A 288,358-nucleotide genomic window follows, 5' to 3' on the forward strand; every position below is an offset into this window, starting at 1 on the left:
AAAGATGGAAGACCATTCCACGCTTTTAGATTGGAAGAATAAACATTGTTAAAATGTATATACTGCCTAGAGCAATCTATACTTTTAATGCCACTCCAATCAAAATTCCACCAGTATTGTTCAAAGAGCTGGAGCAAATAATCCTAAAATTTGTATGGAATCAGAAGAGACCCCAAATCGCTAAGGAAATGTTGAAAAACAAAAATAAAACTGGGGGCATCACGTTACCTGGTTTCAAGCTTTACTACAAAGCTGTGATCACCAAGACAGCATGGTACTGGCCTAAAAACAGACACATAGACCAGTGGAACAGAGTAGAGAGCCCGGATATGGACCCTCAACTCTATGGGCAAATAATCTTCGACAAAACAGGAAAAAATAAACAGTGGAAAAAAGTCTCTTCAATAAATGGTGCTGGGAAAACTGGACAGCTATATGTAGAAGAATGAAGTTTGACCATTCTCTTACACCATACACAAAGATAAACTCAAAATGGATAAAAGACCTCAAAGTGAGACAGGAATCCATCAGAATCCTAGAGGAGAACATAGGCAGTAAGCTCTTTGATATCAGCCACGGCAACTTCTTTCAAGATATGTCTCCAAAGGCAGAGGCCGCCATTTTCATTCCTGTCCTCCAGAACTCTATGGAATGCGTTCAGGGAACAAAAGCCCCTGAAAGTGAACCCTATTGGATTACTTAGCCTGGCCCCTGGTAAGGGCAGTGCAATTCTGCCTCTGGCAAAGACATGTGAGAATCACTACAACAGGCCCCTTCCCAAGAAGATCAGCAAGAAATCCAGCCAAGACCAAGTTCACTTACCAAGGAAAGCAGCGGAATTCCAGAGGAGGAGAAAGTAAAGCATGGAATTCAGGGCTTTCTCTCCATGATTCCTTAGTCTTGCAAAGTAAATAATTTTTTTAAAATTTTATATTTTCTTATGCTAAAATTTTTTTAACTTTTACTCATTCCTCTTTAAACATTTTTACCATTTTAACCATTTTTAACCATTTTAACCATTTTAAACATTTTAACCATTTTTAACCATTTTTAATCTTAACAATACTTTTCATAAAAATATTTTTTGAATCTTATTATAGTCATATTTTATCTTTCATTGTATCTAACTTTATTTTTTGCATACACATAGCATTTTTTCTTCTAAAAATGTTTGGGATACAACTTCTTCTTATAGATCAAAATATACCCTAAATCTGGCACAGGGCTTTGTTCTAGTCTCCAGCCTGAGCAAATTCTCTCCACTTTCTTTTTCTTTATTCTCCCAACCAACTTATTTTATCAACTCCTTTTTTAGAAATTAAAAAAAGAATTTTTCACCTTTATAGTCATATTCCATCCCTTCATTGTGTTTACTCTTATATATGTTTTTCATTCTTTAAACTTTTGGGAAGTAGTTTCTTCTTAGAGACTAAAATACTTCCCAAATTAAGTGGGTGACCCTGTTCTATTCACTGGGCTAATATATACATTTTCTTTTTTATAATTTTTTCTTTTAATTTTTTTTCTGAATTTCTTTTTACCCTCTTTCTTCCCCCCCATGATTGGGGTCTCTTCTGATTTGGTTAAAGCACATTTTCCTGGGGTCTTTGCCACCCTTTAAGTATTTTACTCTCTCCTTCATATATTCTTATCTGGAAAAAAATGACAAGGCAGAAAAACTCACCACAAAAAAAGAACAAGAAGGCGGTACCAAAGGCTACGGACCTAATCAATATGGACATTGGTAATATGTCAGCTCTAGAGTTCAGAATGACGATTCTCAAGGTTCTAGCTGGGCTCGAAAAAGGCATGGAAGATATTAGAGAATCCCTGTCTGGAGAAATAAAAGCACTTTCTGGAGAAATAAAAGAACTAAAATCTAACTAAGTTGAAGTAAAAAAAAAGCTATTAACAAGGTGCAATAAAAAATGGAGGTTATTACTCCTAGGATAAATGAAGCAGAAGAGAGAATTAGTGATATAGAAGACCAAATGACAGAGAATAAAGTAGATGAACAAAAGATAGACAAACAACTACTGTACCACGAGGGGAGAATTCGAGAGATAAGTGATACCATAAGATGAAACAACTTTAGGATACTTGGGATTCCAAAAGAAGAAGAAAGAGAGAGAGGAGCAGAAGGTATATTATAGAGAATTATTATAGAGAATTTCCCTAATATGGCAAAGGGTACAAGCATCAAATTCCAGGAGGTGCAGAGAACTTCCCTCAAAATCAATAAGAATAGGTCCACATTCCATCATCTAATAGTAAAAATTACAAGTCTTAGTGACAAAGAGAAAATCCTGAAAGCAGCCCGGGACAAGAAATCTGTAACATACAATGGTAAAAGTATTAGATTGGCAGCAGGCTTATCCACAGAGACCTGGTGGGCCAGAAAGAGCTGGCATGATATATTCAGAGCACTAAATGAGAAAAACATGCAGCCAAGAATACTATATCCAGCTAGGCTATCTTTGAAAATAGGAGAGATAAAAAGCCTCCAGGACAAACAAAAACTAAAAGAATTTGTAAACACCAAACTAGTTCTACAGGAAATATCGAAAGGGGTCCTCTAAGCAAAAAGAGAACCTAAAAGTAGTAGATCAGAAAGGAACAGAGACAATATACAGTAACAGTCACCTTACAGGCAATATAATGGTACTAAACTCCTATCTCTCAATAGTTACCCGAATGTAAATGGGCTAAATGCCCCAATCAAAAGACACAGGGTATCAGAATGGATTTAAAAAAAAAAAAACATCAATATGCTGTCTACATGAAACTCATTTTAGACCCAAAGACACCTCCAGATTTAAAGTGAGGGGGTGGAGAATGATTTACCATGCTAATGGACCCACCCCAGAAGAAAGCTTGGGTGGCAATCCTTATAACAAATCAATTAGATATTAAGCCAAAGACTATAATAAGAGATGAGGAAGGACACTATATCATACTCAAAGGGTCTGTCCAATAAGAAGATCTAACAATTTTAAATAGCTATGCCCCTAACATGGGAGCAGACAACTGTATAAACCAATTAATAACACAATCAAAGAAACACATTGACAATAATACAATAATAGTAGGGGACTTTAACACTCCCCTCACTGAAATGGACAGATCATCCAAGCGAAAGATCAACAAGGAAATAAAGGTCTTAAATGACACACTGGACCAGATGGACATCACAGATATATTCAGAACATTCCATCCCAAAGCAACAGAATACGCATTCTTCTCTAGTGCACATGGAACATTCTCCAGAATAGATCACATCCTGGGTCATAAATCAGATCTCAACCAGTATCAAAAGACTGGAATCCTTCCCTGCATATTTTCAGACCACAATGCTCTGAAGCTAGAACTCAATCACAAGAGGAAATTTGGAAAGAAATCAAATACATGGAGACTAAAGAGTATCCTTCTAAAGAATGAATGGGTCAACCAGGAAATTAGAGAAGTATTGAAAACATTCATGGCCACAAATGATAATGAGAACACAACGGTTCAAAATCTGTGGGACACAGCAAAGGCAGTCCTGAGAGGAAAATATATAGCAATACAAGCCTTTCTCAAGAAACAAGAAAGGTCTCAAGTACACAACCTAACCCTACACCTAAAGGAGCTGGAGATGGAACAAGAAAGAAACCCTAAGCCCAGCAGGAGAAGAGAAATAATAAAGATCAGAGCAGAAATCAGTGAAATAGAAACTAAAAAAACAAGAGTACAAATCAATGAAACTAGGAGCTGTTTCTTTGAAAGAATTAATAATATTGATAACCCCCTGAGCAGACTTATCAAAAAGAAAAGAGAAAGGACCCAAATAAATAAAATCATGAATGAAAGAGGAGAGATCACAACCAACACTAAACAAATACAAACAATTATAAGAACATATTATGAGCAACTATATGCCAGCAAATTTGACAATCTGGAAGAAATGGATGCATTCCTAGAGACATATAAACTAACAAAACTGAACGAGGAATAAAAAGAAAACCTGAACAGACCCATAACCAGTAAGGAGATTGAAGCAGTCATCAAAAATCTCCCAACAAACAAGAGCCCAGGCCCAGACAGGGGAATTCCACCAAACATTTAAAGAAGAATTAATTCCTATTCTCCTGAAAGTGTTCCAAAAAATAGAAATGGAAGGAAATCTTCCAAACTCATTTTATGAGGCCAGCATTATCTTGATCCCAAAACCAGACAAGGATCCCATCAAAAAGGAGAATTACAGACCTATATCTTTGAAGAGCATAGATGCAAAAATTCTCACCAAAATACTAGCTGATAGGATCCAACAGCACATTAAAAGGATTATTCACCACGACCAAGTGGGATTTATTCCTGGGCTGCAAGTTTGGTTCAACATCTGCAAATCAATCAATGTGATACAATACATTAATACAAGAAAGAATAAGAACCATACGATACTCTCAATAGATGCTAAAAAAGCATTTGACAAAGTACAGCATCCTTTCCTGAACAAAACTCTTCAAAGTGTAGGGATAGAGGGTACCTGCCTCAATATCATCAAAGTCATCTATGGAAAACCCACCGTGTATATCATTCTCAATGGAGAAAAAATGGGAGCTTTTCTGCTAAGGTCAGGAACATGGCAGGGATGTCCATTATAACCACTGCTATTTAACATAGTACTAGAAGTCCTAGCCTCAGCCATCAGACCACAAAAAGAAATGAAAGGCATCCAAATTGGCAAAGACTCAAACTATCACTCTTTGCAGATGATATGATAGGTATGTGGAAAACCCAAAAGGCTCCACTCCAAAGCTGCTAGAACTTGTACAGGAATTCAGTAAAGGATATAAAATTCAGTCAGGATATAAAATCAATGCACAGAAATCAGTTGCATTTCTCTACACCAACAACAAGACAGAAGAAAGAGAAATTAAGAGTCAATTCTATTTATAATTGCCCCCAAAACCATAAGATACCTAGGAGTAAATCTAACAAAATAGGCAAAGAATCTATACTCAGAAAACCATGATGTACTTATGAAAGAAATTGAGGAAGACACAAAGAAATGGAAAAATGTTCCATGCTCATGGATTGGAAGAACAAATATTGTGAAAACGTCTATGCTACCTAAAGCAATCTACACATTTAATGCAATGCCTATCAAAATCCTGTCCATTTTTTTCAAAGAAATGGAACATTAATAATCCTAAAATTTATATGGAACCAGAAAAGACCTTGAATAGCCAGAGGAATGTTGAAAAAGAAAGCCAAAGTTGGTGGCATCACAACTCCAGACTTCAAGCTCTATTACAAAGCTGTCCTCATCAAGACAATATGGTACTGGCACATAAACAGACACATAGACCAATAGAACAGAATATAGAGCCCAGAAATAGACCCTCAACTCTATGGCCAACTAATCTTCAACAAAGCAGGAAAGCATGTCCAATGGGGAAAAAAAAAAACAGCCTCTTCAACAAATGGTGTTGGGAAAATTGGACAGCCACATGCAGAAAAATGAAACTGGGCAATTTCCTTACACCACACACGAAAATAGACTTAAAATGGATGAAGGACCTCAATGTGAGAAAGGAATTCAATATCCTTGAGGAAAACACAGGCAGCAACCTCTTCAACCTCAGCCATAGCAACTTCTTCCTAGGAACATCGCTAAAGGCAAGGGAAGCAAGGACAGAAGTGAACTATTGGGACTTCATCAAGATCAAAAGCTTTTGCACAGCAAAGGGAACAGTTAACAAAACCAAAAGACAACTGACAGAGTGGGAGAAGATATTTGCAAATGACATATCAGATAAAGGGCTAGTATCCAAAATCTATAAAGAACTTAACAAACTCAACACCCAAAGAATAAATAATCCAATCAAGAAATGGGCAGAGGACAGAAACAGACAGTTCTGCAAAGAAGACATCCAGATGGCCAACAGACACATGAAAAAGTGCTCCACATCACTCAGCATCAGGGAAATACAAATCAAAACCACAATGAGATACCACCTCACACCAGTCAGAATGGCTAAAATTCACAAGTCAGGAAATGACAGATGCTAGCGAGGATGCGGAGAAAGGGGAACCCTCCTACACTGTTGGTGGTAATGCAAGTTGGTTCATCCACTATGGAAAACAGCGTGGGGTTTCCTCAAAAAGTTGAAAATAGAGCTACCCTATGACCTAGCAATTGCACTAATGGGTATTTACCCTAAAGAAACAAATGTAGTGCACCCAAATGTTTATAGCAGCCATGTGCACAATAGCCAAACTATGGAAAGAATCTAGATGTCCATCAACAGATGAATGGATCAAGAAGATGTGGTATATATACAGAATGGAATACTATGCAGCCATCAAAAGAAATGAAATCTTGCCATTTGCAACAACATGGATGGAACTAGAAGGTATTATGCTTAGGGAAATAAGTCAATCAGAGAAAGACAACTATCATATGATCTCCCTGATATGAGGAAGTGGAGATGCATCATGGGGGGATTGGGAGGTAGGAAAAGTATAAATGAAACAAGATGGGATTGGGAGGGAGACAAACCATAAGAGACTCTTTGTCTCACAAAACAAACTGAGGGTTTCCGGGGGTAGGGGGGTAGGGAGAGGGTGGTGGGTTTATGGACATTGGGGATGGTATATGCTATGGTGAGTGCTGTGAAGTGTGTAAACCTGGTGATTCACAGACCTGTACCCCTGGGGCTAATAATACATTATACGTTAATTAAATAATTTCAAAATTAAAAAAAAAGAAAACTTATTTCAGAAATGTGAAAAAATAATGATCAGTAATCTTAGATGGAAGTTTTCTCAACCTGAACTGGCACAGAAACAGACACATAGACCAGTGGAACTGAATAGAGAGCCCAGATATGGACCCGCAACTCTGTGGTCAAATAATCTTTGACAAAGCAGGAAAAAATATACAGTGGAAAAAGTCAGTCTCTTTAATAAATGGTGCTGAAAAAATTGGATAGCTATGTATAGGAGAATGAATCTTGACCATTATCTTACAGCATATACAAAGATAAACTCAAAATGGATAAGAGACCTCAATGTGAGGCAGGAATCTATCAAAATTCTAGAGGAGAACACAGGCAATAACCTTTTTGCTATCAGTCACAGCAACTTCTTTCAAGACATGTCTCCAGGGGCGCCTGGGTGGCTCAGTGGGTTAAAGCCTCTGCCTTCGGCTCAGGTCATGATCTCAGAGTCCTGGGATTGAGCCCTGCATCTGGCTCTCTGCTCTGTGGGGAGCCTGCTTCCTCCCATCTCTCTCTCTCTGCCTGCCTCTCTGCCTACCTGTGATCTCTGTTTGTTGAATAAATAAATAAAATCTTTAAGAAAAAAAAAAAGACATGTCTCCAAAGGCAAAGGAAACAAAAGCGAAAGGGAATGTTTGTTTGGGACTTCATCAAGATCAAAAGCTTCTGCCCAGCAAAGTAAATAGTCAACAAAACAAAGAGGCAACCCACGGAATGGGAGAAGATATTTGCAAATAATACTATAGACAGGGGCACCTGGGTGGCTCAGTGGGTTAAGCCGCTGCCTTCGGCTCAGGTCATGATCTCAGGGCCCTGGGATCGAGTCCCATGTCGGGCTCTCCGCTCAGCAGGGAGCCTGCTTCCCTCTCTCTCTCTCTCTGCCTGCCTCTCTGCCTACTTGTGATCTCTCTCTATCAAATAAATAAATAAAAATCTTTAAAAAAAATACTATAGACAAAGGGCTGATATCCAAGATCTTTTTATTTTATTTTATTTTTATTTTTTATAAACATATATTTTTATCCCCAGGGGTACAGGTCTGTGAATCACCAGGTTTACACACTTCACAGCACTCACCAAAGCACATACCTTCCCCAATGTCCATAATCCCACCCCCTTCTCAGCAATTGCACTATTGGGTATTTACCCTAAAGATACAAACATAGTGATCCAAAGGGGGCACGTGCACCCGAATGTTTATAGCAGCAATGTCCACAATAGCCAAACTATGGAAAGAACCTAGATGTCCATCAACAGATGAATGGATCAAGAAGATGTGGTATATATACACAATGGAATACTATGCAGCCATCAAAAGAAATGAAATCTTGCCATTTGCGACAACATGGATGGAACTAGAGCGTATCATGCTTAGCGAAATAAGTCAAGCAGAGAAAGACAACTATAATATGATCTCCCTGATATGAGGAAGTGGTGATGCAACATGGGGGCTTAAGTGGGTACGAGAAGAATAAATGATATCCAAGATCTTTAAAAGAACTCCTCGATTCTGGGGATTAAAAATATATGTTTATAAAAAATAAAAAATTAAAAAAAAAGTAAAAATAAAAAAAAATAAAATAAAAGAACTCCTCAAACTCAACTCTCAAAAAACAGATAATCACATTAAAAAATGGGCAGAAGACATGAACAAACACTTCTCCAAAGAGGACATACAAATAGCTAACAGACACATGAAAAAATGTTCATCATCATTAGCAATCAGGGAGATTCAAATCCAAACCACATTGAGATACCACCATATACCAGGTAGCATAGCCAGAATTAACAAGCAGTAAGCAACAAATGTTGGAGAAGATGTGGAGAAAGGGGAACCCTCTTACATTGTTGGTCAGAATGCAAGCTGGTGCAGCCACTTTTGAAAACAGTGCGGACATTTCTTAAGCAATTAAAAATAGAGCTACCCTATGATCCTGCAATTGCACTACTGGGTATTTACCCCAAAGATACAGATGTATTGAAAAGAAGGGCCATCTGTACCCCATGTTCAGAGAAGCAATGGCCACAGTCACTGAACTGTGGAATGAGCCAAGATGAATGGATAAAGAAGATATGGTCCATATAGACAATGGAGTATTATGCCTCCATCAGAAAGGATGAATACCCAACTTTTGTATCAACATGGATGGGACTGGAAGAGATTATGCTGAGGGAAATAAGTCAAGCAGAGTCAATTATCATATGGTTTCACTAACTTGTGGAGCATAAGGAATAACACGGAGGACATTGGATGAAGGAGAGAAGTGAGTTGGGGGAAATCGGAGGGGGAGATGAAGCATGAGAGACTGTGGACTCTGAGAAACAAACTGAGGGTTTTTGCGGGGGGGGGGGGTTGTCGTTGGGAGAGCCTGGTGGTGGGTATTAAGGAGGGCATGTATTGCGTGGATGGTATTAAGGAAGGCATGTACTGCATGGGTGTATTGCATGGATGCGGTGCATTAACAATGAATCTTGGCACACTGAAAAAATAAACTAATTTAAAAAATAAAAGAAAAAACTTTCTCAACCTGATAAAGGTTGTCTCCAACAATCTACATGTAATATATTTAATATTGAAAGACTGAGTGTGTCTTCTAAAATTAGGTACAAGGCAAGGGTGTTCACTTTTATTAGTCCTATTCAACATTATACTGCAAATTTTAAGCAGTGTGATGAGACAAGAAAAAGAAGTGAAAAGAATACAGACTGGAAAGGAAGAATAAAATTGATTTTTTTTTTGCAGATAGCTTGATAATATATGTAGGAAATCTCAATTTATAAGAAAACTAGAACTAATACATATTTTAGCAAAGTCACAGAACACAAGATCAATATACAAAAATCAATCACATTTCTATATTATGGCAATGTACAAGGAAATTAAAGCTTTAAAATGCCATTTATAATAGTTCCTGAAAAAGAAATGCTTAAGTATAAATCTGTAAAACATTTACAAAATCTATGTGGGGAAAGATACAGATTGCTGATGAAAGAAATATAAATTGATCGGCATCATGGAATGGAATGTAATTGTCAACTTAGTAAAGATGTCATTTCTCCAATTGGTCTGTAGATTTAACTCAATACACTTCAAAGTCCTTGCAAGATTTCTTTTTGTAGGTAGAGATAAACTGATTGTAAAATTTACATGGGCAAATGAACTAGAATAGCTAAGATAATTTTGAAAAAGAATAAAGAAGGAACCATACCACCTGATTTAAAGACTTACTATGAAACTGTGGTAATTAATATGGTATGTTACTGGGGAAGAAGAGAAAGAGCAATGTAATGAATAGAGAATCCGGAAATAGATCCACACAATTATGGCTCTGATGTAAATGCAATTCAGTAATAAAAGCAGTTTTTTCAATACATGCTGATGGAACAATTGGACATCCATGTGGTAAAGAATGAACCTTCATCTAAACCTCAGACATTATTAAAGTGGGTTATGTATCTAAAATTAACATATAAAACTATAAAACCTTTAGAATTCAACATAAAATCTTTATTACCTGGGGTTAAATTGGGTTTTCTGAGCAGCAGCACTATTGACATTTTAGGCCAGATAAATAATTGTTTGCTATGGGAATTTTCCTGTGCATTGTAGGATACTTATCAATTTTTCTGGCCTTTATCCATTAAGTACCAGAGACATCCCACCCTCATGCTATGGCAACCAAAAATGTACCCAGACAATTGCCTAATTTCCCTTGAGGCCAAGTTACTCCTGGTTGAGGACTACTGAGTTAGAGGAAGCGTTCTTAATATGACACTAATGACACATCCATAGAAGAAAAAATGAATTATCTTTATTATAAAAATGTAAAAATTTTCCCTTGAAAGATATTGTTGAGAGAATGAGAAGACAAACTATGGATGGGTGAAAGATATTTGTAAATCACATATCTGACAAAGGACTTGGATGCAGAATATATAAAGAATTCTGAAAATTCAATGAGTAAATGAAAAACAATTAGAAATACGGGGAAGAGAATTTGAACAGTTAACCAAACAGGACTGAAGTATGACAAATAAGCACATAAAAAGATTTTTAACATCATCTATGATGCTATGGTGAGGTGCCCCTAAACATCTCTTAGAATGGCTAAAATACAAGGACAAGAGCTGGGGAGGATGTGGAGTAAGTAAAACTCTCAAACATTACTAGTTTGGATGCAAAATGGTACAGGCATTCTGAAAAATAGTTTGGAAACTTCTTATTAATCGAAACATGCATTAGGTTATAACATAGCAATCCCTCTCCTGGGTATTTATCCTAGGGAAGTGAATACAATAGCCTGTATATTAATGTTTATAATAGCTCTATGCATAATTGCCCCAAACTGGAAACAACCTAAAGTTTCTTTGATTGGCAAATAAACAAACTGGTAGATCCATACAATGGAATATTATTCACCGATGAGAAGGAGCAAACTATTGATTCACATGACAACTTGAAAGAATCTGAAAGGCTTTATGATGAATTTAATAAGCTTATCTCAAAATGTTACATATTCTATGAACATTCTTGAAAGGACTAAATGGTAGGGAGGGAAAATAGTTCAGGGGTTAGAGTTAAGGTAAGGAGTAAGTCTTAAAATCAGGAAAGATAAAAGATAAAAGAAATTGATTGGGGCATGGAAACTGTTCAGTGATTACACTGATAATCGCAATGGTTACATGTGTTAAAAAAATTCACTGAATTAGGGGCGCCTGGGTGGCTCAGTGGATTAAAGCCTCTGCCTTCAGCTCAGGTCATGATCCCAGGGTCCTGGGATCAAGCCTGGCATTGGCATCCGGGCTCTCTGCTCAGCGGGGGGGTCTGCTTCCTCCTCTCTCTCTGCCTGTCTCTCTGCCTACTTGTGATCTCTGTCTGTCAAACAAATAAATAAATAAAATCTTTTAAAAAATGTTCAAAGATTTTTTAATTTGACAGATAAATTTATATAATAAATTTACATAAAAAATAAATAATAAAATCTTTTAAAAAACGTTTAAAGGTTTTTTTTTTTTTTATTTGACAGAGATCACAAGCAGGCGGAGAGGCAGGCAGAGAGAGAGGAGGAAGCAGGCTCCCCCCCTGAGCAGAGAGCCCAATGCGGGGTTTGATCCCAGGACCCTGGGATCATGACCTGAGCTGAAGGCAGAGGCTTTAATCCACTGAGCCACCCAGGCGCCACCCCCACAAATGTTTTTAAAAAATTCATTGAATTATACACCAAAAGAAAAAAAAAGCAATTTTACTGCATAATGATTAATTAAAAAATGAGACAAATTGAATTCTGATGGCAATTCACTAGCCTACAGGATTAGTCTAAGTGTCTTAACATGAATTACAGGGCCCACTCTGGTGGTAGTTTCTCAGCAACAGGGCTCGTTCTTTCACATAGCCTAAGAATGTCGTTTTTATGTGGGAGACTGAAACGTGGTCCTGAAGGTCACAACATTTTGTCTCTAAGTAAGAGACAGCTTTTGATAGTGGAAAGTCAAGGATTTGGGAGATCTGAATTCTTACTCTATCTAGTGTAGCATTTTGTGGAATCCTGGTCTAATACAGTCTCAATGGCCTACCTATGAAATATGACTAATAACTGCCGCCGCCTTCAGGGTCGCCGTCAGGGCAGAAATTGAGCCATTTTTGATCCTTGCCTAACCTATTTTTTCATCTGGACAAAACACACTCCTTCCCACTTCAAACCCTTTTGGAATGGAGAGGAGTTATGCAATATATGTCTTACGGGGGCAGATTTTATTGTTAAATGTTTTTTAAAGTGCTTTTTGTACTTATGCATCTATTTAGCAGTCTGGGCTGTACTCCTCTACCTCATTTCACCTCTCCATAACTAATTCATTTTCCTTTAAATATGGATCCCACAGAGAATGGAGTTCTGGAACAATTATAGTGGTAGATATTTCTCCACTGGGTTGTCTTGAGTTGAGCTAGGTTTTAGAACTTTTTGTGGTAGTTTTTTCAATGTTATGATCATACTGGTGGAGATTCTTGACTTGCGCTGTTGCTGTCCTCCTCACATGCTATTGTGCGTGTGACTTGATGACTACCCAAGTGCAGCCCCATTCCCATTACAATCCAACTCAGGTAAATAATGAGACACTGGCGTTGATTACATTTATCTATTTATTAAAATATTTTAAGAAGCAAAACTTTATTAACTTTGAGAACTGGTGTTCCATTGAGGGGTGGGGAGGAGGAATAGGCACACTTTATGGACCTTTTCTTTCTGCTTTTTTTCTATTACCCCTAACTACTCTAGTTTCCTCCCCCAACCAGACCCTGGCCCTGCTGTTTATTTGCAGGGACCTCTGAGGAAACAAAAAACACAGAAGAGGAAGCAACATGTATTACAGATTAGCAGACAGATATACAAATGCAATTCCTTAAACCATATAAACAGTTAAGGTTCTTTACAGGATGGAATGGTGTTCATGGGTTTGGTTGCTTTGGTATTAGTTTATACCTCATAAAATTCTTCTACTTGTGTCCTTAGGGAAGATGATGTTTACCCCAGCTATTTCTTCTGATCAATCTATAACCTAAGTAATTAAGCTGAAAATGTCTTCTTTATTCTTCCCCTGTTCTTTTGGCCACAACACAGGTCCTTTTGGGAGTGGGAAATGAAAGCTGCTGATCTCTTATAGTATTGATAACAGAAGCAGTTGATGTCAGTCCAAATCTATTGGTACTCTCTTTCCCCACTATTCTTTTGGCCAGGAATTGCCCACTCAATCAATCTCTCAGAAAGTACTACCAAAGATGCAACCAAACCCCAGAACTTTGGCTTATAATGGCATCTCTGAACATAATTAAGATGGATATTTCGTGTCTGGTCCCACCACCCGAGCAACTGTATTACTGCAGGTAGTAAACAATGAAGTTCTAAAAGCAGTTTATGCTTATAGAGGCTTAGCCAATTCTCTTGAGAAAGAGTTTACCACTTCTTGCTTTGTTTCCAAGATAGTACATTTAAGAACAGGTGCTCAGCATTCCTTTTTGGGAATCAGCTGGTTAACTAGGCAATTTAGGAGGTAACCAAGTGGTTTAGTATGCTACACCTGCTCCTGGGTCTCATCAGCTATCAATTCTACTCCATGAGTTGACTTCAACCCCAAATCCTAGTGGTTTCATTCAATATCATCTTGACTCAAGGTGAGAGGACAGCATGGGTGAAAGGGAATCCAGATGATACCACACAGAGCAACAGTAGCATTACAATATACAACGACATATAATAACTCAGCAAAGTAAGCACAAGAGATGGAGCCCTATTACAGTTTACTATCATCGGTGATAAAAAAAAAATAATAATTACAAGACAAAGCCCTGCTTAGGCACTGCCAAGATAAAGCTACCCTCTCCCAGGACTTCCTTCTGTTTCCTAAAATTTGCTCATTTGGAAACATTCCGTTTTGAAAAAGCCTGTTCTGAGAAAAAAATGTAACTTGGTTCCCAACTCTGTGAGTGACTGTGTGTGCAAATGTTAATGCATGCAGCCACAGAGGAGCCAAGTTAGGCTGCAATGGTGACCTTGCTAATTAGATCTAATACCTCCTCCTGGGAAGAAAGTGATGCAGAGAAAGCCAAAGACACAGCAGCAGTACACTTCCCACTCAAATACATACAATAAGTTAACATATTTCTGATGCTTAAATAAGTTTTAAATGTTTTCTCTCATCTTTTTCCATTAACTTTCTTCTCTAGTTGTAGAGCTAGGACTTGTTTGTTTGTTTGACACAGCAATCAGACGTATGGGGACTATCCCCTTGATAGTATTTTTCTCCTCACCCCTGCAGAGGTGGAACACAGGTGGCTGGTTTAAGTGGGCTAGGCTGGTGAAGTTCCAGAGTTGAGAACCAGTGCTTGGAGTCTGGATTGTGCACCTCGATGAACCAGCCATTGGACTGAGTCAGGTAGTTGAGCACGCTGTTTGTCTAAGAAGTGGGGAGAGGCCAGTTTTCTGGCTTTCTCTTGATAAGTGGGAAGGGACACTTACAAAAGTTATGAGTTGAAGGGGGTGGGGTGGGTATACAAGGCCGACCAGAGAGAACCTCTCTGGACACTAGCATTTGATTAGATTTGCCTGACTGGGTGCAGGCATTCAAAAAATGTGAATTGGGATTTGGAGCAATTTTGCCCTAGTTTGTTTCCATGAGAAATTTGGAAGAACCATGGGAAATGCAGAGGCTTTCAGCCTCCATTTTCCCAGGCCCAAGTACTTTCTGATCACTCTGAATGCCCCCTCTGTACTCAGGGGAAAGGAGCAAGATGGGAGAGTCAAAGGTGACTTAAAGACTAACCCAACAGCCTGTCCAGAAGGCTCAGGCCAAGATGGAGCTTGTGGGGAAGGGCCTAGGCTGTGACTTGTCAGGCAGTCCCTAGCTTAGGCATCTAAGTCACAGAGCTCAAGGCCTGGTTGCTCCATATAGTCTTTACTGGAGAAGGGGACAGCACAGTTTGGGGCAGTTGCTGATGTAGAGTCCAGGACAAATAGAGCAAAAAAGGCAGCATGCCAGCTTAGCCCCCTTCTCTAGGGCGTTGGTATTTTTGTTCCCCCTTCTGTGGCCTGGCTCAGAATTTTACGGTGGGGGAGGGTGTCAGATAGAATCAGCTGGGCTATAGGTAGATCCCAGCCACTTCTAAGACGCTGAAAATGCACCAAAAGATTAGAAGCTCCACCAAGAACTAGGGCAGTTGGTAGAGGCATGTGTGTGTGTAGGGTAATGGGAGTGGGGGATGGGATCAGGGTGGGGAGGGACTCCTGGGTTAGCACAATAAATTAGAGGGTCACTTAGAGGTTGAGTTGTATTTTCAGTTCTTAAAAAGAAAAAAAATATATATATATACATCTTTATGTCTCTGTACATAATCTATACTGCAGCACAGCGGCAAAACATTTAGTTAAAAAATCCAGCGAGAATGCAGGCAAACACTCCATGGAGGCATGCAGACTAGGGTCAAGGCAGTAGCAGGGGATCCTATATGGTTGCCATAGAGGTGAGTTCCAATCAATGGGCCCACCCAGCCACCAGAGCACCACCTAGACATGTGCAAAGACATACATGCACACATGGAAAAACACAAAGGGTTTGCAGAGAAAGCAGTTACCATGTCTACAAGAAACGATTTCACATGGTCATTGTAACAGGCAAGTGGACAAGCCCCCAGGACCTAATTTTCATCTTAATAAGCCAAGTAGAAGAGACCTCCTGAAGTTACAAGTTGCAACTGGCAGGGATTGGGGGAGAAACAACCAAGCCTGGCTGTCCTCATCCCTCTCCTTATCTCCCTGAGAGTATTTCTTTCTTTCATTCATTCCCTAGCATCAGCAGTTTCTCTGCTTATCAGAGAAAACTGTTCCCAGATTCCCTGAAGAGGTGAACTTTCTTGAATCCTTTGTAGATCCCAGGCCATTCATAATGAGCTCATCCCAGTTAAAAACTGTAGTTGCTCAAGATGCACAGAGAAGGAGAACTGAACAAAACAACTCGGAACAAGAATCTTTGGCCAATGAGAAAATGTAAACCTCTAAGGAGACCTGATTGAGTCCAGGAAAATCATATTAGTGTGAAGAATTGGAAGATCTTTCTTGGTGGTGCTCATGTTTATTCTGAAATAATTTAGTCTAGCCCATATTGAGGTTTTCAGAGTTTTGTAGTGGAATTCCAAACATTGTGAGTTCTCCTTCCAGCTTTTAAGGACTACAGTTGAATTGATTATGTTGGAGGATCATCATCTTTTGCTTTATCTTCATGACTTCTGTGATGCCACAAACGTCCTTTAGAGAAAAAACAAGTATAGAAATAATGTTAGCATATTGTCAGATACCCAAATGTATGGACCCGAAAGAGAGCCAACAAAGAGTCTGTTAGGAGCTAGACTGGTTTGTTGTTATTGTACCAACCATCTCTAAATCATCCAAGAATACCAGCTGTTACCATGTGAGCCAAACACAAATGGGATGAGTTCTCTGAACATGATAATCTGTGGAAGTGCTATTGACCCCTTCAGAGTCTTCTGAAAGACTTTGAAATACCATTCCTCCCAACCAGAAGATTCTTAGGAAATCGAACTAGTTGGACGAAACCTGAGCTTGATCCAAGAAATTCTCTCTTGGCATCTGCAAATTCTCATTTCCTCAGAAACAAACAAACAGCCACCCTCCTTCCCTTCCCCTCCCCCATGTCCACTGTTGGTATATCTCTCAAGCTTCCAGGTTATCTAGGCCCAAAATTTAATAGAGACCATTGACATCAGAATTGGTGTAGCTGACAACTCTAGGAGAACCTTCTTTTGAGCCCCACTGACATATCAATTATGCTTAATTCCAACTCCAAAGAAGGGATGGAACCAAAATTCAAAAAATGAAACAGAAAAATTGCATCTCTAGGGATTTAGAGATAAGGAAAAACAGTGTTTAGATAAGTCATAGAAACTATTCTTCACCCTGTAGGTGCCTAGCACTGATATCTCAACCCATCTCAAACTATATTGCTTTCTGGAGCACACACACACACAAAGCTTGTAGCTGTATTTGATTGGGAGAGTGATCTAAGTATGACTATTTTATCATACTTTATCAACCAAGGACATGAATGGGTCAAGCAGAAAAGTGACTGCCTGGTCTCATTTTTCTCTTCAGCTATCGGTATCACAGAGACCACATAGCAGGGTTCCTTCTCAGGGTCTTCCCACTGTCCATATCACTTAACTCACACTTTGTCTAAGAGGCTGCTTGGAATTGTCTAAGGTTGGCTCCCAGCCCATCTCCTCCATTACCACCATATCCATGAACATTTCTTTTTTTTAAAAAAATATTTTATTTATTTATTTGATAGAGAGAGATATCACAAGTAGGTGGAGAGGCAGGCAGAGAGAGAGGAGGAAGCAGGCTCCTCACTGAGCAGAGAGCCTGATGTGGGGCTCAATCCCAGGACCCTGGGATCATGACCTGAGCCAAAGGCAGAGACCTTAACCCACTGAGCCACCCTGTTGCCCCTCCATGAACATTTCTAATGTGAGCTCTAGGTCCCTGGGAAGTACCCGGCTGTTGGGGAAGTCTTCATGACCACTATGCTTGTGGAATGGGAACACTTACCAAAAAAACCCTGGACTCCTTGGCCTGATTTAGGCTTGTCTTCCTCTTCTAGCTTCTTCTTCCCCAACTTGGGGAATTTAACTTTCATTCTGGTGCTTCTACTGTCAGTGTCTGAAGATTTTTCCTGGAAAACCATAGCAAAAGGAAGGTCAGAATTAGTTGCCTAGCATTGAGAAACAATTCCTAGAGGCCTAGTAAATTGGCGAACAAGGATGGCTGCATAAAGCAGATAGATGTGCTATCCATCCCAATGTGGGAGACTAGTCCCTTGCCCTACGAGGGCAAATGATCTTTACCAAGATCCCACTCTGTGCCTGTTCCTTGCTAAATACTTTAATAATTGTTCTCATATAAGCCCCCAAACAACCTTGCAAAGTGGCTATTATCATCCCTATTTTAGAAATGTGCTAATAAAAGTGGCTATTATCATCCCTATTTTAGAAATGAGGAAGCAATGGCTTGGAGAGGTAAAATATTTTGCCTGAGGACATGTGGCTAGGGATTGGAAGGGTGAGATTGCTAGGACCACTGCTAGCTTGAATGGCACCTCTGCACGAATTAGAAATAAAAAAAGCAATTGGTTTGATGAGCTAAAGCAAACTTCCTTGGTCAAGTACCTTCACAAAGAGAAGAACCTACCTCACAGGCCACCTTCTTCCCTGTCTGGAATGCAAAGAGGGTTCTCCCTACATAGCTCTTAATTATGAATGTGGGTTCTCTGATCTACAGATCATGCAGGCTCTTTAATTCCCGCTTAGCCTCCCAGCCCTCTCATTCCTGCTAACGTGTGCTTATTTCACCACTGATCTTGGTAAAGCATAATTCCCAGGTTAACTTTGTTGCCAGAAAATCCAGCCAAACACTTTCCAAGAAACATTGGGACTTTTATCTTTTCAAGATATTTATACCTGCAATCCTCTCCATTAGAGAGAGTATAAACCTGTCCTCCTCCTCTTCCTGATCGGACTCTCCAAAAATGACAGTATCCTCACAGTTATACTGCAGCCACTCTTGCCATGCTTGATTTTCTTTTAAACCACACACCTGCTAAGGGAAGGCACTGAGCCTGCTATCCTCCCAGAGTGGGAGGGACAGGAATCAGCAGAGAGAGGTGTTTTAACCACTCACATGGCTGCAAACAACTGGTATTGGCCATAATGGTATGTGGCAGATGAAATCCAGTTCCTAGTAGCAGGTATTGGGCAGGGAGGGGGAATTGTGACCAGAGGACAGTATGAAAAAACCAATCTTGTTTGTTCTTTGCCGATCATCTCCTGCCACAGAGTAGCTCTTCTTTTGTTTTTGTTTTTGTTTTTTTTTTCCCATGGTCATCTAATTTTTCAATGTGCTTTCTACCATGTCCTCTCTGCTTATGATGAGGAGATGGGAGGAGGGCATTCCTTCAAGCTCAAGCTGAAAGACACTACTGGACACCTTCTGCTACATCAGTCACTGTGTACTGGCCCACACTGGAAGGAACCAAGGAAGAAGACCTCTTCCTCTTTATTTCCTAATCCCCAGTTAACACACCTCTGGAACAAGGATTGAATTCATCCAGTCAATCTCGGATAGCTTTTCAAGCTCCTTATTCATGGTTTCCAGGGCAGTTTGAAGTGTGGCCTCATCCTCAGCATTTCTCAGCTGGTAAAGACAAGAAAAAGAGTGAGTATCCAATGCCCAACACCTTGCCCTCATAAGGTCTGGCTCTCTCCTACACTCCCAGGCCACCATGCTAGTGTCCACGAGACCACAGGGTGCCAACTTGTATCTCCTTTGGTCATGGGATTAGTGAAAGGTATAGCTAGCTCTTTCTAAATAGGGAGATCTAGGAAACAACCATATTGTGGTAATTTCCTTGGGGCTGGGCATGCTAACAGTCTGGCAAGCAGAGAGGCCTTTGACCAGTATCAATGATCACTTGAGTTATACCCCTACAGCTCAGGGTCCAGAAGAAGGGTCTTACCCCTGACCCTCAAGTCACCAGAGACATCTAATTGTCCCCCTAAATAACAGCTACCAATTTCTAGTACATGCTGCATACCAGGAATTTTGCATACATGATATCATTCTATCTTCCCAACAACTTTATAATACTATTCTCTATAGACAAGAAAACAGACTCAAAGAAGTTTGGTGCTCAAGATCATGTGGCTAGATAGAACCTCAGATCTGTTTAACTCTATAGCCCATCCTATATACCACAGTGCCCAGGAAAGATATGTGAGGTGGTTAGATGCTGGGGGAAATCTTTATTATACAGTTACCATAATTTAAAGGCTCCTTTGTGAAGTAAGGAGAAGGCTAGATAGAGACTGGCTTAAATTTTCCCTTTCTGTCAAAGAGGGTCTGCCTCCCCAAGCTGTGTTTCTCTCTTTACTTATCTCTTTATCATCTATCTATCTATCATCTATTTATCTATCTATTAATTTTAAAAGATTTTATTTATTTGTCAAAAAGATATATATATATATATATATATAGAGAGAGAGAGAGAGAGAGAGAGAGAGCGCACAAGCAGGGAAAGCGGGGGGAGTGGCAGGCAGAAGGAGAAGCAAGCTTTCTGCCAAGCAAGGAGCCCAATGTGGGACTTGATCCCAGGACCCTGGAATCATGACCTGAGCCAAAGGCAGATACTTAACCAACTGAGCCACCCAGGTGCCCCCCAAGCTGTGCTTTAGCCCCTAGCTAGTCTCTCTTTGTAATTTAGAAATATGATCCAGATGGCTTGTCTTACAGGTTCAGGAAACAAAGCTTAAGCATTCCCTAATAATCCCCATAACCCACAGGATGAACTCTGTACAGTCCATGTGAGAGTTAAAATGAATTCTTCTGGGACCATCTTCCAACTCAGAAGAACCAAGTCCTGGACCCGCAACATAGCTGAGATAGTTGTGTTCCATTAAATGGTGATTTGAGAGAACAGATGCATGTTGCTATCATCAGCCCTGACATACTTTCCAGCCCACCTAACTTGGCCTCACCTCTCCTCCCTGTCATATACTCTTTCAATCTGGCACTCATGTGGCTTCTAGCTGTGCATGGGCCACTTGATGCTCCAGCCATAAATGGAGTGTTGCCAACTATCACAAAATGGATGGCAGGTAAATAGGTGGGGGATGGGATTGGAGATTATGGTCAATCAGAATAGGATATGAGAGAAAAACAAGTCAGTGCTGACAAATAATCTTTTGCTTTACAACTAATGATTTAAGACAGCACAGAGTATCTCAGATGCACAGAACATGTGTGTGCACATGGGGGTAAGATGGAGGATAGCACATGTCAGGTAGAAATGGCTATCACTTCAAGGTAAGGGAGAAAGGGCATACTTACCAGCAATGCTCAAAAGGGGTTTTGTAGTCAAACCCAAAGCCACATAGGAGAAAGAAGGATTTAGAGCCCTGGAAAATCATTTCTAATCATAATAGGAGAAAAAAATGGCTTCTTAATGACTTCCTGTTTAGCATACAGGGACTCAGGCTTTGAAAAATTCTAGGTCGTGGGTTTGAGTCTCATGCTCTATTCTCGTATCCTTCTGGCTCTATAGGAGACCTTGTTCAGGACTCTCTGAGGTAATTGTGTGTGTGAACTGACTCAGAAGACTTCATTGCTTATTTCTTGGTTTCTGTTCTAACACATCACTGGCCATAGTATAAGTGAGGTTTCCAAATAAAGAAAGTGGCGGTTACTGGGTAGGATTTACTTCATCATAAATCTATATCCCTCTGACACTGAGCTGCTTACTGCCCTCCTTCTTCAAGGGAAAGAATAATAACACCAAAATGAAATAAGCTTTATTTCCATGACACCTCTGACGTAGCCTTTTTGGAGATACATGATCATTCTTAGCTGCTGCCTGCCCCTGGTCTCATTTGGATGTGTGTATGGGTGTGGGGGTCCTTATCATATCCTCAACCTGTATTAAGTGTGGTATATGCTCAATTTGGGTTGTTGGCTGGCACAAACCAACTTTCATGCCATGAGCTTCAAGAAAGCCTGAATGGCAATGAGAGGCCAAGATCTCATATTTCCTGCTGTTCGGATTGCAAGGCGACTGAGCTCTGCCTATATATAGAAGGTACTTGTGTTGTTGTTGTTTAAGGCTGAAAGATTCTAGCTTGGGGCTCAGATGCTGGGAAGGCCTGGCCTGATTGCTTTAGCCACTTTGCCACCTGTGCAGTGTGCCAATTAGATGTGCAAATGGAAAAGGGGAAATGGATGCACTTCTTGCAATATCAACTCAGACACCCCTCTTCAAATAAACCTTAATTAGATGAGAGGCAAGAATAGCACCTGCCTCAGGGCTTTAGCAGCCAACCCAAAAGTGGGGTGGTCACGATCAGTTGACTCATCAGAGCACACTCGTCAAGTGTGCCTATAGGGTTTGCATTATGAGAACCATTCAACTATTCTTGTAGCTCAAAAACTGAGCTTCAGTCCATTTTCCCTAACATGAATAAAATCTACCATGTATCAGGCTGCTACTAGTGCCAGGCCAGCTATGCACTTAATATACAATAGTTAATTTAATTCTCACAACAACCTGGAGATGTAGAGATTACAATTACTATTTCATAGATAAAGAAACCAAGACCCAGAGATGTGAGGTTGCTTCACACAGCTAGTGTTAAGGATTCAATTGTGTCCCCACCACAAGAAAGATATGTTGAAATTCTAGCCCCCAGAACCTAAGAAAATGATCTTATTTGGAAATGCCATCCTTGCGGATGCCATACTCCATACTGGTGTAGGGTAGGTACCTGATCCAATATGACTGGTTTCCTTATAAGAAGATGGTCATGTGAAGACAGAGACACATGGAGAATACCATGTAAAGATGGAGGATTGGAGTAATGCATCTACAAGCCAAGGAGCACCAAAGATGGCTGGCAAGTCACCAGAAGCTAGAAAAGGCAAGGAAGGATTTGCCTACAGGTTTCAGAGGGAATATGGCCCTGATGACATGTTGATTTCAGCTTCTAGCCTCCAAAACTGTGAGACAAGAAATTTCTGTTGTTTTAAGTTACCAAGGTATCAGCACTTTCTTAGAGCAACCTTATGAAATGAATGGAATTAATGAGTGGCAGATCAGAGATTTGAACCTAGTGCTTCCCACTAGTCTGTATTGTCTTCCCATATGGTGACAAAGGTATATGGAAACTTGGGAGATATAGAGCAGCCCAAAAGAGTTCACCCCCTTCTACTGAACCTGTGTGAAGTATAATGAGAACACCCTACTTTTGATTGGCCTGGTCTGGACCTAGGAGACATTTACCAAAGGAGAGGGAGAGACTTTTCTTCAAGGATATGGTAGTCACTATGGATTAGCATAATGGTGAGTTGACACAATCAATAACAATCAATAATCCTGGGTGAGGATGACAAACAGGGACTACCAGGTAAGCACCTGGCCAAAATGTTCTACATGTCTTCCAACACCCTAGAACCAAGCGTAGACCATAACCATGTTCAGATGGAACACTTTGCCCTCCCTCATTCCAACCCCCTCCACTCACCAAGTTTTCATCCAGGAAAGCTTTGGTGTCATCGTAGAGCCCTTTAAGACTAAATGTAACATCTACTGCATCATTTCTGCTTAGAGTCTGAGAGAAGAAAGGAAAAGAAAGGAAGGGAAAGGACAAAGACGGAGGAGTTGTTGGTTAGTAGGCATGCAGCTGGCTTTTCTGTAGGAAGCTAGGAGCAGGCTAGTAGGATGTTGCCATAGGTGAAAAAGTAATATTCAAAATATAGCACAACTAGTACAGCATGGACATCAGCCAATCAGAACTGACATAACCAGAGCTGTGAACTACTGGTACAGCTGTATTTGTGTGTTCTACAAAGTGGTGTAGCACACCTTGGCATTTGGCACCATTGATCGACTGCAGTGGATATAGTAAAATAGGAAATATGTAAACCAGAAAGTAAATCTGAGGCTACTTGTTGCTGCTACACTAAAACCTCCTTTCCCATGGGAGGTGAGATTAGGCCCAACCACCCTTTTCAGAACTCTGGGCTTTGAGCTCCAGGCCTCCACCAACTAAGTCTGGTTGAAAATAAATAGGCAATCCAAATTTTAGGCAGCCTTGATCCTATATGTGGCTCTTTTGTATTGTTTGTCTACCACTAAAGTTACTTTTTTAAAAGAATCACTTAAATTTTCTGGCAGTGGGTAAAGTCATGGGTCAGCACATTTAACATCAAATATCCCAATCTGGAAATTTCCCTCAAGAGGGAAACCAAGGCAGCCTGGTGCTCAGGTTTCCATGGCAGGCATCACTATAAGAGTTTATACAGGCATCCACTTGGGATGAGGAAGTTCCAATGCCAAGTTTCTCTCTATCCATTGGCTATTTCTCCCACGAGGCCAGTATTGTTGATAGCTCTCAGGAAAAGGGCTAGCTCTCAGGCTGATGAAATCTGCTATGGAATTTCCCCAGTAGCCACTTTCATTTTTAACGAGTTAAGGAATACCTCTATTCCCTGTCTATTCTATCGATCAGTTTCCTGCCATATCATTTGCCCAGTTTCTCCACCCAGCCTCTGGCTCACTTTTCTTCACTTTCATCCCCTTTCCTACTTGGTTTGACTCTTTTTCTTCATCTGCCCCTTCCTTTCTTACCTCATTGGGAATGCAGGAAGCTGCACCTGCCTCATTGCCACTATCTTGGCTGTAAAATATATTATTCAGGATGTTAGCACTGGCATTCACAGAGTCCATGAGAACAGACACATGCTGGTGGACCTTACTCAGGTCAGTAAGTCTGTAATAAAGCAAGAACAAATAAATGGGTCTGGAAATTTTAAAAAATCTTCTGGCTTGGGGTGCTGGAGATGGTTGAGACAAAGGTAGAAATAAGAGCCTGGGTACCTGGGTTGGGTAGCTAACTAGGCCAGAAAATGTTTCTGATCTTTTCTAGGTATTTGTCTTTGTCCATCCTTATGTCACCTGAATTAGATACCGGGTACTTTGGGAGAGTGGGAGGCCAGGCTAGAGAAGGGAAGCTGACTCCAAGAACTCTGAGGCCCTCTTGATATTTAAGGGCAAGTATAAATATTCTTAGTCCTCTGGGTTTGGGGCATCAGGAGATCAAATGAACCTCTGGGGCTAAAGGAAGAGGTCCAAACTGGCTTATTGCTGAGCACAAAGATCCTCCCTGGATCGTCAGCGTCCCTGCCAATCTTCAGAGCTCTGGGAAAGACTCCTTTCTGAGGCCAGGCTCCCTAGGAGCCAACAGACACAGGTTAACTTCTCCCTAACTGTTCTTGGGAATCCCACCCTGTATCTGGACCAGTCTGCTTACCTGCTGATGAGGTTTTCTGCAAGTCGAGCTAAGTGCTGCATTTGGGCATATTCCTCATCAGAGAGGCTATCCTGAGATTCCTGGGAGTCCAGATGAGGTTGAGAGGCAGCTTGAATTTCACCATGCTTGCACTCCCACATTTTCATTGAGTTCTCAAAGTCCTGAAAATAAAGATAGTGGCAGATCCTGATGATCACTATAGCTTAGAGGGTACTTGACAAATCTGTTTGTGAGTCTGATATTTGTGGGGATAATGGGTAAAGGAGAAAGTGACCCCACTCATTCTTCTATACACTCATCTACAAACCTCCACATCTATCCTTCATTTTATTCACTGTCCCTTTCTTACTAGGCACTGTTAATTTTTATTGTTACTGTGATGTGTCTTGGGATCACATGCTTCAGTCAGATAGATGTTAACCTTCTAGATGCTCCTATATGAGAGTATCATAATCATACAACAATGGTGCATCTTTCATGTTCCTTTCTTTCCCAAATCTAGGCCATATGTTATGATGCATTTTTTAAAAAGATTTTATTTATTTATTTATTTATTTGAGAGAGAAGTGAGCAGGAAAAGTGGGGGCAGAAGGAGAGATAGGAAAGGTAGAAGCAGATGTCCTGCTGAGTGTGAAGCCTGATATGGGGCTTGATCCCAGGACCCCAGGATCACAACTTAAGTCAAAAGGCAGCTGCTCAACAAACTGAGCCACCCAGGTGCTCCTGTTGTGATGGACTCTAGAGCCAGACATACATAGTTTAATTTTGAATTGTGCTTCTGTCACTCACTGGTTGTGTGATTTTTAGCACACATTATTTAACCTGTCTGGTTTTCATTTTCCTCACCTGTAAAATAGGCACAAGAGTATCTACCTCACAGGATTGGTGGGAGGACCTACTTGAGAGAATACATGTGCCCGGCACAAAGTAGGCTGTTTGTAAACCAGACTTCCCCTCCCTTCTCTATTGTTATTTCTATGGATAGTTCATGGGTCAGAGTGGAAGAAAAGTTCCAGGTGCTGAACATCTGATCAATAATGGCTTCTTTCTAGCTTTAGATGGTTTGACTGCAGTAGGTGGCATTTGCAAATGCAACATTTTCAATCTTAGAGGAACTTAAAGACCATATTCAATGAAGAATCTCTTGTTGAAGGAGATATCTCCATAGCTATTTGAGGCATTTAGTTCTCTGTGCAGTGGTGGGAGAGGAACAACTTTGTCCAAAACCAAAGGAGAGAACTTCCTGTCTCACTGTCTTGGAGAGTGGTTTGCAAATGTCTGTATATAATAGAATGTCTCAGAAAGCTTATTGACAAATGTAATTCCCAAGTACTACCCATCTGCATTCTGATTCTAAGTGTCTGGTGTAAAAGGTGACAGCTATAGAGGAGACAATAAAAGAGAAAGGTGAGACTTTCTTACCCGATCTCTTGTCAACATTTGGGCAGCATTCTTGTATCTAATCTTGATAAGGCCTGGCCTCTGAATCCAGGCCTCTCCATCCACCTGCACTGGGATACCTTCTTCACCATCAATGGTTATCATCACCTCATGGCACTGCCAGAGAAGAGGGAGCATGGAGGAGAAAAATGAGGCCACTACTACAGATCAATATGATAATCTCACAGTAATGGCCTTAATGTGTATCTGAAGCAGGACTGGCATGGATGTGAATCAGATTATCTCAGGGAAAAACACCTGTTTCCTATGGGCTTTTTGCTCCTTTTGGACCCTATGACTTCTGTCTCCAACCTTAGCCAGCATGCTTACCACCCACCAGATAACCTCTCTCCACCCTGGCACTCTTAGACCCAGTTATTTTGTGGGACTACTCCACATTTTAAGTTGTAGCTCAAAGCCCAAACTTTTCTGGTGCCCACCCAACCCTTGCCTACCTGGGCGATGCGATGATGATGCAGGTTAATGATACGGGACATTGCCATTTGTACAGAACCAAAGATAGCCACTACCTCCAGCTTCCCATCATCTATTGCAGGAGGCTCATATTCCTGAGGAGGAAAAACTGGGTCACATATCCCACCTTCGAGAAACCATACCCTGACTATCACAAGCACATATGCTGTGAAGGCTCCTGGTTAGAATTTTTCTAGCTCATGAAGAATGGAAAAACTACATATTAAAAGGGGAAAGATGAGGTCAGGAAACCAATCTGGGAAAAGGGCACCAAGATCACAGTTTTTAACCCGTTTTGAGATTACAACTCTTAGCTTGTTCCTCCCTGTCCAATCTAGCATCATAAATCCCCAAGGTCAGTCCCACTGTCCTCATGATCTTCTTGGGTGAGCTCAGAAGAAAGGACTCATGGCCAATTTCCCAGGTGGTTTTATTGACAGAACTCCTTGGAGAAGAGAAAACTTTTAAGGATCTTTCAGTCTTGAGGAATAGAAAATTCAAAGTCTAGGCAACACCTAAGAATTGATCTGATCCTGAGGTCTTTGGTTGTTGATTCTTGTGTTCTGGGATTGTAATTGCCTTTAAAAAAAAAACCCCTGATCACATAACTGAGCTAATAAACGTCCCCAGTCTATCTCCCATTCCCCCACTGTCTACTTTCTATACCAGTCATTCCAGCAACCCTTTCTGAGAGACCTTATAGGGGGTCAAGCCTTTTTCCTTCCCTGTTCCTTGTTCCATACTCACTGCAGTTGCTGTGCTGCTTCCCCAAAAGTTGACACCTCCAGCATAGCTGGTAATGTTGAGCACTACAATGCCCTGCAGGTTTGGCAAGGAGATAGCTTCTCCATCACACTGAAAGAAAAGTGTAGTTCTCATTGGTTAGCCGTTCAGATACCAGTGCAGAGGGACATTTACAGAGATGGGGGAAGAGCTCTGTTTTATCTTCATGTTATCATTTTTCTTATCCATAAAATGGAAATCTGTCTTTATGCCTTCCTCCCATAAGCTGTGAGGGAAGATCAGAGTTAAAGCTTGGGGAGAGCCAAAGATAAAGGGGAAAGCTTATTCCCAAAGTAATGAGATTTCCTTTCTACATGTCTAGGAAGTACTGCCCCTTTTTCCACTCACCTCCAGGTGTACGCGTTCTTCTAGTTTCCTGTAAGAGCGATGGAAAAGTTCCTTGCTCCCCAGAAGGCCATACCACATCTTGTTCTTAAAGCGGCTACTATAGGGAGGAAAGGGTAGAGAAAGGTAGTCAGAAGGTGAATAATATAAATGAAGAAAAGCAAGAGGAAACACCAACTTTTTCCTCAAGTGCCTTCCTTTTTTTAAAAAAATTTTTTTTTTAATTTCAGTATAATTAACGTAAAGTGTTTTATTAGTTTCAGGTGTACAATATAGTGATTTAACAATTCTACACATTACTCAGTGCTCATGACAAGTGCACTCTTTAACCCCATCACCTATTATACTCATCCCCTCTGGTAACCATCAATTTATTCTCTATACTTAAGAGTTTATTTTTTGGTTTGTCTATTTTCTCTTTGTTCATTTGTTTTGTTTCTTAAATTCCACATATAAATGAAATCATATGGTATTTGTCTTTCAGTTATTTCATTTAGTATTATACACTTTAGATTCAACCATGTTGTTGCAAATGGCGAGATTTCATTATTTTTTATGGCTGAGTAATATTTCATTGTATATCTATGGAATGGGTATCTTTATCCATTCATCTAAGGATGGACACTTGGGTTGTTTCCATATCTTGGCTATTGTAAATAATGTTGCAATAAACAGAAGGATACATATATCTTTTTGATTTAGTGTTTTCATTTTCTTTGGGTAAATAGCCAGAGTGGAATTACTAGATTATATGATAATTCTATGTTTAATTTTTTGAGGAAACTCCATATTGTTTTCCAGAGTGGTTGCACCAGCTTGCCTTCCCAACAGTGAAAGAGGGCTCCTTTCTCCACATCCTCGTCAACACTTGTTTCTTGTGTTTTTGACTGTAGCCATTCAGATAAGTGTGAGACATTATCTCATTGATGTTTTGATTTGCATTTCCCTGATGATTAGTGATACCGAGCATCTTTTCATGTATCTGTTGGCCATCTGTATGTGTTCTTTGGAGAAATGTCTGTTCACATCTTCTGCCCATTTTAACTGGATTATTTGTTTTTCTGGTGATGAACTGCATAAATTCTTTATATTTTGGATACCAACCCTTATTGGATATATCATTTGCAAATATCTTCTTCCATTGAGTAGATTATCTTTTTGTTTTGCTAATTGTTTCCTTTGTTGTGCAAAAGCTTTTTATTTAGATGTAGTCCCAAAGGTTTATTTTTCCTTTTTTTTTTCCTTGCCAGAGGAGACATACCTAAAAAAATGTTGTTACAGCCTATGTCAGAGAAATTACTGCTTGAGCTCTCTTCTAGGATATTTATGGTTTCAGGTCTCATACTTAGGTCCTTAATCCATTTTGAGTTTATTTTTATGTATGGTGTAAGAAAGTGGTCCAGTTTCATTCTTTTGCATGTAGCTGTCCAGTTTTCCCAACATCATTTGTTGAAGAGACATTTCCTATTGCATATTTATGCCTCCTTTGTTGTAGATTATTTGACTATATAATCATAGGTTTATTTCTGGACTCTCTATTATGTTCCATTGATCTATGTGTCTATATTTGTGCCAGTACCATCTTCAAGTGTCTTCTTATAGAGAGGAGTCATGTCGAATGGTAACTGGACACAAGAGGGGATGCTAGTGTAACGTAACTTGAATCCTTATGCAAATACCTATTGAAATGGGTTCCTGACCCTCTGGAAGCCTCAGAATCACCTCAGTTTGTTACTTTTCCTTGATTCTGATATCAGCCCAGACTTGGAAGACACAGGCTATATTCAGAAAGCAAATTCTTAAACTATGAGCATAACTGGTTTATACACACCAGCTAGTCTGGCAAGTGCTATTCCAGGAGCATAAAATTTCAGCAGCTTGAGATCAATTTCATTTGAAGCATATGACTCTTATACTGCAATATATTTGAAATGTAAAATTTCTGGCAAAGTGAAAGGATTTTTCAAAACCTGTATATTAAACCAGTGCCATAGAATAGAGCTAAGTATACAAGGCAGATCGTAGAGGAGCCAGTAGAGGGAATATGGGACAGGCAAAGGATGTCAGGAGACTTAGGGTGGAGGTGGGAAGGTCAGGGTTCTACTGACTTAAGATCTCTGATAAAAACAGGCAGGGGCTTACAATCACTATAGAGTTTGGATAGGGTTTACTATGAGTTTTTTTTTTTTTTACTATTTTAATTCTTTTACTGATATTAAATCAGATGTATGTATATTTTAATAAATACAGTACATAATCATTCTTTGTTATTCTTGTATAGTATTCCAGACCTTAAGCTTTTATGCCTGATTATGATGTGGATGCCTAAAAAAAGTAATAGAAGTGTTGTATTTTATAGTTACTATTATTCCATGTACTGTATAATGAGATATATTCTTCCATTGCACAAGCTTCCTCTTGGTAGTCATCAAGGCAATTTAGAAGTATGACCCTTGAACTCAGTTTACTTCCCAAATTCTTCACTCACTCACTCTCTTATTTCTTTAATTTTTAAAATTTAAACACAATTTATATTGTGTTTATTATATTATTATATTATTATTATTATTAGTTTCAGGGGTAGTATTCAGTGGTTCATCAGTTGCATACAATACTCAGTGCTTATTACTTCAAATGCCTTCCTTAATGCCCATCAAGTTACCCTATCCTTCTACCTGCCTCCCCTCCAGCAACCTTCAGTTTGTTCCCTATAGTTAAGACTCCCTTATGATTTGTCTCCCTCTCTGTTTAAAAATAGAGCTACCCTATGACCTAGCAATTAGTATTGCTAGTTTTATGAACAGTGTGATGCAAGGTTCTAAGTTCGTCTTTTTGCATGTGAAGATCCACTTAGCACAGCACCATTTTTGAAGCTATCCTTTTCCCCAAGGAATTGTGTTGGCACCTTTGTCAAAAATCAATTGATGAGAAATATAAGATTTTTTTCTAGACTCTCACTTCTGTTTCATTTTTCTATATGTATTTGGTATTTATCCAAAGGATACAAACATAGTGATATGAAGGGGCACATGCACACCAATGTTTATAGCAGCAACGTCTACAATAGCCAAAATATGGAAAGATCTCAGATGTCCATCAACAGAAGAATGGATAAAGAAGATGTGGGGTGTATATATTTATATAATGGAATATTATTCAGCTATCAAAAAAAATGAAATCTTGCCATTTGCAATGACATGGATGGAACTAGAGGGTATTATGCTAAGCAAAATAAGTCAGTCAGCGAAAATAAATACAATATAATTTCACTCATATATGGAATTTACGAAACAATAGAGATGAACACAGGGGAAGGGAATGAAAAATAAAATAAGGTGAATACTATGAGCTTTTAAAGTAGAGCCACAATGAGTTACTACAAGGCATGAGTTTTGAAATGTAAGAAGGCTAGCACAAAATTATTTGGACTCTTGGGGTGCCAGGGTGGCTCAGTTGGTTAAACAGCTGCCTTTAGCTCAGGTCATGATGCCAGGATCCTGGGATCAAGCCCTATGTTGGGCTCCTTGCTCAGCTGGGAGCCTGCTTCTCCCCTGCCTGCCTTTCCCCCTGCTTGTGCTTGCTCTCTGTCTCTGCCTTTCTTGTTCACTCTCTCTGTGTCAAATAAATAAATAAAATCTTAAAAAAATTATTTGGACTCTTGTTTTAAACCATAAGTTCTCTGGTCACTTTAGTTTCCTCATCTATAAAAATAGGAGTTTAGTTGAATGGAAATTCAAAATACCTAGAGCAACCAAAACAATTCTGAAAAAGAACTAAGTTGAAGGACTTTCATCTTCCAATTTCAAAACTTACTATAAACCTACAGTTATTAAGACAGTGTAAAGATAGACATATAGAAAAATGAAACAGAAGTGAGAGTCTAGAAAAAAATCTTACATTTCTCATCAATTGATTTTTGACAAAGGTGCCAACACAATTCCTTGGGGAAAAGGATAGCTTCAAAAATGGTGCTGTGCTAAGTGGATCTTCACATGCAAAAAGATGAACTTAGAACCTTGCATCACACTGTTCATAAAACTAACTCAAAGCAGATCATAGACTTAACTATAAGAGCAAAACAACACAAATTTTAGAAGAAAACTTAGGAGCAAATTTTTGAGACCTTAGATTAGGTGAAACTGTTTAGATATGCCATCAAAAGCATGGTCCATGAAAGAAAACAATTGATCATTTGGAACTCATCAAAATTAAAAACTTTTTTTTTATTTTAAGAAAATTAAGACAGATGACAACAAAAAAAGACAAGCAACTGAATGAAATCTTGTCATTTGTGACCCAGAGAGTATTATGCTAAGTGAAATAAGTCAGACAGAGAAAGACAAATACTGTATAATTTCACTTAAATGTGGAAACTAAAAACAAAACAAAACAGAAAAAGATTCATAAATACAGAGCACAAACTGGTGGTTGCTAGAGGGGACATGGGTGGGGAGATGAGCAAGATAGATAAAGAGGATTAACAGGTACAAACGTCCAGTTATAATACAAATAAGTCACAGAGATGATATATGCAGCATAGGGAATGGAGTCAATAATATCTTAATAGTATTGTATGGTGACAGATGGTAACTACACTTATCCTGGTGAGCATTGAGCAATGTATAGAATTGCTGAATCAATACGTTGTACACTTGAAACTAATATAAGATTATATATCAATTATACTACAATAATTAAAAAAATAAATATATAAAGTAGAAAGGAAAATCACCCTGCAGTTGAATCCCTATGAAAAAATTACTGGTAACATTGTTTTATAATTATAAACCTTCTTCTGTGTACATCTACACATACCTATTTAAAAATGTTTACTATAAAATGAGTCATAAAAAAGACAAGCAACCAGAAAATAATATTTGCAAAGCACATATCTGATAATGTACTTGATTCTCAGCCTAGGTATGCTCTGAGAAAGAGGTTCTGGTGGCAGGTGGCAGGGGTGGTTGTGGGGTGCATGCTTTTTTTCTTGTAGTTTCAATTTACAAGGACTCTGAGGCCACCTTAGTACAAAATTACTAAAGGGTGCCAAGTAACATAACACCAGATTGGGTAAAATCAATGGATCCAGGGGAACCAGGTTAGGAACACCAAGACACAGCAGGGCAAGCTTTGATAATTTGTAGCCCTGCCAAGCAAAAACAGACTTAAGCCCCTACTAGGACCTGGTCAAGCTCTCACAGACAGAACAAAAGTAGAAAATTTGCTGAATCGTGTCAGTGTAATCCGTTTTCAATAGCAGTAACACCAGGAGCTGTGTTACACAGCAGTCTATTGGTCTAAACGATGTAGGTAGCCCTGAGTTCAGGATGCCAGTGCAGAGTCATCACAAATCAGGTCAACATTTAGAGCAAGCCCCCCCACTAGGCTAATGTTGGGACCAGCGAGTTTTACTTCTAAAGAACCTCTTTCTTTCTCTTGGTTATCTGAAAGGTAGGGGATGTAGGAATATATGTGCATATTGTAATTGTGTGTTTGCATGTAGGGAGGGAAGTTTCTTTTCCTTACTTGTATTGCCCTGGGTGTTCATCTCTTCTGGTGTTGAATTCGAGAGAAATTTTAGCATCCAGTCCAATTCCAAAATAGTTGTTCATGACACATCTTTCTTTGAAACGTCTGAAATTAGCCAAAGGAAAGAAGAGGACAGACATTGGTGCAAGAAAGAAGTGCCATTATCATTAAGCTGGAGGCTTTACCTGCATGATTGAAAACCACTAAGGGAGGGCCTCCCCTACATTGGGCACGAGACTTATATTTGCGACAGGCACATATAGATCATTGTGTTAACAACTAGCTTGTTTGCTTTAAGAAAGTGCACCCAGCCAGGTGGGAGGATTCAGTGGGATTAGAATTCATAATAAAGAAATCATCTTTGGAGGCCACTAGATATGAATGGTCAATATGTTCTTCACATATAATAGAGGGCAATAGTAATTGACTTATTTGAATAAAGAACTTTTAAGTATCTCAGATAAAAATATATGATGAAAGTGAAGTCTACACTACTGTTTTCAGAGATGTCTGAACTCCTTTGTAGCACTTTCACATCAAAGGGCAAAGTGACTACACATTTGAGGGAGAAGACTGATAAAAGAGGGTAGAAATACACACAGCCAAAAAAGCCAGGCAGTTTTTTTTTTATTCTTCTGCATCCATCTTGAGTGTCAGCATCAAAACTGGTAGTATGTTGGAGCCAGTTAGGACCAGCTCATATAAGCTGATTATGCCTATTATCCCAGTTCTGCCTTCAATGGAATTATATCAGTAGCTCGAAATAGGTCATGGTGGGAGGGTTTGTACCAGGAATAATTCAGGACTTTTTTCCCCTGGAGAGCTGGTTGTTAAACACTTGGCAACAAACAAACAAACAAAACAAAACAAAAACCACAAACCAAAACAACAACAACAAACCCAAAACCCCAAAACCAAAAACATTTGGCAGTATACCACTGATTAAAACTCATAAGGTAGGTCCATGAGACTTCAGACATGAAGCCAGTGTTGAAGTAGAGGGGTGTAGGGTTGGAGATAGAAATAAATGAGAAGCTGCAGTTAACTGAAATAATTGCCAGCTGTGTCCTTCTTTTAAGAAACTGAAAATGAGTACAGTTCAGTTACTCAATCATAGATAATTTTTTTATTCATTACAAAACTGACCCCACATCTTTCACACATGAGATTTGCCTCCCTCAACTGCAGTCTGGAGATTGGAGTTTCTCTAGCTGATGTCCAAACTTATCTTCTTAATGGAACTCAAAAGGAGAATGTGGTGGAACCTGGCTGCTGGGAATATTTTAAACAGGTAGGGCTAATGAAAAAGATGCCCTTAAATTTTGTAACTAGTCCCATTAGTGCTCATTTATTTTTTAGCGCCTCCAATTATTTACTGTTCAAAGCAACAGTGGAAAAACAGATCCTTTGAAATAACAATAGCTAAAATTTATTAAGTATTTATAATAAGAATAACAGTAATTACTGTTAACACATATAGCACTTAACTATGGGTGCTGAGCACTGTTCAATGCAAGTAAAACACAAGGAACAAATGTGGCTAATTCTACAATTATCTTCAATTTATAAAGAGAGACTAAGGTTGAATTACTTTTGTAAGCTCACACAACTAGGAAGTGGAGTCCAGATTTGACTCTAGATATCTTTAGACTATTGTTTTAACCAGAGAAAGAAGGAAGTTATAAAATGGTGGTAGGGCCAAATACTTACATAGTTTCTGGTGTAAAATGTAAGTGCTCTAAATTGAGGTTATCTAGGTCTTCACTTTTGAGAGAAGATATAGAAGACAAAGTGCCAAGACGAGAACCTAGACACAAAAGACATCACCTTGCTGTTAGATACAAACAAGAAAGCCCTTCCCCTCACTTGCATTTCACCCTATTTTCTATGTGGGACCAGGGTCAAACTCAGTGACTTTTTCTTAGATTATAATCAAGGTTTTCAATCCAAAGAGGGATCATCTTAGATGGACAGGGACTTTCTCTGAGAGAATATTAAAACTAAGCTGCTTGCTTGCTGGCAGTGAAAACAGGTTCAAATCTTGGGTGTCATCAGGCTGTCCTTTCAAAGTACCTAATGAGGTCATTACTTCTGGATGTTGACAGGGGATCATATACTGTGAGGTTTCTGGGAAAGAGGGAGGGATATCTACTACAGAGTAGGATTATGGCTAAAGAAAGATGCATGAGAACACATCCTTATTCTCTGGGAACTCGAAGACAGTGATGAAGACTAGAATAAGAAAGGGAAAGAAAGATCCTTACGGTGTCTTGGGCTCATCTGGCGAATATCTTCTGAGTCATCTTCCAGGGAGAATGTTGAAGTGAAGTTCTTAACCGATATTGTCTGTCGGCTTTGCTCATCCAGAACTATGGAGTAAAAGTGGAAGGAAAAAAGGAAGGAAGGAGGGAAGGAAAGCAAGGTAGGAGGGAAATAAGGGAGGGAGAGAAGAAGGGAAAAGGGAAGGTAGGAAGGAAGGAAGGGTGGGAGGGAGGGAGAAAGGAAAGTAGGAAAGGAGGGAGAGAGGGAGGAGAGGAGAGAGGGAGAAAGGAAGGGAGGGGTGAGGGAGGCAGGAAGTAAGGAAGAAAGGAAGGAATATTGGTTATATATGTTGAGCATTTCTTAGGCATCTCTTTTTTATAGTTAATGCCACTCAGTGTGTGGGTAAACAGTAGAGACATCCGGTTGACTATCTCCTCTCCCCGACAATGCTGTTTGTAGTCTTCGTTTTCCTACAGTATTGCCCCCATGTCTCTTCAAAACCATGCCTGAGCTTTCCATTTTACTGGTTACTCTTTTTCTGTCACCCAGTAAATGTGAGTAGAAGCCCAGGGCCTGGTGCAGGGGAAAAAGGTGGGAAACCCTCTTCTTCTGTCTCAATGATCACCTCTTCGTTAATTAATTTACTCACATGGCTTTTTTTTTTTTTCAGACTTGAGCCTCTAGGACCATGCCATCCTTTTATTCAAATGTTTCATCTATTCCAAGAATATTTGAGAAGTCTCCTTCCTTTTACCAGCCTATATTTTGTATAGCTCAGGTGCTCAACTTGTGCCAAAGCTCATAGGTTCAATCCCTATCCTACTAGGGGTGCCTTTTTCTGTCCCATGGGCACAAGCTGCACATATAGATCTGACTTATGTGTTGTTGGAGCAGGCTGAGGGTTAGTTGTGATAAGATTATGGCTACATCTCCACTACTTGGAAACTACAGAAATGGAAGCAAATGGGTTGTTTACTACATTCACAGTGCAGAATGGAGATTTACCTTCTTTCTGGGAAACTTGGCTGAGGTTATATTAAAGGTACCAAGGCAGGAGAAGGTACCATGGCTAAAAGTCAGAGGCCAGCCAAAGGGACTTCCTTGCTATATAGAAATTCATTCACCGGAAACTTCACTTACCTTACTTCAATCACCACAACTCTGGGACCTTACCTTGTTCAACTTGAAATATGATGAGCTTCAAGGATTTCTGGAGATTCTGGGCCTTTGTGGCCAGCTCCAACTTGCACTTGGCTATGTGGTCTATTTGAGGGATGAAGGGTTTTCCATCTGCCTTGGCATCATCTGCATATACTGTAGTACTTTTCTCAACTGCTGCCTCCTCAGCCAGGATATCAATCAGGACACTGAGCTTGTCATACATTATGTCACTCTGTATAAGGATGAAGGGGACAGGGCATTGTTATGAGGGACAAGTACTTGAAAGGACAGAATGAGGAGCTGGGAGGTATGTGAGAGGTAAGGAGGGGTGGTTGTTGGCTGGGAACTCTGAGCAAAAAAAGTTGATGAAATAAAAGTTTGGGGAAAGAAGTACTTGGTAGATATGATGAGATGACCAAAGGGTGTTAGGGCATCAAACAGATATCATTTGTTTCTGAGCAGCTGCAGGCATCAATGTATGTTGCCAAATTTTTCTTGTGTCAGACTGATTGTAAAATGAGCAAACTTGGCAAACTTGAGGAAAGTTAAACATTTCTGGATTGGTGTTTTCATGGGCATGCTCCTACAGATGTGGATGTGCTTCTGCATGGGTGCCTAGTGTCTGCCTTTGTATATGTGTGTATTTGGGGAATGCACTGAGTGATTATGGCTTGATTTCCTGCTCTATTACTGAATAGTTTGTGACCTGAGACAATTTACTTTACCTCTATGTGCTTTTATATTCTAGGGCAATTGTGGAGGTTAAATAAATTAATGCATTAAAAATCCTTAAACGTTTCCTAGCACAGGGTGCTATACAAGTGTTAGTTATTGTTGTTGTTATTTTTGTTTCAGAAATTAATGTGGGTATATTTCTAGCATGTATTTGTACATGTTCTGCTATACAACCATGTGCATACATGCTTGGTGTACACTTGTGTCTAGGTGTGGGCAGATGCTTGGTACATGCTGAGCTACATGGTACATGTATTAGGATGCATAATGTTACTCTTCATTTGGTGAAAGATGGAAATGTGATGAAACTGGACTTTTCCCATAATAGAGGTTTATCAGCCTTCCCTTTCTTTTACAATTCCCAGTGAAAAAGATTTCCAGTGAAAGGTACACTTGCTTTCATTAAAAAGACGGTTCTGGGACTTCCAGGAAGATGGCAGAACAGAAGGATCCTAAGCTTACCTCATCTCATGGACATACCTAGATAAAAGCCACACTGGTGTAAATAACACTGGAGATGACCCAAAGACTGGCAAAACATACTATTCACAGCTAATCATAGAAAAGAGGCCATACTGACAGTGGTAGGAAGGGCAAGGACGTGATTGGGAACCAAACTGACCTACAAGACTCTGTGCAGGAGGGAGGAACACCACAGGCACAGAGAAGGGAGAGGAGAAGACACCACACCAGTCACCTCAGGCATGGGGGACCCACACTGGGAAGACAAATCCCCATGAAAAACATGGCTTTGAAAAACAGGAGGATTTAACTTTGCAAATTCCTACAATCAGTGAGTCTCAACACCAAGAACTTTAAAAGTCAGTGGGCTCAGCCCTGGAAGAGCTAGAAGGCAGTAGAAAACTGAGTTTCTGCCCTTAAAGACACAACAAAACAAACAACTCCACTGAAATACAGCATCGAAGTAGCAATTTGAAAAACAATTGGTACATACAGGAAGGAGATTAATTTACCACTCTCAGAATGTGGGCTGGGAGGGCAGGGATCCTTAGGAGACTTCTCCAAGAACAAAAGAGCTGGAAGGTTCTATTTCCTACCCTCTGCTCCCAGCCTAGATACACAGACACCTTTGGGAACAAATAGGAATACTTTCCACCTAGCTTGCTAACAGCACACCTCACCCCCATGCACTTCTGTGGACCTGCCCCCTTCAACCCATCCTCAATAATTCTCCAAAGCAGCTACAGGTCTCCTCCCCCAGAGATTAGCACACACCTTGCTAACACCAGGCACCCTGCTCCCTGCATATTCCTGAAGACCCACTCCATTCAACACACCCCTAGCAGAAGACCCACCCCATCCAACATGTCAATCCAGAGTGACTCCTGCCCTGGAGAGAGGGGAAGAAAACCACATACGCATTTCAACTACAAATGCAGCAATCGGCTAGGGGGAGACATCTGGTTTGATAGCAGGGCCCAACCACCAATGAAAGCTCGGGGGGCAACACAGGGAGAATATCCTGCCTACTAACAAAAGCCTTTCAGGGGGCAACACGGGGAAAGCATCCTGCAGTTTGGTGTCTGCAGCTTTGACAAGTGCTTGGTCTGACCCAGCTCAAGCCCAGTGTGGCCCCAAACTTGCCCATTAACAAAACAGGGATGAAACACTGCCCACACTAGGCAAAGAGAGCCATTGCAGATGAGTGGACTGAAGGCAAATGCAGCTCAGCCACAAAAGCAGGGCACATGCAACACATATAGGAGAGACCCTTGAAGTACCACATTCTGAGGAACAGGGGACATTGCACTACAGGGCACTATGGGAACTCTTTTTCATAACGCCACTGCTTTCAAGAGCAGGCAGCATAGCTGACTTTCCTAGCACATTGAAACAGATACAGAGATTTAGAAAAAATGATGAGACAAAGGAATATGTCACAAATGAAAGAACAGGTCAAAATCACAGCAAGAGAGCTAAACAAAACAGAGCTAACAATATACCTGATAGAAAATTTAAAGTGATGGTTATAAAGATAGTCACTTGACTTGAGAAAAGAGTGGAGGACCTCAGTGAGATCCTCAACAAAGAGATAGAAAACATAAAAAAGAACCAATTGAAGATGAAAAACTGAATAACTGAAATTAAAAATACATTAGAGGGAATAAATAGTAGACTAGAGGAAGCAGAACAGATCAGCGACCTGGAGAATAGAGTAATAGAAAACAGTCAAGCTGAACAGGGGGAAGAAAAAAGAGTAATAAAGAATGAGAATAGATTAAGGGAATGCAGTGACACCATCAAGCATAACACTATTCACATTATGTGGATCCCAGAAGGAGAAGAGACAGAAGAGAGGGTAAAAAATTTATTTAAAGAAATAATAGCTGAAAATATTCTTTAATATGGAGAAAGAAACAAAAATCCAGATCCAGTAGACACAGAGAGCCCCCAACAAAATTAGCCCAAGGAGGTTCACACCAAGACACATAATAATTAAAATGGCAAGAAGTAGTGATAAAGAGAATTTTAAAAACAGCAAGAGAAAACAGTTACATACAAGAAAAAAGTCCGTAAGTCTATCAGTTGATTTTCAGCAGAAACTTTGCAGACCAGAAGGGATTTCCATAATATATTCAAAGTGGTAAAAGAAAAAAACCCTGCAGCCAAGAATACTCTATCTAGCAAGGCTATTGTTCAGAAAAGAAGGAAAGATAGTTTCTCAGACAAAGAAAAGTTAAAAGAATTCATCACCACTGAACCAGACTTAAAAAAAATGTTAAAGAAGACTCTTTGAGTGGAAAGGAAAAACCATAAGCAGGACTAAGAAAACTAGGAAGCACAGACACAGTAAAATTAAGTATATCTATAAAAATCAGCTAAGGGAGTCACAAAATGAAACAATGTAAAGTGGAGTGGGAGAAGGGTAAAAATTTAGTTCTTTCAGAATGAGTTCAAACTTAAGTGACCATCAACTTAATATAGACTCCTATATGCAGAAGATGTTATATACAAAGCTAATGGTAACCACAAATCAAAAACTGATAGTGGATATGCAAAAAATAAAGAAAAAGGGATCCAAGTATATCACAAAAGAAAGCCAGCAAACCACAAAAGAAGAGAGCAAGAGAAGAAAGGAACAGAGAAGAAGTACAAAAACAACTGTAAAATGAGTAACAAAATGGTAATATGGTACATAACTTTCAATAATTACTTTGAATGTAAAGGACTCAAAGGGCATAAGGTGACAGAGTGAATAAAAAAGCAAGACCCACCTATATGCTGCATACAAGAGACTCATTTCAAACCTATAGACACATGCAGATTGAAAGTTAAAGGGATAGAAAACCATTTATCATGTCAATAGGAATGAAAAGAAAGCCAGGGTAGCAATTCTTGTATTGGATAAAGTAGACTTTTAAAACAAAGACTTGGGGTGCCTGGGTGGCTTAGTCATTAAGATTCTGCCTTTGACTTGGGTCATGATCCTGGGGTCCTGGAACTGAGCCCCACATTGGGCTCTCTGCTTAGAGAGAAGCCTGGTTCTCCCTCTCCCACTCCCCCTGCTTGTGTTCCCTCTCTCTCCATGGTCTCCCTCTCTCATGGTCTCTCTCCATCAAATAAATAAATAAAATCTTAAAAAAAATAAAAATAAATAAAACAAGGACTCTAACAAGAGTCAAAGAAAGACACTATATAATCATAAAAGGAACAATCCAACAGGAAGATATAACAATTGTAAATACTTATGCACCCAACATGGGAGTGCCCAAATGCATAAAGTAGCTATTAAAAAACATAAAGAAAGATTTATTTACAAGATGGTGAAGAAGTAGGAGACTTTAATTTCATCTGGCCCCAGGGATTTAGCTAGATAGCTATCAAATCATTCTGAACACCTGCAAACTCAACGAGAGATTTAAGAAAAGAATAGCTGAAACTCTACAAATAGAAAAGCAACCACTTTTTGCAAAGTAGGAAGTGTGGAAAAGTGAATCTGAGGTGATATATGGGAAGATAAGCTACAGGGAGAGGGAGCCTCCATAAGCCAACTACTGACAAGTGATATAGCAGTGGAACATAAATCAGAACTTTTAGAAGTTGGCTCTAGTGAGGGACATCACTCAGGCTAAGTGGGTGGGGGGGCACAAAACTCTAGCTGGGACAGTGTGGTCTCAGGATCCTTGGGGTCACAGTAAGATTGGGAATGCTTGAGTGTGACAGAGCTCCCAGGCCTCACAGCAGGGAAGCTGCTGCGAAGAGTGAGCCCAGGAGTGGGCTCTTAGCTCAGGGTTGCCATAAACTGGGAACCACAGCACAATCGGTTGACTGCTATCAGAGAAGAGTCCAACAAACTGCAGAGCCAGTGAGACCACTCCCCTTCCTCTCCCTGGAAGAGCAGCATGGGAGCACACTGCAGGAGTCTGCAGGCTTTGGAGACCCGAAATGTGTCATGTGCCTGAGACAGAAATGCTCAGTTACAGGCTGGGTGAGAGAGACAAGAGTGACTGACTGCTATTCTCTGAGGGTTCACTGAGGAGTGGGGACCCCAGCCTTCTGCTTAGGGGTGGGAGATTGGGAGGTTGCCTTTTTCATTCTCATCGTCCAAAGCTGTATGGAAAGCCTTAAGGGAACAAAACCACATAGAGCAAACCAGAGTAGATTATATAGCCTCGTTCCCTGGCAAGGGCAGTACAATTCTGCTTAGGGCAAAGACATTTGAGAATCAATGCAACAGGCTTGTCCCCCAGAATATCAGCAAGATCATCCAGATAGGACCAAGTTTACTAATCAAGAACTGCAAAACTCCAGCCCTAAGGGAATACAGCACATAGAATTCATGGTTCTGTAATCTTTCAACTTAAATTCTTTCTTTTTTAGAACTTGTTTTTTCAGAACAAAAATCTTTATTTATTATTTTTCACATTATTATTTTTTTATCGTTATGTCTTCATACAGTACATCATTAGTTTTTGATGTAGTGTTCCAAGATTCATTGGTTACTTATAACACCCAGTGTTCTACACAATATGTGTCCTCTTTAATACCCATCACCAGGGCAACCCATCCTCTCACCCCCCTCCCCTCTAAAACACTCAGTTTGTTTCTCAGAGTCCATAGTGTCTTATAGTTCATCTCCCCATCCAATCCCCCCCTTCATTTTTACCTTCCTTCTCCTAATGTTCTCCATGCTATTCCTTATGTTCCACAAGTAAGTGAAACCATATGATCATTGACTTTCTCTGCTTGACTTATTTCACTCAGCATAATCTCCTCCAAAATTTTTTCTTTCTTTTTTTCAACCAATTTATTTTATTAACTCTTTCTAAAAAAACTTTTAAATTTTTCATTTTTACAGTTACAGTTTTTAAAAAATATTTTATTTATTTATTTGACAGGGAGAGAGAGAGATCACAAGTAGGCAGAGCAGCAGGCAGAGAGAGGGGGGAAGCAGGCTTCCTGCTGAGCAGAGAGCCTGATGTGGGTCTTGATCCCAGGACCCTGAGATCATGACCTGAGCCGAAGGCAGAGGCTTAACCCACTGAGCCACCCAGGCGCCCCTACAGTTGCATTTTATCCCTTCATTGTATTTATTTATTTATTATTCAATTATTTTTAATAATTTTTTTTTATTATGTTATGTTAGTCACCATACAGTACATCATTAGATTTTGATTAGTGTTCCAGGATTCATTGTTTGTGTATAACTTATTTTTGAATATATGTAAGTTTTTCTTTCTTTATAATTTTGGGATGCAATTTCTTCTAGTAGACCAAAATACACCCAAAATCTAGTGAATGGTTTTGTTCTATTCACCTATCTAATCATATTCTTTTTTCTTTTTTCCCTTCTTCCTTTTTTTTTTTTGCTTTGTTCAAGTCTTTTTTAATTTTCACCTTTACAGTTACATCCTATCCTTTCAATGTATTTAATTGTATTTTTGTATATATACATTTTTATTTCCTTTCAATTTGGGGATATAGTTTCTTCTAACAAACTGACCAATATGCACTCAGTAGATAGTGTATTGCTCTGTTCTGTTCACCTGTTTATATTCCTTCTTTTTATTTGTTGCTGTTTTTCTCTTTTGTTTTTTCTTTTCTTTTAATTTCCATTTTTTTAAAGATTTTATTTATTTATTTGACAGACAGAGATCACAAGCAGGCAGAGAGGCAGGCAGAGAGAGAGGAGGAAGCAGGCTCCCCACTGAGCAGAGAGCCCAATGCGGGGCTCGATCCCAGGACTCTGAGGATCATGACCTGAGCCGAAGGCAGCGGCCCAACCCACTGAGCCACCCAGGTGCCCCTTAATTTCCATTTTTATAGTTACATTCTATCCTTTCATTTTATTCTTTTACATGTATGTTTTACATGTATGTTTTTCTTTCTTTACAAATTTGAGATCTAGTTTTCTAAAACAGACCAAACAAAAGAATCCAGTGTATTCTCTACACTGCACAGAATCCAGTGTATTGCTCTATTCTACTCACCTGATTATATTATCTTTTTAAAAAAATTTTTTCCCCAGTTTTGGGTCTCTTCTGATTCATTTAGTGTACATTTCCCTGGGGTTGTTGCTCCCATTTTAGTATTTTGTTCTCCTGTTTATCTATTCTCTGGACAGAATAACAAGACAGAAAAACTAACTTCAAAAAAGAGAACAAGAGGCAGTACTGACTGCCAGGGACCTAATCAGTATGGACATAAGAAAGAGTTCAGAATAATGATTATAAAGAAACTATACTTGAAGAAAGTATAGAAGACACTAGAGAATCCATTTCTGGAGAAATAAAAGAACTAAAATCTAACCAGTTGAAATAAAAAAGACTATTTATGAGATGAAATAAAAAAGGGAGGCTCTTCCTGGTAGGATAAATGAGGTAGAAGAGAGAATTAGTAATATAGAAGACCAAATGATGGAGAATAAAGAAGCTGAGAAAAAGAGAGATAAACAACTACTGGATCACAAGGAGAGATTTTGAGAGATAAGTGATACCATAAAGCAGAACAATCTTAGAATAATTGGGATCCCAAAAGAAGAGAAAAGAGAGAGGGGGCAGAAGGTATATTGGAGCAAATTACAGTGGAGAGCTCCCTAATTTGGGGAAGGAAACAGGCATAAAAATCTAGGAGGCATAGAGAACCCCCCTCAAAATTAATAAAAATAGGTCAACACCCCAACATGTAATAGTGAAATTTGAAAATCCCAAAGACAAAGAGAAAATCCTTTAAGCAGCTTATGACAAGAAGTCTATAACCTACAAGGGTAGAAACATTAGATTGACAGAAGACTTATCCACAGAGACCTAGCAGCCCAGAAAGGACTGGCATGATATATTCAGGATGCTAAATGAGAAAAATATGGAGCCAAGAATACTTTATCCAGCTAGGATGTTATTAAAAAAAGATAGAGTGATTAAAAAAAAGCCTTCTAGGACAAACAGAAACTAAAAGAATTTGTGATAACTAAACCATCCCTACAAGAAATGTTAAAAGGGATCCTCTAAGCAAAGAGAGAGCACTAAAGTAACATAGACCAGAAAGGAACAGAGACAATATATAGTAACACTCACTTTACAGGTAATGCAATGACATTAAAATCATATCTTTCAGTAGTTACTCTGAATGTAAATGGGCTAAATGCCCCCAATCAAAAGACATAGGATATCAGATTGGATAAAAGCAAGACCCACTGATATGCTATCTTAAAGACATATTTATGATGTCCCTGATATGAGGAAGTGGTGATGCAACATGGGGGCTTAAGTGTGTACGAGAAGAATAAATGAAACAAGATGGGATTGGGAGGGAGACAAACCATAAGTGACTCTTAATCTCACAAAACAAACTGAGGGTTGCTGGGGGGAGGGGGTTTGGGAGAAGGGGGTGGGATTATGGACATTGGGGAGGGTATGTGCTTTGGTGAGTGCTGTGAAATGTGTAAACCTGGTGATTCACAGACCTGTACCCCTGGGGATAAAAATATATGTTTATAAAAAATAAAAACAAACAAACAAACAAACAAACAAACAAAAAAACAAAAAAAAGACATATTTAGACCCAAAGACACCTCCAGATGTCCTTTTAAATAAAAAACCATTTATCATGCTAATAGACAACAAAAGAAAGCTGGGGTGGCAATACTTGTATCAGATAAATTAGATTTTAGCCAAAGACTAGAATAAGAGATGAGGAAGGACACTATATTGTAATTAAAGAGTCTATCCAATAAGAAGATATAGCAATTATAAATATTTATGCCCTTAACATGAGAGCAGGCACTTACATAAAATAATTACTAACAAAATTAAAGAAACACATTGATAATAATACAATAATAATAGGGAAATTTAACACCCTCCCTCAGTGAAGTGGACAGGTCATCTAAGCAGAAGATCAAGAAGGAAATAAGGGCTTTGAGTGACACACTAGACCAGGTGGACTTCACACTTATCCAGAACACTCCATCTTTTTTTTTCTTATATGCATGGGGTCTTTATTAATTATTTTAACAGACCTGGGTGTTTGCCTGAGTTGTCAGTAACGTTTTACCTTATTCCCCATGGCAGTTCCTTCCAAGTACTGAAAGTGACCCACCCAAATGAGGGTGTTCTCTCAATCTTTTTCATTTGATCCATAACATTTGTATTTGTTTCCTAAGAACACTCCATCTTAAAGCAACAGAACACACATTCTTCTCAAGTGCACATGGAACATTCTCCAGAATAGATAACATACTGGGTCTCAAATTAAGTCTCAATTAGTTCCAAAAGACTGGGATCATTCCCTGCATATTTTCAGACCACAATGCTTTGAAACTGGAACTCAGTCCCAAAAAGAAATTTGGAAAGAAATAAATGAAGGCTAAAGAGTATCCTACTAAAGAATGAATGGGTCAACCAGGAAATTAAAGAATTAAAAAAATTCATGGAAATAAATGAAAATGAAAACACAACTGCTCAAAATCATTGGGATGCAGCAAAAGTGGTCCTAAGAGGGAAGTATAAAGCAGTACAAGACTTTCTCAAGACACAAGAAAGGTCTCAAATACATAACCTAACCTTATACCTAAAGCTTGCTGAGAAGGAACAACAAACAAAGCCTAAACCCAGCAGGAGAAGAGAAATAATAAAGATCAGAGCAGAAATCAATGAAATAGAAACCAAATGGACAGTAGAACAGATCAATGAAACTAGAAGCTGGTTCTTTAATAGAATTAATAAGATCAATAAGCCACTGGCCAGATTTATTCAAAAGAAAAGGGAAAGGACCCAAATTAATAAAATCATGAATGACAGGGCAGAGATCATGACTAACACCAAGGAAATAGAAATAATTATTAAAAATGATTACTAGCAACTATATGCCAACAAATTAAGCAATCTAGAAGAAATGGATGCATTCCTGGAAACTTATAAACTACCAAGACTGGAACAGGAAGAAATAGGAAAGCTGAACAGACCTATGACCATCAAGGAAATTGAAGCAATAATCAAAAATCTCCCAACAAACAAGAGCCCAGGGCTGGATGGCTTCCCAGGGGAATTGTAGCAAATATTCAAAGAAAAATTAGCACCTACTCTTCTGAAGCTGTTTCAAAAAATAGGAATGGAAGAAAAACTTCCAAACTCTTTCTATGAGGTTAGTGTTACCTTGATCCCCAAATCAAAGACCCTACCAAAAAGAATTACAGACCAATATCCCTGATGAACATGGATGGAAAAATTCTCACCAAAATACTAGCCAACAGAAGCCAACAGTACATTAAAAGGATTATTCACCACGACCAACTGGGATTTATTCCTGGGCTGCAAAGGTGGTTCAACATCTGCAAATCAATCAATGCGATATCCTACATAACTGAAAGAAAGGACAAGAGCCATATGATCCTTTCAATAGCTGTAGAAAAAGCATTTGACAAAGTACAACATCCTTTCTTGATTAAAACTCTTCACAGTATAAGGATAGAATCATCATAAAAGCCATTTATGGAAAGCCCACAGCAAATCTCATTTTCAATGAGGGGAAAACTGAGAGCTTTTCCCCTAAGGTCAGGAACATGACAGATATGTCCATTATCACCACTGCTGTTAAACATAGTCCTAGAAGTCAGCCTCAGCAATTGGAAAATAAAAAGAAATAAAGGCATCTGAACTGGCAAAGAAGAAGTGAAACTCTCACTCTTTGCAGATGACATGATAGTCTATGTGGAAAACACAAGAGTCCACCTACAAATTGCTAGAAATAATACAAGAATTCAGCAAATTGGCAGGATATAAACGTCAATGTACAGAAATCAGTTGCATTTCTATATACTTACAATGAGGCAAAAGAAAAAGAAATCAAGGAATCAATCCCATTTATGGTCGCACAAAAAGCCATAAGATACCTAGGAATAAACCTAACCAAAGAGGCAAAGGATCTGTTCTCAGAAAACTATAGAACACTCATGAAAGAAATTGAGGAAGACACAAAGAAATAGAAAACATTCCATGCTCATGGATCAGAAGAATAAATATTATTAAAATGTCTATGCTACTTAAAGCAACCTATACATTCAATGCAATTTCTACAAAATACCATCACCTTTGTTCACAGAACGGGAACCTAAATTTTAATGCTAAAATTTGTATGGAACTATAAAAGACACTGGATAGCTAAAGGAGTGTTGAAAAAGAAAACCAAAACTTGTGGCATCACAATTCTAGACTTCAAGCTCTATTACAAAGTTATAATCATCAAGACAGTAGAATACTGGCACAAAAACAGACACATAGATCAATGGAACAGAATAGAGAATCCAGAAATGAACCCTCAGCTCTATGGTCAATTAATATTCAACAAATCAGGAAAGGATATTCAGTGGGGAAAAGGCAATGTCTTTAACAAATGGTGTTGGGAAAAGTGGACAGCAACGTGCAGAAGAATGAAACTGGTCCATTTTCTTTCACTATAAGGTAAGGAAAATAAAGGCAAAAATGAACTATTGGGACTTCATCAAGATGAAAAGCTTTTGCACAGCAAAACCAAAAGACAACTGACAGAATGAGAGAAGATATTTGCAAATTACATATCATATAAAGGGCAAGTATCCAAGATCTATAAATAACTTATGAAACTCCACATCCAAAAACCAAATAATCCAAATGGATGGGCAGAAGACATGACAGACATTTCTCCAAAGAAGACCTACAAATGGTCAACAGACACATAAAAAATGTTCCACATCACATGATATCAGTGAAATACAAATCAAAAGCCCAATGAGATACCGCCTCACACATGTCAGAATGGCTAAAATTAACAAATCATGAAACAACAAATGTTGGTGAGGATGTGGAGAAAGGAGAACCCTCTTATACTGTTGGTGGGGATGCAAGCTTATGCAGCCACTCTGGAAAACAGTATGGAGGTTCCTCAGAAAGCTGAATATAGAGCTTTCCTATGACCCAGCAATTGCACTGCTATGCATTTACCCCAAAGATACAAATGTAGTGATGTGGAGGGACATCTGCACCCTGATGTTTATAGCAGCAATGTCCACAATAGCCAAACTACAGAAAAAGCTCAGATGTCTATCAACAGATGAATGGATAAAGATCTGGTGTATACATATGCATGTGCACATGTGTGCACATGCACATGCACACACTCACACACACACACAGACACACAGGGATATTAAGCAGCCATCAAAAAACTAAATCTTGTCATTTGCAATGATGTGGATGAAAGTAAGGGGTATTATACTAAGTGAAATAAGTCAATCAGAAAAAGACAATTATCATATGATCTCACTGGTATGTGGAATTTAAGAAACAAAACAGGATTATAGGAGATGAGAGGAAAAAATAAAACAAGATGAAACCAGAGAGGGAGATGAACTATAAGAGACTCTTAATCATAGGAAACAAACAGGGTTGCTGGAGGGGAGGGATGTGTAGGGGTGGGATAACTGGACATTATGGGATAAATGGACATTAAGGAGGGATAAATGGACATTAAGAAGGGCATGTGATATTAAGGAGAGCACTGGGTATTATATAAGACTTATGAATCACAGACCTATACCTCTGAAATGAATAATACATTATATGTTAATTAATTGAATCAAAAAATTATAATGCAAAAAAAGAAAGAAGAAAACTATATAAATCAGCAAGGAATACATTTGGTGGCAAATTACAGAAACCATCTTTTTTAGTGGTTTAAATAAAGGTGTATCTGTATCATACAGCCAAATGCTTTACCTCTTTGAAAAAACAAACTGTGAATAAATGAAAAAATAAAAGAAGTAATTTATAATGATAAAATAATAGCTGGTATTATAACAGCTCACTTACATCAATGAATAAATCATCCAAGAGATCAAAAGGAAACAGTGACTTAAATGACAATTTGGGCCAGATGGGTCTAACAGATATATTTAGAATATTCTATCCTAAATCAGTAGAATAGACATTCTTTTCAAGTGCATATGGAATGCTCTCCAGATAGATCACATGTTAGGCCATGAAATAAGTCTCAACAAAATCAAGATGACTGAAGTCATATCATGCATCTTTTCTTACACAATGCTGTGAAACTAGAAATCAACCACTGGGCAAAATCAGGAAAGAAAACAAATACAAGGAGGTTAAATAGCATGCTACTAAACAATGAATAGGTCAAGGGGACATAAAAAAAATAAAACAAAACAAAACATTGAGACAAGTGAAAATGAACACACAAAATTCTGAACCTTTGGGATATAGGAAAGGCCATTTGAAGAGGGAAGTTTATAGCAATATGGGCCTCCCTCAAAAAGCAAGAAAAATCTCAAATCTCAAAAATATCAAAAACCTAACCTTACATCTAAGGAGATAGAAAAAAGAAAACAACCAAATCTAACAACAGTACGAGAAAGAAAATAATAAAAATGAGAGCAGAATAAGTGAAATAGAAATTAAACAACCAATAGAATAGATCAATAAAACCAGGGGCTGGTTCTTTGCAAAGACAAACTAAATTGATAAACCTTTAATCAGACTTACCAAAAGAGAGAGAGAGAAAAATAAACAAAATCAGAAGAGAAAGAAGAGAAATAACAACTGATGGTGCAGAAATACAAAGGATTATGAGAGAATATTATGAAAAATTATACATCAACAAATTGGACAACCTAGAATAAGTGAACAAATTCCTAGGGAAAAAAAAATCACTTTCCTTAACTGAACTAGGAAGAGATAAAAAATTTGAATATCATGGCCTGGGAATACATCTTAATAGCTCACAACTTCACTCTCTGAGTCCTCGGGTTTTCTCTCTACTTCCTTTGGAATAAATAAACTGACTTTGGAACAGAAAAAAAAAAAATTTGAACAGACTGATTACCAGCAATGAAATTGAATCACCAATCAAGAAATCCCCAACAAACAGAAGTCCAGGACCAGCTGGATTCATAGATGAATTCTACAGAACATTTACAGAAGAGTTCTCAACTATTCCAAAAAACATAAGAGGAGGGAAAGCTTCTACATTTATTCTATGAAGCCAGCATTAATCTGATAACAAAACTAGATAAACATAATATAAAAAAGGGGAACTACAGGCCAATATCTCTAAGAACATAGCTGCAAAAATCTTCAACAAAATATTAACGAACTGAACCCAACAGTACATTAAAAAATCATTCACCATGATCAAGTAGGATTTATTCCTCAGAGGCAAGGGTGATTCAATATTTGCGATTAATCAGTGTGACACACCACATCAACAACAGAAAGGATAAAAATCATGTGGTCATTTCAACAGATATAGAAAAAGCATCTAACAAAGTATACATCCATTCATGCTAAAAACCCTTAATAAAGTAGTTTTATAGGGAACATACCTCAACATGATAAAGGCCATATATGAAAAGCCCGCAGTCAGCCATAGTAAATGGTGAAAAAACAGAGCTTTCCCCCAAGATTAGGAACAAGACAAGAATGCCCACTCTCACCATTGTTATTCAGCATCTACTCGAAGTCCTAGCCACAGCAATCAGACAACAAAAAGAAATAAAAGGCATCCAAATCGCTAAGGAAGAAGTAAAATTTTTACTATCTGCAAATGAAATGATACTGTATATAGAGAACCCTAAAAAGACTCCACCAAAAAACTACTAGGGCAAAAAAATGAATTCAGTAAAGCTGCATAATGCAAAATCAATCTAAAGCAGTCTATGCACTAGTAAGGAAGTAGCAGAAAGAGAAATTAAGAAAACAATCCCATTTACAATTTCACCAAAAATAATAAACTTAAGTGAGGCAGTGTAAGATCTGTACTCTGAATGTTATAAAACACTGATGAATGAAATTAAAGATAACATAAATGGAAAGATATTCCGTGTTCATGGATTGGGAAAACAAATATTGTTAAAATGTCCATACTACCCAAAGCAATATACACATCCAATGAAATACCTATCAAATTACCAACAGCATTTTTCACAGAACTAGAACAATAATCATAAACTTTTTATGGAATGACAAAAGACCCTAAATACCAAAGCAATCCTGAGAAAGAACAAAACTGGAGGTATTACAATCCCAGATTTCAAGATGTACTACAAAGCTGTAGTAATCAAAACAGTATGGTACTGGAACAAAAATCAACACATAGATCAATAGCACAGTAGACAGAGCCCAAAAATAAACCCACAAAGATACCTCAACATAATAAAGATCATTTATCAAAAAACCCACAGCTAACATCATTCTTACAGGGAAAAACTGGGAGCTTTTCCATGGTCAGGAACAAGACAAGGGTGTCCACTCTCACCACTGTTATTCAACATAGTACTGGAAATCCAAGTCACAGCAGTCAGACAACACAAAGAAATAAAAGGCATCCAAATGGGCAAGGAGGGAGTCAAACATTCACTATTTGCAGTTGACATAATACTATATATAGAAAACCAGAATGACTCCACCAAAAAACAGGTAGTACTGCTGAGTCAATTCAATAAAGTTGTAGGATACAAAATCAATGTATAGAAATCTGCTGCATTTCTATACACCAATAATGAAGTGACAGAAAGAGAAATTAAGGAATCAGTCCTGTTTACAATTGCACCCAAAATAATATAATACTTAGGAATAAATGTAACCACAGAAGTGAAAGACCTGTACTCTGAAAACTAAAACATTGATGAAAGAAATTGAAGATGACACAAAGAAATGGAAAGATAGTCCATGCTCATTCATTGAAAGAACAAATATTGTCAAAATGTCTATACTACCCAAAGCAATCTACACATCAATGCAATCTCTGTCAAACTATCAACAGTATTTTTCACAGAAATGGAACAAACTCTCCTAAAATGTGTATGGAAACACAAGACCCAGAATAGCCAACGCAATCTTGAGAAAGGAAAGCAAAGCTAGAGGTACCATAATTCTGGACTTCAAGTTATATTACAAAGCTGTAGTAATCAAAACAGTATAATATCCAAGATCTATAAGGAACTCCTCAAACTCAATACACACACAAAACAGATAATAATGTCAAAAAATGGGCAGACGACATGAACAGACACTTCTCCAAAGAAGACATACAAATGGCTAACAGACACATGAAAAAATGTTCATCATCCTTAGCAATCAGGGAGTTTCAAATCAAAACCACATTAAGAAACCACCTTACACCAGTTAGAATGGCCAAAATTAACAAGATAGTAAACAACGTGTGTTGGAGAGGATGTGGAGAAAGGAGAACCTGCTTACACTGTTGGTGGGAATGCAAGTTGGTGTAGCCACTTTGGAAAACAGTGTGGAGATTCCTTAAGAAATTAAAAATAGAAAAAAAAAAGAAATTAAAAATAGAGTTACTTTATGATTCTGCAATTGCACTACTGGGTATTTACCCCAAAGATACAGATGTAGTGAAAAGAAGGGCCATCTGTACCCAAATGTTCATAGCAGCAATGGCCACAGTTGCCAAACTGTGGAAAGAACCAAGATGCCCTTCCACGGACAAATGGATAAAAAAGATATGGTCCATATATACAATGGAATATTATGCCTCCTTCAGAAAGGATAAATACCCAACTTTTGTATCAACATTGACAGGACTGCAGGAGATTATGCTGAGTGAAATAAGTCAAGCAGAGAGAGTCAATTATCATATGGTTTCACTTTCTTGTGGAGCATAGGGAGTAGCACAGAGGACATTGGGAGATGGAGAGGAGAAGTGAGTTGGGGGAAATCGGAGGGGGAGACAAACCACGAGAGACTGTGGACTCTGAGAAACAAACCGAGGGTTTTGGAAGGAGGGGGTTGGGTGAGTCTAGTGGTGGGTATTGTGGAGGGCATGTATTGTATGGAGCACTGGGTGTGTTGCATAAAAAATGAATTTTGGAACACTGAAAAATAAAATAAAATAAAAATAGAAAGAAACCAGTATGATAATGGCACAAAAATAGCCATCCAGATCAGTGGAACAGAATAGAAAACCCAGAAGTAAACCCATAATTATATGGTCAGTTAATCTTCAACAAAGCAGGAACGACTATCCAATGGGAAAAAAATGTCTCTTCAACAAATTGTGTTGGGAAAACTGGACATTAACATGCAAAAGAAAGAAACTGGACTGCTTTCTTATGCCATACACAAAAACAAATTGAAAATGGGTGAAAGACCTAAATGTGAGACATGAAACCATAAGATCCTAGAAGAAAGCACAGACAGTAACTTGTCTGGCATCAGTTGTAGTAACTTTTTCTAGATAGGTCCCCTCAGAAAAGGGAAATAAAAGCAAAAATAAAATATTGGGACTACATCAAAATAGAAAGCTCTGCACAGTGAAGGAAATAATCAACAAAACTATAAGGCTACCTATGGAATGGGAGAAGATATTTGCAAATGACATGTCTGACAGAGGGTTAGTATCTAAGATATATAAAGAATTGATGGGGCACCTGGGTGGCTCAGTGGGTTAAAGCCTCTGCCTTCGGCTCAGGTCATGATCCCAGGGTCCTGGGATCAAGCCCTGCATTGGGCTCTCTGCTCAGCAGGGAGCCTGCTTCCTCCTCTCTCTCTGCCTGCTTCTCTGCCTACTTGTGATCTCTGTCTGTCAAATAAATAAATAAAATCTTAAAAAAAAAAGAATTGACACAACTCAAGACCTAAAACACCAATAATCCAATTTAAAAATGGCCAGAAGACATGAACAGACACTTCTCCAAAGAGGACATCCAGATGGCCAACAGACACTTTAAAAGATGCTCAAATATCACTCATCATCAGGGAAATACAAGTCAAAAACACAACAAGCTATCACCTCACACCTCTCAGACTGGCTAAAATCAACAACACAGTTAACAACAAGTATTGGCGAGGATGTGAGGAAAGGGGAACCCTCTTACACTGTTACTGGGAATGCAAACTGGTGCAACCACTCTGGAAAACAGTATGGAGGTTCCTCAAAAAATTAAAATAGAATTTCCATAGGATCCAGTAATTCCACTACTGGTTATTTAACCAAAGAAAATGAAAATACTAATTTTAAAAGATACATGCACCCTTATGTTTATTGCAGCATTATTTACAACAGCTAAGTGTCCATCCATGGATAAGTGGATAAAGGATGTGTTATATACATACAATGGAATATTACTCATCCATAAAAAATAATGACATCTTGCCATTTACAACAATATGGATGGATCTATAGGGCACAATACTAAGCAAATAAGTCAGTCAGAGAAAGACAAATACCAAGTGATTACACTCTTATTTGGAATTTAAGAAACAAAACAAAAGAAGAAAGAAAAAATAAACCAAAAAACAGACTCCCAAGTGTAGAGAACAAACTGATGGTTACCAGAAGGGAGGTTGTTGGGGGATATATGAAATAGGTGTCAACAGGATTAAGAATACACTTATCATGATGAGCACTGAGTAATGTACAGAATAGCTGAATCACTATATAGTACACCTGAAACTAATATAATAGTGTATGTTAATTTTAATGGAATAACAATAATAAATTAAAAAATAAAAGATAAAAAGGAGGCCCTGGCTCCACAAAGCATGGAAGATAAAAGGAATGGAAACTTACTTTCAAAATCACAGATTCTATAGCTGTATTGTTCTGTTTTATCTGACTCCAAGCCTTTACAATATCCACCACAAAATCTTCCACTGCTGAACACAGGAATCTGCAAAGATAAGACATATGGGACAATGTGATATGGATTATGATGTCCAGAGCCCTTCTGTCTTATAAAGTCCATCTTCCACTTTCTCTTTCCTGTCTCTCTTTCCTGATCTGTAATCTCTCCCTTCCTTCCTCTCCCCTCTTCCTTTGTTTTTCTATTTTTTCATGTATATATGGTCAAATACATGAATACCTAAGAGAGTTTAATTAGATTTTCTTAGCCCTAAATTCAGAATTTCCAGAAAAGAAAATTCAGTTGATCCACCTTAGGTCAGGTTCTTACCTGGGTCAAATCGGCTATGGTTCAAGGGCCCATATAATTTAGTACAAACATAATGACTTTGGGAGGACTGTCCCTGGGGGGAGTATTTATCAAAGGAGAATATGGCAGACTCATCAGGAACCATCCAAAGTGTCCCAGGAGAAATGAATGACCCACATATTTGGAAGGGCAGAATGTGTTGTTTGGGATACAAGAAAGCAGCTGTCATCAATTCTATAGAGACCTTTCCCAGTGTCAGATGGAAAGCAAGGGGTTCCTACTATAGGGAGTTATGTTATACCCTTGAATAGTGTGGAATGTTGTTTCTCTTTGTTTCTCTGGCTTGTAATTCTGTCTTTTTGGACTAGCAGGAGCCCTTACCTCAATCTCATCTATTTTTTCATTCAGGTGGTTGGAGTTGGGAGAAATTTGATAACTTTCCTTGGCCTCAGTACCCCAACCTATCAAAATGAGCTCCTTCTCTGACTGAGGAACAGCTCATGAAGGCAATAAAAACACTCCAGTTTGAAAGCCAAAGGAAGACTGACCTTGTTGCGATGATCATCTCTGTGGGGTACTTGGCCTTCAGGATTTTGTTCAACTCAGTGGTTGCGGATTCTAGATGTTGGATGGCAGCAGCCTAGGGAGAAATGAGTGTTCAGCTCTTGAATCTCAGGACTGAGACATAGTCTGCTGCCCAGCTTTATCTCCTCATTATTTCTTACTCTTTACCAACAACTCAACTGCCTCACTGAAAATAATCACAATCAAATAATTCTTTGTGAAGGACCCCATAGATAATCTTAGATCTGTGGTCATTCTAAAAAAAAGAGATGTATATTGTTTGCTGTCACTTAAATAATTCTCAAAAACTCATGGAGGTAAATTTTTGTTCCATATTTCAAATGAACAAACAAGCTCATATTGCATAGCTCGTAAATAATAGATCTGGGATTTGAACCCACATCTTTCCAATGCCAAAGTGTTACCTCTTATTATAATAATATTAGTAATAACAATAACATTCACTTATATAGTACTTACAATGTACCAGTCTCTGTTCTAAGCTATATATAAATATTTTCTTATGTAATCCTTGTAATAACCCCATTTCACAGAACAGCAAACTGAGGCACAGGAAAGGGGTACGCTGATAAGTGGCATAGCCAGGATTTGATTCCAGGTAGTCTGGCTCTTGAGTCGGTGTTCTTCCTCTCCGCGCCCCCACCCCCCCCAGGCTTCATGCCCAGTGTGGAATTTGAACTCATGGACCTGAGATTGAGAGTCACATGCTCTACCAACTGAACTAGCCAGGAGCCCCGAGTCTGTATTCTTAACTACAGCTGCCTCTCTTCCCTCTCCCATCATCTCTTTCATTCAAATATCTACCAAGTCCTGGTGATTCTATTACTCCTATATGTCTTAAACATGCCCACTTCTTCTTATCCATGTTACCACTTCACCAGTTCAAATCACCATAATCTTTTGCCTAGATAATTGCAGCATCTCCTCTCTTTTCTCCTTGCCTCTAGTCTTTATTCCTTCAATTGTTTTTCCATGTACCATGCAATTCTACTTCAAACCCTTCTAGTAGATAGCAGAATACTATCTATTAGATAACAGAAAGGATATATGGACACATATGTGATAAAGCAAGTATAGTGAAATTTAATGGTAGACTCTAGCATTTTATATATGTAGGTTTGAATACTTATTTGTACTATATATCTCAAACTTTAATATAATACCTAATAATATGTACTATGATATACTTATAGCAGATGGCCAATAAAATGTCATTTATAGGGGAACCTGGGTGGCTCAGTTGTTAAACATCTGCTTTGGGCTTAGGTCATGATCCCAGGGTTCTGGAATCAGGCCCCGCACCTGGCGCCCTGCTAGGCGGGAAGACTGCTTCTCCCTCTCCCACTCCTCCTGCTTGCTTTCCCTCTCTTGCTGTGTCTCTCACTGTCAAATAAACAAATAAAATCTTAAAAATGTAATTTAGATTGAAATAAGCTTTTTTATGTCTTTGAGAGTTACATCCTGTAGGCTAGAGTCCTAACTAATTTTACTATTGAGTTCAAGAAGCTGGTATGTTTGAAAATTCTCCTAATAATATAAGGAAAAAATTCTATAATTCTCTTTAGGGCAAAAGCCCAAACTTCCTACCATGGGTTACTGGGTTCTTCCTGGCCTGGGCCCTGATTTCTTTTCCAGCCTCATCTTTAGTCATTCTCTCTGCATTTCTCCTCCCTGACCCCAATGCTTTAGCCATTAATAAATGTATGTGAATATTCTATTCTGTTCTGTGAATATTCTATGCTCTGTCTTGCCTTTGGAACAACATACACTATTCAATCTGTCTGGAACAGGCCTCCTCTTTCTTAATATCCTGATTAACTCCCTCTGTTCCTTCAATCTTTTCTGAAATGGTGTTTCTGAGAATCTTTCCTTGATTTCCCCCAGATTGGGCTTGGTACACCTGCTGGGTGTTCACACCACTTTCTACTTACTTATATACTAACACTCATACTACTTTAGTAAAACTATTGTTTCTATTACTATGAACTCCATGACAGCATGAACTGTGTCATTCTTTTTTACCTACTAGTACATAAGAACAGCTCCTAGAACAGTATCTCACACATAGTAGGTAATCCAGAAGTATTTTCATATATAATTTGAATGAATGAATAAGTAAATGGCTGAATGAATTATATCCCCAGTGTCTAACACCGTTTCTAGTAAAAGCTGCTTATTGACATGTCTCTGGTCTTCAATGATCTTATGCTCATTGAGACCATGGACAATACAAAAGCTTCTCTCTGGGTTTGCCTTTTATTTCACTATGTAATAAAGCTGTTGGCTTGAATTACAGCTGGGCAGTAGTTACCTCAAATCGGGGTACATCCATTCCAACCTGTCCTCTTAGCAATGGGGTTTGTCTGGGAGTCTCACGGATCATCACACTCCATCTGAAATGAAGGTCAAAGACAGACAGATATTTAGGGCTCTGTTTTGTCACAGGCTGTCATCAATGCTTCACATAGCAAGAGAAAGGTCAAAATGTTTATGTAGTGAAGGAAGATGAGTTGTAGAGATGCCCACACTATCTCAGGTCATCTGATCTCAAATATACTACAAGTGGGGCCTCTGCCTCGGTACTTCTTAAAACCAGTGTGATGGAAAGAATTTCATCATAGGGTCAGAGGACAGTGCTTCTCAACCAGAGAGGTAACTATCAAGATCACTTCAGGTGCTTTTGTAACATAAATATGCCAGGGCCCAAGACATACTGAATAAGAGTCTTTGTGGTGGCTTCAGCTTGGTACCTTGAAAAAACTTCCCAGAATATCCTAATGGGCAGCCATAAATTAAATACTATGACCCAGCATTGACCCTATCTCTTTTCAGGAGATAGGATGGCAATACTCATTCTTCTCTAAAGCAGAGACAATCTAAGCCAATTATTTCTGAACCCTAAGTTTTTTGAGTTTCTTTGAAAAACTTATGAAGCTATAGAATGGTTTCTATACTATTCTGGAATAGAATAGAAAGATAGAAACATTCCCAAGGGGGGAAAAATATGCTTACATAGATAATTAGCTATGCAATTTGAAGGAGGTTTACAGAACTCTTAAAATTTACCTGTGGGGCTCCTAATTTAGGATCTTTTAAGTTTGAACAGGGGCTTTAGTGATGTCTAAAAGAAACATGGTAGATCCTGACTTCCTAATAGACAAGGCCACCCAAAACTGCCCTGCACTGAAGCCAGAAAGGAATGAGGCTCTGTGAGGGAGGTTAGAATATTCATGATTGAGATGATGTAAATGAGAGTAATTGATATGGGACTGGAACAGGCACAATGACGTAATCATTCAGCCACTCACCTGTCTAGAATCCTCACACTAGCCTGCTCCACTCTGTTGAGTATGGTAATAGGTGACTTGTTTTTGTTCCAGAATGCACCCCAGCCTAGGACACGGGCCAGATCATTTCCAGTTCCAAGTGGGATGACTGCCAACTGACACTGCAAGAACAAAACAAGGAACCATTTTCAGTCAATTCTACCAAGATCCACCCATAAAAGAACCCAGAAGGTGCTCCTTGGGAAAGATAGTGATCTAAAAACCAGTGGCAATAAGAGACTTCTGATTTTAGGAAGTGTAATAGGAAGATATTGATGCTAAGTGAACATTTTCCTGAAAAGTTTGTCACCACTTTTGGCAATGCAGAATGTATTCAGTGCAGGGAAAAGTTAGAATATGACAATATTTATAGCCATGCTTATGAAAGAGAAATATAGCCACAAATTTCCATCAAGCCTTGGCCAAAACGATAACGTGCCTCGGGAGACAAAGCTACTAAAGTCAGAAGAACAGGGAGCTAGCTATCTAGGGAGAGGGAGGAAAGTGAGAAGAAAGTTTCTGCTACTTTTGAGACTCAGGAAGGAAACTGGTGGCTTCAAGATGGATAGGAAATTGGAGTCTGAATGTGGCCTGCAGCCACTTCTTTTTTGCTTGCTCTCCTTTCCTTCAAATATTTACTTTGGGGCCTGGGGCATAAAGCACTGCTCATTCTTTCTGCTAACTCCCTCATTTCTCCTTCCCACAGAAAATGGTTTAGGTGGGAAAGCTTAGAGTGAGAATCTCCCTGTCAGGTTGACTATGAAACCAGTGGAAAACACGTGCTGTATAGATAAGGAGAGTGAAGACTAAGGACATTTTGGGATGAACAGGTCCATACCCACAGTCTCTCTAGCAATGATTGAACTGAGTCAGCAAGAACTCACCTTTTCATGTAATTCAAAGGCATCAATCAGAGATAAGACCCAGCTCACGCTGCCATCTCCACCACAAACCACAATGCGAAAGCGAGAAAAATTCTTGAACATGCATAGCCTGAAAGAAAGAGGGGAACAGGAGTCATTTCATGAACTACTAGGTTTTACAACTCTTTTCTATACTGTGCTGGGAGCTAAGGACTACTGCTTCTGCATCCTGCTAACAGGCTACCCACCTTCTTTTACTTAGCTCCTATCTCTCTGTGTACCTAACATTACAGGCAATGCTCCCATAGGCAGTCCTGGAGCTGAGGCCTTGCTTCAGCCCACCCTCTTCTATGCCTACCCTTGCTCTAGAAGCTACTCGTAACCTAGCCAAACCCACTTGCTGAGGCCCAAGAAGCCTTGTACAGTGGCCAGTGGCTTCACAGAAACCAGAGCTGAAACAGCCAGATGGTCCATAAGTAAAACAGGTCTATAGTGGAGATATATCTGTTTGGTCGCAGGAAAGAATGAGGGACAGGAAAGGTGAACAGCAATACCCATATGCCTCTTCCCCTGAGGCCAGGAGACAGAGTTAGACTTCTTCCAACCAGGAAAGGTGGAAGGAATCTGAGAGCAGAACATGAGCTTGAAGGGATTTCTGGGAGAGGGCTAAAAATCCTCCAACTAGCCAACCCCAAATTCTCTGAAGTTATGTGTCTGTATCCTGACTTGATTGTGCCCAGGTACTAGAACTGATTCCAGAAACCCTTACTCTAAAATGTATAGTTCGAAGAGTCCCTTCTATATACTCAACTGTATCCTTTAGCTCATGCTTACCCAGCTTCAGGTCCACCCTTTGACAGGTCAAAAACTTGAGACGGGTTAAGGTACTGTTTGAATTTTCGGAGGAAGACGATCCCTTGGTGATCGCCGCTTTTGGAGTTGATGAAGATGAGAAGGGGACATGAACAGGCTGATGACCAATTGAGGTTCCAGAAGTCTGAAGACACTACTAATTGGCCTGATACATGCACACAACAAAAAGAAAAGGAGAAGAAAGAAAAGGGCCATTGAGATGGAAGTAAGAGATGACTTGACATCACATTTTGCAAAGACTTTTTAAAAACAGCTTTATTGAGGTATAATTGATAAACAAAGAATGGCACATATTTAATATATACAATTTAATGGGTTTAGATATATACAAACACCCATGATACAATCACCACAAGCAAGGCAAAAAGACATATCCAAAAACTCTCAGAGTTTCCTTATGCTCTAGTCTGCTGAGACTGAGAAGCAGAGGAGAATTCAGAGCACAACCCAAAGGGGCTCTCATTTAATGTCTGCCCAAGCTGTTGCCAGGCAAACAACATTTGCTGAGCAATTACTACATGCCAATCATCACGGTAGATACTTCTAGGGGTATAGCTCCTGTCCTCCAGCTGGGGAAACAGACTTATACACAGTAGTATGTTGGAACACAAAGATTAAGGAAATTGGTGCCACAATGAGGGATTAATAAAACACCATGGGGAACTGAAGAAGGAGAGGATTGAAAGCTGGAGAGGAGGATCAGAATACCAATTAGTTCTCTCTTTGCCTGGGATAGTTCAGTTCTCACAGTGAGAGGATATCAGGTAAGGAGAGAGGAGGGGGGGAAAGGCTATCTTTTAGACAGCAGTTAATGACAGAGAACATATCAGTGTGGGAGGAAGAAGGGAAATTTAATCACCCCTCCAAGGCTCTGGCAGGGCAATCCCAGTTATCACACCAACTTTCAGGGGGAAAAAAGACTATAGGGAAATTGTCTGAACAAGAGAGAGTCTTTTAATAATTCCTAACTCTGAAGTTCCCTATAGGGAAGTGAAGTTATAGCAGCCTAAATTGTCAGTGCCTGCCAGCTCATGCTGAGCCTTTGAGCCTGTTGGCAGGGAGACAGGCAGTGAGCAATGGCCCCCTAGGAGATGAGACAAATCGTGAGCCCCTAAACTCTGAGCTTTGGCTTGCCAGGGATACCCCAGCAAAAATAAATGCAAAGGGCAAATGTTATATGGCTCACTCCTGAATTGTGTATGATGTCCCATTTGTTGTAATTGGGGTGAAAGTGAGCCTGGAGGAATACTGCAGTCATGAGTAGATTTCATGGCTGTTTTGCCTGGAAAAACTTAAAGCAGTCTTCCTCTATGGGCCAATTCCTACTCACTGGCCAGTAGAACTTGAAGGCATCCTTAGCCAGTTAGCCAGTCAGGTACCAAATTTTCAGGGCTTGTTAGTACTCACAGCTACAAGGGGAGTCTGCCATGTTCCTTCAGTAGCATATCTTGGAAATAGTTACTCTCCCTGAACACATTACCTGAAGGTAGTACCCTTTTCAATATTTGTTTTACAAAAGGTAGTATGTTGATGCAATGTTAGTTAAGACATTAATTCATTCATTCAACAAACATGTATTGAGGGCATTCTCTGTGCTTGTCCTTCTTATGTTCTGAGAATACAGTGGTGGGCAAGATAGAAATAGTTTCTGCTCTTGTGGAACTTATATTCTAATGGTGGAAAGCACAACAAAACAAAGTAATATAGAAAAGAACATGATATGAAGAAAAAGAAGTAAGGGAAACAGGATAGAGACTAAAGGGGTTGTTATTTTAGATGGGATGGTCAGGGACAGCTTCTCTAGGGAGGTGACATTTGAGATGAGACTTGAATGAAGTAAAAAAGTGAGCAATGCATATATGGGGGGGGGAGTTTTGGGAGCAGAAGAAAGAATAAGTGGTAGGACCCAGAGAAGGGAGAATGTCTGGGGTATCTGAGGGCCACTGAACAGAATGGCATGACTATTGTGGAGTGAGTGAGGGGCAGACTGGCAGAAATGAGGTCAGAGAGATGGCAGAACCACACAAAATGACAATGAGATGTGAGGAAGCAGTTAAAAAATCAGGGTGAGACTGTTTAGTATAGTACAAAACATTAGGGGTCAGGTCATAAGATATATGAAGAAAATCATCAAAAAAGGCCATACCTTTTAATTTTTATTTTACTTATTTTTTCTTTTCTTTTTTTAAAAAAGAGTTTGTTTATTTTTTGGACATGGAGAGAGACACGGAGAGAGAGGGAACACAAGCAGGGGGTGTGGGAGAGGGAGAAGCAGTCTTCCCACTGAGCAGGGAGCCCAGTGCGGGCCTTGATCCCAGGATCCCGGGATCATGACCTGAGCCAAAAGCAGATGCTTAATGACTGAACCACCCAGGCACCCCTTATTTTTTTCTTAAGGAGAGAGGGCATGTGCACACACATGGGTGGGGTAGTGTGTATGAGGAAAGAACAGAGGGAGAGGGAGAGAGAGAATCTTAAGTAGTCTCCGTGCCCAGGATGGAGACTTACTTCACAACATGGAGATCATGACCTGAGCCAAAATCAAGATTTAGACACTTAACCAACTGAGCCACCTTACGCGCTCCTAAAAAAAGTAGTAACGTTTTATGTGCTTGCTCCTCATCCAACCAGCAATGCAGGGATCAACTCATGGCCTTGGCCTCAAGCTTACCTCTTCTTTGTTTGAGAAGCTGATTCTGCTCTGAGCTTCCTTTCCTTATTCAGCAACCTTCTGCTAACAACCTCCAGGGGATCATGTGACTTTGGGTATGTACTCCAGTGAAAAGATTTATGGAAACAGGTTGCTGCCAACATCTAGAGAAACTGTGAGCTATGCTTAGAAGCAAGGACTCCCCCTGCCAGAGGTCCTGGAATAGACCTATCTATGCCCAGTGATTTTTTTTTTTAAAGATTTTATTTTTATTTTATTTGACAGAGAGAGAGATCACAAGTAGGCAGAGAGGCAGGCAGAGACAGAGGGGGAAGCAGGCTCTCTCGATCCCAGGACACTGAGATCATGACCTGAGCTGAAGGCAGCGGCTTAATCCACTGAGCCACCCAGGCGCCCCTGCCCAGTGATTTTTAACAGATGGGTTAGTCCCTTTCTAGAGGGGAGGCAGCAGTGGCACTGAGACCAACTACTGTGAGCTGTTTGGACCTCTGTTTCCTTATCTGCATAGTGGGCCGTTTGAAAAACTAACTTGTTTCCCAGTGTTGAGATGAAAATGAGATAGGAGCTACATTGATAAGAAAAAGAAATATAAATTGTTTCTTAAAGGTGAAAAGATGACCAAACTCATTCATAAATGAGAAATATACTGATTAAAACCAGGCCATAGTACCATTTTTTTCTTACCCAGAAAACTGGCCAAAAAAAAAAAAAAAATAGATGATACACTTGATTGAGGAAGACAGAAAATATGAACTCTTACTGAGGGTGGATGTGCAAAGTGACACAAGCCCTATGGGGGGCAATCTGATAGCATCTATGAAAATTATAAATGCTTATGCATTATGGCCCAGTAATTACACTTCTGGGAATTTTTCCTATAGATTTATATGTAAAATGACCTGCATGAGATTGTTCATTGCAACATTGTTGTAATAGCAAGAGACCGAAAACTTTGAAATTAGAGGACTGCTCAAATAAATTATGGTATATATTCATATAATAGAGTATCTTGTAGCTGTAAAAAGGAATGAGGAAGCAATCTTCTGTTGATCAAAAAGATCTCCAAAATATGCTGTGAAGGAAAAAGAGAAGCAAGGTTCAGAGGAATGTGTATAGTATTAAAAAGGGAAGGGATAAAAATATATGTTTATATTTAGTAGTATATACAGGAAGAAATACTAGAAGCTATTCAATAAACTAATGGCAGCAATCAACTTTTTGTGAGTGGGGATTGGATGGGGCTATGGGAGACTGAGAAGATTGAGAGAAAGGATAGTAAGTTTTTACTAAACATGTGCATATGTGTTTCTATTTTAAAAAGTTTGAACCATGTGACTATATTAACTAATCAAGAATTAAATTAAGAAATAAGAAAAATAATTATGTTAATATTATATATAAATTACATAGCCATGAAGTTGTAGCTGAAATCATTTGTAGATCCATTTGGCAGCTTGGAGCATGGGCAGTCTTCTGCAGTGTACTTCTACAACAGAATGCAGCTGTGTGCCACAGCTGGTTGCCCTCCAGATTTATTCACTAACCTACAGCAAACATCTTAACTTCTCTGGGTGTTCATTTCTACATATGTATAATAGCATCATGTTGCAATGATTAATAAAATGATCCAGGATGGGGGTGGAAAACTGAGATAAAAAGAAAATTCTGTAATTAAGCCAACTTAAACTTCAGTGTCAAACCTAATTTGGTCACAGATGGGAAGACAAGAGGAAGAAGTGCTGGCAGAAAGCTATCCCTAGGAGAAGACAGGGACAGCAACATCTAGCATTTCCCCAGAGCATCTGAATTCGAGGAAGGCCAAGTTTGTCAAGGGAATCTTGTGAAGAAGGTGACAAAATTGTGTGGCATTGTGGGCTGGAATGTAGCAATATTAGGCAGATTCATAACCAGGTAAGTGTGCCCACAAAGTTGCTTTTGAATAGACTGATGTTAATTGTAGGGGGGTGTCCTCTACTGTTTTAATCAACAATTCAAATGAAAACATAGAAGACTTCTCAACTCTGAAGTACTCAAAGCTGGAGGGAAAGTTATTGGATGACAGAAAAAGGATTGAATGGGGTTCCTAGGTGGCTCAGTCATTAAGCGTCTGCCTTCAGCCCAGGTGATGATCCCAGTGTCCTCAGATCGAGCCCCATATCAGGCTATCTGTTTGGCGGGAAGCCTGCTTCTCCCTCCCCACTCCCTCTGCTTGTGTTCTCTCGCTGTGTCTCTCTTTCTGTCAAATAAATAAATAAAATATTTAAAAAAATAGAATAAAGATTGTAAAATAACCTCAAAGGGCGGATAGGTCAAAGTCAACAAGATGAAAATGGGATAAATGTGAAGCCAGGATTTTTAGTACCAAGGACATAAATCATACTGGAATAGGACAATACGAACTTGGTTTGGCAGCATCAAGTGTGAAAAGGGCTTAGAAGATTTAAGTTGACTTTAAACTCCAGATGGCTCAGCAGCCTGAAAGAGCTTTTCTTTTTTTTTTTTTTTTTTTAAGATTTTATTTATTTATTTGGCAGACAGAGATCACAAGTAGGCAGAGAGGCAGGCAGAGAGAGAGGAGGAAGCAGGCTCCCTGCCGAGCAGATAGCCCGATGCGGGGCTCGATCCCAGGACCCTGGGATCATGACCTGAGCTGAAAGCAGAGGTTTTAACCCACTGAGCCACCTGAGCTGAAAGCAGAGGTTTTAACCCACTGAGCCACCCAGGCGCCCCCTGAAAGAGCTTTTCAAGAAAAATCTCATGCTTCTTTGAGCTGCATTAATACAAGCACAGTGCCGCAAAACAGGGGGTGTATAGTTTCTCTCAAATTTGTTCAGTTCATACCACAGAAGGATGTTAAATTAGCATAAGGATGGCTTACCAATCTTCTTCCTGTATTTTAAAACTATCTTTAACAAATGTTAGTTCATCTAACCCTCACAATGCACCTGAGTACAACTGTTATTGAAAGAAAGTCTCTCAAGAGTGAGATTCAATTGGATCAAGAATGTAGATGACTTGAAAGAAAGGCTCGAAACTAACGCATAGGGCATTAGATGAGATACTACACAAAAAGAATAGCTTAGCTCAGGTACTTCTAGGCGATATTATGTCATTGGTGGAAAGCAAAAGAAAGTAGCAATGCCTTTAGTTGATGATCTATAACAAGAATAAGAAGTGATGCATGAAGCACTGGGTGTAATACACAATGAATCGTGGAATACTACATCAAAAACTAATGATGTACTGTATGGCGACTAACACAACGTAAAAAATAAAGTTAGAAATAAAGAAAAGAAAAAATTCTTGCTAAAGAACAAAATAAAACAAAAGAATAAGAAGAGATATAGGATAAAACAAACAAACCAACCCCCCCAAAACCGAAATTCCATAAGGACAAGAAGCACAAAGACCTTTGGGCTAATTATAAAGAAGAGTTTGCAGCCTCTTTATACCTATTTGGGGTGATTGGTGGGATGCTGAGATGGGCATCCTTCATTCTGCTTAGACATCTTCCCTAGGTTCCCCACTGGTGTGAGCAAAGTCTCAGATTTCAGGACTAGATTGATTTTCATGGCAGCTTGAGTTTGTTTGGGTGACTAATTTGCTACTTTTTCTCTTCTATCAATCCCATTTCCCCCCAGTCTCTTCTTTTTTCTATCCAGCCAAACATCTCTTATTTACCAAGTCATCCACTTCAACACCTCTCTAGTTAACTGTCTGGTAGATGACTTATGTGGGTAAATATTTGAGTAGATCTGAGAATAATATATGCATGCACCTCTGAGTGAAGTTAGCTTTGTGTCTATGCATGTCATTATGGGAACATATGAACATGCTTGCTTGAAGAAAACTGTGTGAATGGTTCATTCTTTGTACCAATGTCTATCTGGATGTATCTGTATTAGGGTTGGAAAATGAACTGGGAGAGACTAGAGTGTCTCTCAGTGTGTATATATGTGGGTGCACACATGTGCACATGTGCTATGTCTAGTTATAAAACTCCGTTGTAATAACTACAGAATCCTTGCCCCCTTCAGTTCTCTGACTGAAGAAACTACAAACTCTTCTTTCTTTTCTTTGCTGTCAGCCAATGCTAGCTCTTCTTTGATGACAAAGTGGGCAGCAAGCATCAATATGGGGAAAATTTTTAAGTCAATGAAATGCTGGTTCACTAATCACATCCAGACAAGTGGACATCCCACATGTCAGAGATGGGTAAATTAGTATATTAGTGAAATATAAGTGAAAACACTCCAGGCAGGGTTTGAACTTTAGCTCTAGTAAGTGAAATTGACCATATATAGAGTGAAGCTAACTACACAAACTGAAATTAATGGGCAGTGTATCTCTCTGCTGGCTTTGTGAAACAGTAGTGTCAGTTGGTAAATATATTAGACTTCTAAATTCTTTAGTGTTCGTAAAATAGGTCAGCTCTTTTTAGCTGTGATATGTGATTTTGATCTTCACAGTACCCATTACTTAATAATGAGTAATATAGAAGCAAATGAACAATTAAATGGCAAAAAGGAGAGTCCCTTTAAGGAAAAAGTGGGGAAGGGGAGGTATATTCAAAAAGGTATTGTCAGCGATGGCTAGAGTGAAATATCCTTGTGGGGGTCTACAGTTTTCATTAGGCTAGAAGACTAGTGATTTAATTTGTTGTCCTTTGGGGCTATGTTTCTTGATATTCAAGCCCTTTACGTATTATCACTTATCCTCCCAATACATAGTTATCATTCCCAATTAGATGTGGAAAGGGAAGCTCAGAGTATGTAAGTGACTTACTCAAGGTCACCTAGCTAGTAAGTGACTAAAACTCATGGTTGCTTGGCCTTTGTTTTTTTCCTTTACATCATGTTGTTTCTAAGTCTCATCATTATTTAATAATAAAGACAAACACGAACTGGACAAAACATCCCTCTGCTTTGCCCCTGTTTTAACTGTTCTAACATCTCTAGACCTTCTGAGAGAAGACTCTATAGAAAGCTTACTCTTGCTGCATTTATTTCATTTCTGCCTCCTTTCTATGCAGCATCTTGCAATTAGTTGACTGTCCTAATATTTTCTGATCTCCAAGTGTCTCCAAGTGTAACTCCTTTGGTGCTTACCATATGCTACCTTAATCTATATATTGTCATACTATATCAATATCCTGGGTCAACAATAGCCATAAGCTCTGGAAATGTTCTTATATTGGATCTCTTTGTAGCCTTTCAGCACCTTAGGAAAGAATTCTCAATAAATCACTTGAGTTTAGGAATTGACAAAGCATCAACAGAGCATGCTGGGGCAATAATCATGCTAGTTTCAGATTTGGAGTCAACCTTGGTGTTAGTTTCCATTCTAAAAATAATATGACCTGGGCCTTTATGTATTTCTTCCTTGCCCACCTGGATGCAAGCAAACTTATTTTATGGATTATCTAGTGTCTGAAAATCATGAAAAACTGAAATCAAGTCTGATAATTCAGGAATAATTGAGACAAAGCCTACAGAGAACATGCCCACATACATATATGCCATAAACATCAACAGTCATTATCCCAAAGGTCTAAAAAGAAACATGAGCTGCCTCTACATATATACACATTTCTACTTCTCCATTTACTGGTTGAAAATAATAATTTAATTAAAATTAATTTTAAAATTTCCCCAGTCTTATCACCTTTCCTCCTTCCCCAGTGAAATACATTCTGAGGTTAAAATTTGGGTACTCACCATCTCCTTTAGGGTCGCTGAGGGCAGTGGGAGGAATGACTGATGTTCGATGACTTCCAAACCAGCATTCCTTGGAAAACCGTCCCCGGCAGTCATCATGCACCTGAAACGACAAGAGAAGAACAGAGAAAAAAAGGGAGGGGAGAGAAAAGGATACAATTGATTAGTCTTGAGTTCCAGTTCCAAGATTTGAGTCCCCAGTGTTAACATCTCCCTTTCTGAGATTTGGTGCCATACACATTCCCCTGACTCAAACTGGACACACCCTTCCCAACTTCAGCATGCACTATCCTGAAGGTGGGCTCTGAACTCTGTTCCTTTCAAAGGTGGCTTTCAGAAGATACCCATCATAGGCATTAAGAAGATAGTAGCCATAGGGCACAATCTTAGTGGCCTACAGAATAGGAACTTACTTGCATTTTAAGAATACTAATCCTGTTGATATGCTATTATGCTTCAATCCTTACAACAACTCTGTATGGTAGGGAACACATTATTAGGTTCATTTTAGAAATGAGGATACAAAAGGTTGGAGAGGTGAAGAATCTTGCTCAAGGTCAAACAGCTGGGAAGTGGCAGAACTGAGATTCTGCTGCCTTTCCCACAAGTGGTCATATTTCCCAAATTTCTGATATTTTTAGGTACCATTTCCTAGACAATTTCACAGTTCTTAGAGGACATGAACCTGGCTTGATTGCACAAAAGCAATTAAAAGAGAGCCAGAAGACAACCAGAGTTGTCTCTCTCTCTCTCTTTTTTTTTAATTGAGACATAATTGACATATAACATTTTATTAGTTCCAGGTGTACAACATAATGATTTGATATTTATATATATTACAAAATGATCACCACAGTAAGTGTAGTTAATATCTGTCACCATACATAATTACAGTTTTTTCTTGCGATGGGAAATTTTAAGGTCTATACTCTTAGCAACTTAGAAATAGGCAAAACAGCGTATTAACTATAGTCACTATGGTGTTCATGATATCCTGATGACTTATTTATTTTATAACTGGAATTTTGTATCTTTTTTTTTAAAGATTTTATTTATTTATTTTCTATAGAGAGATCACAAGTAGACAGAGAGGTAGGCAGAGAGAGAGAGAGAGGGAAGCAGGCTCCCTGCCGAGCAAAGAGCCCGATGCGGGACTCGATCCCAGGACCCTGAGATCATGACCTGAGCTGAAGGCAGTGGCTTAGCCCACTGAGCCACCCAGGCGCCCGGAATTTTGTATCTTTTGACCACCTTCACCTATTTTGCCCATTTCCCCCCTCTGCATATGCATGAGCTCATTTTTTAAAAAGTTCATATATATGTAAGACCATATAGTATTTCTCATTCTCTGTCTGACTCATATTATGTAGCATAATGCCCTAAGGTCCATCCATGTTGTTGTAAATGGCAAGATTTCCTTCATTTTTAGGGCTGAAAAATATTCCATTGCATATACATCTACCACATTTTCTTCATTCATACAGCACTTATGTTGTGTCCATATCTTGCTACTTAATGTTGTTTTCATATCTTGACTATTGTAAATGGTTGTTTCAGTGAACATGAAGGTCCCTATATGATTTTGAACTAGTGTTTTCATTTTTCTCAGATAAATACACAGAAATTGAATTGCTAGGTCAAATAGTAGTTCTATTTTTAATTTTTAAAGGAAAGTCTGCACTGTTTTCAATAGTAGTTGCACCAATTTACATTCCTACTGACAGTGCATGAGGTTTCCCTTTTCTTCATATCCTCATCAACATTTATTTTTTCTCTTTTTGATAATAGCTATTCTAACAGGTGTGAAGTGATATCTTATTGTGGCTTTGATTTTCATTTCCCTGATGATCATAGATGTTCAGTACTTTTCATATACCTGTTTACCATCTGTATGTCTTCCTTAGAAAAATGTCTATTCAGATTCTTTGCCCATTTTCTTTTTTTTAAAATTTTTTATTTTTTATAAACATATATTTTTATCCCCAGGGGTACAGGTCTGTGAATCGCCAGGTTTACACACTTCACAGCACTCACCAAAGCACATACCCTCCCCAATATCCATAACCCCTCCCCCTTCTCCCAACCCCCCTCCCCCCAGTAACCCTCAGTTTGTTTTGTGAGATTAAGAGTCACTTATGGTTTGTCTCCCTCCCAATCCCCTCTTGTTTCATTTATTCTTCTCCTACCCCCTTAAGCCCCCATGTTGCATCACCACTTCCTCATATCAGGGAGGTCATATGATAGTTGTCTTTCTCCGCTTGACTTATTTCGCTAAGCATGATACGCTCTAGTTCCATCCACATTGTCACAAATGGCAAGATTTCATTTCTTTTGATGGCTGCATAGTATTCCATTGTGTATATATACCACATCTTCTTGATCCATTCATCTGTTGATGGACATCTAGGTTCTTTCCATAGTTTGGCTATTGTGGACATTGCTGCTATGAACATTCGGGTGTACGTGCCCCTTCAGATCACTACGTTTGTATCTTTAGGGTAAATACCCAGTAGTGCAATTGCTGGGTCATAGGTCTTTGCCCATTTTCTAATTGGATTGTTTGTTTGCTTTTTGCTATTGAGTTATATGACTTCTTTATATATTTTGGATATTTACTTTTATCATATATGGGATTTACAAATATTTTCTCCCATTCAGCTGCTTGCCTCTTCCTTTTACTGGTGGTTCCTTTGTTGTGCACAAGCTCTGCATTATTTTTTCCAAATTTTTACCTAAATTATAGTTAGTTAAAATATAGTGTAATATTGGTTTCAGGAGTATAATTTAGTGATTCAACAATTACATATAACACCCACTGCTCATCATAACAAGTGTCCTTCTTAATACTCATCATCCATTCAACACATCTTCCATCCACCTCCTTCCATCAACCCTCAGTTTGTTCTCTAACTTTAAGAGACTCTTATGGTTTTCCTCCCCCTCTTGTTTCTTTTTCCTTCCCACATGTTCATTTGTATTGTTTCCCAAATTCCACATATGAGTGAAATCACATAGTATTTGTCTTTCTCTGACTAACTTATTTTGCTTAGCATAGCACACTATAGATCTGTCTACATCATGGCAAATGGCAAGATTTCATTCTTTTTGATGGCTGAGTAATAATCCTTTGTATAGATATAACACTTTTTCTTTATCCATACATCAGTCAACGGACACTCGGGCTCTTTCCATAGTTTGGCTATTGTTGACAATGCCGCTATAAACATGGGGGTGCATGTACCCCTTCAAATCTGTACTTTTGTATCTTTTGAGTAAATACCTAATAGTGCAATTGCTGGGTTATAGTGTAGTTCTATTTTTAACTTTTTGAGGAACCTCCATACTGTTTTCCAGAGTAGTTTGCCTCAGTTTGCATTCCCACTAACAGGGCAAAATGGTTCCCCTTTCTTGGCCTCCTCACCAACACCTGTTGTTTCTCATGTTGTTAATCTTAGCCATTCTGATGTGTGAGGTCATCGTGGTATGGATTTGTATTTCCATGATGGTTAGTGATATTGAGCATCTCTCCGTGTCTGTTAGCCATCTATATGTCTTCTTTGGAAAAATGTCTATTCATGTCTTCTGCCCATTTCTTAACAGGATTATTTGTTTTCTAGGGGTTGAGTTTAATACATTCCTTATACATTTTTGATACTATGGCATTTGCAAATATATTCTCCCATTCTGTAGGCTGCCTTTTAGTTCTGTTGATTGTTTCCTTCACTGTGCAGAAGCTTTTTATCTTGATGAAGTCCTAATAGTTCGTTTTTGCTTTTGTTTCCCATGCCTCCAGCAATATGTCTAGCAAGAAGTTGCTATGGCCAAGGTCAAAGAGGTTGCTGCCTCTGTTTTCCTCTAGGATTTTGACAGTTTCCTGTTTCACTTTTAGGTCTTTCATCCATTTTGATTTTATTTTTGTGTATGGTGTAAGTGATCCAGTTTCATTTTTCTGCACGTTGCTGTCTAGTTTTCCCAACACTATTTATTGAAGAGACTGTCTGCTTTCCATTGGATATTCCTTCCTTATTTGTCAAAGGTTAGTTGATCATATAGTTGTGCGTTCATTTCTGGGTTCTATATTCTGTTCCCTTGATCCATGTGTCTGTTTTTGGGCCAGTACCATACTGTCTTGATGACTATAACTTTGTAATATAGCTTGGAGTTCAGAATCACGATGCCTCCAGATTTGCTTTTCTTTTTCAAGACTGCTTTGGCTCTTTGGGGTCTTTTGTGGTTCTGTACAAATTTTAGGATTTGTTCTAGCTCTGTGAAAAATGCTATTGGCATTTTATAGGGATTGCATTAAATGTGTAGATTGCGTTGAGTAGTATGGACATTTGAACCATGTGTGTTCTTCTAATTCATGAGCATAGAATGTTTTTTCCATTTCTTTTTGTCCTCTTCAATTACTTCCATAAGTGTTCTATAGTTTTCAGAATACAGATCTTTACCTCTTCAATTAGGTTTATTCCTAGGTATCTTAATATTTTTGGTGCAATTATAAATGGGATCAAATTCTTGGTTTCTTTTTCTGCTACTTCATTATTGGTGTATAGATATGCAACAGATTTCTGTACATTGACTTTATGTCTTGCAACTTTGCTGAATTCATGTGTTAGTTCTAGTAAACTTTTGCTGAATTTATTCAGGTTTTCTATACAGAGTAGGATGTCTGCAAATAGTGAAAGTTTGACTTCTTCCCTGCTGATTCAGATGCCTTTTATTTCTTTTTGTTGTCTGATCACTGAGGGTAAGACTTCCAGTACAATGTTGAATAGTAATGGTGAGAGTGAACATCCTTGTCTTGTTCCAACTGTAGAGGAAAAGCTTTCAGTTTCTCACCATTGAGGATAATATTCACTGTAGGTCTTTCCTATAAGGCACTTATGATGTTGAAATATGTTCCATCTATCCCTACTTTACTGAGGGCTTTTATCAAGAATGGATGCTGTGTTTTGTCAAATAATTTTTCTGCATCTATTAAGAGGATCATATGATTCTTATCCTTTCTTTTATTAATGTGGTGCATCAACATTGATTGATTTGCAGATGTTAAACCACCCGTGCAGCCCAGGAATAAATATCTCCTGATTGTGGTGAATAATTCCTTTAATGTACTTTTGGATTCAATTTACTAGTATCTTATTGAAAATTTTTACATCCATGTTCATCAGGGATATTGACCTGTAGTTCTCTTTCTCAGTGAGGTCTTTGGTTTTGGAATCAAAGTAATGCTGGCCCAGTGGAATGGGTTTGGAAGTTTTCCTTCCTTTTACATTTTTTGGAACATTTTGAGAAGACTAGGTATACACTCTTTTTCAAATGTCTGGTAGAATTCCCCTGGGAAGCCATCTGGTCCTGGACATTTGTTTGTTTGGAGATTATTGATTCCTGATTCCATTTCATTGGTGGTTGTGGATCTACTCAAATTTTCTATTCCATCCTGTTTCAGTTTTGGTAGTGTGTATGTTTGTAGGAATTCCTCCATTTCTTCCAGATTGCTCGGTTTGTGGGCACATATTTTTTCATAATATTCTCTTATGATTGATTAGATTTCTGTGGTGTTGTTTTTGAACTCTCCTCTTTCATTCATGATTTTATTCAGCTGGGTCCTTTATTTTTGGGATAAGTCTGGCTGGGGCTTTATCAATTTTTTTTCATGAGTGAATAGTATTTATTAATATATAATATTCAATAATATCTATATTGGAATATATATATCACAATTTCTTTATCCATTACACTATCCATGGATACTTGAATTATTTTTATATCTTGGCTAATATAATGTAATTGATGCTGGAATATACATAGGTATGCATATATCTTTTCAAATTAGCCTTTTTGTTTTCTTTGGGTAGATATCCATTATGGAATTACTGGATTGTATGGTAATTCCATTGTTAATTTTTGTTTGTTTGTTTGTTTTTAATTTTTTATTTATTTTCAGCATAACAGTATTCATTATTTTTGCACCACACCCAATGCTCCATGCAATCGGTGCCCTCTATAATACCCACCACCTGGTACCCCAATCTCCCACCCCCCCAAAACCCTCAGATTGTTTTTCAGAGTCCATAGTCTCTCATGGTTCACCTCCCCTTCCAATTTCCCCCAACTCCCTTCTCCTTCTCTAACTCCCCATGTCCTCCATGCTATTTGTTATGCTCCACAAATAAATGAAACCATATGATAATTGACTCTCTCTGCTTGACTTATTTCACTTAGCATAATCTCTTTCAGTCCTGTCCATGTTGACACAAAAGTTGGGTATTCATCCTTTCTGATGGAGGCATAATACTCCATAGTGTATATGGACCACATCTTCCTTATCCATTCGTCCGTTGAAGGGCATCTTGGTTCTTTCCACAGTTTGGCAAACGTGGCCATTGCTGCTATAAACATTGGGGTAAGATGGCCCTTCTTTTCACTACATCTGTATCTTTGGGGTAAATACCCAGGAGTGCAATGGCAGGGTCATAGGGAAGTTCTGTTTTTACTTTCTTGAGAAATCTCCACACTGTTCTCTAAAGAAGCTGCACCAACTTGCATTCCCACCAACAGTGTAAGAGGGTTCCCTTTTCTCCACATCCTTTCCAACACATGTTGTTTCCTGTCTTGCTAATTTTGGCCATTCTAACTGGTGTAAGGTGGTATCTCAATGTAGTTTTAATTTGAATCTCCCTGAGGGCTAGTGATGATGAACATTTTTTCATGTGTCTGATAGCCATTTGTATGTCTTCATTGGAGAAGTGTCTGTTCATATCTTCTGCCCATTTTTTGATATGATTGTTTGCTTTGTGTGTGTTGAGTTTGAGGAGTTCTTTATAGATCCTGGATATCAACCTTTTGTCTGTACTGTCATTTGCAAATATATTCTCCCATTCTGTGGGTTTCCTCTTTGTTTTGTTGACTGTTTCCTTTGCTGTGCAAGAGCTTTTGATTTTGATGAAGTCCCAGAAGTTTATTTTGGCTTTCGTTTCCTTTGCCTTTGGAGACATATCTTTAAAGAAGTTGCTGTGGCTGATATTGAAGAGATTATTGCCTATGTTCTCCTCTAGGATTCTGATGGATTCCTGTCTCACATTGAGGTCTTTTATCCATTTTGAGTTTATCTTTGTGTACGGTGTAAGAGAATGGTCGAGTTTCATTCTTCTACATATAGCTGCCCAGTCTTCCCAGCACCATTTATTGACAAGACTGTCTTTTTTCCACTGTATTTTTTTTCCGTTTTGTCAAAGATTATTGGCCCATAGAGTTGAGGGTCCATATCTGGGCTCTCTACTCTGTTCCACTGGTCTATCAAAGAAGAACTGAAACAATTCACGGAAACCAATGAGAATGAAGACACTTCAGTCCAAAACCTATGGGATACAGCAAAGGCGGTCCTAAGGGGGAAATACATAGCCATCCAAGCCTCTCTCAAAAAAATTGAAAAATCCAGAACACATCAGCTGTCTCTACACCTTAAATAACTGGAGAACCAACAACAAATCAAACCAATTCCACACATAAGGAGGGAAATAATCAAGATTAGAACTGAGAACAATGAAGTAGAAACCAGGGATACAGTAGAACGTATCAATGAAACTAGAAGCTGGTTTTTTGAAAGAATCAATAAGATTGATAAATCACTGGCCACACTAACCCAAAAGAAAAGAGAGAAAGCCTAAATTTATAAAATTATGAATGAAAAGGGAGAGATCACAACTAACACCAAGGAAGTCGAAACAATCATCAGAAGTTATTATCAACAGTTATATGCCAATAAGCTAAGCAACCTAGATGAAATGAATGCATTCCTGGAAAACTATAAACTCCCAAAATTGAACCAGGAAGAAACTGACAACCTGAATAGACCAATATCTAGTAACGAGGTTGAAGCAGTGATCAAAAACCTCCCAAAAAACAAGAGCCCAGGACCTGACAGATTCCCTGGGGAATTCTTCCCAAACTTTTAAAGAAAAAAGAACACCTATTCTCCTGAGGCTGTTTCAAAAAATTGAAGCAGAAGGAAAATTTCCAGATTCTTTCTATGAAGCCAGCATTACCCTGATCCCCAAACCAGGCAAAGACCCTACCAAAAAGAATTTCAGACCAAGATCACTGATGAATATGGATGCTAAGATTCTCAACAAGATCCTAGCAAACAGGATCCAACAGCACATTAAAAAGATTATCCACCATGACCAGGCGGGATTCATCCCTGGGCTACAAGGATGGTTCAACATTCGCAAATCAATCAATGTGATAGAACAAATTAATATGAGAAGAAAGAAGAACCACATGGCCCTCTCAATCGATGCAGAAAAAGCATTTGACAAAATCCAGCATCCATTCCTGATTAAAATGCTTCAAAGTATAGGGATAGAGGGAACATTCCTGAACTTAATCAAATCTATCTATGAAAGACACACAGCAAATATCATCCTCAATAGGAAAAAGCTAGCAGCCTTCCTGTTGAGATCGGAAACACGACAAGGATGCCCACTCTCACACTCTTGTTCAATATAGTATTAGAAGTCCTAGCAACAGCAATCAGACAACAAAGAGAAATAAAAGATATCCAAATTGGCAATGAAGAAGTCAAACTCTCTCTCTTCGCAGATGACATGATTCTTTATATGGTAAGCTCAAAAGACTCCACCCCCAAACTACTAGAACCCATACAGCAATTCAGCAACGTGGCAGGATACAAAGTCAATGTACAGAAACTGGCTTTCTTATATACTAACAATGAAAATACAGAAAGGGAAATTAGAGAATCGATTCCATTTACTATAGCACCAAGAACCATAAGATACCTGGGAATAAACCTAACCAAAGAGGTAAAGGATCTGTATTCGAGGAACTACAGAACACTCATGAAAGAAATTGAAGAAGACGCAAAAAGATGGACGACCATTACATGCTCTTGGATCGGAAGAATAAACATTGTTAAAATCTCTATACTGGTGATTCACAGACCTGTACCCCTGGGGATAAAAATATATGTTTATAAAAAATAAAAAAATTTAAAAAAAAGTAAAATAAATTAATTTTAAAAAATCTCTATACTGCCTAGAGCAATCTATACTTTTAATGCCATTCCAATCAAAATTCCACCGGTATTCTTCAAAGACCTGGAGCAAATAATCCAAAAATTTGTATGGAATCAGAAGAGACCCCAAATCGCTAAGGAAATGTTGAAAAACAAAAATAAAACCGGTGGCATCATGTTACCTGATTACAAGCTTTACTAGAAATCTGTGATCACCAAGAAAGCATGGTACTGGGTTTTATCAATTTTATTAATTCTTTCACAGAACCAGCTCTTAGTTTCACTGATCTGTTTTACTTTTTTTTTTCTATATTGCTTATTTCGGCTTTAATTTTAATTATTTCCCTTCTTCTGCTGGGTTTAGGCTTTATTTGCTGTTCTCTTTCTACTTTCTTTAGGTGTGAAGTTAGGTTGTATTTTTGAGACTTCTCTTGCTTCTTGAGGTAGGCCTATATTGCAATATACTTCTTTCTTAGGGTTGCCTTCGTTGCATTCCAAAGGTTTTGGACTGATGTGTTTTCATTTTTATTTGCTTCCGTGTATGTTTTTTCAATTTCTTCTTTAATTTTCTGGCCCATTCATTCTTTAGTAAGATATTCTTTAATCTCCATGCATTTTTGGCCTTTCCAAATTTTTTCTTGTGGTTGACTTCAAGTTTCATAACATTGTGGTCAGAAAATATGCATTGTATGATCTCCATTTTTCCTTTGTTTAAGACTGATTTGTGACCCAGTCAGTATGTGATCTATTGTGGAGAATTTTCTATGTGCACTCAAAAATAATGTGTATTCTGCTGCTTTAGCATGTAATGTTCTGAATATACCTGTTAAATTCATTTGTGTCATTCAAAGCCATTGTTTCCTTATTGATTTTCTGTTTAGATGATCTGTCCATTGCTATAAGTGGGGTATTAATGTCCCCTACTGTTACTGTACTTTATCCATGAGTTTCTTTATGTTTGTTATTAATTGATTTATATATTTGGGTGCTCCCAAGTTGGGGGCATAGATTCTTACAATTGTTAGATCTTCTTAACGAATAGACCCTTTAATTAGGATATAATGCCCTTCTTTATATCTTGTTACAGTTTGGTTTAAAATCTCATTTTTCTGATATAAGTATGGCTACTTTGGCTTTCTTTTGGATATCCATTATCATAATAGATGGTTCTCCATCTCCTTGCTTTCAACCTGTAGGTGTCTTGGTCTAAAATGAGTCTTTTGTAGACAGCATTTAGAAGGGTCTTGCTTTTTTTTTTTTATCCATTCTGATACCTTACATCTTGATTGGAACATCTAATACCTTTACATTGAGTGTGATTATTGATAGATATGGATTTAAAGCCATTGTGTTACCTGTAAATTTGGTGTTTCTGGTGATGTTTTCTGTTTCTTTCTAGTCTTTGTTGATTTTGTCTTTTTTTTCCCCTACTCAAAGAGTCACCCTTTACTATTTCTTGCAGGGATGGTTTAGTGGTCACAAACTCCTTTTCGTTCATTTGTTTGTTTGTTTGGGAAACTCTTTCTCTCTCCCTCGATTATGAATGACAGCCTTGCTAAATAAAGTATTCTGGCTGCATGTTTTTCTCATTCAGCATGTTGAATATATCCTGCCACTGTCTTCTGGCCTGCCATGTTTTGGGGGACAGACCTGCTATGACCTGATCTGTATTACCTTGTAGGTTAAGGAATTTTTTTCCCTCTTGGTCCTTTCAGGATTCTTTCCTTGTCTGTGTACTTTGTGAATTTGACTATGATATGTCTTGTTGATGGCTGGGTTTTGTTGTATTTAATAGGAATTCTCTGTGCTTCTTGGATTGAAATGTCTATTTCCTATCCAAGATTAGGGAAGTTTTCAGCTATAATGTGCTCAAATAAACCTTCTGCTCTATTTTCTTTTTCTTCTTCTTGGACTTCTATGACATGAATATTGTTACATTTTAAGGAGAAAGTGAATTCCCTAGGTCTACATTTGTGATTCATTATTTTCTATAATTTTATCTTCTATATCACTGATTTGCTCCTCTGTTACATCCATCCTCATTGTCATTGTATCTAGTCAGTTTTGCATCTCAGTTATAGCATTATTTATTTTGGCCTGACTAGTTTTTAATACTTTTATCTCTGCAGTAAGGGATTCTCTAGTTTCTTCCATACTTTTCTCAAGCCCAGCTGGTATTCTTATAATTATTTTTGTAAATCCTAGTTCATATATCTTAGTTGTATCTGTATTAATTAAATCCCTGGCTATGACTTCTTCCTGTTCTTTCTTTTGGGATGAGTTTCTCCATCTTGTCATTTTGTGCAGGTCACTGTTTTTTTTATTAGGAAAGCATGTTATATTCCTGCTCCTGAGAGTAATGGTTATATTAAGAAGAGGTCCAAGATCCCACCCCCTTCTCCCAAACCCCCTCCCCCCGGCAACCCTCAGTTTGTTTTGTGAGATTAAGAGTCACTTATGGTTTGTCTCCCTCCCAATCCCATCTTTACACACTTCACAGCACTCACCAAATCACATACCCATTGGGGAGGGTATGTGATTTGGTGAGTGCTGTGAAGTGTGTAAACCTGGTGATTCACAGACCTGTACCCCTGGGGATAAAAATATATGTTTATAAAAATAAAAAATTAAAGTCTAAAAAAAAAAAAAAAAGAAGAGGTCCAAGAAAACAAACAAACAAAAGGAAGCTAAAGCCTAGGTGTGCTTTGGTCTGCTTGTTAAAAGAAGCTATATTCCACCCCCCCCCCCCCCCAAAATGAAGCTAGATCCTATTCTCCCTAGAGCTGAAGCTGTGCAGCATTCTGTGACCAGTAGACTTAGTGCATGGAGGAGTTTGTGCTGGTCTTCTGGGGGTGGGGCCCGTTGCAGTTGATTCTCAGGCAGACTTGCCCTAGCAGAGATGCACTTGCAGGGTGCAAGGCAGAGCTCATTGAAAGTGACTCCAGCCTCCATGAGTTGGTGCTGTTTTGCTCACTGAGTTTGGTTAGTGCTGATGGGCAAGAGAGATAGTGGCTTTCCCCTGTCATCTCCTACCTGGAGCAGGTAGTTTGCACCCACCATTCTTCAGGAAGCCCTCACAGAAGAGCAAACAATTACCCCTGTTCTGTTCCCTCTTCTGCCAGATCCCTGCCTTCACCCTGTCTTTGCTTAGGCTGTCTGCCTGCCAGGTGGCACAGTACTCCTGTGTTTGATCTCAGGCATTCAGCTGGATTTCAAATCTCCAAATTTTAGAGATCTGTGTGGCACAGATCTGCACTGATCCTCTAGGGGGAGGGTCTTACTGTGCTATGACCAGTGCCATTTTGTCTAGGAAATAATTGAATCTGCACAGTGGTTTGGAGTTTATGCCAAAACCCAGCACCAAGGATTGCTGTCCTCAGCTGGTGTCTCTGTTCCTATGCTAGTGAATGGGGCAGCTCAAATTGTGCCCACTGGATCTTTTGTCCCTGGAGAGGCCATGCCACCTCTCCTAAATTCACTCCAAGCAGGGGAACTGTTTGTCTCTGTGTGACCCAGGGGATCCTCAGACCACACTGCCCGGTCCCTGATCCCTGCCCCACTGGCATACTGCCAAGCCCACCAGACATGACACTGGTGATTGTGTGGACTCTAAAGCTTCAGACTTTTTGCTTTGTCACTTAAAAAAAAAAAAAACTTGTGGTGTTCAGCCCCTCTTCTTTTCTTAGTCAATGATTTTCGGGAAGAGTCTTTCTTGTGTAACCCCCTGCACACACTTGCACTTTTTCTGTCTCTCTTTCTCTCTTGCTCCTCTCTCTGTGATCAGAGCTCCCTCCCCTATACAGCACCCGCAGCTCCTTTCTCCCCCAAATAACTCTCCGCAGCTCCTATCTTCGATGATGAGGTCATTTTGCTACCTCTACTTGTGCAGTTTTGCTCTCTCAACCCTCAGATTGAGTTCTTGGTCGTTCAAAATGATTTGATATTTATCTAGCTGTGTTTGAGGGGCAAGGCAAGCTTAGGGTACCCCTACTCCTCTCATCATAACTCCTCCTCTGCAGAAGGTTTTTTAGTAATTTCACTTGTTTATCTTTTCCATTGTTGTCTTTACTTTTGATGTTAAAGCCAAAGCAACCATGGCATGTCTGATATCAAGGAACTTACCACTTGTGTTTTCTTTTAGGAGTTTTATGGTTTCAGGTCTTACATTCAAGACTTGAATTCATTTGAGTTATTATTTGTGAGTGGTATGAGATAGTGATCCTGTTTCATTCTTTTTTCATGTGGCTGTCTACTTTTTCTAGCACCATTTATTGAAAAGACTCCTTTCTTCATTGTATATTCTTGGCTCCTTTGCCAATCAGTTGACCAGATATGCGTGGGTTTATCTCTGTGCTCTCTCTTTTATTCCATTGATCTATGTGCTAATACCATACTGTTTTTATTACTATGACTTTATAATATAGTTTTAAATCATGGAGTATCATGCCTCCTGTTTGTTCTTCTTTCTCGGGATTGTGTTGGTTATTTGGGGTCTACTGTGGTTCCATACAAATTTTGGGATTGTTTTATTTCTGTGAAAAATCCCATTGGAATTTTAAAAACAGATTTTATGTATGTATGTATGTATATGTGCATGCATATATGTATGTATATATTTAGAGCATATGAGCATGTTTGTGTAGGAGTTTGGTGGAGGAGCAGAGGGAGAGAGAGAGAAAGAAAATTCCAAGCAGACTCCACACTGAGTGCAGAGCCTGATACGGAGCTCAATCTCATGACTCTGAGATTTTGACCTGAGCTGAAATCAAGAGTCAGATGCTTAACAGACTGAGCCACCCCAACAATCCCCATTGGAATTTTGATAGGGACGGCTTTGAATCTGTACCTTACATTGGGCAGTATAGACGTTTTAACAATATTCATTCTTCCAATCCATGAGCACAAAATATTTTTCCACTTATTTGTGCCTTACTTAATTTCTTTCATCAATATCTTGTAGTTTTCAGAGTACAGTTCTTTCATCTCCTTGGTTAAACTTATTCCTAGGTATTTTATTCTTTTTGATGCAATTATCAATGAGACTGTTTTCTTAATTTCTTTCTGATAGTTAGTATATACAAATGCAACAGATTTCTGTATACTAATTCTGAATCTTGCAGTCTTACTGAGTTTATTAGTTCTAACAGATTTTTATAAACTCTTTAGAGTTTTCTATATATAATATGTCATCTGTAAATAATGCCAGCTTTACTTCTTTTATTATTTGTATGCCTTAAAGAATTTATTATTGAAGTGCTATTGACATACAATGTTATATTAGCTTCAGGTGTACAGCATATGGATCCAATAACTCTATATATCATTCAATTCTCACCATGATTAGTGTAGTCACCATACAATGTTACTACAATATTGTTGCCTCTATTCCCTATGCTTTACTTCTTTTTAACTTGTGACTTATTCATTTTATAACTGGATGACTTTTCTTTTTTTCCCCCTTAGACTTCTAATATGATGTAGAATAATAGTAAGGAGAGTAGGTATCCTTGTTGTGCTCCTGATTTTAGAGAAAAAGCTGAAAGTTTTTCACCACTGAGTATGATATTAGCTGTGAGCTTGTCATATATGGCCTTTATCATGTTGAAGTATATTTTCTCTATATCCACTTTGTTGAGATTCTTATCATAAATGTCAAATCCTGTCAAGTGATTTTCTCCATCTATTGAAATGATCACTTTTTTTCTTTAAAGATTTTTATTTATTTGAGAGAGAGAGAGAGGTAGAGAGAGAGAGAGAGAGCATGAGCAGGGGGGAGAGGGAGAAGCAGGCTCCCTACTGAGCAGGGAACCTGACATGGGACTCATTCCAGGACCCTGGGACCATGACCCAAGCCAAAGGGAGATGCTCAACTGACTGAGCCACCAAGGTGCCCCATGAAATGATCATATAATTTTTATTTTTCATTTTGTTAATGTGGGGTATCATATCAATTGGTTTGTGCACGTTGAACCAGGCTTTCATCCCTAGAATAAATCCCACTTTATTTCAGTGTATGGTCCTTTTATGTACTGTTGAATTTGGCTTGTTAATATTTTGTTGAGGATTTTTTCATCTATGTTCACCAGAGGTATTTGGCCTGTAATTTTTTAAAAGATTTTATTTATTTATTTGTCAGAGGGAGAAGAGAGTGAGAGAGCACACACAAGCAGGCAGAGTGGCAGGCAGAGGCAGAGAGAGAAGCAGGCTCCCTGCTGAACTAGGAGCCTGATGTGGGACTCAATCCTGGGACCCTGGGATCATGACCTGAGCCAAAGGCAGTGGCTTACCCGACTGAGCCACCCAGGTGTCCCTGGCCTGTAACTTTTTTGCTTGTGACATTCTTGTCTGGTCTTGGTGTCAGGGTAATGTTGGCCCCATAGAAGGAGTTTGGAAGTGTTCCTTCTATTTTTTGAAAGAATTTGAGAAGGATTGGTATTATTTTTTAATGTTTGATAGAATTTACTAGTGAATGTGTCTGGCCCTGGACATTTGTTTGTTGGGAGGTATTTGTTTTAAGATTTTATTTATTTGAGAGAAAGAAAGGGAGAAAGAGAGAGGGAGGGAGATAGAGAGAGAGAGAGAGGAGAGAGAGCACAAGCAGTGGAAATGGCAGAGGGAGATGGAGAAGCAGACTCCTTGCTGAGCAGGGAGCCTGATGCAGAGCTCAAGCTGAGGACCCCAGGATCATGACTTGAGCTGAAGGGAGATACCCAACTGACTGAGACACCCAGGCACCCCTGTTGGGAGGTTTCTGATTATTGAGTCAGTCTCCCTACTAGTAATCTGTCTGCTCAGATTTTTTATATCTTTATGATACAGTCTTTGTGGTTTTATGTTTCAAGTAATTTATTCATTTCTTCTAGGTTTCCAATTTGTTGGTGTGTAAATCGTTCATGGCACTCCTTTATGATCCTTTGTATTTCTGTGATATCAGTTGTAATTTTCTTCATTCATTCCTGATTTTATTTATTTGACACTTCTCTTTGCTTTCAGGGTGAGTGTAGTTAAAGATTTGTCAGTTTTGTTTATCTTTTAAGGGAATCACCTCTTTTCTTCATTGATCTATTGTCCTTTTAGTTTCAATTGCATTTATTGCTGTTCTAATCTTAGTAATTTCCTTTTACTAACTTTGGCTTTCACTTGGTCTTATTCTATTTCTTTGAAGTATAAAGTTAGGTTGTTCATTTGAGATTTTCTTATTTCTTCAGTTTTTTAAAAATTATATTCAATTAGCATATATATATATATATATATATATATATATATATATATGATGTAGTGTTCAACAATTCATTAGTTGGGTATAACACACAATGATCATCACAACATGTGTCCTCCTTCAGGTTTTTATCACCATGAAATTTCCTCTTAGAACTACTTTTGTTATGTCCCTAAAGTTTTTTTTTCTTTTTTTAAGTTAAAGTATAATTAACATACAATGTTATATTGGTTTTGGGTGTACAATATTATGATTCAACAATTCTATACATTACTTGGTGTTCATTAGGAAAGGTATACTCTTAACCTCCACCTTTTTCACCCATAACCCATCCACCTCTGCTCTGGCAACCATTTTAGTCCTCTTTATTTAAGAGTCTGACACTTTTTTTTGTTTGTTCATTTGCTTTGTTTCTTAAATTTCACACATTGTAAAATCACATGGTATTCGTCTTTCTCTAACTTATTTTTTTAAAAGATTTTATTTATTTATTTATTTATTTGACAGACAGGGATCACAAGCAGGCAGAGAGGCAGGCAGGGTGGGGGAGCAGACTCCCTGCTGAGCAGACAGCCTGATGTGGGGCTTGATCCCAGGACCCTGAGATCATGACCTAAGCGGAAGGCAGAGGTTTAACCCACTGAACCACCCAGACACCCCCTAACGTTTTGTTGTTGTTGTTGTTGTTGTTTAAGTAGTCTCCACACCCAGCATGGAGCCCAACATGGGGCTTAAACTCCCAACCCTGAGACCAAGACCTGAGTAGAGATCAAGAGTTGGATACTTCACTGATAGACTCACCCAATCACCCCTGTCTGTTCTATTTTATTTAGAGTTATATCCTCTAGACCTATCCATGTTTTTGCAAATAGCAAGATTTCATTATTTTTATGATATCTACATCTATCTATCTATCTATCTATCATCTATCTATCAGTGTATCATCTATCTATATGTGCTTTCTTTGAATAAGTGACACTTGATTATAGTGAATGATTTTTATAGTATTCTTAGATTGAGTTTGATAATATTTTGTGGTGAATTTGTTATCTGTATTTTTCAGGGACATAGACCTGCAGTTTTTTTTTTTAAGGTCTTTATCTAGTTTTTGTAATGAGGGTAATAGTAACATTATAGAATAAATTTGGAAGGTATACAACCTATTCTGGGTTTTTTTGGAATAGTTTGAGAAGAATATGCTTTAACTCTTCTGTAAATGTTTGGTAGAATTCATGTGTGAAGCCAGCTGGTCCTAAAGTTTTGTTTGTTGGGAGTTGTTTGATTACTGATTAAATTTCATTGCTAGTAATTTGTCAGATTTTCCATTTCTTCTTGATTTGGTTTTGGATAGTTATATGTTTCTAGGAATTTATCCATTTCTTCTAGGTGGTTGAACTTATTGGCATATAATTATTCATAATATTCTCTTATAATCCTTTGTATTGCTATGGTATTGTTTATTATTTCCTCCTTCATCTCCAATTTTATTTATTTGAGTCCTCTCTTTTTCATGATGGGTCTGGCTAAAAAGTTATCATTTTTTTTATTATTAAAAAAACAGCTCCTGGTTTCATTGATCTCTTCTTCCATTTTTTTTTTAAGTCTCCATTTCATTTCTTTCTGCTCTAATCTTTATTATTTCCTTCCTTCTACTGGCTCACAGCTTTGGTTGTTCTTTTTCTAGCCCCTTTAGATATAAAGTTATGTGGTTTATTTGAGGATTTATTTATGTATTTAATTTAGGAAAGCCTGTATTGCTATAATCTTCCCTCTTGGAACAGCTTTTGCTGCATCAAAGATTTGGGGCTATTTTGCTTTCATTTTTATTTGCCTCTGTGTGGTTTGTGATTTCCTCTTTGATTTCTTTATTGACCCTTCATTGTTCAGTAGCAAGTTATTTAACCTCCATGTTTTTGTGTTCTTTCCACATTTTTTCTTGTGGTTGATTTCTAGTTTCATACCATCTTGGTTGGAAAGCATGCATAATATGGTTTCAATCTTTTTGAGTTTATTGAAATTTGTTTTGTGGCTTCACATGTGATCTATTCTGCAGAATGCTCCATGTGCACTTGAAAATAATGTATATTCTGATGTTTTGGGATGGAATGTTCTAAATATATCTATTAGATCCATCTAGTCCAGTATATCATTCAAAGCCACTACATCTTTGTTTATTTTTTGTCTGGATGATGTATCCATTGATATAAGTGGGGTGTTAAAGTCCCCTACTATTTTATCACTGTCAGTTTCTTCCTTTATGACTGTTAATAGTGACTCTATGTATTTAGGTGTTCCCATGCTGGGTGTACAAATATTTATAATGTATATCCTCTTATAGTTTTTCCCTTTCTCATTATGTAGTGTCCTTCCCTGTCTCTTGTTAGTCTTTGTTTTAATTTCTATTTTATCTGACATAGGTATTATTACCCCAGCCTTTCTTGTTTTCCATTTGCATGATAAATGTTTTCGTATCCCTTCACTTCCAATCTGCATGTCATTAGGTCTTAAGTGAGACTCTTGTAGGCAACATACAGATTGGTCTTACTTTCTTATCCATGAAGTCCTCTATGCCTTAAATAAAGCATTTAGTTCATTTGTATTAAAAGTAATTATTGATAGGTTGTACTTATAGCCATTTTCCACTTATTTTATAGTTGTTTTTGTAGTTCTTCTCTGTTCCTTTCTTTTCTTGCTCTTGTGCCTTGTGTTTTGATGGCTTTGTTTAGTGATACACTTGGATTCCTTTGTCTTTATTTCATGTGTATCTGTTACAGATTTTTTAATTTGTGGTTACCATTAGGTTTTTATGTAACATCTTAGGTACATAGCAGTCTTATTAAGTTGATGGTTGCTTAAGTTTAAACTCATTAAAAGCACAAAGTTTTTACTCTTCCCTTCACATGTTTTATGGATGTCGTACTTTGCACTCTTTTTATTTTGTGAATCCCTTGACTGATTTTTATAGATATAATTGATTTTACTGTTTTTGTGCTTTAACCTTCATACTGGTTCTCTAAGTTTATATATATATATATATATATATATATATATATATATATATATTTAAACTTAATTAGTACTCTTGTTATAAGGTTGCAGTTACCTGTGAAATTTTTTCTTTTTATAATTTTGTTACTCATGATTATGGCCTTTTCTTTAACATTTATTGTAAGGCTGGCTTAATGGTGATGAACTCTTTCAGTTTTTTTTGTTTGTTTATTTTGTTTTTGTTTTTGGTCTGGGAAACTCTTGATCTCTCCTGTTCTGAATGATGGCCCTGCTGGGTAGAGTACTCATGGTTGCAGGTTTATTCCTTTTAGTAGTTTGAATATAGCATACCAGTCTCTTCTGGTCTGCAAAGTTTCTTCTGAAAAGTCAGCTGATCGCCTTATGGAATTTCCCTTGAATATAACTATTTTTTCTTGTTGCTTTTAAAATTTTTTCTTTATCACTAGTTTTTGCCATTTTAATTACTACACGTTTTGGTGTGGACCTCTTTGGGCTGATATTATTGGGGACTGTCTGTGCTGCCTGGATCTGGATCTTTATTTCCTTCCCAAGATTAGAGAAGTTTTCAGCTATTATTTCTTCAAATACATTTTCTGCCTCTTTTCTTTCTTTTCCTTCTGGGATCCCTAAATGTGAATGTTAATGTTTGATGATGTCACTGAGTTCCCTTAACTTACTCTCATTTATCATTATTCTTTTTTGGTTTTGTTCTTTATCTTGGTTGCTTTCAAGTATCCTGTCTTCCACATCACTGATCTGTTCTTCTGTCTCTTCTTATCTATTACTGATTCTGTCTCCTCTAATCTAATATTGATTTCCTCTAGTTTATTTTTAATTTCAATTATTGAGTTCTTCATCTCTGATTGGTTCTTTTTTTGCTGAAGGTCTCACTGAGATCATCCGGTCTTTTCTCATGTCCAGTAAGTATCTTTATGACAATTACTTTGTATTCTTTATCAAATATATTGCTTATATATATATTTTTTTTTCCATTTAACTCTTTTGCTTTTTCCCCCCTGTTCTTTCATTCAAGATATATTCCTCTGTCTCTCTGTCTTCTCATTTTGTCTAACTCTTTATGTTTGTTTCTGTGTATTAGATAAGTCAGTTACATCTCCTGATCTTCAAAGTAGTGGCTCTATGAAGAAATCTTGTGGTGCCCTGTAGCATAGTGTCTCCGATTCACCAGAACCAGGCACTTCAGTGGTGTCTCCTATGTGGGTTGTGTTTGCCCCTCTTTTGTGGCTGAGCTTTGTTTGCCTTTAGTCCAGTTAGTGCAATAGCCCACATTGCCTGTTGTGGGCATACTAGGCAGGGGTTTTTCCCTGTGCTGTTAAGAGGCCAGTGTGGGGCTGCCACAGGCTTGTAGTTGGGCAGTGTTGACAATCAGACCAGATGCCTGCCCTCAGCTCATCTACCAGGGCTACAGTCACACTGACCTACAGGATGTTCTCCCTGCATTATCTCCTGAGATGCTTTTTTTTGTGGTAAGGCCTGCAGTCAGACCAAATGCCTGCTCCCAGTCCATTTGCCAGCATTACAGTTACACTGATCAGCAGGATACCCTCTTTGCACTGCCAGCTATAAGGTTTGACTGCTGGGACTGTGGGTGTACTGGTGAGTGTGGTTATCATTTACTCTCCCAAAGGTGGGAGTCACCTTGGAATGGTGTTTATCCCTGCTGGAGCTGCTTGCAGGATGAGATTTAGCAGAAGCTGCTTTGAAGGGACTATTGGGTGGTTGAATGGGGGAAGATCTACAGGAGAACAGAGGTAGGGTGCACAGTCTTAGGAAGCTATGTAGAGAGTGTTTTTGCTGGTTCCTGTAGGTGTCCAACTATCTAGGCTGGAGAATGTGAGAGAAAAAGACATCTACCAGCTCTTTTGTTCTTTGAGAAGTCTCCTAATGATCCCTTCCCTTCCAGTTTATGTTCTCTGATTAGTTAATAAGTCTCCTCCACTTATACAGCCCAGGTACTTCTCAGACTCTGCTTCTGTGCTGTATCTCAGCTGGGTTATTTGTTATACTGTCTCTTTAACAGCAGGGATCTAGTTTCCAATCACCATCCGATTCTCTTGGAGCTAAATCCACTGATTTCTAAAGTACTCAGAATTAAGCCCTGCTGATTGTAAAAACTCATGAAGTTAAACCCCTCTGGTTTTCAAAGCCAAATATTATGGGAACTTGTCTTCCCAGTTTCAGGTCTTCCATGCCTGAGGTGCCTGATGGTAGGGCCTGATCCTCTTATTTCTCTGTACTTGAGGTGTCTCTTCCAATTGTGGTTAGTCTAACCAGGGGTTTGATTCCCACCTGTGGCTCTGCCCCTCTTATTCTTTTCATTATGGCCTCCTTCCCACAATTAACTGTGGAAGGTCTCTTCTGCCAGTCTTTGGGTCATTTTCTGAATTAGCTGTACTGATGTGGTGGTTCGCTCAGTGTGTCTGTGGAATGAGGTGAGCTCAGGATCCTCCTATAGCACCATTTCCTCAGAATTCTGCATCCCATAAGTTTTGGTATGCAGTATTTGCATTTTCATTTGTCTCAAGGTATTTTTTTATTTCTCTTTTGATTTCTTCTTTGACCCATTAGTTGTTCAGTAGCAAGTTGTTTAATATCCACATATTTGTGGTTTTTCCCATTTTCTTCCTATAATTGATTACTAATTTCATACTATTTTTGTCAGAAAAGAAGCTTTATATGATGTCAATCTTTTAAAATTTATTAAGACTAGTTTTGTTGTCTAACATATGATCTATCCTGGAAACTGTTCTATGTGTATTTGAAAAAATATATATTCTATTGCTTTTGGATGGAATATTCTTCATAAAGCTATTAAATGCATATAGTGTAATGTGTCATTTAATACCAATGTTTCTGTATTAAATTTCTGTCTGGATAATCTATTGATGACAGTGGAGTATTTAAATCCCTTAATATTGTGTTACAGTGTGTTTCCCCCTTAGGTGGTCCTATGTTGGTCCATAAATATTTACAAATGTTGTGTTCTCTTGTTGGATTGTCCCCTTTATCATTGCATAATTACCTTCTTTGTCTCTTATTACAGTCTGTGTTTTAAAGTCTATTTTGTCTGATATAATTGTAACTACCCCTCCTTTTTTAGATTTCCATTTGGATGGAATATCTTTTTCTATCCCTTTACTTTCAGTCTGTGTGTATCATTATATCTGAAGTGAGTCTCTTTTTTCTTTTTAAAAGATTTTTTTAAAAGATTTTATTTATTTGACAGACAGAGATCACAAGCAGACGGAGAGGCAGGCAGAGAGAGAGAGAGAGAAGCAGGCTCCCTGCTGAGCAGAGAGGCTGATGTGGGACTCGATCCCAGGACCCTGAGATCATGACCTGAGCCGAAGGCAGCGGCTTAACCCACTGAGCCACCCAGGCGCCCCTAAAAGATTTTTATTTATTTATTTGACAGAGATCACAGGTAGACAGAGAGGCAGGCAGAGAGAGAGGAGGAAGCAGGCTCCCTGCTGAGCAGAGAGCCTGATGTGGGACTCGATCCCAGGACCCTGGGATCATGACCTGATCCGAAGGCAGAGGCTTTAACCCACTGAGCCACCTAGGTGCCCCTGAAGTGAGTCTCTTATAAGCAGGATATAACTGGGTCTTTTTTTTTTTTTAATCCATCCAGTCCCTCTATGTCTTTTGAGTTGAGAATTTAGTTCATTTATATTTAAGGTAATTATTGATAGGTATGTAATTGTTGTTTTGAATTGCTTTCTGCTGTTTTGTAGTTCCCCTGTTCCTTTTATCCTTGCTCTCTTCCTTTGTGATTTGAAGATTTTCTGAGTGGTATATGAAGATTTCTTTCTCTTTATCTTTTGTGTATCTATTAAGGTTATTGTTTTGTGGTTACCATGAGGCTTACACATAACAACTTTTGTACAGTCTGTTTTTAGTTGATAACAATTGAAGCTTGAATGCTTATAAAGGTCTATATTTTACTCTCCCACATGTTTTATGTTTTTGATATCATATTTACATCTTTTTATGCCATGTATCACTTATCAAATTATAGTTATAGTTGCTTTTACTACTTCTGTCTTTTAACCTTCATAATAGCTTTATAAGTGATTAATTCATCACTTTTACACTGTTAGATTATTCTGAATTTACCCTTACCAGTGAGACTTATATTTTTCATATGGTTTCATTTTACTAATTAGTGCCCTTTAATTTCAGCTTAAGAAAGTCCCTTTTGCACTTCTTCTCTTTTTTCTTCCGTGGGGAGGGGCAGAGGGAGAGGGAGAGAGAAAATCTCAAGCAGGCTCCACAATCAGCACAGAGTCCAAAATGGGGTTTGATCTCATGACCTTGAGATCATGACCTGAGCTGAAATCAAGAGTCACATACTCCACAATAGCCAATATATTGAAAGAGCCCCGATATTCCAGATAAAGATGGGTGTGTGTGTGTATGTATGGACACATGCGATGGAATATTACTCAGCCATCAAAAATAATGAAATCATGCCATTTGAAATGACATGGATGGAACTAGAGGGTATTATGCTAACAAAACTAGTCAGTCAGAGAGAGACAAATACCATAGGATTTTACTCATATATGGAATTTAAGAAACAAAACAGATGAACATAGGGGAAGGGAAGGAAAAAATTTTTAAAAAAGATGAAAACAGAGAGGGAGGCAAACCATAAGAGACCCTTAACTCTAGGAAACAAACTGAGGGTTGCCAGAGGGGAGGTGGGTGGGGGGAACAGGTAATTGGATGATGGACATTAAGGAGGGCACTTGATGTAATGAGCACTGGCTGTTATACACAGAGGATGAATCACTAAATTCTACCTCTGAAATTAAGAATAATAATAAAAAAAAAAAGAGTCAGTCATTTAACTGACTGAGCCACCCAGGTGTCCCCTCTTTAACAGTATAGTGGTAATGAGCTTGTTTAGCTTTTGTTTGAAAAACTCTATCTCTCCTTCAATTAAGATTGATATTGCTGTGTAGAGTATTGTTTGGAAGTTTTTTTCTTTCAGCATTTTTTTATTAATTAATTTATTTTCAGCATAACAGTATTCATTATTTTTCACCACACCCAGTGCTTCATGCAATCCGTGCCCTCTATAATACCCACCACCTGGTTCCCCCAACCTCCCACCCCCCCACAACTTCAAGCCCCTCAGATTGTTTTTCAGAGTCCACAGTCTCTCATGATTCACCTCCCCTTCCAATTTACCCCAACTCCCTTCTCCTCTCTAACATCGCTTGTCCTCCATGCTATTTGTTATGCTCCACAAATAAGTGAAACCATATGATAATTGACTGTCTCTGCTTGACTTATTTCACTCAGCATAATCTCTTCCAGTCCCGTCCATGTTGCTACAAAAGTTGGGTATTCATCTTTTCTGATGGAGGCATAATACTCCATAGTGTATATGAACCACATCCTCCTTATCCATTCGTCCATTGAAGGACATCTTGGTTCTTTCCATAGTGGCGACTGTGGCCATTGCTCTTTCAGCATTTTGAATATATTGTTCCACTCATTTATGGCCTGCAAATTTTCAGCTGAAAAATCTGCTGTAGTCTTACGGGAGTTCCCTTGTACATAAAAAGTTGTTTCTCTCTTCTTGCTTTTAACATTTTCTTCTTGTCTTTAACTTTTAATATTTTAATTGTAATGTGCCTTTATGTGGGTCTCTTTGGTTCATCTTATTTACAACTCTCTGTGCTTCCTCTATCTGTATGTCTGTTTCCTCTTCCAGGTTAAGAAGGTTTTCAGCCATTATTTCTTCAAATAAGTTTTCTGTCCCTGTTCTCTCTCTATTTTCTCCATCTGGGACCCTATAATGAGAATGTTGGTTCACTTGATGTTGTCTCATAGTCCCTTCAGCTATCTTCACATTTTTTCATTCTCGTTTTTTTTTCTTTTTGCTGTTCTGATTGAGTTCCACTGTCTTGTCTTTGAATTCGCTGATCTTTCCTTCTGCTTCACCTAGTTCAGGTTGAATCCCTCTAGTGTATTTTGTAGTTCAGTTATTATGTTCTTCAGTTTTATGACTTCTATTTGCTTTTTTCTTTCTTTTGTTATTGAGGTATAGTCAACATACAACTTTATATTTGTTCCAGGTGTATGGCATAATAATTTGATATTTAAATACAATGGTGATATGATCATCACAATAAGTCTAGCTAATGTCTGTCACTGTATATAATTACAGAATCTTTTTCTTATGATGAGAACTTTTAAGATCTACTTTCTTATCAACTTCCCAGTATGTAATGTAGTATTATTAACTATAGTCATGATATTGTACATTACATCCCATGACTGATTTATTTCAGAATAAACCTCCCTTTAGGCAAGATAGTTCATAAATAGGGGACTCTTTTAACAGGTCCCCTGAATTTAGCTGGATATCAACCAAACCATTCTGAATATCCACAAAATCAAGCTAATATATAAGAATATGCATCTGGGTCCCTACAAGCAGAAAGGCACCATCTATCCCAAGGTAGGAAGGGAGAACTCATGAATCTGTGAACAGTTATCAGAAGAGAAGTAGAAGGGGGAGGGAGCCACCATAAGCTGGCCCCTGGGAAGTGACAAAACACTGGAGCACAATAGTGCCCTGTGCCAGGGGACTGGGTGATAACTTGCAGACTGGTAGCAACCAGGAAGGGCTTTATAACAGTGCTCAAACAGGATCCAGGAGCTGCAGGTGAATGTGCATGAACCTGGGATTGCTCGAGGTTTTAGAAGCAAAAAAGGCAGAAAAAAGCAGGGCCCCTGGGTAGACTGCTAAGAAGGTTGCTGTGGGCACACACTGCATGTAGGAAGCTCCAGTTTTCAGTGGCACTTACAGAAATGGAGACTGTGTTCTGGAGGGTTCAGAAAGAGCAGACTGTGATTTGGGACAGAGGTCTGGGTACAGCCATTTTGTTCTGACCCTCAGAAAAGGCACAGAAAATCTCCAGAGAACAAAGGCTCAAAAAACAAACAAACAAAAAAAAAAAAACAAAAAAAAAAAACAGTTTCCACAGAGCCCAGACATTGTTGCCTGAAAAATAGCATGGCAGGCCCCTCCCCCAGAAGACAGGCTGAAAGAACAAGAGGATGACAACCCTATGGCCCCTATAAAACTATAAAACTCTAATGCCAGGGCAAAATAATATATTGAGCTCCAGGCATTGCCTCATGGCTTGGGTATTTTTCAGATACAACTTTTTTTCTTTTTATTCTTTCTTTTATGTTTTTTCTTTTTACCTTTTTCTCATTTCAACTAGATGTTTAATATAACATATTTCATAGTAGGTTTTTAACTTGTATTTTTTTACAGGTATAATTTTTATATAGATAAATGCTTCAATGTAAACCTTTTTTCTACCAGTTTTATTTTCTCTGTAACTCTGGGAATTTGTGTCCTCTAACAAACAGAGCAAAGTACACCTAAGAAGAATGGAAATACCCTACCTTGCCAACACAGAGAGATTATAGCCCCCACCACACTTCACCCCCCTGTTTTTTCTTCCCTTTATTTCAATTTTTAATTTTAAATTCTTCTTTAATTTTATAAATTCTATTCTTGAGTTTCATTTTGGCTTTGCTTTTTCTGTGGTGGTTTCTGACGGCTTTGGATCTTCCTAAGGTGCATCTTTGCTGGGTTGCAGTCGATATTTTGAACTCTGTACATCCCCTCAACACCCCTCAACAGAATGAATAGAAGGAGGAACTCCGAACAAATAAAAGAACCACAGAGAGTGGTCTCTCCTGCAGACCTAATGGATATGGATATAAGTAAGATGTTAGAGAGATTTCAAGGTAGCAATTATGAAGTCAATAGCCAGGTTTGAGAAAACTATGAGCGACAATATGGGCAGAAATGAGAGCTAATCAGGCCAAACTTAAAAATGCTATGAATGAGATGCAGTTTAAACTGGATACTCTAAAGCTAGGGTAATGGAGGCAGAAGAATGAATTAGTCATTTAGATGATAAATTGATAGAAAGGAAGGCAACCAAGAAGGTATGGGATAAACAGCTAAAAACCCATGAGAACAGATTCAGGGAGATTAACGATGCCATGAAATGTTCCAATGTCAGAATTATTGGGATCCTTGAAGGAGTGGAGAGAGAGGACTAGAAGGTATATTTCAGTAAACCACAGCTGACAACTTCCCTAATCCAGGGAAGGAAATAAGTATTTGTGTCCAAGAGGCAGAGAAGAACCCTCCCTAGATCAATGAGAAGAGACCAACATCCTGGCATACAATAGTAAAACTTGCAAATCTTAGAACCAATGAAGCTATCCTGAGAGCTACCAGGGGGAAAAGATCTCTTAGAATACAGAGGGAGGAACATCAGAATAACATGAGACCTGTCCACAGAGACCTGGCAAGCCAGAAAGGGTTAGCACGACATAATCAGGGTACTAAATGAGAACATGCAGCCAAGAATATTTTATCCAGCAAGGTTATCATTCAGAACAGACAGAGAAAAAGAGCTTCCAGGACTGGCAGAAATTAAAAGAATATGCAAACACCAAACCAGCCCTGCAAAAAAAATATTAAGGGGGATTCTATAAAAGAAGAAACACCTCAAGAGTAATATAGACCAGAAATTTACAGAGACAATCCATAGAAACAGGGATTGTACAGACAATAGGATGGCAATAAATACATATATTTCAGTAGTTACTCTCAATGTGAATGGCCTAAATGTTCCCATGAAATGGCACAGAGTTGCAGATTGGATACAAAGACAGGACCCAGCCACAAGCTGTCTATAAGAGACACATTTTGAACTAAAGATATCTCCAGGCTTAAAGTGAGGAGATGGAGAACCATTTTTCATGCCAATGGACCTCAAAAGAAAGCTGGGGTAGCAATTCTCATATCAGACAAATTAGAATTTAAAGTAAAGACTGTATTAAGAGATGCAGAGGGACACTATATCATACTTAAAAGTCTATCCAACAAGAAAATCTAACAATTGTAAATATCTATACCCTTAACCTGGGAGCAGCAAACTACATAAGCCAACAGTTAACAAAAATAAAGAATCATATCGACAGTAATACATGAATAGTAAGAGATTTTAATACTCCACTCTCAGAATTGGGCAGATCATCTAAGCAGAAGATCAACAAAGAAACAAGAGCTTTGAATGATATGTTGGACCAGATGGACCTCATAGATACATACAGAACATTCCCACTGAAAACAACAGAATACTCATTCTTCTTGAATGCACATGGAACTTTCTCCAGAATAGATCACATACTGGGTCACAGTATGTGGTCACAGTATTTGGTATTGGTCTCAGCCAATACCAAAAGATTGAGATTATTTTCTGCATGTTATCAGAGCACACTGCCTTGAAACTGAAACTCAATCACAAGAAAAAAAATGGAAAGGAATTCAAACACTTGGAAGTGAAAGAGCATCCTGCTAAAGAATGATTGGGTCAACCAGGAAATTCAAGAAGAACTTAAAAAATTCATGGAAACTGATGAGAATGAAAAAACTTCAGTCCAAAATCTATGACATATTGCAAAGGGGGTTCTAAGGGGGAAATACATAGCCATCCAAGTCTCTCTCAGAAAATTAGAAAAATCCCAAATGCACAAGCTAACCTTATACATAAAGGAGCTGGAGAAAGAACAGTAAATAAAACTTAAACCAAGCAGGAGAAGAGAAACAATAGTTAGAGCAGAGACCAATGAAATAAAAACCAGAAAAACAGTAGAACAGATTAACAAAACTAGAAGTTCATTCTTTGAAAGAATTAATAAACTGATAAACCACTGGCCAGACTTGTCCAAAACAAAAAAGAAAGGACCCCAATTAACAAAATCATGAATAAAAGGTGAGAGATCATGACTAACCCCAAGGAAATAGAAGCAATTCTTAGAAATTATTACCAGCAATGATATGCCAACAAATCAAGCAGCCTGAAAGAAATGCACGCCTTCCTAGAAACTTACAAACAACCAAAACTGGAACAGGAAGAAATAGACAATCTGAATAGACCAATAGCCAGTAATGAAATTGAAATAGTAATCAAAAACCTTCCAAAAAATACAAGTTCAGGGCCAGATTCCCTGCTTCCCATCAGAATTCTACCAAATATTTAAAGAAGAAATAACACCTATTCTGTGGAAGCTGTTTCAAAAAACAGAAACAGAAGGAAAATTCCCAAACTCATTCTATGAGGCAGGCATTACTTTGATCCACAAATCAGGCAAAGACCCCATCAAAAAGGAGAATTACAGACCAGTAACCTTGAAGAACGTGGATGCCAAAATTCTCAACAAGATCCAATGTACATTAGATCCAATAAGATCCAACAGTACATTAAAAGGATTATTCACCACAACCAAGTGGGATTTTTTCCTAGTATGCAAGGGTGGTTCAACATTTGCAAATCAATCAATGTGATAGAGCACATTAATAAAAGAAAATACAAGAATCATAAGATCCTCTCATGTGATGCAGAAAAAGTAGTTGACAAAGTCCAACATCTGTTCCTGATTAAAACTTTTCAGGGTATAGGGATAGAGGGAACACTCCCCAATGTCATAAAAAACATCTATGAAAAGCCCACAGTGAATGTCATTCTCAATGGGGAAAAGTTCTTAGCTTTTCCTTAAGGTCAGGAACGTGACAGAGATGCCAACTCTCACCACTATTGTTCAATATACTGCTAGAAGTCTTAGCATCAGCAATCAGATAACAAAAATAAATAAAATCATCTAAACTGGCAAAGAAGAAGTCAAACTCTTTCTTTGCAGATGACATACTTTATGTGGAAAACCCAACAGACTCCACCTCTAAATTATTAGATCTCATAAAGCAATCCAGTAATGTAGCAGGACATAAAATCAATCCATAGAAATCAGTTTCTCTCCTATACACTAACAAGGTAACTGTAGAAAGAGAAATTAGGGAATCAATTCCATTTACAATAGCATCAAAAACCATATGATACTTTGAGATAAATCCAATGAAAGAGGTAAAGAATCTATACTCTAGAAACTACAGAACACTTATGAAAGAAATTAAAGATACAAAAAGATGAAAAACATTCCAGGCTCATACATTGCAAGAACAAACATTGTTAAAATGTCTATCTTGCCCAGAGAAATCTACACTTTTAATGCCATTCCCATTAAAATACATTGGCATTTTTTCAAGGAGCTGGAACAAACAGTTAGAAAATTTGTATGGAACCAGAAAAGACTCTGAATCACCAAGGGAATGTTGAAAAAGGAAAACAAAGCTGGGGGCATCACATTGTTTGATTTTAAGCTATGTTACAAAGCTGTGATCACCAAGACAGCATGGTACTGGCACAAGAACAGAAACATAGAACAATGGAAAAGAATAGAGACTCCAGAAATGGATCCTCAACTCTATGGTCAACTAATCTTTGACAAAGCAGGAAAAAATACCCAATGGAAAAAGGACAGTTTCTTCAATAAGTGGGCTGGGAAAATCGGACAGCTACATACGCAAGAAGGAAACTCGACCATTCTCTTACGCCATATACAAAGATAAACTCAAAATGCATGAGGGATCTCAACACAAGACAGGAATCCATCAAAATCCTAGAGGAGAATATAGGCAGTAACCTCTTCAACATCAACCATGGCAACTTCTTTCCAGACATGTCTCCAAAGGCAAGGGAAACAGAAGCAAAAATGAACTTTCAGGACTTCATCAAGACAAAAAAACTTCTGAACAGCAAAGGAAATAGTCAACAAATCTAAGAGATAATCCACAGAATGAGAGAAGATATTTGCAAATGCACTACAGATAAAGGACTGATATCCGAGATTTGCAAAGAATACTCAAACTCAACACACACAAAACAGATAATCACATCAAAAAAATGGGCAGAAGACATGAATAGACACTTCTCCAAAGAAGACATACAAATAGCTAACAGACGCATGAAAAACACTCATCTTCACTAGCCATCAGGGAAACACAAACTGAAACTACAATGAGATACCACCTTTCTCCAGTTAGAATGGTAAAAATTAACAAAACAGGAAACAGCAAGTGTTGGCCAGGATGTGAAGAAAGGGGAATCTTCTTACACTGTTGGTGGGAATGCAAGCTGGTGCAGCCACTCTGGAAAACAGAATGGAGCTTCCTCTAGATGTTAAAGAATAGAGCTACACTACAACCCAGCAATTGCACTACTAGGTAATTACCCCAAAGATACAGATGTAGTGAAAACAAAGGGCACTGCACCCCAATGTTCACAGATGTAATGTCCACAATAGCCAAACTGCAGAAGGAGCCGAAATGCCCTTCAACAGATGAATAGATAAAAAGATATGGTACATATATACAATAGAATATTATTCAGTCATCAGAAAGGATGAATACCCACCATTTGCATCAACATGGATGGAACTGGGGGGATTATGCTAAGTGAAATAAGTCAAGCAGAGAAAGATAATTATCATATGGTTTCACCCATATGTGGAACATAAGCAATAGCAGGAAGGACCATAGGGGAAGGGAGGGAAATCTGAAGGGAGAGAAATCAGGGAGGGAGACAAACCATGAGAGACTATGGACTCTGGGACACAAACTGAGGGTTTCTGAGGGGAAGGGGTGTAAGGGATGGGGTGTGATGAGTATTAAGGAAGGAATGTGTTGTGATGAGCACTGGGCATTATCATGCAATTAACGAATCATTAACACTACATCAAAAAGTAATACTGTAGTATACAGTGGCTAAAAAAATAACCCCCCTCTTATGCATTTCATCCAATCCTCACTTTGGCAACTACCAATCTATTCTCTGTATCTATGAGTTTGGTGTTTGTTTTTTTTTAAGGTTCCACATATAAGTGAGATCATACAGTATTTGTCTTTCTGACTTATTTCACTTAGCAAAATGCCCTCCAGGTCCACTCATGTTGTTGCAGATGGCAAGATTTTATTTTTTATTGCTGGATAATATTCCATTATTATATACATCACATTTTCTTATCCATTCTTCTGCCCATGGATACTTCAGTTGTTTCCATATCTTGACTATTGTAAATAACATGGTGGTCCATTCGGTTTTTAACTAGGTAAAATTTTATTATTAGATATGCACACATAAATTGGTGCATAGATTTTTTTCAAATTAGTGTTTTCATTTTCTTTGGATAAGTACCCAGAAGTGTAGTCACATTTATTTTTCCTTTTGTTTCCTTTGTTTATGGTATCAAATACAAAAATATAGCCAAGACAAATACCAAATATCTTACTGCTCATGTTATCTTCTATGAGTTTTATGGTTTCAGGTCTTATGTTCAAGTCATCAATCTATTTTGAGTTAATTTTTTGTGAGTGGTGTAAAATAGTGGTCTGGTTTCATTATTTCGCATGTGGTCGTCCAGTTTTCCCAACACCATTTATTGAAGAGACTGTCTTTTCCCCATTGTATATTCATGGCTTTTTCATAAATTAATTGACCATATATGAATGGGTTTATTTCTGGGTTATATAATCATTCCATTGACCTATGAGTCTGTTTTTCTGCCAGTAGCATACTGTTTTGATTACTATAAGATTTGTAATATAGTTTGAAATGATGGAGCATGATGTCTCTCACTTCCTTTACCTTTCTGAAGATGCTTTGGCTGCTTGGGGGTCTTTTATGGTTCCATACAAATTTTGGGATTACTTGTTCTTGTTCTGTGAAAAATGCCATTGAAATTTTGATGGAGATTGCATTAAACCTATAAATCTATAGATTTATGGATTGGGCAGTATGGACATTTTAACAATATTAATTTTTCCATTCCATGAGCACAGAATATTTTTCCATTGATTTGTTTCTTCCCCATTTTTATATTTTCTATCTCTTTGTTGAAGTTCTCACTGTGTTCATCCATCCTTCTCCTGAGCTTGGTGAGTATGTTTATGGACATTATATTGAACTTTTTAAAAAACATTTTGTTTATTTATTTGAAAGAGAGAGAGAGCACAACATGAGCAGAGCGAGGGTAGAGGAAGAAACAGACTCCCCACTGAGCAGGGAGCCCAACATGGGCCTCAATTCCAGGACCCTGGGATCAAGACCTGAGCTGATGGCAGATGCTTAACTGACTTAACCACCCAAGTATCGCTATTTTGAACTCTATCAGGTAAATAGCCCTTCTATATTTCATTAAGTACTTTTTTCTGAGGCGTTATCTTGTGTTTTTTTTTTATGCTTGAATATTTTTATTACCTTTGGTTGGGAAAGGCCTTCTTTTTCTTCTTTTTCTTTTTTATTAAAGATTATATATATATATATATATATATATATATATATATATATTTTTTTTTTTTCCAGCGTAACAGAATTCATTGTTTTTGCACCACACCCAGTGCTCCATGCAATACATGCCTCCTTAATACCCACCACCTGGCTCCCCCAACCTCCCACCCCCTGCCCCTTCAAAACCCTCAGATTGTTTTTCAGAGTCCATAGTCTCTCATGGTTCACCTCCCCTTCCAATTTCCCTCAACACCCTTCTCCTCTCCATCTCCCCATGTCCTCATGTTATTTGTTATGCTCCACAAATAAGTGAAACCATATGATAATTGACTCTCTCTGCTTATTTCACTCAGCGTAATCTCTTCCAGTTCCATCCATGTTGGCACAAAAGTTGGTATTCATCCTTTCTGATGGAGGCATCATACTCCATAGTGTATATGGACCACATCTTCTTTATCCATTCGTCCGTTGAAGGGCATCTTGGTTCTTTCCACAGTTTGGCGACCGTGGCCATTGCTGCTATGAACATTGGGGTAAGATGGCCCTTCTTTTCGTGACATCTGTATCTTTGGGGTAAATACCCAGGAGTCTGCATTGTTTTCTATCAATTAAATAGCTACCTCTCTCAGACTAGAGGGTGTGGCCTTGTGTAGGGGCTGGATCTTATTATTCACTCCTGCCTTAACTCTTGATTTTCTCTCAAATTTTTGTGATTGTCTGAAGAGGCTATTTTATTTCTAGTGACTCCCAGTAATTGAGGGTGTGCCAAAACATGTCAGTGTCCCAAAGGGGAGGATTTCAATCAGCACCTAATTCAGGTGATTAGAAGCCAGATCCTTAAACAGCTTTTGAATTATGCAAATACATATAGTCCTGTGGGACTGCAGATGTATGTCCCACTGGCCACCAGAGCTGGGACACTTAGCCGTGTTCCCTGTATGGCAGTTGCAAATATTGGTGTGCTAGTGAAGTGTGCAAGCTCCTTTTTGGGTGGTACTGGCAACATGGATCAAGTCAGAGGGAGAGTGCAAATGACACCAACTGGCTTTCATCCTCAGAGAGCATCTTAGTAGTCTCCTAGATGTGTGTTGAATCAGAAGCCTGCTCTTCAGGGTGAAACTCCTGGACAAACAAATAGGCCTCTTTTCAACCTGCTGTTTGGTGTTCCCTGTTTATGGTGGTTGGCCAGGAACCCTCTCTCCATTTGTTATAGTCCCATAGGACCCAGGAATGAAAGCCCTGCTGACCAGCAGAGCTAGGCAATAAAGGGGGACCACCTGGGCAACAGCTGCAAACAAACAAACAAACAAACAAACAAAACAAAAAACCTCAAGCATACCAGATGCGTGTAAAATTTCCCCTCTTGGAGATACTGGCACTTTGGGGTGTGGCAGAGGGACAGCACAAAGATGGTGTCTATCCTATGTCTCTAAAAAGTATGTCAGTGGACATTTAGATGTGTTTTAAATTAGAAGCTTGCCCTTTAGGCCATAATTATGAAGATATGCTAAAAGTCCTCTTCTACAGTAACACTGGATTCCTCAGATTGCTACCCCATTCTGAACCCTGGGCACGGTAGCTAGGTAAGAACTCTTTCTCCACTGGTTACAGTTCTTGGTGCATACCCTCACTGACCACTAGATCCGTTTGATCTAGAGGTGTTCCTTGGGGACAGCTGCAAAAATTTGAATGCCTGATGAGGGCACAAGCTCCTTTTCAGGAGAAACTAATGAACTGGAGCAGGTAGAGGGACCAAGAGTCTTCCAAAAAGAAGCTCATACTTTAGTTTTTTCTTATCCAGAATAGTTTGAGCACTATTTTGATGCGGGCACCTAAAAGCTAAAGTCTAAATCAGAGTTTCTTGACATTGATACTATTGGTATTTTGGACCGGATAGTTGTTTTGCACTCTCTTGTGCTTTATAGGAGGTTTAGTAGAATACCAGACTTCTACTTACTACAAGCCCATAGCACACCCTCTCTCCTCAAGTTGTAACAATCAAAAATGTCTCCAGATACTGTCAAATGTTTCCTGTAGGTTGGGCAAAATCACCATCAGTTAAGAACTACTGGTTTAGAAGCATGGTAGTATTGTAGCTAAGAATATGATTTTTTCAGAATTATGTATGAATCAAGACTCTTTGCTTCCTGGCTGCATGACCTTGAGCAAATGACTTCATTTTTCTGAGCCTCACTTTTTTCAGCTGTAAATGGGGACAATGAGGCCTAGTTTATAGTTGTTAAAAGGATTAAATGAGACCATGTACACAAACACTCAATACATTGTGGCAATAATAATATGTTAATATTATCAACTATTATTAATTAACAAAGAGTATAAGTTCCCAGGAAATAGTGAATAAGGAAGGAAGAAGGTTTCTTAAGGATAGACTCAACATATTTTTTTAAATTGCCTATACTGTCATAACATAGTTCAGCTTTTCCCATTTTCTAGTGGACCTCACCAATTAAGAACCATTAAAGATGAGAGTCAAGTGTTTCTCTCCAAGAGTCCATAACCATATCTGGAAAGCCAAGATACTGAGCTCTACACTATGTAAGCTGCATAATCTATTTTGGGGTAAAGGTCTCTGAGATTTCTATCTATGTGTAGGCACATAGCTTAGCTCCACCCCTTCTCTAGAAGTCAAGTTCTCTAAGTATCAAGGAGATGAGAAGACTTACCGTAGAATTACACCAGAGACATCGGAAATCTTGAAGTCTTTGGTAACTGCCACAGTTCTCATGACATACTGCACACTGAGAACTGACAGATATGTTTCCTTCTACCCACTGATGAGGCATAGTCTTCTGAAAGTTAAAAAAAGATAAGAGGTAAAAATTAGAGATATAAGGAGAGAAAGGGCCAACTGGAGTAACTATACTACCCCATGGAGGACATTAAGTAACCTCAACAATGTTCTTCATGGTCCTGCCCTCCTCAATCCAATGCTAGCAAGTGATGACAGCTGGAGGTAGGGGGCTTTAATTCTTCTAGATTGGTTGGATTGTAAGCCTAGTGAGGAAGTCTACTTGGGTTGCATGGAGATAGGAAGAAGTCTTCCTTCCCCTGTGTATCCTGGCTAAAGGTAAGATAGGAAAGATTGGCTCTAGGCTGGTACTCACTACTTCATCAGCAGGCATGAAGAGGTCATCAGTGATAGATAAAGTATTCCATTTGCAGTCTTTGCTTGCTCTCAAAGCACATAATTTGTGAGACTTCACTTTGCACACTATGAAAAAAGGAAGAGAAGGTGGATGTGAATCTGGTGACAATCAAGATTCTAAGTCCCTTCCCTAAGCTTCTCTGAAAGTTAGAACTTAGATGCATCTAAATAGTTCTGACTCACCTCCAAAGGCCTATTTCTCCTATTATCTAGTTACTTTTTATTCTTACTGGCTAAATTACCTACTATATAACTTGAATGGAAACTGATGGCAAGAATGAAGTGATTTCTGTTATTCCAACTGTTGTAACCATGTTGTCCAATTCTCTCAGACCCAACCCTCCATTAATTCATGAGAATTTCCTCTCATGCCAGCTTCTTCCCATCTCTCTTCTTCAGTCTGTTAAGTATTAGAATTAACCTTACATTAGAGTCAATGACCTAGTATGAATCAATGACCCTAAAGCCACATGAGCTCCTTCACCCCTATCTCCACCCACTGGGCTTCATTTTCTAAAGTAATCAGAGAGGTACCTTCACAGATGATAATATTTCTAGATAAGGCAGGAATGCTCTCCCGACAGACATTGCAGTGCTGGGTCCGGGAGCTGTGACTGGAGTACCAATAGTGCATTCCAGTAAGAAAAGGGTTGTTTTCTGCTGCAGGTATCTACAATAAATCAAAGAGAAGAGAGAACAGAGAGTTAATTATAGAGACATATTAGGGAAAGACAGAAAATTTGCTTCTAAGTCTAAAATGGCCAGTTAGGTGTCAGAGCATGTGAAGAGGAAGACTAAATATTGGAGCCAATATCTAATAAATCTCCCACCTCCAGTTTTTTTCCCAGTGGTTTTGGAAAGGGAAAAAGAACAGGAAGGTAGATCTTGCCACTGGAGCGGAAGACAGGAGCAATGATCTCTGTACTGCTTGGCCAAACCACTGTATTGATTTAGTCTAAACAAAATTAGTTTGGCTAGACTTGGCCTTGGTTCTCTTTTAGTAGTCAGCTCAAGGAGGTGGTCAGTTGGAAATATAGTGATAATCCAAGTCATCTGGCCAGGAAAGAAAGGGAGGAGGCAGGAAATCTATAACTTTGCTCTAAGGAATGCTTTAACTATCTCCTGGAGATATACATTCCCTTTCCTGGACTTACTGCTGCCAGGTAAGCAGAGTAGTGCATTACCTGCACAACAGTTTCATCTCAGGGGCTTCTTGTTGCAACATTTATTTTTTCCTGAATGCTATACTATGACTACCTATAGCAGTTTCCTGGTTAATAAATTTAATTCATTCAAAATTCATTAAACAAATATTTACTGAGTAACTACTATGTGCTTAGCACCTTTCAAGGGATTGGAGCTATATGAAAAAGACAAAGTCCTTGCTTTCATGAAATGATATCCTGTTTGGTGCCTTATTTCATGAATTCATGAATTTGACATTTACTGTTAAGCTGCCTGTAAATGTTGCATTTGTTTATCACAGCCTAACTTTTCATGACTGTGGGAAAAGCAGTTTGGGGTCGAAAAGAGAAAGGGAGTGGAGGGCACCAAAAGCACCCAAGTTTGTTCTGTGTGTGCATTCCATGGGACTATTTCAATTTTTCTCTAATTCCTGTGAATGTCTGATTTTTTTTTCCTTTCTGCTTTCCTCTCAAGTGTAGACATAGGTGTACACATTTAGCTTTTTATTCTTGGCAATAAGTAATGGGTTATATTTATAAAATATAATGGGTAGGGTGTATAAAGGCACAACAAGACTTTAGAAAGAACTATATATTCTCCCTGATGCCAGCCAATAGTGGTCCATTAGAGAGAGAGAGAGCTGTTGAGGGTTCTAGCACATTAAGTATTCAGCCTTGATCAATTTACAGGAATTAGCCATCTAAACTTTAGCCTACACATGGCACTCTCTTTTCCATCCTTACCCTTTCTGGCATGCTAGCTATGTGCTATCCACCTGATCTGGGACCACTTTCTGATTGCAATGTTTCTTTCATGCTTAGATCCTGACAAAGCCCCAAGAAAATCAGAGTAGATGGTGAAGAGTCCTGAGGAAGTTGACATAGTCTTGGCTTTGGCAGTCTGAGCTCCCAGCACCTTTCTACTCCCAAATCACTAAATTATAACTCTACAAATATGTTCCTTCTTTCCTTCCAACCTCCTTCCCTCTTCCAATAGTTACTAAGAGCCAACTTTGTGTCACTGATGAAGCTAGATACTGGAGATGTAGAGATAAATGATCCAAAGTTCTTGCCTCTAGGGAGCTCATAATCTAGTGGAGGAGAAAACTTCTTAAGCAGATCATTTCATTATAGAGTGACAAGTGTTCTCTCCTAGAACGTGCAAGTTTCAGTCCATTCCAGAACTATTAAGCAAAAAGTCACCAGAATTTAAAGATTTGGAAAATTATTAGCCTACATATATTGCAAAACATGAGAAAATGTGCTCTGGAGAGATCCTAAGATTGTGGCTAGATAAATTTTGCTGGAGGGATTAGATGTATGACACACAGATCCAATAAACTATCTCAGCAGAAAATTGCCAGCTTGGACTAAAGGGTCAGACATGGGACCAAATGAAGACTGTTAGACTTTGAGGATTCGACAGGCAGAAAACAGGCTGATAAAGTTACTTGGCTGTGAACATGTATTATTCTTCAACAAAATGGAAGAATTCTTCAACAAAATTGAAGAATGGCTCTAAGGGGGCTCAGAGGTCAGCAGGGATGCTGAGGGTGGTTCAGAAACCAGAGAGTGGTGGCCTGGAGGTGAGGCCACTGTATTCCTGGATCCACTTCTTTGGTTAGAGTGGGGGCTCCCAACCCTGTGAACTTAAGAGAATAGGGCCAGAGGAAAGAATATTAAGCCACCAGAGAATTATTCTGAGGCCTGGAAACCTAATAGAATTTGCTTTATGGGGTTGTCAGTTTGCCTTAGTTCAGCAACCCTGGGAATACCCTTGTATTCCTTCCATTTCTTCTCTTTCAGAAGGGGAATGTCTATCCTATGCCTGTCACAACATTGTATATTGCAGGCAGAAAACTTGTTTTCTTGGTTTTACAAGTCCACGAATAGAGAGAAGCTTTTACCCAAGATGGGTCATACAAAAAATCTCATCCATTCTTGATTTAGATTATTTAGAAGTAAATTTTGAGCTAAGAATTAATGTGTTTTGCATGTAGGAAGGCTGTGAATTTTGTGGGTGTGGGCATAAGATAGACTGTTTTCCCCCCAAATACATTCAAGTCTTATTCCCCAGAACCTGTGAATGTGACCTTATTTGAAAATAAGGTCTTTGCAGATAGAGTCAATTTAAAAAGAAGTCATACTGAAATAGACCACATATAGCCCTAATCCAATGACTGGTGTCCTTATAATAAGAGGGAATTTTGGACACAGCTATACACACAGAGAAAAATACCATGTGAAGATACAGAGCATGTAGACACAGAGGCGACAACCATGTGATTATGGAGCCAGGGATTGGAATAATATGTTCAACAAGCCAAGGAATGTACACAAACACCAGAAGCTAAGAAGAGGCAAAGAAGGATCCTCCCCTAGAGGCTTCAGAGAGAGCATGGTTCTGCTGACACCTTGATTTTGGATTTCTGGACTCCAGAACTGTGAGAGAATAAGTTTCTGTTGTTTTAATTCACTCAGTTTAGGGTAATTTGCTATGGGAATCCTAGGAAACCAATACAGTATATCATTACAGGCTTTTCTAATAGTTGACACAGATTAAAAATCCATTTTGAAGACAGATGAAAAACTGGCATGTATACAAACCACTGATCTCTGAATGCTAAGGAAGACAGTTTAACTTAAGGCTTTCAGTGTGTGGTTGTTGGGTTTTGTGTTTTATTTTTATCCCCTCTAAAATATTTAGGTGAATACATTCATACAAAGACTATCAATCCAACCATACTCTTTGTTGTTTTAGGGTAGTTAAGACTATTTCCTCAATCTCCTCAATCCCTCTCAGCACAATCCAAAACCCAGATGGGTACAGTAATTATTTTTCTATTAGTTAAAGAAGGTCTTGTTAGTCTAGGCATTTTGTAAACTCTACAGCACTATCCAAATGTGAGAACTTAATAGCATTAAGTATCTGCAAAGTGCATGAATCTCAGATGAAACATCCCATAAGGCACAAAATCTTCTAATGATCTATTTCCTTAAAGGAATTTTGTTTGGGATGGCTTATAACAAAATCACTGGTTTTGCTGCAACTTAAACTCAACAGCTTTGTTACATCAAGATTTAGTAACTACAAAATGTTAGGGCCTGCTGGGTTGGCCATTGGTAAGGTAACCATAGCATCCAAATCATGGCACTTTAACAGTGAAAGGGGAAGTTATTAGTAATTATGCTAGGACAACAAGTGTAAAATGTGTTCATCCTGAGCAAATTATTAGCCACTATGCATGAGCTAGAGAATCATTTGGCCAACGTGAATCTATATGATGCCCTACACAATCTAGTTGTCTGAATTTATGTCACTAGTTGTGTGTTAGACTGCTACATAATCACAAGTGGTGGGGACTAGAAGAGAGAATGAAAATAATTAATTAGTCAGAATTTAAGATGTTCTTCCAGGAGCATGGATTAAGAGTTAGGAGATCTGAAATCTCAATTCTGCAATAATAAACTGTGACTTCAGGCAAAGCAACTGAACTCTTCTGAGTTTCATTTTTCTCATCTGCTTAATTAAATCTTAGAATCATAAACTTCTCAAATTGAAAAGAATGTTAGATTTCATCTAGTCTATCCACAAGAAAGAAACTCATTTTCTTTTTAAAGTGAGCTGTAAAAATTGAGGTGCATTTGACAATTAAAATTTATATATATTTAATTTAATTTGATGATCTGATATACCTATATATGTACACACATACATACAGTGAAATAAATACTCAAAATCAAATTAATCAATATATTCATCACCTCAGATAGTTACCTCTTTCTCTCCTTCTCTGTGTGTGTGTGTGTATTAAGAACACTCAAGATATTCCTTCTTTGCAAATTTTAATATACAATGAACGATTATTACTTATAGGCACATTGTTGTACATTAGATCTCCAGAATTTATTCAACTCATTTATCATTCAGTGTAATTGAAACTCTGTATCCCTTAACCAACATCTCCTCATTTCCTCCTCTCCTAGCACTTGGTAACCACCACTTACTCTCTGCTTCTATAAGTTTGACTATTTCATTATTTTAAGATTTGATTTCTTTGAGAGAGAGAGGGATTGAGAGAACATAAGTGGGGGAGAAGGACAGAAAGACAGGGAGATGCAGAATCCCCAGGGAGCAAGGAGACTAATGCAGGGCTCCATAGCAGGACCCCAGGATCATGACCTGAGCCAAAAACAGACACTTAACCAGCTCAGCCACCCAAGCATTTGACTATTTAAGATTCCACATATAAGTGAGTTCATGCAGTATTTGTCTTTCTGTGTCTAGCTTATTTAATTTAATATAATGTCCTCCAGGTTCATCCACGTTGTTCCAACTAGCAGAATTTCCTCCTTTTTATTTTTTTAAACCTTATTATTTATTTTATTTTTCAAACATCTTAATTTAATTTAATTTTTTCAGTGTTCTAAGATTCACTGTTTATGCACCACACCCATTGCTCCATGCAATATGTGCCCTCTTTAATACTCATCACCAGACTCACCCATCCCCCACCACCCCCTTTAAAACCCTCCGTTTGTTTCTCAGAGTCCACAGTCTCTCATACTTCATCTCCCACTCTGATTTCCCCCAACCCACTTTTCCTTTCCTTCTAATGTCCTCCATGTTATTCCATATGCTCCACAAGTAAGTGAAACCATATGATAATTGGCTTTCTCTGCTGACTTATTTCACTCAGCATAATCTCCTCCAGTCCTGTCCATGCTGATACTGCCATGAACATTGGGGTACAGATGGTCCTTCTTTTCACTACATCTGTATCTTTAGGGTAAATACCCAGTAGTGCAACTGCAGGGTCATAGGGTAGCTCTATTTTTAATTGCTTAAGGAATCTCCACACTGTTTTCCAAAGCAGCTGCACCAACTTGCATTCCCACAAACAGTGTAAGAGGGTTTCCCTTTCTCCACATCCTCTCCAACACTTGTTTACTGCCTTGTTGATTTTGGCTATTCTAACTGGTGTGAGGTGGTATCTCAATGTGGTTTTGATTTGAATCTCCCTGATTGCTAAGGATGATGAACATTTTCTCATGTGTCTGTTAGCCATTTGTATGTCCTCTTTGGAGAAGTGTCTGGTCATGTCTTCTGTCCTTTTCTTGATGTGATTATTTGTTTTTTGACTGCTGAGTTTGAGGACTTCTTTATAGATCTTGGATATCAGCCCTTTGTCTGTACTGTCATTTGGGAATATCTTCTCCCATTCTGGGGGTTGCCTTTTTGTTTTGTTGACTGTTTCCTTTGCTGTGCAGAAGCTTTTGATCTTGGTGAAGTCTCAAAGTTCATTTTTTGCTTTTGTTTTCTTTGCCTTTGGAGACGTGTCTTGAAAGAAGTTGCTGTGGCCCATGTTGAAGAGGTTGTTGCCTATGTTCTCCCTCTAGGATTTTGATAGATTTCTGCCTCATGTTGAGGTCTTTCATCCATTTTGAGTTTATCTTTGTGTTTGGTTTAAGAGAATGGTTGAGTTTCATTCTTCTATACACAGCTGTCCAATTTTCCCAGCACCATTTATTGAAGAGACTTTTTTCCAGTGGATATTTTTTCCTGCTTTGTTGAAGATTATTTGACCATAGAGTTGAGGGTCCATATCTGGGATCTCTACTCTGCTCCACTGGTCTATGTGTCTGTTTTTGTGCCAGTACCATGCTGTCTTGGTTATCACAGCTTTGTAGTAAAGCTTGAAATCAGGCAACGTGATGCTCCCAGTTTTGTTTTTCTTTTTCAACATTTCCTTTGTGATTCGGGGTCTTTTCTGGTTCTAACCAAATTTTAAGATTGTTTGTTCCAGCACTTTGAAAAATTCCAGTGGAATTTTGATTGGGATGGCATTGAAAGTGTAGATTGCTTTGGGCAGCACAGACATTTTAACAATGTTTATTCTTCTGATCCATGAGCATGGAATGCTTTTCCATCTTTTTGTGTCTTTTTCAATTTATTTCATGAGTGTTCTGTAGTTCCTCGAGTACAGGTTTATTCCAAGGTATCTTATGGTTCCTGGTGCTATAGTAAATGAAATTGATTCCCTAATTTCCCTTTCTATAGTTTCACTGTTAGTGTATAAGAAAGCAACTCATTTCTGTGCATTGATTTTGTATCCTGCCACATTACTGAATTGTATTAGTTCTAGTAGTTTGGGGGGTGGCGTCTTTTGGGTTTTCCATATAAAGTATCATGTCATCTGCAGAGAGAGAGAGTTTGACTTCTTCTTTGCCAATTTGAATACCTTTTATTTCTTTTTGTTATCTGCTTGCTGTTGCTAGGACTTCATCATCATTAGCCATCAGGGAAATTCAAATTAAAACCACTTTGAGATATCACCTTAGCATTAAGAGTGGCCAAAATTTACAGGATAGGGAACAAAAAGTGTTGGAGAGGATGTGGAGAAAGGGGAACACTCTTACACTATTGGTGGGAATACAAGTTGGTGCAGCCACTTTGGAATACTTAAAAATAGAGTTACCCTATGACCCTGCAATTTCACTACTGGGTATTTACCCCAGAGATACAGATGTAGTGAAAGGAAGGGCCATCTGTACCCCAATGTTCATAGCAGCAATGGCTACAATCGCCAAACTGTGGTAAGAGGCAAAATGCCCTTCAACAGACAAATGGATAAGGCAGATATGGTCTATATATACAAGGAATATTATGCCTCCATCAGAAAGTATGAATACCCAACTTTGGTATCAACATGGATGGGACTGGAGGAGATTATGCTGAGTGAAATAAGTCAAGCAGAGAGAGTCAATTATCATACGGTTTCACTTATTTATGGAGCATAAGGAATAACAATGAAGACATTGGGAGAAGGAGAAGTGAGGTGGGGGAAATTGGAGGGGGAGATGAAGCATGAGAGACTGTGGACTCTGAGAAACAAATGGAAGATTTTGGAGGGGAAGGGTGCGGGTGATTGGGTGAGCCTTGTGGTGGGTATTAAGGAGGGCAGATATTGCATGGAGCACGGGGTGTGGTGCATAAACAATGAATCTTGGAACACTGAAAAAATAAAATTAAATAAAAAAAGAAACCTGATTGTTGTATGTTGATTTTATATCCTACAACTTTACAGAATTCATCTATAGTTCTAACAATTTTGCTCCAGCTTCAAGTGCCCATCGATATAAGAATGGGTAAAGAAGATGTATGTGGAGATTACACACACACACACACACACACACACACACACACAAAACCATAATAATATTTTACCTACTTTATCCATCCCCCTGATGGGCATTTGGAATTGCACTTGTTATGATGAGCACTGGGTGACATACAGAATTGTTGAATCACTATATTGTATATCTGAAACTAATACAGCACTGTATTTTAACTATACTGGAATTTAAGGAAACCCCACAGTAATAGACCATCTCAATTCCGAGTGGCTATTATCAAAAAGGCAGAAAATAACAAATGCATGTAAGGATAGGGAGATAAGGGAACCCTTGTGCAGTGTTGGTTAGAATGTAAATTGGTGCAGCCACTATGGAAACAGTATGAATATTCTTCAAAAATTTTAAAATAGAACTATCTTATGTTCCAGCATTCCCAGTTCTGGGTAAATAGCCAAAGGAAATGAAATTGAGATCTCAAAGTGATATCAGTTCTCCCATATTTATTTCAGAATTATTTACAATAGCCAAGATATGGAAACAACCTAAATGTCCCTCAGTGGATTAATGGATAAACAAAATGTGATATGTGTGTGTGCATGTGCAATGTGTGTGTGTTTATGCATACATACATACACAAATAATGTATATATGTATATGACACACACACAATGGAATATTATTCATCCATAAAAAAGAATGAAATCTTGCCATTTGCAACAACAGGGATGGAGCTTGAGAGTATAATGTTAAGCAAAATAAGTCAGTCAGAGAAAGACAAATACCATATGATTTCACTCATATGTGGAATTTTAGAGAAAGAACAAACAAGCAAAGGAAGAGAGAGAGAGAGCAAGAGACAGGCTCTTAACTATAGAGAACAAATTGATGGTTACCAGAGGGGAGATGGGTGAGGAAATGCATTAAGTAAGTGATGGGGATTAAGGAGGTTGCTTGTCACAATCAGCACTGAGTGATATATGGAGGTGTTGAATCACTATATTCTACATCTGAAATATAATACTGTATTTTAATTAAACTGGAATTAAAATTAAAACAATAAAAAATTTTATTGAGGCTTTCAGTTTTCCTATGTATATGATTGTGTCATCTGCAAGCAGAGACAATTTTACTTTTTTCTTTCTAATTTGGATGGGTTTTTTTTCTTTTTCTTGATTAATTACATTGGCTTGAATACCCAGTACTATGTTGAAATAAGGTGTGAGAGTAAGCATCTTTGCTTTGTACCAGATCTTAGAAAGCAGAATTTCAGTTTTTGTCATTGATTATGTTGTGAGCAATGGGCTTTTCACATGGCCTTTATTGCTTAAGGCAAGACCTTTCTATTCCTATTTTGTTAAAAGTTTTGGTGAATGGGTGTTGAACTTTGTCAAATGCTTTTTCTGCATCTTTTGAGATGATCATTTGTTTTTTTTCCCTTTCCTTTTGTTAATGTATTGTATCAGAATGATCAATTTATGTTGAATCACTCATGTATTTCTGGGATAAATCCCTCTTGTTTATAATGTATGATATTTTTAGTGTACTACTGAGTTCAGTATTTTCCTAGGAATTTTTGCATTCATGTTCATCAGGGATACTGGCCTGTGGTTTTCTTTTCTTGTAGTGTCTTAACCTGGTTTTGGTGTCAGTATCTGGTTTAATATCTAAACCTTGGAAGAATTTAGAAAGGATTGGCATTAATTTTTCTTTGAATGGTAGAATTCACCCATGAAACCATTAGGTCCTGGGCTTTTCTTTTTTTGTTCCTCGGCTTGTCTTCATTGGGAGAATGGTGATTAGTGATTCAAGCTCCTTATTTGTTATTGGTATATTCAGGTTTTCTATTTCTTCCTGATTCAGTTTTAGTAGTTTATATGTTTCTAGGCATTTACCTATTTTTTAAGCTTAATAGTTTGTTTATAATAGTTTCTTATGATCCTTTTTATTTATGAGGCATCTGGTGTAATGTCTATTCTTTCATTTCTGACTTTATTTATTTGAATCCTCTCCCTTTTTTTTCTTAGTTTTAGTAGTTTGTATGTTTCTAGGCATTTACCCATACTGTATGGGTATTTTTTTAATGAAAAAATCATGAGCCAAAAGTGAAAAGATGAAAACAGATATTTCATGAAATTAGTAATCAAAAGAAAGCAGGGGTGGCTATACTTATATCAGACAAAATGCATTTTAAGACTAAAACTGTTTTTAGAGACAAAGAAGGGCATTATATAATGGTAAAAGCATCAATTCAAGAGGAAAATATAACAATTATAAAAATATATGTACCCAACATCAGAGTACCTAAATATATAGCAAATAATGACAGATCTGGAAGCAGAAATTGAGATCAATACAATAATTGTAGGGAACTACAATACTATACAGTATATAGTATTTATTTAAATTCAATTATCCAACATAGAATACATCATTAGTTTTTGATGTAGTGGTCAATGATTCATTAGTTGTATATAACACTCAGTGCTCATCACATCATGTGCCCCCTTAATGCCCATCTAAAACCAGTCTCCTGTAGACAGCATATTTCTGGATCTTATTTCTTACACATTCAGCCAGTACATGTCTTTTTTAAAGGTTTTTATTTAAATTCAAGTTAGTTAACATACAGTGTAATATTAATTTCAGGTGTACAATATAGTGATTCAGCACTTCCATACAACACTCGGGGCTCATCACAGGTGTACTCCTTAATACCTACTACCTATTTAACTCATACCCTCACTCACTTCTCCACTGGTAACCATCAGTTTGTTTTCTATAGTTAAGAGTCTGTTTCTTAATTTGCCTTTCTCTCTCTTTTTTTCCCCAGTGCTCATTTATTTTGTTTCTTAAATCACACACGAGTGAAATCATATGATGTTTGTCTCTCTGATTGACTTATGGGGAATTCCCCTGCACTGTTGGAAGAAATACAAGCTTGTGCAGTCACTCTACAAAAGAGCATAAAGATTCCTCAAAAAGTTAAAGTAGAACTACCCTATGATATAGCAATTGCCCTACTGGGTATTTACCAAAAGAATACAAAAATACTAATTCAAAGGGGTACATGCACCCCAATGCATTACCTACAATAGCCAAGATATGGAAACAGCTCATGTCCATGGACTGATGAATGGATAAAGAGGAAATGGTACATATCTATATCTATATCTATATCTATATCTATATCTATCTATATTTCAGCCATAAAAAAGAATGAAATCTTGCCATTTGCAACAGCATGGAAAAGCTAGAGTATTACACTCCATGTTTTTTGATTGCTGAAGTTAATATATTTATATTTAAAGTAATTATTGATAAGTGAAGATTCACTATTACTATTTTAGTATTTGCTTTCTGTATGTCTTTCAGTGTTTTTTTTTACCCTGTCTTGTTCTCTTGTTGTCTGTCTTTATTATTAATGATTATTTTTCATAATGATTTGTTTTGGTTTTTTAAAATCTTTTGTATATCTATTATAGCTGTTTTTGGGGGGCTGGCTCAAGGCTTGTATAAAATATTTAGCATCATAGCCTTTATTTTGAGTTGTTAACAATTTAATTTCAATAACGTATACTTCACCCGAACACATACCTTTGTGTTCTTGTAGGCAGAGTTTCCTTATTTTCATATTGTGTATCCATTAACAAAGCATTTAGGTTATAAGTAACTTATCCACTACATAAACTAATGCATAAATTATCAGTGTTATATTAATCCTTATACATCTATATATTTACATTTACTTTTGAGATTTATGCTTTTATAATGTTTAGTGTGTTTTTACTTAAATTTAAAGAATTCTTCCAAACATTTCTTGTAAGGTAGGTCTACTGGTGATAAATTCCTTCAGTTTTTGCTTGCTTGGGAAAGATTTTATCTCTTCTTCATTTTATTTTATTTTTTAAAATATTTATTTATTTGAGAGAGCGAGACAGTGGGCAAGTGAGCATGGGGGAAAGGACAGGGGGAAAGGTAGAGAAAATCCCAAGCAGATTCCATGTGAAGCATGGGGCCTAACAAAGGGCTCAATCTCAGGACTCTAAGATCATGACCTAAGCCAAAAACGAGAGTTTTAATGACTGCTCCACCTAGGCACCCCCTCCTTCATTTTAAAAGATAATTTTACCAGGCATAGGGTTCCCACAGGTTTTTTTTTTTTTTCTTTCAGTACTTTGATTACATCATCTTACTTTCTTTGTGGCCAAGATATCTGTTGAGAAAACTGCTTTGTATTTGATGGGTTACTTTTCTCTTGCTGCTTTCAAATTTTTGTTGTTGTTGTTGTTCTTGACTTTTAACAGTTCGATTATGTCTTGGTGTAGTTGTCTTTGGGCTGATCTTGTTTGAAGATTTTTGAGCTTCATGAATTTAAATTTCCATCTTCCTCCCAAGATTTGGGGAGTTTTCAAACATTATTTCTTTAAATAGCTTTCTGTCCCTTTTTCTTCTTCTTGGACTCCCATAATGCATATATTTGTTTGCTTTTCTCCATGCCTTTTCATTCTTTTTTCTTCTCTGATTTAGAATGAGCTATTTGTAGAATCTTTCTTCTGCTTGATCAAATCTACAACTGAAGTTACCTGTTGCATTTTTCATTCCATTTATTGTATTCTTCAGCACCAGAAATTTGTTTGGCTCTTTTTAAAATGATTTCTATCTATCTGTTGAACTTCTAATTTTGTTCATGTATTGTTTTCCTGGTTTTTCTAAATGGTTCATCTGTGCTCTCTTGTAGCTCACTGAACTTCCTTAAACCACTTATTTTGAACTATTTTTCAGGAAGTCCATAGATCTCTATTTCTTTGATGTCAATTACTGGAAAATTATTGTTAATTCTTTGATACTGATGCTGTTCTGTTTTCTTGATTTTTTAAATTGTTTTTGGTATACTTGTGTTGATGTTTTCACATGTGATGGAGCAGTTACCTCTTCCAGACTGCACAGACTCATTTTGGGATAAAGACTTTTACTTATAGTTGGGTGTGAGTGTATAATTTGGCTTGGATACATCAGCTCTGGCTCTATGGTGTACAGCAGCAATTCCTGCTTCAGGGAGGGCACAGCAGCAAAGTTTCTGTGGAGCTCCATCAGCTGAGGCCAGGGTTGGCAAAGACTGCAGGAGACCTCATTGGCCAAGGCTGTGGGCTTCCATATGGGTGGTAAGGGCTGTTGGGCTCCTTGGTGGTGAGGGCTGCTTGGTACCCCTGTTCTCTTTTTCCTCCACAAGGGAAGTCATTGCCAAGAGGATCCCTCTTATTGCTAGGTCCAGTGGGTAGGCACATATGTGGCTGTAGTGGTACTAGGATCAGGGGCACAAACACATTTTCAATGACAATGGTGTTAATATCTTGGGTGTGGGGACCTACACAGTCACCATAGCACTGGGATTGGAGTTCAGGGTCAACCAGAAAAACTGTAGTATCTGGGACTGGGGCAAATGTACTTTTATCACAGTGCCTTGGTGTGTGAGGCATGAGTGTGTGCTGAGGAGTCATGGATCTGGGGTCCAGAATATGTGCATGGCTACAGGAATGGAGGTTGTGATTCTGGTTTGGGGGAAGAATGTAGTGGTGGGTGGCAGATTTGGTGGGGTACATATGGTGGCACTTTCCCAGTGGGGGCACAATGGTGGCAGATTTTTCGGGGAGGTTGCTATATCAGCTATTTGGGGGGGGGGTGTCCATAGCAACATGGGGGCCAGGCAGCTGTGATTTACTTGATTTAGCATCAATGAATCTATAGAGCATGTCCATGGTGAATGCTGAATGTGTCCACAGCATTGATGAAGACTGTTGGAATCCTCCAGCTCTCCTTTTCCCTTATGGAGGGAGGTCAAGCTGAGGGGATGATTTTTGGCCCCAAGCTCTGCCATATTGGAGGATGGGACAATGCAAATAAACTGCTAACTATGTTCTTCTACATCGCCATTCTGTCTCTGTGCTTCATAGAGTTTCTGAAACTTCTTCATTATATTCTGGAGCTCTCTCAGAGCTATTCTAGTTGGCATGTAACTGTTTATTTGTTGTTTTTGATGTTTTTGTAAAAGTGAATGAGCATTGGGACCTCAACCATCTTGCTGATGTTACTATGAAAAATTAATTTTATATATAACATTTTTAGAAGCAGTTGCTTAAATAATTTGCTTTTAATGCTACCAATAACAGGTAGCTTTCTACTTCAAAAGGCAGCAGATGCCATTCTTGTAACACACACTGAATGTTAGAAAGTTATTCTACTAGGCCAAAGACTACAAAAACTTTCTAAAATGTACACCTTTAAGAACTCTTTAAAATATTTTTCTCTTATTTACTTAAGTCATCTCTATACCCAACATGGGGCTTTAACTCATGACCTGGAGATCAAGACCTGAGCTGAGGTCAAGAGTTGGATACTTAAGTGACTGAGCCAACCAGGTACCTCAGAAAGGACTCTTTTGTAGGAAACTTAGTTCGCCATCTTTGGACGCATTTAAATAAAGGCTCCATGACTTGATCTAAAGATGTTTTAGAATCAAGAATCTGGAGTCTAGATAACTTTTAAGGTCTATTCCTATTTCCATGGTCAATGGATGTATGGCAATTCATCAGAAAGAGCTAACCTTTTAATCTAGTTTTCTAAGTAGCTCTTTATTTCCCATTTTCTTATTCTTATTCTTTCTTTAAGTCTCTGAGGCTCGCTCAAACCTTTTATCTGCTTAAGACTCTTCTCTCTCCTTTATTTCTTTCATATATTTAGATTTTCCCCACTTCCTTTTCAGTATCCACTATTTGTCCTCCCTTTCTATCTTCATTCTGGAGCTTAACTTTGTCTTATCTGAATTAATTTCTAGCTTCCTCTATCCCTTTGATAAACTCTCTTTCTTTTCCAATCCATCTTTAAACTGAACTGAATATATTGCTCTTCTTCACCACTCTTTATCCTGGCATTGATAATCCTGTACAATGTCTAGAGTGGTTGCTCAGGCAACTTCTCTAGAGCAACCTCTCTAGACATTTCTTAAACTAACTTTCCCAAACTCTTCTGGTCAAATGGAGTTCTCCTTTTACTCTATTATAAGTTTTTCTTTTTATGTTACTCAGCTTTTACTTAAACTAATTCCCCTGTTTAGGACTTTTCCCTACCCTTAATTCCCTGTCACCAATAAAATCCTGTTCACCTTTCAAGGTCACTCTCAAATATATCCTCTATTAACTCTTCCCAGAGAACTCTATCCCATACTTTTCTCTCCTGAACTCCTATACCACTTTATTGTCTATTTCATTCATCTGGCAATCAATCATGCACTGTCCTGTAACATGTCTGAAAACTATTATTTATCTCAAATGCTGTCATTTAACTGTTTCTTTTGTTTATATCTTGTCTTCCCAACTACCTAAAAAGCTCACTGGGGCCAGAAACCAAAGCCACACCTTCTTTTCAACTCTCTATGGAACAGAACTGGGGGCCTAGTAAGGTGTTATTCCTTAATGTGCACTGCCTATTTTACAGTAGGTTATCCAATTACTTTATAGTGACTTTAATAGACCACTAAGTCCATAACTAATCTTCCTTCACCTGTATCAGGCATTGGTTGTGACAGAGAATAGAAGAGACCATTAGAGATAAAGTACATATGAGAGAAAGCATATTTGACTCTTTAAGACTCATGCAGGATGAATTGCTAAGATGGTCATGCTGAAACATTTCACTGTCAGCTAAAAGTATTTCATAATAGATTCAGATCCCTGGAACAGCTTCACGGAGGTTGTGATTGCAACCTGAAACACGATTCTTCCAAGAGAGTAAACAGGTAGACCTTTTTTTTTTTTTCCTTTCTAGTTTATGCTAGGTGGTCATTACTTAGATGTTTAATTCATTTGAATCAGGAATGACACAGTAATGGCCTGATGGTTTTCTTTAGGAGCTTTTGCATTTCTAGACTAATAATTGAAATTTAAAATATCATATGTAAGCTTTTATGCCAAATTGAAAGTGTGTGTTTCATGAGAAGTGCTCCAATTTGGATAGAGATAAACCAAAGGAAGGAAAGGGATTGGCCCATAGGGATGATAATGGAAGAGGAGCATGGAAATCACAACTTTTTGTGGCTACCACTAATGCTGTGCCATAGTGGGCTTAATGGGAGTGGAGGGGAGGATTGGGATGATTTTCTCTATTAGGAAAGGAAGAAGGAAATGACAATGGAGTAAAATGATAAGAGCATTTCATGTAAAGACCATCATCAGGTTCTAAGCAAAAATCTCTTATTTATGCATAGACAATGTAGGCCTGGGAGAAGTTTACTGATATGTGGAAAGATACCTAGGCCCTAGTTAGGTCAACTTGTTATGTACTCATAGCCCATGAATAGCAGAGTATATAGGTATGAAAATAAGTGGTCAAAAGCCTGAGAAGTTCTAGAGAAATGAGAACACATGTTTCCCCCCACCCCGCCCATAGCATTGTTTCTGCTTATAAAACCTATCATTACCTTTCCTTCATCCCAAGTGCCTGTAATAATTCTCTACCCTTTGCTAGTTATTTAAAATATCAACTTCTTCTTAAGGATGGATTCATCTTCTCCTTTATCTCCAAGACCTGCACAGCAGAGCTTTGCTTTAATATGAACCATATATCATTCTTTTTCTAAACCATGCTTCCATGATTACCCTCAGATTCATTTATTCATTCAACAAATATTTATAATGCCTCTACTATGTGCCATACACTGATATAAGAAAAAAAAACCCTTGTTGAAGCTTACATAACTTCTAACTATAGTGGGTCTTCAGAAGAGTGGATTGAAGACATAGCCCAGAGTTTGAATGGTGTACAGTTTGTTTTCGGGACCAGTGGCTTGGGGTTTGGTATTACTAAGGAGAAGAACTCTGCTAAGCTTTGGAGGGGACTGTTCCTTGCTCTTCCTCCTACATTTCTTTTTTGGTGGACAGTGAACAGAAAGGCAAAATGACATAATGTTTAAAGACATAAGCTTTAGAGTCACACAGCCTGAGTCCAAATCTTGCCTTTGCTACTGAGTAGTTATTTCATTGCTACTAAGCAGCTATTTCATCTTTGTTTCTTTCTCCTTTGTGAGCCTCAGTTCGTGAGCTGTTACGATAGTCACTCAGGAGACCCAAGTCAAAACTGCTGATTCGCTAAAAAAGGAACTTCTAAGTTAGCTGCTCACATAAGTCTTGAGTGCCTCATCCATTGGGCGTACAGTGACATCTATGTATCAGTTGGATGTATATGGGATTATATAAATCACATACTTACCAAGGTCAAGTCTAAGTGAATTACTTTTTTTTTTATAAATAGTTCTAAGTAGGTTTCCTAATGATATCCATCTATAATTTCTGACCACATGGTCTCTAGTTCCATCTTATTATTTGAAAGGTGGCTTAACTAACAAAATAAATTAACTGTTTACTTCTGAAAGCTATGTGGATTCTCTACTATTTCCCTTACCTTACGAATTTCTCCCTGTTGGACAGTTTTTATGACATTAATCCATTCTTCCATGTCTTTCCGGTTGGGTGCAGCCAGGGTAACTTTTCGTTGTGGTGTGATCACCTAAACAAAAGGTTACATTATTAGCTGGATCACATTCTACAACTTTTCCCCCAGAGCCTGTGACCTTTCCAAGGACTAGACAGGTCTACCAAGCCACTTCTTAAATATAAGACAGAAATTCCCAGAGCCACATAAATGTAAGAAAGAAATTCTCAGATACCTACCCAAAATAATAATAATAGTAATGAGTAACAATTTAATAGTATTTATTATGTGCCAGGCAGTGCTCTATTACACTTTATATATATTATTTATTTCAATTTACATTATGGCCCCATGAAATGGCCATTATTATTTTTCTCATTTCATAGTTAGGAAACCCAAGGCAAAGTTTAATGACTTGCCCAGACCACCTAGCAGGTAGAAAGCTGAGCCAGAATTAAAATACAGCTTCTTTGGCTCCAGAATACACATTTTTAAACATTAAGCCATGCACCATCTATTACTTCAGTGAGGCTGCTTGAAAATCTTACTCACTTACTGCTGCTTTGTCTACTTAAAAATGGTAAAAGGGTATATGCTTCAGCAGGGTATGCCTCTTTCTCTTTGAGGGGAGAGTGAAATAGTGAAAAGTCTAAAAATTCAGTTTCTTTCTTGATTATAGTCAAGGACAACTTGAAGACAATTTTACCATTGGTCTCTTAATCCTGATTGGTGTATGGATCCTGGCAGGAATAATGAGAAAGCCATGTTAGGGTCTAGCCGAGGTAGACCATGTCCAGGACTGGTCTTTTCCCAGAAGGCAGGAGGGACACAGATGGCTACAGCATCAGTGATTGCTTCAGTGGTCCTACTTGCCTTTACTACCAGCCCCCCAAATCTTAGAACTAGAGCTCACTATACCAACAAGAAATTTCCATCGCCTTTTGCATGTAGCACAGCATGAGTCTGTGATAGATAGGAATAGAATCTAGTGGGAATTATGACAACAGTCACTTATTTGGTCCCAACCCATTATTGTATGGGGCTGATCAATGATACCTCTGTGTTTTAATTAGGCTAAGGGACTTCCTAGTCCTTGGAATTTCTTTGTATAATAAAGATGAAAAACATTAGCATATATGCTCATCACCCAAAGGTTGAGATTTCTGGAATTGGGTCAAGAGAACTCTGAACTGTACCCTAGGTCACTGGCATATAAGAGAGAGAAATGATAGTAGAGTCTCCCTCTTATATCCTACTGTTTTACTTTCAAGAGTGAATGGAATGTGGACCAGTCACAAAAGTGGAGTATTGGGCCTGTAGGTTTTTAGTCTGCTAATTATCACTCTGCTGAAGAGGAACCCCAGTTTCCATAACCTACCACTAAGGCTGGGAGAAGACAATTCTAGAAGGAGGTGTGTAGGAGAATTTGCTATTTTTCAGTGAGCTTTCTGGTCTGGATCCACTTGAATAAGTGAAGATTTATGACATTTCATCAGTGCCAAAACCTTGAATGCATTCCTTGAAAATCCTCTGCTTTCTTTGAAGCATCAGTAATCTCAGCATAAGTTAGCTCTCACTTTGGATTAGGTTCTTATCTACCTCATCAATGGAGAGAGTGTCACGTAATGATTATCTTGTTATGTTCTACAGCATATTAGCAGTCTCTTGAAAACCTCACAGTGATACTCTTCTAAATCACCTTCACCAGGAGGATTGATTTTTTAATAATACTCATTCTCCCCACCACCCAGAAATCAGCTCAGCTTTATACCAGGCTGGTAATAGAGAATAAGACATCACTTTTTCCTCTCTGTCAATGGGCTGGTAAAAATTGTTTACATGAAATAATCTTTAGCACTCATTTGCTTTAAGTGGATTTCCACACACATTTTGGGATCAAAGGAGACTTGGGAAACATGCATTCCGAAGAGGAAACACATGGGTATGGCAACCCCTCCACCCAACTAGCTCACACCCCAACCAATTTAATCATTTCCAATATTACTTACACAAAAACTATGACAAAGATTTCTACAGCTGCTTTCTGCCAAGGCAACCTGAGACAGATCAATTGTTTCAAAGCGTGCAAACTGGAAAGAGATAAGAAGGAGAAGAAAAAAAAATCTGGTTAATAATGTCAAAAGACACTAAAAAATACACACACACACGCACACACACACACACACACACACACAGGCATTTTTGGCAGTCATGAGCTTATCATTTCTTTGACTTGAGTGCTGGGATTTATTTAGCATTATGATTTTTGTTGATATATTATGTGACATACAAAAACCAAACCAAACTTGGGGCACCTGGGTGGCTCAGTGGGTTAAAGCCTCTGCCTGCAGCTCAGGTCATGATCTCAGGGTCCTGGGATCGAGCCCCGTATCGGGCTCTCTGCTTAGCAGGGAACCTGCTTCCCTTCCTCTCTCTCTGCCTGCCTCTTAAAAAAAAAAAAAAGAAAAAAAAAAAAAACCCAAACCAAACTAAAGCAAAACACAATTCTTCCTAAAACTGTTAGGTGGATTTACAGGAAGGCTTAGGTGGTTCAGAAATATTCAAAACTAAGGGTTTATGCTGTTGAAGATAATGGTATATGGCCTAGCTAAGGGCCAAAGGGAGCAGATAAGAGTTATTAGCTCCTATTTATTAGCTGGCAGCCTTTGACTTTGTTGCTAGTCCTATTCTGTTTGAGGCCTATGTCTCCTTATACATTGGCTATAATTGCTAACATCCAGCCAGCAGCAAGAAAAGCAGTACTATGAATAGAGATAGGGCTGGCTTCCCTGGCACAGAGCCTGTGCATTCATACAGGCCCCATGTTCAGAAGGGCCCTGCACTTGATTTATTTAATGCTCTGCTGTTACGATCTTAAAAAATTTTTTTATAATTTTTTAAAGATTTTATTTATTTATTTGACAGACAGAGATTACAAGTAGGCAGAGAGGCAGGCAGAGAGAGAGAGAGAGAGGAGGAAGCAGGCTCCCTGCCAAGCAGAGAGCCTGATGCGGGGCTTGATCCCAGGACCCTGGGATCATGACCTGAGCCGAAGGCAGAGGCTTTAACCCACTGAGCCACCCAAGTGCCCCCAATCTTGAAATTTTTAATAATTTCATCTTTGGACATGTTTTGGAAATGAAGTCCAATGGGACAATCACTCATGAACATAAGCAGAGGAGATATGCACAACCTGCATGCCACCCCATGTCTTATCACTCCATTTGCATTCATGATGCCCATGAGCATAGAATTCCAGTGGACCCATGATGTATGGGAGTTCAACGAGACTCAAAGCAAGTACAAGGTAAGCATGTTACATCTATGACTGAGTAAGTAAGGGAGCTTACAGCCCTGAGAATCCACACTTATGTTAGGAACTAGAACTTGCCTCAAACAGAGAAAAAGGCAATGGTGTTCTAAGAAATATGAACAACCAAGGCACCCTAGTGTGTTCTTTCTTACTTATGTTACTTCCCTATATTAGCCAATAATTTATGCTGAAAATGATAACATTGAAGGAAAGGGAAAGATAGGGCAGACCATAATTCCTTTTTCTTTCAGCCAGGGTGCTGGTAGAATGTATAAATATCAAGATGTGAAATTAAAACAGTTGAGATGGCTTTGTATACTGGTAAGAACAAAATATGTATGTGTGTATGAGCTACTAAATACAAATTATATAATTTTGGTCATTTTTCATATGAGCTAAATGCTTTTATATTTGCTTTTAAAACTGGCATTGCATAATATACAGATGAATGGCAAAAATGCTAATAATTTAAAATTTTATCTTTTCTTAGAATGACATTAAATAACAAATAAAAGATGACATGACTAATCATTGTATTATATTTTAATATCTTTAATGATGTTTTTCCTTGCTTTTTAAATAAGGGGCCCTGCATTTTCATTTTGTACTGGGCACCACAAATTGTGTAGTTGGTTCTGATGTAGAAGCTAATTGAGGAACTCTATAGAGGTAAGGGAAAGAGGAAAGGGAAGGGAGAGAAAAGTGTCCCTCCATTTGGCCCAAAAGGACAAGTTAAAGGAAAAGTAGAAGATCTTAACTTCTACCTTGATGTTTGCCAACATGTCTTTACCTATTGGCTTATGTCCCCTCACAAACATTTCCTGGCATTCCCACCCACTCACCCAAAATGACAAGATCATGTAGATATTCTCTGGAATAAATATTCTATATATACTATATATTTTCTTACCGCGGGATGGTGTGCAAAACAGAGCCTTTGTCCTCGAACCAGAAAATACCTAAGCTTCCATCTCTTGAAGGAATTACAGTTCTTCAGCAAAGGTCCTTCCTTCAGTATTTTCTGAAAGATAAAGCATAATGTTGAGTAATTAAGTTGAGTAATTTGCTCTCTCAGTTAAGAATATCAGGTATCTGGATGGCTCTATCTCTGTCACATATCTGAGAAATGGCCCGAGAGCCAGATAAAAATACAAGGAAGTTAATTCAGTCAGAAAAGGAATTGGTTACCCTTGGAAAACGCATTCAGAATGATATAGGCTCTAAGTTCCTTAGGATATTTGGCCCAAGAAACATGGAGAACACCTCCACTTGTGGTAAGGGATGGGTTGGAGGGACATGAACATAAAAATATAAGAACAATATTCTTAGGAGAAGATAATTAATAGAGGGAAAATCTGTGTTCAGCAATGGCAGATATTCTGGAAGGCTCCAGATTGTAGCTGTAGACCATTCCTATCAGTGTTACAGTGTTCCTTTTAGAATATTAAGTTGGATCACATCCCTTCCCCTGCTCACGAAGGAAGGCCAATAGCTTCCTAACATTTTCAGAACCAAATCCAAAGTCTTTACCCTGACCTTCAAGGGATTTATGATCTGGTAAGAAAGAAAAAGAGTCACCAAAAAGGAACTACCTTCTGATTATTTTCATTATGTATCTCATAGTCTGGTCACTTTTTCACTTTTTGAACAGAATGACTCAAAGCAAGCATAGAATCTGTTTACCATTTTTATCTTTAGGAAGTTCTCAGTTACATTTATAGGATACAAACCAACATACGAGAGTGCCATTTGGGAGAAATATTCACAACCACAAAGCTGGAGCCAACCCATACTGAATGGACAAAGAGTCAGACTTAGTTAAGTCACCAAATTAGGGACTACCATGAATTCCAATCATAATCTAAATTAGAATTCACTGCTTAGTGGTGGTGCAAGTTTGGCCTACATAGTGTTTTTCAGTTTTTAATTAGCTGATAATATTTAAAGGACAGAATATTTCACAGAAAAAGTCAAGTCTCTTGTTTCTTAAACAAACAAACAAACAAACAACCCAACAGATTGTTTCTCAGAGTCCGTAGTCTCTCATGGTGCATCTCCCACTCTAATGCCCCCCCTTTATTTGTCCCTACCGTCTCCTAATGTCCTCCATGCTATTCCTTATGTTCTACAAATTAGTGAAACCAAATGATAATTGGCTTTTTCTGCTTGACTTATTTCACTTAGCATAATCTCCTCCACTCTCATCCATGTTGATGCAAAAGCTGGGTATTCATCCTTTTTTTTTTTTTTTAAGATTTTATTTATTTATCAGAGAGAAGGAGAAAGCGAGCACAGGCAGAGAGAATGGCAGGCAGAGGCAGAGGGAGAAGCAGGCTCCCTGCCGAGCAAGGAGCCCAATGTGGGACTCGATCCCAGGATGCTGGGATCACAACCTGAGCCGAAGGCAGCTGCTCAACCAACTTAGCTGATTAATATTTCATTGTATAGGAGTGCCTGGGTGGCTCAGTGGGTTAAGCCTTTGCTTTTGGCTCAGGTCATGATCCCAGGATCCTGGGATTGAGCCCCGCGTGGGGCTCTCTGCTCAGTGGGGAGCCTGCTTCCCCCTCTCTCTCTGCCTGCCTCTTTGCCTACTTTTGGTCTCTCTCTCTCTCTCTGTCAAATAAATGAATAAAATCTTTAAAAAATATTCCATTGTATATATGGACCACATCTTTTTTATCATTTGTTTTTTGAAGGGCATCTCTGCTCTTTCCACATTTTGGCTATTGTGGACATTACTGCTATGAACATTGGGGCACATTTGGCCCTTCTTTTAACTGCATCTGTATTTTTGAGGCAAATGCCCAGTAGTGTAATTGCTGGGTCTTAGGGTAGCTCTATTTTTAATTTTTTGAGGAACATCTACACTATTTTCCAAAGTGGCTGCACCAACTTGCATTCCCACCAACAGTGTAAGAGGATCCCTTTCTCCACAGCCTCTCCAACATCTGTTGTTTCTTGCCTTGTCAATTTTGGCCATTCTAACTGGTGTAAGGTGTTATCTCAGTGTGGTTTTGATTTGAATTTCCCTGATGGCTAATGATGATGAACATTTTTTCATGTGTATGTTTGCCATCTGTATGTCTTTTTTGGAAAAATGTCTGTTCATGTCTTCTGCCCATTTTTTGACTTGATTACTTGTTTTTTGGGTGTTGAGTTGGAGAAGTTCTTTATAGATCTTGGATATCAGCCCTTTGTCTGTAGTGTCATTTGCAAATATCTTCTCCCATTCCATGGATTACTTCTTTGTTTTGTTGATGGCTTCTTTGAGTTTAGAGGAGATGGGGGTAGGGGGATAGGTGAGCCTGGAGATGGGTATTAAGGAGGGCACATATTGCATGGAGCACTGAGTGTTATTCAAAAACAATGAATCATGGAACACTACATCAAAAACTAATGATGTACTGTATGGTGACTAACATAACACTAAAAAAAAAAAAAAAAAAAAAAACAAACCAGAAAATCTGGTAACAATGTCAACCTATAGTCTCACATGGCTTACAGTTTGCTGGATCAGAGTAGCAGTTGCTTCTTTCAGTTTGGGGTATTTGACTCCAGTAAGCATTTGAGCTTGGGACCCTGATCTAAGCAATCCTTTGCTACTCTTGTTCTCCCAAATATACACACATCTATTACACTCTCTGTTATCTTACCTCCAACCCATAAGATAGCACTAACAGGTAGAACCTCTGTATGTCAACTGTAAAGTCAGTTCATGAGGAAAGTTTACTTGGGTCCTTTTGATAATTTATGGGAGTTTCAATGTTATTATAATACCCTTGAGATGTTTACAAAAGAATGGTGTGAAAGAGTCAAGACAAAGTGAACATTAAGATCTGTGGGAAGGGGAAAGCTGGCAGGGAGAGTGAGAAGTTATATTGAAATTGTTAAAACTGAGTCATCAATAGAAAACAACTATTCTAAGCATTGTAATTACATCAGTCTTTCTCTGATCTGGTGGTCTATGGTATATACTCTCAATGATGGTATTTAATTTTCTCTATCCCAACTTCTTCACCTCTATGCTGTATATTCTTCCATATTAAGTCTTAATGATACCTAAACAGTCATATTATCCCTTTCTGCTAAAGACTAAAGTTCAAAATTTTAACTGCTACAACCATTGAAGCCATAGCCATTATTTCTGCCCCTTTCTCAAGTTATTCTATTTAGTCAATTATTAAGTGTTTCTCATACTGTTCTTACATTTGTAATATACAGTGTCCCCTATAATAGCTCATTTTTAGTGAGCTATTATAATAGTAATGAGAAATGAGTAGGGGGATTTGTTCCTCTAGAAGATTCCCAGAACTCTGGGCTTTCTGGCCTTCAGAAAATTCTCAGACCCTGGTGATTTGAAACATTGAAGTAATAGAATTCAGCCTCTTCTTCCCAGCTGATTCCTTCCATGAAATATTAGTAATGACCACTCTTTAATTCCCCTTCCTGGTACTAAAGAAATGGTTCTCTTTTCTTCTCTTACCTGTGCCTTGCTAATTAATGACATTTTATTATCCATCCAAGGACACAGTGAACCAACCAATTAATTAATTAATCTATTAATCTGAGGACACAGCAAGTCATCAAAACCTTCATTTCTCATTCCATGAGCCTAGTATTTGTCAGTCAAGAAAAAGGAAAAATTGACTTTGCGATACATGTATCATTGGATAAAGTGCTTCATTCATATTTTCTGAGCTTCTAATATGGACTTCACCTTTGGCAGGGCCCTTTGGGGTAGCTGAAGAAATTGCAGGCACATTCTCTGCCTCAAAGATAAGGATAATGGGAGTAGAGGAGGAGGGACTGATAATTCATGTAGAGAGAAACAAAGTTATATGAGCTCAGAGAATTATTTGAAAAAGCCTTGGAGGCTTCATGCTTATTGCTCTAAGTGTTTACCTTCTGATTCAAATGAGGGGTTCCACCAAGACAGTGTTTATCTACTCAAATATCCTATAATTTGGTATACCAGCCAAATCATAATTATCTCTTCTCTGTGCCATAATATTAAACTGATCACTTTGAATGCACAGCTTTAAGTGTAGGGATATCTAGTCAATATCCATAGAGGGCTGGTTGGTAACAAAAGGATCATCAAGACTTAGCAAGGGAATTGGAGAGACAAATATCAGTTGCTACTAAATTCTAGGTGATTATGATTAAATGCTGACAAATATTACTAGCTCATTCCATTTTTTAAGACAAGCTGGCAATACAAACTAAAATCTGTGTGAAGTTTTGTAATATTTAAATACTAGGAACTAACTAACTTTTTAAAAATTTGTGAGTGCCAAACAAAACATATATGCAGGACAAAGCCCACCCACAGCAACCAGTCTGAAATTTCTGAACTATAACAATTGTCACTTTCCCTAGAGGACAAAGTGAATTAAGTGGTAGTTATTTCTAGTGTCAGAGGAGATTGCAGTGCATGAATTTAGAGTTTGTGTGTTAGGATCCTGTGTATGAGATGTATATTACCATGTTGGGAGCAGATAAATGTTGATGTGGTCCATGTATAGTAGGTAGGAAGTTTAGAAGGTCACACAAGAGTTTCTTAAGTTCTAAACACAGACTCTATATCATCAACTCTGAACTTCCACAAATATAAAAATCTGGGTTGGAAAAGGTAAAATTACTATAGTTCCTTTCCTTTTTAACTCTGTCCACCTTTGGGAGAAACTTACCTACTAACCCAATCCCCATTTTTAGATAAACCGCTTTTTATTTAAAGCTCAAAAAGTGCCCCAACTTGAACAAGAAGAAGCTAAAAATCAATCACTTGCCTCAAGTCAATAAAATATGTGCATGCAAACAAATTTTTACCTGCTCAAGGCTACTAAACCTAACAACCATGTGAGACAAAAATTGGAAGACACACACACACACACACACACACACACCTTGCAAAGGGTAGCTTTGGAAGAATGCTTGTGTCCCATGAGAGTATTTGCATAGTGTTTCCCAGTTCCTGGCTGTTTGCAGATAACATCATCTCATTACCCTCCACCACAACTATGCAGTGGTACCTCCAATTTCCAGAAGGTAAATCTGAGGATTGGGTGTTTTCTGTTGCTTTGCTTGAGGAACCACAATTATAAAATATTGGTGAGCTCTATGCTCTTTCCACTACTCTGCCCATGGCAAGAAAATGTGGAGTGACTGGATAATTAGTATGCACACCACAGAGTAAACATACTAATCAAATTTCGTCCTGAAAGATAAGACCATAGATATCAAAGAATTAAAAGCTGTTCTATGAACAGTTCTGAATACTCAGTATTAAAACTGTTAATGAGCTTCCCTCTAAGAGGTAAATAGTAATCCATAGTGAACAAGAAGGGAGTTCTCCTGTTTGTTTTTTTGTTTGTTTGTTTGTTTGTTTGTTTTAAGTGACTGTCCTGGGTGGGGAGGAAGCAAAATGGCAGAGGAGTAGGAGACCGAAATAGCATTAGGTCCCAGGAGTTCAGCTAGATAGTTATCAAACCATTCTGAACACCCACAAATGGAAAAGGAGATAGAAGAGAAGAAGAGCAGCAATTCCAGGAATAGAAAAGTGACCAATTTTGGGAAGGTAGGATGTGTGGAGAAGTGAATCGAGGTGACGAGAAGAGAGACTGTGGGAGGAGGAGCCGGCTCCTGGCAAGTGATGGAGCAGTGGACACAAAACCAGAACTTTTAGAAGTTTGCTCCACTGAGGGACATCACTCCAGAGGCTAAGCAGGAGGTGGAGCCATCATGGGGACAGTGTGGTCTCAGGTGCCGCAGGGTCACAGAAAGACAATGGGTGTCTGAGTGTGGCAGAGCTGCCAGGTATCAGAGTGGGGAAGCTGGCTATAGAGACAGAGCTGAGGAGTGCACTCTTAGCTCAGGGTTACCTTAAACCATGATCTAAGTCACAGTTGGGCCACTGCTCTTTGAGCGTGGACCCCAAAAGTGGCAGATCCTGAGAGACCCCCTCCTTCCTCCTCTGGGAGGAGTGGCATGGGAGTGCACTGCAGGAATCTGTTGGGTTTGGAGACTCCAAATGGGGCCATGTGCCAGAGATCGAAACACTCAGTCACAGGCTGGGTGATCTCGGAGTGTAGCCAGAGACCAAGGAGATGGGGGGAAATGCCTGCTTTTCTCTGAAGGCACACTGAGAAGTGAGGTCTTGAGCTCTCGGCTCCTCCAGGCTGGAGATTGGGAGGTCGCCATTTTCATTATTGTCCTCCAAAGCATTCAGGGACAAAAGCATCGAGAGCGAACCCAAGCATGTTATTTAGCCTGGCCCCTGGCAAGGGCTGTGCAATTCTGCCTTTGGCAAGGACATTTGAGATACACTGCAACAGGCACCTTCCCCAGAAGATCAGTAAGAACATCCAGTCAAGACCAAGTTCACCATTCAACGAAAACTGCGGAAGTCCAGAGCGAGGGGACAGTAACACATAGAATTCATGGCTTTTTCCCCCATGATCCTTTAGTCTTGCGAAGTTAAATCTTTTTAAAAGATTTTATTTATTTATTTAACAGACAGAGATCACAAGTAGGCAGAGAGGCAGGCAGAGAGAGAGGGGGAAGCAGGCTCCCTGCTGAGCAGAGAGCCTGATGCAGGGCCTGATCCCAGGACCCTGAGATCATGACCTGAGCCGAAGGCAGAGGCCCTAACTCACTGAGCCACCCAGGCATCCCTAATTTTTTTTAATTTTTTTTTCTTAATCCAGTTTTTAACTTCTACTTATTCCTTTTTAATGTCTTTGAACTATTTTATCAATACCTTTTTAAAAATATTTTAAATTTCATTGTTATAGTCATTTTTCTCCCTTCATTGTATTTAACATTACTTTTGTATACATATAGGTTTTTTCTTTAAAATTTTAAGATACAATTTCTTCTAATAGATCAAAATATATCCTAAATCTAACTCCAGATTGATACATTCTCTCCTCTATTTTTCTTTTTCCAACCAACGTATCATTTCCTTTTTTAGACTATTTTTTAATTTTCATCTTTACAATCATATTTCATCCCTTTATCGTGTTTACCCATATATATGGTGTGTGTATATAAATATATATATACATATACATGTATATACAAATTTAAAAATTATATAAAAATTTATATATAAATATATAAGTTTTTATAAATATATAAATAAATTTATAAATAAAAATATACATATAAATATGTAAGTAAATAAGTAAATTTGTCCCTTCCTTAAAAATTTTGGGAGGTAATTTCTTTCAAGAGACCAGAATACACACAAAGTGAAGTGTGTGGCTCCATTCTATTCACCAGTTATACACACACACACACACACACACACGTATATGTAATTCTTTTTTCCCCCTTTCTTCTCCCTCCTGGTTTCGGGTCTCTTTTTATTTGGTTAGCATATATTTCTCTGGGGTCTTTGCCATCCTTTTAGTATTTTACTCTCTCAATCATATATTCTTATCTGGATAAAATGACAAGGTGGAAAAACACACCACAAAAAAAGAAAAAGAGGCAGTACTAATGACAATGGACCTAATCAATACGAACATTGGTAATATGTCAGAACAAGAGTTCAGAAGGATGATTATCAAGGTGATAGCTAGGGTCGAAAAAGGCATGGAAGATATTAGAGAATTCCTTTCTGGAGAAATAAAATCCCTTTCTGGGGAAATAAAAGAGCTAAAACCTAACCAAGTTGGAATGAAAAAAGCTATTAATATGGTGCAATAAAAAATGGAGGGGCTTACTTCTAGGATAAATGAGGCAGAAGAGAGAATTAGTGCTTTAGAAGATCAAATGATAGAAAATAAAGAAGCTGAGAAAAACAGAGACAAGCAATGACTGGACCGTAAGGGGAGAATTTGAGAGATAAGTGATACCATAAGATGAAACAATATTAGAGTAATTGGGATGGCAGAAGAAGAAGAAAGAGTGGGGGGAAGGTATATTGGAGCAAATTATAGCAGGGAATTTCCCTAATATGGCAAAGGGAACAAGCATCAAAATCCAGGAGGCACAGAGAACTCCCCTCAAAATCAATAAAAATAGGTCCACACCCCATCATCTACTAGTACAACTAACAAGTCTCAGTGACAAAGAGAAAATCCTGAAAGCAACTCTGGAAGAGGTCTGTAACATACAATGGCAGAAATATTAGATTGGCAGCAGACTTATTTACAGAGACCTGGCAGGCCAGAAAGAATGGGCATGGTATGTTCAGCACACTAAATGAGAAAAATACATAGCCAAGAACACTATATTCAGCTTGGCTGTCATTGAAAATAGAAGAAGAAAACAAAAGTTTCCAGGACAAACAAAAATTAAAAGAATTTGTAACACCAAATCAGTCCTACAAGAAATATTGAAAGGATCCTCTAGGCAAAGAGAGAGCCTAAAAGTAATAGACCAGAAAGAAACAGACACAATATACAGCAATAGTCACCTTACAGGCAATACAATAGCACTAAATTCATATCTTTCAATAGTTACCCTGAATGTAAATGGGCTAAATGCCCCAATCAAAAGACACAGGGTATCAGAATGGATTAAAAAAAAAAAAAACAAGACCCCTTGATATGCTGTCTGCAGGAAACTCATTTTAGACCAAAAGACACCTCCAGGTTTAAAGTGAGGGGGTGGAAAGCAATTTACCCTCTTAATGAACATCAAAACAAAGCTGGGGTGGCAATCCTTATATCAGATAAATTAGATTTTAAACCAAAGCCTATAATAAGAGATGAGGAAGGACACTATATCATACTTAAAGTGTCTGTCCCACAAGAAGATCCAACAACTTTCAATATCTATGCCCCTCACATGAAAGCAGCCAATTATATAAACCAATTAATAACAAAATCAAAGAAACACATCAACCATAATACAATAATAGTAGGGGACTTTAATACCCCCCTCACTGAAATGGAAAGATCATTTAAGCAAAAGATTAACAAGGAAATAAAAGCTTTAAATGACACACTGGACCAGATGGACATCACAGGTCTATTCAAAATATTTCATCCCAAAGCAATAGAATACACATTCTTCTCTAGTGCACATGAAACATTATCTAGAATGGATCCCATCCCAGGTCACAAATCAGGTCTCAACTGGTACCAAAAGATTGGGATCATTCCCTGTATATTTTCAGACCACAATGCTCTGAAGCTAGAACTCAATCACAAGAGGAAAGTTGGAAAGAACTCATATATGGAGGCTAAAGAGCATCCTAGTAAAGAATGAATGGGTCAACCAGGAAATAAAAGAAGAATTGGAAAATTCATGGAAACAAATGAAAATGAAAACACAGTGGTTCAAAACCTGTAGGACACAGCAAAGGCAGTCCTGAGAGGAAAGTATATAGCGATACAAGACTTTCTTAAGAAAAATAAAAGGTCTCAAATACACAACCTAACCCTACACCTAAAGGAGCTGGAGAAAGAGCAGCAAAGAAAGCCTAAACCTAGCAGGAGAAGAGAAATAATAAACAGCAGAGCAGAGATCAATGAGATAGAAACCAAAAGAACAGTAGAACAAATCAACAAACTAGGAGTTGGTTCTTTGAAAGAATTAATAAGATTGATAACCCCTGGTCAGACTTATCAAAAAGAAAAGAGAAAGGACCCAAATAAATAAAATCATGAATGAAAGAGGAGAGATCACAACCAACATCAAACAAATATAAACAATTATAAGAACATATTATGAGCAGCTACACACCAACAAATTTGACAATCTGGATGAAATGGATGCACTCCTAGAGACATATAAACTACCAAAACTGAATCAGGAAGAAGTATAAAACCTGAACAGACCCATAACCAGTAAGGAGATTGAAGCAGTCATCAAAAATCTCCCAACAAACAAGAGCCCAGGGCCAGAAGGCTTCCCAGCGGAATTCAACCAAACATTTAAAGAAGAATTAATACCTATTCTCCTGAAATGGTCCCAAAAAATAGAAATGGAAGGAAAACTTCCAAACCCATTTTATGAGGCCAGAATTACCTTGATGCCAAAACCAGACAAAGACCCCATCAAAAAGGAGAATTACAGACCAATAACCTTGATGAACATGGATGCAACTATTCTCACCAAAATACTAGCCAAAAGGACCCAACAGTACGTTAAAAGGATTATTCACAGCACCATGTAGGATTTCTTCCTCAGCTGCAAGTTTGGTTCAACATCCACGAATCAATCAATGTGATACAATACATTAATAAAAGAAAGAACTTGAAGCAGATGACACTCTCAATAGATGCTGAAAGTGCATTTGACACAGTACAGCATCCTTTCTTGATCAAAATTCTTCATGATGTAGGGATAAAGGGTACATAACTCAATATCATAGAAGCCATCTGTGAAAAACCCACAGCCAATATCATTCTTAATGGGAAAAAACTGAGAGCTTTTCCCCTAAGGTCAGGAACATGGCAGGACTGTCCACTATCACCACTGCTGTTCAACCTAGAACTAGGAGTCCTAGCCTCAGCAATCAGACAACAAAAAGAAATAAAAGGCATCTGAATCAGCAAAGAAGAAGTCAAACTCTCACTCTTTGCAGATGACATGATACTTTATGTGAAAAACCCAAAAGACTCCACCCCACAATTGCTAGAACTCATACACAAGAATTCAGCAGAGTGGCAGGGTATAAAATCAATGCACAAAAAAATCAGTTGCATTTCTATACACCAACAGCAAGACAGAAGAAAGAGAAATTAAGAATTAAATCCCATTTACAATTGCACCCAAAACCATAAGACACCTGGGAATAAACCTAACCAAAGAGGCAAAGAATTTGTACTCAGAAAATTATAAAGGACTCATGAAAGCAATGGAGGAATACATAAAGAAATGGCAAAATATTCCATTCTCATAGATTGGAAGAACAAATATTGTGAAAATATCTATGCTACCAAAAGTAATCTATGCATTTCATGAAATCCCTATCAAAATGCCATCAATGCTTTTTCAAAGAAATGGAACAAATAATCCTAAAATTTATATGGAACCAGAAAAGACCCCAAATAGCCAGAGGAATGTTGAAAAGGAAAACCAAAGTTGGTGGCATCAAAATTCCAGACTTCAAGCTGTATTAGAAAGCTGTAATCATTAAGACAGTATGGTATTGGTACAAAAACAGACACATAGACCAGTGGAATAGAATAGAGAGTCCATAAATAGACCCTCAACTCTATGATCAAATAATCATCACAAAGCAGCAAAGAATGTTCAGTGGAAAAAAGACAATTTCATCAACAAATGGTGCTGGGAAAATTGGATAGCCACATGCAGAAAAATGAAACTGGACCATTTCCTTATACCACACAGAAAAATAGACTCAAAATGGATGAAAGACCTCAATGTAAGATAGGAATCCATCAAAATCCTTGAATAGAACACTGGCAACTACCTCTTTAACCTCAGCCACAGCAACTTCTTCCTAGAAACATTGCCAAAGGCAAGGGAAGCAAGGGCAAAAATGAACTATTGGAACTTCATCAAGATCAAAAGCTTTCGCACAGCAAAGAAAATAGTCAACAAAACCAAAAGACAACTGACAGAATGGAGAAGATTTTTGCAAATGACATGAGATAAAGGGCTAATTTCCAAAATCCAGAAAGAATTTATCAAACTCAACACCCAAAGAACAAATAATCCAATCAAGAAATGGCCAGAAGACTCACGAACAGACATTTCTGCAAAGAAGACATCCTGAAGGCCCACAGACACATGAAAAAGTGCTCCACATCACTAGGCATCAGGTAAATACAAATCAAAACCACAGTGAGATACCACCTCACACCAGTCAGAATGGCTAAAATTAACAAGTCAGGAAATGACAGATGTTGGCGAGGATGCAAAGACAGGGGAACCCTCCTACACTGTTGGTGGGAATGCAAATTGGTTCAGCCCCTCTGGAAAATAGTATGGAGGTTCCTCAAAAAGTTGTAAATAGAGCTACCCTACAACCCAGCAATTGCATTACTGGGTATTTACACTAAAGATACAAATGTAGTGATCCGAAGGGGCACATGCACCCAAATGTTTATAGCAGCAATGTCCACAATAGTCAAACTATGGAAAGAACCTAGATGTCCATCAACAGAAGAATGGACAAAGAAGATGTGAGATATATATATAAATATCTATCTATCTATCTATATATATATATATAAAACTATACACACACACACAATGGAATACTATGCAGTCATCAAAAGAAATGTAACCTTGCCATTTGCAACGATGTGGATGGAACTAGAGGGTATTATGCTGAGTGAAATAAGTCAATCAGAGAAAGACAACTATCATATGATCTCTCTGATACGAAGAATATGAGAAGCAGGGCAGGGGGTGGTTGGGGGAGGGAAGAAAAAAAAAATGAAACAAGATGGGACCGGGAGGGAGACAAACCATAAGAGACTCTTTTTTTTTTTTTTTTAAAGAGTTTATTTATTTGACAGAGAGAGAGATCACAAGTAGGTAGAGAAAGAGGGAGAAGCAGGCTCCCCACTGAGCAGAAAGCCCGATGCAGGGCTCAATCCTAGGACCCTGAGATCGTGACTTGAGCCGAAGGCAGAGGCTTAACCCACTGAGCCACCCAGGCACCCCCATAAGACTCTTAATCTCAAAAAACAAACTGAGGGTTGCTGGGGGGTGAGGAGGTAGGGAGAGGATTATGGACATTGGGGAGGGTATGTGGTATGGTAGGCCTGTGAAATGTGTAAGCTTGATGATTCATAGACCTGTACTCCTCGGGCAGGTCTATAATATAATATAATATAATATAATATAATATAATATAATATAATATAGAATACATTATATGTTAATAAAAATAATTAAGAAAATAAATAAAATGACTGTCCAGGATTGACTAGAACAGTAATGAGAATTCACATGTATACTGCATGTTCAATTGATAAAGTACTTTTACTTTTGCTATTGAATCCTCTCAGCTGCTCTTTGAAGTTGATAGTGAAGGCATCTAACTCAATATTGCCCTATGAAAGATAACCTGAGCTGCAGTTTAAGTGGCTTGACCATATATTTTTATTTCTTAGACATATCAAGACGCTTGAAATTTTTCCTCTCAAATAAAATTGTCTATGTTTGTTTTGCATTTCTGAGATTTCACAGCATCTTGGGGAAAAAAAATTTGTCAGAAGAATCCATCTCTAATGTTATTATGAAAGGCAATGAGGAATAGGTTCTATATGTAAAATTTTTCTTGGTGGCCACCTTTACAGGCATACAAGTATTTCACAAAAAATGGAGCACACCAGTAATCTTTTTGGTCCAAGCTGCCACATTTCTGTGCCAATGTTTTGACACTGCAGATAGGAAGAAGTTAGGAAGGGTCATAGGATCCTTGTACATACTGAAATGCCATGTGATCCATCTGATGCTTCTTAAACCAGAACATACTGTAAGCAAGCCTCCTACGCCTTCCTGTCAGTTTTATCCGACATTAAAACCAAAACACTGTAGTGTCTATTCTTAAAGTCTCAAGGTTGGTTGTTTTGTAGTGGGAGTGAGTGTGGTGTTGAGTCCAACTACCACAGAGATGGATCAGCTTCATTCAAATCCAAGATTACAGAATTTATCAAAGTATAGGTAATTCAGGTTCACACAAAATGTCTTTGCCTAAAGTGTAGCAACAATTGCAGAGGAAGCTAGAGCTTTGGAAAGCTCTGCTTCAGTTTTCTTTCAGGTCTTCTTTGAGAAGTCGATCTCCATTATTCCCAGAAGCTCTTCCATCCTGGCACAGATGACCTCTCTCCCTGATGCTCTGCAACTCAGCATGTACAAATTAATTGCCAGCAGTGCGGGTAAGATTTCCCTTGCCCCATATTTATTAAATATCTTCTACAAAATATCTCAACAGGGTCTACAAAACAGCCAAATTTCCTATATATAATTAACACCTGCCTGCTGCTTAATTAAGAAAGGGCAAGTACAGCTGCTGCTGTGACCTTTTCCTATATTCTTCCCAAATCCCCAAAGCTGTGACTATCAGCTACGTCTGTTTTACTGTGGCTCAGTGAGCTTTTGATGGGTGAGGCTTTAGGGTTTTTGTTTTTTCTTTAATGTTTCCTAGCAAAAGGAGCCCTTATTACATAGCCAAATTGAATTCTACCCCTAGCCAATCGAAGAGTAGGCAAGCATCATGACATGTACCACTACCTGTTACTAGCTTGGTGTTCTTCTGTTTTACTTTCTCATGCTGATCTTGGGAGGGAGGTGGATCAAGTTGGGAGAGGAGTAGGTTACCACTCTTCAGCGGAGAACAGGTCTCCCATCATGAGCACAGCTGGGGAAGCCAGCTTCCTGCTTATGGCTCTTTCAGTCTGAAAACCTGGAACATCTCTTCTCTTTGCCTTGGGGGCCGAGGTGATGGGAAGAAAACCATGTCCCAAAATGCCCTGTCAAAGTTGATTCAGAGCAACAATGTTTGATTTGGTTAAAATGTAACTTCAGGTACTTTAGGCTTTAAACAAGACCAAAACTGGTGTTTCACTGAAAACTTAACATTCCCCAGGGGTCCTGTTGACATGGCAGGAGTCAGACAGACTGGCTCCAGTGTTTACTAGCTGTGTGGCCTTGGGAAAATCACTTAACCTCTCTGAGCCCCAATTTCCTTGTCTTGTTAGATGAGGATATCTCACAGAACATGTGTCTGCCACTCTATAAGTGTGAGCCCCTCCTAGATTGTGGAGGCAGAGGCTTGTGCCACAGTTTCATTCACCCCACTAATGGGAGCTTTCCCCTTGGCACTAGCAACTCTGGATGGCTAAGGGTTGCAGCAGAAGAATGTGAAGGTGACCAGTTGTTCCAGTTTTCCTAGGACTGTAAGTGCTAAAACCAGGAAAGTCATGGGAAAACCAAAATATGTTGGTCACCTTAACATTGAAGAATCAGATCTTTCTACTGCTCAGGTCTGTAAGGACTATAGCTGCAAATCCCTCTCACTATTTCTTGTGCTAAGGAAGAACTATATAGACAATCATCCATGTCCCTATTCTCTACTAGTGAAATAAAATAAAGTTGAGAATGATACTACATTTGTTTTCTGAATAGGCAAAAACTTTAACCAGTTCCTCACACATCATTCAAAAGATATTTTATACACATGTACAAACATACATACACATATTATTTTGCCTTCATGTATGCAAAGTGTTTTGTTTCTCACTTTCTATGCCTAATTCATCATGGAGTCCTTTTAATATTGGTACATACTGAGCTACCTCATTTCCTTTTACAACTGCATAGCATTCCACTGTATGGATGTAATGTGATTTACTTAAACAGTCCCCTATTAGTGGAAGTGGTTTAAAATATTATTCTATTTCAAACAACATTGCAGTGACTTTCAGTATTTACATATCATTTTGCACTGGTGTGAGTACATTGATAAGATAAATATCAATGGTTGGTAACTTTAAAACTAGTCTACTGGGACCATAAAACCCAGACACATATGTCTTCTCAAATCTCTCTATGTCTCTCCCTTTCCTTTTTCTATTGTTGGAGTTTCCTAGGAAGGGTAAGGACCACTAATTGCTTGGGGGTTGGGGAGGAGGTGAGTAATTTGGACTGAGGCTGACAAAGTGCAGAAAACAGTAACCTGGCTCTTCATAATTGCTCTGGGACCAGCAGCAGCCAGGAAGGGGGAAGAGCTCAGCTGAGTCCTCCCAGACCTATACAAAGATTTGCATGCTGGTTTGCTGCCTTGAACTGTGCAGACTTCAACATGCTATTTCACTGCTATAAGGGACTAGCAAGATAGCTGAAGGTGGGAATATGAAGATGGGGTTTATGTAGTTCAAAATTTGTGCTCTTGCTGCAAAACTGCCTTTTAATTTTCAGAGCTAGACCTTAACAATGACTAATCATCTTCCTCCTCACCCCATTAGAGATGATGAAAATAAGGCCCTAAGAGGGACTGTACTTACCCGATTCAAACAGAAAATTAATGGCAGGACCAGGACTGGGGCTTCAGGTCACTCTATTTTAGTGGTGTGGGGAATCTTCACTAACTCTTTAATGGGAGTGAAGGTGCCCTATAACCACAGTCACTGAGTTTGTTTTGTATTGGAAGTGCCTTCTGGAACATATGCATAGTTTGGGGGGCTCTAGCAGGATATCAGGGAAAGGGATGCAAGGACCAGCAGGGAAATAGCTTGGCTCTAAGAGCTGGATCATGAGGAAGAGTTGGGTCAGAGCTTTGGAAGTTTGGGGAGAAAAGTAGCTTATGGTAAGGTAGAAGGTTGTCCTTCCTCTGCAAATGCAGGGAAGGCTAAAGGTGTCAACTAGGGAAAAGAGAATTGTTTTTGAGCCTTGGGAAAACTAAAAGCTCAGAAACAGAAAACCCAGTGAAATGAATAGTGTAAGTGGGAACTTAGTGGAAGACTCATGTTGCTGTAGCACAGTTGCTAATGGTTAGAAAAGGAAGTTAAGTGGTCACACAAGGTCCCTAAATGAAAGATATCAGATAATTTTGGACCCTGGTCTTCAAGTTATCCAAGATCACAGACAGCAGGGCATCAATTATCTAGTGCCACCAACTTAAAAGGAATGACTGTTTCCAATAAAAAAAGGAATGATTTATTCCAACTGCCTTATTCCCCACCCTTTCATCTACCAGCTATCAACAATGGATAAGTTCTTCTGTGGGTGTTTCTTCTTGGGGGCATCCTGCCTGTTGCTTCCAGCTCTGGGATCCCACCACCAAGGCACATGATATCCTAACCAACTCCTTTGAGATTAGTGGTTCCTGTTCTGACTCTGGTGATGTCCTCATTGAAGCAGCCAGCGCAGTGATTTCTTCTTCAAGTTTCTCTTCAACTATACCCCTCAAAAGGAAGAGAGTCGTTTGGGGCTAACAAATGCCTGTGATTAGCCCTTGGTTTACATGCATTATCTCATTTAATGCCCACAGTAACAGTCCTGTAAGAGAGGTGGAGAAGTTGAGGCTTAGAGAGGTTAAGTGACTAGTTCAAGTCATAGTAACCTGGGTCTGTTTGACTTTACTGCCTGTCCCGTCCAAATACCAAGCAGCTACAGGGTGGTCACCATGTTGTGGCTTGGGTGTCAGGTCTAACCTGGGAATCACTATAATCCACTTCTTCACCCTATAGAGGCCACCATTTCACCCAATAGGAAAAGCAATGGGCTGGCAATGTCTACAGATTTCCCACTAGTTTAGCTGGAGTAGACCATATACTGCAAATGAGTCACAAATGGGGAGGAAAAAAATCACAATCCTTTAGAAAGGTGCCTGAAATGTCATAATTTCAAATTTTGCATATTTTAATACTTTGTAACAACATGCTATATACCATTCTTAGGAGCTCTTAAAGATGGGGACTTTAGCCTTTAGAGGTGTTTTAAAATGCTTGCAACCTAGTGCCAAAGAAAACTTGTAAACATACAACTCACTCAAAGAACAAAACACTGAAGACTCAATTGATGCTTTCTGTGCTTTGGTATTTATTAAAAATACCTGTCTCTTTCTAATTATGTCTTCAAATGTACCTCATAATGTGGGTGTGACAAGCCCATATCACTTAACCCATGTACTTGGGGATTTGGAGAGATTGCCTCATTGCCAAACTGGCCCCATGGAGACGGTTATTTGAAGGCATGAACAGGACCTAAGAATACACTTATTAATAGGTAATTTGGCAGCCCACCAAATATGGAGGGAAATGGGAGGGGAGAGCTGTGATTGCAGGAAACACTAGTTTGTCAAGGAAGAGATTATATTTGTGGGCTTTGGTTCCAGACGAATTACTGGCTAAGTAACAAAGCTAAAAAGCTGTGCCAAAGAAGGCCACCAGGGACTAGATTCCTTAGCAGTGGTGGTGATAGTAGTAGTAGCAGTAGTAGTAGTAGTAGTAGTAGTAATGGTAATAATAATGTGAATTGCTAACAGTTGGTGGGCCTTTACTATGTGAGAAGCACTGTAAAACCATGTCACATGCATTATCTCATTTGATCCCAGCAACAACCCTAAAAGGTATGTGCTGTAACAATCCTTATTTTATAGATGGAGAAACTGAGGCTTGGACAACTTTAGTAGATTCCCACGTAGGTTAATAAATGGCAGAGCTAAAATCTCTCTTGGAGTTTTATAAGTTTATAAGTTTTATAAACCAGTTATTCCTTCAGTGAAAGAAAAAGAAAGGCTTAAATCACAGGTCTCTTTGCAAGTTATACCCTATTCCATGTCATTTGACAAAAGGAGGCAGGATATGGGGGGAGATTCGTGGTGTGAATCACAGCTATTTGGTTCAGTTTTGGTTTTGTTTTTAATATGAAATTCTAAAGTAATTAAGGTGATAGTAATTGTTTAGTTTACACAGCACTTTATCAGCTATAAAGATCTTGAAGATTCTTATTTGGCTTTGAAGACAACCCTGAGGAGTAGGCAAGGTAAGTAATACTATTGGCTTTTTTCCAGAGAAAGCACTGTGATCCAAGTGAAGTAGGTAACTTGCCCAGGTCACTATGTGGTAAACTCACCCTGGCCTCCTAACTCCCAGTACAAGGCTCTTTTCACTGTATCTCTAAATTTTCTGTTTTTGGTGTTATTTTATATCTTTTTAATTAGTCATCTGTATTTTCAAAATCTAATTTCCCCTTCTCATCCCTTTTCTTCCATCCTGCAGTATAACTTTCTATTGTCATCTCTGGTAAAGAAATATGGCATACTCAAGTGCACTATTAGCAGATACGCTCTAGTTCCATCCATGTTGTCGCAAATGGCAAGATTTCATTTCTTTTGATGGCTGCATAGTATTCCATTGTGTATATATACCACATCTTCAAGAGAATACATGAAAGTGCTTAGTGCTACATACAAATCCAATACTTATTTCTTTTTTCCCTCTGTGGATATGGTGGTAATATTTTTTGATCCTTAAATTGGAATACAAGACTTGGTGAGTGTGAGTATATATGTGGTTGCAACAGGATACTGAGGGGTTCAATTTGAAATCAGTGTTTGCCCCAAATTTGACAGCATCATTTACATACTAATTGTCCAAACCCAGTGGGTCTTTACTACCAGAGGTTAGGGTACTTTTGATTTTTAAGGATCAGTTCATGTGAGCACAGGCTCTCTCCCTCCCGTGAATAACAGAGCAGGGATCACTGGGGAAGGAAATAAAGCCTATAAATAGAAAATCAATTTTAAGTCTATAGAGGAATTTGTGTCCGCTGTGCCCATACTCATAGTGCTGGGACTTTTTAACTTCTCCCCACACCCCAAAAAAAGAGAACCTAGAGTATCAGAAGGGTTTCTGATTGTAGATATGAAGATTTAAGGTAAGCTAAGAGAAATGTGCTACTCAAGTCTGGAAGAGAAATCAGTGTTGAAGTAAGTAGTGATTAGAACAACTCAGATTAGTGAACCCAAGTGGTTTTTTTTTTTAATCTTTTTAAATTTAGCACATTGACATTTGAGTCTAATCTTCTCTAATGTTTATATTAAAACAGCAAAGCAATTTTTGAAGGACCAAAAAGGATGACTGACTTGAAAACATCCTCTTCTGTTATATTCCATTAATCACAACTATGGGAAATAGATTCAAGAGCTGCTATAATCTGCCATAACTAAGGCACCACCATTTACCTGGTGGCAATCTATTCTGATAGCATATTCTAATTCCAGGTCAATTATGTAGGAAGAGATGACTAGTTTGTAGACATCTGATCTTGCAAACTCAAAACTAGTTACATGAAATAAAGGTAAGTATCACAAGATCATTTCCCACAGAACAAACAATTAAAAGCAGAGTGTCAGCACACCAACTAGCACAGCCTATGGCTTTACGGGACAGAACCCAGAAGTCTACAGCTAGCTACATAACAACTTCTGCCAACCTAAAGCAAATTCTAACCCTTCTTTTCTACTTTGCCATTTATGTGCCTTGGGCTTTCACGGGAAGTCTAAATGTACAGTTATACAACGAAAGCTGGCAAATGCATCTTCTCATTTTATCTGTGTACCTTTCAAAACCTTAAGATATTTACAGTGGACATCATAGTCAACAAACCCATCTCCTTGTTCATGGCTATATACTTATAACTATATACTTAAGCTACCCCCTCCAAATGGCTGCTCTTATTTTTCTTAACAGATTCCTCTCCTCCTTTTAGTCTTGATGCACAGAAAGTAAAAGCTTGTTCTACTTAGCTTTCAGTTCAACAGGAGCAACTAAATATTTCCTCTACCAACATGAGACTGGTAGAAAACTAAGAGCACTTTTAATGAAGAGAAGTGAGTGCAGAATAGGCAGAGATTGCCTAAACCTTGAGTAAATATGAAAGAGGACAATCTTACTGACCCCCAAATAGGTAAAGTATATGCACATACCATCTCCTCATTCAAGGACTTAGAGGTGGATTGGGATGCCCTTTAGTCTATCTTAATTTTCTAATTGAATCCCACATATATAAGTCTTTCAAAACGCATATTCAGAGGTTAAGAGGACATGTTGATTGACAGCTTGAAATGAGGTATATGGGTATTTGGATGAAAAAAGGTGGTTCTGGAGTGAGTGGATAGGAGAGTCAAAGAGAAAAATGGTAGAGGAAAAGATGTCAGTGAAGGGTATCAGGAAGGCAGAATTCAGTGTATAAAAGCTTTTACTGTATGAGAAAAAAAATCAAGGTTACATTTTCTATAAGGCTTACAATATTTTCTATATTCTGCCTGATTTATCCTTTCAGCATCCTACAAAGGCAATGAGAACATAGGGTATCATTTTTATAACTCATTGCTTCAATAAGTACACTTAGAGTGCTTTTGCTTCTCCAAGTTTAGCTTTTCTCAATAGCATTTAAGAACGTCAAAGTGTGTTACAGATTCTGTTCAGTTTATATTATTGCCACTTGCATGGTTTTTTTTCCAGACTATGTTTGTAGGTATATATTAGCTTAGGTATAAACCTTTTGGTAAGCTGATATAAATAAATAAAAATTATACCATTTTCCTGGATTAAAATGTTTTCGGGGTCTCACTAAGACAATTTAACAAAGGATCTTGAGAAAGTCCATTGATAACATTCTTTATTCTTGAGTTCTAAAGTCTAATGTAACCTATAGACCTAAGAAAGTCCTCTTGAATTGAAATGCTTAATTAATTTCCTCAAGGTAAATGTCACAAGACCATCTCACCACATAATAAATAACCTAAAGCAACTAAGAACTAAAAGCACGTGAAATATATATTTTTCAAGTCTCAAGACAGTCATTCTGCCTTAGTTGGGTACTTTGAGTCTAAGATGAGATATGATCTGTCTTCTGATTGGAATAGGGAGTCACTGGGCTTATATAACCACGTTTAAGTGAAAGTATAAAACACATTCTAAAAGCCAAACATATATTTTGATCAATCGTGCCACAACTGAGGACTGATTATTACAAAAATCCTAAACAAACAACAATATGAAATTTGTTAATTACAGTTTAACAGTGGGCTGTAAAACTCTGGTTTCAGCTGTGTTCTAGTACCTCCCATTTTCACCATCACATTCTTATGCCAGAGAATTAATATCTTTTTACAGTATAAGCTGCACTTTTTAAAATACATCATGCTATGTTTAGGCACGAAAAGATGGGAAATTATTTTTAATATACAATAATTATTTTTAATACATAAAGTTAAAAAAAATAAGTATGCCCTACATAGAAAACAAAATATAGAGCAACCAAAAAATGTTACTCTTGGTTTTTTAGACATTTAAAAAGTGTTTTGAAATAATTATAAATTCAAAGGAAGGTTCCAAGAAATGTACAAGGAGGTCCTGTGCACCCTTCACCTACCTTCCCCCATATTACCAGCTTGCATAACTATAGTACAATATGAAAAGTAGGAAACTGACATTGGTACAATCCATAGAACTTACTCGGATTTCACCAGTTACACATAAACTCGATGTGTGTGTGTGTGTGTGTGTGTGTGTGTGTGTGCAATTTTATCACAGGTGTAGCTTTGAGTAAACATCATGACAATCAAGATATTGGACTGTACCATCACTACAAGATTTTTCTCATGCTACTCCTTTATAGCCATACTACTGCCTCTGCCCCACCCATCCCTAACCACTGGCATCCACCAATCTGTTCTGTTTCTTTAATTTATTATTTCATAATTGTTATATGAAGGGAACTGTTCAGGATGTATCCTTTTGAGATTAGCTTTTTACATTCAGAATAACTTCAGAATAACTTCCTTGAGGTTCATCAAAGTTATACTGCTGAGTAGTATTACATGGTACGCATGTACCATGATTTGTTTAACCATTCAACAATTGAAGGACATCTGAGTAGTTTACAGTGTTTGGATATATGAATAAAACATCTATGAACATAGCAGCAATGTCCACAATAGTCAAAATGTGGAAAGAACCAAGATGCCCTTCAACAGACAAATGGATAAAGAAGGGGTGGCCCATATACACAATGGAATATTACTCAGCCATCAGAAAGGATGAATACCCAGATTTTGCATCAACAAAGATGAGACTGGAGGAGATTATGCTAAGTGAAATAAATCAAACAAAGAAAGTCAATTATCATATGGTTTCACTTATTTGTGGAATAAAAGGAATAGCATGGAGGACATTAGGAGAAGGGAAAAATGAAGGGGGAGAAATCAGATGGGGAGACAAACCATGAGAGACTATGGACTCTGGGAAACAAAAACTGAGGGTTTTATAAGGGGGGGATGGGTGAGCCTGGTGAGGGGTATTAAGGAGGGCATGGATTACATGGAGCACTGAGTGTTATACTCAAACAATGAATCATGGAACACTACCTCAAAAACTAATGATGTACTGTATGGTGACTAACAGTACAATTAAAAAAAGAACTTTTATGAATATATGTGTACACATTTCTACCTGAAAATAAATTTTTACTTCTCTGGAATCTGTGTCCAAGAGTTCAATTGCTGGGCTGTATGGCAAATCTGTTTTTAGTTTGAAATGAAACTTCCAAACTATTTTTCAGATTGTCTGTACCATTTTACATTCAAACTATTTTTCAGAGTGCCTGTACCAATTCACATTCCCACCAATAATATGAGTGATCTAGTGTCTTTATATCCTCTCTAGAATTTGGTGGTGTCACTGTTTTTTAATTTCAGCCATTCTAATAGACATGTAGAAACATCTAATTGTGGTTTTAATTTACATTTTCCTAATGGCTAATGATATTGAACATTTTTCTTTTTTTTATTTTTAAATTTATTTTTATTTTCAGCATAACAGTATTCATTATTTTTGCACCACACCCAGTGCTCCATGCAATCCATGCCCTCTATAATACCCACCACCTGGTACCCCAACCTCCCCCCCCCGCGCCCGTTCAACCCCCACAGATTGTTTTTCAGAGTCCATAGTCTCTCATGGTTCACCTCCCCTTCCAATTTCCCCCAACTCCCTCCTCCTCTCTATCTCCCCATGTCCTCCATGCTATTTGTTATGCTCCACAAATAAGTGAAACCATATGATAACTGACTCTCTGCTTGACTGATTTCACTCAGCATCATCTCTTCCAGTCCCGTCCATGTTGCTACAAAAATTGGGTATTCGTCCTTTCTGATGGAGGCATAATACTACATAGTGTATGTGGACCACATCTTCCTCATCCATTCGTCCGTTGAAGGGCATCTTGGTTCTTTCCACAGTCTGGCGACCATGGCCATTGCTGCTATAAACATTGGGGTACAGATGGCCCTTCTTTTCACTACATCTGTATCTTTGGGGTAAATACCCAGGAGTGCAATTGCAGGGTCATAGGGAATTTCTATTTTTAATTTCTTGAGGAATCTCCACACTGTTCTCCAAAGAGGTTGCACCAACTTGCATTCCCACCAACAGTGGAAGAGGGTTCCCCTTTCTCCACATCCCCGCCAACACGTGTTGTTTCCTGTCTTGCTAATTTTGGCCATTCTAACTGGTGTAATGTGATATCTCAATGTAGTTTTAATTTGAATCTCCCTGAGGGCTAGTGATGATGAACATTTTTTCATGTGTCTGATAGCCATTTGTATGTCTTCGTTGGAGAAGTGTCTGTTCATATCTTCTGCCCATTTTTTGATATGGTTGTCTGTTTTGTGTGTGTTGAGGTTGCGGGGTTCTTTATAGATCCTGGATATCAACCTTTTGTCTGTACTGTCATTTGCAAATATCTTCTCCCATTCCGTGGGTTGCCTCTTTGTTTTCTTGACTGTTTCCTTTGATGTGCAGAAGCTTTTGATTTTGATGAAGTCCCAGAAGTTTATTTTGGCTTTCGTTTCCTTTGCCTTTGGAGACATATCTTGAAAGAAGTTGCTGTGGCTGATATCGAAGAGAGTACTGCCTATGTTCTCCTCTAGGATTCTGATGGATTCCTGTCTCACATTGAGGTCTTTTATCCATTTTGAGTTTATCTTTGTGTACAGTGTAAGAGAATGATCGAGTTTCATTCTTCTACATATAGCTGCAAGAAGTTGCTATGACTGATATGGAAGAGAGTATTGCCTATGTTCTCCTCTAGGATTCTGATGGATTCCTGTCTCACATTGAGGTCTTTTATCCATTTTGGGTTTATCTTTGTGTACGGTGTAAGAGAATGGTCAAGTTTCATTCTTCTACATATAGCTGACCAGATTTGAAGAGACTGTCTTTTTTCCACTGTATATTTTTTCCTGTTTTGTTGAAGATTATTTGACCATAGAGTTGAGAGTCCTTATCTGGGCTCTCTACTCTTTTCCACTGGTCTATGTGTCTGTTTTATGCCAGTACCATGCTGTCTTGGTGATCACAGCTTTGTAGTAAAGCTTGAAATCAGGTAACGTGATGCCCCCCATTTTATTTTTGTTTTTCAACATTTCCTTAGTGATTCGGGGTCTCTTCTGATTCCATACAAATTTTAGGGTTATTTGCTCCAGATCTTTGAAGAGTACTGGTGGAATTTTGATCGGAATAGCATTAAAAGTATAGATTGCTCTAGGCAGTATAGACATTTTAACAATGTTTATTCTTCCAATCTAAGAGCGTGGAATGGTCTTCCATCTTTTTGTGTCTTCTTCAATTTCTTTCATGAGTGTTCTGTAGTTCCTCGAGTACAGATCCTTTACCTCTTTGGTTAGGTTTATTCCCAAGTATCTTATGGTTCTTGGTGCTATAGTAAATGGAATCGATTCATTATTAGTGTATAAGAAAGCCACTGATTTCTGTACATTGACTTTGTATCCTGCCACGTTGCTGAATTGTTGTATGAGTTCTAGTAGTTTGGGGGTGGAGTCTTTTGGGTTTTCCATATAAAGAATCATGTCATCAGGAAAGAGAGAGAGTTTGACTTCTTCATTACCAATTTGGATACCTTTTATTTCTCTTCGTTGTCTGATTACTGTTGCTAGGACTTCTCATACTACGTTGAACAAGAGTGGTAAGAGTGGGCATCCTTGTGGTGTTCCTGATTTCAATGGGAAGGATGCAAGCTTTTTCCCATTGAGGATGATATTTGCTGTGGGTCTTTCATACATAGATTTTTTCAGGTACTTATTTGCTATCTGTATATTCTCTTGGATGAAATATCTGTTTTTTACCCATTTTCTAATGGTTTTTAAATACTTAGATTTTAGAGTCTTTATATGTTATAGAAATAAGCCCTTTGTTGGAAATGTGATTTGAAAATATTTTCTCCCGGTCTATAATTTCCCTTTTTATCCTCCTAATAAAGTCACAGAGCAAAAGTTTTACATTTTAATGTGGTCTGGTTTATCAACTTTTATTTTTATGAATCATGTTTTTGGTACCATATTTTTATATGCATATTATATAACACCTTTGGAGAAACATTGCCCATGAAGTTCTTTCTGCTATCTTCCATGCCTTTGAAAGATTTTATATGTGTGCACACGCACACACACTGACCGGTCTAACTGGAAGAATTTTAACTTATTGCTTGTGCGTAATTACTAAAGTATATGTACTACTATGGAATCTATAGAAATACAGCTCCTAACGCTGAGTATAATGCTACAAAATATATTATCTAGGAGAGTTTATTTATTATCTATGATATGAACAGGGGAAAATAGCTCATAAAGTTACAATTCCTCTTTAAATTATACTATTTCTATTTAGAAAAACTAAATAGAGAACCATGACACACACACACACACACACACACACACACACATATATATATATATATATATATATATATATATATATATATATAATGTTATATAAATCTGTGAAATTTATACCTTGAAAATTATGTGGTCATACACAGGGAAAAAGTCTAAAATCTGAAATTCTTTAGCACCTGGGGAAACAGTATACAGTTTGCCTGAAATTGAGATTTGAGACGAATGTACAACAAATGCTTGAAATACCTACTTTAGTAAGATAACATGAATAAAATTCAGTAAAATGGAACTCACAGCAGAACACGGTTTTAGAGGGGCGCCTGGGTGGCTCAGTGGGTGAAGTAGGGAATAGTGAGCTTCCACATAGATTCTCTTGTTCTTCTTATGGTCTGTAAAGTCTGTATAACTATCAAGGGCTCATAATTAACACTGGATGACCAGCATCCCTTAATAGTGATGACTCAAAGATAAGGCACCTACTCTGAGTCACTGTGAAAGGTGTCCCAACAGTGAACAAAACTGTATTCCAACAAAAGCTAAGGACCCCATCCTGCTCCCTGACCTGGAATTCCCCTTGTAGGATTCCCTAGGAATAATAGTCTTCATTGCCCCAATGGGACTGCAGGGAACTGTGAAGTTGGGAAGAAGGGGGAGGTGCCTCTGTATTCACACCCTGGCAAAATTAATTGTTAGGATATTAGAATTAACTGAGTGGTATCTTTAACAATAGTGAGTCTTAGGTCTTTTTCTTCTAGAGCAGGGGCAGGGTAAGGTGAAGTTCATTGCTGTCAGCCTATAGCCTCAACTAGCTGCTAACAGTTGCTTGGTTTCTCAATAAAAATATCAACTTCAGGGCACCTGGGTGGCTCAGTCATTAAGTGGCTGCCTTCGCTTCAGGTCATGATCCCAGGGTCCTGGGATCAAGCCCTACATCAGGCTCCCTGCTCTGTGGGAAGCCTGCTTCTCCCTCTCTCACTCCCCCGGCTTACATTCCCTCTCTCACTGTCTCTGTCAAATAAATAAATAAAATCTTTCAAAAACCAAATTCCTTCTTAAAGTCACCACTACACTGCTATTGCTGGGCAGGAAGTCCAAGCTCTGGAGTGTGACTAGCATGCTAAAACACATGACACCAAAACCCAAGTATCCCTCAGGATGGCAGTCCGGGTAGTCATCATAAGGAGACAGGAAATACCAACATCTCAGATTTACCCACTTAGAGCTACCTCTCTTCCCACTTTCTTACCCACTTAGAGCTACCTCTCTTCCCACTTTCTCTTTCCTTAAGCAGAAACAAAGAAAGGTCTGCCCAAAAGTGATGAAACCCCCCTACATGACCCACCGATAGTCCTCCCACAAAGGAAGTGTCTGCTGTGGTGGAAACCTCAATTAAAACAGTTAAAGACAGAGTTCAATAGCAGTTGGACTAGAAGACACTGAGGAGAGAGAAGGCTGACTACTACTTAGTTTGCTTTCCTCCCTCTATCTCAGAGTTAAAAAGAAGCCACATGCAGAGAACAGATATCCTCTGCCTCTGAGCAAAGAATGCAATTGGTCATGCACATATTCTGGTTACCAGGGTCCCTATAAAGAAAAGCTAGTAAATACTCTGGTCTTAAGATCTGACCTGACTCACAACCATCCCAGTGCTACCATTTATGCCTGCCCTTGCTCAGACACATGTAGAGCATAGAATAATTTAACAGATCCTACAGTGAGTTAAGGCTTTTATGCCTGACTTCTCCAGCTATACTATACTTTTCCCATAAAACTCCCTCTGGCAATCCGGAGTCAGTTTCTAGGGTTGACTTTAGCCTAGAAAGAATGACTAGGTTTATGTGGTTTTTTTTTTCTTCTTCCATTCCCTAAATCATAGAAAATGTGTATATGGACTTCTGATTTTTGGACTTGAAAAACATGGAGCATATTGTCCTTTATGATGGAATGTAGTACAGGTGCAAGTGATGATGAGTTGTGTTTATAAATGGTTGTCAATAATCAGTGTGGGAAAACTCTCTAAACCAAACCCTATGCTTGGGGCCAGCCTTATCCACTGAGTATCTACCTCATGCCAGGTGTTTTGTATACATTTGCAACTAAGATAAGATTTGGCTCAATATGTAAAAAGATACTCTGCTTCTGAGAGCTCCTGACTGGGAGCATACTCTCATGTTCTAGAAATCCAAGGCCAAGTCATGCTATGTTTCAGTGTGTTTTGGAAGCTTCTCTTTATCTATTCTCTAGGCTTCTGATGACCTCACCTCATTGTATACTGACTGTTGAGTTTCCAGCTTTAATAATCTTTATAATAATAATTAATATTTATACATTAATATTAATACATGATATTAATAATTAATAATCTTTATAATCTACATAGTGCCAACACAGGTTAAGTGGAGGTATGATGGAAACTCAGATGTTGCTGCCCTGACTTTTGATACTGCCCACTTTGTTCCACTGGTGAGCTTTAAGTGGCAGATTTCCACTGACTGTCATCTATGCACAGAACTTGATCCAGTTGCAGGATGACACATAAACTGGATTAGCTTTACGCTTCCCAGAAGTGCAATGCTGCCTCTCTACTGCCATTTATAATAATTTGCCTATCCTCTGAGGTGTGTGCTTAGCAAACACAACCACTTAACCACAGCAGTATCTAAATGAATTTCCCTGAAATTCAAAGGTTATTTTTAAACTACTGAGTTTAAGAATTTCCCAGAGGACAAGAGACATGCTCCACCATGAACCTCTTTCATGAAATCTCAAGATGACTTGGCACTATAAATTAAATACCCAAATCTGTCTTCATTTCACCTAATGATGGAGAGTTGGTTATATATGATGTCACCCATTATGAGGAGCCTTAGGATCTTAGAGACCTTCTCAAAGCAGCCAAACTCAATGTCAGAGCTCAAGTCTCTTAATAGTAACAAATGTTGTAACATCAGTGCATAAACAGAACAGACTTATTCCCTCCACATTGGCTCATGGATAGAAATCCATGTATCAGACATGTGCCTGAGGCAGAGATTGTGTCTGCCATGTTTGCTATGCTATAACATCAAATTACAAAGCAATACCAGGAAAATACAGTTGTCAGTATTCTTTGGTAGCAGCTTCAGAACAATTTTTATTGAAAGGGGTGAGGGAAAAGCAACACAAAAATTCATTTTCTTCTTTCTTTTTTTAAAATTTTCTTTTCTGTCTAGGTGAAAAAAATGATAAAAGGAGCTTTGAGATCTAATCACATTTCTTTAGTCCTCCACCTAAAGGGAAAAATCCTATGTAGATATTGAATTAGTACTTCTACTATCTGCTTAAAATATCTCCCTGGGAGGGCCTCCAAATGAAAAGCGCCTCTTTCGGGGCTTAAGTTTCTGCAGCAACTTCTTCAAAAGTTGGAATAAAGTTAACACTAGACTGCAAGTTCTTGTTCTTTGATCATGAAAGTTCATTATCCTTGATAACTGAAGGAAGATCACTCAAGTGTTATCAACATTCTTGCTAGAGGCAAGCATAAATTAAATTGGTGCCAATTCTGTGCACCCTGGAGAGTGAATGAAAATAAATAAATAAATATATATATATATATATATATTATATATATATATAAAATCTATATTATATATATATATATATATATATATATATATATAAAATCTGCAGGCTGCCTGCAGAGACAGACTGCTGCAGCTGTATCAGTTTTTCCCTGCAGCTTTTTGGGGGTTCTTTTCTCTTCCTTCACTCACACATAAAATTGCTTTTGAATTAAAATTTCTGCTTTTCTGGGGAAAAAAGTCCTGAGAGATATGGGTAGTCAGGTGTCAGGAGGGATTGAAATCATTATTAACTAAAAACTTAGGAAATTCTGTAAATAATTAATATTAATGAAATCCGGGCAAGAGGAGAGAACTTAAGTCAGAGGGGCACATACGACATACTCAAAAATACTTGTTGACTGGAGGAAAAAAATGTTGTAACAGTATATGGTGACAGATGTTAACTAGACTTATTGTGGTGATCATTTTGCAATATATACAAATATGGAATCATTATGTTGTATACCTGAGACTAATGTAATGTTGTATGTCAATTATATCACAATAAAATTTTTTAAAGCAAAATACTTGTTGACTTGAATTGCAAGACTCTATCTTGACATACCCCTCTAACCAGAAGAAGAAAACATCAGTAAATAAAGGGAGTATATGACTCTGATGTTAAAATATATTATTAAGAAGCAATGGTAGCCACCCTTGTTCTTCTCAGTTTGCTTTGGATGGCACACTCATCCTTTTAAAAAGAGAAGGGAAGCAGAGGCAGTCACATATATACATTACACACACACACTGCACTTGCTTGAAGCAAAATCAGTGTCTTTCACATGGTAGCAGTTACCTTTTAAAAAATAGATTTGTGTTTTTATTAACACAAACACAACATGCACATAAGCTGTCTATTCATTTTCTTCACTGCGCAGCCTGGCATTGGGATTGGTGACGCTGATGGACAAGTGGGCTGCTCTTTCTACAGTGGCTTGGTGGTTCTTGGAGGAGACATTGTGAGCAGCCTGGGCGCAGTAAGATTTGCTGCACATCAGCAGCACCTAAGGTAGACTAGGAACTTCCGGAAGCCACTGGGCAGTGTGTGCTCTGCTTTCTTGTTGCTTCTGTAACTGATGTTGGGCATCAAGGTCTGGTCCTTGAATCTTCTGTGCACTCTACTGTCAGTGCTTCTGGGTTTTCACCAATTATGGTTAATTTTGACATATTGGTCTGACTGGTGCTGGATGATTTCTTGGTTCCTTTTTTTTAACAATCTTGAGCTTCACAAGTGTTCTGAGGGTGGCTATGATACCAAGTAGGAGATGGCTGCCACCTCTGCTGGCAGGGGCAAGGAAAACTACAGTTACCATTTTTTTAAAGATTTTATTTATTTATTTGACACAGATAGAGAGAGACAATGAGAGAGAGAATACAAGCATGGGGAGTGGGAGAGGGAGAAGTAGGGAGCCCGAAGCAGGGCTCCATCCCAGGACCCTGGGATCACAACCTGAGCCAAAGGCAGATGTTCAATGACTGAGCCACCCAGATGCCCCTACTATTACCATTTTTTAAAGAACCAACTAGTTGCCATGTACTGAACTAAACTCTTGATAAGCCATTGATCCTTAGAACAACACTACAAGGTAGGAATTATTAGTCTCATGTGTAAAATGAGAAAAGTAAGACTGAGAGAGGTGAGCAAGGGTCTTTGCCCAAGGTCACAGAGATAAGAAATGACAGAGCTGGGATTTCAACTCAAATGTGTCTGACTTTGAAGCCCTCTATTTTATACTGCAATTCCCACGGTTAATCTCACACCATCCTCTCTGCAGGTATAAGCAGATCTTAATAGCTCCATTTTATATACAGGGACATTAAGGCATGGGACAGAGGAATATTGTATTATAGTCTAAAATATTTTCCCTTCCACATAATCCAGCCTTCAAAGGGAGGAAATGAAATTAGAGAATTACCCTGCTTCACTGGTGTTCTACTATAGAAAAATCTGCACCCACGGATATCAGTCTTAGTGATTTATGACCCTGTAGGAGGTGGAATGCAAAATGATCCCACTAGCAGTGGCAAGACCACATTGTGGTGGAGGTGAAAGTGGAACACAGACCTGAGCTGTGCCTATTAGAAACAGTAGTCGGCAGGCAGAAATCTGTGCTTTAACCCTGTCTCCATATACTTGTTTTTAACAAAATAATTCCACCTTGTATTGATGTCACAGTCATTTTAAAGCTGTATAAAGAGGTTTAAGGAACTTATAAGGCTTTGAAATACTTTTGAGCCTAGAATTTTAAAGTGTTTCCCAGATATTCTATAATGGGAAATATGCTTATTTACAAATGGGTAAATAAAAAGTGAGAGGTTAAAGGATTTACCTCAAATCATAGAGGCATGCTAGGAATAGAATCAACCCCTTAAATCTCAATTCTGGGGCCAAATGACTAGACTGGTGTGTTTTTAATCTCTTAAGAATTACAGAACATTTTGATGATTCTGACCTCAGGAAGTCCCCAATTATTTACATAATGAATCATCATTATAAGCATCTAAAGCAATTTTCAGCATTAAAAAAAAAAAAAACCAACATTACAACCACCCAAAAATCTTGTCTTATCTTAAGCTTGTGGACTTGGTTGGCTTTAACAAAGGTAATTAGTCCTGAAATGAAGACAGGTGGCCTCCATTTTCCCACTTTGTTTAGAGGAATCTAGATCATTTCTGGGATCAAAAGGGCTGCTTTGAAAACCTTGTACTAACTGGCCTGCATGGATTAGGGACTGGTTTTGGAGTCAGGAGACTTGGGCTTGAATCTTGACTCCAATTCTTAATTCAAGTGTCCTTTAGCTTCAGTTTTCTCATCTGCAAAATGGGGATAAAGTCAATATCACACACAGGGTTGGGGTGAGGATCTAAAGACATGGGATATGGGAAATGTGGAAGTATTTTAGAAAATTGTGGAGTATAATACAAAAATCAAGAGGTAGTCTAGAAATACCACTGCTTTTTAGGGCTATAACATGAGTGATTGGGCAAGGTCTCTGAAAGCTCAATCTGAAATTTTAGTATTATAAGCAAGCAGAGAAAGTTGATTAGGAATAGTGTTCCTCACATGCACAACAATACCTTCTAAAGGCACACCAAACATGAATATACAGTAGCAAAACTGAGACTAGAAGATGCTCTTAAATACCAAAGATTGTATGTAGATATTGCTTACTATAGAAACAGACCCTGTATGAAATCCATAGGTGAATCATTTCTTTTCTCAGATTAGGGTATCTCTGAACATCAAGCAGGAGCCTATACTCTCATGTGAGAGAAAGATAGTATGTAGAAGTGGGTAGTCCAGAAATGAAACAAAAGCATCTTGGACCCTGGATGTCACCAAGAAAGAATCCAGACAGAGTTTGAGAAAAAGGTGAGTTGCAAAGTGGAAAGAAAATTAGAAATTATTAATCTCTCATGCTTCTCACTTAATGATTTCCTTTCCTCCTTACTCACCACCCCCCAAATCAGTTGTTCTATCCCCATTTTCTCCCAGTTCTACATTTCTATCTGTATCCCTGAAGATCTACATCCTCTGGCTTCCAAAACACGGTGTTTTCTCACCTTAGTACCTTTGCTCACACTCTTTCGTTTGCCCTTCTTATCACTCCTTCTGGTACTTCCCCCCAAGTAAGAAAAACTCTGAAATATACTTTAATTAATCTCTGAACCCAAGTCTACCCCATTCTACCAGGGTCCAATCACTTCTTATCTCCTTTGAACTCAGAGTTTCTTTTGTATTAAAATGAGTATCATTTTTCTCCTTGTGATTGTAGTTATTTGTATACTTGGCCTTATTTCCTTTGCTTGGCTATAATTTCCTTCAGGTAAATTACAGTTATCAGCACAGTGTCTGACACAGAATACGTATTCAATAAATGATTTTAGATGAATGAGTGATCATCACCACTTGCAATAATCAGGCCACCCTCATCTCTCACCTGGATTTTTATAACAGCCTAATCTCCCTGCCTCCTATCTCTTCCAATCTATCCTTCTTATTGTCATAATATATATCTTAGAAAATTTTCTTTAATTATGTTACTCTCCTATTCAAGAACCTTAATGTCCTGCTATACAGAATGGAGTCCAAATCCCTCTGATTTTCTCTAAAAGCTCTTTGATATCAGTTGAATAGAGTCCTGGCTGCTTCCAAATCTCTGTATGTTGCTCCCAGATCTAAACTCAATTGATCTCACCTCCATCAGGAAGCCTTCCCAAACTAATTCATCCTTTATTGCTCCTCTTTTATATTTCTATAGCATTATTTTCTGTGCTACACATGCTGAAATATAATAATATATTTCCTTGTATTGTTATGTACCTGTCTCCAGTATACATGTTTTGTTTCCCAAATAAAATCGCAGACTTCCTATCTACCTTTTTTCCCCACACCAACTGGCAAAGAGCTAGGAACCTACTAAGACTTCAGCTCACACTTTCAAACATTTATCAGTTTCTTCTCTGATTATTCTGTCTGGAATTCCATGTGTTTCCTCCACTGTCTGGAGTGATTTTAAGTGGCTTATTATTTACCTCGCTGCCAAAAGACAAAGGTCACCTGGTAAGAATAGTTCTCTTTAAGAAAGTCCCTATCTCCTCTCAACATATTCAGAGAAAATCTTATAATACCTTAAGATGTCTTAGTTTACTGTCTTTGGAGATCTTTTAGTATCATTATACATATAAGACTGCTTTGTGGTTCTTGTTATTTCAAGTTATTAAGTGCGTACTATGTGCAAAGAGCTTTAAAATAGAATCTTTGATGTAGAGGACAATATTTTCTTCTTATTATGTTAACATAAGAAAAATGTTCTCTTGATTTCCCCTTAATAATTAGGTAACTATTAACCTTTCTTAATGGTTTCCCCAAACACACTATATTCTGAGGCTTACAAATAAAGACTTGGGTAATGGGAGAAGAACTACTTGCATTCAGTCTGAAAACAACACATTAACAATATTTTCTGTCCTTTCAATACCATTCAGAGGGTTTTCATCAACAGAATAGCCAAAGGAGAGGATAGAGAAGTTGTTTAAAAAATTATTCAGAATCAACACTTTAAAAGAAAATGTTCCTTTTTAAAAAGTACACATTCTCTTTTCTCTTATCTCTCCCTTCTCTTCCAAAACTTCAATTTCTACATCAGTATTTTCTCCTCTGTGTATTTTCTCAAAAAGAATTTGTTCTTATTGTTTCTCTTCCATTATCTGATTCTATTAATTTCACTTCATTGTTTTCAATCCAGGGGCATTGTTTTCAAACAGTCCTCCAGTCCTCTAACCCTTCAGTTCTTGCCTTTCTATAATCACTGTCTTGAGCACAGGCCTCACCAGCACCTCAAATTCAAATTTTCCAAAACTGAACTCATAATCTTCCTCTAGCTACTACCTAAGTCTACTCTTGTCCTGATCTCTATAATTCTAACAATGCCAGACTCATAAGTTCAAAGTTGTCTTCTGCTCATCTTGCCCATTGTCCACACCCAATCAGTTACAAACAAAATCCTGTTAGCATCTCTTCCATTTCTTCCCATCCTGATTGCCTTAGGTCCTCAACATCTCTTGCCTAGACTGATGTCCCATCCCTTAGAGTCGTCCTATCTAGCCCATCCTATATATTGATAGTTTTCTTAAATCCAAACGTAGTCATGTTACTCTCAATCAAAAACTTTTCACAATTCTCCACTGTTTAAGGAATCGATCACATATTCCTTCACCTGGTATTCAAGGTCCTCTGCATTTTAGCTCCCACCTGGCTTCTCCAGCCTTTCCTCCTGATACACTAAAACTTCCTACCATATCTAGTCTTTGTGGGATTATCAGAGAGCATTGTCCTTTCCACCTCTTCCATGTTTATGCTTAGGATACTCCCTCTGTCTTTTCTCTCCTTTTTCATGTTTGCCTATCAAAGTCCTACTTAATTTTCAGACACAGTTCAGATCTAACCACCTTCAAACAATCTTCCAAGATGAAATGGGTTCCTTTATCTACTTAGCACAGTTCTTTGACACTAGTAAGCCCTTAGAAAGGTATGTTGAATTGAACTCACAAAAGAGCATGCAAATTTTGGGGAACTCATGGACTGTAGGAGTGAGACATAATGAAAATATATTAAATAGGAAAACTGAGCAAGAGGTTAGTACCAAAGCAAGCAACCAGAACCTCCTCCTTTATATGCTTTAATATCCAGCTAAGCTGTATGTGTGTATATCTACTTACCAGGCTGTTCAGCTATTGAAGTATATATACTTAGTTCCTGGAGTAAATGTACCAGTATGCATCTGTGGATGTATGCCTGACTATGTCTGTGTCCCGGAAAATTCCTTTTACAAGCAGTTGTAGGTTTCTGTTTTAAAATGATGCTCAGGTTAATTGTGTTATGGAATAAAATAGATACTTTTGGAAATTGGTTCTAAGCATATGGTTTATAAGCTTTGAGAGAGTTGCTAAGGGGGACATTGTATTTAAATGCAAAGAATTAGTAGCTGGATCAGCCCACAACACACCACTGGGAACATCAGGAAAAGGCACCATTTGCTAAAGGTATTTTCCTTCCATTTGTCAGAAAATTGTCATAATATACCAATTTTGTTAGCACAAGGCACTTGACTGCCATCTGCAGGAAAATTGGTGGAAGAAAAAAAATATATATATATATTTAAAAAAAAAAATATATATATATATATATATATATATATATATATATATAAAATATATATATAGGCTTACTTTATGAAAAGTGTCCCCTTAGACATGGCGGGCTTATATAGTATACAAACTATAAAACTTTATGTGGTGCTCTTTCCCAGCTGAAAAGACAGAAGTTGTTTATCTTATTTTAGGGAGAAGTTGCTCCTTTTAATTGGAAACAAGGCGGCTTTTAAGAGTTTCCTGTGTCTAAGTAGAGACTCCATACTCTCTTTCTTGATCAAACCATTTTCAAGATCAGTGTGCTAATCTGATCAGAGGCATTGGCAAAACAAGTTAAAGCTTTTCCTGTAATTAATAAAAATCTATTTTGGATAAAATTTGAAATGTCAAAACTTTAATTTTTAAAAAAATTTTAATTTATTTTTTAATAAACATATAATATATTTTTATCCCCAGGGGTACAGGTCTGTGAATCGCCAGGTTTACACACTTCACAGTACTCACCATAGCACTACCCTCCCCAATGTCCATAACCCCACCCCCTTCTCCCAACCCCCCTCCCCCCAGCAACCCTCAGTTTGTTTTGTGAGATTAAGAGTCACTTATGGTTTATCTCCCTCCAATCTCATCTTGTTTCATTTATTCTTCTCCTACCCCTGTAACCCCCCCATGTTGCATCTCCACTTTTTCATATCAGGGAGATTATATGATAGTTGTCTTTCTCTGATTGGGAATGTCAAAATTTTATAAAGTAGTTTAGCCACAATTTATTGAAAGGTGGACAGCATGTTAGGTCCTAAGGACCTTATCCTTACAGCCCTAATGGGATACAGAAGCTGATAATCTCAGTATATTTGGCAACTGAGAAGCAGAAGTTTGTGTAGGATGCAATGGAAGTCTACAGGAAGGGTGCCTAGCTGGGATGTGATAGCAGTGAAGACTTGCTGGAGGAGACTGCTAAGCTGCGCTGAGTCAACAGCACATTATTGGCTTCACTTAAGAGACACAAAAGCTAAACCATGGAAAGATTAAGCAATTTATCCCATATTGTACAACTATGTAGAGTGGAATTATGACTAGAACCAACGTGAAGCAATTCCCAATCTGAGAAAGAGTCCAAACTATTGAACCAGTTACTGTTTGGATTTTTTTGAGAAATTTTATTGGAAATACTATTTTATTTGAGAAATCCCATACTTATGTGCCTCTCAGACACATGCATTGTGATATTAGAATAATGCAGGCACACCAAAATAACTGAAGCCTCAGCCTTCTAGGACAGTTAATTAACACCTATACCACAATCCTGGCAACCTTTAGTTTGTCATTTTGTGGTTGCTGCAGCTTGCTACAGGAAGATGTATCGCATAAAAATGAGGCATCAGCTCAACTTCCTTGGATACCAACTTTGTGAGGCCTGAGTCATTCAGATCATTCCCCAAAGTCCTTCAAGCACCAAAGGCAGCAAACAAAAGTACTGCTAGTTAAATGTGTAATTGGGGTTTATTATAACTAAAATGTATTAGTTTAAAGTCTCATTCACCACTGCATTGAGCTGGTATTGTCTTGTTTTTATTTGAGCTTAATTGTCCTGTTCTATATGTGTTTAATTTTATAGGATACTTCATATCCTTCCTGGATGCACGCAGAGCACAAATTTTAAATGAATAATAACAATAGATTAAATTTATGTAGAATTGGCTCTTTAATGTGCTGCATATACATTTTGTAGTACAATAGGACCCCTTACAAAATCAATGTGTATGGTACACTTATGCCCATTTTATAGAACTTGGAACAATTTTGCTGGTTTACATTATCACAGAAGCTTACAGTTATACATTAGCTTTCACTACATGTTTTTAGTTATACCTACCATTTACTTGGTATAGTGTCCTTGGTCAAGAACACAATCCCCCATAATATATATATTCCTATGAGCAAAGGCAATGCACATTATGACAATCCATTTTATGAGGACTGTTGTAACACATTCCTGGGGTGTGGTGGGGGAGGAAATCTCCAGAATGGCTATGTTTCCAGGAGACTATTATGGATTTTTGGAATATTTTAGGCCAAATTTTAAACTCTGATTTGCTTCTTTTTCCTATTCAATGTGTTCCTACATGACCAGTACCCTTGCTAAGCAGCCAGTAATAAACAGGGAGTGTAAACTTGCTTTCCTCTTAGATTCAAATAAACAATTAGAAATGTACATCTGTTATAAACCCATTTTAGTAAAGAAAAGACCTAATGAAATATTTCTTGTATTTATATTAAATATTAGGCTCTCATTTAAGATTTTATTGAGAAAATATTAAAAAGTTTCTACTGTTAAAAAAGTTTTAGGGGCGCTTGGGTGGCTCAGTGGGTTAAAGCCTCTGCCTTCGGCTCAGGTCAGGATCCCAGGGTCCTGGGATGGAGCCCACATTAGGCTCTCTGCTCAGCAGGGAGCCTGCTTTCCTTCCTCTCTCTCTGCCTGCCTCTCTGCCTACTTGTGATCTCTGTTTGTCAAATGAATAAATAAAAATCTTTAAAAAAAGGTTTTAAATATATTAGGTTAGCTGATCCCCAAAGGCCCTTTTCAGGACATTTCATGGGTGTACAACACTGAGGACAAAAGGTTTCACTGGATTCCCATAAACTTCTTACTTTTGCTATAGAAAAAGTCTGTGATATGAAATAGAAAAAAAATATAGAGAAAGCAGACAACACTTACAAAAGAGAAAAGAAGACCAAAGCAATAGAAAAAGGACACTAGATAATATAACTCTTTTCTTCCACTTTTAGCTTTAGTAGTTTAATTTGGAATTTGACATACAAAGAATTTGAAAGTTTTTAATTATATACTCCATCAACCAATCCTCTGCTTTAGCCATGTTATTTTACTAGTCAACAGCCCTCCAATGGTTGTATGTCATCAGTTGGTTGATATATACAATTTTGTTGGTTGCCTTCAAAGTTTTAATAGGACTTTGCCCGTTCACTTAATTTTCCACATTATTTCAATCTCTATTCTATCACTCTATTGGAGTGGCCATTTTTTTTTTCTAACTCCATATACTATACAAAGACCTCACTCTTCTGTCTGTAGGCCTTGGCCTCACCTGCCCAATTCAGGGATAATATATCCCACTTACTTCAAACAACTTTATATTTCCCCCCTAAATTTCTTATATCAAAGTGCATTTGCTATTAGGCAGTCCTTCATATCTGAATCTAATCCACCTCTAAACATTTGTTGGATAGTGAGAAAATTTTTTCCATAATTTTACATCGGAAAAGTAATAATGCATTCCCATTTCATCTTAAAAACCCCAACTAATTTCCTCAAATATCAGTAAAATACTCTAAAATACCCAGGTAGCAATCCTCCAAATATGTATCATATTGTAAAGCATTTTATATACAATCACATAATTATTGAACACTTTATGAGCTAATTAACAGATATGCTTATGTGTCATTCACAATGATGCCTTACTATACTGTATGCAAAACAAACAAACAAACAAATAGAAAACTCAACAAACAAACAAAGAAAGTAGGCTTTCAAGCTGCCTGGGACTATTTGTTTCTCCACCATTAGAAGACGAAATGGGGGAACTCTTAAAAAATTTAGTGCGCTTTGGTGAGTGCTGTGAAGTGTGTAAACCTGGCGATTCACACACCTGTACCCCTGGGGATAAAAATATATGTTCATAAAAAATAAAAAATTAAAAAAAAAATTTAGTGCGATGAGGGATGATGAAAAGGCAAATTAAGGTTTTTCCAGGCATTTCTAGAAAGACAACTCACTAGGGCAAAGCAATATACTAAGAAAGCCAGGAAGTGAGCCACAAATGGGTGCTTTGATTTCACATGAAAAAAAAAAAAAAAAAAAAAAAAAGGCAAGCCCTGGAGATCTAGTCACCAAGTTGAATAAATTAAAGAAAAAGAGACCAGGACAATGCCAAAATTATCATTTTAATTTTGTTAGTCTTAACAGTCAAGCAGAGTAAGGTGAGGGTGTGAGAAAGGGACAGCAATATCCAAATTCTGAATAAGAGAAGAGTTATGTTCTACTCAAGCCTGGCAGGAGGGAAACTGTCATCGTAAGCATTAATTGAGGTTAGTGAGAAGGGCACAAACTTGTTAATTTTCTGAAATCAATAATCTTGTTCTGTAGCCTCATTTACTTTCCTCTTTGCTGTTTATGCATAGCTGTTTTAGTAACGCTACATCACCTTTATCATTTATATTGCAAGGGACATGCGTGGTGATGTGAATAAACTATGAAACAGTATGTTCAAGGAACAGAATAAATGCACTTATTGAGGGAACATTAACAATCAAGGTAAGCAGGGACTACTGTTAGAGGTGGGGTTCAGAGGATCCTGCTGTAATGTTGGAGCAAGCTTCACGGAGTGAAGAGTGAAGTGAGAGTGGGGGACTCAGTTGACAGAGCCCAGGTCAATCAAAAACTTGCCTGGTTTCGAGTGTCTCCACTTAGAGCCAAGAAGATTAACAATATCGGTTTTGCTCAGCAGGTACCTTTCATTTCCTGCCTCAAACTGCAAAATCCCAGAAGAGAACAGGTAGAGACATTAGCTGCAAGAGAAGGCAAATGAAGGAACATCCCGGATTCTGGAAATTCTGAGTTGAGCCCTTGTAAGCAGCGTTTCTATCCCCCTCCCACTCCTGAAGGCAGAGGCGAGCTCATTCCCCAAACCCACTGCCCCCGGTTTTAGAAGATTTCTGCAAAGCTCTGGGTTGGAGCATCACACTGATCTCTAAGAATCTCCCAGTATCATGTGCCTTGCCCTGTGCTAGGAGGAAAACAAGGGGGTGGGAATGGCCGTCCTTAGGGTCTGAAATCTCTTTTACAGTCTCTTTAAAGAGAAGGCTTAAACAGCCTTTAAACAGCAAATGCCTGTGATGTTTTGGAAGAGGAAAATCTCCAAGTGCTACAGAGGAGGACGGAGACTCTGATCTTCTCAATACCACACTACACTTGCCTTTTAAATTGCTACTTCAACCTCAGTTGGATTGTATACAGTTTATTAACTCTCTCAATTTTCTACCACATTTGGTTAATGAAAAGTGAATGAATATTCTATCTCCTTATAACTGCTGATAATGTCCTCAAACAAAAGTATTTCTCTTCTGGGAAGGAGGAACCCGAATGAGCACGGTTGGTAACTGTGTTAAAGAGACAAAACCATTAGTACATTTTTGCATATGGTTAAAAGTGACCCAACAGAGTCTTAGAAATTTAAATGTAGATTTTCCTTTTGGGAATTCAACAGTGGGAAAAGGGTAGATTTTACTCAGGTATCCTGCTTCAAGTCCAAATTGCGAGAAATTTAGTTGAACAAATGAAATGTGGATGTCTAAGAAAGTGCACATAGTAAATGTGAGAACAAACTGCCAACTGTATTTGTGACAATCTATATTCTCATTGCTTTACATTTCAAATACATCTCTGAACTGTTAGGTTTCCAGCATATGTTCATCCACCAGATCACACAGGCAGACATTTGATTAGATAGACTTTAATCTAAAATTAACAATTGTTTCCTAAATACAATGTAGAACAACACACATGATTTAATAATTAAGTGGGGGAGGTAACGGGTAAGAGGAGTCCGAGACACAATTGTACATTCCTTTAAAGCCTTAACTGTACATTATAAGTGTATATAAGCATCTTTTCTGAGAAAATAAATGGAAAAAGCAACAAAATATTCATTATCTCTTGATACTCAATCTTGAGTGGGGGGTGCTACATAATTTTTATTTACTTTTTGGAAGCAGTTTTGATTTCCTACTTTCGCTGAAATTAAGATACATATCCTTTATTTTATTACATTAAATTTTTATTTAAGAGGAGGTATGCTGAGAGAATTATTTAAATGAATGCATCAGCAAAACATCTAGTAAAACAAATCCTTGCCCCCTGTATATCTGTTTTGGTAATTGGGTGTCTCATTTGCCAGTTTGTTTAAAGAAAGTCTCATCTCTGTGATTTTGCCCACCATGGAATCTTTAGTGCTAAGCACAGAGGATATAAACAGGTACTCAACTTAATTTTTAAATAAGTAAATGAATTAAAAACTTTGGAAAACATTAATTGAGTCTTAGTCTCTGCTTATAAATCTGACTTGCAAATTTTATGTATTTGTGAAAATCAAACCCTTTATAACTCTAGAGAACAGACATTTAAGTGAGCACATGATTAGACAACCACCTTGAGAAACCCATTACTGAATTGGCTAAGGGTCCTTCTCTGCTAAGTAGGTGTGTGTCTAATTTGGAAGTTAATAGAGCGTCATTGCTTTAGAGTTTATCATCAACTCTTGAGTTTCTATAGTCCTAGAGGGGAACAATGAGGCAGCTAATCCCCCAAATCATTTCTGTTTGGTTTGGAAATGCAATATATCATTTTTTCCCAGAAGGTTTGTTTTCTTAATTTTGTTTTCCATGGGCAAGGTTTGCCTTACCGGAGTGCACAGCCTGACTGACTGATGGCGAAGGTAACCAGAAGTGGGCCGGAGTTGGAGCAGAGGGAAATCAGCCTGGGATTAAACATTTACTACCCTTCAGCCTCAGGTTCTGAATTTAAAGTTCATTGGCACAGTTCTAGAAAGATATTGCCTTTTCTTCGTATTACACTTCCTAGGAAGTCTTTAGTATGGGGTAGGTGTAGAGAGCACTTTTTCTTAAAAGACAGGCTTTTCTCTCCCCTCTTTTTTTTTTTTTTTTTCTTAAATCATTAGGGGAATAAAGTTTAAAGATGTTGGTGAGATTGTGGCCAACTTGCTTTAGGTTAGGAGAATTTCTTTTCCTTTTGCCATTCTTTTCTGGCTTTGTTTTCCTGAGGATGTAAAGAGGAATAAGGTAGACTGATTTCCGTGAAATTGAAGGCATCTCTTATAACGGAAGGACTTTTCTTTAAAAAAAAAAAATGGGGAAAAATATCCTTTGCTTTTGGTGGGGTTGTGGGAGCATAACTCCTTAAGTTTGGAGGATTTCCATTCAGAAAAAGATTAGGTTTTGTATGGCAAAACTATAAGGGCCACAGGTTTTAGTGAGGTTGGGGGCCCTCCTGGTGGGGTGGGGGGATTTCTTTTCTTTCATGTTTTTTAAAATAAATAATTAACTTGGAAGTAATAAGATTGAGAGCGTCTTTCTGTAAAAGAATTTCTTTTTCCTTTATTTCATTAAAAAAGTACTTGAAGGCTGGAGGATAAATAAGGCCCCTGTGTTTGGATGAGATTGGGGGCATCTCCCCTTAAAGAAGTTTTAGGAAGAGATTTTTTTTAAAAAGATTTTATTTGTTTATTTGACAGAGAGAGATCACAAGTAGGCAGAGAGAGGAGGAAGCAGGCTCCCTGCTGAGCAGAGAGCCCGATGTGGGGCTCCATCCCAGGACCCTGGGATCATGACCTGAGCCGAAGGCAGAGGCTTTAACCCACTGAGCCACCCAGGTGCCCAGGAAGAGATTTTGTGGGAGATTTTTTCCCCCTTTTTGTGGGAGGTAGAGTGGCTTGATCATCAGGAATAATATGCATTATCATCAATAAAGTATTGGGATACCTTCCCTGAGAAGAATGTCTTTCTTTTAAAAATTGCCCCTTAATTTATTTTCTTCTGCCTCTCCTTCCTTCCTTCCCTTCCTCTCTACCCTCTTCATTTCCTCACCCCCTCTCCCTCCCCTCCCAACTCCTTTCCCTCACCTCTTTGCTCTCTCCCTTCCTTTTTGTTGTTTGGTGAAAAAACATTCAGGGACTTTGGTGAGACTGGGGCATCTTCATTCCCTAAAAAGGAGGTTTCTCTTTGGAAATTTTTTTTTCATTTTTTCCCCTTCTTTCTCCCTAATCTTAAATGTATATTCTTGTTTTGAGTAAAACGGAACTCTGTTGAGGCTGGGGACATCTTGGTTTTGTTTCTGTTTCTCTCTTTTTCTATTTAAGCTTCCAATTTTTAAATTTCCTATATTAGGAATCAAGCTTTGGAGTTTGAATAAATTCAGATCATCTCCCACTAGAAGGATTTCCTTTTATTTTTTCTCCTTTACAGAATCTGCATTTGGTTTTGCTGTATCTTGACAGAAAATTTCATGTGTCTGTGAGGCTGGAGCTCTTTTCTGTAAGAGGATTTTGTTTTCATTTCATTGATATTATCTCCTCCACCAGTATACATGCCTTCCCATTATTGATTTTCTTTTAAATCTTAAAAAAATGCATTTTGAAAATAAGGTTCATGTTCTTTGGTAAGGATGGGGCATCTCCCCTTGGCAGTGGAGGGATTTATTTCTTTTGTTTGTCTTTTTCTCCTTTTCTGGGAATTAAAATTCAGGATGTTTGGTAAGATCAGGGATGCTGTCCTTTTAATATTTCTTTCTTTTTGGTAAAATCATTTGTGTTTTTCTGGGGTGGAAGGATTAGTAAGTTTCATGGGCTTTGATGATTTTGAAAGTATCTGCCCATGCAAAGATGTCTTTTTCTTTGTTTTTCCCAAAGAGAAAAAACTGGGTGTGTGTGTGTGAATAAAGGTTATTTTCCTTGGTGAGGTTGATGGCCGTGCCCTTAAGAGGATCTCTCTGTCTTTTGGTTCTTTTTTAAGAATTTATTTTTTCCTTATGTATTCATTTCTTCCTTTGTTTATTTGAGGGAAAACAGTGGGTTCATTATCTTGCAGTTAGAGGAGTGATCTCTTTCTTTTACTTATTTTTTAAAAATTTGGATATAATTTACGTATCACAAAAGTCAGTGTTTTCAAGTGTACAAATTCAGTGTTTTTAGCATATTCACAGGGTTGTGCAACCATCACCACTAATTTCAGAACATTTTTGTTATCTTCCAAAGCAACAATGTACCCTTTAGCCATCACCCACACTTCCCCTTTTCATTTCCCCCAAGCCCCAGGGTACCACTAATCTACTTTCAGTCTCTAAGGATTTGCCTATTTTGGACATTTCATGTAATTAGAAGAAATAACCTTAGGGAGATTTGGTGAGATTCCCCTTTGGGAGATTTCTTTTTACCACCATATTTTTTGTAAGAGATTGGGCATGAGCAGTGGGTGCAAATAAAGTTTATAAATTTTGTGAATTTTTTATGATTAGAAATACTGTTTACCTTGAGGTGACTTTTCTCTTTTCCTCTTTAATTTTTCTCTTGGGGACATAAGTTTTATGGGTTTTGATAAGGGTGAAGAACATCTCCCTTTAGAATTTCTTTTTTTCTTAAAATAATTTTAAGGGGAGGGATAAGTTTCATTATCCGGGGTCACTGTTCCTTTCTTCTCTCTTTTTTTTTAAACTTGTAAATTTGTTTTTCTATTTTGAGAATAAGGTTTATTTGCTTTGGTGAGGGTGGAGCATCTCCCTTTAGGAATGGATGATTTCTTTTTTAACCCTTAAAATTATTTTTTTTTCCACTGAGGGAATTACAGTCAGCAGTCTTTGGAAAGGTTGGGCATCCTATCCAGGCAGAATTTCTATTTATTTTCTTTCCCAAAAAAATGTCTTCTTTGGGAGTAATAGGTTTCAGGGTCTTGTGCCTCTGCCTCTTATCCTTCCTTCTCAGACTCCAGTTCTAGGATGGCCCCCAAGCAGGAGCATCAGACTGGGAACAGCAATGGCTGCTTTAAAAAAAATCCAGGCGAGGGAATGTCAGCTTAAAGATTGTTCTTAGAAGACTCAATCTCACAAAACAAACTGAAGGTTGCTGGGGGGTGGGGAAGGGAGGGATAGAGTGGCTGGGTTAGGGACATTGAGGAGGATATGTGCTATGGTGAGTGCTGTGAAATTGTAAGACTGATGATTCACAGACCAGTACCCTTGAAGCTAATAACACATTATATGTTAATTTAAAAAGATTGTGCTTAGACAAATGAGGATCCTGTGTATCACAGAAAGCCCTATGTTGGATGTATTTTTTAAATCCACACTAGATAAATTAATAGTTATATCCTATTAGGCATCAAGTTTTAGTTTTGACTTATCCTACCCTGCTGCCTTTGTCAGGGGAATAAGAGTTAATAATGCAGAGGAAAGCATTCTGCAAACTGTAGAGCCTCATACTAGCAGAAAGGATTATATAATCCTTATTATAATATCCCTGAATGGTTTCCTGGTCTCTATGGATTTTCCCCCTTTCCTTGGAAGCACTTTGGACAATGGTTTTGGGATGTGGTTGTGCAGAAGCCCCAGTCAGAGATTTTTAATAAACACCTAAGAATTATATTCTCAGAAAAGAAAGACAATTGACCAAATATCTCATTATCTTTTCTAGAACACACTGCCGCAAATGTTCAGGAGCTCTCAATATATACCAAACAAGTCAGATGGTTTCATCAAAACCTGGCAGAGAGTGGGGGAGAGAACCTAAGAGGAAAGAAATTAATTTCATCCTGACCTTCAACAGGTTAAACATTCAATTCCACAATCCCAAAGTTGTTTATAGTCACTGCAGATATTTCGTTCACTTAGGAAAAAAATATATTACCCCTGAAACCAACAACATCATCATTAGTCTACTGCTGCTGGGGACTGCAGGGGATAAGGATACTTTCCAAACCATTTTTTTAATTGTTGGTAATTTGCTTCTTAATTATGGTTCTAACACCCATTTTGAAAAGGGAAAGATTGACTGCATTTCCTTAAAGACTATATATTTCAGGCTATTTAAGTAAGCATTTACTTCTCACTCTGAAATCATTGAGAATGCATTTTTATTCATTCACAGTAGCAGTCTCTTGTCCTTGTCATTGCTGGAAATGGAATTGCTAGGTTTAAAGCTTCAGCAAATGTTTACTGAGCAAAAACAGGGAGGGCTGAATTGTATTGGACACTGAAAGAGAGAGACAGTATCTACCTTTGAGAAGCTCAGAAATAAGTAAAACGATAAAGTATTCAGGCAAGAATTACCAGATAACATATAAACAAATGCTTGCTACCTTGCAAGAAAGTGTGTAAAAAGTGCAAAAAATACCAGAAAATTGCTTTGTTATGGTTTGGGATGTAATAGTAAATGGCAGTGAATCTCTTATCACACACACCCCCATCCCAGAAATAAAGGCCACAATCGTGTATTTCTTTTCAGATTTTTCATCAATCACCTGTATAGTGTGATCATAATTTCGTAGCTAGTCAGACCCAACTGATAAAAACATGAACTATCTTTCTTCAACTATAGGTGAGGCAAGGTAAACAAATACAGTATACTTCATGTAAGCCCCACACCCCCCAAGCAAGTCATAGCATAGTTAAAGAACCAATTCACACATCCTCACTTACACTTGCTGCGACCAGGTGGGAGACTATGGCTCATTTCCTGGAAATCAAAACATTTTAGAAAGGAAGGGAATAGACAGGTTTGGTTATCCTGGTATCTATTTGGAAAGACAATACGAGCCCCCTTTTCTCAGTCTCCATCTTCATGACTGGCATCGATTTGCAACCAACAGTTTCTGAAACCTGAATAGAGCGCAGACTACATATTGGAAGATGTTGAATTTTTTTTTTTTTTTAACCACAATACCAATCAGCAAAAATTATCTGGGAGAAACCTGCAGTCACATTCAAACACTTCGTTTTATTCATTTTATCCTTTGATGAAATGAGTAGTTTCAGTCTAGTTTCATGCTACTGGAACTGACTGTGCCTTGCCATGTAGGATTTCATTGTATGATGAAAGCTGTATTTTGTTACAATCCCTGAGACTGTGAGTGTGTGTGTGTGTGTGTGTGTGTGTGTTTCCCCAGGCTTGCCTCAAGGAGGCAGTGTCTGAGAACAAGGCTTTTCCTGCTAAGATGGCAACCTATTTGCCTTGAATGTTAAGATGCAAGTCAGCTGGCTGTGCGTGCTGCTTGCCTGAGGGGGATGCGGCAGAGAACGGTCCTATCACTGAAGATCAGATGTTCCCATGGGCACCACAGAGCAACTGCATAGCAACACCTAGGGTGTTGAAGACAGGTTTGGCACCTAGCAATCTGAGCATTTACCCAGATCCTTTGCATCCTTTGAAATCATCTAGGGCCACTGATGGGTTCATTTTCTTGGCCCTTTTAGTGGATGGTCAGTGTTCTTAACTCCATTTTAGAAGACAAATGGCTGAACAAATGACTAACTCTACCAAGGGCAAAGTCAAACCTTGGGGGGTCCTGGTCCCCTGCCAAGGCTGACAAATGCCCAGCTGATCAGCCTGTCTGAGAGGGCACTCTGTAGAGGAAACTAACCTGATTCCCCTTACTTTGATCTTCCTTAGCTGTCTGGCAACAGGCATTTTCCTGTCAAGCTTGTGGGACATGCTTTCCCACTGTCACAGGGTTCATCCCTGGAGTTCCTGGCCTCTAGTCAGTCTTCCAGGGGTCAAAGAGTCCATATATTTGCTGGATATCCTGGTAATTAGGTCCTCAGGTGTCAGTTTCTGAGCCATGTTCCCAAAATCTCACTTAAGAAGGCCATAGCTCAGGTAGTCCCTGCTGGTCTCCCTCCCACCTGCTTCTTTGCAAACTCTTCCAAAAAGACCAGAGCACATCCCAGGTTAGGGTGATCTCCAGTGTCTAGCTGCAGGGTCCTTTCCTTTCCTGAGATCATTGCAGGGAAAGGCTGCTGCAGGAAGGGGGAGATCCAACCCCTGGTGAGAACTCAGTTGTTGGATTGAAAACAGCCACCACAACCTGTCTTAGTCTCCTACGGTCCTATTTTATTTATTTTTTAAACCTCTACACTTTTTTTCCCCTGTGAAACTTTTCGCGTTAGGCTTCCTTTTGTTCAGTCATTTATCATTGCAGTTATTTTGCAAATTCAAGCCTCCCTACTCATATCTCAGGAAGCAACCAGCGCTTCCATTTCCATTTCGCGATGCCAAGTTCTCTCCCCTTCCCCTACATTCTACAGGTGTGCAGTACGCAGCAGAAGGATTCCAGAGCCCTGTCCCTTGTCCCGCTAGGCAGCAGGATGGACAGGTATTGGTGTGGTGTGCTGTTTGTTTGTTTCTGTGTTTTGTTTCGTTTTTTTTTTTTTTTTCCCTGCGGGGGAAGCTAAATCAAGGTGTATCTATGCATTATCACTGTATTCACAGTCACATGGAACGAAGTTTATAGGGGAAAGGAAGAGTAGGGGGAGTACAGAGAAAGCAAGAAGGGCAAACAGACTCCTGCTGAAGAGCCAACGGGGTTTCAGGGGGTCCAAGGCAAATACAGAAAACTTCCTTCCTCTTTCCTCCCACCCCCCCCCCCGCCCCCGGGCGGGTGCTCGAGGATCCTCCACTTGTCTTCTCCAGGCAAACCGCAACGTTTAGGAAGGCACCTCTGAAGACTGGAAGAGATGAGGATTTCCATTCTCACGCTCTCAAATACCAACTCCTATTTTGGTGTCTCTAAACCGGGACCCCTGTACCATTCCGACTGGTCCCGGTGCGGGATGCCAGTCTCCCGCTCTTAACGCGGTCCATCATCATATCACAGTGTTTGCACCTACCTGCCGGGAAATCCTGCAGACAGATGGAATGGTGGCTTCGACACACGCATGCTCTCCCCCTCCTCCCCCAACGAACCCTGCCCTTCCCCTGCAGTGCGCGTGGGCGCCGCCCATCCCCTCATCCCCACCCGGAGTACCCGCTCCCAGCAGCAGATCAGCAGACAGAGGCGCCAGGAACCTCCTCGGAGCGCCGCCAGTTGCGTCCGCGCTAGTGACCCCCTCCCCAGTGTCAGGGAGGGGGCTAAGCTGACCGCTGCGGCTCCGCAGCTTGGGCCTCTGCGGCAGAGACCGTGGCTAAGAGGTGTGTCCCACGCCCCCAACCCCACCACTAAGTACCATCCCCGTGTACCCAGGGCCAGCCCCAAATACTTCTCTAGGTCTCCTGCGCTCCCCAGGGACGTCTTCCTCCTCTTTTTCAAGACATAGGCGCTCACTGCACTGCCACTTCTCTCCATGGGGGAAACTGCTCCGACTCCCATCGCGTGCAGTCACCCTGTTTCTAGCCCCAACAGCCCACTCGCGCTTCCACATGTTGCTTCCCGCCTCCCAACCATTTCCCACTCCCCCGGGCTTCTCCATCCCTGCATCTCTCCGCGCATCTTTGCTAGTCAGTGGCAGCCAAATGGGATGCTCTGGGTACCCAGAGTCCCAGGAGCTCAATAGCCATCCGTCCTCGTTTTGCTTCTTTCATCCCGCACGCCCCAGGGGGTCTTTTTCCTACCTTTATACTGGAGAACAGCACTGGTGTTCGGGGCGATGATGAGGTCTTTAGACCCCTCTCTGGAGCGACCACCGGACACTGCAATAGACGTGGTGCTGGGCTCGGCTCCGTACGGGACTTTGGAGCCGGCTCAGGGCAGGACTCTATGGCTGGTTCTGGGGCTGGTTCTAGGACCGGCTTGGGGGCCGGTTCTGCGGCTGGCACTGGGGTCGGCTCAGAGGCCGGTTCTGTGGCTGGTTCTGTGGCTGGTTCCGAAGCCGGTTCGGGGGCAGGCTCCCTGGCTGGTTCTGAGGTCGGTTCTTTGTCGAGTTCTGTGGCTGGTTCTGGAGCCAGCCCTGGGGCCGGTTCTGTATTGGGTTCTGAGACCGTTTCTGTGTCGAATTCTGTGGCTGGTTCTCGGGTCGCCTTCGGACAGGGTTCTGGAGCAGGCTCTGGACCGAGCTGTGGTGCCGGTTCTGGCGAAGGCGCATGGAGCAGCGCAGGAGCCCGCGGCGGTGACGGCGGCGGCCGCGGTGGCGGCCACGGCGGCGGTGGCTCTGGAGACTCCGCGGGCTGCTCTCCATCCTGAGGCGGGGCAGTGCCCTGGGCCGCGGCAGCTCCGCGGTCCATGGCCGCACACCGCCTCAGGTCTGGGCAGCTTGCGCCCCTGAGCTTGGAGGGCTAAAGTACCCTCGGGCGCCCCGCCCACTCCTGTTCGACTCCCCCTTGCAGGGTGCCAAACTTTCCCCCGCCCCGCTCCATGGCTGGCTCCGCTCTGAGGTCTAACCCAGGGGCGCTCGGCGTCTCCCAGTGCTGGAACACGCCCCTCGGTGAGCGCACACCTCTTCGTAAGCAGCCACGGGCTCGATGGGCGGGAAGCAGAGGGGCTTGCGAACGCGGACTGGACAGAGGGCTTGATGACCTCCTAGCGACGTGCGGGAGGAAGGGGGGGGGGAGACAAAAAAGGGGAGGGGGGAGTGGAACGGCGGGGGGGGGGGGGAATGCCTGTTGGAGCCCAGCCGTTTAACCCTTTGGTGACGTGAATGCAAAAAATTAAAAAAAAAAAAAAAAAAAACCACACACAAAAAAACCAGAGGAGCACTTGAGGGTCTTTGCAACCCCCCAACCACTCAGCTGTGAGCCGCGGCTCCTAACAGCTTGCATCCAGTGTCTGCTCTCTCACCTCAGCAGCAGGTGAGCCTAGCCTCGGACGAACCTCCTGCCCCCATCTCCAAGCCTCTGTGGGCAAGTAATCCTCTTTTCTAACCGGGGGAAAGAAATTAAGCGGTACGGGGTTGGAGTATATGCGGTTCGCGCGCGCCCACGCCCGCGCGCGCGTGTGTTGAGTCCTTAAGATTGAAGTACAATTTGCCCCCAGCCTCAGTTTTTGCATTTTTAGCTTCGCCAGATCTGAGGGGTTTGCCGTTGGATACAGGGCTTGGGATGCTTCGGGAAAGGTGTGTAATGAGAAAGGGCTGGAGCCCTGGCTTTCCGCAGCCTGCAGATGTAGCCCCTAGAACAAGGCAAGAGTTCTCCGGGAAGCCGCGGCTAGGCTGCGCGCTCCGGAGAGACCGCTGCCCTGGTCTCGGTGAGGATTCGGGAGTCGGCCTCGCTCGCTCTGGCCATGGGAGATTGCCTACTGCTTTTAGCTGGACTTCCCAGGCATCAGCAGGACTTTTTACAGAACTTGTTAATGTGTGTGTGTGTGTGTGTGTGTGTGTGTGTGTGTGTGTGTGTATGTACCTTGTGTTGGGGAAAATTCACTGCACCACCCACACCTTTTTCACCTCCTGATAGCTCAATAGCACTCTGACGTTAGGGATGGAAGATTCTCTTGAGAGGAGTACAGCCGGTCCCTGCCGCAGCACCCTTCCCACCTCATTGAGAGACTTTAAATCTCTCGACTGTTAGTCACCTACACATACATACAGACCATCATCTCAGTCAGACCTAGACTTCAGACACCCATATACTGCAAAATTGCAATTAAAAATTGAGAAGACCACCCGTTAAGCCACTGCTGTGTGGGGGATGGGGGTAGTACCTATAAACCTAATTTGAAATATGACAAGTGAATTTATCTCTGATACACATAATACTGCAGTTGTGGATGGCAGCCCTCCTTCTGCAGCCCCTCCTCTCCCCCTCTCCTCCACTAGTGCCTCTTCTTTTGACAAATGACACTGACCTACCCAGAATTTTCTAAAACCTGCCGCATTTTTGTGTTCCCTACACCATGTCCCAGCAGTAAATAATACAGCAGAAGACAGTCTCACCTAGCCCCCCACCTCCAAAGACCAGAATCTTTGATGAGATCTGCATTTCCCAGATCCTCATTGCTGCATCACAGCCTAAGCCCACCCTTCTGGAGAAGGGCTACACTCTTTGGCAGTTACTAAGCTAGCGTCAGGACCATTTTTAATGTCCGGGGCTAGGAAAACCCAGGGGAGGTGAGCCCTGTCTATCAAGTCTCTCATTGATGGCAGGCTGCTTTCCAGTAAATCCACACAAAGAGTTCATCTTTTTTACCCTCCTTGGTCTTTTTCTCCTCTTTTACATCCCACATGTAAGCAGCCAAGCTGCTTTTTACCCTTTGTTCAGGACTGAAACATGCAGATGTCAGATCTGACTAGCCAGTATGCTTATACTTGGAGCTCACTTCTCAGGCTTTCAGACTTTGGTGAAATCTCTGTCCTTAGCAGGGGCTAATATCTTACATTTAAATCTTATTTTCACCAAACCCTGGCATATAATTAGAAGGGTTCAAGGTGGAGGAGTTACTGCTCAGGACGGCCTCTTGGGTTAGAGAGCAATAGGGTGGGGTTTGGCATAGATCGGGTGTCATCAAGCAGGACACCACCAGGGGACAAGTTGGAGCTATTGCATCATGTATGTTCATTGATACTCTTGTCTATAATACTATACTTAATCACAAGGAGTCCAAAATTAATGATGTAAACTCTTGCTGCAAGGTCAGTTTGAGGGTGAATGCTAAAATAGTTGTTTGCGCATGATTTTTGCTCCATTAGGGTGGGTTATATACTGCCTGGATTTAATTATGATTAATTTAATTTTTAAGGCATTTCTCAGTACATCACAAGCTGCCTTATTGCTTTATGTTATAGTAAGGTTTAGCTTTGCCTTTTAGTCTCTCTTCAGCCTGACATTGAATACAATTCTTTACATGGGACCACCGTGGGTGTGTGTGTGGGGGGGGTGAGGTTAGAATTCATTGGTGCCTATCGTAGGGAGACACCGTTGCTATATCTTATCTATACCTTCCTGTCCCCATAGTCTACTAGTCTCTTAACAGAGAAAGCTTTACTGAGATGCTTGTGTGTTTTTCTCAAAACATAATCTGGGCTGGAATTATAGTAGGGATTCAGAAGATGTCTGTTAAGTGGATGATTCATTGCAGGTTACCAGTTAGGGTGTCCTTTTTTCCCCTGCATTGCTTTTTAGCAGTATTTGATATTTCGAATGATTGATGATCTCTTAAGAGGCTCTTTTCTAATTGAACAATACTGATATAAAGGCCAAGAGCTGCATAAGAATAAGAACGATGACCATTTCCATAGAGGTTTGAATGGAGTTGGTTCTGGATGTCCCAGGGCAGACATGGTCCCTAACGTGGGACTTTAAGGCATATTATATAAGTTACCTAATTGGGCTAGAGGAAGGATAGACCAGAAGAATGGGTTCAAATTTTTGAACACATAATGTGCTACTTCATTCCATGCCTCACATTTATCCTGATACCCCCCAAAATAAAGCTCTTCCAAGCCTGCACATAGGTCCTTTGATTTCAGGCATGCTAGGAATTCTGGAGAGGTAAAGGAGAGAAAACTTGAGAAATGTGGCAAAATTAAAGCTTTTATTTCTCCTTTTTTTTTTCATTTTTCTTTTCATTATTGAACAAGAGAGTGACCCTGTAGAGCTAGAGTGCAAGCTCTTTTTTCCTTGACCAACAGCTTCAATTTCCCTCCCCTTCCCCCTTTAGAGCAATTTGGGAAAGAAATAGGTACCTTTCTTGAGGCTCAGCAGCTGCCAACCTCCCCCATTCCTGCCACCTCGGCAATATGCGAAGCCAAAATAGCAACCTTTATAATATTCTACCAAATAAAATAGAGACGGGATGAAGAACAGCATTTACAGAGAAGGCAGAGGATTGTGACAATTAATTTAGATGGGATTAGCATGCAAACCTGTTATCCTTTGCTTGCTCTAGTCTCCTATGATTTAATTGATACAGGAATGGGAGTTAAAAAGTTAATACCTTGCATTCATATACTGCCTTTTGAATTTTAAAGCACTTTCACATATATTATCTCACTTCAGCCTCACAAAAAACGTGTGAGGCAAAGCAAGTCTGAACTTCCATCCCACACTCCCACCCGCTAACCTTTTACAGACGAGAAAACACAAGTCCAGTGAGATTAAGTGATATGTCTTAGGTCACTAAGATAATTAATGTTGGAACGGACATTTAGAATTTGTGTCACTCAACTTCCAGCTGAGAGAGACCAGAGCTAGTGCTGAGTTGCGGGTTGCGAAACAGGGGCTGTGTAAATCCTCTCTATTGCAAAGTGGGAAGTCTGCCTTAACGCCCTTCTATTTCTCAAGCCTGTAAGAGGAGCAGTGATTTCTTACATTTTTACTTCGAGGTTTCTCAGCTCTCATTCTCCCTCTCTCTCTGGATGGTAGTTAATGATCTGTAACCAAGTTCACTATAGGAGGTCCCTGTTTAAAGGAACTTTTTGAATATGTATGTGATATGATAATCCACCCTGGGTGTACTCATTTTGTTAGTTTTGTTTTTTATATTTTCTTGAAGGGAAGCACTCCACAGTGAAGATGTATTTCCTGCCCCTCTGAGGTATATATAGCCTTTTTAGGTGCCATGGGGAAGGAGAAGAGGGGGCAGAAATATTCCCTCAAGAATTACTAGAACTTGGTGGTTGAGATAAACCAAATAGAGGTGAAAAACAATCCAAACACAGATGTTAGTTTATGATGATGACACCACATTGAACTTGTGTGTGGGGGATGGGATTATGGGGACAAAGTGTAACAGTGTAGAAAGGAAATTGCAAAGAGAGTCAGGAAATCTGGTTTGAGATTAAGTTGCTACCACTAAACTCAAAGACCTTATACAAATCACTTAATATTTTTGGGCCTTAAGTTTTCTCATCTGAAAAATGTGGGGGGGGTGGGTAAAGTTGAACTTGATCAGTGAGTTTTAAAGTCTGTTTTAGCACAAAATATCAGTGACGCAGTGAGAGAATCAGGGAAAGTTTCTTAGAAGGGGGTATATCTTGAAGTGGGTCTTAAAGAATGCAGTTAATGTGGATCTGCAAAGAGGAAGTGAAAGACGTTACAGGCAAGGAAAGGAGCAAGAATTGCAAACAGTAGTGAGAATATGCCAGGTTGAGGTAAACAGATCTGTTTGAGGTAAACAGATCATACCAAGGATTGATGAGAAGTAAGGTAAGAGCAGAGTAAGTGGTAAGAAGAAGGGGAAATGTAAAAGGCTTTGAATGCCAGACTGAAGGATTTGAAGATTTGATTTTAATGGTAATTGGGAACCAATGAAGATTGAGTATGGGGATAACATAGTAGATCCAACCAGTGAGAAAATTATCCTTAATGGTAAATGGTATACTTGGTTCTAGAATCATCTACAAATCTACATTGTCTCCCTTGAGCTAGTATCTAGCTAATCCAGGGTCATTTGTGAAATCATGATTCTTTCTTGATTTTTTGATGCAACCTTTAGTTTTGAATTTGCATTGCCAAGACTGCTGGCCCAACCTGCTTAACCACCTGCCTATACATTTGGATTCAGTCCATAATGGGTCATTTGGCTTCCATGGACTCAACATGTTAATGGAATTCCTAATTTGAAATTCTAACTGATGTTGAATGAACAGTGGAATGGAGGAGATGAGAGAAAGTTCAGGTTGTAGACCTGAAAGCAGATTAAGAGATCGAGGACAATTTAGTCAGGGGGATAAGAAAATGGATCTTTGCAGAATCTTTGATTTACTATGGCTTAGATATGTGGGAAAGTTTTTGAGAAGCAGCCATCCAGTTCTGAACTGCCAAGGATCTAAACTGAACTTAGATTAATAAGAGAAAACAGTTTGCTATAAGGCCACAGAGAAAGAAGTGATAGAATATGGTATGACAGGACACAGGTGTGTGGGAGAGGGTAGGGTGCGGTAGGGGAGCATATAGAGCTGATAGGATTTCTGAGGTGATGGTGTTTAGAAAGACTGAAAAAACTTCTGTCTTAGCACCCTCATGGTGTGATGTCAATAATGGAAGCAAGGAGACAACTGTAATACTCATTCTCAATATTTAAATGTGTGTGTGTGTGTGTGTGTGTGTGTGTCCTTTTTCAGAAGCACAAAATGATTATTTTAGTAAGAATTGTCCCCGCACAAAATTACTTTACCACTTCTCCAGTCTCCACAAACACTTCTTTCTGGCACTAACCCCAGGTAGGGTAGGGAGCAGGGAAATGATGCATGAGGGAGAAACAGGTAGGGAAAGGAAATTTAAAAAAAAAAAAAAAAAAAGGTTGACAGGGAGAACCGCTATGATGAAAAGAGTTGAGGTGGAAGGTAACTTTCCTTTCCCCCAAAGAAGCACATACTGTGTTCTCAGATATGCCCTTTTTCTTCCCCTGTTTCTCCTTTACTGAGATTTAGCTCTAAATCTACAATTCATTGGCTCTGTGATAAGAGGGAATTTAAAGGAAGAGTCTTTACACAATTCAAGTGACTTGCAAGGACAGGTGTCATATAGGTCACTTGTATGGAGACTAAAGCATTTCCAGGACCTCCTTGTTATCATTTACCTTTTAGTTTTAAGTCCCTATCCTCTAGCTGTAATCTTTGGGGTCACGGCAATTTCTGATAGGTCTTATTGCCTTTAGCCACGCTTCATATGCCAGAATGAGGCTGACTTCCCTATCCTTTTTCTTTCTCAGCTTCACAGGTCTCTGCAATAAAAAATAAAAGCCCTTTCCCAACAGGGCTTCAGAGCCTTAACATGACCCTAGGAGTAAAATTGCAGCTGTCTGACCATTGTTTCTACCCAAGATTTCTTGGGATTCTTTCATTCATTCATTCCACAGGTAATTATTGAACATCTACAATGTGCTAGGCCTTAGTTTGAATGCTGGGAATTCACCAGGAAATAGGACAGACACCACCTCTACTCAAATAGCATTTATGGGTAGGAGCTGGGAGAAATACAGACATTAAACAGACAAATGAATGTATAAACAAAATAATGTTTTAGATAATGATAAATGTGATGAAGAAAACAAAACAGGATGTTGTGATATAAACTGCCTAGAGGACTACTTTGGTCAATATATTTACTCATCTGTTTAATCCTATACCATATCCAGAATGGTTTGCAATTACTTCATCAAAACTACTATCAACAAACCTACTGAAGTTTAATATTTTTACCCCACCAACTTTTGTTTTGGAAAGTTTTCAATCTTACAGAAAAGTTGCAAGAATAATACAGTGAACGCATATATTCTTCATTAATATTAACTAATTGTTAACATTTTGCCATATTTGCTTGATATCTATAACTCTTCTCTCTTTCTTTCTTTCTATCTCTCTCTGGTTGAGCCATTTGAAAGTTAGTTGTAGACAGCATGACACTCTACCCATAAACACTTTAGCATAGCTCTCCTAAGAACAAAAACATTCTTGTATATACACAATATAATTATCATAATCAGAAGGTTTAACAATGATACATTAATATTATCTAGTATATAATACATATTAAATTTCTCCAATTGTCCCAATTATGCTCCATATAACTTTTTAAAAATTTAGAGGGTAAAATCATAGATTGCATTTAGTTGTTCTTATCTCTTTAGTCTTCTTTAATCTAGAATAGTCCCCAGCTTCTATTTGTTTTTCTTGACGTTGACAATTTTAAAGTTTATGGGTGAGTTACTTTCAGAACTGTCCCTCAGTTTGGTTTGTCTGATTGTGGACAACATCTCCAAAGAAGCAGCTTTCAGCTGAGTCCTGAATGAAGAGAAGGATTCCACCACGTGAAGATCTGGGGAGAGTGGTTCCAGGCAGAGAGGACAGCAAACACAAAGGCTGTGAGATGGCGAAAATTTTGATATGTTTGAGGAAGAGAAAGTAGACCAGAGTGGCTGGAACCTAGAGATGCAGGGGGCAGGGGTTGGGGAGAAGTATGAGATGAAGTATAAATAGGCGGGATTCAGATCATGATGAGCCATATAAGTCATGGGAGAGTTAGGATTTGATTCTAATTACAGTGGTAATCCACTAGGAGTTTTAAGCTATTTGGTGACATGATCTGATTTAAATTTTCTTTTTAGAGCAGTTTTTATTTCTAATTTTTTTTTTTACTTTTTATGCAGTTTAAAGAACCAAAGAGTTCTTTGTAATTTGTAACAGCTGTCACCCACCCCATTATCAATTCACCGAAGGCAACTACTTTGAACTCTTTTAGCTAAATAGCATGCTTATAAAGCTTATTTATAATTTTTAGGGTAAGTATTCTATGAGAGAGGAGTTTAGCACATTATCACCATTAGCCCCCATGTACACACAAACATAAACTTCCTATTTACCACTCTACCAGTACAATTATGTTGTAATTTTGATTACATCAATATTCAGTGATTATATCATTATTTTTATATTATTATTATATTATGTGAAATCCTTTTCACAGTTGAGTTATAGCATACTATGATTACTTTTCCTTTCTTGCACATCTGTGTTTTTAATGGAACTGATAATTGTCTTATTTATTCAATTTCTTATTTTTCTACATACTTAACATTACTTCATCTATAACCTGTTCCCCAACCAATTCTTCTCTCAGTGTGTGAAGATTGATATCATTGAGAGCATTGGCTCCTTCTGTCAAATTCGTCTTCTGGGAGACATCCTTCTGAATTGTTTCGGCATGGCCTAATTGTTCTTTAGATATGTGGCACTGCTCTTATTCTGACCATATCTCTAATAATTTTGAATACATTACTTCATTGTCTTTTGGCTCCCAACTTTGGAGAAGACAGAAACTATTTTGATTCGTGATCTCTTGTAAGTTACCTTTTTAATTTTTGCTCTTTAGAAGTTAGGTTCTTTGTTTTGCCCTTGTGAGTGCAATGTCATATTGATATATCTTGGTGCATGTCTATTTCCTTCCATTGTACTGGAATTTTGTGGGATCTTTAAAGTTTAGGACTGTCTTTTAATCCTGGAAAGTTTTCTTGAATTATTTATTTCATCTTATTCTCTTTAGTTGTTCTTTTTTTTTTTTTAACCTTCCCCCCCGCCCCCCCCCCAGGTTTATGCTAACTGGTTACGGTCATAGTTCCCATAGTTCCCAAAAAGACTGCCCTCATTTCAGATGCCAGTCACAAATTCAGAGTTCTCCAAGACACTCACATTTCTGTCCTACTGACTACAAATTCAGAGGTTCCCATGACTCCCACAGGTTTGATTAGTCTCTAGAACAATAGAACTCAGAAAGGTGGATACTTCTTATTACATTTTGATTACAAAGAATGCAAATGAAGTCTAGCCTAGCCAAAAGAAGTGATCTGTAGAGTGAGTTCTAGGAGGTTATCAAATATGGAGCTTCCAAGTGTACATGCCCCCACCCCACCAGTGGAGTCAGGATGCTCTTTCCTGGCACATCAATGTACTCACCAGCCAGGAAGCTCACCTGAGCCCTGGTGTCCAGAGATTTCTTTTTGTATATGTGTGGCTTTATTATTAGACATGGTCGAATCACTGACCATGTGATTGAACTCAATCTCCAACTCCCTCCTTCTCCTCAGAGATCAAGTCGAACTGATACCAACTGGCTCAAAGCCCTAACACTCATGGTTAGTCTTTTTAGTCTTTCCAGAATGGCCAGCTTCCATCCTGAAACTACCTAGGATCCCACCATAAATCACCTCATGAGTATAAATTCAAACATGGTTCAAGGGGCTTATCATGAATAACAAAGACAATCCTATCACTCAAGAAATTCCAAGGGTATAGAAGCTCCATCCCAGGAACCTGGGATAAAAGACCATACAAATTCCTTATTATATAACTCTCTGATAATAATTTCAAAGAATTTTAAATAGTAATTTTGTCTTCTCTCAGTATAAAAAAATAAAATAAAAAATAAAAATATCACCTTGTTCTTGTTTAGTGGATGCAATATCTTTTCTAATCTCTTTGATATTAATGGTTATTTTTCATCTCTCTCTTTTTTTAAGTTTTTGATTTGTTTGTTTAGATTTCTATCTTTGATATCAGAGGCTTTCCTCAGATATGTCATCATCCTTGGCTATCTGCTCATGTTTATAAGTAGGTTCCTTAAAAGCTGATTAGAAAATCAGAATGCTTAATAAGACTTGTAGACTATGATTGCATGAGTTTTCTATTGCTGTGTAACAAATTACCACCAAGTTTGTGACTTAAAACAACACACATCGATTATCTCATAGTTTCTATGCATCCGGAATTCAAGCTTGGCATATCTGGGCCTTCTGCACAGGATGAATCAAAGTGTTGTTTAAGATGCATTCTTATCTGGAAATTTGACTGGGGAATAATTTTCTTCCAAGTCCATTCAGTTTTTTGGCAGGATTTATTTTTTTATGGCCATATGATTGAGGGCCCTGGCTTTTTGTTAGCTGTTCGCTAGAGGCCACCCACTGTTCCTTAAAGGTACTGGCAGTTCCTTGCCACGTGGGATTCTTCAGCATGGCTTCTTGTTTCATCAAGCCCACAAGAAGAGACCCTGGCTCCAGTATGCTAGGGCAGACCTTATATAATGTAACTTAATCATGGGAGTATATCCCATTATCTTTGCCATATTCTGTTGGTTAAAAGGAAGTCACAGGTCCCAACAACATTCCAGGGAAGAGAATTACATGAAGGAATGAACACCAGGAAGTGTAACCTGTTGAGGATCATTTTAGAGTTTGTCTGCTACAAAGGGGCTTTACTACAAGATGATCTGGTTGGCTTTTTTCTTTGAACAACCCTTTATACAAGTATCTTTAAGTCTTTCTTTTTTTATATTCCCAAAGAAGAATACTCTAATACACTGCTTGAAGGCTGTAAGTCTGATTGCCAGAATTCTGAGAGCCAAGAGGCTAGGAGTCTCAACAATCAATATGTAAACTTCTCGATTCTTCTGTTTTTCATATAGAACCTCTGCCTCAACTGTGTTCAATGTTTCCCCAATCCAGAAACCTTTCTTTTTACTCTCTCCAGAGAATAAATCTCACATATTCTGGTGGGAGGATGGCAGAAACAATCACCCAATAGTGTGAAATTATAGATGGGATATCGAGATCTAACTAGTTAATAAAATTTTAAGCATATTCTCGTTTTCAGCCTCAATTTCACCCCCAATTCCAGAAGTAGTGGTACCACCAATTGCTGAACTTCTGGAAGTTCTTTGTTGTGAATTGTTTTGCTTATTAATTTTTCACACTGCCAGTTTTGGATTCAATTTCCTTAGGTCTGCTAAGTCAGTTACCCTTGTATTTCTACTTTCTAGCTTCAAAAATTGTATTGTTATCATCATCTCTCCTGGAATGATCATTTTAGTGAGGTCTTCCAAAGGAGTGGAGATAAATGTATGTGTTTACACGGTCATGGTCAATAGGATGTCATAATTTACACATTAAGAAGATTATGCTAACCTTTTTGTGAAGAATAGACCATTGGGGAGGGATAAGAGAAGTTGGGAGAACAATTAGATAGCCAGTCAATAGATATTTAAGAGAAGAAATAAATAGAGCTTGGTGGTGGATTGAGAGTGAGGGGCAGAGACAGAGGGAGATGTCACTGATGACTCCTAAGTTTGTGTAGTGGGATAGATGGTGCATTTCATTGATCTCTTGATTCACTGTTTTTCAGGTTATTGTCCAGGACTGCTATCAACTCACGTGTCTCCCTTTATTACAGTTGCTGTTGTGACAAAACCAACTCAGGGAAAACCTACCATTAACAGGAACAGTTACCATAACAAGGAAACCCTAATTTAACCACCACCAACAGCAACAACAGCAATTATAGTGACAGCTTCCATTTATGGATTGAGTACTATAAGCCAGGGTCTATGCTAAACACTTTCCATATATTATTTTATTTAATTTTTCCAACAGCCTTGTGAAGTAGATACTCATTTGTAGTTCATTAACATTGAATCCTCCAAGTGAATACTTTCCAAGTCAATCAAGTTCTGGAGAGGATAGGTTCCCTACAAATTGTGTCAGGATCTCTAGAAATGACAGAAGGGCATATTACATCAGCCATTGCTATTCCCCCTCATTTGCTGTCCACTCCAAACCTGCAGTAGGAGGCATCCGCTTTTTATCAATATTACTTCCCCCTCCCATTAACCATTTCTTCCCATCCTTACCTAAGAATATTGCTTCCTTTCAAAATCCTCCCTTGTGCTTGCATTCTTTCCCAAGAATACTGACTTTTCTTCCAACTGCAGCATGGAACTGCAGCCTTATTCTACTTCTTCTTCATAGCGGAAATGGAAACTTGGACTGGAAATGAGGAGAACTTTGTCTAATCTACAAACTTCTTTGAAATTTTAGGAATAAAAGGCATAAAGCTGGAAATGTCTTGAATTGTTTACATGAACATAGCCTTGAGGAAAACAAACAAGAGGAGCCGGAAGAATTGCTTCATTGCAATTTGAAACTTCTCTTGAGCTTCTTGAAGAATGGAAGAGTTAGGGGAACTGGGAACAGATACAGATAGTATACACTAAATTAACTCACCACTAATAACTTGGAGTTGCTACCTTTAAGGAGAATCCCAGGAGGGTGTCTTAGTCACCTTGGGTTGCCATAACAAAGTGCCACAGACTGGGTGGCTTAAACAATATACATTTATTTCTCATAGTTCTGGAGGCTAAAAATCTCAGATCAGGATGGTTGGGTTCTGTAACAGTGCTCTTCCTGACTTGCAGATGGCTGCCTTCCTACTGTGTCCTCATACGATGAAGAGATTCAAAGAACAAGATTTCTGGTGTCTCTTCTTTTATGGCCATTAGTCCCATCATGAGGGTGGTGCCCTCATGACTTCATCTAAACGTAATGATCTCTGAGAAGCACTTCTAAATACCATCACATTGGGGTTTAGGGTTTCAACACATGAATTTTGGTGACACACAATTCAGTCCACAGCAGAGAATCAAACTGCACTGCCAGGTGCTTATTGAACAGTTTTCCTAGTACTAATTAATCTGGTGAGAACATAGGGCATTGGCAACAAAGTTGGTCAGCAAACCTCGGTGAAAATTTTTTGAATGTCCATGTTTTCCTTGGTACCATCAGCTATGGCTGTGCCTGTAGAGCTGACTCACTTTTTGCCTTTAACCACTTTCTTTCTACTGGGTTGGATTTTCACTCCTGCTCTGTAAATCTCTTTCTTCTGTGCTATATTAAGCTTCATCAAGACACACTCTGGTATGATGATAAAAGAGGTGACTAGATTGACTACATACTGAAATATCATAGACTTTCCTCCCTTGATAAAGATTCTCTTTTGTGTGACAAGTGAAGGTGGGTAAGCGTAAGTCAGAGGATAGAGTTCTTAAAAGAGGTTTGACTTCTTTGGAGAAAAGAGTGACGAGGAAAGATTTTGTAGTCTTGACGACATCACACGTGTGCTCTCTCTCTTCCATGGAAACCAAAATGTGTGAATGAGACTGAAGAAGTCAGCTAATCCTCACTCCCTCCCTCCACTCCCACTTCCACCACTAGCCTAAGGGTTAGTGTTTTTCTTCTTCAGTGCCAAGAAGGAATGTACTTAAGAATAGAAAAAGATGGGCGCCTGGGTGGCTCGGTGGGTTAAGCCACTGCCTTCGGCTCAGGTCATGATCTCGGGGTCCTGGGATCGAGTCCCGCATCGGGCTCTCTGCTCAGCAGGGAGCCTGCTTCCCTCTCTCTCTCTCTGCCTGCCTCTCCATCTACTTGTGATTTCTCTCTGTCAAATAAATAAATAAAATCTTTAAAAAAAAAAAAAAAAAAAGAATAGAAAAAGATATTACAGTTCCATAACTAAGTAAATTAGTTTCCTGGTTATTGTAGCTCTGGTTGCTGCTATAGAATCTTTCATTATTGCCTTAGGCACCTTTAGAATAGAATTCATGTAGTCATTAACTGTGAACCCAGATGCTAAGAATCCAAGTAATCCATGGGTCTCAATGCATGCATGTAACTCTGTGGAGATTTTTTTTTTTTGCTTTATTATGATTTTATTGGTTTAGTGCCTTTCTAGGCAGCCAACCATATTTATCATTTCACCAAATTGCTATTGATTATCTACTATGTGCCAGGCACTGTAGTAGGTATGAAGGTATAAAGACACATAAGATACCATTTTCTGCTTTTATTTCATTTATCGCTCTACACACAGATCTACCTTCAAGACAAAGGTGCACACAAATTATTGAAATACAGATTAATAAATGAGATGATTAGATGCCTGGACAAAATGCAAACTCAGAAGAGGCATAGTCTCCCCTCGCTCCAGGGGAACAAAGGAAGTGTTCATAAAGGAGGTGACATTTGAGTTATGTTTCAAAAATGGGGAAGAAGGGAAAAGTCATTTCAGGCATGAGGAAGAGCATTTGCAAAGTCACAGAAATAAAAAGGGCTTAGAGTGTTCAGGGATCTGCAAGAAGTTCAGTTTGACTGAAACAATGTCAGATGATCTTGCTAGAAAAGGAAATTAGAGTTACTGTGAAGGACCTCCCTATGCCATAGTAAAGCATTTGTATTTAACACTGAATTTTGGGGGGCAGAAGCATGATATAGTACTGGTAGTTTACAAAGTTCACTGCAACAGCTACATGGAGGGCAGTTTGGAAGGAGGCAAGAATGGATGGTGGGAGACCGATTAGAAAGACTGTTGCAAAAAATCCAAGTGAGAGGTGATAAGGGTGAGAACAAAGCCAGTGACAGTGGAAATAATGAGGAGGGAATATGATCAAGAGGCAATTCCAATGAATGTTATAATAGTATTTTGTGGACAATCGAATGTGGATACCAGAGAGAAGGAAAATTTTCTGTGGCTCCCAGATTTCTAGTTTATAAGACTTTATAAATGATGGTGTCATTAATGGAGAGTAGTTGAAGAGATTCAGTAGATAGTTGAATATATGGGTCTAGGGTGGAGGAAAAATGTGTAGGTTGGAGATAAAAACATGAATCATCAATGAGGTAGTTGAAGCTAAGGGAGTGAAGAAGATTTCTCTGTGAGAGTTTGCAAAATATGGAAAGGGCATTGTGAATGAGAGTTCTAGAAACAGCAACATTTAAAAGATAAGCAAAGGAAGAAAAGTTGTTGGAAGAGGAGAATGAATAATCAGAGAGCTAGGAGGAAAACCTGAAGAGATGGATGGTGTGGTCCACAGTGTCAAATACTACACAGAGGTCAAGAAAGATGATGACAGGAGCGGCCTACTTGATTCCATACTTAGGATATTGATGACCTCAAAGAGAACATATTCAGTAGAATGGTGCCAGAAGAATCCTAGGCCAAATGGGCTGAGACACAAATAACAGGGAAGGAAGTGGAAACTAAGTGCAGATTGCCCCCCTTTTTTACTTTGAAATACAAATTCATAAATATCCCAATAACAATGAACCTTTCCTTGAGGGTCTCTTGTGCACCAAGGTACATAGCTAGAAAGATTAGGGACAGATGATTTTTTTAAAAATCCATATCTAATATTTAGTATTTTTTCATATTTACTATTTTATATAATATATACATATACGAGGGTATGTTGTTTTTGATAGGGTGAGCAGCTGATTATGGTTTTGGAGATCCTTTCTGGAGAGTAAGGCCCACATACCTTACTGAACTTTTGGTTCTGGAAAAGCTCCTAGCTACCTCAAAGCAGCCCCATCCTCAGCCCAGAGGGAATGTTACTGTGTAGTGCATGAAGCACTCCTAGAAACATCTGAATTTACATATGCTGGAAACCCTCCTCTTTCTGTGTACCTTTAGTGAACATAAAGGCATCTGTGCAAATCAAGCCTGGGAAGCCCTCCTGAGTCCATCAAAGATCCCCAAGGCAGTTATGAAGACTAAATTATGGAGTCACCACTTCAGAGAGTGGTACTCAATCCTTTTATCACTGTAGCACACCTGAAAGGGGGTGGTTCTGACTTTCACTGTTAGTAACAGTAACTCATTGATAGTGAGCCAAGGAGTAAGATAATAATGATGGACCACTTTTATTAAATAGCCACTTCCTCAACATTTTACATCAGTAAAGTAAATTATTACATACTCAAGATACAGGTGTAGAAACTATGTCAAAGAAGTTGAGTGACTTGCCCTGACGGATTACTGTTTTAAGAAGTGTAGTAATGAAGGAAGAGAGAACGTGAAAGGAACAAGTACGGAGAAGGCAGGTTTAATTTGCTATTCAACTGAATTCTTATCTGAACCCAGTTCTGAAGAAGATATAGGCTGTGTGCCTGGCCCAGGGTTGGGGAAACACTGGGTAAGAAATGAAAATGGTAGGTTCCCTAACTCTGAGTTGCTTATGGGTTGTTTGATGAGGCAAGAAACAAACACATAGAAAAGTAAGTAATAGGTGATGTTTTAAAGTTGGGCTGTAAGACAGTTGTTTGGACCTTGGAGTGCATGTTATATCAGGAACTTGCTAAAGATGGATACTTTTACAGATGCATTTATAAATCTAATTTGTTCCATGGCATAGCTGAAATTGTATAATTGTTACAAAAATTCACGTGAGCAATACTGTTGTACTAATAATCAAATAAAATTAACTGTAAAGTTGAATAAGTTTTAGTGCTGGTACTTTGAAAAGCTGGTTTAATTATGAGTGGGATAAAGTAAGACGAGGGCTTTTGCAGAGATTCTGAATAGGACTTTTGGCACTTTCAAGGACTTTAAAGGATGCTGTACAAGTTGTTTTTTTTTTTTATCATGTCTAATTTCACTTTAAAGCATATGGCTCTTCATTCTTTAATTTGGTTGCATCAGCACTGCTCTTAACACTCATCAACTGTAATTAGAGCTTTTGGTTGAAACACAAATGGAACAAAGAAGAAAATGTTCAGGGCCACCATAGATTCTTGGCTGCTTAGGAGTGGTAATCTTTTCACCTTTTAAACATTTGGCCCTTACTTTCCATCCACCGAATTTTCTCAATCCAAGGATCTACTTGCATATCTGCCCCAATTTCTGCTTTCATTTCCATCTCCCCTCTCCAGACTGCCTCATTCTCTCCTTTCATTTCTCCATTCATCTCCTTTCATCACTTCTGGGGTGCTTCTACCCATTTTGATACCTAGCCTCTGATATCTTTTGTGAAAATTCCCAAGATCTTTGCTGCTCCCACATTTCTCCTTTTTTTTTTAAGGAGACCCCAAGCCCAGCATGGAGCCCAATGCTGGACTTGAACTCATGACCCTGAGATCAAGACCTGAACTGAGATCAAGAGTTAGATGCTTAACCAACTGAGTCACCAGGGACCCCCTCCCACTTTTCTTGAAGTAGCAACAGTTGTAACTTCCCATCTGTACCCATTTTGACCCAAATTTAAGCAACAGAAATGAGGGAGTCTATCTGGGTCAGTGAAAGAAAGCCAGAAGAGAAAGAGCCATTGGGCTTGAGTTATGAGAATATTTATTTTTATAATCCCAGAAGAAGAAATATGAGTGATGGAAGAGAGACAAAAAGGAAGGGAGCACAGTACTCCTAAGTGGGAAAGAAGAAGGTGTATGATAGATTTCAGAGAGATGATGTCCTGAGGCAGGGAGACGGCATAATTCTACAGGGAGGTCTTGATGTGGCAGGCGAAATTGTTTTAAAGGTTAAAGAGACAGTATCCATGAACCACATGAGGAAGTAAAAGTGCTAAAGGAATTTGTGGACTTGGCAATTCCTGTGAGATCAAATGATCACAGATAGTTTCACAGAAGAAAAAGGGTATAATCTTGGTCTTAAGAAATGAGTAGGAGTCAAATAAATAAGCAAAAGCAGCATTATGAATATATTAAATAAATTCAGATTTAAGAGAAGGTACTTCCAACTGAAATGCAGTTTCTTTGAGGAAGAAACTAATAATAAGGTTAGAAAGGTAGAATGGGACTCAATTGTGACCTTAAGTGTCAGGTCAAGGAGTTTATATTTTATCTGATGTGGAACAAGGAGCTAGTGATCATTTCTTTTTTTTTTTTTTTAAATTAAATTGAGTTTTTACTTTTTCTCTTTTTTTTCAGCATAACAGTATTCATTGTTTTTGCACCACACCCAGTGCTCCATGCAATCCGTGCCCTCTATAATACCCACCACCTGGTACCCCAACCTCCCACCCCCCGCCCCTTCAAAACCCCTAAGATTGTTTTTCAGAGTCCACAGTCTCTCATGGTTCACCTCCCCTTCCAATTTCCCCCAACTCGCTTCTCCTCTCTAACTCCCCTTGTCCTCCATGCTATTTGTTATGCAATACAAATAAGTGAAACCATATGATAATTGACTGTCTCTGCTTGACTTATTTCACTCAGCATAATCTCTTCCAGTCCCGTCCATGTTGCTACAAAAGTTGGGTATTCATCCTTTCGGATGGAGGCATAATACTCTATAGTGTATATGGACCACATTTTCCTTATCATTTCTTAAGCAAGAATAGTGACATGATTAAAGTGGAAGTTTATGAAACTTAGATCAGCTGGTTGTGAGGCTAGATTAGAATGTGTAGAGGATTGATGCAGTGAGACCAGATAGGAGGCTGGGGCCCTGGACTAGGTTGATATTAACACGGGGTGGGAAAGGGAGAAATGCAAGAGACGTTATCAAGTAAAAAGTAACTGTAATTATTTGATTATGAGAAGGAGGGCCAAAAAACGGTAGTAGTGAACAATGACCATGAGGTCTGAGTTAAAGCAAATGATAAATTGTAAGGGAGGAATTTATTATAGGAAAACAACTCCACATATACAGAAGTCATTCACTGCAACATTGTTTGAAATAGTAAAAATCTGGAAACAACCTTAAGGTCTGTATTAGTCAGGCTAAGCAATGATAGATGTAATAAACAATCCTAAAGTCTTAGTGACTTAACACCATAATGATATATTGCCTGCTAACATGGCATCTCTCTCTTCACTTAGATCATCCTCACAGTTATTCAGAGATCCTGTTTCTCCCATCTTGTAATACCACCATCTTCCACATATGGCCCACATGGTCACAATAGAAGGGAGAGAGAGCAGAGGAGTTTGTTGTAGATTTTAGTGCCAGGGCTAAAAATAGAATGTGTATTTCCATTCAAATTCCATTGGCCAGGTCTAGTCATGTTGCCCACCTGTGACTTTTTGTGTGCCCAGGAGGGTAATAGAATGGTTTCCTGAACACAGCAGTGTCTGTGACACAAAGTTCATTATTTATAGGAAAAGCTAAATAAACTATGGATGTCTTTTCTGTGGAATACTATTCGGTACTTAAAAAGAATGAAATATATCTATGTGGAAAGATCTACCAAATATTTTGTTGATTGCAAAGAACAATTTGAGAATAATACATTATAACACTGAGATTTAAAAAAAAAACAGTGCCCTATGTTTTCTACAGTGACATATTCCATATGTATGCAAATGTGTAGGAAAAGATCTAGAATGATACTCAAACCCAAACTATCAATGTTATTTCTGAGGAGGAGAGGAATGGACCTTGATTGCTGATGGTATACAAAATGGACTTTTTTGTAACTTTAAAATTTTTTTTACAAAGAAAATGAATGTGTATGATTAAAAAATATGTATAAAAGACATCTTTGGAAACATGCAGGTTTGTTTTTTTGTCCCCCAAAAGGATTTCAGGTATGAGTTTAGTTTTTAACTTGTTGACTATCCAGGTTGCTGGTGGTGGTTGGAATCTAGCAGGCATCTAAGATATAGGTTTGGAGCTCTGGGAAGAAGCTGGGGTTAGAGATGCTAATTTGAATAAACTTTATTTGAATAGAGATGAATACTGAAGTTGTAACAGTGTAAAAAATCTTGGGGCATTGGGCCATGATACATGGTAAGATATATATATATATATATATATATATATATATATATATATATCATGTATATATATATACATGATACATCATACATGGTAAGAGGAGACACTTGGGGCAGAATGTAAATCAATGCAAATCAATGCACTGCTTCCTTCATCAAGAAAGCTTTGTTACCAAAAAAATGCCAGTTGTGCTATGTGCTTAGCTATGTGAGCACATGGACTATAGTTAGAGGAGTAGTGATCTATGAAAGAGAATCTAGAGATATAAGGAATTTCAGTTGTGAATCTTAGGATGTGACCACATTTGGAAGAGATTGGAAGAAAAAAGAAAAGAGTAAGAAGACACTACACTAATGCATAGTGACAGAAACATTCAAGAATGGAGGGAGAGTGGTCAACAGTGTCAAATGCCACAAAGAGATAAAGAATGAAAGCCTTTGGAATTGACTCTGTGTGTGTGTGTGTACATGCATATGCATGGGTACATGCATACGTTTGCTTATGTTTGGGAAGATGTACCATGTTATTGAGTACTTATTCTGTGTCAGGAACTGTGCCAATTCTCCACTGTGCCAATATGCTCTACCACTATTATTTCATTTCATGGGTTTACTGATGAAAGTAGAGGAGTATAGAAGAGTGGTGGAGATAGAAGTCAGAATGCTGGAGGTTAAGAGAAGGGCAAGTAGATGGATATAGACAGTCGTTGCAGAGAAGATAGGTGATACAAAGAAGAAAATAGAATGTTGGGTAGAAATGTAGGGAGAAGGTAGTTCTAGGGAGCTCACTTAGTGTGACTTTGATTTCAGTAAGGTGGGAGGTAAGACTGAGTAGAGGGAGCTTGTATGACAAGAGAATCTATGTGACAGATACTTTGGGAAATGAGATGGGAAGCTGAAAGCTATACCTAAAATGACTTCCGCATCATTTCATGACCTCCTTTATCAAGGTTCAGAAGAACAAAAATCACAAATGCAGAAGGCAAGGATTACTTGTGCATTGGCAGAAGGTTAAGGTAATTGAAAAATTAGTGTTACCAAACCCCCCAACCACTTTCTTAACCTTGAATTTACGAAAGCTTTTTTTTTTTTTTTTCAGGATCCTATTTCAAATAGAAAATTGTCATAGCTGGAAATCCCTCCTCTAGACTGGATGTCATTGATGCATTGGTAGAAAAAGCTTTGGAGGCTTCCAGCTTCCCCCATCCTCAAGTAAATCTGAAAAGAAAACAAACTCATGTAACTTAGGTCCATGGAGACTTTGTCTCTGCCACTCTGTAGGTGGCTTTAACACAGAAAGGATGTATGGGAGCCTGTCTGACCTGCAAAGAGACAGAAGATTGGGCAAGGCTCAATATGGGGTGAAAGTATCACATAGTGTAGCCTAGGGCTAAGGACAATTGAGGAAATTATACTGGGGAATGGAAGACCAAGCCTGGCTGATTAATAGCAATACAAAGATGACAGCCACTGAGCTCAGGGATCATAAAATTCCCAATAGTGTTTGCAGTGTGACTTTCAAATAATTTCTATGCAGAACCTGTCTAGCTAGTAAGTATTGGAAATTTCAGACCTTCACAGGTTCTTATCTCCATCTAACTCCTTGAATAGTTTGAAATCCACCATGCTTTCTGTTTCCCTCTCCCTGTTTTTTTTTCTTTATCCTTCTCTTTGTGTCCTTTCTTTTATAGCTTTTGTTGTATACATTTAAGTTTTTTAATTTATTTTTTATTTTTATAAACATATATTTTTATACATTTAAGTTTATAAGGCACACAGAGAGAGCAGTTCTGGACAACGTTGTGAGTAAAGGCAATTAATTGACTCTTTCAAGATTGGACTGGGGAGTCAGTTCTGTTACTAACAGGTTGTGTAACCTTGGATGAGTGGCTTTCCTCCCTGGATATCAGGTTCTACATCTTTAAAATGATGAGTTTGAATGAGATCAACTAGGTATATGTACTGGAAGCAGTAAGAGTTATGTTTTTCTGAAATTCTGGATGCCTAGGTTCCCCTTGAATTGAGACCCAGCCTCAGTATATCTGGAATAGGACCCAGGTATATATAATTTTAAAAGGTGACTTAATTCAACATCACTTGGCATCAAGGAAATACAAATCAAAACCACAATGAGATACCATCTCACACTGGTCAGAACGGCTAAAATTAACAACTAAAGAAACAACAGATATTGGCCAGGATGTGGAGAAAGGGTAACCCTCTTACACTGTTGGTGGGAATATAAACTGATGCAGCCACTCTGGAAAACAATACGGACATTCCTCAAAAAGTTAAAAAGAGAACTACCCTATGACACAGCAATTGCTGTACTAGGTATTTACCCAAAGGACAGAAAAGCAGTGATTCAAAGGGGCACCTGTGCCCCAATGTTTATAGCAGTAATCTCCACAAGAGCCAACATATGGAAAGAGCCCAGATGTCCATTGGCAGGTGAATGGATAAAGAAGATGTGTATTTATATATATATATATATATATATATATATATATATATATAGGAATACTACTCAACCATCAGAAAGAATGAAATCGGCTGCCTCCCTGGGCCTGCCGGGGCGGCCGCCTCCGCGATGCCGCTGCTCGTCGAAGGGCGGCGAGTGCGGCTGCCGAAGTCCGGCCGGGGACCTCGTGCGAGCTCACCCGCCTCTGGAGGAAAGAGCCAGACTTCTTAGAGGTCAGTCTGTTCAACAAGTGGGACCCCAGGGCCTTCTGTATGTTCAGCAAAGAGAGCTGGCAGTGACCTCCCCAAAGGATGGCTCCATCTCCATTCTGGGTTCTGATGATGCCACCACTTGTCACATCATGGTCCTGAGGCACACAGGTAACGGGGCCACCTGCTTGACCCACTGCGATGGAACGGACACCAGAGCGGAGGTGCCCTTGATCATGAGCTCCATAAAGTCCTTCTCCGATCACGCCCAGTGTGGAAGGCTGGAGGTGCACCTCGTGGGAGGCTTCAGTGACGACAGGCAGTTGTCACAAAAACTTACTCATCAGCTTCTTAGTGAATTTGACAGACAGGAGGAGGACGTTCACTTAGTGACGTTATGTATGACAGAATTAAATGACCGGGAAGAAAATGAAAACCACTTTCCAATCATTTACGGCATCGCTGTGAACATCAAGACCGCGGAGATTTACCGAGCATCCGTCCCAGACCCGGGCCCGGAGGAGGCGCTGCGGGCTGCCGGGGCTTTAACAGGAGGACCAATGATTAGTACCTATGATGCAGAGACCGAACAGCTGTGTCTGGGGCCGTACTCCTGGGTGCCCTTCCCGCACGTCGACTTCTGGCTACAGCAAGACGACAAGCAGATGCTAGAGAACCTTTCCACTTCGCCTCTGGCTGAGCCGCCCCACTTTGTGGCACATATTAGGTCTACCTTGATGTTTTTTAAAAAAAACACCCATCTCCCACCAGCGCACTGTTTCCTGGAAATAAGGCTCTGCTCTACAAAAAGAATGAAGGTGGCTTGTGGGAAAAGATCTCTTCTCCCGGAAGCTGAACACGGGATCACCAAAGAAAGCAACTTGCCGGCCTGACGGACCACTGCGGGGCCTGCAAAGAACACGCATCCCAGTCTCCATCTGCCGCGTCCTAGGTCTCCCTCCTTACTGTCCCTTGAAATGACTTTCAAAATAAAATCTTATTTTGGCAAAAAAAAAAAAAAAAGAAAGAAAGAATGAAATCTTGTTATTTACAACAACATAGATGGAAGTAGAGGGTATTGTGCTAAGCCAAATAAGTCAATCAGAGAAAGAAAAATACCATATGATTTCACTCCTGTGTGGAATTTAAGAAACAAAACAGATGAACATAGGAGAAAGGAAGGAAAAATAAAATAAGATGAAAACAGAGAGGGAGGCAAACTATAAGAGACTCTGAACTCTTGGAAACAAACTGAGGGATGCTAGAGGGGAGGTAGGTGGGGTCACAGGGTAACTGGGTGATGGATATTAAGGAGGGCACTTGATGTAATGAACACTGGGTATTATATGTAACTGATGAATCACTAATGTCTACCCTTGAAACTAATAATATAGTATGTGTTAGCTAAATTGAATTTAAATTAAAAAATAAAAATAAAAAGGGACCTAGCATATTCCAATACATACCTCCAATAGAGAAATGTTGGCAACAGGTATTTGTTAAGGGCTTCCCAGTTGTAACATTAGATGAGGAGATGAGAGAGAGAGAAAGAGAAAGAGAATATCTTTCACTCTCCTCAAAAGAAGCTATCTATTGTTTACAAAATTCAAAATTGGGGGCCTGGGACAGTAATCTAAAATTTCTACATTTTCAGTGTATAGGTGTGTTTTGAAAGACTTAGCAGATAATGCACATAGACACTCAACTACCTTTCCCAAATAAATAGAAGCAGGGTCTTCTTGGGGACTGAATATACACATGTGTCAGTCATATACCTAGCTCTGAAGGAGCTTGAGGTTTATGCCCCATGTTTTCCTAAATTGCTGGGAAAGGACTCCCAGAATCACTGACACTTGAGTATTAAGACTTACTGTGCTTTAAAGTGTTATTCTGCCAAGGATATTTGCATTTTGAGGAGCCTATACCAAAGAACTGTATTTCAAACCAATGTTTATGGGAAAATTTAGGGAAAGTTTGTCTAGCCAGAGACTGAAATCTAGTTTTGGGATGCCTGTGATGGTGTGTGGGGGGGACTAAATAATTGAGAATATGTCATGGAAATAGATCAATGGGTATTAAGCATAGAGCAGAGGGCCTTAAGAAACTGTGGGGAGAGGAGCTTAGCATAAGCCCTGTGTTGTGCATTGTTACCTTGGATGGTAGCTACTAGAAATGGGAGTTTAGGAATGTCAATATGGATGTTTCAGGATACAGAATTCTAAGCATGGACTTTACTTAGTGGGAGAACTGAGAAGCCCATGTATTCAAGTTCCATCCTCTTTTGGAATGAATTATTGGTGAGGAAGTATTTTGTAGTCATTCCAATGGAAGGAAAAGTCCATCCTAGCCACATGGACTCACTGTTAAAACAGATTTACAGGCTCTGTGTCTCTCATTAGCTCCCAAATACCCAAGATGTGAGCTTAGGCCTGAACTAGAGCCAACAGTGTGGCTTGGACATGGTTAAAAAAAAAAACCCAAACACCCCCCAGGGTTGGCTGTTTGCCACTGTGGCTCTGGTGAGCAGTGAAGAGGAGATTCTCCCCTAGGGCCTTCTCATGCTGCTCACAGTAGCTGTATAGTCTCTGAATGAAGAACTGGCTTACAGCTTTTTGTGATTGGAAGGACAAGTTCCTTGCTCTAAGAAGGCAACCCTACTTTGTGCTTTTCTATAGACAGAGCTGCAGTCTCTCAGCTTCCATAATCCTCTATTTAGAATGCAGTTGCTCTGGAATTGTTCCTACCTGATTATCTTCTAAAATCTCTTGAGCTGCTTTTAGATGTTATTTGAAAGTGAAGCCCTAGTTTAGGACTTCTGTGCAGTGATCCGTAGCGTGATCTCCAGACCAGCAACATCAGCATCACCTGGGAACTTGTTAGAAACATAAATTCTCAGGTTCCACTCAGACCTAAAACTCTACGGGTAAAACCTCGTAACCTGCTTTAGCAAGTGTTCAGGTCATTCTGAAGCATGCTATGGTCTGAAAACTCCTGCTATAATGAAGGGAGGTAGGGCCTTGAGATCTGAGAGACCTGGGTTTGAATCTGATCTCTATACTACTTCAGTAATCTTGGATAATGACAACAGCTAATATTTATGGAGCAATGATGTGCTATTTACCAGATAATGTGCTAATGTGCTAAGCACTTTCAAGGGTTGTGTGTGTGTGTGTGTGTGTGTGTGTGTGTGTGTGTATAAATCCCTATGGAGTTATATATTATTTTTACCCTCACTTTAGAAAAGCTGAGGCTCTGAAAGATTGAGCTGTCCAAGATCTCATAGTGTTGGAGTTCAGCTCCAGAGTCTGAGATTTTAAACTTCTACTTAACTTGAGTCTCAGTATTCTCATTTGCAAAATGGGGGTAGTATTATTATCTTATTTTGGAGAGTTTGGAGAGATAGAGGTAATATAGCTTGAGCTAATTCTTAATATATAGCCCAACTCAGTCCTCCTGAACTAATGCTTTTAGAAAGAACTTTCTGTAGAATCTACAGTATAGATGGTGCTTTTCCATAAAGATGTCATTGATAGTGTAACTAGGGCAGCAGGAGAGCGCTACAGCTATAGGAAGAGGCCCAGAGGTGGCACAGAGCCTATCTCGTGCTTCACAAATTACAGCTTTAATCCAGGCTAGTCCCCTTCCCCCGTGCCATCTCTACCTTTCACCTAGGCCTAATGGAGCTAAAGGAAGCAGCCCTCTCCATGGAAACTCCTCCCCTGCAGTGATTCAGGTAGGCCCCAAGGGATCACCTTACTGGGAAACTGGCACTGTGCTGCACTCCTCCCATCAGTGAGCTCCAGTGGGAACAAGACTGATGGAGGAGCCTCTCCCCCAAACATACCCTGCAAGCAGTTTGGAGATCCATACCCTGATAGTGGAAAAGAGAGGTGATGTGGGCCTTAGAAAAAACACCTCTCCTCTTTTTTCATTTTCCTTCTAGCTTCTGTTTAGACTGGTGGAAAAGTGTAAGATGGATTCCTTCCTATGCTTTCTATTGAAAGGTTGCCATGGAGACCAGGCCCAGGCTCTGCCTTTGGTCTGTTGGCAGTCAACAAATGGCTCTGGGCTGCTTTCCTCATTATTGTGCCCCTCTTTTCCAGTGGCTTTCTCCATCTTCATGTTGCACACAGTAGGTACACAGCCCATTCCTTCATTTAACCATTCTTAGTTGAGCATCTACAATGTGCCAAGCACCTCCTAGGTTCTGGAGAATCAGAGGTGAATAAAACAAATAAATGCTTGTTGAACTAAATGAAATTGAATCAAATTGAATTGCTCAGCCCTGGGCAAGACGCAGAACTAACTCAATACTGAAAAGGATCCCAACTGATTTTCACCACAATTTATTTCATGAATATTTATTAAACCAACTTCCTCTGTATGAGGCACTATTCTAGCTGCTGAGGACACAGCAGTGTATAAGGCCTTTGCTTTAATATAGCTTATTTTCTTAAAGAGGAAGACACACAATAAACAAATATATAAATAAGATAATGATATTAGATGGTGATAAGTGCTATGAAGGTAACGATTTAGGAAGTGACCAATGGTGGGAGGGATGGTTACTTTAAACAGAATGGTCAGGGAATGATTTTTGACTTGAGACAAGAGAGATGAGAAGGCACTGATCCTGAAAAGATCTATGGGAAAAACATTCCAGGCAAGGGGAACAGTATTTGCAGTCTCTAAGCTGGGAATAGTTTGGCTTGTTCAAGAAACTGGAAGAAAATCAGAGCAGGGTAGAAAGGTAGGTAGGGACTGAGCCATTTAGGGTCTGCTAGGTAGGAAGTATGGATTTTTGTTCTCATGTGGTGTGAAGTCAATGGTGAGCTATAAGCAGTGTACATACATGATATAATTTATGTTTTCATGAGAACACTCTGGAAAGATGTGTGCAAAATGGACCATGCAAGGGAGAGAGTAGAATCTGGGAGACCAGTGGAATAGAGATGACAATGTTCAATTTAATTTTTTTAAGTTGTGACCAGACAAGTATGTGGTATAAGCAACAAATTAAAATGACTTAATATGCATGCCTTAAGTTTAAATTAGTGCCTTGCAAAAGTGTCAGGCTATGTTCATTATGCTGCATCTTATCTCAGTTAACTGGGACCATCTCAGGTTAGAGCTGAGACCAAAAAGATCACTCTAATTTATAACTCTTTTTTCTTGTGTGAATGTGTGTGTGTGTGCATGAGAGAGAGAAAGAGAGAGATATATCTCAGTGTCTTCTTATGTAGTTCCCTAAAATTAATTCTGGTCCTACCTAATTTATAAATATATATTCCAAGGAGGAAAAACAGTAAAATTGCAAAATTTAAAGTAATCACAGGAGCATGTTTATGTTTGTAGGGAACCCCCCCCCCAAAAAAACCCTGTTTATGAAATCTTGGATTTGCTAACCAGGTAATTAGGAGATAATTATTCACATTACACATTTTTTTCCCTAAACATTCACTAACTTGTTCTTTTAAATAGCAATTTCTCTAGTGCAGTTAAGTTTTTGTTTACAGATCATGAACCAATCCTTACTGATCATTAATTGTGTGACAGTGGGGCTAGAGGGCAGAGAAATTCAATTCAACAAACATTTTTTGAGGTCTATGTTGTACAAATAAGGAAGAAGGTCGGTCCCAAGGAAAATACAAAGATAAATAAGGTTAATTCCCTGCCCCTTGGAAGCATGAAACATTGTGAAGGAAGATGTCCAGTATACAGCTAGTTATAACATAAGACAGCCTAAAATAGAGATCTGTAAAAAGTGCCATGACACATGGAAAGAGCAATTTGTTTTGACTGGAAGAGGTGGGGAATTCTTCACGTAAATGAATTTCAATTATTCATTCAACAGCCTTCATTGAGCATCCACTTTGTGCCAGAAACTGTGATAGATGCTTGGGACTACCATGATTAACAAGCCCATAAACAAGCCATTAGGATCAAGTGGCATCAGGGCTATGAGAGGAGGAGTACAGAGGAATGGCACTGAGTCTAGTCTTGGGTACCCTTGGATGGACTTCTTGGAGTTTCCATCTAAGCTAAGAGAAAAGAGTACAGCTTAACTGAGTTGAGCTGGGGTGGAAATGGGAGACTGTGTTCTAGGCAGAAGAAGCAGCATGTGATAAGGCTTGGAAGTATGCACAAGGAGAGAAAGAGTGAGACAGAGAGAATAGCCTGGATGAAAATAATAATTTCCTGATATTTTATTGGATAAGCCAACATTCGAATCTGCACCAGGAGATTTTGTATTCTTAGCAATCAGGTTCTTTTCCACTTTAGTCCCTCTTAGTGAATCATTTTTGGTGAAGACAAAGAAATATCCAATAACAAATAATGCAGTAACTCTACCACCATTCCTGTATTTCCAACTAGTCCAGCATAGGTTGGGAAAGAAGGGTGAGGTGACCATTCTTCGGTGCTTGTTTTTTTCACAGCAGCATTATATCTAGTCATTTAGCTTCCAATAATGTCAACAGGATTCTAGAAGACGACAACACACAAAATTTTTTTTTTCAAAGATTTGTACCCCAAAGTAATCCTTATAGATCTACTAGAGGTGATTACTTTCATTTGATAGGGACAAAGTAAGCCCTTTAATGGGGATTTCAGAGTTAATGGAGGTCTTATCACTTATGACATGTTTCAGAAAAAAAAGACAACCATTACTTTTACATATTTCAAAAGTACTGTCTTATAGTCATTTATTACATTTTAATACATAAAACAATTTACACAAGTATGTATTTCACTTTCTCAGTTGGAAACAACAGAACATTTTAAATATAACACACACACACACACACAGAAAAATGCATGAAACATAAATGTGCAGCTTAACAAATTATTTTAAAATAAACAACTGGTGGAGTGCCTCGGTGGCTCAGTTGGTTAAACGTCTGACTCTTGATTTCAGTTCAGGTCATGATCTCAGGGTGGTGAGATCAAGCTCCATGCTCAGTGGGGGAGTCTGCTTGAGATTCTCTCTTCCTCTACCTCTGCCCCGCCAACCGTGCTCTCTCTCCCTCTCTCTCAAATAAATAAATAAGTGCTCTCTCTCTCTCTTTCTCTGAAATAAATAAATAAATCTTAAAAATAAACCACCTGGCTAACTCCCATCCAGTAAACCTTTGGAAATACGGATTTGAAATGACCCTTTTTATTATGTTCAAGGTGAGATTCAGTACTGCAAAATGCATATAAACTCTTTAATGTAATACGCAGATATTTATTTTTTTGAAAAAATAATAAAAATAAGAATGTTTTAAAATTAACCTTGTCCTAAAATGTGAGGTCACACTTTGAATGCAGCAGAACTGTCTTCATGAAGTAGGAGTATATTAAGGGGTTTTTCCATCAAGGTAGATTGGTTACAGAATAGAGTATTCTGATTCACAGTATTACCTTTGGGTTCAGGATGCTTTCTGGAAGGAAAAGGTTGGGGGAGTAAAAAAGGAGACCCATCTGCCATCTTCTCCCAGCCACCATTTCTGGGAAGTTGCCACTTCTCCTTTCTACCTGAAGACAGTTCCTTGGAGGATAAGAACAATTTGTTATCTGAAGAATACTGGAATTTTCCACTTACTTAATTCACTCACTCTGGGTTTGTTTGTTTGTTTATTTTGGTTTTTTTGAGTACTTACTATATGTCTAGCTCTATTTGAGGCAGTGCTGTGGACAACTGCCCTCTACCCTCAATGAGTGCACAGAAAAGGCCACAGTCTATATAATCATACACCCAGAGCAAGATAGATGCCATAAACAGAGTAGTTGGGGTCCTGAGAAGCAGAGCATTATTAGGGCTTGATGTCATCTGGAGGACCAAGCATTAGTGGAGATAAAGGTAAAAATAAATTCTGCTAGTCTTATCATATCTCTGAAGAGAAATTTTGTGTTTTAGTCCACCCTCAACTTTCTGTAGGAATATTCGTGTGTATTCATGTGCACATGTGCACATATACATATCTTGAATCATATAAAACACTTGCAAACACTCAAAATGTGCCAGGCACTTAAGAGCATAAGATGACTAAGGCTGTGTCACATCAGGTACCTTTAAAAAAATTTTTTTAATTAAAAATTTATTTTTATTTTTTATTAACATATAATGTATTATTAGCCCCAGGGGTACAAGTCTATGAATCGACATCAGGCGCCTTTTAAAATAGCTGGACCTCAAGTACTTTTTAGTTTGCATCTTTACCACATGCTTCTCTTTTTCCTGGTCCCAGCCTCTTCAGGCTCCTTTTCCTAGTTTTTCTTTTCCCCATCACTTCTTTTTACCATTTTCCTCCACCTCTTACTTGTGCTTTTTACTTTGAGCCTGTTGAAAAATGAATGCAAATATCTATAGCTCATCCCTATAGCTGTTTCTGAGCTCCCCCTTGCCTTCTACAGTCACCCCAGACTGTGTTCTGCTCTGGAGTTCCTTTCATGGTTCTAGTCCTGCAACAGGCAGAAAGTCAGTACAGCTGATTTTCTTCTCCATTTCATCATTGTTACCATCAAATATCCCCAAAGTATCTACAAATCCCTCTCCAATCCCTTTTTCTTCTTTCCCCTCTCCCCTCTCCCCTGTTTGTTAGTTCCTCATCTCTCCACACTCCCATCTCTTTAGCATCTATAAATCTTTTATTTTTTCAGTGGCAATGAGCTTAGCTTCCAGGCCATTCTATTCTTTTTCTCTGCGGTTTTATCTAATTCTTTGATTTCTAGTCTATTCTCAGCCAGATATCAAACGTGATCTACCCCTGGACAGCTAAAATATATATGTGTCTATTTTCACTGCATGGATTTCATCAGATTACAGGTTTGTATGTACCTCAGAGTGCCTTCAGAGAATCAAGCCTGCTCTTAATTATATGCACTACTTGAGGTTATCATTGCTACTGATAAGCTCTGAATTCTCTCCTTTTGTCTTAGAGATGTATTTAAGAATTTGTTTTTATCGTTACCTCTGTTCCTAATTCGGTTTTTCTTGGGCTGATATTAGAATGAGTTTGCATTTCCAGAGCACACGTGAAGGGTTGGCAAAGGGAGGGGGGAGCCTGGTGGTTGGGAGTGGAAGTGCCTGGATTCAGTCTCTGCAATTGGGAGGAGGGGCAAACTCGGGCTCTAAATGACCACAGATAATTCACAAAATAAATGATCCACAGGCTGATAATAAAGCGGCGAATGTGCTTTAAACACTGCAGCAGGCTTCAAGCCATGATGAAGTGTTTTTTGGAGCGGCTCTTGTCGCAGCTGTGAGGCTGCTTTTCATAACAGAGCAGAGCAGTACTGCGGACACTAACTGGGCTGCACAGGCCAGACTTTGATGAGCCCCCAGTGGGTCTAATGTATGGTGTTTAAAGGGTGGGGCAAGCCCCAGGCCATGAGAAAAAGTGGATTGAGAGTCAGAAGCCAAATGGGTAAAGGGGTCCTCAAAGCCAGGGCTTCTGGACAATTAACTTATTAACTGTAGATTTAATTTGGGGACTGGAAGGTTCAGAGATCTGGGTTAGGTTCATCCACATGAACTAGGATCTGGAGTAGCACCTTAGGACCAAGCTGTAGAATAGAATTTAAGAAGGAAATGGAGACAGACAGACAGATACCCTGTGTACTGCTTGCACTAACACAGAAAATTAAGAGGAGACAGGAAAGGAGGAATACACTTTAAGGAAGTGCTGTAGCTCAGAGGTTATACAAAAGCTTTGTGTTTAGCCCTAGCATTGCCAATGGGCAGCTAGTGAGGTTAATTTAGGTCCCACCAAGTGGTGAGCTGAAACTGAAGATACTCATGTTTAATCAACTTTAAGATGCATGCTATTTTTTTCTTTGAACACAGGATGGGGCTTACAGTCAATGGCATCTTACAATGGCTCTCAGCGATTTTTCATTTTGATGTTTTTGAAATTTAGATGTTACTTCCACTTGATGCCATTTTAGACTTGAATTGCACTACGTGTGTTGCCTAAGTCACGATGGCTCATGATGAGGACAGGGCTGAGTTGCAGTGACTCTATCTGTGAGGGCTTGAGGTAACGAGGATTTCTATCCCTTTGTATTTTTGGCAGTCACATCTCATTGTTGGACAGAATAGGGGTTATTGTCAAACCACTCATCTATATGGTTCTTACGCAGCCTGGCGTGAAGACAAAGATGCCTGTACTGCATTGTACAGCTGGTTCTTGGAACTCAAAGGTAGTCCTTACATTCATTCCTGGTAAATTTCATTTTGGCTCATTCAACTCATCATTCTGTTCATTCACCCAGAAAACATTTAATGGTACAGGTCTTGCGCTGGATGCTGTGAAACAGACAGTGCCTGACTTCCATATATTATGAAAGGAATAGAGAATAAAATCACTGATAGATAAATGCCAAGTTAAAAGTGTTTAGGGTTATGTAGAAACACATAAAAGGGGTACCCAGTCTAAGCTTGGGTTTGGGAAAAATAACCCTAGAGTGATAGATTTACTTAGTCTCTTATTAGTTGTTTGATTTCTTTGTGCCTCATTATCTTCATCAATGAAAAGAAAATAATAATATTATTCACCAATGGAATTGTAGGGGAAGAAAGGGTTAATGCATATGGAACTTACAGAATACTTCCTTGGGTGTGATGACGATTATGTTAGTGTTAAAGAAATCAAGGAAGGGTCTTCATCTACTTAAGCTTGAACATTTGAGCAGCTTCTTAAAAGATGAGAAAATTTTTTTAAGGAAGAACAAAATCTTTCAGACAGTATGAATAGGAAGAATGTGGTATATTTTAAAGACTACAACCTTTCTAAGGAGAGTATAGATTGCGTATTAGCAACAATAGGGGAAGAAGTGACAGGGAAGATGTCAAAACATGGGACTAAACCTTGTTTGCCATGGTAATGTGTTTGGATTGGATCCTGAAAGAAAGGGAAAGACTTTGAGGAATTTTAAGTCATAATAATCTACCCTTCAACCTATGAGGTGGTTGAATTCCACTTTACAGATCATGAAGCTAGTGTAATGAAAAATTAAATAATTTACCCATAGCTATGTAGCTAGTAATAAACTGTGCTTGAATTTGAATCTAGTTTCCTGAGTGTGCATGTTTTACCACTATATCATATCACCTCTATGACAATACAGGCAAAAGTCAGGTTTCAGGTGAAAAATGATGAACTTAAGTTTTGATCTTTTCAGTTTGTGATATTTGTGAGGTATTCAATATTCATATCCTATAGGCAATTGGATGGGGAGTGTGAAAAAAAAAAAGAACTGAACTTGATATTTAAATCTGAAAATCAATCATGATAGGTCATAGAGTGAAAAATTAGAAATCTGATAGTGAAACCCGGGAAATCCCAAAATCTATCAGGTGGACAGGGGAAAAGGAGCTCACAGTGCTGACTAAGAGTGAACAGCAAGATAATTAGGGAGAAATTTAAAGAGTGGGATAACAATCAAAGAGAATTTTGAGAAGAACGGTATCGAATGTTGCAGAGAGTTCAAATAAATCAAAGATATAAAATGATTATTTGGGATTATGGGACTTCTGCTTCCAGTAATATGGGGTAAACATACTTTTCCTTATCTCCCACCAAATATAGCAACCTGACTGGTAATTATTCATAGAACAAAAATAAGACTCTACAAGGTGGGAGAGAAGACAGACCATTAGAGACTTTGGACCCCAATGTATGACAGAAGTGAGGCCTCCAGAGTTACCCTGTGCTTCATATATCTCAGATTGGTTGTAGGAGAAGATAGAAAAAATAGGCACAGAGTCCCCACCTCCCATCCCCACTCCCCCCACCAAAAAAGCCTAGTAAAGCCTGCTGTCTCCAGCAGGCTGGGAAAAGGGGGAAGTAGCAAGGCAGAAAACTCCAATTAAACACCACAGAAAAATCTGTGGCCCTACCCCATCACTGTCAGCAAAGACTAAATAAGGAAGCTAGACTTGTACCCTGTAACAAGGCACCCAGTCTTTCACTATCTCCTGTCAAGAAGATGTCAGAGAATGCTGAGTAGAGAGCTAGGATTTTTACCTTCACCAAGCGGTAATAAGATCCTTCTTTCATGGGAGGAGTGAAAATCACATGGAGAGCTTGAATTTTCATTTCCAATGAAAATGAGGTACCCTATTTGGTGGTAATTAGAAACCCCACACTCTGCTCACTGGAGTGGTGTCAGGGAAAGCCTTGTGGAAAGTTGAGACTTTCAACAGTGCTCTCGCTGAATATCACCAGAGATCTATAGAGAACCTGGATTTCAATTCTAGCATGGCAATAATGAGGTAGCACTCACTTTTCCATACCAGAGTGGTATCAGAGGAGAGCTGGAAAACAAAATATTTAAATAAGATCCAGTCTCACAATACAATACCCCAAATGTCTAGTTTTAAATAAAAAATGACTCCTCATACAAAGAACCAGGATGATCTCAACTTGCATGAAAGATTATCAGCAAACTCTAGTAAGATGACACAGACATTAGAACTATCAAAAAATTTTAAGTAGCCATCATAAAACTGTTTCAATGAACAGTTACAAACATGCTTGAAACAAATGAAAAAATAGAAATTCTTAGCAAAGAAATGGAAATTCTCAGCAAAAATGAAAGATATAAAAAAGAACCAAACAAAGATTTTAGAACTGAAAAATACAATAGCCAAATACAAAAACTCAGTGGACAGGCTCCATATCAGAATAGAGGACAGAGAGGAAAGAATTTGTAGACTTGAAAATAGAGCAATAGAAAATACCCAGTGTGAGTAATAGACTGAAAAAGATTTTAAAAGCCTCACTAATTTCCATGTCATTGGAGTTCCAGAAGGAGAGGGGGAAAAAGGGTGGGACTGGAGAAGTATCTGGAGGGAAAATGGCTGAAATTTCCCCTAATTTGGCAAAAAACATAAACCTGTAGATTTGAGATGCTAAGTGAACTCAAAACATACTGAAAGAAATGCATGCCAAGACACATTATAGTCAAACTTCTGAAAACTAAAGACAATGAAAGGCAACCTTTAAAGCAGCTGGGAAAAGAATGTATTTCCTAAAGGGAGAAAAAAACAATTAAAATGATAGTGAATTTCTCAAAAACAAACAAACAAACAAAAACCTATGGAGGCTGGAAGAAAAAGGCATGAAATTTTTTTAAAAGCTGAAAGAAAACAACTGTTGTATCAGAATTCTATAGCTAGTGAAAATATACTTTAGATATGATGGAGAAATCAAGACATTCTTAAAAGAATGAAACTAAGAGAATTTGTGGCTAGCAGACCAATTTAAAAGAATGGCAAAACAATTTCTCAAAACAGAAAGGAAATTATAAAATAATGGATCTTGGAACATCAAGAAGAAAGAACACAAGAAAGAGCAAAAATAGGAGTAAATACAATATGTTTTTGGTTATGGACTGAATTATGTCCCCCCAAATTCATGTGTTGAGATCTTAAGCCCCAGATCCTCAGAATGTGACTGTATTTAAAGATAGAGCCTTTAAGGAGGTGATTAAGGTAAAATTAGGTCATATGGGTGGACACTGATCCAATATGACTGGTGTCCTTACAAGAAGAGATTAGGACGCAGATACGCAGCCACACAAAGGAAAGCCCATATGAAGACACAGAGAGATCATCATCTGTAAGCCAAGGAGAGAGGCCTCAGAAGAACTCAAAAGTGAAAATGTTGTGATCTTAGACTTTTTTTTTTAATTAAACTTATTTATTTTCAGCATAACAGTATTCATTATTTTTTCACCACACCCAGTGCTCCATGCAATCTGTGCCCTCTATAATACCCACCACCTGGTACTCCGACTTCCCACCCCGCCCCTGCCACTTCAAACCCCTCAGATTGTTTTTCAGAGTCCATAGTCTCTCATGATTCACCTCCCCTTCCAATTTCCCCCAACTCCCTTCTCCTCTCCATCTCCCCATGTCCTCCATCCTATTTGTTATGCTCCACAAATAAGTGATCTTAGACTTTTAGCCTGCAGAATTGTGAGAGTATAAATTTCTGTTTAAAATATGCAGTCTGGGGCGCCTGGGTGGCTCAGTGGGTTGGGCCACTGCCTTCGGCTCAGGTCATGATCTCGGGGTCCTGGGATGGAGTCCCGCATCGGGCTCTCTGCTCGGCGGGGAGCCTGCTTCTCTCTCTCTCTCTGCCTGCCTCTCCATCTACTTGTGACTTCTCTCTGTCAAATAAATAAATAAATAAAATATTTTAAAAAATAAAATATGCAGTCTGTGGTGTTTTGCTATCGCAGCCCTAGTAACACGCTTTGCTTCTCATGAGTTTATCAATTATGTTTGGTGGCTAAAGAAAAATGAGAACGCTGATGTTGTTCTCAATATATAGAGAGCTATTAAGGACAATTATACTGTAAATAGAGGAGAACAAAAGAACATAAAGGGAAGTAAAGTTTCTATACTCTAACTGGAAAAATGATAACACCAGGAAAATGTGATGTTATGCATGTATAGTGGAGTACTAAGATCAATCACTAAAATGCTATACAAAAAGATTAATTAAAGACTAAACTAGGGGACTGGGTGGGGGGAGAAAAAAATCAAAACTAAACTAAAAAAATATTCAAGTAACCTACAGGGAGGCAAGGGGGAAAATGGAAAACCAACCAAACAAACAAACAAGAAAACCCTCAGAACAGCAGAAAAACAGTTTTGTTAAAAATAAAATCAGGGCGCCTGGGTGGCTCAGTGGGTTAAGCCGCTGCCTTCGGCTCAGGTCATGATCTCAGGGTACTGGGATCGAGTCCCACATCGGGCTCTCTGCTCAGCAGGGAGCCTGCTTCCTCCTCTCTCTCTCTCTCTCTGCCTGCCTCTCTGCCTACTTGTGATCTCTCTCTGTCAAATAAATAAATAAAATCTTTAAAAAAAAAATAAAATAAAATCATAGGCTTAAATCCTAGCATATCAGTAATTACATTAAATGCAAATTGTCTAAATGCATCAATTCAAAGACAGATTGGCAGAGTAAATTTTTTTAAAAAATGACCAAACTTAATGCTGTCTATAAGAAACTTATTTAAAATATAATGATATATATAAGATGAAAATAAAAGTATGGAAAAAGATACACCATACAAACATTAATAAAAAGAAAGCAGGAGTGAATAAGTTAATTTTAGATAAAGTAAATTTCAGAGCAAAGAAAATTACCAGAGACAAAGGAATATTACATAATGATAAAAGGGTCAATCTACCAAGAAGACATGAGAATCCTAAATGTGCATTAACAAACCAATAGAGTTACAAAGTATGTAGAGCAAAAATCAAAAGATCTAAAATGAGAATGTGAATCAAAACTTGATAAAACTGAAAGGAGAAATAGACAAATCTAGAATTAAAGTTGGAGACTTCAATGCTCCTATCTTAATAATCAAAAGAACAACTTGTCAGAACATTAGGATATAGAAAAACTGAACATTAGTATATAGGAAAACTGAACAACACCATCAACCAACTCTATCTAATTGATGTTTATAGAACACTTCACCCAAAAACATCAGCACACACATTCTTTTCAAGGACTCAAAGGTTGTATACCAAGAGAACCCATAGCCTGGGCTATACAGCAAACCTCAACAGATTTAAAAGAAGTGAAATTATACAAAATGTGTTCTGTGATTACAATAGAATCAAACTAGAAATCTCTAATGGAGAGACAAGGGATGTAAGGTTGCTTTAATATTTAAAAATCAATGTCATCCATCACATTAAGTGGCTTACAGAACAACAACAACAACAAAACATGATTGCATCAATTGATGCTGAAATGCATTTGACGAAATTCAACATTCATTAGTGGTGACAACTCTCAGCAAACTAAGGATAGAAGGAGACATTCTCAAGTTGATAACATATACGAAAAACCTGCAGCTAACATCATACTTAACAGATAAAGACTGAATATTTATTCTTCTAAGATCTAAAACAAGCAAGTATATCCATTCTCACAATGACTATTCAACAGAGTACTGGAAGTTCTAGCCAGTTCACTGAGAAAATAGAAGGCACACAGGTAAAGAAGAAATGAAACTATTTCTATTTGCAGAGAACATGATTGTCTATATATAAAATCCCAAGAAAGCTGCAAAAAATTCATGGAAATAATGAGTGAGTTCAGTGAAGTCATGAGGTATGTATCAAGTACAAAAGGGAATTGTATTTCTATATTCTAGCAAGGGACCAAATGGAAACCAAAATTTAAAATACAATTCTATTTATAAAATCACTCAAAAAATGAAAATTGAACACTTAGGTGAATATCTAACATAACATATATGAAATTTGTATGTTGAAATTACAGAATGCTAATGAAAGAATTTAAAGAAGATTTAAATAAATGAAAATACATACAGTGTCCATGGATTGAAGACTCAACATAGTAAAGATGACAGTTATCCCCAAAGAGTTATGTAGGTTTAATGTAGCCCTATTAAAATCCCAGCAAGATTGTTTATAAATATTAGAAAAATTTATTATAAAATGTGTATGGAAATGCACAGGCTCTAGAATAGTTTTTAAAAATCTTTGTTTTTAATGGCCCCAAACTGGAAACAATCAAAATGTCCAACACAGGTGAATGGATAAACTGTGGTATATTCCTATGATGAAATACAGTTCAGCAATAAAAACGAATGAACTATTGATATATGAAACAATTTGGATGAATCTCAAAAGAATTATGTTGAGTAAAAAAAAAGTCAATCTCAAAAGGTCACATAATGTATGATTTTATTTATATAACTTTCTCAAAATCACAAAATTATAGAGATGAAAAATAGTTCAATGGTTACCAGGAGTTAGGGATAATGAGGGCAAAGGGGAGGCAATTGGACTATAAAGGGGAAGCTCAAGGAGGATTCTTATGGTGATGGTATGGTTCAATATCTTGATTCCAGTGATTGTTACAGGAATCCACACATATGATAAAAACCAGTGTCAATTTTCTGATTTGATATTAATTAAATAAAGTGTAATCACTGGGAGAAACTGGGTGAAAGATACATGGAGCCACTCCTGAACAAGCTTTGCCATTTCCTGTGAATTAAATTATTTCAAAATAAGTCAAACAACTTTTGAAAAAAAAATGACTGTGTCCAAGTAATCATTGGAGACCTACAAAAGGACCATGTTAGTAGAGAGGGAAATGGGAAATGCACAGAAGAGAGAGAAGATAATGGAGCAAGTTTCTTGAGGAAGAAGAGCACAAATGGAGGGGTGCCTGGGTGGCTCAGTTGGTTAAGAATCTGACTTTGGCTCAGGTCATGGTATCAAGGTCCTGGCTTAAAGCCCTGTGCTGGGCTCCCCACTCAGCTGGGAGTCTGCTTGTCCTTCTCCCTCTGCCCATTCCCTGCCCTGATCCTGCTCTCTCTTTAAAATAAATAAATAAAATCTTTTTAAAAAATAGCACAGATGGAGGAATAAACTTTAATTAGAAGGAGACATCTTTTCCTCTGAGGCATGAGAGGTCAGGTTAGGGTAGTTGCAAGTTCAGGTAAGTTTCTAGGTACAGAAATAAAGTTGGGAGGGTTCCTGTCCTGATGACCTCTGTTTTCCTAGTGAACTAGGAGGCAAGTTCATCTACTGTACATGTTAAGAAATATGGTGGGTGGGTAGGGAACTTGAGGGGCCTGCTGAAAGTTTCTCATAGCCACTGAGAGTATTGGGAAAGAAACTTGGTTAGGGTCAGATAGTAGGATTATCTGACTGCTTGAAGATCAAGCTAAGGTTGGATATCAAGATTTTATACTGGTAGTTATCCACATGCTTGTGTGATTTTTCTCTAGTCATACTTAGCTTAAGATAGGTAAAGAAAGGTCAGGTAACCCACAAAATATTTTGTTTTATAGGGTGCAGTGGAGGGATAAGATGGAAAGGGAGTAGCAGAGATAGGATAGTGAAGAGATGAAATTATTGCTTAGGGGGTCTATGTTGGTTAAAGAAAGTAATTTAAGGTCTCAATGAGATTAAAAAATTGATGTCATAGGAGTGAGGGAGTGAGAAGCTTAGAAGGATAGGAAGGCATAATTAGATAGTAGGACAGTAGAGTTCAAATTTCAGAAATGGAGCAGTTCCAAGCAGCAAAATGTCCAAGGTGTGGTTGTATTTGAAGCAGAAAAGAGAAATTCACCAGAAAGAAACTGTGAGAGCATGGGGTTGAACGGGTCAGTGACCACTGAAGTCCCCAAAGGATGACAACGAAGCCTATGTGAGAGGAGAGGTTAGGGATGGGTTCCAAAGCCTTCAATGAATGTGGAAGAATGACCAAGAGGTTTTTACATGGTATTGACCACCTGCTGAAAATATGAACCTCAGGAGAGGAAGATTTTTACATCAGGAGTAATTCTTTGGAAGCAATGTGGAGAATTAGAGAGAAAGTTGATACTGTTGCCTGATTATGGCACACTTCAAAAAGACTTAAGGAGATGTGGTGTTCTTAGATGTGATTCATTTGGGCACTTGTTCATTTATTCATTCGATAAATATAGATAAGGCACCATATACCCTAGTCTGCCTGCTGACAGTCCTGGCTTATACATATTTTGCTGACATAATTATAAAAATGATCCCTGTCTCTTTCAAAATGTTCCAATCTGGGTGATAAATTATATGGTCATTATAGTTAGAGAACATTTATGACCTGGTTGAGAAGAAAGATTTTTATAGCTTCTTGTTCTGTTTTCCATCATATTTGATACCTTATCATTTGCATACTTGGGAATGTTCATTCATCCTATAGGGAATCCATCAAATTCTACTATCATCCAGCCTCATTGCTTCAGTTGTTGAAAAAATTATCAGGAGAGATTGTCTGGCACTCAGACATGCCCTTCTTATAGCATTTCCCTGAGTTAGTAATCCCATAAAAGGAAAATAAAGTTAGTTTGCCATGGCTAACACTTGGTGAGTTCTGCTATGCTTTTTCTTTCCTTTTTTAAATGATGTGTTTTTAAACCAGTCCCTTGACTATACATTTAGGAATATGGACCTGGGTTAACATAAAACACACTGGCTAATAGTTGCAGAATTCCTTTTTCTCCATTGTTTTGAAAGTCAAAATTATATTTCCCAATTTTCAGTATTTGGAATTTCTTCCAGACTTTGTTCCCTCTTAACCATCACCGACAAAAAAAACCTGTAGTTTCCCCCCATTTCTTACCTTACTTAATGTTTGCAATCCACAATTTAACACTAAGTTGATAATAAAAAACTTCCGTATTTTGTTTTCTTGCCTTGGGGATTTTGCACATGCTATATCCTTTGACAAGAATATATTTCTGTCTCCTTCCTCACTCTCTCTTTTTGCCTTGTTAATTCCTACTTTTAATTCCTACTTGCTCTTCAGTCCTTACCCTAGCCATTACCTCCTCTCAGAAGTCTTTTTAGCCTCCAGGAGGCATAATATTGTCCCTTCCTCTATGTTCCTATAGTACTGTATGTTTCACCCCAAAATAACCCTACTTTATGACTTTAATTGTATTCAATTATCTGTGTCTATTAACAGTCTATAAACTCCATGAAGCCAGGGACTGTGTTTTGTTCATAAGTGGATCTCTAGTACCTTGTATGTATAATGCTTGCCACACTGTGGACACCTAATAAATATATATTAAATGAATGAGTGAACCAAAATTTCTAAATCAAGTAGTTTAAGATGTTGATTTGCAACTATGAATATGGTGCTGAATATTTTAAATGATAACTGACCTGGAAAATCTAGGGCTTTTGGTAGTTAAATTCATTTGCTAGATCTGTTTTCCCTACCCACATGGAATTCTCCTTTGAGAAATCAAATTAAGAATCATTCCTCACTTATTTCTCACAGCCTCACATAGTATGGAATACATAAAAGCATCTCAAAATATACTTTTCAATTTATAGATGATGCTAGAACATCATTGTAGCTGCATGTTATTTGATGCTGTTTCCATTTAATTAATTCAGATAATGAGATGAAAAGCCCATTTCTCTTTTGCTACGATGGCTCAGCCTTTCTTATAGGCATTTTTCTCTTTTATTGTCCATTTTAGGATCTATTTACTTTCTGAATCCTGGAGATGGGGTGGGGTGAAAGATTGCATTGGGTTCCAGTGACTTTTTTTTTAAATTTTTTATTTTTTATAAACATATATTTTTATCCCCAGGGGTACAGGTCTGTGAATCTCCCAGTTTACACACTTCACAGCACTCACCAAAGCACATACCCTCTCCAATGTCCAGTGACTTTTTGTCCCAATTCTCCTCAGTTCTGAACCCACACAGATGGCACCAGTGACCAATTGTATGGAGACGAGCTCAGGTTCCTGGTCTAAAAGCCCAGATCCCACAGTAATTCACTGGGCAAATGCCTTTGCTTTCTGAGCCACAGTGTCTTTATTTGTCAAGGGGGAGAATTCAATTAGCTGATTCCCTAGTTCTAAAATTTATCTGATTCCCTCCATTGTAAGCTTTATTTCAAACCTCACAATATGCAGCTGTCCCTGGGGCCTCCAAATTACATCAAATTCTGTCATGCCTCAGATTTGAATTGTAGCAAATAGATCCCTGGGAAGCATCCCAGTGTATGAATTATTAATGTTCCCACCACACAGCCTCTGTGTGAATATTTACTAATATCACTGGGTATCTAATCCTGACAACAAATCATCATTTGAATGGTTTACTGATGTTTTCTCTTCCCCTCAGTGATTCTGCACGTGTCTTCTTTTCACCTTGAGAATTGTGCAATTCTTTCTTCTCCCATGAGGCCCTGACACTAAACAGCACGGAGAATGTCAACATCTGAGTCCCACCTTTAATGTGTTTTTCTTACTCCCTTATGGATTGTTGCATTTTTTCTTCCATTCTCTGTCCTCCTCCACCCCCAACTTGAGGTCATTCCCACCTCCAGAAGCTTGTCTTTTGCCCTCCCCACTCCATACCTCCAGCAGCTGAAGCCACAGTTCTGCTCAATGAGGTTCTTTTTTTTTTTTTTAAGATTTTATTTATTTATTTGAGAGAGAGCGAGAGAGAGCGAGCAAGAGAGCAAGGGTGAGAGGGAGAGTGAGAGAGAGAGAGCCAGAGGAGGAGCCGAGGGAGAGGGACAAGCAGACTTTGTGCTGAGTATGGAGCCTGATGCTGGGCTCCATCTCAAGGTCCATCCCAGGACCCTGAGATCATGACCTGAGCCTAAATCAAGAGTTGGATGCTTAACCAACTGAGCTACCCAGGCACCTTTCAGTGAGGTTCTTAATATGCTCACTGATCTGGTTATTTCCCAGAGAAAACACTCTTCCAGATATCTCAGCTCTGTGCTATGGGGCTCGATCAGCAGCTGTTGCATCCTTCACCTTCTCTCTGGTCTTGGCTATCTACTATTCCCTTCACTCTCACTGTTTCATATATGTCTCTGATCTCCCTTACTCTTTCTCTCCCTGTTTCCTCTTGTCTTTGCCACAATAGTTGCTGCAAGGTCTACAGGTTGGAGAAGCCATTTATTCCCTCAGAAATCCTCTGAGCTAACTGCCCTTCATCATCTCTACTGGGGGTGGGTGCCACAACACTGATTTAATTAAAGGTATAATAAAATCAAGCTGCAGAAAACACTTAGAATGGTAATTCTCTGGCTTATTATGAACCACTCTTTCTACTGCCTTGTAGATTAGAAACTTGGGGTTGGGGGATCAGGTATATGCTTCATTTTTATTCATGATAGAACTGGGAGGTGCCTACTTCAATTAACGTATGCCTTTCTATAAGCAGAGATATCTCAGCCAGCTCAGTGGGGGCTCTGGCATGATAAACTTGATTCTGAATATGTGAGGGAAGCTGAGTGGAATGTCTTTGAGTGGCATGCAGAATGAGGTATTGGCATGTCAGATAGAAGTGTCTTTGGGAGACACAATTTGGACTAGGTTCTTGTCTACTCTATTTGGCCATCATCCACTAAAACCAACTAACAAAACATTACTAAAACTCAGTCATCAAAGTGACATGACAAATGTTCCTCAAAAAACAAGGTAACAAAAGGTAAGTGAAGTGAAAGGTAAGCTGGACAGTAAGGAGTAAGTGGAGACAATTATTTTGACAACCCCTATTGGGACAAATCAACAAGTTTGTTGCTGGAAGGACAGCAAGTTCTCAAGTTCTCATGGGGATTGCTTAGGTCTAGTATATCTTATATTCCTTACCCTGGGTCCCTGCTGTTCAAAACTAGAAAGTGTCATGCTTCCTCTCCCCTAGACTGTGCTCTATCCCTTAACAAAGAGGGCATAGGAAACTAAATAAGTTAAAACTTCCTTAAAAGGGACACCCCCATCATGAGTTAACTCTGGCATTTTCCTTTGGCCTGATATTCATCCTGGGTGGTACATAAGGCAAACTGAGGAGAAATTTAATGTTCTAAAATCAATCATTGTGTATTTCCAAGATGATGTTAAAGGGTTTACTTATGGGGAATCTCTGAAAAGATGGACTTTGCCCTTGTTAGATTCAAGGACGGGGTGAGGAAGTAGATTGTGACCTCTATACCCCTAGGCTGCCACATACCCACTCTCTGACTTTGGAGTAAAGCAGGGAAAGAAAAAGAAATACTAAGAAATGCTGATTTCCTCTGCTGACACCAAATCTCTCTTCCAACTTTCTATCACCCCCCACCCCCAAGCAATCACCTTCACAGGAAGAATTTGTGCTAATGGCCTCATAGAACTAGGAAGGCAAATACCTCCTTCTAGCCAACTAAGCCTAACATGATGCAAGCAGTCTAATGTACTTAGTTTAAGAGACTGATGACTTGTGTTTGAATTCTGGCTCCATCATTTTCTTTATTATGTGATCTAGGGAAAATTGCTTAGTTTCCTTGTGTCTCATTGTCTTTATCGGTAAAATAATATGGTAATGTTAATGCCTACCGCATTGAGGGTACTGAAAAATTAAATAACTTAATAAATGTAACACACTAAGTAACATTCTTTGTAATTAATAAGTTCTGTATGAGAGTTTGTTACCAATATTCATGGAAAGAGCACTAAAACAAGGTCAACTGATCTTTACCATTTATAAGTCACTTTACCTTCCTGTCCTCAGCATTATTACCATAGAATGGGAGGAAAGCCTCATTTCACATTATTACTTTGGAGACTAAATGAAATAATACACATCAAACATCAGGTGCCTAAAAGGCATTCAGTACCTGGGGAATTTTTTTTTTATTTCCCCATCTTTTACTTACAAAGAATCTATGCTTTAAGCCCTGGCAAATCCCATGCCCTTAAGTCTCAAGATCCTTTTCCTAACTTGTTTTCACTAATAATTCTAAAATCAAGTGATCTCTGCCAACTCTATTCCATTTCCATTATTTATTTAGGTAATGGTATTATTACTCCCATTTATTATGCATCCACTTATTGAAATGGTACTATAGTGGTTGCTGAATGGGGCTAGGCCACCTTCTCTGAGAAACCTTCCCCAACACCCTCCCCCTACACACACCCTCCCAAGTTAATTCTTTTCTCTGCGCTCCCTCAGAGCTCTATGCAAGCTTTTACCTCTATTATAGTTTGTTGAATGAGTAGAAGGTATAGTTCTTTTAACTATGTTAAGAAATACATTTCTGGGGATGCCTGGGTGGCTCAGTTAGTTAAGCAGCTGCCTTCGGCTCAGGTCATGATCCCAGCGTCCTGGGATCGAGTCCCCCATCGGGCTCCTTGCTCGGCAGGGAGCCTGCTTCTCCCTCTGCCTCTGCCTGCCATTCTGTCTGCCTGTACTCGCTCTCCCCGCTCCCCCTGATAAATAAATAAATAAAATCTAAAAAAAAATACATTTCTGTTCTGTTTTGCCAACATACTAATTTGCTCATATAGGAAAAGGGCAGTATTCTTACTCATTTGAGAACACTGAGAGATTATATCTGTAACAATCACCATGGCGTCATTCCTCTCTTCCCAGGACTTTCAGTATTTCTGAGAAAAGGGGAGAAAAGGGACAGGGGAGCACTGGTCCAAGCAGAAACAAAAGGACTCTTTAGAAGCATTTCCCCAAATGGGACCTACTCAATGTATTTTAGCAACCACTGAGTCTCTCCTGGAGACAGGAGGAAACAGAGTCCCTTGTCTCAAGGAGTTTACAGTCTATAGGAGTTGGGAAAAACAGGGTAATCCCCCTGAGAACTTTCAAGTTAATGTTAGATAATTGTAGGAGGAAGAGAATATAAACTGAGAATTCCTTCATACTCAAATTTGAAAGATTCTATGAGAGATCTCAATATGTACTCCCCTTTAATAGAATATAGGAGATTATGCTGAGTGAAATAAGTCAAGCAGAGAGAGTCAATTATCATATGGTTTTGCTTATTTGTGGAGCATAAGAAATAACAGGGAGGACATGGGGAGATGGAGAGGAGAAGGGAGTTGGGGGAAATCGGTGCAGGAGATGAACCACGAGAGACTGTGGACTCTAAAAAACAATCTGAGGGTTTTGGAATGGCAGGGGGTGGGAGGTTGGGTGAGCCTGGTGGTGGGTATTATGGAGGGCATGCATCGAATGGAGCACTGGTTGTGGTGCATAAACAATAAATTCTGGAACACAGAAAAGAAATTTTTAAAAAAAGAACAACAACAAAAATATAAGTTGAAGAAAATTTCCCCAAACTGGTAAACCTGTCAACTTCTCACACAAGTTACTTCAGATAGCTTCCCACTAATGCTCCAGTGATCTTCATTTCTCAATGGTCTTTCAAATTTCTTCTTACACAATATAGACTGCTTTGGGTAGGTGCCTGGAATAATCTATTTTTTTTTCAATAAATATTTGTTCATACCAACTATTTCAGGAGCTGTTCTAGGTATTGGGGACATAGCAATGAAAAAAAAAAAACAGATCAAACTCTACTTTTGTAAGACTTATATTTCACTGGGGCTGTATTAATAATCCTCACCATCGGGCTGCCTGGGTGGCTCAGTGAGTTAAGCCTCTGCCTTCAGCTCAGGTCATGATCTTAGGGTCCTGGGATCGAGTCCCACATCGGGCTCTCTGCTAGGCAGGGAGACTGCTTCCTCCTCTATCTCACTCTCTCTGCTTGCCTCTCTGCCTACTTGTGATCTCTGTCAAATAAATAAAATCTTTTAAAAAAATAATCCTCACCATCATTGTATAGCAGCATTTTTTTTTATTTTGACAATATGAAACTTTTTATCTTCACAGAAAATACAACTTCCTTTTGAGCATTTATTGAACATTTAGAAATATGATTATGCCAGATCTCAGTATAGAAATGTATAGCAGCATTTTGTGCAAGAATGCACACCACAGGTATTTGCTCAGAGAAGACATTTGAGCAGAGACCTGAATTATGTGAAAGAGTAATTTGGGGGAAGAGTTTTCCAGGCAGAGTAACAGCAAGTACCAAAGCTCTTGCACAGGAGTGTTCAAGGAAAAGATTAGTGGAATAGTAAAGAGGCTAGTATGGTTGAAGTGCAAGGGAGCAAGGAGTTTGGATTGAAATTTCTTTTGAGCACCCACTGTGTGTCTTTCACTTTGCTAAGCATCAGGGATACAATGGAAAGCAAAACAAATATAGTTCCTGCCCCCTAGAGCTTACAGTCTAATGAAGGAAATAGACATTAGTTAAATAACCACAGAGGCAAATATGAAGGTCCAACTTTGAAAAGTTCTGGGAAGGAAAACTTTCACATGCTGTGAGAGAACAATATGAAGGTCTAATTTAGACTGGCAGATCAATAAGGCTTCTCAGGGGAATTGCTATGTAGTAGAGATCTGAAGAATGAATAGGAGTCAAGTAGGTGAAGAGTGAAGAAAACGAAAAAACACTTCAGACTGAGGGAACAGGGTGTTCAAAATCCCCAAGGCAGTAGAGACTTGTGAAAGAAAAAAGGCTGAAAGAAGGCTAGTATGGCTGACTGTAGAAAGTAGGGGATTCATGCTTTGAGGTATGATTGGAGATATAGTGGGGAACAAACTAAAAGGCCATGTGAAGAAGTTCTGTTTTCTAGAAGCAATGAGAAACCACCAAAGTTTAAAATGTGTAACACGGGGCACCTGGGTGGCTCAGTGGGTTAAGCCTCTGCCTTCGGCTCAGGTCATGATCCCAGGGTCCTTGGATCGAGCCCCACATCGGGCTCTCTGCTCTGCAGGGAGCCTGCTTCCTCCTCTCTTTCTGCTTGCCTCTCTGCCTACTTGTGATCTCTGTCAGATAAAAAAAAAAATCTTTAAAATGTGTAACACAATCAGATTGGTTTTCTATAAAGGTCACTGACTACAGTGTGGAGTAGATTGATTGAGGGTGGCAAATATAGATGCAGGAGGATATTGAGGTGGTTCAGGTGAGAGGTGTTGATGGCTTGGACTGTGGAGATAGTGGAGGAAGCTAGTATGGCAGGAGAGAAGTGGGTGAATTCTGGATATGTCTGTGGGGTAGTGTTTGTTTGTTTGTGGGGTAGTGCTTACAGGATTTGAAGATGACTTACATGTGGGAATGAAGAGGTAGTGTGTGTCAAGGAAAATTTCCCAGGGTTTTACTTCATGTGGATGGGTGCATGTGGTGTCATTCACTGAGAGTAAGAATACAGTAAAGGGATAGACCATAACTTGGAGGGGATGGTAACAATTTCCATACACATATAGGTAGAGCTCTGCATTGTTCTGTGTTCAAGTTGGCTGATAGTACTAACATAGGAGTTCATATGAATTCTGTATACTTTTATTATTCCGTGTAAAAAAACCCTCACCCATCCCCATAATCTGGTTCAATTCAACATTTTTCTGTTCAAGCTATTCACTCCAGCAATAGCTGTCAAATATACCCTAGACAATTCCTACTTTAATGCCCCAGATCCTACTGTTTCACCTGTTTAGGATGCTTTCTTCACTCATCTGTGAAACCAATCCCAGAATTTTTAACACAGAGAGCTCTTTCCATCTGAATTTTAATAACATTTATTGTCTGCAACACTTAACTGACATTTATCAATCACAAACAAGCCATTGCAATGTTCATTTGTATGTCAGTTGTCTGGATTACAGAATTAATTTTCCTATAGAAAAACTTTCATAAACAAAATCAGTATCTTGAAGAGATTATTTGTACTCCCATGTTCATAGCAGTGTTATTTACAATAGCCAATGTATGAAAACAAACTAAATGTTAGTCAAAGGATGAATGTATGAATATAATGGGATAACTATAGGAATATTGTTCAGCCACAAAGAAGAAGAAAATCCTGCCATTTGTTACAATATAGATGGATCTTGGAGACATTTTGCATAAGCCAGATAGAGAAAGATAAACAATATATGATATTGCCTATATGTAGAATCTAAAAAAAAAAAATGATTGAACTCATGAAAACAGAATGGTGATTGCCAGGGATAGTGGGTAGGGAGCTTGTAGGATATAGATAGAGGTTGGTAAATGGGTACAAACTTCAGTTATAAGGTGAATAAAATCTAAGGATCTAATATGCAACATGGTGACTATAGTTGATAACACTGTATTATATAATTGAAATTTACTAAGAGAGTAAAACCTAAATATTTTCATTAAAAATAAGTAAATATGTAAATGATAGATGGGGCACTCCTTTTACAATGTAAATGGGCGTGAAATCATCATGTTGCATACATTAAATATCTTAAAATTTTGTCAATTATACTTAAATAAAGCTGGGTGCAAAAGACTAAAAGTCCTGAAATTCAAAACCCATTATGAGAAAGAATAAGCTAAAATATTTCATGAATTACATAGGAATAAATATATCTGTGCAAAAAGAGAGGAAGGAAATATTTTATAAATGGTTGTTGGGTTCCAAAGATAGTCCATCAAACTAATTTAGTTTACAATGTAGCTGAAGTTGGAGAGATTTCTAATAAAAAAGAAAAGAAATTATATTTTTAAATGAGTAAAGGAAAAAACAATAAAATTGAGTAAGAAATTATTTTTTGTATTTAGAATGCTAGTGCTTGAGGAAAATCAGATTTAATTAGGGGAGGATGAAGAGGTAGATTGAGAGTTTTGTGGAAATTTTAAAGCAGGCTCCTGAAAACTTTCAAGGACATTAGAGCCTGATGTTGCTACTTCTTTATTATGTTTAATTTCTCTTCAAAACTTATTTAAAAGTTATCTTGGTGCAGGTGTGTTTTAACATTACACTTTTGTGTATCAGCTATGATTAGAGTTGCTTTATCTTTCAGTGTGAATTTTTTCTTGGCTCACAAAGGTAGCAAATGTATGCAGTTTAATTCAGAAGGTTACAATTTTTTCACCTAGAAAGTATAATCATTTACATTTTATTTCCCATTCATTCTGTATATTCATGGTCCTTCTCTATGTTTATCTTCTTCTGACTACTATTGCACAGTATCATGTACTCTTGGTTTTATAGTCCTATAACAAAGTGCTTTTTAGGAGTAAGTAACCAACCAGAGTCAGAATTAATGCCCCCACTTTCTGGCCTGTCTTCATACTCGCTGGCTTCTCTTATGTGGTATGATCTTCTGCTAATAGATTGGGACATTCAGGACCATTCCTTTGAGGCTAGAACTTAAAGCTGAGGGACCTATTCCATAAGGTGGAGCCAGCATTCCTTTCTTAATGCATACTGATCCCCCAAAATCAGCATTAGAAAGATGAAGGATGGGAACTTAAGAGCTAAAGGAGAAAGGGAAGAATATTGGGAGTGGCTCCTGATGTTGATATGGAAATGCCCATAAGGAAAATAAATCAGCTGTTCAGGAATCAGACACAACTTGTCCAAGTGAAATTACAGACATTACTCACATATAGATCCTGCTTTTAGAACCATTTAAAATTTTTGTTTCTTGGGGCGCCTGGGTGGCTCAGTGGGTAAAGCCACTGCCTTCGGCTCAGGTCATGATCTCAGGGTCCTGGGATCGAGTCCCGCATCGGGCTCTCTGCTCAGCGGGGAGCCTGCTTCCTCCTCTCTCTCTCTCTGCCTGCCTCTCTGCCTACTGGTGATCTCTCTCTGTCAAATAAATAAGTAAATAATCTTAAAAAAAATTTTTTGTTTCTTGATATTCTCAATTTAGCTACTAAACTGTAGGTTCTGTGAGAGCAGAGACTTTGTTCTGTTCATTCCTATATCCCCAGAATCTATAACAGGACATGGGATGGAATAGGAACCCTATAAATGTGTTTTGAATAAATCAATGAATGAATGTTACTTTTCATTTTAAACCAGAGCTTTTCCTTATAGCTCTTCTGGTACTCAATAAACATTACCATTTCTGTAAAATTCTAAATATCGTAAGTTCCTCAGATGCTGTCTACAGAGTCACCTAGAACAAAGACCCTTCCCTATACACTCAACCCCTGAAGTAATGATACCTGAACTGGTCATGTTTTAAAGCTTTCATCATTAATTTCAGAACTCACATTTTTTCCAAAAGTCCTTATCTCTTTGTCACCTCCTTACTAGTCTTTCTAGGTGTCATTGAGGTAAGGTTCCTTTTTTTATATTATATCCATTTATTAATTATTTTTTAAATAGTTATATAAAGTCAATTATTTTCATCATTACTATGACTTTGAATATTTATTCACATCATTATTTTTGTTTTTTTCTTTTCTTTTTTTAAAATTTCTTTTATTAATTTCTTTTCAGTGTTTCAGAATTCATTGTTTATGCACCATAACCAGTGCTCCATGCAGTACATGGCGTCCATAACACCCACCACCAGGCTCACCCAATCTCCCATCCCTCGCCCCCGCAAAACCCTCAGATTGATTTTCAGAGTCCACAGTCTCTCATGGTCCATATACCCTTCCAATTTCTTCCCACTCCGTTCTCTTCTCCATCTCCCCATGTCCTCCCTGTTATTTCTTATGCTCCACAAATAAGCGAAACCATATGATAATTGGCTCTCTCTGCTTGACTGATTTCACTCAGCATAATCTCTTCCAGTCCCGACCATGTTGATAAAAAAGTTGGGTATTCATCCTTTCTGATGGAAGCATAATACTCCATAGCATGTATGGACCGCATCTTCCTTATCCATTTGTCCATTGAAGGGCATCTTGGTTCTTTCCACAGTTTGGTGACTGTGGCCATTGCTGCTATGAACATTGGGTACAGATGGCCCTTCTTTTCACAACATCTATATCTTTGGGGTAAATACCCTGTAGTGCAACTGCAGGGTCATAGGGAAGCTCTATTTTTAATTTCTTAAGGAATATCCACACTGTTCTCCAAAGGGGTTGCACCAACTTGCATTCCCACCAACAGTGTAAGAGGGTTTCCCTTTCTCCACATCCTCTCCAACACACGTTGTTTACTGTCTTGTTAATTTTGGCCTTTATAACGGGTCTAAGGTGGTATCTCAATGTGGTTTTGATTTGAATCTCCCTGATGGCTAGTGATGATGAATATTTTTTCATGTGTCCGATAGCCATTTGTATGTCTTCATTGGAGAAGTGTCTGTTCATGTCTTCTGCCCATTTTTTTTGACATGATTATCTGTTTTGTGTGTGTTGAGTTTGAGGAGTTCTTTATAAATCCTGGATATCAGCCCTTTGTCTGTAGTGTTATTTGCAAATATCTTCTCCCATTCCATGGGTTGCCTCTTTGTTTTGCTGACTGTTTCCTTTTTTGTGCAGAAGCTTTTGATCTTGATGAAGTCCAAAAAATTCATTTTCACTTTTGTTTCCTTTGCCTTTGGAGACATATCTTGAAAAAGTTGCTGTGGCTGATATCGAAGAGGTTACTGACTATGTTCTTCTCTAGGATTCTGATGGATTCCTGCTTTACATTGAGGTCTTTTATCCATTTCGAGTTTATCTTTGTGTATGGTGTTAGAGAATGGTCAACCTTCATTCTTCTACACATAGCTGTCCAGTTTTCCCAGTACCATTTATTGAAGGAGACTGTCTTTTTTTCCACTGTATATTTTTTCCTGCTTTGTCGAAGATTATTTAACCATAGAGTTGAGGGTCCATATCTGGGCTCTCTACTCTGCTCCACTGGTCTATGTGTCTGTTTTTATGCCAGTACCATGCTGCCTTGGTGATCATAGCTTTGTAGTAAAGCTTGAAATCAGTCAACGTGATGCTCCTAGTTTTGTTTTTCTTTTTCAACATTTGCAAGGTTCCTTTTCCCCACAGACCTCAGTCTTCACATGCAGGTATTTGCCTGAACCAGAAAATATTTACATTTTAATTTCATGTTTGTAATTCTAGTACAATGAAAAAAGGAAGACTATTTTCAAACCACAGTTAATTGAATAAGAAGTACAGCAATTTTTGCTGTCAGGGTCCATTTTCTTGCACCATCAACTTACCCATAGTCCAACACCCACACCATCAAGGTATTAAATGGGAACTTACCAATGTAATGTACATTTTGTACATTTCTTTGGCTGTTTCTTTTAACAGGAAGGATTTAGCAAAGCTATTCTCAAAACCACAAATTTGGGATGATTTTTTTAAATTGTTAAAGCATTTTTTTCTCTTATTCTGCTATTTCATATTTCATAATAACCGTGGTCTTACTTTGAATGTTGAACTTGGATTTGGAAGTGAGCAATAAATAGCATTTGCATATTATTTGTATGCAAAGACTATTTATAATCAAGTTGTGAATATCTGCTTATGTTATATTTCTATACACTGAAGAGAAGTCTGTCACTGAAGTTGCTGGTTGACTGAAACTGAATAAGTTGCTGCACATTTAATCAACACATTGGATGGAAATGGACTGTCACTTGCTAATTGAATGGAATAACAGGGAGGAAAATTTTTAAATTCACCTCTCTTGACAAAGGGGTAAATCTTAAGAAAGCTTTTTTCTCTTTTTATAAGGCTGAAATAGCAATTTCACATGACAAGTGACATGAAAATGCAGTTTTGTGTCCAGTTACTCTTCATCATTTTGCTGCCATAAAGCTGTGTGCCAACTGGAATGCCTTCTTACCAGGAGAAGAAGAGGTTCTTGTCTGATAGAGAATATCAGTTGGGCAGCTATCATTTTGTTCTGCTTGCTTGGGAAGTTGGAAATTAGCTGCAGTGTATTTCTCACCAAAGAAAGTAAAAAGAAGGGAAAAATTCAGGGGGACCCAAGTCCTGTTAAGATACTTGGAGGTCTGTATTAGATTTTTCTCCTAATGGCAAGGTTTTAACTGTTGCCAGAAATCTGTAGCTCTCTGCTCAAGACCCCAAACCTTCCAGCCTTTTAAGCCACATATCATTCTTTTCTAGACCACTGAATTTATTTCCCTTCTTTATTCTAGTCTATTCCAAATCTCCAGATAGGAGGGTGACTTTTACTCAACTTTGAACAATTACCTGACTCATATGAGCCAGCAAGATATTTTACCAGTATGGCATTGATTAGGTAAAAAAAAAAAAAAAAAAAATGCAGTCCTCATTGGTGCAGACTCTGTCCAACACTATACCCAAATCCCCAAGGAATGATCCTACTTTAAAATTCCTTAAATAATTATTTTTTTTCTCATTATAAAGGCAGTTACTGATCATTGTGAAAGAAAGGGTTTGGTAAATACAAATAAACACAACCCAAAAAGCACAAAGAAGATTCTATGAAGTTTTGGCTTAACACATTTTCCTACTTTTGGACTTTCATGGGTGTAAGGACTTATTTCTGTTATTGCTGCAAAACTTAGTTGTTCAGAACAACAATGTTTTTCATGATTCTGTGTGTTGACTTGGCAGTTCTTCTTCATGTACTATTAGATGAGGTGCTGGGATGGCTGGAAGGTCCAAAATTTTCATCTCATCCACATGGTGGTTGATCGGTGCTAGCTTCTGGCTAATAGTTTTTGGACTTTTGACTGAAGCCTTGGTTTTCCTTCATGCAACCCTCTTCACATGGCTATCTGGGTTTCCTCACAGCAAGGCAGCTAGGTTCAGCAAGGAATGTGCTGAGTGGTGAAAACAGAAATTTTAGATCCTTGAGATTCAAAGTCACAAAGCATCATTTCTGCCACTTGTTATTAGTGAAAATGATTCACAGGGCCAGTCCAAAGTCAGTGTGGGAGGGGACCATACAATGGTATGAACACTGGGAAGTATGGTTCATTTGGAGATTAACTGCCACAGAGCCCTTCCCATCCCCTGATCCCAGTATTCTTTGTCCCTTTGCAGCCATAACTGGGCAGATTTGGGAGAATGGGGTTGGTGGTGGTGGTGGTGGTTATATGTATATATATATGGGAGTCAGGCAAAGGGGATTGATTCGATATGCAGCTGAGTTCTACAATATTGAATGACTTCTAATTTAGGTTTTTGGTCCTATTTCTAAGTAACTGATAAGAAGATTGATGAAAATCACGATTTTAATTTAATATCACTTCCTCAAAGAATCCTTTAAAAAAAGATTTTATTTATTTGTCAGAGAGAAAGAGAGAGAGAGAATGTGTGCACAAGCAGGGAGAGTAGCAGGCAGAGGGAGAAGCAGGTTCCCCAGTGAGCAAGGAGCCCAATGTGGGACTTGATTACAGGATCCCAACATCATGACCTGAGCCAAAGGCAAAAGTTTAACGGACTGAGCCACCCAGGCATCCCATCCTCAAAGAATTCTTGAGGAATTCCTCCAATTATCCTCTCCTTTATGTCATCATGGTTTCAGTAATTTTTGATTTATATTTATTTTATATACATTCATGTGGTTATTTGTTTTGTGTTTGTTTTTTGTTGTTTTTGTTTTAACAAATCTTATGTATCACACAAAGGTAGGGACTTAATCTTTCTTGTTCAGACCAGCACCTAGCACAGAGTCTGACAGAGAGTAGATGCTTGCTGAATTTTTGTTGAATAAATGGGTGATTGAAAAAGAGCCTGAATGTCTGTGCTCATCACTCATTCACTCACACATATGCAACCACAGTAGTCTAGTCCTGGCTTATAAATAGGAAGTTGTTAATAAATGTCATTCCCCAAACTGTGGGAGATAAGAAAGTGATGTAGATAAATTTCAGTCAAACTAAATCCTGTTGTGGTATCTGTTTTCTATAAGAAAAGGCCACTTCCCCATTCTACCTTAGAAATTTCAGCTTTATCCCTAAACCTTGCACCTCAATTTCCAATGGTTGTAAATTGCTACCTGGATGTCTCATGTTTACATTAAAAATAACCAGTCTTATTTCAGCATTTTTGTTTCAATTCAATTAACTTTCCATTCTCTGTCATTGATAAGAACAACCCCAACTATCTCTTCTGCTATGTTCATCTTACCCAGCCAAGGCCTACTGTCTCTTCTATTTATATTCCTATGGTTGCTGCCATAGGTTGGATCTCTTATTTTATATAGGGGCAAGGTTGACAGCCTCATTAATTCATCCTTTAAATTCAACATATATTCATTGAGCGCACACTATGTGTCAGGCACTGAAGATACAAAAATATTTATGACCCAGTTTCTGTCGTTGAGGAATTCATTACATTGTTGGGATGTATTATGATTGTTATTGGAATTTATTAGTGCTAATAGAGGTACTGTGTTGAAATAGAGGGTAGAACAATGAACTGGGGGACTGGGAAATATGGAAGAGACAAGAGTGAAGAGATTGCAGGGCAGTAAGTTAGGAATGGTAGAACAAAGGAAATTACATCTGAACTGAGTCTTGGAGGAAGAGAAGTTCAACCAGTGACCAAAGAGAAGAAATGTATGAAAAAGTGGGAAAACACATATAAAGGCATGAAAGTATGAGAAAGCAAGGCATTCAATATGGATGGAACATGAAGTATGCAGGGAAAAAGAGAGCGAAGATGAGGCTGAAAGTCTAAATAAGGGCCATAATTCTAAAAAGCATGTACAACATACTATGTAGTTCTGTGTTTTTTTATTTGTAAGATTTTGCTTATTTTTTTATTAAATTGATTTATTTATTTTCAGAAAACAGTATTCATTATTTTTTTCACCATACCCAGTGCTCCATGCAATCCGTGCCCTCTATAATACCCACCTGGTACCCCAACCTCCCACCCTCCCTGCCACTTCAAACCTCTCAGATTGTTTTTCAGAGTCCATAGTCTCTCATGATTCACCTCCCCAATTTACCCCAACTCCCTTCTCCTCTCTAACACCCCCTCATGCTCTATCATATTTGTTATGCTCCACAAACAAGTGAAACCATATGATAATTGACTTTCTCTGCTTGACTTATTTCACTCAGCATAATCTCTTCCAGTCCTGTCCATGTTGCTACAAAAGTTGGGTATTCATCCTTTCTGATGGAGGCATAATACTCCATAGTGTATATGGACCACATCTTCCTTATCCATTCGTCCGTTGAAGGGCATCTTGTTCTTTCCATAGTTTGGCGACCGTGGCCATTGCTGCTATAAACATTGCGGTACAGGTGGCCCTTCTTTTCACGACATCTGTATCTTTGGGGTAAATTTACAGGAGTGCAATTGCAGGGTTATAGGGAATCTCTATTTTTAATTTCTTGAGGAATCTCCACACTGTTCTCCAAAGAGGCTGCACCAACTTGCATTCCCACCAACAGTGGAAGAGGGTTCCCCTTTCTCCACATCCTCTCCAACACATGTTGTTTCCTGTCTTGCTAATTTTGGCCATTCTAGCTGGTGTAAGGTGATATCTCAATGTGGTTTTAATTTGAATCTCCCTGAGGGCTAGTGATGATGAACATTTTTTTCATGTGTCTGATAGCCATTTGTATGTCTTGATTGGAGAAGGGTCTGTTCATATCTTCTGCCCATTTTTTGATATGTTTGCCTGTTTCGTGTGTGTTGAGTTTGAGGAGTTCATTATAGATCCTGGATGTCAACCTTTTGTCTGTACTGTCATTTGCAAATATCTTCTCCCATTCAGTAGGTTGCCTCTTTGTTTTTTTGACTGTTTCCTTTGCTGTGCAGAAGACTTTGATTTTGATGAAGATTTTACTTATTTTTTGACAGAGATACAGTGAGAGAGGGGACCCATGTAGGGAGAATGGGAGAGGGAGAACAGGCTTCCTGTGGAACAGTGAGCCCAATGCGGGGCTCAGTGTGGGTCTTGATATGGGGCTCAATGCAGGCCTCGATGCAGGGCTCAATCCCAGGTCCCTGGGATTATGACCCGAGGCAAAGGCAGATGCTTAATGACTGATCCACCTAGGTGCCCTGTAGTTCTGTATTTGAATTAAAGAATTCTAAGCAGAGCAACAACACAGTTAAATGTACATTTTAGAAAGGTCATTCTTACAGCCCGTGTGGATAATAGGCTTGCGATAGTAAGAGTGGGGGAAAAAAGATTAATCCAGACAAGGAATGATGGGGGTTTGAAGTAAAGTAGTGGTATGAAAGCTGAGAATAAGAAAACACAGTGGACGAACGACAAGGAGAATAAGAAAACACAGTGGACGAGCGACAAGACTAGGTAATACGAAGTTTGAAATAAGATTTGTCAATTTGATGGCTTTAGCAAAAGTGATATCATGCAGTGGTAGAGACAAAAATCATATTTCAGTGTGGGAACTGAAAAAGCAGAGACAGGATAGAAAAATATTTACAGACATGTAGAATAAAGGGTATGAACTAGGATGATGTTTATAGGGGAAAAAAAACTTTGGGTGAAATTGACCTTTTGTTGGTTCAATATTTTTTTTTAGTAGATAATACCTTAGGGTATATATTCACTGAGAGGAAAAAGTCCATGAAAGTAGAGAGGTAGACTTTGTAAAAGAAAGGCTAGAGTAGTTGCTGGAGAAGGGCCCCAAAGAGGTGGGAGGAGATAGTTGAAATGGAACGCTTTCAGGGTAGTGGTGCAGATACCACTCACTCTCAGACTGTAGTAGTTATAAGGTGATTTTGGAACCAAAGACCCTAGGTTAAAATCCCAAATCTGCCACTTGCTATCTGAGTGAAGTTGACAGGGACTTAACCACTGCAAGCCTCAATTTTCTGTTACAAACTGAGAACTAAATCTTTCTCACACTGTAGTTGTAAGGATTACATAAGACAGTAAGTGCTCAAAATGGTAGCTATTAACACTAAAGAGGATAGGTTGGGGGCCAGCTAGATATAAATTTAGCAGTAGGGAATAAGAATAGAAGGCTTTCTTACATAAGTCCTTTACCTTTCTTTCAATAAAGACCAGTTGCTGAAAGCAAGCAATGCGGGTGGGTAAAGGTCTGAAGAAAATTGCTAAAAAGTTTGGAACCTGCTGAGAGGAAGGGGAGAGGGAATTGCTGAGGAATAAGTTTGCTAAACAGCATCAAGGGCTCTGATTTGACTCCATCCTTCAGTCTCTTGCCCTCAAATCCATCTTGAACAATGACACTTGATTAATATTCTCAAAAAGATACATTCTTCATGTCACTCATATGTGTCTGTTGAATAAAGTCTATGCTTCTCTGTGTGGCATTTCAGGCCATCTGCATTTGGATGTCTTCCTTCTATGCCAGTTTTGCAAATCCAAACACCAGCTGAACTCTTTACTGTTTCCCTATATGTATTGTCTTCTTAGTTCTGTACTTTTGTTTATGCTGTTCATTATACCCCTAACCTCAGGTTCATTCTGGAAGTTTATAAAGTAAGGATTCAGAGTCCTGGGGAACTGAGTTTTAATCCAGATTCTACTACTGACCAACCATATGTCCTTGGGGAAGAGATGTTGCTATTCTGTACATCAGTTTCCTTGTACAAAATAGGGATAATTTTAATGCAAGTTGTGTAAGATTGTGGACAGGGTTGCAGTAACAAATGCAAAAAAATAAGCAATAGTAGAGCACATTGTACATAATAGAAACTCAGTAAATGGTAGCTAACATTCATGTACAAAACATTTACAGAACATCTGTTATATATCAGGCACTGTGTTAAGCTTCATGGATACAGACATGAAAAATATACTTGGAAACCCACAAATCTAGTGAAGGAACAAATGTTTAATTTAGTATAGGAGTGCCAAGGATGGCCTCAGAGGGGAGTTGGTATTGGAAATGAATCCTGAAGAATTTGTAGATATTGTCAGGTAGTCAAGATATGTTAAGTGGGACACTCTAACTTCTTGAAGAGCTTCTGAAAAGATGATGAAGCAATCAAAAGTTGGTTCATTTGCTGAGTAACACAAACAGCTCATGAATTGGTTGGGATTGTTATTGCAAGCAACAGAAACTTAATCTAAAACAGGCAAGATGTTTATTAAAAGGATGCTGGGTAGCCTTGGATACCTGAGGGAAGGGATGGAGGAGGGCAGAAATTGGTTAGATGCAACCAGAAAAGTGATCAGGAATCATGTCAGGAAGGGCTTTATAAGTCATAAGAAATTTGAATAACATCCTGTTCATGATAAGGAACTGTCACAAGATTTTTACTAGGGTAATGATAACATCATTTTTGTGTTATAAATACATCATTCTGGCTGCTGTATAAAGTTGGGGAGGTGATGGGGCCAGACTAGAACACAGAGACCATTGGGTCAATGCCAGACATGATGGTTGGTGCCTTAAGGCATGAGCACTAAGACTAGAGACAAAAGGATGAATTTGAGAGACATTTGGGGAATAAAATCAGCAGGACTTCATGACCTGATAAATTGGGAAGGGGAATAAAGAAGAACAATTAAGGACGATTTACAGTCTTCTCTTTTGGGGGATTAGGTGGAAATTGTCACAATCCATTGACAATGAGAATACAGAAGAAGGAACAGGTTTGAGTGGAGGTAGATGATGAGGCCAGATTTGTAGATGTTGAATTTGAAAAGGCCAAGAAACAACTGTGAAGATATTCAGCAGGCTTTTGGATACACAAGTATCAAGTTCCAGGCAAGGTTATCGAGATGTGAATTTGGGAGACACTTGAATATTGGCAGTACTTAAACAAAGAGGGTGAATTTGGTTGCATAGGGAGAGTTCATAAAGGAAGAAGTGACAAGGAGGGAAGTTTGGGAAAACCCAACATTTGGGAGGCATATAGACAAAGAAGAATCTAAAAGATAGAATATCGAAGCATGGTTTAAGAAGTGGGAGGGATGTCTGGGTGAATCAGTTGGTTAAGCATCTGCTTCAGCTCAGGTAATAATCCCAGGGTCCTGAGGTTGAGTCCTATATTAGACTCCCTGCTTGGTGGGGAGCCTACTTCTCCCTCTCCACCCCCCACCCTCTGTGCTCTCTTTCTCTCTCTCAAATAAATAAATAAAATCTTTTAAAAAGAGAGAGAGAAGTGGGAGGACACTCAGGAGAGAATGGTATCACAGAATACAAGATGAATGAGAGCCGCAACAGGGGATTGGTCCACAGTGTCAAATTCTGTGAAGAGCTTCTGGCAAAATTAGAACAGAAAAGTGTCTATTGATTTGACATGTTAGAGGTCATTAGGAGGTTTACCTCATGAGCATAGTGGGGACAGGAGCCAGTCTTCAATTGGCTGAGAAAGGAATAAAGTGAGGAAGTAGAGAGACTAAGTGTAAACAACTCATTCTACAACAGTGGCTATAAAAAGAGAAAGGATGTTCCAATTCCCAGAATGGCAAGTAAAGAGCTCAAGGAAAACTCTCCCCTGGGAATACATGTAGAAAGCTGATCAAAATTAGCAAAACCTCTGGAAGTTGGTTAACAGGCTTACAAAATAGGGATAATTTTAATGCAAGTTGTGTAAGATTGTGGACAGGGTTGCAGTAACAAATGCAAAAAAATAAGCAATAGTAGAGCACATTGTACATAATAGAAACTCAGTAAATGGTAGCTAACATTCATGTACAAAACATTTACAGAACATCTGTTATATATCAGGCACTGTGTTAAGCTTCATGGATACAGACATGAAAAATATACTTGGAAACCCACAAATCTAGTGAAGGAACAAATGCTTAATTTATTAATAATGCTTAAGCATTATTTATCTCTACAAAAAGTAGAGATAAATTTATTTTTAAAATGTATAGAAACTCAGTAAAAACAGTAGAAGGCCATGGTATTTGAACTAGAGACTGCAGCCATCCCTGATAGCTCTGCCACACAGAAGAACTATTTCATCAGATTCAACTATCACGTGGCAAATCTCATTTCCTCAGACCCCTCGGATGGAAAAAACTATTTTGTATGCTTTTCAGACATCATCAGGTCCCATTTTGACAGCTCTGTTATGTAGAAGGTCTATATAGAGTAGGTGGTAATAACCAGGAGGTGCCTGTTTCCCACCCTAACTCCCACTATTTAAGGAGAACCAGACAGGGCAGCTGGTCAAGAAAACAGTCCCCTACTTATGTACTGTGTTGTGTTATAAGAGAGGGAATCCAAAGCATTTGGCAGTCAAGTGTAGCTCTTATCTTGCTAAGATTTCTGGGGGTAGAAGACCTACTTCAGGTAGAATCAGAACCAATAAACTTGTGTATTCTATCCTTCACATATCTGAGATGCAGAAGATCCATACTAATTAGTGTCAGCAGCTGGGAGTGGCACCAGTGCCTCCTGTACGTGCATGTGTGCATACAAACATATCACCTGTTCCAAAGAGAGGACCTAGGTGGGACATCTAGTAATAGTGGATTTTCCATCCCCCATTCCCACCCTATGCTCCAGCTCCTGATTTATAATTCAGAGGTTCTTCTTAAGGTTAGATCTTAGTAAACATAAAAGATTGGTAATACAGTGTCCCTGTCAAAGAACCCAGCTGGATTGGATCATATTATGGAGCAATTTGTGCTGCACAGCATTTTAAAAACAACAGAGCAATCAGGTAGCAATTAATAGAGATTAGGAGCTAGATATTTTGTTTGTTTGGTTGGTTTTTGCTTCTTTGTTTTTTCTTTTTCTTTCTTTCTTTTTTTTTTTTTCACAAGGAACGAGCATCTTTTTTTTTTTTTAATTTCTTTTCAGCATAACAGTATTCATTGTTTTTGCAACACACTCAGTGCTCCATGCAATCCGTGCCCTCTCTAATACCCACCACCTGGTTCCCCCAACATCCCACCCCCTGCCCCTTCAAAACCCTCAGATTGTTTTTCAGAGTCCATAGTCTCTCATGGTTCATCTCCCCTTCCAATTTCCCTCAACTCCCTTATCCTCTCCATCTTCCCTTGTCCTCCATGCTATTTGTTATGCTCCACAAATAAGTGAAACCATATGATAATTGACTCTCTCTGTTTGACTTATTTCACTCAGCATAATCTCTTCCAGTCCTGTCCATGTTGACACAAAAGTTGGGTATTCATCCTTTCTGATGGATGCATAATACTCCATAGTGCATATGGACCACATCTTCCTTATCCATTCATCCGTTGAAGGGCATCTTGGTTCTTTCCACAGTCTGGCGACCATGGGCATTGCTGCTATAAACATTGGGGTACAGATAGCCCTTCTTTTCACTACATCTGTGTCTTTGGGGTAAATACCCAGGAGTGCAATTGCAGGGTCATAGGGAATTTCTATTTTTAATTTCTTGAGGAATCTCCACACTGTTCTCCAAAGAGGCTGCACCAACTTGCATTCCCACCAACAGTGGAAGAGGGTTCCCCTTTCTCCACATCCTCTCCACCACATGTTGTTTCCTGTCTTGCTAATTTTGGCCATTCTAACTGGTGTAGGGTGGTATCTCAATGTGGTTTCAATTTGAATCTCCCTGAGGGCTAGTGATGATGAACATTTTTCCATGTGTCCGATAGCCATTTGTATGTCTTCATTGGAGAAGTGTCTGTTCATATCTTCTGCCCATTTTTTTAATATGATTGTTTGTTTTGTGCGTGTTGAGTTTGAGGAGTTCTTTATAGATCCTGGATATCAACCTTTTGTCTGTATTGTCATTTGCAAATATCTTCTCCCATTCTGTGGGTTGCCTCTTTGTTTTGTTGACTGTTTCCTTTGCTGTGCAGAAACTTTTGATCTTGATGAAGTCCCAAAAGTTCATTTTTGCTTTTGTTTCCTTTGCCTTTGGAGACATATCTTGAAAGAAGTTGCTGTGGCTGATATCGAAGAGGTTACTGCCTATGTTCTCCTCGAGGATTCTGATGGATTCCTGTCTCACGTTGTGGTATTTTATCCATTTTGAGTTTATCTTTGTGTACAGTGTAAGAGAATGGTCGAGTTTCATTCTTCTACATATAGCTGTCCAGTTTTCCCAGCACCATTTATTGAAAAGACTGTCTTCTTTCCACTGTATATTTTTTCCTCTTTTGTCGAAGATTAATTGACCATAGAGTTGAGGGTCCATATCTAGGCTCTCTACTCTGTTCCACTGGTCTATGTGTCTGTTTTTATGCCAGTACCATGCTGTCTTGGTGATCACAGCTTTGTAGTAAAGCTTGAAATCAGGTAACGTGATGCCGCCAGTTTTATTTTTGTTTTTCAAAATTTCCTTAGTGATTCAGGGTCTCTTCTGATTCCATACAAATTTTAGGATTATTTGCTCCAGGTCTATGAAAAATACCGGTGGAATTTTGATCAGAATGGCATTAAAAGTATAGATTGCTCTAGGCAGTATAAACATGTTAACAATGTTTATTCTTCCAATCCAAAAGCATGGAATGGTCTTCCATCTTTTTGTGTCTTCTTCAGTTTCTTTCATGAGTGTTCTGTAGTTCCTCAAGTACAGTTCCTTTACCTCTTTGGTTAGGTTTATTCCCAGGTATCTTATGGTTCTTGGTGCTGTAGTAAATGGAATCGATTCTCTAATTTCCCTTTCTGTATTTTCATTGTTAGTGTATAAGAAAGCCACTGATTTCTGCACATTGACTTTGTATCCTGCCACATTGCTGAATTGCTGTATGAGTTCTAGTAGTTTGGGGGTGGAGTCTTTTGGGTTTTCCATATAAAGAATCATGTCATCTGTGAAGAGAGAGAGTTTGACTTCTTCATTGCCAATTTGGATACCTTTTATTTCTCTTTGTTTTCTGATTGCTGTTGCTAGAACTTCTAATACAATGTTGAACAAGAGTGGTGAGAGTGGGCATCCTTGTCATGTTCCTGATCTCAACAGGTAGACTGCGAGCTTTTTCCCATTGAGGATGATATTTGCTGTTGGTCTTTCATAGATAGATTTTTTTAAAAGATTTTATTTATTTATTTGACAGAGAGAAATCACAAGTAGTCGGAGAGGCAGGCAGAGAGAGAGAGAGGGAAGCAGGCTCCCTGCTGAGCAGAGAGCCCGATGCGGGACTCGATCCCAGGACCCTGAGATCATGACCTGAGCCGAAGGCAGCAGCCTAACCCACTGAACCACCCAGGTGCCCCTCATAGATAGATTTTATGAAGTTCAGGAATGTTCCCTCTATCCCTATACTTTGAAGCGTTTTAATCAGGAACGGATGCTGGATTTTGTCAAATGCTTTTTCTGCATCAATTGAGAGGACCATGTGGTTCTTCTCTCTTCTCTTATTAATTTGTTCTATCACATTGATTGATTTGCAAATGTTGAACCATCCTTGTAGCCCAGGGATGAATCCCAATTGGTCATGGTGGATAATCTTTTTAATGTGCTGTTGGATCCTGTTTGCTAGGATCTTGTTGAGAATCTTAGCATCCATATTCATCAGTGATATTGGTCTGAAATTCTCCTTTTTGGTAGGGTCTTTGCCTGGTTTGGGGATCAGGGTAATGCTGGCTTCATAAACAGAGTCTGGAAGTTTTTCTTTTGCTTCAATTTTTTGAAACAGCTTCAGGAGAATAGGTGTTATTTCTTCTTTGAAAGTTTGGTAGAATTCTCCAGGGAATCTGTCAGGTCCTGGACTCCTGTTTTTTGGGAGGTTTTTGATCACTGCCTCAATCTCGTTACTAGATATCGGTCTATTCAGGTTGTCAATTTCTTCCTGGCTCAATTTTGGGAGTTCATAGTTTTCCAGGAATGCCTCCATTTCATCTAGGTTGCTTAGCTTATTGGCATATAACTGTTGATAACTTCTGATGATTGTTTTTATTTCCTTGGTGTTACCATGATCTCTCCCTTTTCATTCATGATTTTATTAATTTGAGCTTTCTCTCTTTTCTTTTGGATTAGTGTGGCCAATGGTTTATCAATCTTATTGATTCTTTCAAAAAACTAGCTTCTAGTTTCATTGATACATTCTACTGTATCTCTGGTTTCTACCTCATTGATCTCTGTTCTAATCTTGATTATTTCCCTTCTTATGTGTGGAGTTGGTTTGATTTGTTGTTGATTCTCCAGTTCTTTAAGGTGTAGAGACAGCTGGTGTATTCTGGATTTTTCAATTTTTTTGAGGGAGGCTTGGATGGCTATGTATTTCCCCCTTAGGACCACCTTTGCTATATTCCATAGGTTTTGAACTGAAGTGTCTTCATTCTCATTGGTTTCCATGAATTGTTTAAGTTCTTCTTTGATCTCCTGGTTGATCCAAACATTCTTACGCAAGGTGGTCTTTAGCTTCCAGGTGTTTGAGTTCCTTCCAAACTTTTCCTTGTGATTGAGCTCCAGTTTCTGAGAATATGCAGGTTATAATCTCAGTCTTTTGGTGTCAGTTGAGTCCTGATTTGTGACCCAGTATGTGGTCTATTCTTGAGAAGGTTCCGTGTGCACTTGAGAAGAATGAGTATTCTGTTGTTTTAGGGTGGAATGTTCTGTATATATCTATGAGGTCCATCTGGTCCAATGTGTCATTCAATGCTCTTGTATCTTTATTGATTTTCTGCTTCGATGATCTGTCTATTTCTGAGAGAGGCATGTTAAGATCCCTACTATTAATGTATTCCTGTCAATATGACTCTTTATCTTGATTAACAGTTTTCTTATGTAATTGGCTGCTCCCATATTGGGGGCATAGATATTTACAATTGTTAGATCATCTTGGTGGATAGTCCCTTGAAGAATGATGTAGTGTCCTCTGTATCTCTGACTACAGTCTTTAGTTTTAAATCTAATTTATCTGATATGAGAATTGCTATCCCGGCCTTCTTTTGAGGTCCACTGGCATGAACGATGCTTCTCAATCCCTTCACTTTTAGTCTGGGTGTATCTTTAGGTTCAAAATGAAATCTTGCCATTTGCAACAACATGGATGGAACTAGAGCGTATCATGCTTAGCGAAATAAGTCAAGCAGAGAAAGACAACTATCATATGATCTCCCTGATATGAGGAAGTGGTGATGCAACATGGAGGCTTAAGTGGGTAGAAGAAGAATAAATGAAACAAGATGGGATTGGGAGGGAGACAAACCATAAGTGACTCTTAATCTCACAAAACAAACTGAGGGTTGCCGAGGGGAGGGGGTTTGGGAGAAGGGGTTGGGATTATGGACATTGGGGAGGGCATGTGATTTGGTGAGTGCTGTGAAGTGTGTAAACCTGGTGATTCACAGACCTGTACCCCTGGGGATAAAAATATATGTTTATAAAAAATAAAAAAAGTATAAAAAAAAATGGGTCTCTTGTAGACAACATATGGATGGGTCCTGTCGTTTTATCCAATCTGCAACCCTGTGCCATTTGATGGGCGCATTTAGGCCATTCACATTGAGAGTGATTATTGATAGATATGTTTTTATTGACATTATGTTACATTTGAAGTCTTTCTTTCTGTAGATTTTCTCTATATTTCTGTTCCATGATATTCCTAGGATTTTTCCTCTTTATAGAACCTCCCTTTAATATTTCCTGCAGTATCGGTTTGATGGTTGCATAGTCTAAGCCTTGCCAGTCTTGGAAACTCTTTATCTCTCCATCCATTTTGAATGTCAGTCTTGCTGGATAAAGTATTCTTGGCTGCATGTTCTTCTCATTTAGTGCCCTGAATATATCTTGCCAGCCCTTTCTGGCTTGCCAGGTCTCTGTGGACAGGTCTGACATTATTCTGATGGGTGTTTCTCTGTAAGTAAGGAGCCTCTTTGTCCTAGCGGCTCTCAAGAGATTGTGTCTACAATTATGATTCCTCAATTTGACTACGAGGTGCCTTGATTTTTTTTGGAATCTATAATCTTGGGTGGAGATCGTTCAGCCTCTAGTACATGAATGCTGGTTCCATTTGTGAGATTAGAAAAATTTTCATGAAGAACTTGTTCCCCTATATCTCCAAGACTTCTTTCATTCTCCTCCCCTTCAGGAATTCCAATAATTCTGACATTGGAACCTTTCATGGCATCATTTATTTTTCTGATTTTGTTTTCGTGTCTTCTAAGCTGTTTGGTCCAGGCTTCCTCCTGATCCTTTTTCTCTATATGTTTGTCCTCCAGACCATTATTCTATTTTCTGTCTCAGTTACCCTAGCTTTTAGAGAATTTAGATTAGAATAGAACTCATTGAGAGCATTGTGAACCTCATCCCTGGTGGCTTTCAGCTCTGCCCTAACACTGTGAACATCATCCCTGGTTGCTTTCAGTTCTACCCTAATCAATTCCATTTGGTCATCCATGGCTTTCTCCAACCTAGCTATTGCCTGGATAATTGTTAGCCTGAATTCTCTTTCTGACATATTGTTTATATTGATAGCTGTTAGCTCTGTTGCAGAAGGCCCATCCTCTGTATTTTTCTTCTGTTGGGCATTCCCCCTCCTAGTCATTTTGGTGAGAGATGATTGAACAGATGTAACTGGATGTATCGACCGTGGTGCAGTCAAGGTGCACCCTGGAATGCTTCTGAGCAATCAGGATTCCCCACCCAAATGAGAGAAAAAAGAAAAGAAAAAGAAAAAAAAAGAAAGAGAGAGAGTGGAAAAAAAGGGAAGATAAAAAAGAAAATTCAGCCCAAATGGGCCCCAAGGTTAAGATTTATGAAGTATACAAACAAAAACAGACAAACAAAAAGACTGATAAAAGTATATGACAAAAGAAAAATATATATGTGTGTGTGTGCAAATAAAGGAAGAACCTTGTCAAAAAGAACCCCAAGTATAAGATTTATATACTATCAGGACAAACACAAAAACACAGAAACACTGGCGGAAGAAAAAGATGGGAGAGTGGTTATAAATTCTCAGTGTGGTGGAGGAAGTTTATTTTGATTCTTCCTGGATGTATCTTGATATCTTTGTTAAAAGACTCAACTTCCCTAAGATAAAGGGGGATTAAGAATTGGTTTACCTATAGGGGTAGCATTGATTGGGGAAAGGGGATTACCTTGAAGTTTATCTCTGTATGAATATTAGAAAATAAAAATAAAAAAGGAATAAACTAGACTAAACTAAACTAAAATTTAGAAAAAAGAAATTAAAAAATAGAAATGCAAAAGAAAAACATACATGTATATATCAAAAAGTTCAGGATAGAATGTTATTATGGAATTTGATGTACTGGACATCTCACTGTGATGGTAAATAGGTTAAAAAATTATCTATATAAAAAAAACTGAACCAGAACAGTGGGAATGAGTTAAAAATAAAAGTTGTCCTATGAAGTAGTGATGGTTGTTCTCTTGTAGTCTTTTTATTCTCTTTTTCTTTCCTGGTTGGTTTTCTGGGGGAGGGGCCTGCCACGTGGGTTTTCAGTCAATGATGTTCCCTGAGTTAAGTCCTTCCGCCCCCCTCAAGGGGGTGGGCTCTGAGGAAACCATTTTTTTTTTTCAGGCTTTTGTTCTCTGGAGGTTTTTATGTTTGTTCACTTTTTTTTTTCTCTCGCCTTGACCACTTTTGATGGTTTTTGTAGGTTTAGAGGAAATAAAACTGCTCCCTGACCTCCCTCTCAGTGAAAAACCTCAGCCTGGTCCCCTGTGGGTGCAGCAGAGCCCATATAAATTCCCCCTTGGCCGCTGGCAGAGCAGGTTCCAAATTGCGGTCCCTGGGGATGCAAGATCTTCTGCTTGTACCCAAAACCACTGCAGCGGCGGCTTCTGGGCAACTCCAGACTGCCAGAGAGGTTCCAGGCAGCGATTGCACACTGAGATATTCCCCCTGGCCTGGGCTGGGAGTGCCTGGTCTTTCTGGGTCTAAGAACACCGGGCTTGTGTGCACCTCTCTCAGGGGAGGCTGTGGGTCACGCACACATCTCAGGCTCTGGTAGCAGCATGCGTGTCTGAGAGCACCAGGCTGGGCCTCACATACCTCTCTCAGAGGAGGGTGAGGGGTGCGCATGTCTCAGGCTCTATAGCATGGCTCGGCGTTCTGCCATCTGGCGAGGCTCCCAGCCCCTCACAGGAGCCGGACCCCACGCATTCTAGGGAGTGCTGGCGGCTCAGGGACCAAGACTTGGTTTCTCCACCACACTCTCTCTGGCTCAACACCAGGGGAGGCTATCCTGGGTCCGGGGACTTAAACCCCTGTTCCTAGCCACCCCGATTCCCACAATTCTCCCCCACCCCCCGCCACGATCCTTTGCTCTTTCTGAGTGCTTTCAACCAGTCTCCAAGTTAATGCTGGTCCCCAGATGCAGGGCAGTCTCGTATTAGGGGTATTACTTTCCAATCGGTCGCCTCTGGTGGCTCCCTCCCCCTTTTGTTTATCTTCCGATATCAGTCCGACATTCCCACTCCGCTTTACCTGCCCACTGACATCTTCTGACCCTGTAGAGATCCAGACATGTATAATTCTGATCTCACGCTGATTTCATGGGTGATTGGAGTTCTTTGGTAGGTAATCAGCTCACTTTAGGGTACAGATTGAAACGGCGCCTCCTCCTACTTCCCCGCTATCTTGTCTCCACTCCAAGAGCTAGGTATAATACTAATAGAAGCATACCAGCCAGAAGTTTGACAAGTACACCAGGAAAAAGACAAAAAGAGAGAAGCTAAAACCACAGTTATTCATGGTGGTCAGGAATACTGTGTGCATGCCTAAGGTTGTATCCTCTGGGGAGAAACAGAAGCTCTACATCAATGGGGAAATAGACTTCACCTAGATAGTCCAGCTAAGTCACAAAATAAATAATCAACCAAGCAACCAATAAAATCCTAGAAAGAAGAGGGAGAATCTGTATCCAGAATTGTTTCAGTGTATTATCTAAAATGTCCATTTCAACAACAAAAAATGAGACATACAAAAAGAAACAAGAAATTATGACCCATATAGAGAAAAAAATACAATAGAAACTGACTTTATGGGGACCCAGATACTAACTTAGCAGACAAAGACTTCAAAGTAGCTATCATAAATATTTTCAAATAAGTAATGGAAACCTTGCTTAAAGAAAATAAGGTGTAATAGCAATATCTCATTAAATAATTAATAAAGTGAGAGAAATTATAATGAAGAACCAAATAGAATTTCTGGAGTTGAAAAGTACATTAAACAAAATGAATAAAAAGTGACTATAAGGGCTCATAAAACATGGTAAAAAAGTAGTCAACTTGAGGTTAAATAGGTTAATAAAGATTAGGGTATCTGAACAGAAAGGAAGAAAATGAAAAATGGGGACAGGGATTCAGATAAATATGGGACATCATTACATATGCCAACATATACATAGCAGGAATATTAGAAAGAGAGGAGAGAGATAAATGAGCATAAAAGTATTTAAAGAAATACTGAAAATTTCCCAAATTGATAAAAAATATTAATCTACGCATGCAAGGTGCTCATTGAAATCCAAGAATAAATTCAAGGAGAGCCACAAACAGACATATCATAGTCAAAATGTTGAAAGACTAGGAGAAAATGAAAATCTTGAAATTAGCAAGAGAAAAATGTCATTATGTACAGATAATTACATGACATCTCATCAGAAACAATGAAAGCTTGACAGCAGTGGCATAGCATCCTCAAATTAGAGAAAAAAACCCCTGTCAAGCAAGAATATTATACTCAGTAAAAATATCTTTTAAAAATGAAGGGGCATGGGCACCTGGGTGACTCAGTGGATTAAGCCTTTGCCTTCGGCTCAGGTCATGATCTCAGGGTCCTGGTATCCAGTCCCGCATGAGGCTCTCTGCTTGGCATGGAGCCTGCTTACCCCCCTTTCTCTCTGCCTGCCTCGCTGCCTACTTGTGATCTCTCTCTCTCTATCTCTCTCTGTGTCAAATAAATAAATAAAATCTTAAAAAAAAAGAAAATCAACCATTTTTTGGAAGGTAGGACATTTAGAGTAGTGAATCCAAGATGATATATGGGAAGAGAGACCATGGGGGCAGGGGCCAGCTCCTGGCAAGTGGTAGAGCAGTGGCACACAAAACTGGAACTTTTAGAAGTCTGCTTCACTGAGGGACCTTGTTGCAGAGACTAAGCTGGGGGGTAGAGTATTCACAGGGACAGTATGGTCTTAGGGCCCTCAGGGTCACAGAAAGGAACTGGGGTGCCTGAGTGGGAGAGAGCTCCCAGGTATTAGAGTGGGGAAGATGGCTGCAGAGACAGAGCCAAGGAGTGGGCTCTCAGCTTGGGGTTACCTTAAACTGTGATCCAAGGCACTCTTTGAGCATGGATCCCATAAGTGGCAGATCTGGGGAGAACCCGTCCTTCCTCCTCTGGGAGGAGTGGCATGGGAACATGCTACAAGAATCTGCTGGGTTTGTAGACTCCAAACAAAGCTGTGCACCAGAGATAGAAATGCTCATTCACAGGCTGGGTGAGCATAGAGAATGTCCAGAGACCAGGGAGACAGGCATGATTGACTGCTTTTCTCTGAGGGTGCACTGAGGAGTGGGGTCCTGAGGTCTTGGTTCCTCTAAGCTGGAGACTGGGAAGCTGCCATCTTCATTCTCCTCCTCCAAAGCTATATAGAAAGTATTCAGGGAACAAAAGCTACTGAGAACAAAATTAAGCAGTTTACTTAGCTTGCCCCTGGCAAGGGTGGTGCAATTCTGCCTCAGGCAAAGACATTTGAGAATCAATGCAGTAGGCCCCTCCCCCAGGAGATCAACAAGAATCCAACCATAATCAGCTTCACCAATAAATGAGAACTGCAAAACTTCAGAGCTGCAGGAATACAGTACATAGAAGTCATGGCTTTCCCCCCATGATTCTTTACTTGTTCAAAGTTAAATTTTTTTAATTTTATTTTTTTCTTATTCTATTTTAAAAAATTTTTCCTCTTTTCTATTTTAAGGTTTTTTAAAACTATTTTATCTTATCAATATCTTTTAAAAAATCTTTTAAAATTTTTACTGTTATAGTCATATTCTTTCCTTTCATTGTATTTAACTTCATTTTTTGTATATGTACAGATTTTTCTTTCTTTAAAATTTTGGGATACAATTTCTTCTAAGAGATCAAAATATACCCTAAATCTACCACATCACTTTGTTCTAGTCTCCAGCCTGATCACATTCTTTCCTTTTATTTTCTTTTTCAACCAACTTCTTATCAATTCCTTTTTTAGAATCTTTTTAAATTTTCATCTTTACAGTCATATTCCATGTGTGTGTGTGTGTGTGTGTGTTTCTTTCTTTAAAACTTTGGGAGGCAGTTTCTTCTAATAGAACAAGATACACCCAAATTCAATTGTGTGGCTCTGTTCTATTCACCAGTCTAATATATATATATATATATATATATATATATATATATATATATATATATATATATTATTGTTTTTTTTCTTTTTTCCTCCTTTCTTCTCCCCCCAGTTTTGGTGTTCTTCTGATTTGGTTAGTGTATATCTTTCTGTAGTTGTTCCTACGCTTTTAGTTTTTTCTTCTCTCATTCATCTATTCTTATCTGGATAAAATGACAAGGTACAAAAACTCACCTAAAAAAAAAAAAAAAAAGAACAAGAGGCAGTACCAATGGCTAGGGACCTAATCAATAGAAACATTAGTAATACGTCAGGACTAGAGTTCAGAATGACGGTTATCAAGGTGCTAGCTGGGCTCAAAAATAGATTGGAAGATACTAGAAAATCCCTTTCTGGAGAAATAAAAGAACTAAAATCTAACCAAGTTGAAATAAAAAAGGCTATTAATGAGGTACAATAAAAAACGGAGGCTCTTACTGCTAGGATAAATGAGGCAGAAGAGAGAATTAGTAATATAGAAGACCAAATGATAGAGAATAAGGAAGCTGAGAAAAACAAAGACAAACAACTACTGGACCATGAGGGGAGAATTCAAGAGATAAGTGATACCATTAGATGAAACAATATTAGAATAATTGAGATCCTAGAAGAAGAAAAAAGAGGTGGGGGCAGAAGTTATATTGGAGCAAACTATAGCAGAGAATTTCCCTAATTCGATGAAGGGAACAAGCATCAAAGTCCAGGAGGCACAGAGAACTCCCCTCAAAATCAATAAAAATAGATCCACACCCCATCATCTAATAGTGGGTACAACTTACAAGTCTCAGTGACAAAGAGAAAATCCTGAAAGCAGCTCCGGACAAGAGATCTGTAACATAAAATGGTAGATATATTACAGTGACAGAAGATCTATCCACAGAGACCTGGAATGCTAGAAAGGACTGGCATGATATATTCAGAGCACTAAACAAGAAAAATACATAGCCAAGAATACTATATCCAGCTAGACCGTCACTGAAAAATAGAAAGAGAAATAAAAAGCTTCTAGGACAAACAAAAACTAAAAGAATTTGCGAACACCAAACCAGCCCTATAGGAAATATTAAAAGCAGTTCTCTAAGTAAAGTAAGAGCCTAAAAGTAACAGACCAGAAAGGAACAGATACAATATAGAGTACCAATGACCTTACAAGCAATATAATAGCACTAAATTAATATCTTTCAACAGTTACCCTGAATGTAAATGGGCTAAATGCCCCAATCAAAAGACACAGGGTATCAGAATGGATAAAAAAAAAAAAAAACAAGATCCATTGATATCCTGTCTGCAGGAAACTCATTTTAGACCCAGAGACACCTCCAGATTTAAAGTGAGAAGGTGGAAAACAATTTGCCATGCTAATGGACAACAAAAGAAAGCTGGTGTGGCAATCCCTATATCAGATAAATTTGATTTTAAGCCAAAGACTATAATAAGAGATGAGGAAGGACACTATATCATACCTAAAGGGTCTGCCCAACAAGAAGGTCCAACAACTTTCAATATCTATGCCCCTCACATGGGAGCAGCCGATTATATAAACCAATTAATAACAAAATCAAAGAAACACATAAACAATAACACAATAATAGTAGGGGACTTTAACACTCCCCTCACTGAAATGGAAAGATCATCTAAGCAAAAGATCAACAAGGAAATAAAGGTTTTAAAGGATACAGTGGAACAGATGGACATCACAGGTATATTCAGAACATTCCATCCCAAAGCAACAGAATACCCATTCTTTTCTACTGCACGTAGAACATTCTTCAGAATAGATCACATCCTGGGTCACAAATCAGGTCTCAACTGGTACCAAAAGATTAGGATCATTCCCTGCATATTTTCAGACCACAGTGCTTTGAAATTAAAACTAAACCACAAGAGGAAAGTTGGAAAGAACCCAAATACATGGAGACCAAAGAGCATCGTAGTAAAGAATGAATGGGTCAACCAGGAAATTAAAGAAGAATTAAAAACATTCTTGGAAACAAATGAAAGTGAAAACACAAGTGTTGAAAATCTTTGGGACATCTCAGGGGATCCTGAGAAGAAAGTACATAACAATAGGAGCCTATCTCCTATAGGAGCCTATTTTGAGACCACAAAATGGTCTCAAATACACAACCTAACCCCACACCTAAAGGATCTGGAGAAGGAACAGCAAAGGAAGCCTAAACCCTGCAGGAGAAGAGAAATAATAAAGATCAGAGCAGAAATCAATGAGATAGAATCCAAAAGAACAGTAGAACAAATCAATGAAACTAGGAGCTGGTTCTTTGAAAGAATTAATAAGAGTGACAAACCCCTGGCCAGACTTATCAAAAAGAAAAGAGAAAGGACCCAAATAAACACAATTATTAATGAAAGAAGCGAGATCGCAACCAACACCAAGGAAATATAAGCAATTATAAGAACATATGAGTAGCTATGCGCCAGTAAGTTTGACAATCTGGAAGAAATAGATGCATTCCTAGAGACATATAAACTACCAAAACTGAACCAGGAAGAAACAGAAAACCTGAACAGACTCATAACCAGTAAGGAGATTGAAGCAGTCATCAAAAATCTCCGAATGAACAAGAGCCCAGGGCCAAAAGGATTCCCAGCGGAATTCTACCAAACATTTAAAGAAGAATTAATACCTATTCTCCTAAAACTGTTCCAAAAAAGAAAAAGAAAAAGAAAAAGAAATGGAAGGAAAACTTCCAAACTTGTTTTATGAGGCCAGCATTACCTTGATCCCCAAACAAGAAAAAGACCCCATCAAAAAGGAGAATTATAGACCAATATCCTTGATGAACATGGATGCAACAATTCTCACCAAAATACTAGCCAATAGGACCCCAAAGTACATTAAAAGGACTATTCACCAGGAACAAGTGGGATTTATTCCTGGGCTGCAAGGTTGGTTCAACATCCACAAATCAATCAATGTGATACAATACATTGATAAAGGAAAGAACATGAACCAGGTGATATTCTCAATAGAGGCTGAAAAAGCATTTGACACAGTACAGCTCCCTTTCTTGATTAAAATTCTTCATGGTGTAGGGAGAGAGGGTACATACCTCCATACATTAGAAGTCATCTATGAAAAACCCTCAGCAAATATCATTCTTAATGGGGAAAAACAGCTTTTCCCCCTAAGGTCAGGAACACGGCAGGACTGTCCACTATCATCACAGCTATTCAACATAGAAGTAGAAGTCCTAGCCTCAACAATCAGACAACAAAAAGAAATAAAAGGCATCCAAATCAGCAAACAAGAAGTCAAACTCTCATTCTTTACAGATGACACGATACTTTATGTGGAAAACCCAAAATACTTTATTTCAAAACTCCTAGAATTCATACAGGAATTCAGTATACTGACAGTATATAAAACCAATGTGCAGAAATCAGTGGCATTTCTATACACCAACAGCAAGACAGAAGAAAGAGAAATTAAGGAGTCAATCCAATTTACAACTGCATCCAAAACCATAAGATACCTAGAAATAAACCTAACCAAAGAGGCAAAGAATCTGTACTCAGCAAACTATAAAGTACTCATGACAGAAATTGAAGGAGACACAAGGAAATTGAAAAATGTTCCATGCTCATGGATTGGAAGGACAAATATTGAGAAAATGTCTATGCTACCTAAAGGAATCTACACATCTCATGCAATCCCTATCAAAATACCATCAATTGTTTTCCAAGAAATGGAACAAATAATCCTAAAATTTAAATGGAACTGGAAAAGATGCTGCATAGCCAGAGGAATGTTGAAAAAGAAAACCAAAGTTGGCAGCATCACAATTCCAGACTTCTAGCTCTATTACAAAGCAGTCATCATCAAGACAATATGGTGCTGGCATGAAAACAGACACATAGATTAATGGAACAGAATAGAGATCCCAGAAATGGACCCTCAACTCTATGGTCAACTAATCTTTGACAAAGCAGGAAAGAATGTCCAGGGGAAAAAAGACAATCTCTTCAACAAATGGTGTTGGGAAAATCAGAGAGTGACATGCAAAAGAATGAAACTGAACCTTACATAACACACAAAAATAGACTCAAAATGGATGAAAGACTGCAATGTGAGACAGGAATCCATCAAAATCTTTGAGGAGAACACTGGAAGCAACCTCTTTGACCTCAGCCACAGCAACTTCTTCCTAGACACAGCACCAAAGGCAAGGGAAGCAAGGGCAAAAATGAACTATTGGGACTTCATAAAGATCAAAAGCTTTTGCACAGCAAAGAAAACAGTCAACAAAACCAAAAGACAACAGACAGAATGGGAGAAGATATTTGCAAATAACTTATCAGATAAAGGGCTATTATCCAAAATCTATAAAGAACTTAACAAACTCAACACCCAAAGAACAAATAATCCAATCAAGAAATGGCCAGACATTTCTGCAAAGAAGACATCCAAATGGCCAACAGACACCTGAAAAAGTGCTCAATGTCACTCAATAAACATGATGGAAGTACGAATCAAAACCACAGTGAGATACTACCTCACAGCAGTCAGTATGGCTAAAATGAACAAGTCAGGAAATGACAGTTCTTGATGAGGATGTAGAGAGTGGGGAACTCTCGTACACTGTTGTTGGGAAAGCAAGCTGGTTCGGCCACTCTGGAAAACTCATGGAGGTTCCTCAAAAAGTTGAAAATAGAGCTACTCTATGACCAGCAATTGCACTACTGGGTATTTAACCCTAAAGATACAAATGTAGTGATCTGAAGGGGCATGTGCACCTGAATATTTATAGCAGCAATGTCCACAATAACCAACTTATGGAAAGAACCTAGATGTCTATCAACAGATGAATAGATAAAGAAGAAGTGGTAAATATACATGATGGAATACTATGTAGCCATCAAAAACCTGAAATCCTGCCATTTGCAACAGTGTTGATGGAACTAGAGGGTATTATGCTAAATGAAATAAGTCAAGCAGAGAAAGACAATTATCATATAGTCTCTCTGATATGAGGAATTTGAAAGGTAGGGCGGGGTGTTGTGGGGAGTAGGAAGGGATAAAATGAAAAAAAAAATGGGACTGGGGAGGGAGACAAACCATTAGAGACTCTTAATCTCACAAAACAAACTGAGGGTTGCTGGGGGGTTGGGGGGATGGATAGGGTGGCTGGGTGATGGACACTGGGGAGTGTATGTACTATGGTCAGTGCTGTGAATTGTGTAAGACTGATGATTGACAGACCTGTATCCCTGAAGCAAATAATACATTATATGTTAATAAAACAAATTAAAATTAAATCTAAATTTAAAAAGATGTCACACTATCCTTCTATATATATGGAAAAACTTCTGTCAAAATCCAACATTCTTGACAAGCATGAATTGAACAATAGGAATTTTCGAGTGGGAGGAATCAAGATGGCGGAGAAGTAGCAGGCTGAGACTACTTCGGCTACCAGGAGATCAGCTAGATAGCTTATGTAAGAATTGCAAACACCTGCAAATCCATCGGCAGATCGAAGAGAAGAAGAACAGCAATTCTGGAAACAGAAAAACAACCACTTTCTGAAAGGTAGGACCGGCGGAGAAATGAATCCAAAGCGACGGGAAGATAGACCCCGGGGGGAGGGGCCAGCTCCCGGCAAGTGGCAGAGCAACAGAGCACAAAATCAGGACTTTTAAAAGTCTGTTCCGCTGAGGGACATCACTCCAGAGGCTAAACCGGGGCTAGCCCACGCGAGGTCAGCGTGGCCTCAGGTCCCGCAGGGTCACAGAAGGATCGGGGGTGTCTGAGTGTCGCAGAGCTTGCGGGTATTGGAACAGGAAAGCCAGCTACAGAGACAGAGCCGACAGTAAGCTCACAGCTAGGTGATACCTTGAACCGGTCGCAGGCTCGGTGAGCTCGGAGCGCGGCCGGAGGTCAGGAAGACAGGAGTTACTGGGCGCTGTTCTCTGAAGGCACACTGAGGAGTGGGGCCCCGGGCTCTCGGCTCCTCCGGGCCGGAGACCAGGAGGCCGCCATTTGTATTCCCGTCCTCCGGAACTCTATGGAAAGCGCTCAGGGAACAAAAGCTCCTGAAAGCAAACATGAGCGGATTACTCACCCCGGCTCCTGGTAAGGGCAGTGCAATTCCGCCTGGGGCAAAGACACTTGAGAATCACTAACCAGGCTCCTCCCCCAGAAGATCAACAAGAAATCCATCCAAGACCAAGTTCACCTACCAAGGAGTGCAGCTTCAATACCAAGGAGAGCAGCAGAATTCCAGAGGAGGAGAAAGCAAAGCACGGAACTCATGACTTTCTCCCTGTGATTTTTTTTTTTTAGTATTGCAGTTAATTTAATTTTTTTCTTTTTCATTTTTTTTTCTTGACTTCTGGTAAAATGTTTTTTTTAACTTTTACCCTTTTCTTTTTTAACGTTTTTTAACTAGTTTATCTAATATATATATTTTTTCTTTTTTATATTTTTCTTTATTCGTTTCCTTTTTTAAAAATTCTTTTCCTTTCTTTTCTTTTTTTCTTTTTTTCTTTCTCCCTTTTTGAACCTCTTCTTATTCCCTTTCTCCCCCCTCACGATTTGGGATCTCTTCTGATTTGGTTAAAGCATATTTTCCTGGGGCTGTTGCCACCCTTTTAGTATTTTACTTGCTCCTTCATATACTCTTATCTGGACAAAATGACAAGACGGAAAAAATCACCACAAAAAAAAGAACAAGAGGCAGTACCGAAGGCTAGGGACCTAATCAATACAGACATTGGTAATATGTCAGATCTAGAGTTCAGAATGACAATTCTCAAGGTTCTAGCCGGGCTTGAAAAAGGCATGGAAGATACTAGAGAAACCCTCTCGGGAGATATAAAAGCCCTTTCTGGAGAAATAAAAGAATTAAAATCTAAACAAGTTGAAATCAAAAAAGCTATTAATGAGATGCAATCAAAAATGGAGGCTCTCACTGCTAGGATAAATGAGGCAGAAGAAAGAATTAGTGATATAGAAGACCAAATGACAGAGAATAAAGAAGCTGAGCAAAAGAGGGACAAACAGCTACTGGACCACGAGGGGAGAATTCGAGAGATAAGTGACACCATAAGACGAAACAACATTAGAATAATTGGGATTCCAGAAGAAGAAGAAAGAGAGAGGGGAGCAGAAGGTATACTGGAGAGAATTATTGGGGAGAATTTCCCCAATATGGCAAAGGGAACGAGCATCAAAATTCAGGAGGTTCAGAGAATGCCCCTCAAAATCAATAAGAATAGGCCCACACCCCGTCACCTAATAGTAAAATTTACAAGTCTCAGTGACAAAGAGAAAATCCTGAAAGCAGCCCGGGAAAAGAAGTCTGTAACATACAATGGTAAAAATATTAGATTGGCAGCTGACTTATCCACAGAGACCTGGAAGGCCAGAAAGAGCTGGCATGATATTTTCAGAGCACTAAACGAGAAAACATGCAGCCACAAATACTATATCCAGCTAGGCTATCATTGAAAATAGAAGGAGAGATTAAAAGCTTCCAGGACAAAAAAAACTGAAAGAATTTGCAAATACCAAACCAGCTCTACAGGACATATTGAAAGGGGTCCTCTAAGCAAAGAGAGAGCCTACAAGTGGTAGATCAGAAAGGAACAGAGACCATATACAGTAACAGTCACCTTACAGGCAATACAATGGCACTAAATTCATATCTCTCAATAGTTACCCTGAATGTTAATGGGCTAAATGCCCCTGTCAAAAGACACAGGGTATCAGAATGGATAAAAAAAACAAAACCCATCTATATGTTGCCTCCAAGAAACTCATTTTAAGCCCGAAGACACCTCCAGATTTAAAGTGAGGGGGTGGAAAAGAATTTACCATGCTAATGGACATCAGAAGAAAGCAGGAGTGGCAATCCTTATATCAGATCAATTAGATTTTAAGCCAAAGACTATAATAAGAGATGAGGAAGGACACTATATCATTCTCAAAAGGTCTGCCCAACAAGAAGATCTAACAATTTTCAATATCTATGCCCCCAACGTGGGAGCAGCCAACTATATAAACCAATTAATAACAAAATCAAAGAAACACACCAACAATAATACAATAATAGTAGGGGACTTTAACACTCCCCTCACTGAAATGGACAGATCATCCAAGCAAAAGATCAGCAAGGAAATAAAGGCCTTAAACGACACACTGGACCAGATGGACATCACAGATATATTCAGAACATTTCATCCCAAAGCACCAGAATACACATTCTTCTCTAGTGCACATGGAACATTCTCCAGAATAGATCACATCCTCGGTCCTAAATCAGGACTCAAACGGTATCAAAAGATTGGGATCATTCCCTGCATATTTTCAGACCACCGTGCTCTAAAGCTAGAACTCAACCACAAAAGGAAGTTTGGAAAGAACCCAAATACATGGAGACTAAAGAGCATCTTTCTAAAGAATGAATGGGTCAACCGGGAAATTAAAGAAGAATTGAAAAAAATCATGGAAACAAATGATAATGAAAATACAATGGTTCAAAATCTGTGGGACACAACAAAGGCAGTCCTGAGAGGAAAATATATAGCGGTACAAGCCCTTCTCAAGAAACAAGAAAGGTCTCAGGTACACAACCTAACCCTACACCTAAAGGAGCTGGAGAAAGAACAAGAAAGAAACCCTAAGCCCAGCAGGAGAAGAGAAATCATAAAGATCAGAGCAGAAATCAATGAAATAGAAACCAAAAAAACAATAGAACAAATCAACGAAACTAGGAGCTGGTTCTTTGAAAGAATTAATAAAATTGATAAACCCCTGGCCCGACTTATCAAAAAGAAAAGAGAAAGGACCCAAATAAATAAAATCATGAATGAAAGAGGAGAGATCACAACTAACACCAAAGAAATACAAACTATTATAAGAACATACTATGAGCAACTCTACGCCAACAAATTTGACAATCTGGAAGAAATGGGTGCATTCCTAGAAACATATAAACTACCACAACTGAACCAGGAAGAAATAGAAAGCCTGAACAGACCCATAACCAATAAGGAGATTGAAACAGTCATTAAAAATCTCCAAACAAACAAAAGCCCAGGGCCAGACGACTTCCCGGGGGAATTCTACCAAACATTTAAAGAAGAACTAATTCCTATTCTCCTGAAACTGTTCCAAAAAATAGAAATGGAAGGAAAACTTCCAAACTCATTTTATGAGGCCAGCATCACCTTGATCCCAAGACCAGACAAGGATCCCATCAAAAAAGAGAGCTATAGACCAATATCCTTGATGAACACAGATGCGAAAATACTCAACAAAATACTAGCCAATAGGATTCAACAGTACATTAAAAGGATTATTCACCACGACCAAGTGGGATTTATTTCAGGGCTGCAAGGTTGTTTCAACATCCGCAAATCAGTCAATGTGATACAACACATCAATAAAAGAAAGAACAAGAACCATATGATACTCTCAATAGATGCTGAAAAAGCATTTGACAAAGTACAGCATCCCTTCCTGATCAAAACTCTTCAAAGTGTAGGGATAGAGGGCACATACCTCAATATCATCAAAGCCATCTATGAAAAACCCACTGCAAATATCATTCTCAATGGAGAAAAACTGAAAGCATTTCCGCTAAGGTCAGGAACACGGCAGGGATGTCCATTATCACCACTGCTATTCAACATAGTACTAGAGGTCCTAGCCTCAGCAATCAGACAACAAAAGGAAATTAAAGGCATCCAAATCGGCGAAGAAGAAGTCAAATTATCACTCTTCGCAGGTAATATGATTCTATACGTGGAAAACCCAAAAGACTCCACTCCAAAACTGCTAGAACTTATACAGGAATTCAGTAAAGTGTCAGGATATAAAATCAATGCACAGAAATCAGTTGCATTTCTCTACACCAACAACAAGACAGAAGAAAGAGAAATTAAGGTGTCAATCCCATTTACAATTGCACCCAAAACCATAAGATACCTAGGAATAAACCTAACCAAAGAGGCACAGAATCTATACTCAGAAAACTATAAAGTACTCATGAAAGAAATTGAGGAAGACACAGAGAAATGGAAAAATGTTCCATGCTCCTGGATTGGAAGAATAAATATTGTGAAAATGTCTATGCTACCTAAAGCAATCTACACATTTAATGCAATTCCTATCAAAGTACCATCCATCTTTTTCAAAGAAATAGAACAAATAATTCTAAAATTTATATGGAACCAGAAAAGACCTCGAATAGCCAAAGGGATAATGAAAAAGAAAGCCAAAGTTGGTGGCATCACAATTCCGGACTTCAAGCTCTATTACAAAGCTGTCATCATCAAGACAGCATGGTACTGGCACAAAAACAGACACATAGATCAATGGAACAGAATAGAGAGCCCAGAAATAGACCCTCAACTCTACAGTCAACTAATCTTTGACAAAGCAGGAAAGAATATCCAATGGAAAAAAGACAGCCTCTTCAATAAATGGTGCTGGGAAAATTGGACAGCCACATGCAGAAAAATGAAATTGGACCATTTCCTTACACCACACACGAAAATAGACTCAAAATGGATGAAGGACCTCAATGTGCGAAAGGAATCCATCAAAATCCTTGAGGAGAACACAGGCAGCAACCTCTTCGACCTCAGCCACAGCAACATCTTCCTAGGAAGAACGCCAAAGGCAAGGGAAGCAAGGGCAAAAATGAAGTATTTGGATTTCATCAAGATCAAAAGCTTTTGCACAGCAAAGGAAACAGTTAACAAAATCAAAAGACAACTGACAAAATGGGAGAAGATATTTGCAAACGACATATCAGATAAAGGACTAGTGTCCAAAATCTATAAAGAACTTAGCAAACTCAACACCCAAAGAACAAATAATCCAATCAAGAAATGGGCAGAGGACATGAACAGACATTTCTGCAAAGAAGACATCCAGATGGCCAACAGACACATGAAAAAGTGCTCCATATCACTCAGCATCAGGGAAATACAAATCAAAACCACAATGCGATATCACCTCACACCAGTCAGAATGGCTAAAATCAACAAGTCAGGAAATGACAGAGGCTGGTGAGGATGCGGAGAAAGGGGAACCCTCCTACACTGTTGGTGGGAATGCAAGCTGGTGCAGCCACTCTGGAAAGCAGCATGGAGGTTCCTCAAAATGTTGAAAATAGAACTGCCCTATGACCCAGCAATTGCACTACTGGGTATTTACCCTAAAGATACCAACGTAGTGATCCAAAGGGGCACGTGCACCCGAATGTTTATAGCAGCAATGTCCACAATAGCCAAACTATGGAAAGAACCTAGATGTCCATCAACAGATGAATGGATCCAGAAGATGTGGTATATATACACAATGGAATACTATGCAGCCATCAAAAGAAATGAAATCTTGCCATTTGCGACGACGTGGATGGAACTAGAGCGTATCATGCTTAGCGAAATAAGTCAAGCGGAGAAAGACAACTATGATATGATCTCCCTGATATGAAGAAGTGGTGATGCAACATGGGGGCTTAAGTGGGTAGAAGAAGAATCAATGAAACAAGATGGAATTGGGAGGGAGACAAACCATAAGTGACTCTTAATCTCTCAAAACAAACTGAGGGTTGCTGGGGGGAGGGGGGTTGGGAGAAGGGGGTGAGATTATGGACATTGGGGAGGATATGTGTTTTGGTGAGTGCTGTGAAGTGTGTAAACCTGGTTATTCACAGACCTGTATCCCTGGGGATAAAAATATATGTTTATAAAATATAAAAAATTTAAAAAAAAATAGGAATTTTCCCAACACAATAAAGAACATCTATGAAAAATCCGCAGCTAACATGACTTAATGGTATAAGTCTAGGTCCATTTTTTCTAAGATAAGAGCAAGACAAAGATGTTTGCTCTCACTACTTTTGTCAAAAGTTACTATCCAAGGAAATTAGGGAAGGATAATAGGTAAAAGGCAAGGAAATTGAAAAAGAAGAAGCAAAACCATCTGAATATATTCATGGCTAGAAGACAATGGAAAATCCTAAGGATTTTACATAGGAAATCCTAAGGAATCCACTAAAAAAACTATGAGAATGAATGTGTTCAACAAAGACACAAGATCAATATACAACAATCAGTTGTATTTCTACTGCATCTACAATGAACATTCCAAAGATAAAATTTTAAAAAATGATTTGATTTATAATATCACCAAAAAGGAATAAAATACTTAGGAATAAGTTGAACAAAAGAAATAAAGACATATTTGGAAAACTACAAAAATCTACCTTTTATAGAAGTAGAAATGATATACAATATTACATTAGTTTCCAGTGCAAAACATAGTAAGTCAAAATATTTTTACATTACTAACTTGTTCTTGTTTTATTTTAAAGTTCCACATATAAGTGAAATCTTGCAGTATTTGTGGTTCTCTGTCTGATCTACTTCACTTAGCATAATACCCTTAAGGCCCATACATGTTTTTACAATTTCTCCCTTTAGGTTTGTTAAAATTTGCTCTGTGTATTTTGGTTCTTCTATGCTGGGTGTATATATATTTGTAAATGTTATATCTTCTTGCTGGCATGACCACTTTTTCACTATGTAATGTACCTCTTTGTCTTTTATTACAATCTTTCTATTAAATTCTATTCTTTCTGATATGAATATAGCTATACCAGTTTTCTTTGGGTTTTCATTTGCATGGAATATCTTTTCACATACCTTTAGTGTCTTTGTGTCCTGACTTCTAATGTAAATCCCTTGTAAGCAATATATAGATTCATCTTGGGTTTTTTTTTGTTGTTGTTGTTGTTGGTTTCATCTTTTTTTTTTTTTTAAGCCATTCAAACTCTATGTCTTTTAGTCTATTTACAATTAAAGTAATTATTGGTAGATATCTACTTACTCTGCTCCTTTCCTCTCTTTCTCTCTTCATTTGTGGTTTGACAAATTTCTTTAGTGTTTTGTTTAGATCTCTTTCTCATTTTTTTTTGTATGTTTAGTATGTTTTTGCTTTGTCGTTACCATGAGGTTCACCTAAATCATTCTATTTTCATTTGATAACAACTTATATTTGAACACATTCTGAAACTCTACATTTTTACTTCCTCTCATATTTTGTGTTTTTGATGCCACATTTTATATCATTTTTTTACATATGTCTTAATAAGTATTGTACTTTTAGTTCATTTAACTACTTTTGTCTTTTAACATTCATAGTCAATTAATAAGTGATTAACCCACTACTCTTTCTATGTATTTACCTTTTACACTGAGATTTTCACTTTCTTATATTATCTTGTTAATTACTGGCATCATTTTTAAGCTTAGTAGAATCTCTAACATTTCTTGTAAACCAGTTTAGTAGTGATGAACCCTTTAGTTTTTGCTTGCTTATAAAACTTATTATCCATTTCTTCAATTGTAAATGATAAACTTGTTGGATAGAGTATTCTGGGTTAAAGTCTTTTTCCTTTCAGCACTTTGAATATGTCACACCATTCTCATGATAAATCTGCTGACAGCCATATGGGGTTTCCCTTCTATACTTTTTTCTCTCGTTGCTTTTCAGATTCTCTTTATCTTTTACTTTTGACATTTCAATTATAATGTGTCTTGGAGTTGGAGTAAAGATGGCAATGAAGTAGGAGAACCCTAAGTTTTCTTTGTCACTCAAACACAGGTAGATAAATATCAAATCATTCTGAACACTCCCAAAATCAATCTGAGGACTGAAAGAACAAACTGCAAGTCTATAAGTAGAACCATGGATGGTAGAAGCTGCTGAGAGTTGCAGGTGCTATGGAAGGGAGGGAACCATGCTTACAAAGACTACCACAAAGTATTTTAAACAGTGGAGCACAAAATCTGATGTTTTAGATGTTTGCCACCACCAGGACTGTTCCTGACTAAGAAGTGATCCTGTGGGGAAGGAGGATGGAGACCCAGGAAAGGAGGGTGGAGACCCAGGAGAAAACAGTGTGGTCTGAGGATCTCCTGGGTCACACAGAGAAAAACTGTAACTCTGCTTGGAATGCATTTGGCATTGACAGCAAGACCTCTCCAGTGACAGAAGAATGGGTTGTGCCAATGTGCTGCACTGTTCCTAGGCACAGGAGCAGGGAACTTGGCTGAGGGCAGCAAACGTTGGAGTCGGCTTTCTCCTCTCTTTGGCATAAACTCCAAATCACTGCATGGTCCTGTGACCATTTTCCTGAAATGAGCTGGCGAATGGCAAAATTGTAGTGAGTTCCTTCCCAGAGGTTCAGCAGGGGGCCTTGCCAGGTGAGTACCTAAAATTTAGACTTTAGAATCTCAGCTGTGATCCCGAGATAAAACACAGGGAAGCTGTGATGCCTGGCATGAAAAGAGCTCAGACACAAACACGGTGAAGGCAGGCATCTGATGGAAGCCAAGAACACAAGAGGAGTTATGGGTGATTGTTTGTTGTTCTGTGAAGGCTTCCAGAAGAGTGATGTGTGCAAACTCTCTGCTCAGGGAATGAGAGAGTGGGGTGATACCATTTTGCACCCCACTCATCAGCACTGACTGAATTCAATAAGCTAAACAGTGCCAACAAGTGGAGACCAGAGCCACTTACAACAAGCTATGCCCTCTTGTGCCTTGCAGGCACATCTCCATAAGGGCAAGTTGGACTGAAAATCAGTGCAAAAAGACTTTCCCCAAGATAGCTGGTGCAAACCCATTGCACTCACTAAGTCTATGGATCACAGAGTGTGACAGAGCTTCAGGTCTAGGGAAATAGAATCTAGCTTCCTTTTTTTGGGGGGGGGGGAGTCTCACTTCTTTTAACAAGCAGACCAAAACATGCCTAGGATCCACCTCTTTTTTTCTGGACAAAATGACAAGACAAAGGAATTCAACCCAAAAGAAAGAACAGGAAGTAGAACTAACAGCCAGGGATTTAATCAATACAGATATAAATGATATTGGAACTGGAATTTGAGACAGCAATTACAAGGATATTAGCTGGGTTTGAAAAAAGCATAAAAACACCAATGAATCCCTTAATGCAGAGATAAAAGACCTAAAATCAAATCAGGCTGAAATTAAAAATGCTTTAACCACGATGCAAACCAAAATTGATACCATAACAATGAAGATGGAAGAAGCAGAGGAATAAATGGGGCATATAGAAGATAAAATTATAGAAAATAATGAAGCTGAAAAGAAGAGAAAAAGAAAGGTATTGGATGATAAAGGTAGAATTAGGGAGTTCAGTGAATTCCTAAAATGTAATAACATTTGTAACAATGGGGGCTAGGAAAATCAAGAGAGAGAAAAAGGGGCAGAAGATTTATGGAGCAAATTATAGCTAAAAACCTCCCTAATCTGGGAAAGGACACAGGCATTGAAATTCAAACCCAAGAAGCACAGAGACCTCCCATTAACTTCAACAAAACCTGGCCATCACCACAAAATCCACGGACAAGGAAAGAATCCTGAAACCATCAAGTAAAAAGGTCCTTAACCTTCAAGGGAAGATAAATCAAGCTCAGCAGATATGTCCACTTAAACTTGGTAGGCCAGAAAGCAGTGGCCAGATATAGTCAACATGCTGAATGAGAAAAATATGCAGCCAAGAACACTTTATCCAAAAAGGCTGTCATTCAGAATAGAAAGAGAGATGATGAGTTTCCCAGACAAACAAAACCTAAAGGAGTTTGTGACTAAGACAGCCCTGCAAGAAATAGTAAAGAGGGACTCTTTGAATGGTGGAAAAAATACCAAAAGCAACAAAGACTAGAAAGGAGTAGAAAGCATCACCAGAAAAACCAGCTTTACAGGTAACACAATGGCACTAAATCCATATCTATCAAGAGTCACTCTCAATGTAAATGGACTACACATTCCAATCAAAAGATATAAGGTATCAGAATAGATTAAAAAAAAAAAGAGCCATCTAATGTTGCCTACAAGACACTCATTTTAGACCTAAAGACATCTGCAGATTGAAAGTGATTGGATGGAGAAAAACTATCATGCTAATGGACATTTAAAGAAAGACAGGGGAGGACAAGGGGAGATGGAGAGGAGAAGGGAGCTGAGGGAAATTGGAAGGGGAGGTGAACCATGAGAGACTATGGACTCTGAAAAACAATCTGACGGTTTTGAAGGGGCGGGGTGTGGGAGGTTTGGGGGAACCAGGTGGTGGGTATTAGGCACGGATTGCATGGAGCACTGGGTGTGGTGCAAAAACAATGAATACTGTTATGCTGAAAAGAAATAAAAAAATTTAAAAAAAAAGAAAGCCAGGGTAGCCATACCTGTATAATGATTTTAAACCAAAGAATGTATCAAGACATGAAAAAGAGCATTATGTCATAATTAAGAGGTCTATCTATCAAGAAGATCTAACAATTGTAAATATACATGCCTCCAACTTGGGAGCACACAAATACATAAATCAATGGATAACAAACATAAAGAAACTTATGGATAATAATAAAATAATAGTGGGGAACCTTAACACCCCATGCATAGCAATGGACAGATCATCTAAACAGAAAATCAATAAGGAAACAATGGCTTTGAATGACTCACTGGACCAGATGAATTTAACAGGTACATTTCATCCTAAAGCAGCAGAATACACATTTTTTTTAGTGCACATGGAACATTCTCCACAATAGATTACATACTGGGTCACAAATCAGCTCTCAACAAGTACAAAAAGATGGAGATCTTACAATGCATATTTTCTTTTTTTAAAATTGATTTATTTATTTTCAGAAAAATGGTATTCATTATTTTTTCATCACACCCAGTGCTCCATGCAATCCGTGCCCTCTATAATACCCACCACCTGGTACCCCGACCTCCCACCCTCCTACCACTTCAAACCCCTCAGATTGTTTTACAGAGTTCATAGTCTCTCATGATTCACCTCCCCTTCCAATTTACCCCAACTCCCTTCTCCTCTCTAACACTCCTTGTGTTCCATCATATTTGTTATGCTCCACAAATAAGTGAAACCATATGATAATTGACTGTCTCTGCTTGACTTATTTCACTCAGCATAATCTCTTCCAGTCCCGTCCATCTTGCTTCAAAAGTTGGGTATTCATCCTTTCTGATGGAGGCATAATATTCCATAGTGTATATGGACCACATCTTCCTTATCCATTCGTCCGTTGAAGGGCATCTTGGTTCTTTCCATAGTTTGGCGACCGTGGCCATTGCTGCTGTAAACATTGGGGAACAGATGGCCCTTCTTTTCATGACATCTGTATCTTTGGGGTAAATACCCAGGAGTGCAATTGCAGGGTCATAGGGAAGTTCTATTTTTAATTTCTTGAGGAATCTCCACACTGTTCTCCAAAGAGGCTGCACCAACTTGCATTCCCACCAACAGTGTAAGAGGGTTCCCCTTTCTCCACATCCTCTCCAACACATATTGTTTCCTGTTTTGTTAATTTTGGCCATTCTAACTGGTGTAAGGTGATATCTCAATGTGGTTTTAATTTGAATCTCCCTGAGGGCTAGTGATGAACATTTTTTCATGTGTCTGATAGCCATTTGTATGTCGTGATTGGAGAAGGGTCTGTTCATATCTTCTGCCCATTTTTTGATATGTTTGCCTGTTTCATGTGTGTTGAGTTTGAGGAGTTCATTATAGATCCTGGATATCAACCTTTTGTCTGTACTGTCATTTGTAAATATCTTCTCCCATTCCGTGGGTTGCCTCTTTGTTTTTTTGACTGTTTCCTTTGCTGTGCAGAAGCCTTTGATTTTGATGAAGTCCCAAAAGTTTATTTTCACTTTTGTTTCCTTTGCCTTTGGAGACATATCTTGAAAGAAGTTGCTGTGGCTAATATCAAAGAGATTACTGCCTATGTTACACTGTACACAAAGATAAACTCAAAATGGATAAAAGACCTCAACGTGAGACAGGAATTCATCAGAATCCTAGAGGAGAATATAGGCAATGCATATTTTCTGACCACAATGTTATGAAACTTAAAGTCAACCACAAGAAAAAAATTGGAAATACCACAAATACATGGAGATTAAAGAACATCCAACTAAAGAATCAATGGGCTAACCAGGAAATTAAAGAAGAAATAAAATTTTAAAAAATGAGAGCAAATGAAAATTAAAACACAGTAGTCCAAAACATTTGGATCTCTTAAGAGGGAAGTATATTGTAATCCAGGCTTACCTCAAGAAGCAAGAAAAGTCTCAAATTCATAACCTAACCTTACACCTAAAGGAGCTAGAAAAGGAACAGTTAGTAAAGTCTAAAGCCAGCAGAATAAGGGAAATAATAAAGACTAGAGCAGAAATAAATGAAATAGAAACAAACCCAGAACATATCAACAAAACTAAGAGCTAGTTCCCTGAAAGAATAAAATCAATCAACCTCTAGCCAGACTTATCAAAAAGAAAAGAGAAGGGGCACCTGGGTGGCTCATTTGGTTAAGCCACCACCTTTGGCTCAGGTCATGATCCCAGGGTCCTGGGATTGAGCCCCACATGAGGATCCTTGCTGATCCAAAAGACTGCTTCTCCCCTGCCTGCCATTCCCCCATTTGTGCTTTCTCTCTCTCTCTCTCTCTCTGTCAAATAAATAAATAAAAACATTTTAAAAAAAAGAAAAGAGAAATGACCTACAAAACTTAACTCATGAATGAAAAAGGAAAGATCACAACCAACACCACAAAAATACAAATAATCATAATAAAATATGATAAAAAATTATATGACAACAAACTGGGCAAACTGGAGGAAATGGACAAATTCTTACAATCACAGAAACTGCTGAAACTTAAATAGGATGAAATCAAAGATTTAACAGACCCATAACCAGCAAAGAAATAGAATCAGTAGCCACAAATCTCCCAACAAACAGAAGTCTAGGGCCAGATGGCTTCCCAGGGGAGTTCTACCAGATATTTAAAGAAGAGTTAATACATATCCATCTCAAATTGTTCCCTCCCCCACAAAAAAAGAAATAGAAGGAAAGCTTTCAAATTCCTTCTACAAGGCTAACATTACCTTGATTCTAAAATAGAGAAAGACACCACTAAAAAGGAGAATTATAGGCCAATATCCCTGATGAACATGGATGCAAAAATTCTCAACAAGATGCTAGGAAATAAAATCTAACAGTACATTATAGAATTATTCACCACAATGAAGTGGGATTTATTCCTGCACTGTAGAGTTGGTTCAATATTTGCAAATCAATAAACATGATAGACCACATCAATGAAAGAAAGGATTAGAATGACATGATCCTCTCAATAGATACAGAAAAAGCATTTGTCAAAATACAGCAACCATTCTTGATTAAAAAAAAAAAAAACTCAACAAAATAGGTATAGATGGAACATGCCTCAACACTATAAAGTCCATATATGACAGACTCATACCTAATATCATCCTCATTAGGAAAACCTGAGAGCTTTACCTCTACAGTCAGGAACAAGACAGGATGTCCACTCACATCATTACTATTTTACATAGTAATAGAAGTTTCAGCCTTAGCGATCAGACAACAAAAAGAAATAAAAGGCATCCAAATCGACAAGAAAGTCAAACTTTCACTTTTTAGAAAACCTGAAAGAGTCCACCAGAAAATTAAAAAACTAAAACATGAACCCAAGAAAGTCACAGGATATAAAATCAGTCTACAGAAATTTTGTCTTTCTACACACCAGTGGTGAAGCATCAGAAACAGAAATCAAGGAATCAATCCCATTTACAGCTACCAAAAACAATAAGGTGCCTAGGAATAAACCTAATCAAAGAGGCAAAATGTGTATGCTACCCAGAACAATCTACACATTCAATGCAATCCCTATCAAAATACCACCAGCATTCTTTTTTTTCACAAAGGTAAAAGAAACAATCCCCAAATGTGTATGGAATCAGAAAATTCCAGACTTTGGGCTATATTACAAAGCTGTAGCCATCATGACAGTATGGTACTGGCACAAAAATAGATGTGTTAATCAATGGAACAGAATAAAAAACCAGAAAAAGACCCACAGCTAAAAAGTCAACTACTCTTCAACAAAGCAGGAAAGAATATCAAATGGAAAAAAGACAGTCTCTTCAACAAATGGTGTTGGGAAAATTGGACAGCCACATGCAGAAGAATGAAACTGGATCACTTTCTTACACCATATACAAAAATTAACTCAAATTCCTGAATGTGAGACAGGAAACCATCAAAATCCTAGAGGAGAACATAGGTAGCAACCTCTTTGACTTCAGCTGGAGCAGCTCCTTACTAGACACATCACCAGAGGCAAGGAAAACAAAGCAAAAATGAATTATTGGGACTTCATCAAGATCAAAAGCTTCTGCACAGCAAAGGCAAAAATCAGCAAAACTAAAGGCAGTCTGTGGAATGTGAGAAGATATTTGCAAATGACGTATCTGATAAAGGCTTAGTATCCAAAATCTAGAAATAATTTATCAAACTCAACACCTCCAAAATAAATAATTCAGTCAAGAAGGGGGCAGAACACATGAATATACACCTTTCCAAAGAAGACATCTAACTGGCTAACAGATACATGAAAAGATGCTCAACATCACTCATCATCAGGGAAATACAAATCCAGTCAAAATGAGATAACCTCACACAACCTCACACCTGTCAGAATGGCTAAAATCAACAACACAAGAAGCAAGAGCTGTTGGCAAGGATGTGGAGAAAGGGAAACCCTCTTACACTGTTGGTGGAAATGCAGACTGGTGCAGCCACTCTGGAAAACAATATGGAAGTTCCTCATAAAGTCAAAAATAGAACTACCCTATAACCCAGCAATTGAACTACTAGGTATTTACTCAAAGGATGTAAAAATACAGACTTGAAAGGGTACAGACACCCCCAGCTTATAGCAGCACTATCAACAATAGCCAAACTATGGAGAAGGCCCAAATGTCCATCAACTAATGAATGGATAAAGAAGATGTGGTAGACACACACACACACACACACACACACACACACACACACACGGGGGGGGGGAATATTACTTGGCTCTCAGAAAGAATGAAATCCTGCCATTTGCAATGACATGAATGGAGCTAGAGTCTGTTACACTAAGCAAAATATGTCAGTCAGGGAAAGATATATCCCATATGATTTCACTCATATGTGGGATTTAAGGAACAAAAGAGATGAACATAGGGGGGAGGGGAGGAAGAGAAAGAAACCATAAGAGACTCTCAAAGATAGAGAACAAACTAATGGAGGCTGATGGAGGGAGGTGGGTGGGGAATGGGCTAGATGGGTGATGGGTATTAAGGAGAACACTTGTTATGATGAGCACTGAATATTATGTGTAAGTGAGGAATCACTGAATTCTATTCCTGAAACCAGTATTGCACTTCATGTTAACTAACTAGAATTTACATAAAAATTTGAAGAATAAAATACCAACAAAATTTTCTCTGACTTTGATTTTCTGCAGTTTGAATACGATAAGTCTAGGTGCAGATTTTTTGGATTTTTTAGGGGGTGAGATGACAAAATATTTTTTAAGTTTTTCTTTAAATTCTCCATAGTTAACACTGTAATAGCAATTTCAGGTGTACAATATAGTTATTCAACACTTCCATGCAACACCTGGTAGACATCACAACAAGTGTACTCCTTAATCTCCATCACCTATTTAATACATCCCCCACCCACCTCCCCTCTGATAACTATCAGTATGTTCTCTATAGTTAAAGAGTCTGTTTCTTGGTTTGCTTCTCTCTCTTTCTTTTTCCCCCTTTGCTCATTTGTACTGTTTCTTAAATTCCACAGATGAGTGAAATCATGTCTCTGACTTATTTCCCTTAGCATAATACACTCTAGCTCCTTCCATGCCATTGCAAGTGGCAAGGTTTTATTCTTCTTTATGGCTGAGTAATATCCCACTGTGTGTGTGTGTGTGTGTGTGTGTGTGTGTGTGTGTGTGTGTGTGTATATTTTACTTCTTCTTCATCCATTCAACAGTCAGTGGACACTTGGGCGATTTCCATAATGAGACTATTGTAAATAAAGCTGCTATAAACATCAGGGAACATGTATTCTTTTCAGTTAGTATTTTTGTATTCTTTGGGTAAATACCTAATAGTACAATTACTGGATTGAAGGGTACTTCTATATTTAACTTTCTGAGGAAACCCCATACTGTTTTCCAGAGTGGCTGCACCAGTTTGCATTCCCACCAACAGTGCAAAAGGGTTCTTTTTTCTCCACATCCTCACCAACACCTAGTGTTTCTTGTGTTGTTGTTTTTAGCTATTTTGACAGGTGTGTGGTTATTTCTTACTGTAGTTTTTTTTTTTTTAATTTAGATTCCATTCACCAACATATATAGTTTTATATATAGTGTTCAATAATTCATCAGTTACATATAAGACCCAGTGCTCATCCCATCATGTGCCCTCCTTAATGCCCATCACCCAATTCCCTATCCCTCCATGATCCTTCCCTCCAGCAACCGTCAGTTTGTTTCCTATAGGTAAGAGTCTCTCATGATGACTCTGATGATTTCCCATTTAGTTCTCCCTCCATTCTCCTATGATCCTCTGCACTGTTTCTTATATACCACATATGAGTGAAACCATATGATAATTGTCTTTCTCTGATTGACTTATTTTGCTCAGCATAATACCCTCCAGTTCCATCTATGTTACTGTAAATGGTAAATACTCATCCTTTCTGATGGCTGAGTTATATTTCATTATACATATATGTGTGTATACCACATCTTTATCCATTTATCTGTTGAAGGACATATTGGCTCTTTCCACAGTTTGGCTATTGTCGATATTGTTGCTATGAACACTGGGGGGTACAGGTGCCCCTTCAGATCACTACATTTGTATCTTTGTGTTAAATACCTTGTAGTGCAATTGCTGGGTCATAGGGTGGCTCTATTTTTTCACATCTTGAGGAACCTCCATACTGTTTTCCAGAGTGACTGTACCAGTTGCATTCCCACCAACACTTGAAGATGGTTCCCCTTTCTCTGCATCTTAACCAACATTTATTGTTTCCTGTCTTGTTAATTTAAGCCATTCTGACTGATGTGAGATGGTATCTCATTGCAGCTTTGATTTGTATGTCCCTGATGCCAAGGGATGTGGAACGTTTTGTCATGTCTCTGTTGCCCATTTGTATGTCTTCTTCGGAGAAATATGGGTTCAGGTTTTCTGACCATTTCTTGGCTGGATTTTTTTGTTTTTGGGTTTTGAGTTTGATAAGTTCTTTATACACCTTGGATACTAACTTTTTATCTGATATGTCATTTGAAAATACCTTCTCTCATTCTGTAGGTTGCCTTTTAGTTTTATTGACTGTTTCCTTTGCTATGCAGAAGATTTTTGTCTTGATGAAGCCTAAATAGTTCACTTTAATTTTTGTTTCTGTTGCCTTTGGAGACAAACAAGAAGTGGCAGCAGCCAGAGTCTAGGAGGTTGCTGCTTGTATTCTCCTCTGTGATTTTGTTGGATTCCTGTCTCACATGTAGGTTTTTCATTCATTTAGAATTTATCTTTGTTTATGGTGTAAGAAAGTGATCCAGTTTTATTCTTCTACATGTGTTTGTACAATTTCCCCAACACCATTTATTGAAGAGACTGTATTTTTTCCATTGGATATTCTTTCCTGCTTTGTCAAATATTAGTTGACTATAGAGTTGAAGGTCCATTTCTCAGTTCTTTATTGTGTCCCATTGATCTATGTATCTGCTTTTGTGCCAGTACTGTACTGTCTTGATGATTACAGGTTTGTAACAGAGCTTCAAGTCTGGCATTGTGATCCACCAGGTTCAGTTTTCTTTTTCAGCATTTATTTGGCTATTCAGGGTTTTTTCTGGCTTCATACAAATTTTAGGATTATTTGTTCCAGCTCTGGGAAAAATGTCAGTGGTTTCTTGGTAGAGATTGCACTAAATGTATATATTGCTCTGGGTACCATAGACTTTTTAACAATATGTATTCTTCCAATCCATGAGCATGAAATGTTTTCCATTTCTCTGTGTCTTCCTCAATTTCTTTCATAAGTGTTCTGTAATTTTTAAAGTACAGGTCTTTCATCTCTTTATTAGGTTTACTCCTAAGTATCTTCTGGGTTTTGGTGCAATTGTAAATGGATTGATTCCTTAATTTCTCTTTCTTCTGTCTCATTGTTAGTGTGTAGAAATGCAACTGATTTCTATGCATTGATTTTATATCCTGTCACATTACTAAATTTCTATATGAGTTCTATCAATTTGGGGGTGGAGTCTTTTGGGTTTTCCACATAGAATATCATGTCATCCTCAAAGAATGAGTTTGACTTCTTCTTTTCCAATATGAATGCCTTTTATTTCTTTTTGTTGTCTGATTGTTGAGGATAGGACTTCTAATACTATATCAAACTATAGCAGTGAGGGTGGGCATCCTTGTGTTCCTGTCCTTGGGGGGAAAGCTCTGTTTTTCCCCATTGAAAATTATATTTGCTGTGGGCTTTTCATAGATGGCTTTTATGATATTGAGGTGTAATCCCTCTATCCCTACACTGTGGGAGTTTGAATCAGGAAATAAATCTGTATTTCGTCAAATGCTGTTTCTGCGTCTATTGAGAAATTCACATGGTTCTTGTCCTTTCTTTTATTAATGTGATGCATCACATTGATTTGTGAAAGTTGAACCAACCTTGCAAGCTAGGAATAAATCTTACTTGGTCATGGTGAATAATCCCTTTAATGTACTGTTGGATCCTATTGGGTAGTACCTTGTGAGAATTTTGGCATCCATGTTCATCAGGGATATTGGTCTGTAATTCTCCTTTTTGGTGGGGTCTTTGTCTGGTTTTAGGATCAAGGTCATGCTGGCCTCATAAAATGAGTTTGGAAGTTTTCCTTCCATTTCTATTTTTTGAAACACCTTCAGGAGAATAGGTATTAGTTCTTCTTTAAATACTTGGTAGAATCCCCTTAGGAAACCACCCAGCCCTGGACTCTTGTTTGTTGGCAGATTTTTGATTACTGCTTCAGTTTCCTTGCTGATTATGGATCTGTTCAGGTTTTCAGTTTTGGTAGTTCATAAATTTCCAGGAAGGCATCCATTTCTTCCAGATTGCCTAATTTCTTGGCATATAGTTGCTCATAAGATGTCCTTAAAGTTATCTGTATTTCCTTGGTGTTGGTCATGACCTCTCCTCTTTCATTCATAATTTTATTAATTTAGTTCCTTTTCCTTTTCTTTTGCATAAGTCTGGAGAGAGGTGTTTTTTTTTTTTTTTTTTTTTTTTACTTTATTCATTCTTTCAGAAAACCAGCTTCTAATTTCATTAATCTGTTCTACTGCACTTTCAGTTTATATTTCATAGAATTCTGCTATAATCATTATTATTTCTCTTCTCCTGCTTAGTATAGGCTTAATTTCTGTTCTTTCTCTAGCTCTTTAGGTGTAAGGTTAACTTGTGTATTTGAGATTTTTCTAAATTTTTGAGAAAAGCTTGTATTGTTATATACTTCACTCCTAGGACAACCTTTGTGTATCCCAAACTGTTCAAAGGTTTTGAACAGTTGTGCTTTCATTTCCAGTTACTTCCATGAGTTTTAAAATTTTTCATTAATTTCCTGGTTGGCCCAATTCATTCTTTAGTAGGATGCACTTTACCCTCCAAACATCTGAGTTCCTTCCAAATTTCCTCTTGTGATTGAGTTCAAGTTTCAATGCATTGTGGTCTGAAAATACACAGGGAATAATCCCAATCTTTTGGTACCAGTTGAGACCTGATTTGTGACTCAGTATGTGATCAATTGTTGAGAATGTTCTACGTGCATGAGAAAAAATGTGTATTCTGTTGCCTTAGAATAGAATATTCTGAATATATCTGTGAAGTCCATCTGGTCCAGTGTGTCATTCAAAGCCCTTATTTCCCTGTTGATCCTCTGCTTAGATGATCTTTCCACTGCTGTGAGTGAGGTGTTGAAGTCCCCTACTATTATTTTATTATTATCAGCATGTTTCTTTAATTTAGTTATAAATTGGTTTATATAATTGGCTGCTACCAAGTTAGGAACATAAATGTTTATAATTGTTACACCTTCTGGTTGGATAGACTCTTTAAGTTTGATATAATGTCCCTCTTCATCCCTTACTACAGTCTTTGGTTTAAAATCTAATTTGTTTGCTATGATGGTTTCTACCCCATCTGTCTTTTAATGTCCTTTACCATGGTAAAATTTTCTTTAGCTGCTAGTCTCAAGAATCTTGAAAGTGTAAATCCTAATAGTCAGAACCAAAAATCAAGGAGGGGACAAAAAGCAGAACTTTTTACTTTTCATATGTCTCCAAATAACTTAATGTACATCTGTCATCTAAAAAAAAGGCGGGGGGGGTCCTCTCTTCTAGTTTCTAAATGTCTGTCATGGGATCTGAGGGACTTCTTAAAGACAACTTATAACTTAAGTAGAATGGATTCTTCCCACTGAAATTCTGTCTGCAACCTGTCAAGTAGGCCCCTGCTGACCATCTGCAAGAGGTGCCAGGGGAGCCACATTACTTTCTGCTCAGGTCATAATAGCTGCCTCACCCAGAATGCAAATGAGCATATATAGCCTCCAATTTCAGACTATTGTCTTTTCCTGCACTGGTCCTGGGGCAAGTAATGCAGGTTAAGATAGGGCACATCAGGCTGTGTTGCCTCACCTTCACTACAATGGCTCGGTGATTCTTCTGACTTGAGCTCTTTCCCATGATTCCCTGGAAGGTGGTAGACTCCCTAGGGTATCCATGGAGTTGGATTAAAACTGAGATAGGAATAAATAGGAAAATTAGTGGCAACTGCTTGGTCAAAACAATTCTTGGGCCCAAGAGATTGTGCTAGAGGAGTCTGAACCAGACATTTTTGACTCCTCTCTTTCTTTCACACTTCACAATTCTTCCCTTACAACTGGATTTACCTTCAAATTTTCCCATAAATTGATCACCTTTTCATCCTTTTCACCATTACCCCTTTGTTCTAAACTACCATTCACTCACTGTAGCCTCCGTATTCACCCCCTTCTTTCTACCATTACCCTTGTATCATGTTTTCCTTATAGAAGTCAGAGGAGTGCTTTTATTTCTCAATTCAGATCATATTGCTCCTATGCTCCAAATCCTCCAATGACTTATAATCTCATTCATAGTAAAAACTCAAAGATCTTACAATGGCATACAGATCCCTGCATGATATTTTGCTCTATAACATCAGGCCCCATTACATTGCCTCATGCTCACTTTCTTCTAGCCATATTTGGCTTTCTTACTGGTCCTTGGACATATTGAATGTGCCCCTGCCACAGAGGCTTTGTACCAGCTGTTTTCTCTGCCTGGAAAAAATCTTCCCCCAAATATTTAAATAATTAATCCCTTCACTTTCTTTAGATATTAATAAAAATAATACCTTTTCAGAGGGATCTTCACTGATTGCTCTATTTAAAGTAGCAGCTATACATATACTCATTTTGCCTCTTCTGTGTTTTTTTAAGTACTTAGCAGCCTTTAATGCATTTACTTAATTTGTTCATAATCCATCTCTTCTCTACAATATAAACTGTATTAGAACAAGTAATTTTTTTAAGATTTTATTCATTTATTTGTCTGAAAGAGGGAGAGTGAGAAAGAGCACTAGCAAGAGGAGTGGCAGGCAGAGGGAGAGCAGGATCCCCACCAAGCAAGGGACCCAATGCAGGGCTTGATCCCCGTACCCTGGGATCATGACCTGAACTGAAGAGAGATGCTTAACTGACTGAGCCACCCAGGTGTCTCAGGGCAAGTATTTTTTTTAACTGTATATTTCCAGCACCTAACAAAGGGCCTGCTGTTAGTAGGTGCTCAAATATATGTTAAGTGAATTTTCTTAAAGGATGACCATGTTTCATCTCTTACACTGTTGGTGGAAATGTAAGCTGATACAGTGACTCTGGAAAACAGTATGGAGGTTCCTCAAGAAGTTAAAAATTGACCTACCCTATGACCTAGCAATTGCACTAAGTATTTACCCCCAAAGATACAAAAGTAATGATCCAAAGGGGCACATGCACTCCAAAGTTTATAACCAATATCTACAATAGCCAAACTATGGAAAGAGCCCAGATATCCATTGACAGATGAATGAAAGAAGATGTGGTACACACACACACACACATTGGAATATTACTCAGTCATCAGAAATGATGAATACTCACCATTTACATCTAAGTAGATGGAAATGGAGGGAGGGAAATAAATCAGTCAGAGAAAGATAATTATATGGTTTCACTCATATGTGGAATATAAGGGGCAGCATAGAGGATCATAGGGGAAGAGGAGGAAAACTGAATGCGAAGTCATCAGAGAAGGAGGCAAACCATGAGAGACTCTTACTATAGGAAAAGACTGAGGATTGCTGGGGGTGGTGGAAGGATCAGGTAATTAGGTGATGGGCATTAAGGAGGGCACGTGATTTGATGAGTACTGGGTGTTATATGTAGCCTATGAATTATTGAACTCTATGTCTGAAATTAATGATGTACTAGATATTGACTAATTGGATTTAAATTTTAAAAAGTTAAAATGCCCATCATTCAGAAAAATATTCCTTTCCTAAGCTGGGTTTCAGTTTCCCCCATTGATAACATAAGGGAGTTGGAATAGGAGGTTTCTCAGGTCTTTTGCATCTCTGTGACTAAGTCTAGAGATCTGGGTAAAAGCACAGTCTCTGGAGGCAGATTTCTTAAGATTCTTTACCTACTACTTTGTGACAAGTTACTTCACCTTTCTGGGTCTCTTGGTTTTCTTACCTGAAAATGAAGATGATAAAAATATACAGTGTCTCCAAAGGTTGCTCTGGAAATTAAATAAGATCATCCATATAAGTGCTTTAACACAGAACATGGCAGAAAATAAATATTAACTATTGCTTTTAGGGTGATGATTAGCAAGTAGCCACATTAACAGCCTTCCTTAGGCTCAAAACCAGCTTTGGTAGCTGATGGTATAAAAAAACAAAACAACTTCCATAATAACAAACTCACCTGAGGTTCATATGCAGCTCATATGCGATTCATATGCATACAGCTGGTCTATTCCCCTTCCCCCACCCCATTACTAAGACAGAAGAACAGCTTGTTCCCTTGTAACCTGATGTCCCTGGATAAGAAGGAGGGGGAGAGAGGCAACGTGTGATTGCCATGGCCACCCGCTGCATCTCAGATTCCACAGACAGAAGCAGGGCATGGGGGCCTATTCACAATCACCCATACACCTGAACATGAGTGGTTTCAAGTCAGGCTGTGTGGAATACGTGTGGTCCCACTGTCAGAGGCTCATTCCAGAGTTTCTGCTAAGAGGGCAGAGGGTGATGTTCAAAGCCATCATCAGCAAACATGATTCAGACAGCTAGCCTGGTCTTTGGGGCCAGAGGCACATGGCTTGCCAGAGAAAGAGGTTGTGGATAGGTTACCAGAATGGAAACTAGAAAAGGTAACCAATGAATAAGCCCAATAATAATAATGGTAATATTAATAATAGCTGACATTTCTTATGTATTTATTGTGTACCAGGTGCTTTATACAGGCCTTCATTTAATTCTCCAGTGAACTCAGTAATTCTCAACCCTAGCTACACATTGGAGAACTTTGAAAACAAGATCTGTGCCCAGACTTCTCTGTACCAATTAAATCAGAATTTCTGGCATTGAAAATAATTTTCCCAGGTAATTGTAATGTATACGCATGGTTGAAAACCACTGCATGAGGGGTATATATATATAAAATATTTTACAGGTGAGAAAAATTTAATTCATAAAATTTGCACCAGGTCACCCAGTTAAGAACCAGCACTAGGATATACACTGCTTTGAATTCAGTACTACACACTCTGTGCCACAAGGAGAAAGCTTGCACTCAGGACTTAGGGCAAGAACTCCATTTTAACAGAACTGGTGCATTGTGATGGGGCCACGTGTGGCTTGGGATGAACCTCTTGTACCTCATAAGCATCCTGAGGTCAAGTATGTGATGCCTTATTCCAGAGACTGATCAAGCAATACCATGAGTAACTGCTGCTGTTTGGGGGACTTCCTACCTCAGTCAATATCTTAAATATCTTAGTAAATATCTTGGTAAATATCTTAGTGGTAAGTATCACAAAGATATCCAGCTCCCATTCACCTTCCTCTGCTTCTTCTGCCCATCTGATCCAGGCATCATGAAACAGCATCAGTATCATTAAAAGATTATTCCCTTAAGCATGGTGTGTATACCACTTGAGGTTCACAAGATGATTTAGGGAGTAAAAAGATGAACATTTTAAAAATTTCAATAGCTATGTATTCATCTTAATATATATCAGGAATATATTTTATATATTCATTAAGAATATATATTTATTTATATCCAATACCTACAATCCATAATTTCACAAATATTATTTAGAACAAAACTAAATTAATTTAAAATATTGAAAATTACTTGAGTTAAAGTAAAATATTAAGCAAATAATCAATGAAGGTGATTAGCACAAAAACAGACCTCCAAAATTCAGAACGGGAGAGATGAATGGTCATTTCTTGTTTAGGGCATTCATTTGTTCACTCAAGCATTTATTCATTCAAAGGGCATTTTCTGAATAACAAGTATGTGCCAAGAATCATGTTAGATGCAATATAGATGAATAAGAACTGGTTCTTGCTTTCAAAGTCTCACATAAAAGTAAATATGCATAGGCAATTCAATATAAATAAGCATAAGGCATAGTAGGAGTTATAAGGGTGGGCAGGTATATGGACAGGGACTTCCAAAAAGAAGTGACTTAGCCATGTAAATGAGAGAGGGAGAGGACGCCAAACTGAGGACAGTAGTAACAAAACACAGAAGTGAGAAACAGCAGGGTATAAATGTGTAATAGTTGGCTGAGAGGGGGAGGATGATGGAGAGAATACTCAGTTATTAGAGCAAAAGATACAAAATGGAGAAGTGGAGAGAGAACATTGGGAAAATCTGCTAAGACTTGATTATTGCACTCCATGAAAAGGGGTTTGAGTCTTATTATTTAGACAGACTTGGCTTTGATCCTGGGAGAGAAGCTAAGTACTCAAATCCTAGTTCAGCTACTTTTTTTTTTTTTTAACTGTGTGTCAGTGGACAAGTTACCCTAATCTTTCTGAGCTTCTGTTTTTTCATCTGCCAAGTGGGAAAATTAATAGTACTACTTTCTTAGCATTAATTGTAGAGGGTTAAATGATATATCATTTATAAATCACTTTTCAAGATGCTTGGCATACGAGTTAAGTCCTACTCTGACTGTTCCTCCCTGTTTTTCTCTTTAGAGAACAGCATGTGTTTATAATATGAGCCTGTCTGTATTACTCTCTCTCTTCATCTCCATATTCAACAAATTAAAGAACATCTGCCATGTAGCAGACCTATTTTATTTCACTTAATTTGCGCAACAGCCCTGTTGACAGGATGACTGTGTGATGAAAAGTCAAGGGAAAAGGGCAGGACTGCTACGCTACCCTGACTAGAGCAGCTATGCTTTGCTTTCTCCACAAAACTTAAGGTGCAATGGGGCCCACATTTCTTTTTTTTTTTTTCTTCATAGTTAAAAACCGTGAAGAACTATTTTCCCAAATATGTAGGAGGAAAATGCTTGGTGTCTCTGTGTTAAGAATTTGCATGAGAGGCTATGGACTCCAAAAAACAATCTGAAGGGTTTGAAGTGGTGGGGGGGTGGGAGGTTGGGGTACCGGGTGGTGGGTATTATGGAGGGCACGGATTGCATGGAGCACTGGGTGTGGTGAAAAAATAATGAATAATGTTTTTCTGAAAATAAATAAATTAATTTATAAAAAAAAAAAGAATTTGCTCCAATGATCTCTACTAGCTTGTGAGTCTGGAGGCATTGGTATTCTTAAGAATTTTGTTGTTTTTTTCTCCTCATATATATTTTTTTAATTTGGTAAAGAACAAATAACATAAAATTTGTCTTCTTAACCATTTTTAAGTATATAGTTCAGTAGTCAAGTATATTCACACTCCTTTAAATCTCCAGATTATTATTATTTTTTAAAGATTTTATTTATTTATTTGCCAGAGAGAGAGAGAGAGAGCACACGCACAAGCGGGCAGAGTGGCAGGCAGAGTTAGAGAGAGAAGCAGGCTCCCCACTGAGCAAGGAGTCCGATGCAGGACTTGATCCTAGGACCCCGGGACCACAACCTGAGCCGAAGGCAGTGGCCCAACCAACTGAGCCACCCAGGCGTCCCCAGGTTATTTTTTAATCAAATAAAATACTATATGAGTATGTTCATTTTGTGATAATTTACTGGTGTGTAAACTTAGATTCATTTACTTTTCTGCGTGTTACATGGCAATAAATTTTTTCTCTTTTTTTAAGTGATAATATTGAACAATTTTTTAAATTGATAATATTGAACAAGTGTCTCTTGGCTAATTTATTGGTAAATAATCCAGCTGGCTATTCAAATGGGAGGTGATGTTAAGTTTCTTAAACGTAAAGCAAGAACAATATTTTTAAAAATGTCCTATACAGTTTAGAAGAGGGAAGAGATTCATTCCATGCAAAGACACCCTAACTAGCTTAAAAGAAAATACAGAACTCTTCTGGTCCAGATAAGATGGAATAGACTCATTCTCCCTACTCCTACTTTCTAGGTAAAAATATAAATCTTGGAAATGAAACTCTGATCTGGTGGTCCTTGAGACTCCCTTCTCCACTGAGAGGCACTAGGTAGCCAGGGAGTCTCCTGAAAGCAGGGGCCTTCCAGAACAAGTGACCTATTCTGGAAGCTTCTTCATGTCCAATGGTCTGAGAATTCCTTCCCCCAGACAGAGGGACCAGTTTGCCCTGGGAGGAGGGATCCTGTCACAAGTGGCCAAATGCATAAAGTGTTCTTCATGGAGACTCCCTTTCCCCACCTAGAGGCACCACACAACCTAGTTGAGGAAGCATCTTCTACCTGCACAGGCCCACCAGCACAGACCAGTGGGAGCCCCAGAGGCACCAGATAGCCTAAACAGATCAAAGCACAGCAAAGGCTCTGAAAATTAAACTGTTACTGAAACCACAGCACACAAAAGTAGGACAGGATCTATGTGCTAAACCTAAACAAGGAGACTGCCTGCTAAAATAGAGGATTTATATAGAAATAAAGTTTCCTAACACAATAGCCAAAATATTCAGGATACATTAAAAAATCACCTGTCATACCAAGAACCAGGAAAATAACTCAAATGAGAAAAAGACAATCAAATGACGCCAACACTGAGATGAATCATGTTGGGATTATCTGACAAAGATTGTAAAGAAGCCATTATAAAAATGCTTCAGTGAGCAATTATGAACATGCTAGAAACAAATGAAAAAATAGAGAATCTCAGCAAAGAAACAGAAGTTATAAAAAAGTGCCAAATGCAAACTTAAAAGTATATTAACAGAAAAAAAAGCCCACTGGGTAATTATGTTGAATGAGAAAAAGCCAATCTGAAAAAGTTACATACTGTATGATTCCATTTATTTAAAGTTTTTTTTGAAATGGCAGTATCATAGAAATTTAGAACAGTTTAGTGATTGTCAGGGCTTAGGGTTTTAGTTCAGGAGAGTTACTGCAAAGATAAAGAACAAAGTATTAGGATATTAATTGAGTAGTGTATTGCCCTGCTATGCACATAAAAGTTTCATTTAAAAATGAGGGTATTCAGGGGCTCCTGGGTGGCTCAGTGGGTTAAGCCTCTGCCTTCGGCTCAGGTCATGATCTCAGGGTCCTGGGATCAAGACCCATATCAGGCTCTCTGCTCAGCAGGGAGCCTGCTTCCACCTCTCTCTGCCTGCCTCTTTGCCTACTTGTGATCTCCCTCTCTGTCAAATAAATAAATAAAATCTTAAACAAATAAAAAATAAAAACAAAAATGAGGGTATCCAATGCCACATAAAGCTTAAAAAATATAAATTCTGATGAAGCTAAATATCTGTTTTGACTGTAGTTTACTCTTCCAAGTGGATATTTGGTTGTTCAGCTTAGGTTCTATGTTGAACAACCTGGGTCTCCTGAAACAAAGATAAGTTGTTAGAGGAAATTCTACACACTTGGGGAGGAGTAAATGCAGAAATAATTGTCAAAATATTTAACAATTGGTTTAACCTGAGTACTAATCAATCAGAGGAGACATTGGTCCTAGAGCAAGGTTCTGGAAGCCCCTGTTGAACTGGATCATGGTGGAGCCTAGGAGATACATAGGGGAGGCCTAGGATAGTGATGGGAGCATTTGGAGAGCTTGAGTATTAAATAGCTATTTACTGGGTGGTATGAAAATGTTTCAAAATTTTTACAATCAATATGGCTTAAATAATGCATGATGGCTTCATATAAGCCCTGGATGTATTCATCATTTCTTCCTCACTGTTGGTGCTACTTGTTAAACGGTGTTTGCCACTATGAGGGATCTAAGATTTCTGAAAAACCATTTCCTATCCTGAAATTAGGGTAGAATTTGTCTTTTCCTAGGATCAATTCAGCCCAGACAGGAAATTTTCTAGGTGCTGAAGACCCTAAATGTCTGCCTTTAAGGAGCTTGTACTCAGTGGGGGAGACTGACGTATAAATAGACAATGATCAT

The 288,358-nt window shown here is 38.6% G+C and overlaps 2 protein-coding genes and 1 pseudogene across 2 annotated transcripts; 1 reads left to right on the forward strand and 2 right to left on the reverse strand.

Moving 5' to 3' along the window:
* Positions 1 to 16,389: 16,389 nt before the first annotated feature.
* On the reverse strand, positions 16,390 to 180,360 carry DGKK (diacylglycerol kinase kappa). Its single transcript, XM_059157839.1, has 28 exons — positions 179,752 to 180,360; positions 129,069 to 129,179; positions 126,855 to 126,935; positions 124,816 to 124,920; positions 107,576 to 107,711; positions 107,001 to 107,107; positions 106,560 to 106,682; positions 70,353 to 70,455; positions 61,926 to 62,109; positions 61,113 to 61,221; positions 60,211 to 60,350; positions 59,214 to 59,295; positions 56,866 to 56,957; positions 55,957 to 56,056; positions 37,189 to 37,408; positions 36,018 to 36,122; positions 35,464 to 35,560; positions 33,751 to 33,858; positions 28,228 to 28,324; positions 27,844 to 27,951; positions 27,078 to 27,191; positions 26,605 to 26,739; positions 25,183 to 25,343; positions 24,501 to 24,642; positions 23,395 to 23,481; positions 19,409 to 19,519; positions 17,879 to 18,002; positions 16,390 to 16,558 (listed from the first exon to the last, which is right to left on the reverse strand). The coding sequence occupies exons 1-28, from the start codon at positions 180,358 to 180,360 to the stop codon at positions 16,497 to 16,499; spliced, it is 3,753 nt and encodes a 1,250-aa protein (XP_059013822.1). The 3' UTR covers positions 16,390 to 16,496.
* On the reverse strand, positions 159,760 to 160,218 carry LOC131822081 (large ribosomal subunit protein eL32-like; annotated as a pseudogene).
* Positions 180,361 to 202,430: 22,070 nt separating the features above from the next.
* On the forward strand, positions 202,431 to 203,425 carry LOC131821209 (protein N-terminal asparagine amidohydrolase-like). Its single transcript, XM_059157116.1, is given in 3 exon segments — positions 202,431 to 202,475; positions 202,477 to 203,256; positions 203,259 to 203,425. Coding segments are annotated over 3 exon segments (933 nt in total). The 3' UTR covers positions 203,367 to 203,425.
* Positions 203,426 to 288,358: the final 84,933 nt, after the last annotated feature.

Source organism: Mustela lutreola, chromosome X (genome assembly GCF_030435805.1).
Source record: "Mustela lutreola isolate mMusLut2 chromosome X, mMusLut2.pri, whole genome shotgun sequence".
Lineage (NCBI taxonomy): Eukaryota > Metazoa > Chordata > Mammalia > Carnivora > Mustelidae > Mustela > Mustela lutreola.

Coding starts and splice junctions, on each gene's coding strand:
- DGKK (XM_059157839.1), bottom strand. CDS start 180,360: ATGGACCGCGGAGCTGCCGCGGCCCAGGGCACTGCCCCGCCTCAGGAT. Junction 124,921..126,854: donor ATCTTTGTCATAGTTTTTGT/GTAAGTAATATT, acceptor CCTTTTGTTTAG/GTGATCACACCACAACGAAA. Junction 61,222..61,925: donor AAGGGTGGACCTGAAGCTGG/GTAAGCATGAGC, acceptor TCTTTCTTTCAG/GCTATGCATGTTCAAGAATT.